Source organism: Zonotrichia leucophrys, chromosome 2 (genome assembly GCF_028769735.1).
Source record: "Zonotrichia leucophrys gambelii isolate GWCS_2022_RI chromosome 2, RI_Zleu_2.0, whole genome shotgun sequence".
In the NCBI taxonomy this organism is placed as follows: domain Eukaryota; kingdom Metazoa; phylum Chordata; class Aves; order Passeriformes; family Passerellidae; genus Zonotrichia; species Zonotrichia leucophrys.
In genome coordinates this window covers 24,770,803-25,050,691 of record NC_088171.1, presented here as the reverse complement: position 1 = coordinate 25,050,691, position 279,889 = coordinate 24,770,803, and the positions used below count along the sequence as shown (strand labels likewise).

The window sequence follows — 279,889 nt, the reverse complement described above, 5'->3', positions numbered from 1 at the left end:
TCTGTGTTTTCTGTCACCTAGATAAGACATCACCAAAAATAAATACCTGAAGGAAAAAAAATGATGGCTCTGCAAAGATTTTTGCGTTTTTCCTCTCTGCAATGATTGCTGTGCTTTTTCTCCCCATGTATGTATATTGTGTTCTTTCCTGAGGGCTGAAAGAAAAGAATAAAAACCACATATTAACTCTCCCTTGAAACAACCTATAAGAAAAATATCTCTTGGCACTCTTAGTCCAAATGCACATAGCCAGTTTTTTAAGATAAAGGTTAAGTTTTGGTTCGAAGATAGGATTTAAAAATCCAGGAATTGTAACATTTATCCTGTATCTTTTGAATAATATTTTCACTGCTTTAGCAATGGTTTTATATTCACTGGGAAAGGTGTTCAGAGAAATCAGACTGCTCTATGTGGAGCTCATTGGTCTGATTTTCTCAGACATCAACTGACTGCAGCCCTCTGAAATCAGAGCTCTGTGACTGAGCCTTTATTTATGTGGGTATCTATGTCTAGATTTTGGAATGCATTTTTAGCAGCCAAATGTTAAAGTTTCAGAAATGTAAAAATTGCTGCTGGCGAGAGTTGGAGATGAAAACATCCAAGTTTAATCGGAGTTACCAGTGAGATGTAATAAAAAGACTGACCTTACCATTTCATGAAAAATCAAACAAAAAGGGACAAGGGACTGCCTAGACCTTGTAGCAATGCAGATAGTGTGACAGAGAAAAGCCCAGCCTGCAGGATAAGGCCAAGGGTCATGGAAATGCAACATTTCTTCTTTGCTGAATTCTCCCTGCCTGTTACCTGTCCGTGAAAGAATATGAAACAGAATTAGAAGCAGGGCAGAACTGGGGTTTTTTTCTCTGTCCTGATTTGTTGTTGTTAATAATGGTGGCCAGTCACTGACCCAAAGCCATGCTTCATCTTTCCTGCGAATTACAGAGCTGCTGCTCTGGATGTGGATATTGGATCAAGCTCCTGCCTAAAAGTCCTTGACTGGAGGCCTGCTGATGGCTCCCCTCATCCCAGTGCCTCAGGGAAGGCCCTATCCCTAACCACAGCCCAAATTCACTCATTATGTTAATTACCTCATAACATCCTCCAGGAAGAGCTGAATGACCCCAGAAGAACTATCATCACTCTACTCCTTTCAGTGACATTGCAGCATCAGTCCTGTTTTGTCAAACCAGCTCCTTCAAGCATTACCACGGGGATTATTACGCTGTGTATGGCTCTGAAAGTGAAGGATACTTGCCTTCCTCAGATAAAGAGCAAAACAAAGCTTGAGACAGGATGTGGCTCCTCCCTGACCATGAAAATTGAATGACATTGCTAGAAAAGAACAAATGAAATAGCAAAAAACTGTCAGTTTAGTATAGAAATTCAAAAGTGGTGTAGATCATGAGACCAGTGAGGTTTTGGAACAGCTGCCTAGAAAAAAAATGAAGCAAAACCTACTTATTTTGAGAGGGATTTTAGCCTTTTTTTTTTTATAAAAGATATTTTAAGATGTGGTTTACTGAGCAGCCAGAGGCTCAGTCACTTCCAGTCGGATGTGCTGTGTTTGGAGATCTCTCTTCCCTCCCAATCTCCACTTTTACATGGCCATTTTCCAGATGAAAGTTTGCCTGGTGGTCCAATAAAGCTTTTGTTCATGTGCACAAATGGCACATTCTCCAGACAGCCAAGGCTGCCATGGGCCTGATTCCTGTATATGTGTCATGCTGCTGCGCTCTTCTTGCACAGCTTTAGCCTCCCTCGGAGGAGCTCAATTAAATATAAATCTGCTGACAAGGCTCAACTGTTATTTTCTGCTTCCATCTCAGGTATCTTTTTTAACTGGGTCAAAGCAAACCCATTACCCTCTATATTTGCTACATGGTAGGAATATTTACCTAGCAGAATTCATAACTCTTTAATGTTTTCTAAAGGATATATTGATTCACCTAACCTTGAGGTCAGTCTTATTTCTGTGTAGATAAACTGTACAACACTTGTACGTTTTGATAGCAGTGTTTCAGGACCAAAAAGGAGATGCTCTGATGTGCAAAAACCACCCTTGAGACTTCCCCTAAGTTCAAGACATGCACAGCAGGGCTATAGAGGTGCCAGGACGTTTCTGATGTGGGACAGGCAGGGGTAATTTCTCTGAGAAGGTTCAGAAGCCCTCGCAGGCTCATCTCTGTCCTGACCATTCCCAAAGGGCGTTGCTCTGTTTGAGTATTGCCAACTGAAATCTAAGTGAGATTCTCTATGAAACATCTATTTCCATTTCAAAGTTAAGCAACCACAGGCAGAGGCAACCCATCAAAGATGGCCTTGCTTGGGCAGTCTGTGGAAACTTGCTCTTACAACAAAGTTCACTGCTGGGAGGTGTGAAAACAAATTTTATGTAGGAAAAGGCAGATGCTTTTCTTCTTCAGGGACTTTGCAACTGCAAATTCTACAAGCTATTTTGCAAATGATACTACCCAAATATCTTTATAATTCTCAAGTTTGTCCTAAAATCTAACACATGTCTACTCTGCTTCTACTTAAACTGAATTTTTGTCTTGCTCTGCCCTGACAGGCTGCCTGGATAATCATCATCTTTTTATATTGTTCAGTAATATCCTAATTTATATCTCTTTTCTATACCAAATTATTATATTTTTATCAATTTTTATGTTTATATTTTCTAAATTTCAAATAATTTCTATGGCTATTGAAATGTAATTTCTTTTAGTCTTTATGGATTCTAAAATTAAGCTGCCTAAGGTATAGTTCTCTGGATCACCATTTCTTCCACTTTTAAAAAAAAGTTATTCTCTTTAGAGTATTTCTGCATCTCAGTGTTCTCTGGGACTTCACTATTTTTAGTAAATGCTTTTTTTTTTGGTTAAAAATCATAATTATTCAAGCACATACAGTTTGGCCAGGTCTGTAAGAAATCAAGGATATGTTCATCTTGTGATTTCAGTCTGAATATATCCCTCTCACCTAAACAGTCTTTAATCTGCTCTTTCCCCTCTCCTGGTGTAGACTTTCTTCCTCAATACCCCCTCAATTATCTAAATAAGAATCACCATTAAAATTTTTGTTAAAGTGACACCTAATAGGTTCCAAGAGTTTCAATTGTCTTCCTGATGATTATTTTCTCTCCCTTTCTCATAAAAGATATATAAATGAGAATGTATCACATTATTTAATTTTTTATGCATTTTTAAGCATGGTTTCACTGGACACCCTTCTGCAACTTTCACTTTGAAATAAACTCATTTATTTATTTGAAATAAACTCATTTATTTTGTGTCCTTGATATTGCTTTGTATAGGAATTAGCATTTCTCCTGAAATATTTTTACCCTTTGGTATTCTTCTCCGTGGGCACCTTGCCTCCTTGTCTGCAGCCTGCTACATTGGCCCTTTTGAAGCTTAGGGCTAATAATAATCATCTGCTCAGATTCTGTCCTTTTTCTTACAATCATGAACTCTATCAGGAAAAGATCATTTTCACTCAGATTGTTTTTTGTGATTAAAAAAAAAATCCTGGTCAAACACAATAAAAACCAAGACACTCAGATAATTAGAACCTCTGAATTCTAGGACGGTGAGTTGTGCCCTAAGGAGGAGGAAATGTGCCAAGAATAACAACAGTTGTTCAATTTGCAGCTGTCAGCATTACAAAGTGAACACAAAGCAAATATGCTGACTATATAGAGGAATAGCTATGTCATGTATTCCACTCTCAGAACAGTAAGAAATGCAGGAGGCTTGTGCTGATGGAGCAAAGGGGTGCCACTGTGGATTCAGCAGCAGCAGCTTTATGGGCAACACCATCTCCCTGGCAGGATTGACTTCCCTGTCCTAGATGAAAGCCCAGCTCCCATGGCATCCTCACAGTAAAGCACTTCTGTCATAAATCTAATCTAAACCTACTCTCAGTTTGAAGCTGTTTTCCCTTGCCCCATAACTACTTACTCTTATATGAGTAGCCTCTCTCCATCTTTCTTGTAGGGTCCTTTAAGGTACTGAAAGGCTGCAATTAAATAATCTTCATCAGATACCTTTTTTTTCCTCTAGTAAGCACTCATCTGTTGCTGCAAGAAATGCCCTTCACTTGAATAAATTGAGTCACCCCCCATCAGCAATTGCAGAGATATAAGGAAAAAACTACACTCAGGAAGTGTTGAAAGCAGCAAATATTTAAATTGGAATAAATGGTAACAATAGTTTTGCATCTTTCTTCTTCCTCAGAAGTCTCCTTTTTAATCTTCTTCTTCCCTCCCCACCCTCATACCTTACTTGTTGCTCATGGAATCATTTCATGGCTGCAGGTAGCAGGGCAGTTCTCTGGTTACACAGCATGAACTCTCTCCCTTTCCAGTTTTTACATAGTTCAGTCCTGTGGTACCTGAGTACAGCCAACAGCACTGAAAAACTATGCTGATGCCCCAGGAATTTCTACAGACATAAAATACAGGAGGTAAAAACCTTTAGATCTTAGACAGGGTTCTTTTTCTGGTTTCATTTATAAATTTAAAATGTTACTTCTCCAGCATTGGCAACAGTACCAGGTACAGATGATCAGAAAAAAGAAAACTGCTGAAAACCTGTGAGCTCCCTCTCTGGTGAGGGCTGGCTGGCAGAGCCATGAGGTCCACAGCACCGAGGCAGACCCTTTCCACCCACCCACAGTCTGAAGGGCCTGAAAGCCTTGCATTTATCTCTATTTTCTTTTACTGGCAACTGATATTGGATAATTTTACATTCTTACTTCAGCTACCAAAGCCTGTAATTTAGCTTTCTTAGATCTTTTCTAGAAAGAAAACAGGTAGATGGAAACCTGCCATACTTTGTGGAGGCAGGGAGGTATCCACACATAACGTCCCAGGTTTTTTAATAGCTATGTAAGATAAGCAGACTGTCCCAATGAAACCTCCATTGCCACAGCGTTTTTCATCATGAATGCAAATCAGGTGTTTTTATTTGGTTGAATAAATAATTTGTATAAGCTTGTATGTGTGTGTGCCTAAGATGTATTTACTGAACTGGTTGCTGCTGCAATTTGCCCAGCTAAATATATTATATATTTTGGTGTAAGAAGTTATTTTATGCACATTACAGTCTCCAGCTTCAAACCTCTTGGAATAAGCAGCCTGACATTTAGAAGAAGAATAAGGATGTCTGTGAATACAATATTGTCATAGACCTTAGGGAAAGTTGAAAATATTTAAAAGGAAAAGGGATAGCTGCTTTAAACTGGAAAGGTGGAAATCAATTCTTTTTCATGTGATTACCTTTAGGCAATAGTTTCTATGTGTCTGCATTGCCTCTGCACTAGACTATAGATCTTAACACTCAGTGTTAGATGCCAACTGAGTCTTGGGCATTGATTACAATTCTGATGAACAGCAAAATTTTCATTCCACAGAGATCTATGTGCATGAAGGAAAGTAACTTTCAACCATGGTAAAGTGAACAATTACCAAAAAAAAAGAAATAAAGAGAAAGTTTTCAAAATGCTCACACGGAATATTTACCTTTAAACAGTAATCACAAAGCACACCCTGACACAGAGCAGAAAGAAACATGCCACTAAAGCAAACTCTTTCCTGGCTATTGTAACTGCATAAACTCTAGTTTTATCCAGATGACAAGTTGAAGGCCTTACTGACTTACAGGAGGATAAAAGCATGACTCAAGAGCAAAAAAAATAATAAACTTTGTCAAGTTTCAAGATCAAAATAGTGAATTTTAAAATGAGATGTCCATCTGCATCTCACTGAACCTTGAAGCTATCTGGGCACCTAAAGGTCATCTTCTCAAGGCTGCCTAGAGCACCTGTCTCTGAAAGGACATTTGTATTGGTGGCATTTTCAGAACAACCTTGTGGGCAGAGTTCAGCCAGCTTGTAGGCCATAATGTGATGGGCAAGCCTGTTCTTTTCCACTGTCTGATATTCCCATCACAAAAACATTGTTATTTCCAGGGTCAATATTTGCAGAGTCTCTTACATTTTACCAAATCCCATGCTTTTTCCCCATCTTCAATGTGTTTCATGTGAATATTTTGGGGTTTTTTTCACATCCTCTTCTGAGTACTTTTGTTCTAGTTTTACAAATGCAAATTTTTGGCAATGATAATTGACACCGGAAATTATATTTTCTTTTGACTGTATAACATCCATTGAACATTGAGGAAAAAGAAGTGAATAATCATGTATTTTTGCTGACTACACCAATCTGTGCAAAGCACAGATAACAAGGTTATTTATATATGTGTTTGGCAGGACAAATAATTGCTATTTTTGAAGCATGAGAGAGATGGGAAAACATGCTACTCCCTTCATTCCATGAACTATGTACCAGTCACCTGTCATCAGCCACTTCCTCCCTACCACTGTGTGGGGGCCTGAATAAATGTATTGTTATGGAGAGAGTCCCTGTTAAGATCTATGTATTGTAAGATCTATGTGTGGGTCCTAGTTACTCCAAACGAGCTACAGCTGCAAAGTCCTTAGCTGGGCAGAAGCTGTAGCTCGTGAAGGTAACTGGAATAAATAGGGGTGGGTTGAGAGCCCAGGAGGAGGTTCTGAGAAGATACATGAAGAACTGTGCTGCAGAGAAGAACAGCTTGGTACAGTATAGGACTTGAGAAATATAGAGTACAACAAGAATACAACACCACTGTGCACAGAGCAAAGAATTGAATTTAGGTCTTTCAAAGTCTAAGATTTGATCCAGGATGCCTCATTCCTGCAGGTTGTGGCTGAGCTTTGGTCCCAGGAGACTGACTCAGTCATGTCAAGGGAGGGAAAAGACAACCCAGAAAGCAACTATTATTACTGTGTGTCAAAATATGAAAAGCCTGATACACTAGTGTATGTAAAGGAGAATGTGAGATGACATACCCTGCCATCAGCACAGGTCCCTCACTCACTCACTCATGTGACAGCCTGTGATAGGATACAGTTGGCATCAGAGATATGAACTCAGCCCACAGAAACAGCAGATTGAGACCATGTGTCAAAAAGTTTCTTTACTTGATAAGCAGCTGAGTATAGACTCCACATTGGTGGTTTATTTTGATCTTCTCATGTCTAGCTGATGATTGCAGTAACTTGCATGCTTCAGCAGTTAAATGAGTCCTGGAAGCTGGTTTGGTTTAAAAGGCATTACTTTAAAAATATATTATTCTTTTTATTGATTCTTCATTTTGTAAACCCCTTTGAGTCTTTTGGGGCTCAGAGGAAGTGCTATTTTTTCCTCTCAACATCACGTACAAAGGAAACGAAATTTTCCTCCTTTTTTAAATAGCAGAATAAACAGAGAAAATCACCCACATAAAGTTTTATAACAAAATTTTCCCCAATTAAATTGCAAGTTTCCCCCAGTCTGCAGAATTCTTAAATATACTCACAGCAAAGTTGAGAAGTTCAACTAGTGACCTATCCAAAAAACTTCACCTTGGCAGAAACAGCTATTGTGGAGTCTTTTTACTTCATGAGGAAGTAGTGCAGGTAGTCACGGTTTACCTGTTTTACAGTGTATTGTTCTGATCAGGATATTGGAGACTCTTCTGGCATTCCCATAGTCCTCTGTGCAACATTTTCAGCTGCTGAAATAGTCCTCAAACCCTTGGGACAGCCCCTTCTCCCTCTCTCCCTCTTGTTTTTTTTTTTGATACCATAGCCTAACCCAACCTCTGTGTTTGCTCAGGGCTTTTAACTACCAGCCTGAGGCTAGCTGAAAGCAGCAGAGGAGGAAGGGAGCAGATCAGGAACTAAGCCAATTTTCCATGAACCAAATGAACAGAGTCCTGTAACTTTTCTTTGAGGTAAAGAAAACTGAGAAATGAAAGTCTCTCATAGCCTTCTGTAGGTCACTCATTAATTCACAGCTTACTGCACCTTCAGACTGTCCAACACTGATTTTTGCTAGCAGGGGTTCATTCAAGCTGTTGATATCTACTGCCCTGTTCCAGTGATATCTCCAGAGACAGGCTTAAGTTTTATAAATTAATTTTCCTATGTAAAGTCAGATGTCAATCTACAGCAGTATTGCTCTAAACAATGTAAAAGTGTTTTTTTTCAGGAAAAGGGAAAAAAAGGAGCATTGTCTTGCTTAAAATAAAATGCATCCATTTCCATTTGGAATTCATGCAGAATTTAAGAGTTGAATTTATTTCATATGCAAATTAACTTTTCCTTAATAAATCATTTTTTTCTGGACTTTAGAGTTGCACTTTTATTTTTTGCAGATTGTAAGAAAATAACAGAACAAAGACATCACTCCTCAAGTTAATTTTTTTCATGTTTGGAGTTTTGCACTTTACAGGTAAAAACCCAAGATTTTAGTGGGGAATTGATGCTGAATGTCAAAATCCAAATAAGATTTATTTTTCAGGATGGACACAAAGGTGCTTTGTGGAACTCTTAGGCAGGTGAAAAGTGGCAGTTCCATTTCAGATAATGTATATATACAAATACATATGAATCATCCCCCTTTCCTAGAAAGATTAAATGACTTAATAAATCCACAATGCTGGATGAAAGGTTAAACTTTTAATTCCCATGCCTCATGTGCAATTATGTACAGACTCATGGACAATCATCATCATTAAAATAATTTTAAGAAAATCAATATAAAATACTGGTTTTCCCTGACAAACAAAACCTATTCTTCCCCAGAAGCTCTGGAACACTTTCTTTGAAAAACAGGTCAGTTTATTCTCTCATCCTAAATAATACTGGCTAAAAACTAATCTGAAATGTCTTTCCTACTGTCTCCTTCATGTCCGAAATATTTAACCGTGGGTCATACATCCTCTAGAGTTTAGCAGTGCATTCATTATAGAAACAACTCCAGGCTCTTGCACTTCTGAGAGCAAAACTGAATTTCTTTCTGTCAATACAGGCACAAATCCCAGATTTGATTCTGTAGTTTTTGCACCTAGTGACAAAGTCAGAAGTTCTTGGCCCTTCTCTACCCTGGGTACTCTCATTTCTTCCCAGGTGCTTTGTTCCCACTGCCACACCACATACTCCCTTCACCTGCACTGCTGCTTCGTGCTGGAAACCAAGTCAGGAATTAGAACTATTTAAAAAAAAAATATTATGAACTTAACCTAGATCAATCCCCAATCTGTTTCCCAGATCATCCCTGGCAAAAAAAAAAAAAAAAAAAAAAAAAAAAAAAAAAAAAAAAAAAAAAAAAAACAAAAAAAAAAAAAAAAACCCCAAACAAAAAAACCCAAAATCCCCCAAACTAGCAGAATGACAAAGGCCATATTCTAGAGCAGAAAGGCAGGAATGAGGTGTTAACATGGATATAAGTCCTGAAAGTCACTGAGAAACCGAATGCCAGTGTTGGGTTGTCCCTGGCAGAAGGTGGAAGGACACATCAGAGAATGAAAGCAAAAGAAAATTATGTTTTTAAAAGTAGGCTCCCAGACTAATGAACTTGATTTGTTGAATGCTATAATTTCTTCATGTTTAGTGAATTCTGGGAACTATTATTGACACCTGACTTGTTAAAAGAAAGTAGTCACTATACAGGAAGGTATACAGGACAAAGTGCAGCATTCTGAAAGTAACAGTATGATGCCATTTGTATTCCAGGGGCTACAAATGGGATAATTTTCATGCTAATCTTTGCAGTCATACTTACTCATGGTGTTAACAAAAGGGAAAATTCTTCCTCCCATCCCTTGGGTACAGGGATGATCATCCACTGTATAACAAGTTTCAGAGTTTCATAATAGTTTCACTATGTAAATTGACTTTACCTGGTCATCTGCTCAGCTGTATATGTTCAGGAAATGTAGTAGGAGATGTCTTGAGTTTGATTCAGGAGGCCTAGCAAAGACTGATGTCTGAACACACTCACTATTGGGAGGTGGAAAAACTTTGTAAGGAGTAAGGGAACTCAGACCTCACATGTATTACAGAAATGCTCAGCATATGCATAAGCAAGAGAAAAACTCCAAGTACAGCCTCGTGTGAGTCATTATGTTTTACCAGGGTGACAGATCAGCATATCCCCAAGGCTTGTCTGTGCCTCTGATTTGTGCTATTTGTGATTAGATACGGCATCACTGCAATGGAGAGTAGCTGGGTTTTCATTCTCTTCCCTCTTACATCAATGCATGCCAGGAGCCAAGGGAGTCAGAGATGTGTGAGGGTATTAGCTCTAATTCCCAGGCTTTCATACCAACAGTCTGCTATTGAACCATTAGAGCAAAATAGATAATTTTCAAGTTTTGTACCCAGGAGATTTTTTCAGCTGCCCTCCTACCTCTCAAAGAAGAAGCAGTACCCAGCATAGATTCAAGCAGGAAAAAGTAGGTTTAAGAAGCCACCTAATACTCTCTCCAGAGATCACTGTCTGGATGGATATAGGAAATCCATTGGTTTTCCTCTAGCTGCAGTCAGTAAGTTTTCACACTGAAGATGAACCACTAGGAGCAACTGATAGGCATAGTAAAACTGGAGATTGTTGGTCTGCTGATGAGCAGGAGCCAAAGGCTAAAATCTTTCTCCATGCTGGGAAGCACTTTGTCTGGCAGGCCTACCTTGAGCTCTGCCTGAATACACTGTTTTCTTTCAAATTCTGTGAGTGCTCCAGTTTCTTCTGTTCCATTTCACATTTCTTGGGTGTCTCAAGTCACACTGAAAAATGTTTGTAAACAACCTCCTCCTGAAGGCTCTGAAAAAACACCCAGGTAACACCCTCATAAAGAGGGAGAGAGTGAGCAAGAGCAAGACCAAGAGCTCTGAAAGAAGAGAGAAAAACTCACCATGATCTGCAATGCAGGGAACAACTGCAGGACACTGAGATGCACAGGAGGATGTGGGTGTCTGGAGCTTAGGCACAGGGGGGCAAAGTTGGAACGTCCATCCCCTTCCAAATGGGCTCTAGGAGTCTGCAAAAGACACCTGGGGAGCCCATGCTCTGCAGGCAAAGGTATCTCACCCCAGGGAGTGCCCACATTGCCGAGAACCCAGCTTCTGGGTGGCATGGTGGGACATCATGGGCAGCAGTTCTGGTGTGACATCCTGCTGTGCCCAAGAGGATGAATGCACCTCTAGAGCATTTGGTTTTCATGGCGAGTGACTCTCAGGGCTCTAGCTGATCTGCTGCTCGCTTGGCTGAGCAAAGCACACCCTTTTGCCAGGGTCACAGCTGGAACCCCTTGTGCAGGAGATGTTGACTGAGCCATGTGAGAGCTTCTTATTAGAGAGGGAACCCACATCCCACCCCTCTTTCTTCCCAAGGGGGACCTAAACTCCACTTTTATTAAGAAATATGAGAAAATGTCTCAAAGTGTAGAAAAGAGTGACATACCAGATTTAACTCTTCTGCTTGATCTTTTTTTCTGGGCAAGTTAAGCTCTCATCCTCAGGAACATCGATCTCATGGACCACCCCAGAGCTCTTTGTGGCACTCTGGGGACTGCTGGACATACATCCCTTCCGTCTCAGCAGCTCTTTTGCTGGTGCCAAAGCAAACAGCAAAACATTCTTCTTTCTCTTAGATTTATTCAACATCTGCACAATACAGAGATCTAGCTCAACTGTTTCAGTTATCCACACAGCTGTAAAGGGAATTAAAAAGTCTTTGATTTTGGCCTAGAATTACTAGGCATGGAAATCGGCCTAGGATTTGGCCTAGGATTACTAGGGTTGATTCATCCATAACTGGAGTATGTCAGAACAAACATTCTTTGAGGAAAGAGAGATATTTGTGACTGATTCAATAGGAATTTTCCATCAGCAGTATTCCCCTTCCATTGTGAGCCCTGAGGACATATTTCAGATGCATTCTTGACAGAGAATATCCTAAAGTTCTGGGGACAGCAGTTTTATCATCAAGGACACAGGGAAATTTCTGAGATGGATTCATTGTTATGCACATGTTATCACAAATACAGGTAGCAGTGCCTTTTTTCTCTCAATTCATGAAATGCAGACACAGATATGTGAAGTACAAGCCCACAAAAAACAGTAACCAGTATTGCTTTGGAATCACAGATCTGATAATTTTTTTTTTTTCCAAAGAAAGCTCCCTGAAGCACAATTTAATCTCAGTTTTAATAACTTAGAAGTATTGTGATATTAGCCTCACTTTCTTACAAAAGCACTGAAACACTAAACAAGACTATAGTAGATTAGAGATTCTTTTTATAAGAAGAATATCTATGCTAATTCTCTGAATAATATCTAGGAAGTTATTTTTTAAATGACCTCGTGGATCTTTCAGCTTTTTTTACATTGTGTTAATGTGAGGAGACTTATTTCTAGAATTCAAAGAGGCAGGAAAAATCCCTCATTTTCTTATAAAAGCAGATATTTTCTCAACCATTGCTAGTAACTAGGTGTTAATAGAAACATGTGAATATATATACACACATGGATAACATATATTTTAAAACAAAACAATTATTTGAAATATACAGCCAAGATTATTGGTACTGTCCACAATAAATAGAAATTTAAAGAGACAATGATGCTGACACTCCTGTATCAGCAGTCTTAGAAAGGGCACAGTGGCATAACATTGTGAAGGAATGTCCTCACATGTGCATGATGCTGAAAGATGCAGAGCACAGAAAGGAAAGAGTTAAATGCATAGTGTCTATGTTTGAATCCTTCTGTTGTAATAATCATGAAAAAACAGAATAATCAGAGAAATATTATGATAAAATCTTTGCTGATGTAAATGACCACATAGTAAAGTATTACTGCAGGACTTACAGAAATCTGCCATATCAAGTGAACAGAGTCCAAAGTTTCCAGCCTTCGCTATAATAAAAAATTCTAAAGTTGATGCTGTGTGCAACCCTCACAATGGGTTAAAAGCCTGGGCCTCTTACATGTTCTATGCCTGAGATCTGTCTAGACAAACCAACCACTTCCTTTTGTCCAGGATGTTCATACCACAACAGGAAAAGCCACAAGGTGTTGCTCATCTCCTCCTATGTAAAATCCTACAGCAGAAGAGGGGCTTGGGTGGGGGAAAGAGTGCCTGAAATTTTCTCTGCCATGAGTTGAATACCAATGCTAGAGTTTGCCTCTGGAAACCCAGATATGGACTCCTACACTGTGCATGGCATCATCCTACACTGGGCCATCCCATCACGACAGCTCTCCATCAGCCACGGTCCTTTCAAGATTCTGTGTCCAAAAAATCCCATGAGCGAACACTAAACATTTTCTATAGCATAGGCTCCAGAGAAATCTCAATAAAGCTGCAGGTTTTGTAATGTTTTCATCCATAAAAGGCAAAAATTAGGTTTATGGCCCCTTCATCTTTCTCACTTTCCAGCTCGTCTTTCCCTTTTATTCAATTTACTATATGTTTCTTTAGGCAAAGAGATGGGACCTCACTGTCTCTTTTTCCACACCCTGTTAAGAAACAGGCTTTTTTTAGTATATGACATAAATATCCATTGTTTGGTGTGCTGCTATTACCCTCTACTACCTATATCACTTTAGTCAATGGGGACCAGTACAGGAGTTGCAGAGGTAGATAAATCATAAAAGGTACCAAGTATATAATGTAGCAAGGGTTGAGTGTGAATAAGCAAGTAGTGTTTAAAAGTGTGAAAAGTGGTGTCATGAAACAGCATTTCTGTTATGTTATAAGGGTAGTTAAGAGTGTTTCTGCACTCATTGACTCTCATAGAAAAATCTTTTTCCTCCCTGAGACACAAGAAAATCCTATTTCACACTCAGCGCCTCTCTAAAGGCTCTCAGCACTGCAGGCATCAAGGTGAAGCCTCTTCATGGCTGCAGCACCTCCTGCAAGGCTGCAGAGCCTGACACTGCTCCAGCTGCTCCTCTGCCTCTCCTCAGCTGTAGCATTCCCCACACTGATAGGAATCACCGATGCAGGAAAGGTGCTGGGGTTTATGCATTAGCTAGAACCTGCTGGGACACACAGAGGTAACTGAGGTTATAATTGAGCTGGGTGATTCCTATTGACTAGGAAACGTGGTGCTAAATGGGAAAAAGACAGAACTTCAAAGCCTCAGGTAACTTTCTAAAATAACCCAAACAGGAAACAAAAGTCGCTGCCTTCATCAACATGGCCCAAACAGGACAGGTCAGCCTCCAGACAGATTTCTATTTAGGCATTCTTCTCTAAGTACATTGAAATGCAGCCTCTGCATATCTCAGGTGTCAGCTCTTGATCTGCTTCGTGCTTCCTCTACACTTTCAGAGCTGGGTGTGCTTCTCTTCCCTTGCTCTGCCAAACTGACAGTTCACTTAACAGTTTAATTTAAAATTAAATCAATAAGGAAAACCAAGGATTAAAATCCATGAATTATCAATTCAGCTTTTGATGCTGCTTTAGGCATATGACACTACAAAATTCTATTATTATTACTTAGCTTAATTGATGAAGAATTTAACATGCCAGTAAAATCACTGGGAAAATACTTCAAAGAAATGGGCTCCCCTGCATGAACAGGTGAGGGGCTGAAGCTATCCAGCTCACCATACAGATGGTTTTGCTGTTCATTCTGACCCACTTCTGTGCCTGTGCCAAGGCTGAATTGCTAATTATGCTGGACACTTCTTTTGTGTTAAAGGCCAAACAGAGTTCAAAGGCAGTCGAGGTGCTTCATGAATAAGTACAACTCTGAGCATGGCATAGACCTCAGGACACCTCTTACAAGTCTCTCCTTCCACAAATTAGCATAATAATTGTTGTATTGGCTTCCACAAATGTAGGTGTGATTGCAAAGCCAACTTTGTGAGCACATCAGGTCCTGCACAGGTCTTTGGAGCTTGTCCCTTCTCTGATCACTGTAATTAATAGACAGTTTTGGGACTGACTGTAGCTTTTGGTATCAGCGAAGAAAGGGACTTCTACCCATTTTTGGACAGCTTCTCCAGGGGCAGTGAGCTGAGTAAATACCAGTCCTTGGTATCTGCCTTGGAGTGACAGATGAGAAGAATGAACACTTGTAGATGAACATGCTTTTTGAATTCACAGGATTGAACAGGTCTGACTTGTTGCTTTTTCTTCTGTAGCTGTTTATAATCAGAACTATGCATGGAGAGAATAAATATTCTGATTATATTTTCTTCTATGAATTAAAAACAGCAGTGTCATCTTAGTTGCAGAGAATAAAAAGTGAATTGTTATTAAAACCAGGACCACTGTTTGTCATGCTAACACATTAATTTGCATTTATTTCCCACCTTCTCCCCAAAGCACTTTGCAGGTTCCTTGTAGACTTCCTCACAATCATTGAGAATTTCACCCTTTAGAGGATTATAACCTCAATGAAAGGCAAAGAAGCAGCAAGAACTGATGAACAGAAAATAGGATGCTTTCATGAAAGAGGTCAGAGAAAAAAAGTAGCTTCCAAGTCAGGAGGTGTTAAGTATTGATATGCCGAGGTTTGCAACTGAGCTCGTGGGTGCTGCCAACTCCATGCTGGATTTACTCTCCATGGGAGAGGACGAGAGATCCCTGAATCCAACGGTGTGTCAGAAGAGGCAGCATGGGCCCACCGTGGGCACCAGGCTGTCACTCTTACCCCATCAGTGCCTCTGGTGACAGTGCACGGCCAGTGTCATTGCTCACTCACCAATGGGCCGGCCAGGCTTCAGGGCAGCCAGAGCCTGGGCTGCACAGACAGAGCCAGAGAGGTCCCAGCACTCAGCACCTCCACGTCTGGCAGTGCCTCAGAGAGGGCAAAAGAAAGGTGGTCTCCTGCCTTACTCAACTTCAGACTGAGGAGTCATATAAACAAGGCAGAATATATAAGATCCACATATATGGAAATGGGTTTAATGCTTTTTTAACCACTAGCACTCTCTGTTGCAAAGTAGTAACAGAGGCAAGAACTAAATACAATTTAAACTGAACTGGAAATTCTGAAAACCATTGGATTTTTGGTTGCATAAAACTTTAAAAATTACAGACATGTGGTAAATATCATGCTGTTTCTCTGAGCAGGTGAAGATAGGAGAGGGTAGAGGAGTTGGCAATAAATATGTGGGTAGGTGATTTGGTAATTATTTACGTGAGTGTTCCTGTACTTCCCCTCAGAAAGTAGCTAGTCCTCACCATAAATGAAGTATGAAATCATGCTGAACAATAAATTGTTCCAGTAGGTCAATTTTCTTGCTCTTAAGAATCCTCCAAAACTGAATCCAGCTACAAATTTTCCCTCAAATCTCCCGTTTTCCACTTTGGTTTTTAGCGCCTAAAACTGCACTGAAAATTAGACTGTAAAAATTGTTTTCTGGTGGCTGTATGACCATGAGTTTTTATTATCAAGACAAAACAGTGTAAAAGCAAAATACTTTCTTCCCTGCTTTATAACCTGTCACTTGTTTTGGGTGGCCTTTCCCCTCCCTCTTTTATAACTGTTTGTTCATTCATTTGTTGCTTTGTCGTTGTTTTTTTAAATTTAAAACCTTCTAGAAATTTATTTTTTGTGCCCCATCCACAGCTATAAAAATCTGTATTGTGAGTTTTGACTTCAGAGGTATTTGTATAAATTCATTGCTCATGTGCAGTTGGACACCTCAAGAGTCTGCTAAGCAGGTTGTCAGAAGCAGTCTAAACTAAATATAAATATAAAACCTCTCCAGTTATCATTGATTTTCACTGACCACTTCTTGCGTGACAGTGAATTAATTTTCCTGTGTGAACATAAAAATTCCATACTCTGATTGAATTTTAATTATATGAACAAGAACATGCATATTATAAAAGCCGAATTCAGCCTGGCTGTCACTATGTGGATGCTATAACCACAGTCAATTTGAGGTATTTAGGTTATTTGCTTCAGAATGACTCATTTGATCAATAGAATAAAACACTAATTGTCATTTGATATAATTTTGAACAATGCGAAAAGGAGGGACCAAATGGCAAGTCCTCAAAGAAGAGTGGGGTCAGAATAAGTATTCTGTGTAGGACAGGAAAGGAAATATTACAAAATGGAAACAAAAAGACAAACACTCTAGAAAGGAGATATGACCAAATGAAATCTAATGGAAAAAAAAAAACAAAAAACCCCAGAAAATCGGGAGACTAAGTGACTACAAGAAAATGCACAGGGACTACATCAGAGGCAATGCAAAGGACCAAAAGAGGCCAAAACTAAGCTCACAGATGTTAAAAAAGCAGGGGAAAAAAAGCAAGGAGGAAGACACAAGTCACAGGGGAAGATATGAGGGACATGGCACGGGTATTTAAAAAAAAAATAAATTAAAAAAAAAATTCTCCAAACTCAAACTCACAGCAAAAAAAATTTCCCATCCAAAGTCACGGTATGTCATCAATGGCAGACACACGCACCGAAGCTTACCAACATTCATGCCTGCTGAAGGCCTAAACTGAAAAGAAGGACTTTCGAACACTCTGCAATACAGATACCATCAAAGGAAATGCAATTCAAGGAGAAAACAAAAAAAATTGGCAAATTTACTGCCTACAAGAAAATGAACAGCAATTACATCAGGTGCAGTGCAAAACGCCAGAACAGGCCAAAACTAACCTCACAGATGTTGCCAAAGCAGGGCAAAAATGCAAGGAGGAAGACACAAGTTGCAGGGGAACATATGAGGGACATGGAATTGATACTTAAAAAAAAAAATTTTGGCCATACTCAAAGACATCAAAAGGCATGCATGCCAGCAACTGCAGGGACACGCACCAAAGCTTGCCAAAATTTATTCCCATTGAAAGCCAAATCAGAAAAGAAGGACTTTTGAACACTCTGCAATGGAAATACCATCAAATGAAATGCAAGTCAAGAAAAAAAGAAAAGAAAATCAGGAAATTTACTGACTGCAAGAAAATGGACCGCAATTACATTGCATGCACCATAAAGGACCACAACAGGCCAAAACTAAGCTCACAGATGTTGCAAAAGCAGGGGAAAAAATCAAGGAGGAAGACACAAATTGGTGGGGAAACTACTAGGGACATGACATGGGTACTTATAAAAAAATAAAATCTTCCCCAATGTCAAAGCCATCAAAAGGCATGGGATGCCATCAAGTGCTGAGACACGGACCAAAGCTTGCCCAATTGATCCCCTTTGAAATTTTGCGATTTCAATGGGGATAATAATATTACTTTAGGACATGTGCTCATGTTGTGATAGATAATCAAAATGCAGCTGTTTTACTGTAGATAACAGTAGCAATAACAGTATCAATTATAGTTTTATTAATATGCAGGTGTATATGCTATTTCCTTCCATGCTTCTGAAAGTTCTTCTAGAAGGACAAGATGAGATGTTCTAACTCCAGGAAATGTTAAAGAGAAGGAAATGCATTACTTGCAACCAAATATCTTCTTTTATCTTCCCAGTTAGCTTTGTACTGTGTCTTTCTCTCACTGTACTTGCCTGTTACTTTTTTTCCCTTGAGTTCGAAAATATGTGCAATATCAAAAGTAAAAAAATTGTTGTAGGGAAGCTAGACAAATTTGCACCTTCATTAATCCCAAGCTGGTCACACTGCTGGTATACGGCATGGGTTGGACACCAGTCCTGCAGTGTGAGAGCCACAGTCAACTGAAAATATGGTATTTCCACCCATCTATTTCTGAGGAGCCACAGACACCAGGCAGTCCTGATACAGATTTAGTATCTGGAAAAATATTTGCAGCAGCATATATTATTACTGGTGTTACAGCAGCACCTAGAGACCCATCCTGGGACTGGAATTCCTTCTTCCTGGCAACAGGCAAAGAGGGGCTGAAGGAGGGACCCTGCAATGAAGAGGTTACAGTCCAAATGGAAAAGACAGACAACAGTTGGAGGGGAAGTAATTGAGGGGTTGAATGAGGGGTTTGCCTCTGCCAGCAGATAGCACGTTTCAATTTGTTTTCACCTTAGCACAAGGTACCCACGACCTCCTGGTGAGCTGGCTGTGTTGACACATAGTGTTCTAGTCTGAGGTTTAATATATAGGGTTATCTTTGGGCTTGACTTACCAGGAAAGACACTGGTAGAAATTGAAAAATATAAATTGTTTAATGTCTATGCACCAAAACAAGAAGTTTCCAGTTCATTGAGGTAATTCTGACATTGAAAGACCAGTGGATAATGCTATATGGAAAATAAATATGAAGATACCAGTGCTTATCCAAATCACTGGCCTTTTGGATTGTTACAGTGAGATGGAAATCAGACATTCAAGACCTTATCCAAGCTGCTTTAAGAATAGCTCACTTTTTCTTCCCATTGCCTGAAATAAACAACTGTTACCATAATACTTATTTTTTTGCCTGATTCAGGAAATGGATAGAAAGCCACAAAAATGCTCTTTTTCTAATACTGTGGTGGTTAAATCAATGATAAAGACCATATTTTGTTTAATGTGTTTCCATTTCAGGATCCCAAAGTGTCAGGTCTGGCAAGCTAAACACAAAACTGGAAGCATAATCAGAGATATCCATGAAAATATTTACCTTACTTCCTTCTGATCTTTCAATACATTCTTAAAAATTGTGCTTTCCACCACTAGAAATAAAGTTTTCTGTGTGTCTATAGAAAAGAGAAAAAGAAGTGTTGGGATAGCATTTATTAATTTTCTTTAGAAAGAGTATTTTCCCAAACATGACTTTATGTAAGTAAGGAACCTAGTAGAACCTAATGCAAAGTGAATATTTCCTGTATCTTGCAGGCGATGCTTTCAGGAATCACCATCTCTAGAGAAAAGTATTTTTAAAATATTTTTTAAAATATTTTCCTCTTTTAATTTTAGTTAAATTGCTGCCTTAAGGACAGTGTTTACCCTTTAAGGCCTGTGTCTGGGTAAGAATGATACACAGCAAAATACAAGCTTTACTAAAAATAAATAAAGCCACGGATGCTTCTGTGTTTATTTTTCTGTGACTTCCTCACAGTAGTGTAAAATCAGCTAATTACGTAGAGCTTTCTCTGATGCTGAGGATTGAAGGATATTCTCTGCTCTGGGAGAGGGGGTCTTCAGCATTCAGCCTCTTTTGCGCAGTCCCTTCAAATAGCTGTATTAGCACAAATTCTCAAAAACTGCTTCCCAGTTTAAGATTATTTCAAAAGGCGAAGAAAAAAAAAAAAGACACTTTTTAATTTTTCATTTCCTAAATACAAAGTTTCCAGTCCTATGCAGGGGGAACCCCTGGGCAGGGACTGTCAGGGTGACCGCCTTCCCGAGAGTGACCCCTCCCAGTCAGAGCGACCAGCTCCCCCAGCCCACTTTACACACAGGCCCGGATGGAATGAATGCACGCTCGACCGGAGAATGAAGGAGGGCTCTTGACTCGAGGAATCCAACTGGGTTTATTACAGAACAGTAGAAGGTCCAGGGAGGGTAGGGTCCAGGTGAGGTGGAGAGTAGGACAGGCTGGAAGGTCCACAAGCACAGCTGAAGGGTCTCAGGGTCAAGGAGCCAGAGAAAGGGTGCTGATCTCCCTCACAGGACCACAAGGCACTGAAAGCACAAAGTAGGGGAAAGGGTGACCTATATAAGCGGGGAAAAGTGGGAGGGGTTGGGACACAAATAAACCAACAGGGTTAGGGGAGAAGGGAGGAGCTGGGATGGGGTGACACAACCACAGCCAATGGGGAGCGGAGAGGGGAGTGGTTCTGAACAGAGGCCAATGGGTGAACAGAAGGAGTCTTCTAGAACAGGGGAGGGAGTACTATTTGAGTGACAAGGCTAGATTTACATAAAGGAATGGAGAAGCTTGGGAAGCTGTTTTAGTTTCTCACCCTCAACTGAAGGAAATTTCCTCCCAGGGCATTCCCTGGCAATTCAATGTCCAACCCGTGGCCACCCACAGTCCTAAAGTTGGAGCATTACCCTGAAAGCACACTAGAAAAAGATAGCTGTAATTTTACCGCACAAAATATTCCGCGATAAAACAGAATTCCCAGGATATTCCATCAGCTATTCTTAATTCTTAAATCCTCGGGAAAAGTCCTCTGCAAAGAAATGGGCTCAATTAGTCCACAAACTGGACGTTAGAGGGTATATCCCTCTTCTAAGCAATCATCCTTCTGAGTAATATGAGCTGGTTCTAGTTAGAAAAAGAAGAAGGACCTTCCAGGGCCAAAGATGGGATGTTTGAAAGTTTTGCAGGGTTTTTTCCCCTGTCCCACTCTTCCTCATGCTGGTCACAAGCTGTGGGCTGGAAGAGCCAGCTTCCCCTCCAGGTGTCAGCACCGAAAGGTGACTCCAAGGGCAATGGGGCCCAGACCCCACCTGGCCCCCCCAGCCACCTCCTCCCAGCCCACCTCAATGTGGTTCCCCTGCTCCCCAGCCAGCTGGAGGCTTGGCTGAAGATGGTTTGGGTATGGCAAAGATCCCGCAGACTGCGGCAACAACTCCCAAAGCTCAGACAGCTTTTGTGGTTTACAGGATTTGGTGTGGAATGCTGTAATGCAAGAGATGATGTGTTTGCTGTCCTCATGCCTTGACATGTGAGTGCCTCGTCCTGTGGAGTTCTTTGGCCAGAACCTGGCTTTTGGTCTGTTTTTTGCTGCATAGATTTCAAGTGTAAGCCTTTGTTTTCTTGGCTGTTAACTGTTGGAAGGGCTGAGGTTGGAAGGGCTTGCTAAGACACAATTCAGCATCTCTTCCCATGGCAACCCTCTGTTAGGACACAAAATGAGGCACTGTGCCTGTGATTCCCTTGCACTAGTGGGAGCTGTGGAGGAATCAGCAGGATCAATCTGCAATGGTCAAACACCACAAGCTCTTAGGTACAGAGATTACTGTCCCCTCTGTGGCACACGGAACTCACCTTCTTTGGGAGGCTTTCTCCAAAGCCCACTGTGTGCAAGTGGGCAGAACATCATGTCTGTATTAAACATATTTTCTAATTAACTCTATATGGAGGCTTCCATTAACTTCAAGATCCATGTTCAGCTTTGTAAGTGGGCACAATTCTTTCAGTCAATGTGATTTAGGCATAGAGTTGCATACTCAGTCTGACTTTAAATAAGGCTCAAAGTGATGCAGTTTAAGTTAAATTTTGTTTACAAAAAATTAATAAATGTGAAGTTATTATTTATTATTTGCTTTAAATTTGCTTGCCCTTCCTCCGTCAGCTGTCTTAGTTGTTTTCCTACTTATATTTTGTTGACTTTTGTATGTTTAGAATTTTAAAACATTAAGTTACAGAGTGAATTAATTCTTCAGTTGGTAAATAGGACAAAGTATTGTGCAAAAGCATGTACTATCCGCTGTTTAAAACAGTCCTTAGACTTTTCTTTACCAGTACCTCTTCCCTATGTTTTGCATTGCCGCAGGTATGCCCAAAGTTATCTAGGTCAGATATACAGAAGAATAATGATTAGCCTAAGGAAATTGTTCGTGCAAATTGGTTGTTGTGCACATTGTTGGTCCATTCACCAGGAAATATAAATGGATTCATATACCTTTTTTGTTTTTTGGGTTTTTTTTGTGCTGAATAATCTGAGCTGTGGAAATAATACAGGAGAATATGAACATCCAGGATTTTGGCTTTACATAAACCAGGAACCTCTTAGTTGTGATTATCTCAGCTGTGAAATAATGAAACCAACCTCTTGAAGCTGGAGTTTGGCACTTTTTGCAATGAAGAGGTACCTGCAGGGAATGAAATGGGACTGGGTGACTGGTGAATGCTCTGCTCTCAGCAGCAACTGGGTTTGCTGTTCTCTCTGCACTCCTGCCTATGGTTTAAGGGGAGGCACAGAAAACCCTTGTGATGAAGCTCAGTGATCATGAAATACAAGATTGGTCCTCTGAAGAGCTAAAGGTAAGTTTATTTAAATTGCTAGTGTTTTCCTGGATGATTGATACCCAAAGAAGGGAAGGAAGATTTGTGGGGTCCAGATGAGAATGTTAAAGACACAGCAGAAAGAGATGGGGAGTTGGCTGCAGGTGAGCACTCTGTACTGCAGGAAAATGATTGCCTCCAACTAAGAGCTGATCAAAATTAAACAAAACATATGACACACAGAAGAAAATACCAACTCTTTGGAGAATACAGAATAAGGAGAGGAATATTGGTCAGAAGTTAAAAGTGTTTGGAATCTTCCAAAAATTTTGGAATGTTTATGAGAAAACTGATACCAGGTGAGACCCTGCTAGGAGATGGCAAAGAAAACATTGGAATACATGGTAGGAACAAATTCAAAAATAATGGAAAAAGTGTGGTTTGATAAAGATTGCAGGAAAATAGCTGAGATTGACATACAGCAATGTTGGAGCCTTCAGAATCAGAATTGAACTCCGGATGAGAAACACTCTAAAGTCAGAAGGAAACTCATGAGGTCAGCAGTGCAAGCAGAAAGGCAATACTTCCATGGCTTGAGGGGAAAAAATGAATTAGATTAGGAAGATTAGTAAAATAAACACATTTTATAAGGGTATCGATGCATGGAAGAGAGGATATTAGCCACATCTATGTCTGATAAAGAACAAATAAGGAATGCTTTTCATTATAAAAAACTCAATTACAGAAGAGCATGGAAAAGTACTTTTAGGTGTCCACTACAGGGAGATAGTAAATAAAAAGATGTCTTCCAGACACATGAGCTATTTGTGGAAGGATTGAATTTTGAAGTGATTCAAGGGGCAATCAGGAGCTCAGGAGCAACAAAACACCAGGTGCAGATAATGTTGCCACCGAATTATCAGACATTGGAAAGAATATGACAATTCTTTTCCATGATTTAGAGGTTTTAAAAAGCATTCCAAGACAATGAAAGCAGGTAATGAGACTGTTGTTGTGAAAGAATAAAAGGAAAAAAAAGGAGAAACAACAACTCCCTCATCTTATTGCTCTTTATGTCTCATAGAAACCTCTTGTTGATATTCTTTTATCATCACATCGCTTTTAGTGAGGCTGTATATAAAATACATTTTGTGGAAAAATTTGTCTTCTACAAATTAGCTGTTTTCAATTTGTCATTACTAGAGACAAAAAATATTAAGATTATTCTAATGCTGTAATTTTTATATATGAGCTAAAATGGAAGTGTGTTGAAAACTTTGTGCATTTATCAGAGAGGTGTAACTGAGTTTGGAGTGCGAAGTAAGAGTAAAAATTGTGGAATTGCATCTGTCCCATTTGGAGACATGGGACAAGATACTAACACTACTGCTGGACAGAGTTGTACAGTTACAGCACAACTCCCAAAACATCCGGTTTTTGCAAACATAGGTGCTGCTTTGGCAATCCTGTGAAGGCAAAGCAAAGACTTGAAGAGCATTAGGAGAAAACTGAGACCAAAGTGCAATGAAGGCATTGCATTTTGCTCAAATAAACAGGACAGGGAGAAATATGCCTTTAAAAGGAAAGAAAGTGCAAAAGTTGTGAGAGATGCGAAGAATCCCTAGTCTTTAATACTATGATTTTATGATAGATTTTTTAAAATTCAAACCATGATATAACTTTAGATCATCACATTCACTAGACAGAATCATAGATCATAAGTATTTGCAAAAAGAAGATTTCTTTTGGTGTGATTTCATTTAACCATATGTGTGGTTTTAAGCTCAGGTGAAAAATGAGCATTCACTCCCTTTCTCCCTCACCCTGGTGAAATGGGGATGAGATTTAAAGTAAAACTTGTATGTTAAGAGCCATATAATAATTAAAAATAAAATAAAATACTGTAATAATAGTGATTGATAATAATAATAATGATAATTATAATGATAATTAAAAAAGAAGTAACAAATTATGCACAATGCAATCTCTCACCACCTGCTAACTGATGCCAGACACCCCTTCCTGAGCCCATATCAGCCACCCTTCCAGGCAACTCCCCCTAGTTTATACACTGGGCATGACTTTCCATGGAATGGAATATCCCTTTGATCAGTTCCAGGTCACCTGTCCCAGCTATGCTTCCTCCCAGTTTCTTTTGCACACACTTCCTCACTGGCAGAGCATGAAACAAAAAACAAAAACCAAAAAAACAAAACAAACTAACAAAAAAGGCAAAACAAAACAAAAAAATAATCCTTGACTCGGAGTAAACACAAGTTAGCAGAAAACTAAAGCATCAGTGTGCCATCAAAACCATTCTCGTTCCAATCCAAAACACAGCCCTGTAACAGCTGCTGAGAAGAAGTTGACTCTATCCCAGCTAAAACCCTGATACCATAATAAAATGCTACAAACCATCTAATTGTATGGAGTGATATACTGTATTTCCAACTATGTGTCATGGCAAGAATAAACCAGAAATGAAGCAGTATTGTTGGGTATTCTTGTATTATTTTTTAAGTCAATGCAGAGTTGTTCTTGTATAATGCTCAAGCAGTATTAGAGAGTGTCAGTTATTTAAAACCAGCCTTATAGCTAACTTTAAGGATTCAAAGTTTCCCACTTCTTTTTGTATTCCTGGTGGTAATCCAAGGTCCAAGAGTACAGGCGCAGCACAAGGTTAGCAGCTCTGATTTAACAGAATAATCAAATCAGTACTATGAGGTGTGCAAATACATTTATTTTTCCAGATTTTAGGACTGATCCCACAAACTGCACTGAAAATTATTATCCCACCTTTTTTTTTAATGTGAATACAGTACACACAGCATAAAATTATTGGCAGACACTGTGTGCTGGTACACTGAGCTTCTGTACCTAAGAAAAGAATGATCATTTGGAGGTATTTATTATCCCCATCTTGGCTGAGAGTTCCGAGCAGCTTTCCATTAGAGGAAAAAGAAGAAGACAACAACAGAGAACATTCTTTGATGGGAAAATGCCTAGAAAAAAACAAGCCCAAAAAGATGGAAAATGTAATGGGTGCCTAAATTTCAAACAAAAAATACAACTCAGTTTCTCAAAAAGGATGTAAAACTGGATGTGATAGGTCTTCTTCCCTCCTGAGGAACCAGTTGCTTTTTTTCCCAATATCCAAATCTGTGGGAGGCAGTTTGATTCCTGACTCCACCCCTATACCTCTGCAGCACTGAGCTCTCCCTGCTGCTGACCTGGCACAGGAGGGACACCCATCCATTGCCTGCAATGCCATCTCCTCCTCTTAGGCCACCTAAAGGCACTGAGGAGATCTCCTAATTTTTATTTTTTTTTCTGCTCTCCCTGGTGCTGGCTGAGGAGAAAATAGAAAAGGGATGGGACAATAACTATGAGTAAACGTTATCCAGCACAGGTTGCAAAGCCAAGTTTCAATTGCTGGAGTGAATTTACAGTACTAACTTACAAAGAAAATATTTCCATAGAGAGACCAGACCAGGATTTATCCGAGGGCTGATGCTAGTGTGAATTGCACTGAAAGGTAAGCCTGGGCAAAGCGCATAATGTGCCCTTCCTGTGCCAGAGAGGGAAATTTAATTTCCAGGATGCCATTTGGTGTTCACACTGGGAAATTCCTACAGGAAATTCCTTTCTTTCCATCCAAAGAGCTGTTTTTCAGAGTATTTCCCTTGTGCCACATTTTTTGTAATTTTTCATTAGTATGCTGGATTTTTGTTTCTTTGCTGTATTAGGCGGTGTGACTGCTGCCTTCATTGTTACATTTCTAATTTCTCAGATGATATAACTGCAAAATATAGAACATAACACATAGCAAAGAGTATCACACTGCTTTGCAACCCCAAAATAGAAAGCCAGAGAAGATTAAGTCTCTTCAGTTAGAAAAGCTTGTTTCTGATGTCTTTTTTTTCCCAGGCCAGTCACAGGTTGAGATGAGAGAAGTGCTGTTTGTAAACCAAGGCTCACAGTACAGGCAGTAGGATTCTAAACTTTTGGGACAGGAAATTGGGGAACACTGAGCTGAGTGTGCTAGAGGGGAATCTTTGGATTGCATTTAAGACTGAATGGATGCATCTAATCTGTTGCTTTCCCTACATGAGGTTTGAACATATGTTTCTAGGAATCTTTCTGGCCTGTTGTGGTTAGATATTATATTTCTGTTAGATTTTCTACATGAAAAAATGGAGCTCTCACTGTATTTTTCCCTTGGCTTTGTAATTTGGGGCTGGCTGCTGCCTGGAGACCTCTGTGATGAGGGAGAGAGAGAAAAGTTTATGGAGGCATTTGTAGGCATGGCTGGAAAAGCAGAGCTATCAAAGAAAGCATCAGAATGGGAAAGTGATGAGGTGGGAGGCAGGAAAAGTTATGAAAAAATGGAGTAAATATGGAAAAAGTGTGAAATATTTCTTCAGTACAGAAATACTTGTAAATTACAGGCTGATCTCTTCATTTTTCTGTTGCTGAAAATCAAAACCGCTGTGGCATGGCCTGAGTGCTCTAAGCCTTGATAACTCACAGCAAGGGCCTGGCCAGCAGCATCTGTGCACCTTGTCCGTGGGAATACACTCCTGCTTTGTGGATAAAGGACTTCAAAACTCCTGGGTCTCCTGACAGTAAAAAAATAAAAAATTTAAAAATAATTTATAGCTAGACAGTGAGAGAAAGCAGAGCAGAATTTGATGGATTTGTTCTCTATATATGGAAACATTTAGAAGAGAAAACTGCAGTCATTCCATCCAGCATCTAAGTAACTCCTGAAAAGTAAAGTCAGAAGGTCATCCAGTTGTCTAAAGGTTAAGAGAAGATGTGAAGTCTATTGCTGAGAAAAGTGATCCAAACCTTTAGAGGTAACAGAGTGGTGGCAATTTCATTGCATTTAACAGGATCTAAGGAAGACTTTTTTCTTGCAGAAGTAATGCCTTATTATTAAGTAATGTAAACTCTGTTTATCCTATTCTGCATTTATTTTATCTATGCTTATAGGTACCTTGAAAATCACACAGATATACTTTTTGTGTTGTAAAATAGAAGATTAGTTGACAGCAGAAAAAAGTTAGACATATTTTTGCAGGGTTTTTTTCCTAGTGGAAAATATATTCTTCAGTTAAAACACCCAGAAAGTAAGATTCTAGGCATATTTTTAGCTACAAAAATGGAAACTTCTAGGTAGTTCTTTCAAGCAATAAAGAAATCAAAGCTGCCTGCAGAACACAGACACTACTTACAAAAATACTGTTTTGCTGAAAACTTAATTTCACGTCAAAATCAGTTTTGAGAGAAAGCTTTTCATCAGTCAAAGAACCTACAAAGAACCTACCGTGGTGTTTAATACCCCAGCCAGTCCTGCAGTGTCCTCTTTGCTGCTCCTGCCATCCTCCTGAAAATCTTGTCTACTTCCCCATGGAGATGTGGATCAATGCCCAAGCTGTGGAGAACTGCTCTGCTTCCAGACCATTTCCTAACAGGGAATGGCATCTGGGGAAGGCTGCTCCCAGAGGTTGTCTTCTAAAGGCAGCTGTGACTCCACAGGATAAATTATTCTCTCAGTCCTCCCCTGCACAAGGATTGCAGCTGGTTGAGCACCTCCCATTTTTCAATAGCTCTTCACCACGTTTTCAGCTGTTTAAGCACCAGCTGAAACTGCTGTGAGTCTCAGCTGTTCAGCACTCCTTCCATCCCTGGTTATGAGGAGGATCCAGTCCTGGAGCTTGTCTTCTCCATCCTTCTGTTGTTTCAATCTATTTTGGTCTTCTAGTGTCTGTATGAAAGAGGTCAATATCATGGTTTAAGAGCTGCATTAAAATGTGTGAAATGATTAACCAAAGTACCTTTGACTAGAAAAGTGATGGAGTTTGGCATGGGGTAGTCATGCTGCATAACCCTAATGCTGGTGGGAAGGTGTGCTGGCAGGTGAGGTGCCTCACACTGCTCTGTGACACATAGAGACAGCAGAGAAGGTAGTTGGGTCTATTTGTCTCTCCATGTCTCACTTAACCTTTATCATCTTGCTGTTGGCACAGAGATATTGCCACAGGATCACCAGCAGGCGTTAATCACCCAACTGTGAGAAAAAATAGAAGAGAAACGAAAAAAACACTAAAAAGTAAAAGTAAAAGGCTAGCTAAATTTTTCCTCTCTGAAAGAATGGATTTCTTGCATTTATTTACAGAACACAAAAAATGCTTCCAAGATTTATATCTGTATATTAGCTGGAAAAATCCTTCAAAGTTCCTGGCAATTTTCAGACATTATCGCTAAATGAGAGCTCTTTTAGCATCCCTCATCACTGATCATCAGGATGTTTAGGGTATTTGAGGAGGCTTGTTTTTTTGAAAGCCACTGCTTTCTTTCCAGTTCTCAGCGTTGGATAGCAATCACTTCTGATTGGTCTTATATCTGAAAGAAAGGATGGCTTTGTCCTGACTTCTGAATAATCAACCACCAAAACAAGGCAGACCACTGCAGTTTGTTCCTCAGACTCACCTCCAGGAATGAGGAAGAGTCCATTTGCTCTTCACAGATGGTCTGTGGTTAGACAAGCGTGTTGCAGAATTGCTTTGCCTGGGAACAGCAGGTGGGTTGCAATGCTAAGGGCGTTGGAAAGGGACATGAACTAGCAGAGCTGCCTTCAGAGGGCTGACACAAGATGCTTGGCCACCCTTATGAACCCATTTGCAGTAATGAAAGAAAAAAGTAGCCCTTAAAATATTTTTTTTTAAAAAAGGATAAAACTGTGGCACACTAAAGGGTTGATTTAATTGCTTGGGTACCTGTTTCTGGATAAGTGCTAAATATAATAGAAATACTCTGGGTTTCATGCCTTTATCCAGACTTGTGAAACTTTCCAGATATTGATCTTTCAGATGTTGTATATAGAAAAAAGTGGACAGTTAGAATTTATAAGGTTTTCTTAAATGAGGAACAAATAAGATACATTACCAGTGATGTGACTGCAATTTTTTAGTCATAAATCTATGTATTCAATTTAAAGCAAGTTTCCATGGCTGGTCTTTAAAACCTTCCCATCATGGGTCTTTAAAATGAATATTTAAGCCAGACTCCAATGCATTGATTACTCTGCCCTGAGAAAAGCCATATTTCAGCCTGGGATGGTTTGGTCATGTCAGGATATGTCTGAGGCTTAACAAACTCAGCTGTACCACTGCAAAAAACACTTAAGAACTCATTCTGTCTTCTGCATTGCTCCCCCACTGCTTTCACTCCCACTTTTTCACAGAAAGCATAACCTGGATCTATTTTCTTGACAAACAGGGAGGATTTTCCTAGTAGGAACCAGGCTGTAATATGACATGCAGGCAGAAGTGCAGTTATTATCATTCTGTATTTGTGCTTTGAGTGCAGTGAGGGACCGCACAGCAATTATCACTGACTTGAAATGGTGCTTTAAGATGTTAGAGGCTCCAAGGGAAGATTGTTTGCCTGTTTCTAAAACAGATGGGAAAAGTTAGAAGGATAGTGTCTGAAAACTCCTCTTTTTGATTGTACTCTGCAAACACACAGCACTGTGAGCTGAGTTAAGGAACAAGGATCACTAGATGTAAGATGTTGTAATGGCATTTTTCAAATAATTTTGTCATTATTTTTGCACAGAATCCATCCACATTTTTAGAGGGGAAGTACAGAGATAGAAGATAAATGCTTCTTAAAGTGCTTGCCAAAAAAATTCAAGTATTTGTTCATTCTGGATGGGTATGTCTTTTATTAAATTCAAGTATATGTTCATTCTGGATGTCCTTTGGCATTTGATGTCATTATTGATCTTCACTGCATGAATATAGCTAAGCAGGAGCCATGGGTTTTATGTGTAACAAACAGAACAGGCAAACATGCATGAAAAAGAACAGGGTTTATGTTTTACAATCAATTTATTAGTAATCTATTTTTGCTGGGGAAGTAGGAGGTGAGATCATATTTAAAAGTACCAAGATGTTGCAATGCTGCTCATTTTAAAAAATCTGGCCTTACTAAAAAATAGCATGTTATACCTAAAAACTCTGGCTGTAAGCTTATTCCTAACTTTGAGTCTCATCCTGTCTGCTGGTACAGCAGTGCTGTGGGCTCATTCACTTATTTCCTGGGCAGGTCAGTAAGGACAAATGAGGAAAACAATGGGATAAACCAGTACTCAGCCTGAATGAGGGTAGTAAATGTGGTCAATAGTCTTTTCCTCATGCTGGTAATTTTTGCTGGAAGATGAAATTAGGTCCCATGACTAAATAAAAATGCTTACAATCGATATAAGAAGTTCATTTTTGGATTTCAAAAATACAAGACCTCAGGAAATCTGCTGCGTGTACCTGAACTGATTAAGCCTGTTGGGCATCTATTTGCACTGTTTTTGCTATGATAGAAGCAATTTTTTTCACAGTAGCTGTTTTGGGGTTGTGTTTTGGATTTCTGCTGAACAAAATACTGGTAATTCAGGGATGCTTTTGTTATTGCTGGCCAGTGCTTAACAGAGTCAAGGCCTTTTCTGTTTCTCACACCAGACAAGAGGCTGGGGGTGCACAAGGAGTTGGGAGGGGACACAATCAGGACAGCTGACCCAAACTGACCACAGGGATGTTCCAGACCATATGGCATCATGATCAGTATATAAAGCTGGGGGAAGGATGTTCAGGAGTTCACTGCTCAGGCACTGGCTGGGCATCCATCAGTTGGTGGTGAGCAATTATTTTAATTTTCATCACTTGCCTTTCTTAAGCTTTATTTATCTCTGCTGTCTTCCTTTTAGTTACTGTTATTGTTGGTTTTGTTTATACATTAATTATTGTTATTTTTATTGTTATTGTTGTTATTGTTATTAACTCCTCTTAATCCAAGAGTTTTCTCCCTTTTCCTCTTCCAAATTTCTTGCCCCCCTACAGCCTGGGGAAGGTTGAACAAGCAGATGTCTGGTGCTTAGTTGCCAGCTGCAGTTTAACCATGACACTCTTTTATGCCAAATACAGTGCTACATAATTTTTACTGCTGTCTGGAGCTGTTTATGAAGCATTTGTGATTCTTGCCAGACTGGTGTCCCTACAGGATGTGCTGGTACTGTGTCTTGCTGCAGCCCTGACAACAATGCTAGGACAGAGGGTGGAGGTACAAACATCGAGCAAGTACTGGTAGTTTTGTTCTCCTCTCAGTACTATGTGCCAAAAATATGTTCCAAGTTAGATTTTGTGGAATCCTTAGGCACATGAGACAGATGGAGATGCAACTGCAGTCTTCTGTATTATCTTGGGTACACTTAAGCCTAATGGACAACTATTGACTTTACTAGCTGGGAACACGTACAGCACATCTTTAAGTTTTTCTGGTTTATATTAATAAATGTTTTTGCAAGTGATTTTTTTTCTAAATAAACTGTCATGTTGCATTTGAAGGAATCCCATCCCTGTGTAGCAGGTATTTGGCAATTTGAAACTCTGCAAGAAGTAATTTGACACAAATCCAGCTCCCTATTCAAAGAGATATTAACCTTCCATAATAAGCTGTAATTCCTGCTGAGAATTCAGTGCATACTTAAAAGGAGTTTCTTGTATAAAACTGTCACGTTAGTTGACCTCATAGATGAAGATCTTTGCGCAGAAGCAGCAGAGGTTATGACTGATCACCAGCTTAAGTACTCGAATTTATTAAAGAACAGTGGAAAAGGTCCAAGAACTGCTCCAGCTGAAGTACCAAATGCCCTTAACAATAGTGTTTCACTAAAAATTGATCTGTTAAAATGCCTTGTCTCTATGAGGCAGAAAAATATGTTGTGGTTTTACCTTCAGGAATCTCAGAAAATATGCAAAAAGGAACTGTGACATGTCCAAGCAGGACACAGAGAACGGTGAGGTGACTTGGACACTCCACCTCCATCCTGAGTAATCACTACTTGGGAGTCATGGAGCATGTGGACATTTTCTTTCCCCTTGAAGTGAATCCCTGGGGGCTGCTGGGGTGAATCCCTTGGTGCTCACACAGATGCAGTGCTGGGACTGTATATCATTGCCATGGCTAGACGGAGAAACACTTGTAAGCATGATCCCTACATCTAAACCTGTCAAGAATTTGTAATTATGGACTAATTTGCAACCTTTATGCATTTCATATTCTCTGGTTTGGAGGTCTGGTGCTCAAGAAATTACAGCTCCAGCAGTATTGTCCAGAGTTAGGGGTGGTGCATCAGAAAAGGCAAGGCTGCTTCCTCGAAAAACAGCATCATATATAAGCTGAGCTGTCTCCACTGGAATCCTTCTTCAGAGAGTCCTGGGAAACTCAGTATATCCTTAATCTGCAAAAGTGGGATAGAGAAATTAGAAGTGCTTGTAGGCTTCCAGGGTGACTGTACATAGCTTTTTTCTGTAGCCTGACTGAACATAATGACCAGGTAGCAGCCTTGAAACCAGGATGCAAATGAAGACAATCAGAAAAATGAAAGCATCAATGCCATTTTACTTTTCTTTTAGTGAAAGTTATGCAGGCAAGAAGAATATCATGATATGCCATTCATTTTCAGACCTAGATCATTGAATCTAGATTTTTCAGAGGAGACAAATGGCTTCATTTGAGGGCAGAAAGTTTGAGACAAGCTGAGAATCCTGCATTTTCTCCACTTATCATCATTCTATATGTCTGAGATAATGAGTGACAAGTTCTGTGCCCAACGACATGGAAAACAAGAAAAATTATAGCATTAATCACAGTGGTGTCAGTTCTCTGGAGAGTTGACACTTAGCTGTGCATTAGATTTTGTAGTTTGCAGTGTTTGAAGTAAGGTCTTGAGCTAAATGTATAAGAGACCCTTATTAGACTGCAATGAGACAAGAAAGAAAAACAGAGGGTAACAATGCATGGTTCATTCTCCCCACCAGAATCCGTAAAGAAAAATTGTGCTAAAGATGTCATGCAAATAAATGATAATTATGGAAACTGTACATAGCATTGGGGGATAAAAAGGTCTAATCTTCTACGCAACTTTTGGTCTCCCCCGTGTAAGTAGCCGGGTTACAACTTTTACAAGTTGTGAGGTTTCTTCTTTTCTCCGCAAAACACTGTGCATTAGATTTTGTAGTTTGCAGTGTAATTAAATTAATTTCTTTAGCTAAATGTTATTAAATTAATCCTTATTAATCTTATATGAAAAGACATTAGAGTGGATCTGAGGGTAACAATAGCATTGTTTCATTTCCACACACAAATAAAGAGATGGTATAAACAGATATCATGACATAAACATAAGGTGGAATAACTCTCATAGCAATATCACACCAAAGGTCATTCTACTCAACTTTTAGGTCTCCACCAGTAAGTAGCAGTAGTACTTTATGGACAATAAGAATATTGTATTCTGGAGGTATGTCCAGCCAGTGGGTTAGGGGTTCCTAAGCTAAAAGTATAATGTGACCTATTGTGCTTACTAAGCATCAAAAGAACCCTTACATTAGTGATTTTGGCCACTGAAATATCCTGCAAAAATAAGTCCTATAATTTAATTATAGCCCAGCAAATAATTGCAAATTTTTAATTCTATCATTTTTGTTTGCAAGCACAGTTTATGAACACTGGCAGGATTGGGAAAGCACTTTTAGCACCTAGACAAGCTTTCCAGGACTGCTTTTCCTTCAGACTTTGAGGAAGTTGGCAGAATTTGTTCACAATCACATTGCTGTAAAGATCATCTCAAACAACATTAGGGATTAGAGACAGAGGCCAAAAAGAAGCCCTGTCCACTCAGTATTCATGTGTCAACTGAGATCAGTTGTTCAATGCTTCCTTATAAACATCAATAGATAATAAATCTGAAAAGTGGTTGCCTGAAACAACAAACTAACCCATCACTAGTGGAAATAGTACTGACAGGACTTTGAAAGGCAATGATGGATGAGAAAGGAAATTGAGAGAAAAAAACCAGAAACTTTGAGATGTTTTACTCAATTTTGTGTGAAGTCTCTCTTGGGAAAGAAGAGGCTTTGGAGATTAGTGGCTGTAGCCCTCTCAAGGAAAGAATCAAAGATAAAAGGTCTTTACAAGGCAGTGAGTTGGCACAGGACATGGGATAATGTTGCTTTGATAGATCTGCAGGGTATCATAGCATTGCTCTCACATTTAGACTATGGATTGGATTAAGAGACAATTAAAGCTTGATTTTCTTTAAAGATGAAATATTCTTTCATGTTTCAAGGAAAAAATATTGCTGACTGTTCTTCAAAGCTTAAATTAATCATAGAATGCTGAATGTATTTTTTTATTCCTAATTGGAATCCTTTATTTTAGAAAGATGTATTTAATTTTCAGTTGAATTGAAAAGTCATTTTAAAGACGAGTATTTTCCTTTTGTGAAAAACTGCCCTTTCTTGTAATTTTTCTTCCTTTTGAAAGTCCCATTCAAATATAAAGGCAAAAATGAAGCTGCAGGCTTTGCTCTTAAAAGTGCCTCTATCACTACTTTTTTGATGCTGAACATGATAAACTCTTTGATGTAGCCTTGAGAAAATCCAAATGTTCTTGGATTCATGCAAACAAAATGGGTATATCTTCAAAGCAGAAAATCTTCCAGCTCTTTTTGTCTATAACAGATAAGCACCCCTTAAAAAGAAAGAAAAATGGCAGAATTTATACTTTAAAAAAAAGGATAGAATTTGAAGATGTATTTCATTCTTTTCCCTAGCTAGTGATGCAGGCTCTACAATTATTTGTTTGTAAGAAATAAAATGCTTTTATTCCAATGGTGTTTATTTGCCAGGATATTTTTGTATGACTCTTACGTACATTTTAAAAATTGATTTTTTTTTTTTACTGGTCCGTAAAAGTCCCCAGCTGGGGAGCACGTGTCTGTCTTTGCAGGAAGAGAGACATCCATCCGTAGGAACATGACAGAGCAACTCAGGATCTGCAGTTATTTCATCTGCTACCAATTTACTCTTGGACTTGGATATTTCGTAAATTATCTCAGTCTCATAAATACAAACACCAAGAAAATGCATGGCTGGACTCTCAACCTTTATTAACACCTAACAATATTATTGGTATCTCCAGACAATGTACAACCTCAGAAAATATGCTCAGACAATATAATTAAAATAGATCACACAAAATGAAGAAGTTGTGATATTTGTTTGTTTCAGCAGCTGGAACACGTCAATCAGCCATGAAGCCATGAAAGACCAAGTATTTTGGAATCACAACTTCTAGAAAAAAAGGAACCAAAAAAGAAGATTCTATTTTACTTCATAAGCTGCTTGAACACGTTCGAAAAAAATTTTTTTAGAAAAATTTATACAAAAAAGAAAAACTGATGAGGATAAAACATTTTGAAATTTTATATTTCAGTCTTTGTTGATCAAAGTATCGTTTAATTTTTCATTGATGCTTTCAATGTCATTTGATCAAAAAGTAGGAGAATCCTGAGTATCTAACACTAATCCATTATAGTTTGGTTCAATCATACTTGGAAACAGCTTAATTCAAAGATAAGATTAATTCAAAATCTCATTTATTCTCCAAGACTTCCTGCTATGGAATAAAGTTTGAAATTAAACAGTTTCCTTTGAAAGAAAGAATATAGAGTTAGACTGAAGTTTCATTAGAAAAAGAGCATTTTTCTAATTGTCCAGCATTGATCAGCTTTTCTGGCAACTGGGAGGGGAAGAAACATCAAGGTATCATTCAGATTGTTGATGTAACACTCACTCACTCTTGAGTGACTCACAGTGAGCTCTGATATTAGGAATCTTCTACCTAGTGCCAAGACATTGTCTTTCAACTTCCATGAAGTACCAGTGCTGGTACCCCTGTCTGCGTGTCAGGCTGGAGGCTCCCAGAGAGAGGGTTCACCTGATTTTGTGCTCCCTAGACATGATGTTCTTCTCTTGTCGTGCTGTGTGGAACACACAGTGCAGGAAAGAAGGAGAAATTGAAACTGTCCTTAGAAAGTCATAATTCTCACAACAAAACAAGTCAATGCAGAGGCACCTGCCAGTGTCCTTCTAAAATTACAACAACTTTGTTGTTTTGTCTGAGTTTTGTAGAGAAGCTCTAATTTGGTTTTGGTTGAAGATATATGGACAGTTGGAGATGATGAAAATTAATGTGGCAAATGACAAATAAGTTTGTACAAGCCACTGGAAAGTGAGTTATGTTGTTTTCTACAACTGTTTCAAGCTGGAGACAAATGGTTGTCTTTCTTAAACACAACAGTAAAACCCAGATGCTGGAAGCTGAATTGCCACAGCTGTGATTCAGAATTTTGGGCTCACTCGCAGAACAGTGTATGATGCCCCAGAGCAGAGTTTTCTGCCTTCCTGTGGATGCTTGTACAGCTACTCTCAGCCTGCAGGTGCTGTGGAGCACAGCTAAGAGCTGTGAAAAGGGGAGAAATGTTTCTATCCTGCAAGAGTAAAGAGGTATCCTAAGTGCAGAAAAGGTACTGATGTGCTACAACCTGGAGAAAAATGGAGCCATTTTCTGTCCTCTTATTTCGATGAGAATGGTTGAGCCTCTCTTAAAAGATGTGTAAAGTTTTTCTGACCTTTCTGGGTTTTTCAGCTGTGTTGGGCAGCTGACATTCTAAGCCTTGCTGGTGAAGTTCCTCTGTTGATCCAGAAATGAAAGCTGCCTGGTTTGAAACAGAGGCAGCTTGTTCTTGCTAATCCAGCCAGAAGTGTCCTTGTACATATCATTAACTATTTTTTATACCTAGCAAGGAAAGCAAGAGGCTGATAAATTATTATTCTCTTACCTGCTCAGGCTACATTTGAATGAACAGGATTGCAAGCAGCTGTTGCAACAGCCTTAACAGAAAGCATTCTTACTCCACACTAAAGACTTTTCCAAAAAGCATAGTAGAAATTTGTCTTTTCACTCAGCATCATACTAGAAAAGTTCCCTGGATCTCACCACCGGTGATGGTACTTTTTGCAGTTTAGTGGAAAGCAGAAACTGGCTGAAGTCTTTTAGCCACATTGGTTTTTGATTTCTACGCCCCTCTTTTTTCAGCATTTTTCTGTGGCTTGCTGGTCTGGGAGCACATGAGTTCAACAATCTGTCGCTGCTGCCCTAGGAAAATGGGGTATTTTAGTACTTCCTGCATGCAGAGCCTTGCCTCCTGGGTTCAACATCTGCAGACAACAGCCAAAGGCTATTAGCATTACTTTCTGTATTGTTACAGTGCCCAGAAATTCCAGACAAGAATCAGGCCTGATTGTGATGGGTGTTGAACAAGCACAGCTGGAAAGTCCTGCTCCGAAGGATTCATGGACCTTTCAGCAGGAGTCCTGATTATAATAATTCACAGACTTACACTAGTAGAACCTAGGGCAATTTAGCCTGTGAAATATCTAAGTATGGTGTGGAGTAACTCATGAAAATGGCACAAAGGCCTATTCACATAAAAAACTTAATCCATGTGCCAAGATTTAGGAGACTAATTTCTTCTATAGCCACTGGATGATGGGGAGGATACAAAAAGCAATTCAGAGCCCTGCCCTGTGTCGCAACCTGGAAAAGCTCTTGCCTCCTGGAAAAAGAGCTGGAAAATATTCCCTGGAAAAAAAGAACACAAAACCACTTCCAAGATGGACACAAATGGTAAGTTTCATGTTTAGGCAGTTTTAAAACCTCCAAACCCAGAGTTTCACAAAAAATTCACCATGATAATAAGTTTGATTTAAAGCATACTAACACTAAATAATTCTGAGAATATGTGCAGTTTTATAAAATTTTAAATGCATTGTACAGTTAAGTTAGTTGAAATGAAAAGTCTTGATTTGGAAGTTTGAATTTCTACAGAGTCATCTTGGTCCATTTCTTCTTACCTTATTACTACATTAAATCTGATTTTAACTTCATACTTGATGTTATGAGCATTTCAATGTCAATCTAGGTAAAATTAATGGAAACTTCTTAAACCTATCAAAAGAAATGCTTCTATGTTCTTACAACAGTTTTAGAAGCTATTATCATTCACCAATATAGATGTTGTTTGCCTATAAAAGATAACCATAGGCCATATATGCAATATATAGACATTTATAGAAACATAAGATTTTTCCATTAAGAGAAAGCCATCATATAATATTTTAGCATATTGGAAGATTTGCAATATCATTGTTTTTCCCCACAATCTAGAATTACTAGGACGATAAGGATGAAAGGCCACAGCAGATGATTCTGAAGGTCTGTACAGACCTTCTGTACAGCTCAATATCCTCTCCCTATCTGGGTCCCTGAGCAAGTGACTGAAGGGGAGCATAGACACAGGAGAGCGCAGGACCACACTGGATGTGCCAGGCACAGCCGTGGGTCTGAGGGCTTGGGAGACCAGAGTGGCTTCTGCGTATCCAGGAGCTCTAAATGAGCTGATTGTCCCAGACTTGTCCAGCCTTCCATGACCCCGTGCAAACTTTTAGCTTCACAACACCCTGCAGCCAGACCATTCACACCCCAGGTTTTTGAATGTGTGTTTTGAATAGGTCTCCTTTTGGTTGCCTTTGATGTCCCCAGTTCTTTTACTGAGAAAGCCAGGAAATCAATAGTGCCTGATTCACTTTCTCCCTGTGTCCTCCATGATTTTATGGAGTTTGAAAATTCTGGAATGCAGGAATTTTATTCTAAAGAAATTTCTGTGCAGCAGACTTATGGTTCTCAAAACTTTAAAGAGAAGATTTTAATTAGCAATGATGTTAGTCCCTTCAATAGATCATTCTCTACTGGCTTTGCATATGAAGCATATGTAGCATATGAAGACATATTCTCTTCTAGATATCAAATATTCAGAATCTGTTTTTGTTAGTGAACTGAAGGAAAGCACAGATACATGCACACATGCAAAACAACAAACCTTTCATTTGCTTTCTGAGATAGGAGACAAAAAAACAGTGTTTGCCACCTTCATATTGAAAAGATAGTTCCTAAATATAATGAAGGACTGTGAAAACTACCATTAGCTGCAGATACAAAACTCTTATATTTGATTTACTTATAAAAACTACATTATACCATGTGAAGCAGATTTGCAACTTTTTTAGGATATTTTGAAGTCCAGACACTTAGTGTTATAAAGGAGCCTGAATACATTAACTCTAGCTCTAGGTCGAGAAAGTGATGCACATTCTAATAGTTCACAGGCCATCTTTCAAAAAAACCCCACCTTTCTGTCATCTCAGATTGTTTGCTGTTATGAATCTCACAAAGTCTGAATATAGTTCTTAAACATTCTCAAGCATTATTTTCCAAATCCCTCAAAATTATGGCAACTCCAAAGGCTTGCTGACATTTTTGAAGCTACTGAGTAGCACTGAGGTATCTATGTAATTCATGTGCAGTGTAAAGCAGGTGAGGCAGCTGAAGACAGAAATACTTGATTTGATTGTTGCTGTTGTTGGATTGTTGTTCCATACAATGTGGAAACTGAAAGCATTATGGACAAGAATAGGGCAGGACAATTGGGGATAATTTTGTAATTTATGATGCATGGTATCCTTATCATACTTGACAGGGATACCATCTGTTATCAACAAGGCTTCAAATAAGTATTGCATCATTATTTGCTGTTATAGCAGTTAGATCTTTCAAGCACCATGATTTTGCATTTTTAAAATTAATTTAGAAATCTGGAATATTATGAATAAGCAGCAAATTTCTGCTGAGGAGTGCTGGAAGATCTTCACCAGATAAAGATGCTCAGATTTTGGATAACCTGTCAGGTGACCTGGATTGCAGCTGTCTGGAGCTGGATACAGAGGGCAGGGGCCAGGCTTGGAGGTGTTTTACAAGAGGAGTTTTTACAAGACATGCTTCTGGCTTTCCTTGGCTCCCAAGGAGCCACATGTGGCTCTGGGACAGCCTCAAGAGAGTGAGGAATTTGTAAAGTTATAGACAGAGAGGCTTTGCCTCATTTTTTCAGAAGTCTGTGGTGTATTATGTTGGTTGCTATTACTATTGCTAGCAATGTGTGTTATATCCAGCATATTTTTTTATGCTTGGCATTAACAACAGATGCTGTAGGATTATAATACTAATGCAAAAGGAAAAATAAAGCAACAAGTTAAACAACTGTGCAATTGTTCATTGTTTCTTCAATACCCCATTAATCACACAGCTCACTGATGGATATTGGCTGCAAACCAATGTGACAGATGGGGAATAAAAATCAATGTCTTTTAAAAACCACCCACAGCAATATATTTCAGTTTTACATTTTGGGCCTGCATCTCTTCTCCTAGCCATGAGCTAATGCAGCCTAAAAACACATCTCTGTGAATAATTGCAAATCATCTTTCAGACAAAATGTAGGGAAATTGCTTAGAAATAAGTGAAATTATTTTGGAAATTGGTTTCCAATGCCTTATGGAATTTATGTTACCTGATAGTACTAATATAAAATGTAATTGATTGTGTATTTAAAAGCCAAATGGAAGTAAGGAATTGTCATTGAGAGACTGATATCCAGGTGATACAAAGGGTCATATTTGAAATTCTTTTATAGATATAGCATAAAGGAAAGCTAATTCTTTTACCCTGTACCCTTCACTACCATACTTGTTCTTCAATCCTTGTGGCTTCTTCTATTGTCAAGACCACAGCTGACATAAAAGTCAACTGGATTAATCTTCTTCTCTTCCATTAATTTTCAAAATTTACTAATTTAGTAGTAGTATAAAGCATTCTATAGTTGAGGTGTGGATATCTTTAGAATTTTCATGTACCTAGGTGCATAGATTCTGTGTTTGTTTTGACAATAATAAAGTTTAAATCATTGATTTATCCTCAACCAAAACTACTTGGGAATCCAAGAAGAATAGCTTTAAATATTTTTTGTATAGAATATAAACACATTTCAAAACTTCAAATGTTTTGTTTACATACTTGAAATAAAAAAGTTCTGATTTCCATTTCTAAGTGAGGTTTTTCAGACTTCTAGACTGCACAAAGATGTTTCCCTATGTCATGTTGTCAGGCATAGGCAGCAAGAAAATACCTATGAAAAAATTCCCTCTCTGATGAAAGTCACCCACTGAGTCACACCTAGTTTGCACCTTTCCATTTTGTTACTTCACTCTGTGACATCTGACACATTTGCTTTCGATTACTGAACTCCTTTAAGCATGTCCCTTATCTAATTTTCAGAGCATCTGTCTCTTTTGAAAGATATACTTACCTAATATTCCACTTATGGTGCTTATTTAGATCAAATCTGAAATGTGAGTGCAGTGATTCGTGTCAGTGCCCTGGTTCCAACCAGGACAGGGTTAAAATTAACCCTGTCCTGGCCAGAACCAGGATACAAATAAAAACCTTTTGCTGGAAAAGTAATGATTTTGAATTCCACCAGGATGAAAAACAATGGATGCAGGATTCCACCACGTCTCTCAGCTTACAACCACCTGGGCAGAAGCCAGATAACCAATGACAGCTCTTCAGACAGCTTACCTGAAATGGATGTGCAGGCTGCAGCAGAAAGGGACGGAAAATGTGGCATTATTACCTGAACAACACAGCAATGGGCTGGGACAAAAGCCAGGAGGAAGAGGCTGGCGCAGCTGGCTGTCCCAGCAGCAGAGCCCCAGCTGCCCTCAGAGGGGCCACAGGCTCGGGGCAGGGCTGCGCTGGTCTCACGCGTGCCACATGTGCTGGTGGATGAGGGACAGCCCAGCTACAGGATAGTGGTGCTGGCCCTGAGCGCTTTTAAAGTGCTGACATCATTTAGGCAGCTATAAAACTCAAAGAAAGACTTTTGGCCTTTTTATTTAGTGGTTAGATATATTAACAAGACAAAATCCTGCAGTCAAGTTTGATTGGCTGAGTACAGTTAAGGGCACAAAACATCGTCTTGCCAATCTAAGTTTTAGATACAGCCTTCTTTGTTGCTTCTGGTACTACTGCAGGTTTGGGGTTTTTATCAGATATTTTACTGCTAATATTTTGTATTTTGTTGTTGCTGTGGTTTTGGGTTTTTTTCCTAGAAAACTTTCTTAGCGGTACTCCTAAAAGAATAAGCCAGTAGCTGTACAGAAGCACTGATGAAACTTCTAGTATTGAAGGCATCCACAATTAAAACTTGTTATTTCAGGTTTTTTTACAAGATAATAAATTTCACAATGTCCTACTAAAAGTTAAGTACCAAAATAGTCATTAAAAAACAATTAAACATCTTTAAATCTTTAACAGCTGTAAGAATTTTATATTGTGACTGAACTGTCAACACTAACTTTTTATTAGCAGCTCTCTGCACAGTAAAACTGCAGGGAGCAGATGCAGTATATCTGAAGCTCATGAAAAAGAATTTCACGAAGTGTAAAATCAGAAAATCTGAATATGTTTTTGTTAAATGCTTTGATGGTCATGAACTGATTGTAAACAGAACATCAAACATTGTCCGGTTATCTCGGCTGTTTGAGGGGCCTGGAAAGGCCCGAGGTGGCCTTGGGGCAGCCCGCGTATCGAAGGACGAGAAGAGGCTTCAGTTCTTCTTTCTGTTTTTATGTTTATTAATTGTTTATCTAAAAGATGTTCTTTCAGCCGAACAGAGATCTGCTCAGCAGCCAGCCATGAGCACACAGTCTGCCCTCCGGGCAGCCACGTATCTTTATACCCATTGTTACGTGTACAATATTTATCATTTTTCCCCAATACCATTTATTCTTATTACTCGGTGCACTCTCAGTAATAACCAATCCAAAAGTGCCACCATCACCAAAGAAGATGGAGGAGAAGAAGAAGAGGAAGGAGGACAGGACACACCCCAATTCCTCCATCTTACTTCTCTAAACCCCCCTGTACATAAATCCTAAACCCTGTGTCTCACCCTCTAATTAACTAATCCCTTCACCATTCACCCCGGTGAAGCCCTCATCCTTGTCGTCTCCTGTGTAGGGTTAAAGTCCAGCTACCAGACACTTCTGGCAACATTCCAGGACTCCCGAGACCTCCAAGGTGGTCTCGGTGGCTCAGCACCTCAGGACTGAGATCTTGAGATCCGACATCTCCCCCTTCTGTTTGCACCAAGAAAACCTCTTTTACAATCCGATTCATGGCACCTGCGACGACAAGGATGAGGATTAGGAGAACTATTAAAACATAAAATCCTACCCTTAAAATTCTTCTCCAAATGGGAGAAATGTCAAAATCCTACCCTTAAAATTCCTCTCCAAATGGGAGAGATGTCAAAGAAATCTACCAGCTGATCAATCCATGATCCTTTGTCAGTTTTCTCTGTAATAGGTAAATTTGCCCCATTGCCTATTGCAATGGATGAAACAATGATGCATATAAGCATTATGAAACTCATGACCTCACTTTTGTGCAAAACCCTTGTTATGTTTTTCATTCAAGACCCCAAAGAGAAAACCCCCCAGAGTCTTTCGTTCCTCTTGTTTCTCTTCTGAGTTGTCCTTTGCAGTCTGAGTCCTGGCTTTTGTCTGAGTATTCGTTTCTTCTTATATCTTGTTGAGGAAAATCGCTGCATAGTTGCAGACTCGTTACGAGATGACACTGTGGCTCTGCCGAACTGATCTGGCCTGTCGTGCACTTCGGTCATTCCCCCATGAGGTGGCGCTGTCACCGGGCTCCGTGGCTGGGAAGACGTCATGAACACAACTGCCTCTGTCGCTGTTTGCAAGCTCACTTGAGACCAGGGTTACCTGGTTTTTGATTCAACTGACAATCAACTGACAATAGGGTTAGAACACACACGCCTCCCCAGGAGGGGAGAGGCTTGGACTCCACGAGGGTTTTTACCAAAGGCACCAAGTCTGGAGAGGGCCCCTCCTCGCCTGAGACGTCACCGGGGGTCTGGCCCGCCCCCGCCCGCGCTCTTTACTCTGCGCATGCGTGCTTTCCGAGCCGCTCCCTGTCTCTCCCGAGGTAATTTCTCCCTCTCCCTTTTTGTTCCGCCTCTGAATTTTCCCCCCTCGGTCTGCCCCTGACTCTGTCTCCTCCTCCTCCGACGCTGTGTGTGTGCCTTCCCTCGTCAGTGTGTGCAGCCCGCCCCCGCCGGCACCCGCGCTCCGCCGCGTTCGGGCCGATCTGCGTCCCGGGTTTTTGCGTCACAACCGTGCGCCTCCTACGTCTCCGCAAGGCAGCTTTCTGGGATTGCGCAATTTCCCCTAATTTCGCTGCATGGGTCAGACGCCCCGGCGTTGGTTTGTGATTCTGCCCCGGGTTCTTGCGAGTTTTGCCCGCCGCGCGCGTTTCTGCTACCTTGCCGGCCCCCGGGGCGGCTGCCCCCCCCGGCCCTGAGCTTAGCAAAGCCGTATCTGAACACGCGTCTCTTGTTTTTTCTTTACCCGCGCTCCCCGCCTGCTCCGCTGCAGCCTGGCTGCGAGAAAGCGCCCCCCCCGGTCCCTTCTCCCCCCCCTGCTCCCCCCCTTCTGTTCCTGAGTCCTCCATGCTCTCTGGGCTTTTGGACGTTTTGGGGGTTTCCCGGGGTTTCTGGGTTTTGGGACCAGGTATTTTAATATTATTTCCTGCCCTCTTTCCTCGAGAGCCCTTCCCCCCGGCTTCTTAAGGCCAGAGCTAATTTTTTTTTTCTGGAGCCTTGCTCCCCCCCTCTTTCAGAGGGTCCCCCCCTCCAGATGTCTGCTGCATCTGGAGGTTTTTTTTTTTTCTTCCTGGCCTTTTAAGGCCAGAGCTAATTTTTTTTTTTTTTGTGTATGTTTGTGTCACACCTTGTAAGGCGGACAAAATTTCTCGTTGTTCCTGGGAGAGTGTGCCCCCCATGTTCTTATTTCTGGGCTTTCTTACCAAATTTTTCATCAGGGCAGTCCGGAGGTCTCGGTCTCTGTCCAGCAGATCACGAGAGGTGGTCCCAGGGCACCTTTCTGGTTCCGGTCCGGGCTGTTCTGCTACGAATTGTCTTCGGCAGAAACTGAGAGATGGATTCCTCAGTGACTGCTGTTTTTTCAGACTCTGTTGGCTTTTTGTTTTCTTCTTCTCTCTGGTCTTCAGGGCTTTGAGGGTGCTGCCCCCCCCGAAAGGTTGTGGTGGGAGTGCCCGCCAGGGAACGCCAAGTGTCCGGATATCTCGGCTGTTTGAGGAGCCTGGAAAGGCCCGAGGTGGCCTTGGGGCAGCCCGCGTATCGAAGGACGAGAAGAGGCTTCAGTTCTTCTTTCTGTTTTTATGTTTATTAATTGTTTATCTAAAAGATGTTCTTTCAGCCGAACAGAGATCTGCTCAGCAGTCAGCCATGAGCACACTGTCTGCCCTCCGGGGCAGCCACGTATCTTTATACCCATTGTTACGTGTACAATATTTATCATTTTTCCCCAATACCATTTATTCTTATTACTCGGTGCACTCTCAGTAATAACCAATCCAAAAGTGCCACCATCACCAAAGAAGATGGAGGAGAAGAAGAAGAGGAAGGAGGACAGGACACACCCCAATTCCTCCATCTTACTTCTCTAAACCCCCCTGTACATAAATCCTAAACCCTGTGTCTCACCCTCTAATTAACTAATCCCTTCACCATTCACCCCGGTGAAGCCCTCATCCTTGTCGTCTCCTGTGTAGGGTTAAAGTCCAGCTACCAGACACTTCTGGCAACATTCCAGGACTCCCGAGACCCCCAAGGTGGTCTCGGTGGCTCAGCACCTCAGGACTGAGATCTTGAGATCCGACAAAACATCAGGATAAAATCTATGGCATATTAAACATCCCAAACACGGTAGCTCCAAGCAGTTCTGTGACACAAGGATCTATATCCAAGTGTTGAAGACAGTACTTCTAAAAAAATTGCAGCATAAAACACATATTTCACTAACAGAAACTACAGGTGGTCCCAGTTCAGAATATGATCCAAGTATGAGATGTGGTCCAAAAGTTAGCATCAAAATTGCTTATTTACAGCATAAGCAAAGGTGAGTGGAATTGCTGCATCTTGGAATGAAAAGGAGAGTTTTCAAATCTGCCATTTCTCTACTCGTATTACCTTTTAAATGTGCCCATATAACTACTTAGACCAAACCTGAGGATGAATGGCTCAATTATTCCTTGGGAAAACAAGTTGCCATTGGAGAATGACCTGCTACAGCCAAAGTCTTCTGCTTCTGTTCACCTGTTTCTATCTTCCACCTGGAAGACACAAGACAGCTGCCCACTCACCCTCACTTCTCCTGCCTCACAGACCTGCAAGTTCTGCAGATCTGCACTTATCTGTACTCAGGTATGGATTCTCACTGCAGCACATGTAATCTGTGGAGGATGTAATCCAGCACTGCTGCCGGAATTCTGTGCAAGAAAGGCCACAGTGAAGTGGAGAGAGCAGGGCACCAGAATCCCACCAGAGGTCTGGAGAATAAGGAGAAGGAAACTGAAATGATACCACCCATATTGGATGCAATGACAAAGCTTTAGTGAGTGCGTTTTTCTGCACTCTGGCCTTTGGCAAAGGAAGCTTTCACTTCATGTCAAAACAGACAGAAAAGGACACAATCATGTCTTTTGTACTTTAAGACTAAAGTACAAAACAAGAGGCATGTGAATATGACACACAAGTACACCTGCATGCCTTTCATTTGCAATCACTTACTAATTGTATCAGAGCATCATGATCCCCTTATCACATATGGCAAACCCAAGGTATGTTTGAACACTTTCTGGATTACACAGTTCAGGTAAAAATAAAACTTGGTTACCAAGTAAATCTGATCTTACAAAATCAACCTTTGTCTGTTACAGAGTCAAGACAAAGATGTTGTCTTCTGGCCAGAAAAAAAATTATACAAGTTTTAATAGCACATCTAAAATTATCTAGATCTGTACCATTTTTATTTGAGTTTTGCAAAAAGCCTTTGCAAAATCTTTAGGGAGATAGATACACCTAATATGCAGAGTCAACCAGCATACTTCAGAGGAAGAAAAGTGTATTTTTTAATATTTCTGATACTGGAGCTTGTAATGAAATAGAGCACATGTTTTTCTCTATTCTGCTGTCAGCTATTTTTTGCTTCTCTTCAGTTGATGCTTGGCAACAACAAAATTTATTTTCTCTGTCTGCGTTGACTGAAGTGATGTGGTCTCTTCCTTCCTTGCTCTCAGCACTACTTGTGAAATACTGTTTATTAGCAGAGGGTAAGACAAGCCTTTAGATATTAACTTTACAGACTGAAATGGTAGCTATTTTGCAAAGTAGAAGTATAGGATGAGAGAAGACAAGTCATATATACCCTGACAGGTGAGTAGTCTAAATCAGAGAAACATCACAACACAAAGAAGGCAGCTTCTGTAAAACTTGAATCCTCTTTACTAGCCTCAGATTTATGAAGAAAAAAGTTGCTCATCACATGGCTCTTGCCTGAACACCTGTTCTGCAAATTAGCCAGTGATTTTCATCTCCAGTGAGGTTGATAAAGTATTTCAAACCCATCTTTACAAAGCATGCTCATTAAACAAAATAGACATGCAACCATTCTCTTCTAAAACATGTAAAGTATTTCTCTAGAGCCTTATTTAGTCCTCTTCTCCACACTGAAAATAATTAGATCCTCAGAGTGAAGTGCCATACAACTTTGGTAAGGACAGCAGAATGACTCGTTTTCTGTTTGTTACATGGTCCTTGCAACAATACACAGGTTCACAGCAGGAGGTGATGGAATAAGACACTACACCAAAGGTTTTCCAGAGGCATCTTAAAAACCCTGAACCATTGCAGCCAGCTTCATTTAGAGACCGTTCACAATCAAGGATTTGATTTAAAGAGTGTATCCAGCAGTAACTCATCAACCCGTGTCACTAAAGAATTAAAAGCCTTAGAAATAAATCCCGTCTCTGAACCCAGGCCAAAGCCTAAATTTGCTCTAATTTCAACAGTCTCGAGCAATCACCCCCAGCACCTGCCAGGACATCCACCCCTACAGCCTGAAGACCTGGACTTTTCCAAATTTCTGTCCTGGTTAACAACTGCCATTTTTTAATACAGGGAGGGCTAGGAACTCCTTTGCATGTAAAACATATGTTTTGCATTTTGCAGGTGTGATTTGAGCCCTGTTCTCACAACAGGATGATTCCTTTCCTTCTGTGTGTGAGCTGGCAGGGAGAACAGGGACAGAAGGTATTATTCCCAATATAAAAGATAGAATTTAGGCACAGAGAAGTAAGGATAAATATTTATTAATTTTAATGTCCTGTTTGAAGAAGTAGAGTCTGAATTTCCAAAGAGCTTTGTGCTATTTAGAAATATGTGTTCAAGATAAGACAAATTGCAGAGACTCCAGCTGTGGTTGCTATTTATGCTTTTATAAACCAGAGCCCCCAGGTCAGACAGCTGGAAAAGGGTAAAAAGAAAACATCCCAAAGACCGCCTGTGAAAACTTTGATTTACCTGATCTGTCCAGGACTACACAAACCCTCAGTGGGTAAATTAGAACTAGGCCCCATTTTCTGTGTTCTCTGCATATGGTGACTCCTTTCCCTTTAGTACCTGCCTGATCCTCAGCTCAGTGTCTGTGTACTAAAACAAACTGAGCTCCTGATTCATTCCCAAACCAGCTCTACACTGGGCAGCACAAAAGAAAGCCCTGAAGTTAAAGACCACAATGACCATGCACAGTGCAATTTCTAAAATGGTAATTTTCTCCACAACTTCTCTATGTTTTGAAAAAAAAATATTTTATTAGAAACAAAAACCCCAGCCAAACAAAACCACAGAAGCTCTTTTGTACAAGGAGTCTCAGATTCTGAAATTTGGGCATGTCATCTTTTGCTTGTTCATTGGAGCAAACTGAACAAAATCCCATAATTTCATCATACTGATGAATATCTTTCCCACCAAAAACATGCTGGCTCACTGTTGCTTGAGCTAATAAACCTTCAGAAATGCATTGTCATCCTCCTTGAGGACCAGTCCTAAGGGAGAAAGAGATGTTCTGAGACCAAGAACTACAAGTCTCCTACCAGAAAGAAATGAACTTTGGAAACTCTATTTCTTTCCCAAGGAAAGGCAAAATATGGACACTATAAAGTCATCCTCAATCCAGCCCTTCCCTCCTCTGGCTCTTCCTCCCTCTTCATTGGGCAGTTCCTCTGTACCAGCTGAGCTTCCATGCTGAGATAGGTAGGTAAATGCATTTTGGGATGCAAATGTAAATTCTGGATCTAAATGAAGTGTACCTGGCTGTGTGCTCCCCCACAGAAAGTCTTGCTTAGCTTTATTATTTATTATACTTTCTGGAAAATATATCTGGCAACCTTTAGCAAATAATTAGTCTGTAAAAAATACATGAGCGGTGATAAGAAAAGGTAAATCCCCATTGTATTCTTTTCCATGTTTCTATTTTTTGCTCTAAAACAAGAAAAAACCCCAAAAAACCTCATACATAAAACAAAAACAACTTTTTTATGTTAGGTAATCAGGACAGTATATTTTACATTGACCTTTATCTTAAAAAATAGGTGAAGTATGTCATCAGAAATTAAATTAAAATATTAAGTCTGTGGTAGATGCTTTAAAAGAGAATTTAATTTCAAATGCTTAAATTCTGGAAAAGTTATATAACTGAAAAAGGATGAGTAGTGAGAAATTTTAGTAGGTTTAAAATAAAGCTGGATCTGGAAGTAAAGATTTTATTTCACTACTTTTTTTCAAAAGCAATGCACATACTCTCTTATGAAAATTATTCAAAATTCATGCTATATTTTGATATTTTGTGAACAAGAAAAATAACTTTACAATGCAATTGAAGTGCATTTCTTAACACTTATTGCAATTTTTTCTTTTACTCTCTTGACGTGACATTTTGGCAAGTGATTTGCCTAAATTTGAAAGTCAAAAAAAAAGGAAGGTAAGAGACTGTCTACTTTTCCATTTAAAGAGTTAAAGTTTAATAGATTTTTTTTTCAGGTCAGATCTTCAGGAATTATTCTTTTGACCAGTTAGCAAATTGGAAAAAAAATCACCCATACACCTCCAAAAAAGTGTCATTCCTTCATTTATCCATTTTAATTTAAAAATCTGGAGGGGAACACATACACTTTGGCCCTGATCCTATCAGAACATAATTATATATGTAATACATACATAATTACATCTTTATTCAAAGTACCTTCATTGCTTTAGCACATGATTAGGTCCTCTTGCAATTTAAATCTTAAAATAGATGAGGAAAAAAGTGCCTCCAGTATATTTTGTAAAAGTGAATGGGATTTAGGATAAAAAACTGAATAGGTTTTAGGGTAACGATGCCTCCCATTTTTTTCCTAAAAGCCAAAATACTTCTTGCAAACAGAAAACAGACACTTAGTAAGAGAATTTCTTTTCAGGAAAGTTGATGAACCTGTGACAATTTAGCATGGCACTGATTTAATTCCTATTAAGCCAAAAGGAAAGAGCTTGAGCTCATGACGTTATTTGGCAGAGGTTTCTGCACTAAAGGAACAGCTGTTCTTGTAAAGGTTTCTATCCCTCTGGAGTCCCACTTAAAAGAGTGACTTCCTGTAGTTTTATTCTATTGAAGAGGGAAAGAGGACTAAAAAAACCAAACAACCCAAACCAAGTCCTTTTATTAATAGGTGAATTTTGTACCTCTGGAAGATCTTTTGTCACAGTATTGAGATCAGCCATTTTATCTGTCCGGGCCCATTTTTAATGGGCTATTAGCCCATTAAGGTAAATGGGAACAAATAATCAAAATGATACCACCAAAACAAATCACATAAAAATCAAATTTTTCATCAAAATGCTGACATATTCATAGGCAAAATACTGGAGTGGATGAGAAGAGAAACATCAGGGGTTAACAATATATAGGGAGGCACCTGTGTCCCTCACAGAGTTTAGGCAGTGTTAGAGCAATGAACAAAATTCCACACCAGCAGAGGCAATTGACCTGCTGTGTCAATGTATTCATTAGACCTGCAGTCCCTGGAAAAGCTTCTTCCCCAAAGCACTGGATTCAGCTGCTGCTTGCTGCTTCAGGGAATTCTAGCTGCCTATTTAATTTTTATCAATCAGCAATTAATTAGCAGTTTCTTACAGAAAACATCTGATAAACAAACATAAAATAAACTCACACCGAACTCCCTGATGATGGCCTCCTCTTCAAAACACACTTGAAAAGAAAAGCTAGTATAAGATCTTAAAAAAAAAAGGAAACCAAAGAAACACTCTTTAGTTCCAAGTGATTTATCCAGAGTGGAAGACAGATGGTCTTTGCATGTTTGCCCGTTGTTGGTTTATTCTTTGCAAATACAAGGACCTGCAAAAAGACAAAGAGAGTGTTAAAACTGACCCTCCTTGCATAGGTTTGTAAAAACCCTTTCAAACCTCAGGGCTAGGAGCAGAGCAGAAAAAAACTGGGTAATTTAAGGGAACACTAAAAGGAACTTTTGTGTGAACTGCTTTAATGGCTACTTGAAAGGTAAATGAAAAATGCTTATTAAGGTTATTTATTAATCGTGTCTCATTCAATTTCACCCCTGGGTCTTGCCAGAGTTTTAGCAGAAATTAAGTTCTTTAAGGTATAAGGAAAGCACTACTGCTGTTTTCTTGTCTCTCCTGTTCTCATACATGACTTGTAGCAGACAAAATGTTCTCGCCTTGCCATAGAACACATCAGTAATAAGAAACATGAAGATTGTATAAGAAAATAGTGAAAAAAAGCTGTAAGTTTTATCCCTTCAAAGCAAAGTAGACTATCCACAACCTCAACTGCACGATCCTTAATTTGTGATGCAGTGATAAAGTTGTAGGATGCCAAATTTGCTGGAAAGTTAAAAAAATAAATGTTGGGATCAAGTGGTATTCTATAATAAAAAAGGGGACCAATAAGGCAAGGTGTAACAACTGTGAGCAGTTCTCATCATCCTATTTTCTGAGCAAACATGGAATTTTGAACAACTCATTCTCCTGCTGAAAACTCCTTTTTCAAGGAGAGAGGGAGGAGGTGATCTAATTCAGTCATGCATTTGTTGTTGTTGCCCAGCTGGAGCGAGAGCTGGGAGACAGCTCCAGCACTGTATTCAGAAGGGGCAGGCTGGACTGCCACACTAGTGGCTTTGAGGTCAGGCTTTTGGAAAGACTTTCAGAGGATGCTTTTTTCCATCCTATATGTGCATCATCCTGCAGGCTTTGTTTGCACAGAGCAGCCATTGCCCTTGTGGATGAAAACAAGTCTCTGTTGACACTAATGTGGGCTCATGGCCTTGTACAGACCCAGCAGTTTCTTGGTGAGGTGAGTTTATTTGTTTCACCAGACACAAGAGACTCTGAGGCTTAGCACATTGGGGAGATTTTCACCACTTTCTCAGTATGTGCTTTTCCCCTCTTTGGCCAGCTGTTTTCCAGTGCCTCTTTCTTCATCTGGACTTAGACAGGAAAGGGACTTCTAGAACATTCCTTTCTAGTGCTATGTGCTTGCTAGAGCTGGCTTTAGCCATCCCCAGGATTTGCTTCTCTATAAACACCAAAGTACAACATCTGCAGGACCCAAGGGTGATGTTTGGGGACAGCCTGGTGTGCTGCAGGTGGGCTCTGGCCCAGCTGGGAGCAAATCCCAGCAGAGAACTGGGCTGCTGCTGGAGGCAGAGAAAGCTCCTGGCAATCACAACCACTATCATTCAAAGTGAGAGGAGAGCAGGATCCTGCCAGCCCTAGAGGAACATGTTATCTCTTATGTACATGTTGATGTAGCTGCAGTGCTCCTTTACTGAAAGCTGGGTGTCCCAGCCTGGCATAGTGCTGGCCCAAAGCTGTAAGACCTGACCAAATTAATAACAAACAGAAATCTCACACAGCCAAGACTCTGAGCTTTATATCATGAATTGTAATTCAGCTGCTGCTTTGAAAAATGGTTTTGGACTGTCATGTATGTCTGTATGTTTTATTGGCTTAGCCCAGTGTTGCTGAATTTGTCATTTCTCCCTTTTGGAAGGAAAGGCTATTGAAAGGCACCCCAGCTGTTAGTGCTCTGGAGGATCTAGCCACGCCAATAGCAAGAGGGGAGTTTCAAAATAGGAGCTTTAAAATCCTCCTGCCACAGCAGAGTGAGGAATGATTTGATTTGCTCTGGTGGATGATCAGGCTGTACATACAAATTCATTATCTGTATTCCAGGTGTCTAGGGAGATTGGTAATTCACTCGAGTGTGTCTCTGGTGGCTGAAGAGTGCATCTGAATTCCTTGCTATGTCTCCCGACTTCACAGTCAGGAATGCAATCAGAAATATTAAGCATAACCTTTCAAATGATAGTGGCAGGAATTTATCAGTCCTGGCTTGCATGATGTGATGTTGAAACCTTAAAACACACAAGTCTTGGGGTTCTATTCCACACCAGTGTCTGGAACAAGGTTGAAGGAGAATTTAGGGCACATGAAAAATAGATGGTCATCCCTGACAGACACCATGCAATTACAAAATTAACTCCTTGTATACCTCCCTGACAGGCTCTCCAGTTTCCTAGACCTACTCTCCAAAATGTCCCCAGTCATACCATCTTGCAGCCTACCCCTAAGCACAGCTAATGCCCCATCCTCTAAGTTTCCTGTGCCATCAAATCTAGATCATATCCAGAAGGTGTTACCAGATTGCCCCTCACATACAGCCATCAGATCAGGCTCCTCTGAATCTCTAGTGACACATTTGTTACAAGATTATGTGGCTGAGTGGCTACATACTATTTATCTTAAGGGGAGTTATGGAGATAATTTCCTTATAACAATTTTTACAAGAACCTGTCTGACATATTTTATTTTTGATGTGGCTCTCGTACTTCACTTCCTAATTTTTAATTTCCAGGATCCAGTCTCCTCTTTCATGTTCTCATGCTGGCCCAGTGCACCTTATATTCTGCACTACTGGTGACCCCAGTGGAAAGGGAAGGACTACTCACAGAGGACAGCCTGCTGACCAATGCACTGCCCTGCAGGGTGAAAAAACTGGGTCTGAACTCTCTCATGATGAAGTAAACTTGAACCTTCACCATCCACAGAGTGGCTGGATATTGTACAGCAGAGGCAGCAGTGGTGTAAGTCTTATAAGGTGCTTAATATTCATGATCATCCCATTCAATGAGGGATGGACATATGCTCTCCTCATATCCTGAGGCATCAGTCTTTTCCTGTGTATTTTGCACAGTGTTTGTTTCCAGGACTCTGTATTTCATCTACATCCTTCATTGAATCTTGCTTCTGTTTTTTTGTGTTTCTCTGCAAAAAACAACTCCAGCCATGAAATGCACGACATGAAAAGGTGATTAAACACCACAATTTGAAAAGGTCACCCTGTTAGTAAAATTGTACTCTATGAACACAAAATGCCTGAACACAAAATGATCTTCACTGACTTTCTAGTAATGAGAAGTACAGGTTACTTGGGGCTTTTGATAGCAGTAGCTCTCAAAACTATATGGCAGCAGTTCTGAGAACAGTGACCTCCTCTATCAACTGGGGATGAACATTTCTCCTCAGAGCTCATACTGATGTCAAAATACATAAATCCTTTCCAGATTCAAGCTTTAATTCTACAACCAATTCAACAGAAAGACAACACAGTCAATAACTACCTCATACAGGAATCCCTGGTGGCAGCTATATTGATAATTTCTCTTGGATTTAGAAAACCTGCTCCATGCAATAAGATGACATGGTAAAGAAATAAAAACAAGCTCACTTACAAGTTTCTCTCACTTGTCCGAGCAAATGCTTCTGGCAAGCCTGGAACCTTCAATTATACTTGGTAATTGTACAAAGTTCTTAAAACATTGGTAGTTGACTGTTCTAATTTGAATTTCAGCTCACCAGTTAAGAAGAAGCTCACCACTTAAGAAGCCCTTGAATTGAGATGCTTTCCTTCCAAGCTTCAGGCTTAGCATCCAAAGCAGTGACCATGCCCCTTTGGTTCACAGTAGAGCACCTGAATCACAGTTCTCTCTCCTCTGGACCCTGCCCTGCTACAAGTTCTGTGTGAACTGATGTTTCAACCTCTACTGAATCTTGATGAAATCATGACAGTGGCTGAGGATGAGAGATGACCAAGCTTCCTCATTTTGATACTTTATTAATATAACTGTTGTTGGATGAATATAAATTAATTTTAATAGCAACAGTGAATATTAACGAATAGGGGAATAATTTTGTTTTTCAACTAGGGCTAATAAAAATTTTCAGACTCTTTTTTTTTAGCAAAAAGGACAAAAAACAATGTATAAGGATGGGTTCTCCACTTCAAAATGTGCCCAAAGGTACATAAAAAGATTAACATTTAAAAGAGTGACTTCCCTTTGTTTTGGTTCCTTTGCAAGCAAACCCTCAAATCCATACTAACAAAATTGTCTGTTTTTAAAAAATCTCTTTGAAAAATAAGATACTGTTCAATAATCTATTCTCTGCAATTGAATATCTGAGTATCTATACACATATAACATGTTTTACTTGTCTTTTCCTAATTTAAATGGAAGCAAACAAAAAACTTCTGAAGGTCCTTAGCTTTACTGTATTTTAGGCCAAACAGTGCCCACTCATTATTAACTTTTTCCCATTTATGTGTGTGTATCTCAGTTACAATTTTATTTCCTTATGGGAAAATCCTTTTCTTTTCCATATTTTTTCTATGACTTTATTGAAATTAGTATTCTTCTTTCCCAGTTCCAATTGTGAAAGTAGCAGAAGAAATACATATTGTGCACTGCTCCCTTGGAAGCCTAGACTTGTCTTTCTTTTTATTGAGGACATATTTTAGACTTCTTATGTTTTTTGAGGAAAGCCAGTACATCATCCTGTTTAATGGGCAGTTTTCATAGAGCTCTTTTTTATTCTCATGTCACGATTTCTGACTGATATGACTGTACACATCTTCTGCTACTCAGACCCCCCGAGAAGCTTTTTGTATTGATGTATTTTATAAGCCTATTATATTATATTAGCCCCAGGCATTTGAAGTAATTAAAGGCAAAGGATGCTGTTGGAGCAGCTCTTTTGGGGTGCAGTGACTGTGAGCAGCTTGGCAAAGACGCTGCTGCACCTTTATCGGGTTTGAAACACTCACAGCCACAGAAATCACACTTCTCCTACTGTGGCAAAGCAAGGGAACATGTAAAGAAAAGCTTATAAAGGGGGTTGGGTAGGTTAAACCAGCAAGAAATGAGTTTATGTTTTCAAAAAGAATAGATCAAGATAAGGATAAAGGGAACTTTGAACATGAAAGTGACCAATGAAACAAACTCCTGCATAAAGAAAAAATAACCACCTAAAGGGACTTATAAGTGAGCACTCTTTCACTCCATACCATGAGATATTTGAGCTCTGACATCCCATAGCCATCTGAAGTCTTTCTTTCTGAAAGATTTCTTGCAGTGAAACCTTGGTCTGGAGGATGCAAAGGTTTTGAAGGTGGATAATGTTAATGAACAACAAAAAACAATTTACAGCAATGTAGAGCAATAACCTATTAACTAGCTTGCTATTTTTTTGTTGTGTGGGTGTTTTTTTTTTTTTTTTTTTTGTTTGGTCTGTAATATTTCCACCCTTACCCCCCTCCCCAAAAAGCTATAGTTTGCCATAAAACATCCTCAAGACACAGATAAATACATTCAAAAACTAGAGCTGGTATGATGTCAAGAAATTTATATATCCCTAAAAGCTCTGACACTTCTTAAATATTTTTTATTAAAACTAGTCACAAGTTAGGCATTTTCTCCCTCAAAATTTTGTGCAAAATGTGAAATTCAGTAATATGGCTTTGACTTCATTAACCCAGCATGAGCTGCTCAGTGATCTCCTCAAATGAACAGAGATCAAGAAGGTCCAAATAGCTGCATGTGATGGAGAATTGTATTTAAAAAGCAGATTAGCCCCTAAAAAGCCTGTTAGTAGCCTGTATCAATAAAATGTGATTAATTTCTTCTGAATTAACTTTGTGTGCTAGTTAATTTTCATTAATGGGTTGTTGCAGAAACAACAGCTTTTTATCTGTAGCATCCATTTTTCACTTGGAGTTCTCTTTATTAAGTGCACAATGCATACCTAGTTTGCACACTGGCCTACCTGTGCGGAATTTGAAATTAATATTTGAAAACTGATCCTGTACCCTGTTCAAGCCAGGAAATGGATTTTTATACATTTATCTATATGCTGCTGAAAAGGCTCTATTTGTTACAGCTAAGGAAAGAACCCTCCTGTCAGTAATGCTGTAAGGGCCAGCTACAATAAATTTCTGCCAGCAGGTTTCAGTGTAAGGCCCAAATTGAGCATCCAATGCTTGTTGTGATTTGGATGAGTTTCTGACATGTAGGATACAATCAATTGACAGGAGTCTTTCAACCACAGTACTTGTCAAAATATTCTGTTTACTTTTCTGCCAGTTTTACACCTAACAACCCATTAAATTATCTGACTTAAAAAAAAAAAAAAGGGAAAATAAAAGCCATTAATTTTCTTTGCATGCATTTAAATGGAGCAGGGACTTTTCTTGCTTTGGTCCATGACTTTCTGTGTGGAGGAAGAGTTGTCATACTTTTGCATTTTCCCAGTAATTTCCTAGAACCTGATTATCATTTGGTGGGCATAGATTCTTATCACTTATATCAGTATCATTAGGAGATGGTTGTCAGCTTCTTTGATAAATGGCAGCAATTTTTATGGTAAATCTGTAAACTGCCTTTGGTTGCCAAATCTAATAAAAGCTGAAAAGGAAAAATTTTTTCTTCTAGCTGCAGGCAGCCAGCCATAAACATGTAGGATGAAGAAGAAACAAAAATGTTTTATTCTTTTGCAGTGAGCTCAATCTCAACTTCATCCTTGATAAACAAATCTTGACTTAGAAATATAACCTCTTGCCTTGGAAGTGAATAGAACAGAAGGTCAGACAATTACTGAGTTTCACTTCTTAGTTTAAAGTCATAGAACATATAAGTATTTTTTTCTGATTCATCTTCCATATTATCAATCAAATTCTATACACTGGATATGAAGGTCATAACTGAAATAAGGCAAACGATCTGTAAGTAATATGATCAATAAAAATTCAGTGTTTGAAGTTCAAGGATCTTGAAAAGACAATGGAACTAATATTAGGTAAATTCTCCTAATAAAAATATGTAGTGAGTTGTTAAATAATTTGGAATGGAAATACATGCTCCTGAATGTTTAATGATCCCTATGTTTATTACATAACCCATAGATATGGTTATATCGTATCATGTGTCAAAATACATGGATGGGGAATCCCAAACTGATCTCCCTCACAACAGATGCTACAGTGACAAGAACGAGTGACACTTGGAAAGGAGCTTTCAGCTCAGAAGAAGACATGCAGACTTTGAGATGCTGAAGCTGGCACCAGAAGTCTTAAGAGTTTGTCCTTGCTGGTAACCTTGTGCAAAGATGATGAACTTGCTCGGGATCTTCTTTAATTCAGATAGATATGAAATAGATTACAATGCAGATGATGGGATCAGGGAAACTGCTAATGCTGAATTAAGCCCTTGCAATAAAGTTTTCTACAGTATCTCTGGAAATATGTCACAGTTTAAGCCTAGCTGAAAATTAAGCACCACACAGCAGCTCACTCAACCCTCCTCTCCCCAACCAACCTGATGGAACTGGGGGGAGAATCAAAATAAAATATGTAGGTTGAGATAAAAACAGTTTAATAGGGAAAGGAAAAGCCACACACACAAGCAAAGAGAAACAAGGAATTAATTCAGTTCTTCCCATGGCAGACAGGTGTTGTCATGCCCAGGAGAGCAGGGCCCCATCATGTGTAATGGTGATTTGTGATGACAAACACCATCACTCTAAAAGTCCCCCAAGTTCTTCCTTCTTCCCTCCACACTGCACACTGAGCATGATGTCCCATGGTCTGGAATATCCCTTTGCTCAGCTGGAGTCACCTGTCCTGCCTCCTCCCAACCTCCCATTCACCCCAGTGCCTTTGTCAGCATGGCAGAACAAACAGCAGGAAAGGCCTTAGCCCTGTGTAAACTCTGCTCAGCAAGAACAAAATCATCTCTGTTTTATCATCATGGGTCCAGCACAAACCCACGACACAGCCCCATGCCAGCCACCATGAAGAAAGTAACTATACCCCAGCCAAACCCAGCATAAAATGTAAGTAGATGTTTGAGGTCTTGTCAAAATGGAACAATTCTCTCTCTCCATTTGGGGAGTGAGATTCATCCTACAAAAAATATTATCTGAACCGATTAACTGTAAGAAAAGCATCTGACTCACTAGATGAAATCAGTCTCTGATCAGCTATTTACAGCTTGCAAGCAGGAGCTGGCAGACATGCTTATCTGTAATTGCTTTTTTATTGAATTTCCATATTGACTGTAATCCATATATACATCCCCATAACTCATTGAAATGAAGGCTTAGACTTCATTACTTACTTTAGCAACAGCGTAATCAGGAAGTGACAGAGAGGAAAACACAAGAGCACAACAAACTAGAACAAAACAAAAAAAAAAAAAAGACAATGAACATTCAAATACTTCTTCGCACAAGCAAAATTATATAGGATTGCCCTATGGACTAACTGTAACTCACAGACACACTTCAATCACAATGGGAACCCTGAGTTAACTTGCATTTTTTCCCTCTGCCACAGAAGTATGAGACTGGAACACCTGCTGAGCTATCAAAACCATTACCATGACATACTCTCTTATTATACAAAAGAGGAATGCTATTTGAAAGCTCCTTCCAGCCCAGTCTATCACTAAGCACTCAAACCAGAACCAAGGCTCCATCATGCTAAAATAAAACTACAGCACAGAAAACCAATATAAATCACAGCATCCTATTCTGCATTGCACAAACATCCTCTTTGATTCAAAGGCATATAAGCAAGTATTCCTGCCTCTCTTAATTAGCATAAAGACTTATTGCAGAATAGAAACTTGAGATAGGAAGGGAAATAGGCAGAAAATAAAAAGACCATTCAGAAATATACAGTTCAGTAGTTTACAGAATGTATTAGTATTTTCATTACTTTCCTGCTCCAATCCTCCACAAATCTCTCGATTATTTCTTTCAACAAAGATGGCTATAAAAAATTCAGCCAGCATGGTAAAGCATAACCTTTACTCCCTGTTTTTCCTCTTGTTTTCCATGGTTTCCCTTGACACTTAGGGAAAAAACACTGGAATACTGTTGAGGTAGCTGTGGGTATAAAATGTACAGTCTTGCTTTAAAAATAAGAAGTTCAGGCCTCCCACATTTTAGCAGCTTATTTCCCTCTGCCAATTTGAATTAGCTTGTTGTGTCATGGGTCAGAACTAGAGGCTACGTTTCTGCCATGCCCATTTCCTCCTACAGGAGTTCTTCACAAGATCTTGTTGCCAAGGGAGGCACTTGTGAGGCTGACAGCACCATTCCATTGCAGTTTGGAGGGGCAACTGCAACATGCCTTACCCTAATAATTTCAGTGACCTTACATTTGTTTTTCATGTCACTCATTTTTTTTTAACTTTGCAAATTATAGTAGTGATTACACCCAGGTACTCTGTGATCAACATTTTTTAAATTGATATTTTTTAAAAGTTATGGTTTTTCTGTGGAAGATGCCAGATGTGCGAGAATAAAGGGGGGAATAATGTAGCAGTAAATGCTATATCTTTTAATACAGCCTGCACTTACAGGATATATATGCGCATAATAAATTTACAAATATATATAATTGCACATGTGCAACTGTGTGCCTGCTCCTTTTAAAACTTGTCTGTAGTTTGAGAACTAAGTGCTCAAGAAGTGAATTATGTGGGTACTTTGTCCTTTGCTGTGGAATTCAGGATTTAAAAGGGTTTTAAAAGTCCAGGGGAAATGTGAACAAAATCCATCCTAACCTGACCTCTGAGTAAAAAACTTCTGTTACAGATAGTAAAAAATCCAGAGTCAAAGAATCTAATCTAATGCTGAATCTAATTCAACATAGAAAATCTTTGTTGTGGTGTCTTGCTATACCTAATTTTTGTTGCTCTATTTCCTAAATGGTAACAATCTCTTTTAAAAATTACAGGAGCAGGATGGAGCAGCATGGAGCCGCTGCTGTGTGATATCAGACCCTGTTTTGGAGCATTTTTAACAGCTCATATAATGTTTCTCACAGAAATTGCCACTGCTGCTCTAAGATCTACTTGATGCTTCACAGAATATCTTGATTATACAAGTATAGTCTAAGCACACTTATATTTGTGGGTCTGATCTCCATGTGTCTAATCACAGTCTATACTCCTTGCATTCTTGATTGGCAATCAACTTCGTTAAAGCAAAATTTGAGAAATTACAGGAAGTCTAGTTGTTGGATCAAGGAGAAGAGATACAAACCCACTGTGAATACCTGATGAATGGAAGAGCCTGTGGGACAAGACAGATGTGAATAAATAATTCACCCTCCACAGGGAGTAATGAAGAGGAAAGTAATTCTGAAGCCCAAAACAAGATCAAGAAACAAAAAGGAGAATATTTTTGAAGACATCAGTGTGGAAGTTAAGATATCCATGCTTCATTATATTTGGAGCATAATGTTCTTTGAAAGGTAGAACAAAATCTTTGGTTAAAATGTCTAATTACTGCAGAATATTTGAAGTCAGAAGCCTTACATTAGTCTGTAGCAGACAGCCCTTAACACAGCTCATCTCATGTCTGAGCAGCAATAATCCTGGTAGATAATAATACCAACAATGCTGTACATAATAGCAATCTAAGGGCAAGTAATGCTGCACTGAAGAGTGGCTAAGAGCCAATGAATATCTCTTTTTGAAGAGTGCAAACACTCTGGCAAATAAAATGTCAACGTTTTATTAGGAGCAACATGCTCCTATTAGGATCAAGATAAGCTGTGATGAAAAATACCAGTTTTGAAAGGATCCCACAGCCCTGCCATAAAATATGCATTTCATTTTAACAACTGGAGGAAAAGAAAATTGAATTACTTGTCACCCCACTGAAAGACAGGCAGCAAATCAGCAAATTCATCCATATTAAAACCACCCCAAGTATGTCTGTGACTTTTAAAACGAGCACACACTTCTCCAAAAGCACTGTAGGTGGATTGACGATGCAGGCAGACAACACCAATGCACCCTGCAGCCCCCCAGGTCCAACTTCCCCTCAGCAGCAGGACAGAAACCTGCCAGAGGAAATCCTGATCTTCCAGAGCACAGAGAGGCTTTCAGCTCTTGGATATCAGTGTCAGCTTGCGGAAGATGACTTCCATAGAAATGTGATCTAAAGCTGGAAAAGAGACACTGTGGCATCCTGCTCTGGCTGGTTTGCATGGAATTTCCCTGTAACAATGTCAATGGTCACCATGGATTTTGGATCTGTTGGGGGAGCAAATCTGAACCAAACCATACAGAATCTTTACTTAGTTGTTTTTAAAAAATGCATTTCAAAGTGCCATTTTTCTGTGTATATCAGCCAGTGAGTCACAGCCTTTATTTTCATCTCATTTTATTGATTTTTCCAAAGATAGACCAGAGAAAATTGATATAATGTGAAAATTGCTCCACTGTATCTTTTATATTAAAACAAAGCAAATACCTCTGAGATACAAAATCCATTGAAAATAAATAAACCAACAAGTAAGGAACAAACTGGTAATAAAATATTTTTTCTTAGTTAATGCATACATAAACTTGTGAATCAACAAAATAAAATAACAAAGTCCACTGACCCTTGAAATAAAATACTTTCTCCTCTGCAATAAATGTTCAGGTATTTGCACATCATTCAATGAGTAGCTTAGAAAACTGCAAAAAGAACAGGCAGGAAGAAAAATGCAGTCCAGATACAACTGTACCTCAGCAGCAGCATATCACACAGTCCACTTTCAGAAAAAAACTGCATAATATTCTATTTTAGATAACATATCAGAGAATCATAGAATTGTAGAATGTTTTGGGTTTAAAGGGACTTAAAGATCATCTAGTTCTAACCCCCCTGACATAAGTATGGACACCTACAACTGCACCAAGTTCCTCAAAGCCCCATCCAACCTGGACTTGAACATTTCTAGTGATGGGCCATGCAACTTTTCTGGGCAACCTCTTCCAGTGCCTCACCACAGTAAGGAATATCCAACACAGTAATCGTTATCTGAAGACGTGGCAGCAAAAAAAGCTGCTAAGTAAAAAGAATCAAATCCCTGCTTGAACCAGTTTACTGTTCATAATCTTTTTAATTTCTCTATTTTGAGATGTTTTTCCTTTATGATCAATGTCACTGTTTGCATTAGGGAGCAAGATGTGTTTCTTCATTGACAAAAGTTTGTCAAGGGAATAAGCAGAGGACAGTAGCCCTGAAAAATTGTGTTCTTTGTAATTTAAACTGAAGCTTGAGAAATCAATTTTTTTTTCCATTGTATTTGATGAGACTGTTCAGATTTACAGCTTTTTGATGATCTGACCCTCAAAGCCAAAAATAAATAGTTGAATACTGAATAATGGAAGAATGCAAGTAAATATTGTGGTGCCTTGCAACACAGTCTCATCCTTTTCAATGATAAAATCTATTGATAAATTGTGACCAGATCTACAGAAACAGAACTTGCACATGGTCCTTAGATCAGTGCCATCAAACCTGCACGCAGTTAGTAGGGTCAGCTGGCAGCAGGATGCTTGCACAAGAAAGAAAGGAGAGAATTGGCACACCATGACAGCCTGTTACAAATGGAAGCTGAAAATGTTTATTTAAAATTAATGTAACATAAGGAAAAAGGAATTTCAAGGTAAAAGGAAAAGGACATTTCAAATACATGCCTTTTTGTTGGCTCACCTGCTTTTTCCTTCATCAAACTGATCACACAATAACATGAGCAGTGTGATGCCATCACAGCATTGAATTTCCTAACAAAATTAAATGAACAGAAGATAAATTGGACATAAACATAAATATTTTGGTGGTTTCTTTCTAAATAAAGTGAGAAACCCTTTATTTGAGGAGTGGCATCTGTATTTAACTAGAATTTTAATGAGATTTTAAAACTGCCAAGGTAATATTGTCAGACAAGTCAAAGTTAATTGAAAGCAAATACCCTACAAAGTTGTTCTAAAGGCAAAAAGTCATTATTCCAGTGTTCCTTCTAAAAGTGGTGAGCTGCTTCCTGGCCTGTGCTGTGAGTGGAAATCCATACTAGAAGCTGCAGATTAGTTTGCTTACTTGGAAAACCACATTTGAATTAGTACATTGGATAAGTGGCAACATGTGTGGATTGATGTGCATAATAAGGCAGATTCTCAGTGTTTATGATTAGAGATACAAGTGGGCATAAGGCAGCCTTTGTAAACTGTATTTTATATTAGACTAAATAATATTGTTGGAAAAAGGAGAATGTTTTTCCATGTTTAAAGAAAATCACATATGATAGAAGAAACACTTTTTGAGCAAAGCACAAATTAATCTGAGTTGAAGGGATGATGTTAATCAAATTAAGGCAGCTTGAGAGAGAAGGATTCCTAGCATTTGGGGACATGGAGTAGATATGGTTTGCATCTCATGAAAAAGGCCCTTATGCATAATTCTATTATGATACTTTTCATTAAAGTACATCATAACAATACTTACTATATCCCAAGAGAATAAACCCATTGAATAAGAGTAGATGATCTCACTCACCTGAAATCCGTGAAGCCAGCTTTAGTCCAACGTATAAATAAAGTGAGATTCCCATCCTCATCCAACATTTTAATTTTGGGGCAAAATGCACAAACTAGTGGTATAAATGTAATTTGAGGGTAGAGTTTCATTGAGTTGTATGAAAGCAGAACTCTCAACTACTAAGAGTGTTACTTCCTTTACTTCCTCTTCTTTTTTTTTTTTAACTTTAATGAATTCTGAAAACAATTACAAAATGGGATGCATGTATCATTTCTGCCGCAGGAAAGTGAGAGTTATATAACTTTTGACAGATTAGATAAACCTATATTGCAAAAGCTGTTCTGCAAGTTATCAAATCCCTTTCCCATCTGCTCTGCGTATTTAATAAATTTGGCTGGACAGGAAGACTTTCCAATCCTTTTAAAGTGTATCCTACTCCATACATTTCCAACTGCCCAGAGGAGAACCCCTTGTGATATGTTTATCACAGACTTTGAATACCTAATATCCTAAACACATACAGACTTGCTTAACTCATCTAGCTGAATAGTATGTGATTCTACATTAAGATTCAGAAAAGCAGAATTCAGTACCACTAACTGATTGACTCTCAGATGTCATTCTCAAAGGTATTTGTGTCAAAGGTATTAGAAAAACTACAGATAAGGATGCTTGCAGAAATCCCAGTAAAAACAGTAGTAACAACAATAAAATTTAAGGCAATATTATGCTTACTGTATTTCTCCTTTAAAGGATTCCTCCTTCAAAGCATTTCTTCTTCAGTGTTCCAGGGTTGAAATATCAAAATATACCACCCGTTGTCAACAGGCAGTGGTAGCAACAGATCCCAGCTCCTACTGATTCCATGTCCTGCACCTCCTGTGCCTCTCCACCCACACACAACATCACTGAAGCTTTTCTGTGTCCTGCCTCACAGGGTGCATCAAATGCTCCACACCTACTGGGATGAGTAAGTGGCAACACAGTTAGGACTAGTTCAAAGCAGAGCTACTAAATGGTCTGTTGCTCCTCTTAAGGATTTGTATTTGGCAGAACTAAATCATTTTCTTTAGTGGTATGGTGCATTTGGATCTTGCCTGTCTATCCAGTCACTGGTCCTCATAATGGGTTTTAGAGTTGAACATTTTGGAAAATCCTATCCACTGTCAACTTTGGCTGAAATTAACTAATTTAAATACTACAAAAGGTGGAGAAATGGGCTAATGAATTTAGAAATAGAATCTTCTCTTAGGGAACTAAGCAGAGAAATTATACAGAATATGCTTGGGCATCTTCACGCTTTCCTGTTACAATTCACTTTCTCTGACTGTAACTGCAGCTCACCATCATCAGCACAGAAAACACTGAAATTCTGGAAGCATCCTTTGCTGTACTCCTGCTGGCTCAGGCATCAGCAGTTTTCACATCTTCATCCCTTATAAAATACTTACCTTACAAAGTAATTTTTGATTGCTAGGCCAAGGACAAAGGCTGAGGGCCAGAGAGCATTAGTTGTTGTTTATACATTGCTGATCTTGCAAAGCACTTAAATACTGACCAAATATCTAAGACACTATAAATCCCAAAGTTGACTGGGAGCCAAACACTTTCCAAGCTCAAGGTTCAGATATACAAGGTGTCATACTGGCACAGCAAAGATAGGCCCTGGCCTCTCTGAGTACCCCGTAATGGAGATAATGAAGACAGAACATCAGCTGGAGTTAAAATTTCTGAAGAAGAAAATATGGTGACATCTAGAGATTTGTATAGAGGATGTTTTTCTTAGTATTCTCTTGATTATGCTATTTTTTCTATTTACTTGAGATAGTAGCATGTCCTGAACATTAAAAAAAAAAAAAGTGATAAAAGGGGTTTGATGACAGTATTTTGAAGGACAGAATGGAAACTAATGGCAGAGGGCTCATTAGAGAACAGTAGCATGGAGAAAGGCTCAGAAGTACTTGAGGGAAAAGGAAAGGGTGACATGTGAAAGGAAATTATGATAAATAAACTGAAGGTGGCTGAAAGTACCTAGAAAGGGCTAAGGCCATGAAAAGATCTCTGATCACAAAGGTATGTGCTCTGAATATCTCCTTTAGTATCACAAGCACAAGACTGTGTGCCTTGTGCTACTGGTGACAATAGCACATCACCACTAGATAAGTATTTAGCTGCTTAACATCAGGTACAAATTCCTATAATGCACTAAAGAGTATTCTTTTTGATTGGAGAAGGGGACATTTGCAGCCAGAGCAGTTACATCTCTATAGACAGACCTAAGCGTTTTAGTGAGAGGCCAGTGTCTGTAAAAGTGTGACTCTGGGCCATGTTGTTCAATTCTTCAGCTGCCTTCAGCATATTGCTACACCTCAAGCACTTCTTCTTCCGTATGGAATTACCACAAAGCTGAAATAAAAATCTTTTAGTTAAGCCTTTCGGTCTGCTGTTCAAGCTGAAGGTTTTAAGAGGTGAATCAGTGTACAAAACTGAGAAGAGAGAGAATGTATGCATCAAAGTTAGAAACAGCTCAAGATCTTAAATCAGCTCAGAAAAAAAGAAAATAAACCTAAATGAGCCTGTAGTGAAAGGGGTTCCACACACCAGCAAACCCTGTGCAAAGAATGCTGGCTACATACACCCCACTCAATCAGAAGGAGCCCTGTTTAACATCAACCAAGAGCTTGTCAGGAGGCTCTTGTGAGCAACTTATTCATTGGAAATTAAGTCTGCAATAGGTTAGGCCATAGCTTCAATGTTTATAAATGTATAGTGAAGAAGAAGAAGAAGGAAGGGGAGGAAGTACTCTGGGCACCAGGGCAGAGATTCTCCTGCAGTCAGTGGTGAAGACCATGGTGAAGCAGTGTTCCCCCCCAAGCCCAGCCCATGGAGGCCCATGGTGGAGCAGAAATCCACCTGCAGCCAGAGGAGGACCCCACCGTGGAGCAAGGGAATGCCCAAAGGAGGTTGTGATCCCCTGGGAAGCCCATGCTGGGCTTCTGAAGCCCCTGGCTGGACCTCTGAAGCTGTGGAGACAGGACTCCATGCTGGAGGAGATGTGTTGGAAGGACTTGTGGCCCTGTGGAAGGGACTGGAGTCTGTTTCTGAAGAACTGGAGCCCCTGGGAAGGACCCATGTTGAGCAGGAGAACATTGAGCGGAGGATGCAGCATCAAAAACAATGTTCTGGATTGACTCCAGCTTCCATTTCTCATCCCCCTGCACTGCTGAGAGGAGGAGGTAGAGAATCAGGATTAAAGTAAAGCCTGGGGAGAGGAGAGGGGTGTGGAAAGGCATTTTTAATTTTTGGTTTTGCTTCTTACTAAACAACTGTGATTTGATTGGTAATAAATTAAATTTATTTCCCCAAGTCAAATCTGTTTTGCCTGTGACCTTGACTGCTGGGTGATCTCTCCCTGCCCTTATCTCAGCCCATGAGCCTTTTGCTGTATTGCCTCTCCTCTGTCCAGATGAAGAGGGGAGTGAAAGAGCAGCTTTGGTGTGCAGCTGGTGTCCACACAGGGGCAACCCACCACATTCCTTTCACAAGCTGTAAGAGAACACTAATCTTCTAGGATGCTTGTTAGAAACAAGCACTTAAAATCCCATGAAGAAATGTCCAATCTGTGATACTTTGACTTGGACAATCACTGTCAAATCAATTTTTTTGAAAAATGCCTTATATACTTAGATGTATAGACCTGAGATCTGACTCAAGCAATTCTTAAGAGAAATGAGATCCATGTTGAATTAACTTTAGTAACACACAAAACAGTCAGTGTAATTCCCAGTTTTATCCTCAGCTTGGTTGTGTTGAGGACTGAAATATAAAACCTGCAGAAACATTACTTTCACAGCTCTCCTGCATACTGTTCTCTGCCTCTCCATGCAAATGCACACATTTCTTACAGCTTTTTGGCACCATTCTGCCACAAAGGGAGATCAGCCCTCAGCAAAGCTAGATATGAGCCTCTGCAGCCCTTGCAGACTCACACCCATAGAAATACCCTGAGGAGAATTTAGGAGACATGAGGGAAGACATGTACCACAGTCATGTTCTCATTAAACACCTTATCTACCTTTTGTGGTACATAATAAGTTACAATCCAGTGGCCAGAAAGTCTCTGAGGTGAACACAGACTAGTTTTCCTGTCACACCATGTCCTGGGTATAAACTAAGAGGAGAGGATTTAATTTAAGAGGAGCTGTCTATAAACCAAAACTAATTTTTTAGTTTTTCCGCTAAAGTATAGAAATGCTACCCTGGGAAGGGAATTTTTCACTGTTTGTAGAATACATCTGCTTTGTTGCCACTTCAAGGACTGTAATATTAATTTGCATTTGGTCTTTATACATTTTTTAAAGTTACATTGTTCTTTCTCATGAAAAAAAAATCCCAGAAACGTAAAATCTGGATATGTAGCAGGCTTAGAAAAAATATTTTAGCAACAGGTAAAAGTAAAATTCAGTTTTAGAGGTATCAATTCCTCATCTTGTTAGTGCTGCGCTAGCACTTCATGAGTACCCTGTATGAAGAGAGAACCTGTGAAGGGTAAGCTTAACCTCAAATTCTTGCATGGCACGGAGTATACTTGAGTGGATCAAGAACTAGACTAGGAAAATACTCTAAATCCTGGGAGTGCCAGAGATGGATTTATTAGGAAAAAAAACCCCATCAGCTATCTGATTTCTGTTGGGAACTGCAACTTGATTCTGCCATTCTTAATATAAGTATTTTATCTGGTAGAAAAATACTACTGAATTTAAGTTGTTAACTGGAGAACTTGAAAAGATGAGTCTTGATCCTCTGTAAAAACAATGTCCTTTCAGTGACTACAGACAAAAATCTTTCAGCCACAGTCACTAACAGTAGAAATGAAGTGAGTCTTGGAAATATAAAGAGATGACATACACACATCTGATGAACATATACTTTAGTGTTTGCTGAAGACACACACTTCATATACTCACTTTTTGTATAGCACTGTTTTCTGTTCAACAACATTTCTGTTTTGTTTAGAAAGGCACTACAATTTACATGCTGAATATGAGACTCTGGAGACCACTGAGCTGATTGTATGTGCCTGTTACTGAGGGCAAAAGAACAAACTACATGTTCCAAATATAATTATATAAATAAAAGTAATTCTTATACAGACAAAGGTTGATCTGCATTACTTTAAAACAAACATGAAAATTAAGTGAGCAAGAGGATGGACAATGCGGTCAAAATTAGCTGGAAGTTTATGAAAAGATTTGTTAGTACTCCTGTGAGAACAACAAAATTTAGGTGCTAGGATACCATCTAATGCAGTGAAAAATCAGAAAAAAAAAAAAAAAGAAGAAAAAACCTATAGTTCTTAAGATTAAGATTCTACAGCTCTTTTTTTCAGAAACTTGTGCTTTTGGGGTTCATCCTAAATGTCCAGATATAACAATCTTGGGGCAATACAATGGATTTTTGGCAATTAACTTCCTAGAATATCATAAACCGGGAATAATGTATTTCAAGTATAATTTTACCTGTCTTATGCAAATAGAAAAGGAGAACTACTTGAAGGAATGAAATAATTTCATATGTTCTCCAGCCATATCTATTTTAATCATTAATTTTTTAAAGCTTTAACACTGGGACTGACAAAGGGTTTGAAATGCATATCCTGTTTCTAGCAAGGAATAGGCTGCTAACTCCTGCTTTAGATAATGTAATTCCATTATTTAAATGCCTAACTATTTCCATTTCCTTCAAGTCAGCTAGAAGAAATACAGTGTATTCAGTTTCACCCTCTGGCTGATAGGCATTGTCACAGCACTGCAATTTAAAGTTTGCAAATATTTCAAGAAGCTGATTTAGTGCACTCACAATGTACAGTTGCTTTGAGTATTTTTTTTCACTCCTGTAGGAAGCACTGCCATAGATTTTCTGGGCAGATAGTAGATTCACCATAATAAGAAAACTTCAAAAACAGACCAGATGAATACAACAGAATCATAGAATTGTTCACAGAAGTGTAATTTCCACTTTAAATCAGTTTTAGCAGGATCCTGACTAACAAATATGCCAATTGGAGGAAAGCCAAGTTTCATCTTCTCTGTAATACACTTTTAGGCAGTTGGAGAAAAATATCAGGTCCCTCTGTAGTCTTCTCTTCTCCAGGCTGAGCAAAACCAGCTCCCTCAGAGCTCCATCTCCAGTCCACTGTAAAGTTTTTCTGCTGGAGTCTCAAAATTGTCATTCCTTCTCTGATAAGTCCCACCTTGCAAGAGACAGAGCTGGACACAGCATTCCCAGTGTGGCCTTGGAAGTGCCTTCCAGGAATGTGCCTATTCCTTGAGCTGCTGGTTATGTTCCTTGTTTGCAAGGACTCACTGCTGACTGGTATTCAACTCGCTGTCCACCAAGGCACCCAGGCCTGGTCCCCACCTGCCCAGACTGCACCAGCTGCATTATTCTGTCTAGGATGGAATTATTCACATACACTCATTTATTAAATATATTCAGTATGGAATATTCTTTATATAATGTTTATATTTAGATATATGTGCATGAGCTGATTTGGAACAAATGTTTTTTTTTCTGGAGCCTTTTTATGACTTTAATCTCTTAACATTCTTGCTTTACTCTTTGGTCTAATACTGATCACAAAAGCAGATAAACTCTCCTGCTTTGTATACAGAAGTAGGTGAACCTTTATAGCCTTAACTGAAGAAAATATTTTCACCTGGTTTTACCCTGAACTTGAATGCTGTTTTGCTTTACAGTAGAATAAGAAAAAATATGGGCCATTTATTATATCCATGGACCTGAGCACCTTTAATTATATTTTAAATTTCATCAACCAGTCCTTGAAAATCACTTTTTCTGTTAATGGATACACAGTTTAACATGAACAGTTCCTAACAGTTCACAGACCTTTCGAAGATCTCAGAGGGGCTTAAATGCAGTAATCAACAGTAAGTAGCAAAATGACCTGCTCTTACGCAAAGCAAAGCTGAGTCATAGCAAGTTTTTATCAGTGGCAGCTTTGTGTTGAAAGTCTTTAAAGTCATCAGCTTTTCTAAATTGTGCTGGCAGATGATTTTTTTTCTTCTGTCTAACATGCAATGCGTAATACTCAGAGCTCTTTTTAAAAGGATAGCTGGGAAATGAGAATATTATTCTGAGTGTTTCTTCAGTGCCTTATTTTTTACCTATGGCATGGTTATGGAAAAGTGTCCAAGAGCAGATACTCACACCAGCTCTGAAGATAGAATTTTACAGCTTTGGCACATATTTTTCAATTTAGAAGAATTGAAAATTCAATTTACAAGAATTTGCCGTTTGGAGTCAACTGCTGAAGTATGGAGGACAATGAAGGAGAAGCCCTTAGAGACATTTCCAAGGGCACTAGGGGACTCATGACATTGCTGAAGTATCCAAATACTTCATATATTCATCCCTCTAGAGCTGGTGGGCAGGCACAGGTTTATCAAGGGAAAGAAAGGGAGTAAGAGAAAAAGGGTTTAGCAGCTCAAGGCGTATTTTCCCATTTCTTTTGGAACTGTCAAAATGAATTAATTTCTCACTCAAGAGACAAAGTTTTAACAGGAGAATCTGAAATGCTGTTTTATTAAGTGTCTCCTTACTCAGGCAAGCACTTGAGAAAGTTTGCAGTGTTACTTTCTTTCTGTCCCTATCACATCATCCCCAGGGCTGTGAAGGCTTCACAAAATATTTGGCATTCTGGACTGGTTGGTCAGAATGATCCCTGTGCTACCAAGTGTCTGATTCTACAAATACCTTTTCAGCTCCACACAGCTGTATTATGGGGTACCAATATTGTGCTAGGATGTGTTTTGCACTCTTCTTCTGTATGAAGCAGCATAATGAAGATCAACCAGTTTGGCTGCCAGTTCAAGCTTGTCTCTGATTCTTTTCTGCAGCAGATCGCCAAAAAAAAAGGACTGAAAAGAATCTGTAGAGCAGCCAAACAGTTTATCTCTCTACCTTATCCATGATGGCTCGTGGCAAATAGCTGAAGTCTCTGATGGAAGTTCTCCACTGCACCCTTCCATATCAGCTGAACCTGGGATCTGCTGCAAGAAATTTTTATTTCTAGGGTTTGTGGCCTACACCTTGTTTTACTGTGCCGGGAAAACAGGGTAGGGAATGGGAAGGATATGATTAAGAATGGGAAGGAGGTGGTTATTTGGTCTGAGATGACCGGGGCACAGCAAGGACTTACCCAGTCATAGGATACCAGACTACACAAACTATTTTGGACTCCATGGGGTCCTCTTCAGACCTTCCAGTGAAAAAGATATGACACCTTACAGATAATCTACTCCTCTCCTTCATCCTCCTTACCTTCCTGACATGAATCCCTAAATCTTGGTTACTCATAGTTAATACCTTGTTAATACTCATAGTAATACCATGATATCTGACTTCTTGCAAGCAGCAAATAAGTGATCAGCATCTGATTTCCTTTTTAATGATCCCTTGGATCTTCTGTTCAGTTTTTCAGACTGAACAGATTATCTTAAATCTTCTTAGACCACACTTGTTTGGCAGCTGATCACTCTCACAGCTTATTGTTGGTCTCTTTTTTATCCAGCTGCTGCTTGATGGTTGAATACAGTTCTTCAGAAAGAAACATCTTACTTAAAGCCAGAGCCACAGTCCTCATTGCTCCTCTTCTGGGTCTGAAATCTGCAAGCTAAATGAACATGGAAAACTGAGAATTCCTTACTTCAGTAACCTTATAGTTATATTTACTTGGCAGCCTCTTTTCATTGTTGCAGAAAGGTTTAAATCCACTCCTTTCTTAATGAAATTTTCCTAAGTTAAAACAAGTATTTTAAATGTTAGGGGTCATTCAAAAGTTAAAAGTGCCCACCCATACCTATTCACCAAGCAAATCTCCACTTTAAAACATGGTTAACTAACATCCAAAATTTGAAACCAGGAAATCTTTTGATTTATTTGTACTAGACCAAAAATGACCATGGCCACTTACTATTTTAGTAAGATGCCATGCCTCTTACTATTTTAATGGAAAATTTTCCAAATTTAGGAAATCCCTAGCCACAAAATTAGTTCTGAAACAAATTTAAAATGTTATTCTTTCAAATATCCAATATATATATTTAAAAATATTATATTATTTTAAAGATTTATCATATGAATTATGCAGATTTTCTAGTGATTTGGGAATGAATTTTCTTCATAGCATGTTGTACCCTATGAAAAACCCTAATATCCCCATACTTCTGATAATTTTCTACTGAATCAGGACAGATATTTATAAATAGCATTTTCCCACTCCCAGTGGGAGTTAACCAAATCTGTCTCAAGCCCAGGGCTCTAGATATGAGACATCAGTTGGGGTACAACAGTGCAACAGCATTACTGACTATGTGTTTGAGATACTGCATGTTGCTTGCTCTTGTTTTCCTCCAATTTTTTACAAAAACCTGTGAAGGTTGCTCCTCTAGCTGACTGCCCTTTAAATTTATTCACCTTTTTTTTTTTGTTTGTTTTGATTGCCTAGGTGCCTCAGAGCCTCCTTTGTTTAAATTAGGCTGGCCATTCTAATCTTTTACATTTGGTGTTTAAAATGTGAAAGTGAGCAGAAAGCCTTCATTCCCAGGGGGGACAAGGGGCATGAGAGATATTTGCTGCTGCCAGGCTGCTGGCTGTGAGCCAGCACCCACCTCCTTTTCTCAGGACAGGACCAAAAGCATCCTGCTGGCGTGAGAGGAAGCAATCCAAAGCAAGCAGCTCCACAGCACCTGCAGGAAGCACCTGATTGCCTCTATCTTGTGCCTGAGAGCAGCAGCTCCTGCTGAGCTCCTGCTGGCATTCTGAATGCAGCCCTGCTCTTCTCCCACAGAGGGTGAAGATAGGTCTAAATTCACATTGAAATGGGTGGTATGATATGCCACCCTGTTCTGCTTCAGTCTGCTCCTGGGTCATGCTAACAGGAAACTGTTAAACTGAACTGATTCAGGGAGAGATTCTGTCTCCTCACTGATGCAAATTAGGTAAAAACACTTGGGAGTCACACCTAAGTGAAACAGCAATATGAAGCAGGATGAGTTACCCCTATCAAATAACTTCTGAATGCCATTTGCAAAAGCTGGGACAGTCAGCCAGCCATCAGCCCAAAGAAGCATGGCAGAGATGCTTTTTCAGCTGACATTCTGAGATGATACAAGCAGTGGAGAAAGAGCATTATCAAATTTTTGTGGGGATCCCATTTTTTGCTGACAAGTACCACAAAGACATTTTAATGCCACTCAGTTTTGCACACACTTTGCTTGGAAATGTTTTCATGGAGTACACCAATTAAATGCTCATTTAAAGTCACCAGATTTTATTATGACACAAACTGTCTGCATTACCCAGTATTTTTCCTCAAAATAGCAACAAATCTTTCTGCTTGAGCTGTACTGTAGTCAGGTGACGGGGTACAGCAATGCTAAGTAATAACAAGAAAGAATTGCATTGTGAACCACAAAGCACAAATATTACACAGCTAATTTTGAGGGCCAGGGCATGATGGGATGGCCAGAAAGAGAGAGACCACACGCTGAAGGCAGCTGACAGCGGTGTCCAATGCATTCCTTTGGGCTTTCAAAAGTAAGAAGTGTTGGGAGACCTCTAGAGGCAAATACAGGCTCTGGCTGAAACATTTCCTGGGCTCTCCTTGATTTGGCTATGCTCTCCCTACTGGTTTCCATACTAACTGCCCATAGCAGCACACTGAGTAGTTGTGGGTCAGGAATCACAAATCATCTTCATGTAGGGAAAAAAATACTTAAGCTGTGAAACAAATAATCTTCTCTTACTTAAGAGAGTTAATTCTAAGTTAATTCTTAACTTTCCCAAGAGCTCCTCTTGCTCATTGCTAGCACGCTGTTTCTATCTGTCTCAAATAGCTCCAAAGGAGAGTAGGGGAGAAAAAAGTGCATGAGGACAATTAAATAAAAAATTATTTTAATACAATGACAAAGAGATTCTAGAGACATATTTGGGGAAAAGAAAAAAAAAAAAAGAAAGGCGATGGGTTTTCAATCTATGAGTGCCAAATTGGAAGAAAAGTAACTCTTGTTTTAAAAGCACAACGAAATCTACCACAGAAATACTAGAAGTAGAATCAGAAATGGGCTTTTAGAGTTCTGGAGCAGGACTTATGTAAGTTCCCTTCTATCATGTCCAGTATTAGGACATCAAAGCAGATGAGAAGATAAAGAGGGAGTCATCATATTCACTCTACTCAGTGTGAGAAAGCCATAACTATCTTTCAGGAAAATACATATGTCTGGGACAATTTCTAAATCTTTTTGCCAGATAGCTTACTTTGCTTTTGTAATGGAGAGAATTGTCTTGCCTTTTGCATGGTTTAAATGTGTCTTGAGAAAATCAGTGTACCTAAGCCCGGAAGTGAGTATTTAGCATAACAGGTACATCAGAGGAACTTTCTTGCATGATGGGGCCAAGGCAGCATCCCAGATCATCCAGTTTCCTAGAAATTACTAGAAAAGGTGTTTTGGTTTCATCTCAAAGTTATGAAGCAAAAAAATGGTGACAAGTAGGAGGAGACTTCCCTCCTCCCCAGTCTTCCTTCTCAAAGTAATATTTTGTCTGGCTCCCCATCAAGTACTCATATTCCTCACAAATTATGAAATTAGAAAAATCAAGATAATTTTTTGTTGCAGCTATTCTTTCAGTTCCTAGATAACTAGATAGTACAGCATGTGTGCAGTTAGAACACTCAGAGACAAGTTGGTAAGATATATTGAGTCTCAAAAAAAAAAATCCAACCAATTTTGTCATTGGTTTCCTAGAAACAGAATAATATACACAAAAGCATAGTAGAACTCTGCTCCGCACTTCTGCTTGCCTGTCTTCACTCTTCTCTACAGATATAAAAGAGCAACAGGAGCTGAGTTCTTGAGCAAATATTCAGTGGGGTACTCAGTCCCAGTTTTAGGCAACCAAGTAAGTGCCACGTGCTTTCAGAGGTTATCTAGCAGTGATGCCAATGAAAGCATGACTGTCAACTTTCACTGAGCTATTCCAGTTAGATATTTTTCATTTTGCCTCATGAGGCTGATGCTTTATATCCTTCTTATAATCGCTGCTGAAACAAAAGATAGTCTCCCAACCTGAATGTTGTGAACTCAGAGGAAAGAGTCCTTTCCAACAGACTGCAGACATGGTTCCACTAAACAAACCTTCACTATTTGGAACACTTTATTTTCTGAACTAAATACATTCTACAGTAAGAAAATTCATCTTCATCAGAAGGAGATGAGGCTTTCTGTTCCTGAGTAGATGCAGATTGTTATTGGGATTAGGCTGATTAGGACAGAGGTTTTGACTGTGTTTGTGATTGTTTCGGGAGTGTTTTTAAGGTTGTTGGATAGGAGGGGGAATAGGATGGGGGTGAGGAGGGTTGCTAAGGTGAGGAGTATGAATGTGTTTAGGACTAGTGAGAGGTCCATTACTTTCACTTGGATTTGCACCAAGATGAGTGGCTCCTAAGACCATTGGATTACTGTTATCCTTTGAAAGTAAGGGGACTGAGGTTTTATACTCAGATACAAGAGTTAGCAGTTCTCGTTGGTTTTACCTCCCCTCGGCAGGTAAGAAGAGTTGAACTTCTATTTTTAGAGTCATGGTCTAATGTTTTGGCTTAAACTATAATGGCTTTTCTCTGGGCTCAAAGATCTCTAGCAGCTTAATAATAGCTGCAAAAAAGAAACAGAAAAATAAATAAAATCTGTAGCTCCATCTTTCAAATATTTTTGCATTCTCAACCAAATCCTGAAAAAAGCAATCAAAACATATAGCAAGAAACCATCAATGAAAACACATAGCAAAAAGAGCAGATACCTTCATCTTACAGGAAAAGAGTTTATTAAATCTTGAACAGCTGAAAGAATATCTCAAACATTTTATACTGGAAAGTAAAATGAACTTGCAGAAACAAGTTCAGCCCACTGGACATTATGTCCCTGTTGTTATTAAATTATATATAGGACGTTGTGATGTGTGACTGAAGTTACTCTGGCAAGAAGGGAATTATATCTTGTCTGACTTTTCTTGGAAGGGGTTGGAAACACCTTTAAATGTCCTAGATCTTTAACAAGAATTGTGTCATCCACAACTCATACCATGCACCATCTCATGCACTTGCAGTAAATAGAATCAATGTTAGAAAGAATGAAACCCACAAAGTTGTGATTATGGTTTAATAAATATGGAAATAATATTAGTGTTAAGCACTTTATTTATGTTTTTAAAGTTACTGAGCCTCAGTTTCCAACTCATCTTCATAGACATGAGAGCCATGCTCGTAGACACATGTGAGCCAGGTTGCACATCCCAACAAAATTCATCAATCACTAGGAAAACTCACCTTGCAAACTGAGTTCAGTGACATTACATTGAGAAAAATGATGCCAGCCTCACAAAAGATCAGGATTTGCATAAGATTAACCTGCAAACTGGTTCCACCACACCTCTAATAACATCCTTAGAATTGCAATGAGGTTGCATTCTCAACCTCATCCTAAAAAAATCTAAACATATAGCAAGAAACCATCAATGAAAACACATAGCAAAAAGAGCAGATTCCTTCATCTTACAGGAAAAGGGTTTATTAAATCTTGAACAGCTGAAAGAATATCTCTTTTCACCTCATTATAAAGAGTGTATGGAAATTTTAATTATTGAATTCACACCACGTGCTCAAACAGGGACCAGAAATTTTAAGCACATCTCTCTCAAATTTTTTTCTGTGATTTGCAGCCTTCTTTGAGTATCCAGCTAACATTTAACTTGTGCTTAGAGTTCAGGGGGGAACATTGCACTGGACAACAAATGGATCAATACTACTAAAGAATAAAGATGCAATTGTGTACATGTGTATGCCTGAGTAGTGTGGAGAGAGGTGACAGTAGTAAAACTGTAAGTGACAAAAATCAGGCTATGAAGAATTTGAAATAGGAAGAATCTTGTTAAGCCCCTGTGAAATGAAGTACAACTCAGAACATAATAGTATGGAAATATGGCATATCTGCCATATGTTTATTTTTAGGACCTGGCAGCAAAAGGTAGCAGTTTGAGAAAGGTATTAGCATAAAAAAATGCTAAAACCACATCATACAGAAAGTTACAAAATTACAATTTATTGTCTGAGACATTTGTTATTTATGTGCAAATTTCAGGTTTTTCACTGTCATCTGAAAGAAACTTCTAAATCTTTTTCCAAATCTGTTCAAAGACAAGGTCCAAAACACAAACAGAAAAGATGTTGGCCAAGACTGAAACACATTGACAGTCTTCTGACTTAAAACTTCTAAATTCTTGCTTTTTGATATTCAGCAATAACTAAAATTACTTGTTTGGACTTATGAAGGTGACAACTACTGCATCTCCTCTCTTCCTGGGATTTATTTTTGTCTTTGAAATAGCAGAGTGTTTAAAAACAAAACACAGAGGAGTATTTTAGACATGACTGCCTTCAAAGGCTTCACGATGATAAAGAAGAGCTAAGGTGAGGGTTGTACCACAAAGTCATAAAATATATCAAGAATAGAAATAGAGAAAAAAAAGTAGAAGACAAAATAAGCTTCCCCTGGGAGACCTTGTTACATTTAAATGTCTGGACCATCTAGAGCCAGACACCTCTCATCCCTGTCCCTGTAACTGTTTCAATTGACTGAAGAAGCACCAGTCAAACAGTGCTCTTTCAGAAATACAGAACAGGTCTAGGAGCTCTTCATGTGATTTCACTTCTGTGTCAGGGGGAAAGGAGGTGAGCTAAGGGAGACCTCAGATGCACGGCCATCTGTGCCTCTGCTGTGCAAAGTGAATCATTAGGTTCAGACAAAGGTAAGCAACATTTTTACGCTCAGACATTTCCCTCAAGACTTGTGTTCTGTGATTTGCAGCTCTCTCTGAGCATCTCATCCTCAATAACTACATTTAGTTTCTATTAGAAGTTTGGCTGGTGAGATTTAAATGGGCAGCTGTTACACGGAAAACAGCTTCAAAGTTATTCAATTACTAACCATTCTGGAATAAATATGTCAGTTGTGTGCATGTGTGAAGGAAAGTGAGAGGAGAATAACACTGGAAGTGAAAAGGTGAATTTGTTTTGTGAATCAACATGATAAGCATAAATTTTGTCTCTGCAGTGTTTCCCTGCTAGCTCCCTATTCCAGGTTAGTGTTTGGCCCCAACTGCACACAATCACTTACTTGTTTTGTCATCAGAGCCTAAATTTAAGTCCTTAGAGATGCAACATTCTCATCCTACTTTCTTTAATACGTGTTGTATATTTAGAAATCTTTTTATAATTATGCTCCCCATTCCTTACAGTAAGCTTAACTATAGAAGAGGTAGCTGATGTTCTCATGCTAATCAAACCCTCTAGACTCACATGGGTTATAATTATAATGCTGGATGAAATGCTGAAAATAAATCCCTACTCTGCAGATCCTTTACAGGCTGCAGAGTAAAGAAGAAAAGACTATGGGGGAAATCAGATGTATCTTGACAAAACTATCTGAAGTTTTGCCTCTTCAGCTGCTCTGTCTCTAAATATCGCACAATGGTGGTTACAAATTTCAAATGAATTCTGCCAATTTCATCTTTACTTAAAAAGCTGAGAAAAATCGATTAGATTTCTTCTCTAATGTATCTTTGTGATACTGCTAACCAGCCATAAAGGCAGTTGAAACATTTCCCAGCTTCTCTGTGCTACATGCCATTATGGCCAAGCGTGTGTAAGGCCCCTCACTGCTCAAGCACATGCATGGATCTGTGATCCCAAGGCTCTGGCAGGTATTCTGTTGGTGGGAGCCAGCAGTGTCTCCCTCTAAAGACTGCAGTTACCTCCTCCACCCTGCACACATCTCTGCACTCAAGGAACTCTCTGTCAGTCACTTGTCGTGGTGCTGTGGGAGAACTTTCACACCCAGTCCATGGAAATTTCTACACACCAACTTGTTTGGAGGGCCAAAACCTAATTTTACACATGTCAAACTGAGTGACAAACAAATGATGATAATGAGAATGGTTAAGCCTACATTTACTGTCAAGAGCTGGGGTTTAATCAGTTATGTGTCTATTACAGTTACATTTTTCAGGCAAAAGGAGTTTTTAATACACCATGTTAATCAGAAGTATGAATTTCTGTCTAGCAGAGTCAACATTTGAAACAAAATTCACCTTTTTTCACAAAACCAGTATTACCTTTTAGCACTGCTTTAGTTTCATTTAAAATATATACTGAGGGGGTAAGCAAAGCCTTAATGATACATAGACCCCAGGCCACTCTTGCAAAGATAGAAAATTTAATCTGTATGAAAATACATAGCTGAGTCTTGAGTTTTAATAGATTCTTACAATACCTGTCACTTCAAATAACATGAAATTTCTTGTTTTAAACTATGTTTTTGAATTAAGGTAAAACTTACATTGATGGGACTTCATAAGTATGTATGATTTATTAAATATGCCTATTGGTGGTTTTTAGATATCTCATAAGGCTCTTGAAATAGTTTCCAGGGAAATTTTGTGTAATCTAGACTATTTTATTATTTATGTACTGTACAAGCATCAGAGAGGACATTTCTTGTAGCTGCCAGTGTATTTAATTCTCCTGAAGAGCTTTTCTTTTTGATGCTTGGCTGAGGTTCTCTCTAGAATCATGTACAGCTTCACACTGGCTTAATGAAGCCTGGGGTGTTGGATTCCAAGTGAAGATGGAAAATACTTGCTCATTCTGAAGGAATCAGATGCCCACTCTTTGGAAACATTCCCCAGATTTTCATTATCTTGTTTGCTTTCATTTTCCCTCCTCTACACAGTGCAAGCAAAGCCCACTGTGTTTCTGCTACCAATATGGATAATTACTGAGTGCTGCACTAATGAAAACATGTATTGCTAAATTAAAATAGCCTCTTCTAGAGAAAATTGAACGTGGCATAAATACTAACAACTGGAATGTCTCTATTCATTGTTGTTTATTCTTTGAAAGCTTGGATACAAGTAATTTTTTGTATTTTTCATTTTCTATTTATTTGCTTTTTGTGTCTCTGAATTACTGACTGGATGTACTGTTCTTTAAAAAAAATCAAAAAAACCCACTAAAACCCAACAATTTATTTTTCAGAGATATATGTCGGGAGTTTTTCTTCACTTCAAAATATTTTGGAGATCCTCTTAGAATGTCCTGGAATGTGAACTAAAGAATCAATACTTGGGGAGATTAAATAACATAACATAAATTAAAAATAGAAATTCAAGCAAAGAGAAAAATGTAAGTACCCATGCCTTTTTTGTATGTTAAGAAAGTTACTGAGATTATTGTGCATTAAGCAACTGATTTAAATAAATCTATTGTGACATTAAAACAATTTGTACATCATTCTAATGAGATACCTGATGTTGGATAAACATACAAGTCCTGATTTTTCAGGTTTCTACAAAACAAGGCTAACAAAAAGTTAAATGCAATCATTAATTTTGGAAAGAGCTGTCTTAAAAAGACAGTTCTTGAATGATTTGATAGCTTCTGGGATTAGAAATAAAACACTTTTCTATTCCTTTTATAATCCTAGTCTAAACTGTTTATGTGTATTCCGGCCACTTGAGCATTTCTGTACTTCTCTTGATGTTGCCTTTCATGTTTGGAATGGACTTCTGCAACTGGCAGTAGCTTCTTAAATATGTTTATCTGTCACTCTGCAAACCCCTAATTCTGGAGTGATCTCTTTTTCTGAAAATTAGAAGAAAAATTATCTCATTAGGGATGCTTGGTCTGAACAGCAGCTATAGTCACTCCATGAATTTCCCCCTCACAGAGCTGATGTGTTTTCCAGCAGGCAGGCTTTGGAAGCCTGCATTGCTGCTGAGAGTGCTGATAATGTTCTCAGAGTTTGCAGTCAGGTCTCTTCCAGGAGTGAAGATTACCAAATTGTATGTAAATAATTAAATATTCCTATGGAAGACTTATAGGGACTGATGTAACTTATGCTAAAGCTAATGGTGAATTCCCATTCTCTTGACACTGAACAGGATTAGGGTCAATGTATTATCCTTTTTGTTTAAATACTATGTTTTACAAATTCCAGTATTTTATCCAAGCTGTGAATATAGCCCTCACTCAAATGCATTATTTGCAATCCTTTTATCAAAAGATACAGCATGCCTCCACAGTCTTCTGTAGAAAGCTCAATGCTTACACTTCCCATGCTTCAAACAAACCAAATCTAAATAATCTCTTTTTTGACAATACTGTGCTCTAGGTAATTCCTGTGAGGTACACCATGCCAAGCAAAAAAGATATATAAATTATGACAGGAAATAGCTTGGCTCCAGAACAGTTTGCAATGCAGACATCTGCAAAAGATTTTGGAAATATCTCTCCACAGTTCACAGGTCCAGCTGGGAATTTTTCTTTCAAATTCTTCACCTGACCAAGAAAATTAGAGCACTGCCTTTCACAAGTGGCATCCTTATTCTAGTACCATTAGGGACAAACAAAATATATTTACAGAATAAAAGATGGTGAAAATGAGACAAACAATGCAACAGCAAAACTTCACATACTGTGTGGAAAAATGTTTTCCCTCATAACAGAATAAAATCACTGAAATTTTGAAAGGTTTGGACTTCCTTCACTTTTCACTCTACAAAACACTCTACAAAACAGAACTATAACATCACAACATAAAACATAAGCTCAGCCTTTTCTCTGCAGAATTCAGTGTTGTAATGACTCCTGAGCACAAGCGGAAATAAAACCATTGAGGTACAGTTAATAATTTCCAGGAGTTATTTATGGGTCGGATCAGTATTTCACACACATTCTAAGAAGTAAGGACTTATGCTTGCAGTCCCATGGGGCACAGGGCAATTGCTCATAGCAGAACAAATGAGAAAGTGCTGTTTCTGTGTCAAGGTAATGGTTAACAAAATGCGAGTTTATAAAAAAATACACCCAAACCTTAGAAAAGCTACTACCAGATTATGGAATGACAGATTTATACTTAAGCAGATGAATACTATTCACTAAGAAAACAGAGCAACATGCAATCCATTTTGAAATAAATATAAAACCCATCAGTGAAAAAGTGATGTGTTCCAATCATAGAATGAACAATATTAGCTGGATAACATACAAAAAATCCAAAATAGGTGGACCTTGGGACAAACTAGCTCTCTCTTTTACCTCTTTCAATTTACTGCTGCAGTGTCAGGAAGGGGAGCCCCCCGCTTTCCCTAGGCTTCAGCATAAGGTTTTGCTCCTCAGCAGTTCCCCTTCCACAAACATGTGAAGCATTTAGAACTGTGACTCACCCAAGCCCACCTCGGGGCAGCTGTGGCGTGAGAGGGACAGCGAGTCCACGGAGGTGCTGCTCCGTGGTGCCAGAGCTGGTGCAGCTCATGAGAACCTCCCCTGATGCCACTGCTCCTACCAGAGAATGCTGTGAAAAGTGAAGAAATTGTGGCACTATGAGAGCTCATAAAAGCAGCTTCCACTGTTTCTCTTTGCTGTCTCCACAAGAGTAAAGGATAAAACCAACAGTGAAAATTTAAATACTAAAGGGATAACAACTTACATCAGTATTCTTTGAGTGTCTCAACTCTTATTATGGTTGCACCCCCCCAATATCAAGGAGGACAAATTTTCTTCGATGGTATTGTCTGGAGGAATTTTTTTATCAACTGCTGGGAAAAGTGGCAAAAAGTTCCTTTTTCTTGGACTTTGGTGCATGCTAAGCCCAGCACCTCCTTCTGACTTCTGAGCACTAAGCTCCTATTTCCCTGTCCCTCACACCCTTCTCAGAATGGCTTGAGCTGCAAAAAGGCAGCCAGCTGCTTTTGCATGCAGATTTCTGTAAGAAAGGCAAGCTCAAAAAAAATTTTGGCTGTAATCTGTTAGAGAAAGTGGCAGGTTGAAGAAAAACACCTGAGAACCGCTTCAGTAGGAGATAACTTTCCATTCAGAAGTAAGCCAAGCAACTTAAAACCCACAGTTCACTTTATTTGATGGCAGCAACATCCTTCACACAGAAAAACGAAAGAAAAAAGCTGTCCTCAGCCGGGTGGTGGTACCTCCTGAGCAAGTTTGTTTGCCTCCTGACTCCACCTGCTGGGAAGACACCCCACTACTACCTGCTATCGGCGCTGACACGTTGTCAGGAGAGCTGAGGTGAATCACCGTGCGCTCGCTCCGGCTCCCCCCTCACTGTGGCTCTCTGGATATTTAAATATTGGGCAGCTTGCAACAGGCATAGCAGGAGAGTCCTCCCCTGCGCTACTTCGTGCACCGCCACTCGACGCTCTTCCGCGAGGTGCGGGACGTTGGCTCGATTGCCCCTGGATGCTCGTGTAGCTGGGGTCTGCTTTTCTGAGGGGACCAGAGGTGCCCAGAGGTGCTTAGAAACAGGTCTTTCTCGGCCTCTTCTTAGAGTTAGTTACTTTAAAACGTTTACACGACTTCTGGAGCAGAAACGGCAATTTAGATGATTCTGCCGTCGGATGAATGCTGCGGCCACCTCTAGTTCATCCTCCCCAGCTTGGTGGACGGTAGGTAGATGGTTCATGCAAGCTGGAAGAGCATCAGAGGAGACGGGGCAGACGGGAGGATGCGGGACAGCCTCCCAGGGCGGCCAAGGGTCCCAGCAACTCTCGATCCGCTGCGGGCGCAGCGCCCCACCCGCCCAGGTGCCGGATCGCAGGGGTCCCACGCTCCACGCCCCACATTCCCACGCTTTCCTTTCCAAAAGATGCCCGCGATTGAAGCTCAACGCTGGCTCGGATCCTCCAAGAGGAGGAGGAGGAGGCGAGGTCGCCGGCCGGGCCTCTGACATCTCAGGCTCCGAGCTCCGGCGGGGCGGCGCACACTCGCTGCGGACAGAGCCCGGCCCCGCACGGAAGGGACGGGCGGTACCCAGAGCAGCCGGCCGGGCCGGCGCCCCCGCCTCCCCTGCGGGACGAGGGGCCTGGGGGACGCGTCCCTGCCCCGGGAGGGCTCAGAGGGACCCCCCGTTCCTCAGGCGCTGTGCCGAGAGCGCCGCCCGGCCCCGCTCCCGCCGCCCCCGCAGCGCCGGCTCCGGCACGGCCGCCCCGCCGGCAGCGGCAGCGCCGGGAGCCGCGGGAGGGAGGCGGGGGCGGGGGAGGCGCTGCCGCCGCCGCCGGGCGGGCTCCGGCCGCCCCGCACCGACGTCGGCGCGAAGCCCCGCCGCGCCCGGGGTGGAGCGGGGAGCGGGCGCGGCGCGGGAGGCAGGAGGCAGATGCTTCCCGAGGCGCAGCCCCGCCGGAGGGGCTCGACCCTGCCTAGTGCCTGTCCGCCCCCTCCGGGACGCGGGGACCCACCGGGCGGGCGTCGGGGAGCGGGCAGCGCCATGCGCCCCTCCGAGGAGTGAAGGGGCGGCCGGGCTGCTCCGGTGCGGGCGCGGAGCCGCCGCCGAGGTGGCCCGAGGTGACGGGAGGCCGGGAGAGGCGCCGCGCCAGCGTCCGTAGCGCTGCCACCGTAAGTCCCGGCAACTTCGCCGCCTGCCCTTCAGCACCCGCTGCCCCCGGGAGAGCGGCGCGGGGCAGGCGGGGCGGGAGAGGCGCCGGGGTCCCGCGAACCCGCGGGGCAGGCGGGCAGCGGGGGGAGCGCAGCCTCCGGCTGGCAGTGCACCCAGAGATAGAAGGGGAAGAGGGAGAGGGCTGTAGGAGCTCCGAGCCCTGCCGCGGAGTGTGCGGTGCGCGCCGTGGGAAGGGGCGAGGGAAGGGCTGGAGATCGGGGCGCAGCGCGGGGATGGGGCACGGCGGATCCCGGAGTTCCCGCTGCGGCTCCTGCCCTGGCGAGCGGGTCACTGCCGGTACCGTACCGGGTATAGAGCAGCCGCTCTCCGTGCTGGGAGTACAGCGCGTTTAAATGACACCTGAGTCACTAGTTCGTGCTTCTCAGGCACGTCAGATATTATCTCCGTGTCATTTTTCATCAGCTGGACCGATATCTGTACTTACTTTGGCGTTTCACACCGCAAATGTAATAAACAACGTTAGTTGGTTTCAGAATATTGCCATTGATGACGGTAGATTGATGTATGAGGCTATTTACTGAATGTGTCCAAGTACAATATAATGCCTGCCAATTTTGTCTTTAAATTGCTATATTGATTTCATTCTTGTAGGTTTTTTTGACAAGGTTAATGTAGTTGACAATTTGCAAAGGAAAGAAAAACTTCTTTCCTGAAGGTTTATTTTAGTTACAGAATGGCAGTTGTAGCTGAAATGATGAATGAAAAAAATCATTCATAAAAAGAGTAAATAGAAAGATGTGTATCCTAAGACCTCTTGAAGTCAATATTGTCGATATCTAACAGATGTCTTCCTGCCAATCTTTTACATGCGCTGGCAACCCTTGAACTTCTTAAGGGTAATACAGCGTGTGATATTCTTCTCAGGAAGAACTAAGCACTTCAGAGTTAAGTAGTCTGATTAGAGGGAGTTTAGGATGAATTAAGCAAGACATCACAATATAATGCCTTTGCTTTTTTATAGGCACTAAATTAAGGTCTTGCTTCTGGTCCTTTTCCCCTTCAGTGAGTGAAGGGTGATATTGTGGGGGGAACCCTTGTGTTTGGTCAGTGAAAGGGTCCCTGTGTTGCTCTAGGGCTGAGTGTATCAGGGCTGACCAGGATGACATTTCTTTGCTGCCAACAGCTCAAACTGCAGGTGGTGTTGAGCTGAAGAGGAAATTTAATACACCTCTCAGAATCCTAGGCATAATTGTCAAGTAGGAAAATTAAATACAGGAGAGCTAATACTTCATTGTAATTCCTTCAGACATATGATAACCTTTGCTGGTAGGCAACTTTTGCTAAGCTACCACTCTGATGCTTACTATAGTTGTCATATGCTAGCTGACATGAAGTAGTTCTGAATGAACTAAAATACTGTCTTTCTGTATCTACTGGCATGTATTAGAGTATGCAAATTTCATAAATCTTGGGTAGATGTTGGTCCTGTTAAGATAAATGGCAAAATCCCAATTAACCCCTCCAAAGGGTGGGTTTCACCATAGGTCTTCATTATCATTTATAGTGAGTGCCAGCCAAATTTACTTAGAAATTCAAGTGGCAATGTTTAAATCTGGCTGGTGATGGCACTTCAAACAACTCTACATAGTACTGCTTTAGAATCATGCAGAAGAGCCACACAGGTGTTAATAGTTGTTTAAAACAGCTATATAGAATAAACTGCATTGTGCTTTCAAGAGGAGTAGGCAGTTCAGATTTGTCTTACACTCCAGTTTTCATGTTTCATTAGACTCAATCACTTTTTCATAAAAAAGTCGGATTGCAGTTTGCATGTGCACCTTATTTTAACCAAGGTATTCAAGCAACACAGGGGGGACTATTTTCTGATGATTTTGTTTGTGGCAAAGAAGTTTAGAAGTAAACTGCTAAATATTTGAACTATTATAAAAATGTCAGCAAGCAACTGAGCCATGTTACTGTTTAGTTCTCTGCACTTCATAAGCTTTGTTGAGAGATGAACTGGAGCATCTTTTCTAAAAATCTTACTGTAATAGTAATGAATAATATGTTTACAAGGATACCTTCATAAACTGACAGAATATAGTTTGGCAAACTTTTTCTTTGCATGTCTACAGCTGAGTGATTTTGAAAAGCATCTGAAAAAGTTGAGAATTTCCATTAATGATTAAAACAATGTTCTACAGAGGGTTTGATTTTTTTTTTTTTTCCAATTCTAGCTGTCTTCTGCATCAAGATAAAATGGGAGAGTGTGTAAAACCCAGCCGGTTAATTTTAAGTCTGTATCTGTAGACCTATATGAAGCTACATGTTATATGAAGACCTGTTACATAATAATAGTGGTGTGACCAACATAGCTGTCAGTAAATCCTACTAGTTTTTTATAAGTGAAAATGGAGGAAGAGAGAGCATATCATGATTCAAAGTTCCTGAAAAATCATTAGATAGGAAAAAAGACTTTTCTATGCTTATTTTTTTTTTCCAATGCATGCAAATAGAACTTTTGGGAAAATAAGCAACTAAATAATTGAGCTATAGTTGACTGAAAGTTATGCTAGCAAATACAATGAAATTCAGTTTTGAAAGTGATAGTTGGTTCATGTATTAGTAAGTTGGTAAACTTGGTTTTGTTTTATTTCTGGTAATAAATGTTTGGTTCCTAACTGTTTTCATTTGTCAGTATTGAAACTCATATTAATGTGGGCACAGATCTCACCTGGGCCTTTCAGGAGCAATCCTGTTATGTGCTGAGCACTTCCAGCCACTGTTTGTGTTAGGGTGGCATCCAGTCAGCTCCCTTCCTACACACACAGAGTTAAATTCACTCTCTTGAAAAGTTTGCAGTGTAAATAGTCAAGAGGGTCTAAGACATCTTGCCAAAGGCCAGATGATGATCTGGGTCCCAAACATGAATAGTCTGTACGTAACAATGGGAGATTGTGCACCTTTTAAGAAGATTAAATGTTAATTGATTCTTTGATAAAGGTACCCAGAAATGAATGACCAATACCTTAAGGCTGTATGTTATTTCCCACTGATCTTATTTTCTTCAGTATTAATCTGTATATTTAGTAACATTGGCCTTCAATAGAACAGCATATAATTATTGTTTTATATTGGTTTTTGTTCTTATACCCACTTTCCATTTGACATTGCTTTTAGCCACTTCAATGGAGTGAATTTTGAAGTAGTTTAAATGAAGAGACACACTGAATTGCTCGCGTGAAGAACTACCTAATATAAGATAACAATAGCAGAGGGACTTGTCCATGTCTCAGTTAAGAATGAGCACTGCTAACAATGTTGCCTTCACCTGGAAGTTCCAACTGGAAAATCCAAGTTTCCTGCTAAGTGTAGTTACAGCCATTTCAGATGGACACCTTTTTAATCAAGGTGGTATCCACAGATACTGCAGGAATCTTTCTTCAGGGCATCTTCTGAAACCGAGGATGTGGTATTGCCTTGCCAGAGAGCCTGTGAGCTGTTCATTTGGCACCATGATTTTGAGGTGGCTCTCAGTTAAGGAGTATGGGAAGGACCTGGGGGTGATTATTGCCCCCTGGTAGTGAGCTCCTTTTGACTCTTTGTGCTGCTTTGTATGGGTGTATGCAAAGATTTACCACTTAACCAAGGAAGTACAAGAAATTTAGGTGTTCAGCCATAAGAAGAAAGTGTAGTCACTGGTCATAGTTGATTAGGGGATAACACTGGGAGCAAGAGTTCATATCAAGCACATCAGAGGTATGCTGCAGTATATTTTTCCATGGTTCCCAAAGTGCCTTTGGAATTAGGATCATGTGGTAGACAGGAGAACTGAAACCAGTTTTAGCAATTTACATGCTGAAGTGTAGTCCTGAAAGGTGACTTTCTACAAGGATCAGATTAACCTGTGTACCAGAGACTGAGGAAACGTGAGGAGGAAGACTCCAGGGTCCAGGGGATGGACGGATGGCGCAGTACTCATTTTCTTACCTGTCAATATTGTACACAAAACCAACTGAAACATGAAGTCCATGTAAGTGCACCTGATCTACTGCACCTCAACATGATGGCCATACTCCTTTTCCCAAAGTTATCATGTGGGGTTCAGGAAAGGGGACATGATGTGGCACCTGGACCCTGGCTTTTTTATTATTTGTAATATAGAAGACCTGACACTGATTTGGCAGAATGACTGTTCTCACCACACTCTTAGGAGTGTTTTTGGAAATAGGCATCCATTTCAGTTTAATATGTTGCATTTCAATGCTGCAGTTTCATGTGACATTGTTTAGTAAATAATTTCTTGCTTGGTCATATCCAGCAGTGTATATAAGAACCAAATCACTTTGCCTGTGGTTTTTGATGAATAACATTAACTATTACCAAGAGTTAGATGAATAAGACATTCTATGAATTTGAATAAATAAGCAGAGTTGTCTTCTCAGAGTTAAGCTGACAATTAAAAATACCTCTTTTTAATATATTACATGCCTCTGATAACACAGTATTGCCATTACAAATATGTCACAGCTTCATGATTAAGACTGTGCTGAGATATACTTGTAAAAGAAAAGCTAACTAAACTTCTATTTTACCTTTTTATTAGTGACTGAAATGAGATTCCACATTTGGCAGTGTCCTTTCAAAGGTCAACGACATTTTCTGCTTGTGGTTTTTAATAATGAAATATTTACTTGCTTTTCAGTGCTCACATAACAAAAACCACTGTAATTCATGGCACTGTTTAGAGCTTGATGGAAGACAGAGAAAGGTAACCACAGACTGAATAATTTCATAGAATGAATTAGCCACTTCTGTTTCTCTCAGGCAGCACTGAGGCATTAACTCAGAAAGCTCAAGTGACTGACTGTAGCATCTAAGCTATGATGTATGCAGATGGATGACTCTTTTTTTAGTCTTGATTTCCCTCCAGCTGATATCAGCAATGCGTGTTAACTACTTAGAAAAATCACAGGTAGCTCTTTAGTTGTATTTTATTTGTATCTTGATGTTCCCTACAAGTTTTGTGTGCCAGAGCAGTTATCTGCAGCAAATCTAGCTATCATGATTTAAGTGAATCATAGAATACCAGGTTGGAGAGAAGCTCAACACGAGCTGGCCATGTTCTGGTGCAGCCCAGAAAGTCAGATGTGTCCTGGGCTGCACAGAAATCAGCGTGAGGTCACAGGAGATGAACCTCCCACTCTGTTCTGCCCTTGTGAGACTCTACCTGCAGGGCTGCATCCAGCTCTGGGACCACCAACATAAGAAGGATATGAACCTCTTGGAGCAGCTCTGGAGGAGGAATGTGAAGTTGATCAGAGGGCTGGAACAGCTCTGCTGTGAGGACAGACTGAGAGTTGGGGCTGTTCAGCCTGGAGAAGAGAAAGCTCCAGGGAGACCTTATAGCAGCCCTCCAGTACTTAAAATGGGTCGACAGGAGGGCTGGAGAGTGATATTCTACAAGGGCATGTAGTGATAGGACACAGGGGAATGGCTTTAAACTAGAAGAGGGCAGATTTAGATTGTATCACAGGAAAAAACTTTAGATAAGAGTGGTGAGACACTACTCTTGCCCAGAGAAGTTGCGGATGCTGCATACTTGGAAGTGTTCAAGGCCAAGCTGGATGTGGCTTGTGATCTGTGAAGAAGCAACATGAGTCCTCAAAATGATTTTTCTGTTTAAATTTACCCCCGCTATGGTTCAGTGCCAAACTGGTGATGTTTTACTCTGCCTTCAGTACAAAATCTCTTTACGTCTCACTTTTGCACAAGCTGTGTTCTTTTGAGCAGACCTATCACCATGTGACTTTTTTCCAACTTTATTTGATATATGTCTCTGTTCACATAACCTTAGTGACCTGCAGCCTTAGTCTGTAGCTTGTGATCTGTAGTCTTAGTTACCTGTACTCTGCAGGTGCTTCATCACTAGTCCCCTCTCTTGCTTTTCACTTCCTTTTCATGGTTGAAACATGGTGGTGTAATTTGCCATATGCCAGCTAAAAAGCAGATGGTAAGCATCTCTTAATGGATAAGTGTGATTCCTCATGGAAGGGGTATGAATGCTGTCCCTCAAAGTTACAATTCTTTTTATGTTACGGGCTAGCACTATCCATTGTAGCAAAATGAACACAGAAGATATTAGATGACCTTTACATTGCCATGTATAGACTATATACTCATATTAGCTATACTAGCTCACTAAACAGGGTGAGCATTTTATACTCCTAAATATGCTGTGTGCAATCTCATCCAGCCTTAAATATTGAAAGACAGGAGAGAGAGGATGCTCACAATTCCATTACTTGGACTGTTTGGAGAAACTTTCTAAAATTTTTTGGATTTGGTAAAAAAATGGTGTCTAGGAATGATAAGTGTCCTCATGTGGCTAGAAGTTGGATCCTTCTGGATAAGAACTCCTTTTGTTCTCACCAGCCAATCCAGCTCTTGGATCTTCATTTTCTTCATTTTCTTTTGTCTTCAAAACAATACAGAAAGGGAAGGTAGGTTTACTGCTTTTATCTTCAGTTGTGCTGTTGCTGCAGAGGGAGAAACACTGGATTGAAGGATATGGGACGTAGAAATAGCATCAAATAGCACAAAATTTAAAGAGTGAAATGTTTTGGAGGAAAGGGAAAACTCAGAAGAAAGTTTTGAATGCTATAGGCACCTGAGCATTTGGTGGTAGAGATGAACTGGGAAGTTATGCTACAAAATGCCTGATTAACTAATAGATAGCAGTGTCTTCCATTTACCTATATTGTAGCAGGGGAAATTCCATTTACATTTCAAAGGGCAGTTGAGTCAAACTAGCTTAGAGAATCACTGGCAAATCTTTGGCTTTGCTTCAGGGTGTTTAAGAACATTGAGAAACTGAAAGAGTAAGCCATAGACAGTTGATCACAGGCCCCTTACTGTGCAGAGTTGTACTGCTTGGAATTTAGCAAGTCCTCTAAGCTCTGGTCCTGATTAAAACTCGGTGATAGGGAACAAATGGTGTGAGTGGAGATTTCCTTAAATGTTCTCGAGGCCATTTCCACAACTACATACTGCTGAAGGGTCTGACTATAAGCCTTTGAGCTATTTTGTGTTAGAATACAATGTTTTCTTCTGTGTTCAAATGTTGCCAAGTACGTTTTGGGTTGAAGCAGGATCATGTAATAAATAATAATCATTGTTACCATATGTTCTCACAGATAAAGCAGATCCAGTATATTCTTGTCAGATGTTTTTTCTTGCATTTTTTGGTTTTATTGTCTCAGGGTATTTGATAGTGTGTACTTCCTAAAGACTGGAGTAATTTCAGCACTGAAAAGAAAACAAGCATGTGTGGATTTATGTGTTTAAATGCCTGCTGACTTTATTGGCAATCAGACCTGAAATGTTTTGGAAGAAAAGTGTTTATCCCTTGAAATGCCTGATGTAATCAGAGGTCATCACTGGAGAAATCAGTAGGTAGCCACCAATAAATTTATCACTTCTTTTTCATCTGCTGTTCAGATGTACATGCAGAATAATAAGCCAAGCCCACTCCAGCACTTTGTCATTGTTGTAGCTATTTGAGTTGTCTGCACAGTGACAGAAATTACACAAATCTTTGCATTTAAACTAGCAGCCCCCCCTTTAATAAGAGAAAAAGAAGAGGGGCTTAAATGGCCTATAGTGCATAAGAAATGAGTGTGATTAAGCCAGAAGGAGTGTTGTATGCACTGTATGCAGAAAGGGTCCTGAGGAACCTCAAATATTAACTGAAAGTATCTCCATCTCCTTGCAAAATATTGGGACACTTTGTTGCCTTGATGCTTTATTAGCATCAAAGCCTATAATTTATCTACTTATTTACATAACTTGCAACACATGGTCAGTATATTACTTGCTGTAATGTGAATCATCAAATGCTCCAGACATATCACATACCACATCAAAGAACATGTTTGATGGGAGGTTTCTTGAAGTGATGACTTGTATTTTTTTTCAACTGATATGTAATTTCACATGGAGAAATCACACAGGTTTAATATTAGAAGAAATTTAGTTATGCCAATTACTTCAGTGTAGAATTTAAGAAATTTCAGAACTAATTTTACTGTTGAAAACTTTCTTTTTTTTCAGAAGTGAAAACTAAACATATGAATTAATTACAGGATTTTAAAAATAAAATCTTGGGTTTAATATCATTATAAAGTACTTTGCAAGTGAACAAAATTTCAGTTATGTATAAAAATTTTTATATTAAAACACTCTTTTAATTTTTTAAATATCACTGTAATATGATAAGTGTCTTGAACTCTACAGCAGACATGGTTTGAATGGATAAGGGTGCAACAGACTGGAGGAGATATTGGGAGAGAAAACAACCTTATTCAGAGTGTATACTTATTATAAAAAAAAAAAAAAAAAAAAAACAAAACAAAAAACTATCTTCAGTCTGTTGGATTTATTTGGGAAGTTTTAGCCAGATAATTTTCACAATCTCTGAAGATCTGAATATCTCCTCTGGTGCATGATATATTCCTTTGCTTACATTCACAAGTTCTGGTCGCCCTTTTTGCCTGAGAAGTTCTTGTGCTACCATGTACTGGAAAATGGACTTGGCAGTAGATGGCTTCTGAGTCAAGACTGAACCTTCACATTTGTGTAAGAACACACCCACACATGTTCAGCCCAGATCTTCTAGAGCTTCCCTCTGCAGTCACGGTTTTGAGGTAGTATAAGCCAGTTTGTGCCGCCTAAGAGAGAGCTGAGAGAAAATGCCTAAAGTACAAAAAAAAGAAAAGCAGGAAGAAGTATAAACAGTATGGAAAATGGAAACGGTTTCACACGTGGAAGAAGGATACCAGAATTAGGAGTTAGTACTGAGGACCAGTAGAGTGTGGAGTTGGGGCAGGAGTCATTTAAGAAGGACAAGCTTGTGCAACGTATTAGATGCTGAGGGATAAATTGACATTTGCAGAAACAGGCATTTAGACACTAGTTGGGAATAGGAACTTGCAGGACATCAGAACATTAGGAGGAAGATGCATTGGAAAAGACAGAATTACCTCCCCTCTTCCCCACTAAATATATTGGAGTCATGAAGCTGGGAAAGTGAGTGTTAAGAAGGGGAGAAAGTGAATGCCCGGGAAAGAAATTCAAACTGCAGTGGTAGAAACCGTGGAAGGAACTAGGTCTGACTAGGAATTGTAAATGGTACTGAAAGGATGGAGAGTGGAAAGAGGTGAGAAGAAACAGCTAATGTCTGTGAGGAGACATGAGTACAACAGAAAAAAGTTCATGATGGAGAAGCTCAGAGTAGAAAGAGGCACCATCCTTGACAATGCACCAGTGATACATGACCTACCAGAGTCTCACCCATATTCTGTTGTCAGCACACATCTGTGAAGAATTTTGGTGAAGAACTTCTGCAGCAGAGTTTAAAGGCTCTAGTCTCTCACAGGAGCCATTTTCACCATGTGTAGTTAAAACATTTGTGTAATGGGTTTATTGTGTCAGGCTTCAGTGGGTATGGTACAGAAGCTGTCTGGGAAGCTAATTAATTTTAGCAACTCTTTTAGTTCAGCACATTCAGTGTGTGAGCAGGACTTGCAGACTGTAAGCTATGTACCGGTCTTTATGATAGTAATTTAAACCAAGCTGACACACAGAAACTGGAGAAAATTTTATGTTACTCACACAGAAAAAGGGTTCTTGGAAGAAGAAAGCTTCATTTAATGCACAGGTTTGGTTGATGGAATCTTATTTTTTGCTGGACTTCAGGCAAAGAATGAGGAAGATCCTGCTTCTCATACGATTTTGTACAGAGATGAGAAGTTTTGTAGACATCTCTAAGGCAAAAGTTTTGAAGCAGACAGAGGAAATGTGGGTAGACAGTTGGAGCAATTTGAAGTGTATGGTTTCAGAGAGAGAAATTCTCTGTTGAGTAAAGAAATCTTAGGAAAGCTGAAGACCTACTGAGTCCTTTGGTGTGAGTGAATCAACCAGCTGAAATTGATTAAAAATAGACTCTTCTTGCTGAGGGGAGATAAAAATGAAATAAAAGTATGAATGTTAGTGGAGGAGACTTGAACATCCTAGAATACCACTAAAATAGCTAGAAAATAGAAGATACAGATGAGGGGACATTTGGTGATGACATGTAGATGATAAAATGTGGGTCAGCTGTCATTTGTGTGCACAGTCCCACAGAGAAGCACCAACCAAAGTTCACATTAGAAGCATGGTCCAGAGCCACAAACCCAGCAAGATGCCAGTGAGCATGGGAGTATCATAAAATGAAAAATGAAAAGCAGGTGTTTAAGAATATGTATGTTAAATACTACAAAGCAAACTGAGGAGATCAAAGGTGAAAAATATGCAGCTGAAGAATGTTGCTGGGGAAAGCAGCCAGGAGAAATGTTGATGTTAAAAAAAGGAAATTTATAGTGGTGAGATATACATCTTTTCAAATAAATTTAGAAAAAGTAAAGCCATAAAAATGAGCATCAGTACTGGGGACAAGTTTTGGGACTAACTTTAGGAAAAATTGAATCTGTGGCATACAACACAGCTAGTAATATACAAAAACATTTATCCTATGCAGATAAAAGTCCAAAGATACAAGTAAACATCCAGATATCTCTATAGTAGACACCCCTGCAGAAATAATTTTGCATCGAAAGGTTAGCTATGCATTAAATTTGATAAATTCATTACAAGCAGTAAAATCTGGAAAAAAATATTTGGCCTGGCAGGCCTGTGTAATGGTTTATGAGTGTGTTTGAAAACAGAGGATGTTAACTGCTTGCTGCAGAATCTACCTAGAAGGCAGTACCAGAAGTGCACTGCTCTGTGATAGCTATTTCTACTGTGAGCCCCTTGGCAATAAAGATGTTAATTAGAAAAGTGAAGAAGCCATGGGAAAGGGTGCACTTGATGATGGCAGTAGAGAAGAAAAATGATAGGGTATTCCGCATATGCATAGATATTAAAGATCTTTAAGGCAATGAATCAAGAACAAATCAACTCAAGAACAATCATGCAATCATGCAGGAACAAAACAACCCACTCATGCTAAATGTCATCACTTCCAGGCCCTCTATAACAACCAAATTCATTATGTTAGATGCACAGTTTGATACTGGTAAGTCTGATAGGACAAGGAGAGCAGCTAATTAGTGCTTTCCGACACTTCATCCAGAAGGCAATGTTTCAGAAAATCTGCTGGTAAATTGTTTGCACATGATATATCAAAGAAGAAAGGTCTTGGAATAGCAGAATGTCTCACACTCTTACCAGAGTGAAGGCCACTAAAATCTGGTAGCGTTAATCACATGATACTGGGGACATTTAGAAATCACAGTCAGATCCAAATCATTAGTGAGCAGATGACTGGTAACAGTAGAGAGTGCTCTGCTGGAATGGATTGTCCAGAGAAGCTGTGGAATTCCCCTCCTTGTGGAGGTTCAAACTAGCCTGGATATGACTCTGAATAAGCAGGTCAAGCTTTGAAGTTAGCCCTGCTTTGAGCAGGGGGCTTAGATTATCGCCAGAGGTCCTTTACAGCCAATTTCATTCTATGACTCAGGGAATTACTGTGGTCTGGAAAGGAGGCATCCAGGCATCTCCAAAAATGGAAAAAAGGAAAAGAACTGTAAGCACTGATCTCTCCAAAGAAAATTAAACTCAGAGTACGGTAAGCAACTCACCTGCTAAAGAGCAGAAATTATGTCATCTCTGTAAGAACTTGAAGGAGGAACAGGCTTTTATGTGCAATTAAAAAATGGACTAGGAAATTTAGAAAATAGACACAGTTTACCTTGAAATAAAAGGCAACATTCCATGGGAAAATACCTCTACAGGATGTGCTGCATGAGCTGTGGACATTGCAATAGTCATGTATATTTATGCAACATTACAAAAGCCCAATTCACTGTCAGCTGTCTTTTAAATGCTTTTCCTTCCATGTATTAGATATTGCTCCCTCATCCTCCATGTCTATGATATGCTGAGCTACTGAAAGCAGGTGGTAAGTTTAAGAGGTCTTTGATTAAGGAAAAAAAGGCCAACTCATCAATGCAACATTATGTCATAGTAATGTTATCTCTCACCAAACAGCAGTAGTTTGGAGGTTAATTATTTGTCAGTGAAGCATTTATACTGCAGAAATGAGCAGCAAGGAAAAAGCCATGAAGACAAATTCATAAATCTGTTTACCATGAAAGGTTTTATGTATGTACAATAAATGAGATCCACTGATTATCAGTGATAAAGTATTGAATCACTTTTCTTTAAGTGGGCACTGTTCATCCTTAAAAACCCAGGGAACAAGGATTCCAAGAGCAAAAGAAGTGTGAGAACCAGCATTTAAAACTGTAGTAACTATTACCAAAAAAAGCTAAATAAGGGTTATGCAAGTAGTTTCTAACTTTGGAGTTACCTTTATAATCTGGAGAAGCTTTAATTATGACTTTATTCCATGAATTTGGAGACTTAAAAAAACCCCAGAAAGCTAAATAGAATACTCTTGAGAGCTAATGTTAAAGCGATCTTAATGCTGCTGAATAAAGCTCATCAATTTTCAATAAGGTGGAGTCTGACAGCAAGTCTGTTAGTGTTCAGGTTTGATGCTAGTGCATGAAGAGCTTGCATTTTCTCTGTGGGTCATTACCATTAGCCTGATAAAAGAAGTACATCTCTGTTCTTCATACTTTGATTCCTTTTAAGGTATTTTTTTCAGAGCAGATTTCACACACTGCAAGAGAAATGAAGGGGTGCTAGGGCATGAGGCAGCTCCCACAGCTGGAAGAACTGCCATCCTGTCAGAGACTGAAATGTGTCAGGGGCAGGTTTTTCTGTGACAGGACTAACACAAGATGTGATCTGGTATTCAAAGCAGTTAAAATAGGGGATCCTGTAAAGTATCTTAAGATACATTTTTACTTTTAAGACAACTCTAGAATTTTTATAGGCTTTCATACCTGTGTCAATGTCTGTTTATAAAGAGAGGAATATCATACTGGTGAAATCCTCTGGTACACTGACTTCCTCAAAATCTGCTGAATCCCAAAACAATAGCATTATGTATGAAGAACTCCTAGTTTAAAGTAAAAAAAGAGAGAGAGATTTTCGGACACCCCTTTGGATATCCAGATATTCAGATATCAATTTGAGAGAGAGATCTGGTCAAAAACTGCCTTTCCTCTTTCTCCATTTGGCTTAATTTCTACATGATTATTCCTGAGCAGTTTTCTCCTTCTTAATTGTCTTTGATATTTCAGGATAATCCTTGGGTATGGAAAAAGTATGAGGGTGGAAAATTTGAGAAGTTATATGTGGTGTCCTTAAAACTCAGTAATTTAGATATATTTTTTTCTTATAATTTTATTAAAGCAGCATTTCACAAACTATTTTCCACAGCATCCTCATTCTAAGTGAAATTTTAGGGCAAAAAGAGCAATTAAGAAGCATTGCCAAACAGGACAAACAAAGAACTTCTTGAGTATACAGGCTTACTTGCGTGATGTGACTTTTTCCAAGAGGTGAAAAAGGGAAATCTATCTACATTGTCTATTTAGGTAGAACTAGGGGTTTCTGTGGCCAGGAGATACAATCTTAAAGTATGCTCTATATGCTGTGCTATGACAAAGGAATGAAATAGCAAAAAATCATAGAGCTGCCCAGGAGTGTGAGGTTAGAACACGGTAAGTAGGCACATCCTGGTTTGGGTGAGAAGAAGGAACTGTGTGTTGGTGGATAAAAGCACATCTTTACTGTTACCACATCAGTTACTGCACCAAATGCTTCTTCCAATTACAAAAAGAAGGATGCTCTTAGAAGACATATTGATGCTTCTTTTAAAACTAAGTAAGCCAACTCTGTGACCCCTTGTATTTCACACTTGTTATATCAAAGCCTTAACTCCTCCTTGAAAAGAGTTGATTCATATGAAGTCCTCTTTGTACTGCCAGTGTAGCAAACAGTGAAAATGAGAATAGGATCTAACACAAAGACTTAAAATCTACTTATATAATTCGTATTTATTTGCATTAACCTGTTAGTGGAAAGAAGTCTGGAGAAGGTAGGTATAGATGTAATCCATGATTGTTTCAAAGTCTTTTAACTCTGCTAGAATAGAATAAATTGATCTGGGTGGTGAATGAGAATGTGTCCCTCTGTTTTTTAGCACTCTTTAACAAGATATGGGCAACAGCTACACACTTTTCTGAAGGTTTATGTTTAATAATGGAGACTATAAACTCATTCCAGTTCTTAGGATTTTTCTGGTATCTTGCACTCCACAATTGGAAGGGCTGTAAGACATAAGTATACTTGGCAGTTTCGTACTAGAAAACAATGTTTTAAATAACAAGAAAACTCAGTAGTTGGGGAAGAATGTAGTGGCTGAATAATTAAACAACAGGGCTGAAATAATCTCACAAACCCAAGAAATACAAACTCAAAGCTGAAACTTTTCTTTTTTGACTTTTCTTTTTGACCACACCTAAAGCAAAGCCTTATTTTCCTCTAAAACATGATATTAATTCCATCATGTTTGCTTGTGTGCAGCTCTGCATGTGTGTGCATATATTGCATTTTTTAATTGTTTAATTGTTCCATTTTCAGTGGAAAGCCTGGACAGTACCTGTTAGCCTAATGGAGGAGAATAGAAAGAATGATAAACAGATTTTAAGATGCAGCCTTCTCATCAGGAATAGAAGCACCAGGGGGAAACAGTTAATAGGAAAATAAAATAATAAATGCTCATGAAATATGGCTACTGCTGCTGCTCCTACTACAAGAGAAAAAAAGAGGCACAAAACCCCAAGCTTAAGGAGCACTGAGAGGTTTTAATTTTAAATTTTCTTAGTCCAGTTTTAGGGAGCTACCCTAAAAAGCATTCTTTTTCAGTTTTGTCAGATCTACTTCATCTACCTCTCCAATCACTTGCTGGAGGTTGATGAGGTGCCCGGTAGGTGGCATCCTTTTAACACAGTGCTGGCATCAGTTGGTGTGGGTTGAGGTTGTTTGGGGTTTTTTTAGTTAAATGCAGTTTTTTTAGTTTTTTTAGTTTTCTGCAGAATTTGAATGGATTATCACAGAATTGGCACATGCAGAAGTTATGTTGTTGTGAGGCCTTTTATTCAAGGCTCTCAAATTTGGCATTTCCAAGTTTAAAAAAATCTCTATTTAGAAATCTAAATGGAAGAAAGAGAGGGAGAAAGTGTTTTCCCTCATTGGTTCAGAGCAAGTTTCTGAGGGAGTTTACAATGAGCTACATGTTCACAGCACCTCCTGAAATCACTCTGTGTTTTCTGACTTGAGGGCTCTGGTTTAAATTAAAGACTTGTTTCCAGAACGTGATATCTAGATTAGGATATCATATCATCATTTGAGCAATTGATGCCTGAAATTGTGACATCTTACCATCTGCATTTAATTTACCTCTATTACACTTTGTTCATTTTTGAGAAGTATTCTTTTTTTTCTTCCTAAGAAACAATGCTCATGATAGCTGGGGAAGTCTGTGTGGTCACAAACCCCTCAGTGTTTGCACACAGTTCTACATGAGAATGATGTTATCAGAGGTAGTTTGAACAAGGACATGCTCTGGGCTGTTAGTGTTTGGCACAGGGCATCAGTGTCTGGTGCCAGCTATCCATTCAGTTAAAGCAGCGCCCCCTCTGAAAGTGCACAGAGAATTCACAGGCTGATTGCAGGTGGAAAGAAAATCTCCTTAACTTGTTCAGAAACATGTAGTGGATGAGGATGTTGAGTAGCCAGGGATATCTGGGGATGTCTTGAGAAAGTGTTTGCAAAGAGCTGTTCTTCAACTTGAGCTTCACCTCCTGGTCTGCTTGAAGGTTCACCTTGCTTGGAGGAGAAAAGCAGCAGAAGTTCATTGTGGCTGGAAAGAAGACCAACAAAAAAAGTTCTCAGATACTGTCTAGTAATACAGGATCTGAAATAAATGCACTTGGTAGCTGAACAAGTCTCATCAGTTCCAAAGCCGTCTTTGCACAGAATAGGATTGACAGATCTGTATCAAATTGAGCATTGGGGGGGGTTTTAAACACTTTCCTGCAATTTACTACTCTGATGTTTGTGGATTGACATGGGGATAAAGATGCCATAGTGTTCTCTGCCAATCTAAACTGGTCCAGTTGTATCTACAAGTCCTGGTACTGTAATAAATCAATTATATTGTCAATTTGCATCAGATTGAGAGGTCACTGAGAAGTGAAGTTTAAAAAAGTAAGTTTAAGATACTGGCCATTACATTTCTTCTGTTATTTGTTCTGAATACATATATATTATCCAAAATTGTGTTGAAGATGTCATATTAAGGGGAATACAGCTGTTTTTATATTCTCTATACATGTGCACTCAGTGTTGTGCTTTTCACATACACACCAATCAAAGAGTCCACCTCTATAACTTCTTCCATCCCTGACTACTTTGCCTGGGACAACCTATCCCAGGGAAAACTCCCCAAAAGACAAAAGCAAAAAAAGGATGTGGATTTTTTTTCTTCCTAAGAAACAATGCTCATGATAAATATTTATTTGTATATTTATTATAAATATTTGTTTAGAAATATTTATTTGTAAATATTTAAGTCAATATTTGTTTATATATTTACTCTGGTAAATATATAAATAAAAACAATATTTCCAGAGCTAGAAAATTCCATTTAAAAATAAAGTATGGGAAAACTTTTTAGTGCAATTGTCAAAAAGTAGTACCACGTTAAATGAATATGTCTGAGGACTACAAAGGTAATTTTCTAACCAAATGTGAAGTGCAAAGTCATATTCCTGAGTCTGTAGACAGACAATCTCTGTTTATGTGCTGCCAACCATAACTTTCCCAGGTTGTACCAGGCTGAAATTCATAGGATAGGATCATACCCTCTCTTCAGAGCGTGAGTGGCAGTGTATGAATCAAGCCAATTTATAAATCTGCTGCTGCTGTCTGGAAAAAGCTCAGAGGAGCTGAATTAGTAGCATCAGGGGAAGGACCCCAGTAAGTAATGTTTCAGGCCTGGATGGACTGATAGTCTTCTGAAATAAGCAGGCTGCTGGAGGAGAGTGAATGGGCAAAATTCCTTCTTCCTTTGAACTTAGAGGGGGAATGGAGTTCCAATATTTGAGACAGACATGGGGGAGAGAGATAATAAAACAGAGATAATAAAACACTACCTGGGGCAGTGCTCTCTTGGATGTCACAGCATAGACCATTGCAGCAGACAGAGATATTTGTCTCAGCCCTTGCTCAATGATGCTCCCAAGCTGCTTTAGTGACTCATCTTCATTGCTGATGTTGAAGCTGTAGGTGTCTGGTAGCAAGGACTGTCTGTAATCATAACTCGAGCTCTGTGGCAATTGCTTAACAAATCAGCAGCCTGTTCAGTGCATCTGTCACAGCTTACTGTGCAGGCATGGAGAGTTGTGCTCACACAGCCCCCAGGGATGTTTCACATCCTCAAATGTTGTAACTTGGTGCTAGATCTGGCTGAGGGGTGCAGAGCCCAGCATTGCTGAGCAGGTACCTGAGGAGGGTCATGTAGGGAAGTTTCTTTTCTTTCCAATAAAGGTAATCTTTATTGCTTGCTAATAAGTGGTCTGTAGGACAGACTCCCACCATATTTAAGCAAACTGAGGTCCAGTTTGAAGAAAGAAAGAATTATTGAATGCCTCAATGCAGAATTATAATTATGTCAGATTCTACAGGAACATTTATCCCTATGAATTATTAAAGTTTTTTTAAACTATCTTCTGTCTCCGAGTAGTTGAAACCTACTCTCCAGGGCTCTTCAAATACCAAATCAAAACACTGTTCCCATCCCAGAAGACTTACCAGCTAAGCCAAGAGACAGATGTACTCCATGTGGATAGAAACGGAGATAGTTTTATGAGAGACTGTAGTTAATAGCAACGTATTCAGTAATGCTACAAGTTTATTTGTAGCACTTCTTTTGTGGCAGATGTTTCAGAAAATGCAGAAAAGTTTAATTATACAGTCAGTTAATTAAGAAATTATAGCAGGCACTGAATGAAATTAGGGGCTATAATAAGGAAGTGTAAGTTTTTTATAGATCAACTTTAAAAACAGTGTGAGTAAAGCTGAGAGACTGAGAGGGCAGGAAAAGAGACAATAGGATGAGTCAAGTAGGCTTTTGACACAGCGTTGTTCAGTATGAATAAAGAAGTTATGGCAGATTTATAGTTATTAGATAGTATAAGAAAACATGGATTCAAAAGAAAACCTGATATTAAAAGAGAAAGTATGGAAGAGATTAGAAGATGGACTGGAGCAAGTACGTGGAGAGTTTGAAATTCATTTTAAAATGAATTTTTAAAAAATGATACATTGATAAAGTTAAAAGAGAATGTATAAATAGGTACAGGTCTTCAAGTTGGCAAAAGTCTTTCTAGACATCTCAGTCCTGGAACTTGAGTCTTGTAATGGGTCACAATAAATAGCTGCACTGGATAAGCTGACCAAAAAAAACAACTGTGAAGGCCCTTTTATGGCCTTTTCTCTTATACTATTTGTTTGAAGGTAATATTTCTTTAGATTACATCTGTATTTGGTGATACCTCAGGTAGATTTGTGGCTGGATTGCTGTATTGGTGTTTGCCTATCCAGTAGATTACTGGGGTTTTTCTATTTTGTTTGTTTGTAAATGCCCCCCAAATTTGTGTCCTACTTTATGTCCTTTAAAATATAAAACTTGTAAAGAGAAAGCAACTTCACATGTGTAGCAGCTTCTGCTTTATAATTAATATTTGATCCTGGCTTAGCTTTTGAACCTACTAACTTGAAGTTACTTTCAGTTGCTTTGTCTTTTTACTGGAAATGATGTGGTCTGGACTCAGGGAAGAGAGTTATTGAAGGTGAAGTTGCAAAGCAATGTGTGGTTTGAAGACGTGAATATTTGCTTGAGCAAATGCATTTTTTTTTCATGTTGTGACATGGTCTGAGTGTTTAATAATTATTGCTTACTATACCAACCTTGGTATGTCATGCTCCTTTTTAAGGCATGATTTATGTGATTTCTGCTCACATATCTGACTTGATATTTGGACAAGCCCTCAGGATCTAATTGTGTTTCAACTGAAATCACCACTAAAACCGACATAGTTCAGAAAAGTTCTTAATAATCCTGTGAAATACCCAGAGTGGGCAATTCTGAGAAAAAATTATTGATGTTATTCTTGATTTATTGATCGAGATTTAGACAAGGGATAAGTTAACAATATAACTGAGCAGTTCAGAGCGCAACTGTTTTGTGTCCATACTTGGTTTCAAGTTTATCCATTAATTACATTTCCTGCAACTATCTCTGCCTACCAGATTGGCAACACATACGCAAAACACATTTAAAACTATTTTGCGACAAACAGACAGAGGTAATGAGCTCATTTCTATGGAAATAATTCAATACTGTCATTGTTGCCTGCCTACCAACTGATCTGTAAAAATGTCCAAATTTAATAGCTTCTCATTTATTGAGAAATGCAGAAAAATAAGAGCATAAAACACACATAGGAGGTAATTGATTCATAAATAAGCTTGGCTTTCTGTTAGATAATTAATCTGGCCTTAATTCAGAAGAAAAAAATTAGTAAATCAATGCTAGCAGGTAGCACTTGTAAGGGTGAGAAGTATCAACTGTGAGACTAATAATTACATGTCTTGTGTATTGCAATATTTCATCAATGCAAATCCACTAATCCTTCTGAAGGTGATCCTGCTCACATTTGCAAATATAATTCAAAAACCTTTGCCTCTGCCTGGAAAAAAAAAAAAAAACAAGTAAACCAACTCTAAATCTATTCCTATTTGATGTTTTCATGAGCTTTCATAATTTCTGAGGGCAACAAAGAAATGCGTCAGAAAACTTTTTTGGGAAATTAGAGTGGAAATCAAGATTTAGATTCTCAGAAGAACTGGTTTCAAACACACAAATTAAGGGATTTATCCAAGTGCATTAAACAATGGGTACACTCAGGTTTCCTTTGGGCATTTTAGTGTTCCATTTTTCTTCAGCCCTTTTCAGCAGGATTGCCTCTGCCATTAATGAAAATTTGTCAAGAAAGGTCAAGCCCCAGAAGGTAAAGGACTGACCTGATTTGACATCTGATGTATCAGATGGTGATTTCATCAGATTTCAAGATTTATAAGCTTCAAAATTGTTGAAATCATGCTGGAAAGTCAGCAAGGAATACAAGAGTGTAATGGGTGCTTTCTTAGATGATAGTCTTTGTCCAGAATCAAAACTGAACTGATACTGCCGGTGTGTTTGACGACTAAACACAGAGAACAGTCAAAACCAAGATTCTTCTCATCAGTTAATGGTAACTAAGGACATTACTTAGTGTTTCTGTCTGTTTATTTCTTTGTGAGATTATTTAGACAGATAACTATGCTGTATGAAAAAATTTCCAGCACCACAACAAAACAGACAACAAAAACATAGAAAACACTTCATTCCTCCCCTGGCTTCCTCTGTTCCAGTCAATAGAAGGAGGGAAGTTTTTGAGATTTCCTCAGGAAAGATTTTCTGAAAAATTATCAAATCCAGATATTTCAATTCTATTGCACGTCTATATAGTCTTTCTCCATGCAGCATCAATACAACTGGAATGGCAGTCTTTCCCTGCTGAGCAAGATCCTGTCAGCAGATCCCAGACCCATTTAGTGCACAAAAAGTATTTACTTGTCCTTAAATTATGATATGGTACTGCTGTGAAGTGTTGGAAGACTACCCTGGTGTATCTCAGAAACAAAAATTAGGATTATTTGGTGTTTAAAGATCTAATTTGTAAACTACCTTCTAGCCCTTTCAAATTAAAAGTGCAATAAAGGCTGCTGTTTTATCTCATACAAACAACTGAAGAAAAAAATGTCCTTAAGTAGCTGCCATAGTACTTGCTATATTTTGTCATGTGTGTTCATAATACAGTGCTAGTTTCAATACAACAGAATTAGAATATCAATTGCCTGTTTTTATTAGAGCACATTAAACTGTTTAACCAAAGTGAAATTGATTGCATTGAATTGCAAATTTGAACTGAGGAAAAGCAGTTGAAAATGAAATTAGGCTCACTAGAGGGAAGTTAATATGCTTTTTAGCTCTCCTGTACAATAATACAAGCTTGAAATATGACTGCATATTCTGCTGAAATTGTGATATACTTTCAGCTTTGTGTACTAGGCTTTACATCCCCTTTAGGTGGTTTGCTGAAGCTTCTCTGTGTCTTAATGTCACCAGAATTAACCCATGCATGGCTACCAGGCAGGTATGGCACAATGCTGATCTTTCCATTATCTCTGGTTTTACTTTGGTTGCATGGGAGCTAAATCACTCAAAGCGAAGTGAAGGTGAACTCACCAACGAACTTAACTATATTTCTAGTATAAAAATAAACAAGCATAAGGGGCAGAGCATTTTGTTTTAATCTGATGTACTGCTCAGAGGTCTGCTCAGCGCAGCACTCCCTGCCCCTGTGAGTCAGTGGTGCAGCTGAGCTGTACAGAGTGATTTGCATTCCCACGGTGCTGCAGGTACCCCAGCTAATGAGGAAACAGACTCTGCTTATGTGATGGATAGACAAATCCCACTGAAGTTACTGCTGGGTTTGATGGATGCTTTTCTCCCTGGTGTGAAAAGGGGAGTGTTCGCTAGCACTGACCTGTATTAGGAGGAAAATGGATAATTTAAAACAGTAATCAACCAAAACGACTTTTCTGTTTTGCTCATTTCTAGCACCTGGCAAGTAGCTTTAAACTTACACTAGTGAATTTACTGAATGTCAGAAAAATGGGGATCGTCAATGTCAACATTTTTAGGGTGTGGAACTGAAAAATCTTACCCCTTTCAGACTATGCCTAATGTGAGAAATTTTCCAAATCATAGAAATGAAAAAACCCAATAGAAACATCAAAGAAACAGAAAAGATCCTTCTTACCTGATTGTTTTATTATGCTTTAGCTTTTTGTACTTCTCACCTTGGCATCAGGAGTCATCTGCAGAGGCCTCACTTCAATGGCATAGATAGTTTTTTAGTAGTTCACATGTTGTATATTGCTATGGGACATTGCAAAACTTATTTTGTAGGCTTTGTGTTTGTTAAGTTAATTGACGCCTATGGCTTGCAGTTCCTCAAACTCTTAAAAAAACACTTAACCCTATACCAGAGTCTCACACATGTAGAAGAAACCAACTGGGAAAAACGTGTGAACATGCAAATTTCCAGCTGTTTATTGCAGGAGGAGAAGGAGTATCACAATGATCTACAGGTATTTTTCCAAAGGATAAAGTTGTACTTTATGTAGCATAGGTTAAGAATTGCTGCTATAAACTCCACAACACCATTTCTTGGAAAAGTGAAAAGGGAAAAGGATCTCACAGTCTGGAGACTTAAAGTTATGGAATCAGAGAATCACAGAAAGATTTGGGTTGGGAGGGACCTTAAAGGTTGTCTAGTTCCAAACCTCCTGCCATGGACAGGGGCACCTTCCACTAAACCAGGTTGCTCAGAGCTCCATCCAACCTGGCCTTGAACACTTCCAGGGATGGCACATCCACAACTTCTCTGGAAAACTTGCTCTAGTTCCTCGCTCCCTTATAATTAATACAACTGCACAATGAAAATATTATATGTATTTTTGGTTATGAACAATTGTAAACAGATTATTTTTATTCCCTTTAGAAAAAGATAATTTTCTTGTTTTCTGCATCTCCTTGCATCACTACAGTGGAGAGCCTGCAGAACTTCCCACTGTTTCTGCTGGCTGGGGTGGTCTCCCCCTTTTGATGTGGGAGTTTTTCTTGCTGACAACTCTGTTCTGAGTGTGAGGGAGTTGTTACAATCAAAATTACATGGCATGTGAAGGCCAGCTGGAGCTCTGAATGTGGCAAAGGTTCCTGGAAAACATGTCTAGCTGGACAAGGTTATTTAAAGTTCTACCAATACTTTCCAAACTAGTGCCCATGGAGTACTGTGTGGCATTCTCATGGAACAAGTTGTCCTTGTTTCCAGCTGCTAAGTCACATTAAAGTCAGCTAAAAATATATCCGTTTCCTGGTATTAGTCCTTTTCATGTAGGCAACTGATGTGGGGTAAAATGGGATTCTGAGGAGGAACAGAACTGGGTTTTGATATTGAAAATAGAGGTTCAATGTAGATCTCAGATCTCAGAAATGAAGGAAAATGAGTTCTGTGAAGTCCTGCAGGGGAAGATAGTTTTTATTTCAGATCACACAGGGAAAGGGAAGATGTGTGCAGATTCTCTTTTAGTTAAAATTTCTTCAAGGAAAGGGATATAATTATTGTGGCATAAAAGCCCGAAATCAAAAGTGCTTCTTTAATTTGTGTGTAGAAGGAAGGTCTTGTTCAACATACAAGCAGTAGCTGTTGAGGCTGCACTGGGGCAAGTAAGTTCTTCCCCTGCTCTGCTTCAGTTTTGAGTTGCATCGAGAGACCTGCTTGTATGCCACCATATTAATGCATGCAGTTCTTGATGAATCAGTCACTGCAGCAATAAAAGTCAGACTGACTCCTGATCAGAAGGGAAGTTCTGCTGTATTTCTGGCATCTGTTTTGGGTGTTGGGTTGTAATTGAGTCTTAATTATTAACAAGCTGTTCACATCAAAATCTCCATTAGAAACAACCTGGGCATTACTGCATCACTTTGCAGTAGTGTTCAAATGATACACAGCAGTACAAAAAGTACTCCTTTCATAAAACTTGTAGAAATTATAACTATCCTCTTGAAGTCAGCCTTTCTGAAAATTTCTAAGCTTGTCAGTTTCTAAGTGTGAAAGTTCCTGCTTATGTAAAAGGGACTAAATTTTCTTATCTGTACAAGGAAAACGCTCTGTGTCTTGTCATAAAGGTGTTTCTCAATCGACCAGTGACTCTTGAACCCCAGTGCTCCTTTGCTGACCAAGAGTGCAAACCAGTCCAGGTCTTGCACCAGATCATCCCAACTAGAGACTGGTGCAACTCAAACACAACTGGCTTTCTTTCCATTTCGAAAAGTCAGTGTTATTCAGACATGAAGGGATGTATGTAAACAGGTTGCCTTCCATATGACCATTTGGTCCCTAATTTGAGGGTCAGTCGGTGCAACATACTTCCCTTTCTAGCCTGTCATGCCTGCCTATATGTTATATTCATGCAGATACCTACATGAATAGTTCCTCTTCATGCTGTGGACTCCTAATCTCCATGCGTAGCATTTATTTTACGGACTCCAGTCTCTTACTTCTAGTCTGATTTTCTTCTATTCTTTCACTTATTAGCTCCATTGTAAAGCATCGTATTGCATCTATACTGAACTCTGTTCTTGTGATATAAGGCATTACAACTCCACAATATTTGTTGGTCACTACAGTCTAATTACAGATTGAATTGACATTAACTTCTTAGGACAAATTATAATAAAATAACAAAAATATGTTTAGAATGTTTCACTGGTGCTTTTTTGTAAGCTGTGCCCTCACACTTACAAGGGCATGACTGATTTTTACCAAAAAATACAAACCAAAACAACAAACCTGGAGGACCCTTTTGTTGTGATGACCATTTTCACACATGGATTTTTGAGTGTATTCTTTTCTAAAATGTTACTGCAGAAGAATATTTCTGCACTACTTACACAGGACATCCTCAGCCTTGAAAAATAGGATACTGCTATTAATGCAAGGTGGAGAGTGGGAGTCTGACTATATCCTAGTTTATAATCACTACAATTAGAATAAAAACATTTCATATTACCCAAAACTTCCTTTTGATGGTGCATGAAAACTTAGTCTTAAATACAATTTATTGACAATTTATTGACAACATATTGAATTAATATTATGCAGTAAAATACTCAGGGGATAAGTAGCTCAGATTTTCAAATCCAGACTATGTAAACATGTTTAATCTTGAGATATAATGTTGTTGTTAATGTAACGGCTACATAGAAAAAATTTCAAAGTTCACAATTTTTTCTCAATATTTATGACACAAAAGAGCAATGGTGCAGTTTAAGCAGTTCTGTGTACAACTATCTGAAGAAGTAATCATCACATTTAGGATTATATCTATACTTCCTGCTAGCTTGACAGAATTCTTCATTTTCACTTTGATAATAAGAATAAATATTTCCTCAGCAAATTCTGCTGCTTAAATTTATTGTGACTGTGATAGAGACTTCTCAGTAGAAGCATTTGCACTCAGGTTTGACTGAGTGTTTGATTGCAAACTAATTTTCTGAAATGGCATTAATACAATGTGGGAATAATTTCCTAAAATCCCATTATAGGATGAAAGGGAACTGTATAAGGAAAATATAATACACAGGAAGGCAAAATTAATAAATTCAGAATATCTAATGCAGCCTGACTTTAAGAAGATTCTCTAGGGAATAGGTAGCAAAATGTTTGACATTTTGTACTGCATGTAGTATTATTGGTATATCAAGAGGCCCTATAGCTTGTATTCCTCTAATGACAACTACTACTCGTGTAAAGCTTGTGTCCCTTATAATTATCCTGGTGTTTATTATGTAAGTATATACGTTGCTCTGGCAAGAATACTAAAATTCTGCAGGCATTGTGAAAGATTTGCATTGGGCACAATGGTGTCAATGAAATGAACATGCCTTCATAATAAAGAGCAAACATGTTAAATGTACCACCCTGAAAGATTTTTCATTCCTTTTTTTTTTTAAATGTATGAGTTGTGGGCAGCACAGACAAAAAGGCTTCTGTACAAGTTTTTGCTCATGTCATTTTGAAACTACAGAGCAAAAAAGTTACTTTGATGAATGCCATGTGTCAGAATCCAATAAAATTTTTCATTAATGAGTAGCTAAATGAGTGCAGTTGTCTGTCTTCCTTATGAACTTTATGTGCTTACATAGACAATGCATATACTGGATGCAAGCGTATCTGATTGGGATTTAGAGTGACATGATTTAGATTTGACTTCCTTTATCACTTTACACAAATAATTTCATTACCTCAAGCCTGTCAGTTTTTCCAAGCGGTGAAAGAAGGCTTCTGACCATGTACTTAATAGACTGTTGGAAGTTCTGTGAGTAAAAATTTTATCACCTGTGTCAATTCTGATGTCTTCTGGTCTGTCCTCCAAATGATATGTACATCTTTATGTGGGTAGATTTTGCAGTACTATTTCTGCACTAGCTAAAAATTTAGTGTTGGTGTTATTATTATTCAAAGAGAAAAATCATTTGGGCTGAAAATATGAACTTTATTTGACTTTTCTGAACAGTCATAGGTATAATAGCAATAATAATTTTAAACAATGTATAGTGTCACAATAGAATCAATAATTTTGAGGTGTGTTAATTTCTATTTTTTGTTTAATCTGAGGAGCAAGAAAAATAGGCTTATAAAGATGTTCAGCAATCAATTCCTGTAGTGAAAAATTTTGTTAATTTAGAATATAACCAGAAGTTTATAGGGAATAAAAAGTTCAAAAGTATCGCAAATAAGAAATGTTAGGCAGATACAAGACATTTTTATTTGAACCTATATTATTTTTTAATCATTTATTGAATGATATTAATTAGCTGATAGACAAAAATGTGAATGGGGGGATTGCAGACTCAGTTCACATGAGACTGTATAGCAGCTCAGGCGCCTACAGAAAATTGTTTGAGGAATTAGACTAAAGTATGTCATCTCAGTATAGCAGCAGAAATAGCATGATAATTCTTTTCCCCCATGTGTTGCCACAAAAAAAAAATCCTATTGGAATCCTGACGCTTTCCAATGGAAAACCAAAACACTTCGGGGAAATAATTCTTTTCCTTTGGCCAAAAATCTGAATACAGATTAAAGACTTGTCATTCTAGCATACATCTTGTCTTTTTGTGGGCAACTGCCTTTACATGGCAGAAAAATCCTGAAAAATTGGAATTAAGGCTCCTAGTCAACATGCTGTACTTAAACAAGCCTCTCATTTGGCTTTACCCTCATTAGTGACTGGCCCAGATTATACATACCACACTCCGGTGGCTCTCTGACACCATAAAAATGGCATACTTGAGTGGTATTTATGCAGTTCTCTCCAACAAGTAACTCAGAGTTTTAAGGTTTCATGAGTGTGTGTGTATTTCAGGCTACATTCCCAATCACAGCAATACCACCATACTTCAAAACTGTTGGAGAAGCCTCTGGCACACTCCTCTCCTCAGCTGATTTAGAGCTCTCCCAAGAGTTGCTGGATGAAGTTTGGGAGCTGGCATGGGCCTGGGATGTGCACAATAGTCAGCTGGGATGTGACAGATACTCTGTTTTCAAAGAGAAGAAGTTGAATAGTATATGTGGGGGTTATTGCATGCCTTAGTGCAAGGGAACTGTTTTGGGCATGTTTGGATCAGTAGTATAAATGTAATCTCAGTGTCTTTCTTGAATGTGCTATATTTTGTATTGTGCTCATTCCAAAGTTTCATTAACAATTTTCTATTTCTATAAGCTGTACTTTACAAAAGAACAACTGTAGTATTGTTTTACATGTATGTGTAAATTCATCATTTTAAATGCATTTTGCTAATATTAATCTGAAGTCAGTCTAAGAATATCATGAAATACAGCAGTTTATGATTCTAAATCAAGGACTACACTGATAGTATCTTTCTCATAAGCTTAGGAAAGGCAGATTTTTCCGTGCTGGAATAATTCATACTCTGGAATCTTACAAAAAACATTGCCTTTAATGGGAGTCTGTTTCACTCAGAGGCAACAATAATGAGGTTCTATTTCTCTTCTCTGTTTCCATATAGATACCTGCCTTCAGGGAAAATAAGGGCATTGGGAGACAGAGAGGTCGGTCTGCCACTTATGGTTTCTCATGTTTTGTTTTCTAAAGAGGAATGACTTGTGCATACCAGAGACCTGGGAACTAATAATTAATTTTTCTCTAAATCAAAATTGGTTTTTGCAAATATTTATGTTAAATAAACAATCAGTCGGATGTACTGGTGGCCCAGGGTGGGCCAGCACTCCCAATAGCCAAGGCCCTAAGAAACCCACATGCTCCAGGGCTTCCCAACTCTCTGCTGTAGAGCTGAGAGTCTTGGCAGGTTCTGTCTCCATAGGCAGGAGCTGAAAGCTGTGGAAATGAGGGATTTGTGGCCAGTTGTGGGGGAATGGCTGGGTGTAGCTCAGGGCTGTGAGCGGGGCTGGGGCGCCCTGGCAGCTGCTGGGAAAGCAAGGTGGGTGATTAGCAAGCGTGACAGTAGCAGGAATGCTGATTTCACTGACCAGCTGCTGCATGCACTGAGGTTATTTCCTGGAGGAAGTTTCATGTGCTGGGATTGTCAGAATGAAATATTCTCTTGGTTTCCAGTGCGTGGGAAATTAAAAAAGGGATTTGTTGTTGGTTTCGGAGTAAACCAAATAACCCTCTCTGCTTCCCACCAAAACTTTTTCACAAATCAGAAATGCTACTCCTCAGCCAGCTTCACTCAACAAACAGGCCACTGGGAGAATGTGCTTTATTTATGCTTTTACTGAGATCTGATTTTGCAGACCAATGCTAGACTGAAAAAGTAAATTTGTTCATAGATAACTTACCTGTTGTAATACTAACCTTCTAAATCAGCAGTTTCTGCATTTGATCAGTTCTTTTATCTTTACATATGGTTATAAAACTCAGCTCTGAAGCTAATCCAGAAGTACTTATCAGAATTCATTCCAATGCTTTTCAGAAAGCCAAATTAACATTTGGATTAGAGAACCCATACTTTTCCTTGAATATTTGGAATATTAAAACACAACTCAAGCTGTAGATTTGAAATGTCAGTACTCAGAATAATATCTAAATCACACGAAACTCAAGCAAAGGAGACACCTAGATAATGGAGGCTTGCTTTCAACTTGTGACAGAAAGCATAATAATGGTTTTTTTAGGGAGAAACTGTAGGTGTGGAACAAGCTTCCTCAATCTATATAGCATGTAAGTAGGATCCTCTTCAGAGATCCTGAAATGCTTTTTGACAAAAATGTTTTCAGAGCTCACCCTGTGCTAGGTATTAATTTGTACAGTTTTCCACTCAGAAATAATTTTTAAACTTGTGTTCATTTTCTTGGCCTTCAGCATCCCAAGGTCCAAAGCTTGATGTGTTGGCCAGGAAAACAGCCATTCCCAGTAGTGGGGACTTATTTGGCATTTATCAGTTTGCCATAGATACCTGGGACAAGGGGTTTTTTAAATGGGAAGGTGTGTCACCATCTACCGAATTTGTGGTCTGGTTTACAGAGAGTATGAGCCATTATAGTCCCTTGTAGGGGATTTTTCATTGGCTTCCTGAGGTCCTGTGTCATGGCTAGGACAGCCCTGTTACTGTTGCAGGACAAACAGCTCTTGGCAAGAGGCATTCACTTGTTACAGAGGACTGCACAACTGCACATTGGTGTGGAGAACTCAGCCATCATAGCTCTGTCTCTGTCAGAAACTGGATGGTAAATAAAGCTCACCTGAGTGAATCTGCAGCTGCAGTGAGATGGGTTGTTCATCAGCAGATGAATAATTTAATTTCTTCTGAATAAGTGTTGGGAGATCCCAGCCCACTTAGGAAAGGCAAATTCTTAGTGCTGCAGTTCACTCTGCCTGTGCTCCCTGGGGCTGTGGCTGCAGGCAGGGCAGCTCTGGTTGGTGTTGGGACCCCTTAGAGAACTTAGTTGAGGTTTTCCTAGATCCCAGAGAACTTACTGAGCAGTGCAAGTCTCTTTGTGCAAGTGCCACTGGTTTCAGACAGAATATGGTGCTACTAATTAAACAGGGCAAACTGGTGAAATCTGGCTTGAAGTGGTTGCTGTAGCCAGCCTTTGATCCTTTGTCTGTTCTACTGGGGCATAGTCTCTGGTCTGTTAGGGAAAAGAGCACAAAACTTAATCCCTTTCTTCCACAAGTAAAGAGACAGAAGATTTTTCTATGTGTGCATCACTTTGTAGTAGGAGGTAGTCAATCAGCACCATCCAGAGGGATAAAATAAAGGATTCTTACACGTCTTCAGAGAGCTATGCCTCCAAAAATGACAGTGACAACACAAAACTGAGATATTTGTGGACTCATCTTTGCAGTTTCCTGGTATATTTCAGAAGATTTTCTGGATTATATTTTTGGTGTGATGTAAGATTGTTTTTATCAGAGAACATAAGAATGTATCTTGAAATATACTACTGGGTTTGAGACTGTAGCATTGTCTCAGAAAATTTCTTATTGTCATAGAAAATTTCTACCTTAGCAGTGCTTGCACAGTTATCTACTACTATGTGACACATGAGTGTTTCTATAGAAATGAACTACAAGAACTGTTTTTCTGAAAACAATTAAAAGTACCAGGTTACATAATGAACAACAGGAAAAATTCTAAATAGAAGCTTCTAGAAGATTCATATTTTACACCAAATATTGACTCTGACAGCTCAGAAGATTATTCTCTTCCAGTTTCAAGTACTTTCCTCATTCATTCCCTCTCAATAGAGAGACAGCTCTCTTTCCTATTTTGGTTTTCAAGGTCACTATTGAAATAGTTGTTTTTTGCAGGAAACTAGTAGATAATATTCCACCATTTCTTAAAACTCCTAGACATACCTTTAAGAAACATTAGTGAAAACCCTGTCTGTCTCCTGGCAAATCCTATAAAAGCTGAAATCTCTTAAGGCTTTGAAACTCAAATTGAAGTTGTGTCCAGAACTGAGGGGTCATTCTCAGTCTATTGAACCTCAGGCCTGACAGGACAGAGGCTTCATGGCAGATTCAGCTCTCACTGATGCCAGCAGAGAAAAGTCCATTCAAATTTGAACATAGCAACTTCATGACATCAGGAGATGACAGGTGCTGTAACTCATGTGCAGATTTAATACAACAGCTGCTTCAAAAATTAACATGTACTAATAGCTAATAAATTGCCTTTTAAAATTGTTCTTGAGTTGTAATGTTAGAAGTGCAGGCACTTTTGTTTAGGAGTTTTTTCATAAAAAATATTTGCCAAATTGCTTTAAAAGCAATGTGGAATTATCTCAGCAAAATGGTTCTAAAATGTGTTCATTTTTGAGAGACTTGCTTCTTGACACAAGTCTGTAAAGAAGATAATCTTGATTTTAAAAAAATAGACAAAAGGAAAAACACAAAATATTTCATTGCAACATGAAACAGAAACTTTTTAAAAATTATTTGTTAGGAAAAATAGCATTTGTGCATTTGGTCTAGAAAAAACAAATAGTTTTATTCAATAATGGGAAGTATCCATTAAGAAAATACCGAAACACCACATTTGTGTGACTTTTAATCCCTTCCTAGACCTCCAAATACAGTCAGCTTCTTTGTTTTGTTTGTGAGAGCTCACTGAGAAATTACAAGAAAAAGATAAAGCAGAATTGTTATTGTGGAAAAAAATGAATTGCATCTGCATAGTGCACCCAGAGTTGTTTTGCTGGAGAACACTTCAGGAGTATACTGCCCAAGTATTTCCAACTCAGGTTTCTGTGTTTACTATGCTAGCAAAGCACTGTAGTCATGGAAAGACAAAAACCCCTTGGGATAAGTCCATGTACACATTACTGAGAAATTCTGGTGTAATTCTTAGCAAAATTTGTTTTGGGGATTATGGCTCTGGAGTGTTTGTAATTGCAGCCCTAAGAGTGTGTCATGGTTTGAGCCTGGCACAGAGCCAGTGCCCCCATGAAAATGCCCTCACCCTGGTGTCTGCTGTGAGATGTGACCAGGAATAAGCAAAACAGGCTCCCGCTTAAACATAAAGAACACTTTATTACCTAAACTACAGGAAAATAGGGAAAAACTATAAGGCAAAGGAAAAAAAAAAAATTGAAAACCTTACAAAAAACCACTTTCCTCCTCCCCACTACCTGAATTTCCCAATCCGATACATTCTCCCAAATCACCAACTGCCCAGCCTGGCACCACACTTTAGTATACTCAAACTTCAGTTCATGAAGAGGAGAGGAGTCCTTCTTGTTCCATAGGCTTCCGCCCGGAAAAGTCCTTTTGCCGCTTGTGACATCTTCCTTCCATGCCCAGTGCTCTCACCACCGTGCATGGACCAGAGCTGCTTTTAGGGTTGTCTTTTAAGGATGCCTTGTCTCACTCCAAAAAGGCACAGTCTCTGCTTTGGGACATCTGTCCCCCCCATATTTTTTCCAACCCCCTGGGGCCGAGGGGTCCTCACGATGAACCCTCCTGGTTCTGAGCCACTGCTTCCCCCCAAGTGCAGTCTCTGTGTCACAGGAACAAACTGAGTCCATGGCCACAAGAAAAGTCCAGCCAAAAGGCCACTCCAAATCATCTCTCCCCATTCAATCATCTCCACGTTCTTCGGGCCAGGTCCTTGTCTCATCTCATCTCCTATCTCCCTTCTTATTCAGCTTTGAGGAGGATTAGCATTTTTGCAAGGCCCCAATCATGAAAGAAAGGGGTTAAAACTTTCAGTCTCTGTCTGTCCCGGAGCTGCGGCACTCCCACACACGCTGCCGCACCGGCCGGGCACTCTTCCCCCCCCTTCCCCTTCTCCTCCTGGGCCGGCTGCTATCACATTCGGTGTCGCCGGCTCTCCTCTCTCCCTCCTGGGGGGGAGGATGGCTGCCCGAGGGCTGACTCCCTGGGCTCTTCCACCCTTCCATCCTCGAGGGCCTTCTCACCCCCCATCTCTGTCCAGGCCCCAGGCCTACCGCATGGCAGCCCCTCCCCCGCCCAGCAGCAGCGGCTGGACAGGGGAGGGTGATCTGACCTCTTCGCCTCGACGTCCCAAGAGAACCTCCCAGGGCCAGAGCTCTGCTTTTTAACCCCTGTGTATTCTCGGAGGTGTGTCCAAACCCCACTGGCTACACCAGGTGCCAGTATCAAACTCAGAGCATCCATTGGTTTGACCACAGCATCCCAGAATTCCCACTTCTTCCTGGTCAAACCACCACAGAGTGGCTCAAAAGCTAGAGCTAGTTATAACTTCTACATCTTAAGGGCGGATCCTTCAATGCTTATTGAGGAAAATTGCTCATTGGTTTCAATGGGAATTTAGCCTCATCAATAAGCACTACAAAGTCAGGCCCTAGAGAGTCCCACTTCATAAATCAATTATAGTTCATTCATCAAAAAAAAGCTAATTCTGATTCAGTTTAGAATGCCCAATCTCATTTCAAATCATTAGTTACCTAATCATGAAGGAAATTAAAATATTGTTAGAATTAATCAAGTATGACTCAGCAGTCCAAAAGACCTTCAGCTAACAGATTGAGTTAAAAACTTTCCACAGATGCAATATGCTAAACAAATATAACTGGGGATTTTGTTAGATCAGAGCATTGTTTGTGCATAAGCTGTTGTGAGGTAAGTCTAGTGTAGGATTACTGATAATGCATGATGAAGGGAAAGCATTTCTGAGGAAAGCAAATGCAACTTGAGGTGAAAATCCTACTTTTCCACTCAGAAGCTGTATTGACAGCAGAAGTAATGACAGCAGTATCTGTCATACCATTGTCATTATAAAAGTGATGGAGTGCCTTTGCTTTGTGAATGAACTTCTTTTTTTTTTTTTTTTTTTTATTTTATTTTATTAGATGGTGTCTAACAGGAGCTTTATTAATTTCAGAGGGTGAACCAGTCTTACTGCTTTGGGACTGGCCATAGTACTTTGGGACTTTAAAGCAGTGGTTGGTGCAGCTGTGCTCAGATAGGAACCTGTTGGGCTGCTTGTCCTTAAATAGCTTTGGCTCCTTTCCAGAAAAAACAGACAGAAGCACTATTTTGTGGTCCTATCTGTAAACATGGCAAGAAGTCAAACACGTGGGAGCTTGTGTCAGCTTTTCTTTTTTTCCTTTGCAATAATTCTCCGTGAGCTTTCAGAAGTCATGATCAACATGTTTACAAAACACATCACAGCTGTGTAAATAAAATACCTTCCTCTGGCAATTATATAGGCATCAGGACATAATGCAGTGCTGCTGAATTCCAGTTATACTACTTCTGAAATCTCTGATTGCAGTATAACTGTAAACAAGAAAATAAAATACCTAATGGGCAAAGGGGATGAAGAAGGTTTGAAATAGTTCTTTTTGCTTATCCTGTCTATTCTTGTTTGAAGTATGCAGCCATTCCAATGCACTGGAAATGAATCTTGTGTGTAATCTATTGCATTCCTTTAGAATAAATTCAGGAGGTAATGCTTTAATTGTATTTTGATGTTCATATCTCACTAAAGAGGGTAGTATTTGTTCTTCTTTTTGTACTGATGCTGAATTGGATAGTTCTCTGTAAAAGAGAAGCAAGACTGTGACATCATGCCTAAACTCCAAATTTACTGCACAGTAGTTTGGATATTCAAACATAATGAGAAAGAAATGTGCTTCAAATTTGCAATTACAAAAACTGCTGCACTCATGGGTTGCTCTGTTTTCTTTTGCTGCTCATGACAGCACTATGGTTACAGTTCTATTGATTAAAAATAATTAATTTTCTAGGACAAATAAGATAATAAAGCCTTCCTGTGAGTGTATGCCTTCTTAATTAAGTTGATTTGACTAGTTGGCTTTAGTTTCTTTGATATCGGTAAAAACCAGAAACCTCAAAAAGTGCCCAGGCAATAAATGTTCTGTGCATTTCTGTATGTCCATTATTAAATAGGTTTTGTGGGAAATATCAGAAGCCTCTGATATTTTTCTTTTCCCACACCTGGGAAATACCAGTCATCTGAAGTCTCTTTCTGACAGCTTTGGTAGCTTTCTTAGCATAATTTGATCTCAGTCCAGAACTATGATCTTCATCCTTCAGCTGGTGAGGTCTCATTGCTTTTTGGGATTGAATGATCCCATTATTCCTGCAGAATTACTGGCTGTAATCTGAAAGTCACAGAAAAGGTTCCTGCTGACATCAGTAGACTTTGAATTAGGTTTGAGCACTTCCAGCACCAAGCCAAATAACAACTTTCATATATGTTTAAAAATTGCTTACAAAGCATAAAAACTCATTTGACAATCATTAAAACATCCGTGTTTTTGGTGAATTTTTGTTACTCTTGACTTCAGATTGCAAGCTAACTGATTAGTTTAAAAAGACACTGGAGATTTTCCTGAATTAATTTCAGGCTCTTGAAGTTGCTGAAACAAGTAATTTGTCCATGATTACTTTAATGCAAAGTAGTGATTTTACCCACAAAAACTGTTCTTGGGGAAAAAAAAAAAAAAGATTGATTCTCTGCCACAACTTGTTTTTAGAAAGATTTATCATGAAACTTGAATTCCTCTGATAAGTTGTGTTACACTCCAGTGAATGCTGTGGGCCACCTTGTGTGAGAGCAAATATTATTTTCTGTGAGTAACGGCTGCAAAGACCAAGCCATCTGTCAACAACTGACTTCTTTATACTTCTTACTGCTTCAGTTGCCTTACTCTGGTAGCTAAATGAGATGTTATAATTAGGAACCCACCAACACTGTATTCATTTTAGAGGTCAAGTTCTGAACACACTTTTATGACAAACCTCCCAGTACTGTCTGTGGGAATGTTATTTGTGTCAGGATTAAGTTCCTTATTTGACTGTTAATTTCATGGCTGGGCTGCACAGTTTGATAATAGGGAAGCTCATAAAATAAAGATGTCCTAGTTCTGTGACTAAACTCTGTAATGCATGTGAAAATTGTTTTTATCTTTTTATAATTACAGCTGGTATTTCAGCATTCATTGCCAGCTCCCACTTTCCTCCATCCACACCCCCTTTATTTCTTCTTGATACTGGCACAAACATTAATTTGATCACTTTCCAACATATTTGCAGAAAAGTTCTCTATAATTTATAGCTGACCCTGACAGGATTGCTGAAAATAGACAACTGATGGATATCTATATAGCTGTGTTGACATTCATTCTGGTTTATGTTTGCAGAGGATACAGGTGTAGATCTGTGTTTTCTTTCTGTCTAAACAAACAGATAAGTAAAGTATTTTTTAAATACCTTAAGAAGAATAGCAATTACAGCTGGTTTTCATCCAGTTATGTTTTGCAGCTATAGGAATTATTAACTTTTCTAAAAAGCCCCAATTTTTTATCTCTGCTCCTGACACACAACACACCTATACTTCATTTCCTGCATCCACCGCAGCAACAGACCTGTCAGTTATTGTGCTGCTATCTGTGTCTATCTTAGTACATAATTTGGTACAACAGGAGCAAAGCAGAAGATCAAAGCAGCTGGTGCTTATGTTTGGTCACTATGCACATGTGCATATTTTACTCCAGCCTAAGGTTACTCTGGTTCCTTGACCTAAAGTGATGCCCCTGTTCCTGTGCATGATCACCAAGGCTGGTGGCAGCCAGAGAACAGCAAGGTGGTATTAAGCAGTGAGACTGGGAGGAGAAGGCTCCTAGAGGGAAATTGCTCTCTCATGTTGATTTTTTGCTTGGCTTTTTTTTTTTTTGGTTGATCGGTTGGTTGGTTGGTTGGGGTTTTTTTGTTGTTGGGGGTGGGGAGGGGGATGTTTGTTGGTTTGGTTTGATTTGGTTTGGTTTTGTTAAGGTTTTTTTGTTTTGGGTTTTTTTTCCCTCCACTGAATGGAGAGCGGACCAGAACTTCCTGCTGTTTCAAAAGTACCTGTGGTAGCAGATGAGGCCTGAGCACAGTAGAAATGTCCCAACAGGTGTTTTCTGTGACTCCACTCCTATCCCTGACTGCCTGTCCACACTGAGGAGCAACAGAGGTCATGTTCAATAGAGACTCTGCATCAGCCTGGGCAGGCTCTCCCTGGCTCCCAGGCAATCAGATATCTGTTATTCCTCCCAGTGCACAAGATTTCCCCCATTCCCATACCTCTGGGTGATCAATGGCACAAGTCTCTGTCTGGGACTCAAGCAGAGCTGTGCTATGGCAGGCTGCACGCAGAGCTGGACATCACTGGCACACAGCTCGACACTTGTACAGGCTGGGGCTAGGAGGGGAGCTTCCGATGTAGTCAGCTGTCACATCGAGGAGTTCACCCACAACTCATAACCCCAGACATCTATTAAAGTACAACAGGCTTTGTAACATACATCATCTCCTCTCAGTCATGATCCAAGTGTCAGAAACTTCATGTTATTCCCATTCCACTATAATGATCTGCACAGGAACAGTATACTGGTCTATACTGGACTCTGGAACACTGACACAGATTTGCTTTGCAAAAGCACTAGAAGCAAGCCAGAGAGTCACTGATGTTTCTGCTTTTGGAGTGTTCTTCAAAACACTTGTGGGATGCAGGGACAGGATCCCAAAGCGGCTGAAGAGTGTGCTTGGAGTGTGTTGTCCTGTGTCCCAGAGCAAGACAGCCAAATGGGCAACATAATCAGTGATAGCTCTCACCAGGAGACCAATTCTCCAGAACATGGATATCCTGCTGTGCTGCCCCCAAAGGGTGGTTGTTGCCCTTGCTCATCAGGAATGATTTTCATCCTTTCAAATTTAAGATTTTTTGGCTCATCAGTCCTCTTCACTCATCAGTTACAAAGCAGCCCTCTGAGACTGCCAGTGCTAGGCTGCTCCTGAGGAGACCTTCAGCCCTTTCATGGCACAGAATAATTTGCACCTCACCATTGCAAAAGAGATAAAAGTCAATAGTAAAAGGTCAGAAAGGGTGGATGGACAACAGTTAACACAGGGGAGTTAAGTAAGGGTTCCAAGCTTGGATAAAGAAGATGAAGGGGGAAGGAGTGCTAGAGATTCAAAGAGTAAAAGGCTGACTGTTGATGATAAGTATTGCAGCAGATGCACACCATTTGGTTCATTTTATAGGTCCCAAAAGACTTCAGATTGTGACAGAAACACTTCGGGGTTTAAGAACTTTTAGATATTCATGCATATGGGGTAGAACTTTGTGACAATATAGACCACTTTGGACTGGCCCTTTAGTTCTTCTTCAGGGCAAGCATGCTTTCCATTTACACTGAACAGAACACCTTCTGAAATAGTTTTCTCCCAAAGATGGAAGCTAAGCAACTCCACCAATAAAACTGACATGCACTAAGTAGAAACATTGAAGTAATCTGTTTCAGAACTCCTTTGGTCCAAACCAAAATGCTTATACAGATAGTGCCAGTGAGTCCCTTTGAGAATTGTCTTTTCATGCTGCTATGGTGGATTTCTGTTCTTTTTTCATTTTTTTAATATTGTTTCAATTCTCCTGCAGAGTCTTCAATGTATGATCCTATTCCCATATATTTTTCTAGTCTCTCAGTATCCCCATCTGCTCTTCCTGACACACTAGCTCTCCCTCTCCTTATCCCTTCTGTTTTTTCTTCGCATCTTTGTCTTCTGGAGCAACAAGCTCATTCTGAAGTGTTTATTATTTTTCATTCCTTCCTCCACGACTGTCTCTTCTTCCTCGTGATGATGTTCAGCCATTCTCATCAGGTATTCTTTGCTGAACCTTCTTCTTCCCTTCATCCATCCTGTCCTCGGGTGTCGCCTGAATTCCATCCTGATTTCCAGCTGCATCTCTAGTGCTCTGGCTCCTTTTTCCCTGTGGGCCCTCTCATGCAACCCTTGATTCATAAATAGCTTCTAACAAGTACCTACTTGATAGTAAAGTACATCCTGCAGCTTCTGTATTCAACCATTTGCCATTATTTGGTCTCATCTGCTGTTACCATAGCTGACATTATCTTTTCTTCCCTGTGCCTCTCTTTGAAAGAAAAGAACGTAAGTCAGAGACGGGTCCTTACTGCCTTCTGTTTTAGGGGTTCCTATGTTCAATATCTGCTTGTTGTTATAAAAAATTAGTGTAGAATAGCCTGGCTCCCTCATTGAGACCCATTAATTAACTGCTGGCTTGCTGTGTTCAGACAGAGCAATGTTTTTATCTTTTTTTCTTAATATTTTACCTTTAAGGTCTTGTTTGTGCTTGCAACACACAACTCACAGAGTGCTCTGCAAACTGGATCCACAGCATGTACCCTGCAATCTGCAGCTGAACAAGCCATGAGGACAGTTCTTTCACCACAGACAAGTCCACTGCAGACTCTCCTGATGACACTGTTGTATGTGACATCTTCATTTGATTCTTGTGTGATTTGTAATACTGGTTGAATGAGCTGTCTAGTGCAAAATTGTGGAGAAGCTATCTTGCAGTGGTGGTCTTCTTTTCTCATAGATAAATTGTAGAAGTAACATCACACTAAAGAAAGTAACAATCTTGCACACAATTCTGTTTATGTGGTCAACAGTGGGTGTTTTCCTTTTGAATTCAGTAACCAAAAATTGAAAATTACGTTTATTTCCTAGATGTCATATCTGTCAGATCTGCATTGAGAAAAGCCTTGGTTTTTCTTTTTCCCATATACTGATTGTTAGGTGACACAAATATTATACATAAATACATGTGATAATATTAGCAGGTTTTGTTACTTTAAAAAATATTACAGAATTACTAAGAAAACACTCTTCAGTCTTTCAAACCACCCTTGACGTATTTAAGTTTGGTAAATTGTGTGAGTGGTTTCAAATTCATGTTTTGTGGTATGGGAATACAACTAATTTTCTTCAGGAAAATGAGAAAATTAAGTCTTCTCTTCTGAGACTTCCTTAGTTATAACATGGGTGTTATGATATTCACCCTTTAATAATGCATATAATTTATTTCAGCATAACTGTGGTGGCTGAGATATCCAAACTGACAATTCACCACTCATCAACTTAATTAGCACTTCTAGTCATCTTTGTGACAATGAATAGTTCAGATGAGTCTGGGAACAATAAGGTAATTCTAATTCAAAGTGCATGACCCAAAAGAAACCAGAAGAATGCTGATTTTTTTTTCAGTAAAACTCAAAAAATTATGTTGTAAAACTTTAGCTTTAAAGGAACCACAAGTCACAGAACCACAGAATCACAGCTGAGTGGAGGCTGGAGACGTGAGAAGGTCTCCAGTCCAACATAAATAAACTTGAAGTCATATCAGCTAGTAGATCAAGGTCTCTTGTGGGTTTCTTCAGCTGAGTCTTGAAAATTGGCAAGGATGGAGACAGTAAGACCTCACTAGAAAACCTGCTCAAATGACTGACTGTCCTTAGAGTGAAAATGTTTCTTCTGACATCCTATCAGAAATTTTTTGTTTCAATTTATGTTCATTGTCTCTTGTCCTCCTACAGTCTTGGTGGCTTTCTGCTGAACTACTTCATTTTATTAACACTGCATTTTTTTCTGGAGAACCTGAAACTGTATACAATGTTCCAAATGTGATCTAACAAGTACCAAGTAGAGAGTGATAATCAAATCCCTGAATCATCTGTCTGTGCTTAGTATAGCCCAGGATACTGTTGTCCATCTTGGCTTCCAGAGCACGCTGCTGGCTCATGCTGGCTCATCTTGCTGCCTGTCAAGACTCCCAGGTACAGAACTTTGCACAGATTGCCATAAAATTTCATAATGTTCCTGTGTCAGCCTGTTCCTCCAGCCTGTCTGTGTCCCTCTGCATGACAGACCTGCCCTCAAGGCTGTTCTTCCCAATTTGGTGTCATCTGCAAGTTTGACAGAACATTACTGAATCACCTCCTCCATGTCACTGGCAAGGTGCTGGACAGGACAGGTCCTGGAACAGAGCCATGCACCAGTGCACTTGTTGCATTCTTCTAGTAGTGTGACTGCCAGGCTCAAACCCTGACTGCCCAAGCAGGCTTCTGCCCTTCCAACTGTCCTCTCACCCAGGCTATAAAGTTCCTGTTTGTTTACTAGAGACAGCGTGGAAAGGATTGATTATGAGGTGTTGCACTTAAAAAGAATGTTGTAGGATGAGCAGTCAGCCTTCTTAGGGCTAGATTCAGTCAGCACACTGAATGTGAGAATGCAGGCAGGAATTGCTCCCCAGTGGGCATGTAGAGTTGGGATGCATTCTTTGGATATAGATTCCAACTCACTCTTTTTTTTCTCCTGACATTCAAGAATTGATCGTGGCTAATGCCCTTTAAAATGTTAGAATTCCTCAAAATTTCTGTATCATTACTTCATTGCAAAGGGCCTAGGCTTTTTGCTGTCCTCTCCTTGTAAAGATTTGTGGCTGTGGTATTGCAATTCATGTGCCATATCACCCATATGGGGTTGGTGGTAACAGTAAAGGTGCACTCCAGGTCTGATGCTGAGGCTGGATTCCCATACAGAGAAGAACACAGGAATCAAAGGTGAACCTCCATGCCTACAACCTGAAAGAAAAACAAGTCATAGTTTTTAGTCTGTGCATGTTTTCTGTTTTACTCTTTTGGGCAGTCCATATAAATTAAGATTGATAGAAGGCAGAAATGTAGAAACAACACAGATTCTAGAATAGCCAAGTAGGTGACCTCACTATTAAGCACTGCACACAGTGGCATATTCCTGTAGGAAGAACACTAAGTATGCCAGTCCAAAACAGTCTACAGGCTAAGAAAATAGGTGATCATATTTCCCTATGAAAAGGGGGGGATGGAATGGTTTTTTTCCTGTTTCTCTTTGCCATAGAACTACATGTTTATTCCTGCACTGCCTACTGAAAATTGCTTTGGGCCTGAACTGCAATGTCATCTGCAGCAAAACAGTCTCAAAGACAGCATTAGTTGATGTGGGTCGAAATCATGCCAGAACACATTCAAACAGAAAAGAGGAAGGATGATTGCAAACTTGTTGCTTGTACCATACCCTGATATTATTTTAATTGAAAGTATAAATATAGTTACAGTGGATTCTGACAGAGGAATGGAAAATTTTTGAGGCTTAGCCCTGAGATAGATTTAGGTATGTGGGAACTTGTAAAGCACATATAAATATGTAGTTCAGGTACTTCTTGGAAAGGCACTTTTTTATGTGCCCCCGCCCCCCCTAAAAAGTATTTAAATTCCAACTGGATCCTTATTTGGTTATCTAAATCCTTTTCTGATATTTACCTTATTGTCTAGCTCTTTTTCCCCACTATGAGTAGCAGTACGGACAAGGAAAGGGTGCTTGTTTACAAAACCAGATTTAAAATCAGAGGAAGTTTTCCAGCTCACCTGAATTAGATTTTGATAAGGACCTTGCTCATAGCTTATTTTTCCCACTGCTTCAGTCTTTTGTGGTAGTGGATCTTTATGAACCTGAGCATGGAAAAGCATTTACAGGTCTCAGCAAATAACAGATATATTTCTAAACTGCCATTTTTACTGATGAAACAGAAGAAGACAAGACTTTTTATACAACAACCCTTACTGGGTAAAGGAAAATTAGTTTAAGAAAACATTTAATATCAACTGCCACAGAATAAAAGCCTCAGCCAAATAGGACCATTGAAACCACAAAATCTGATAACTGTTCACTTACTAAGCACTGGATTAGGCTGCCCAGAGTGGAATCTCTATCCCAGGAAGTGTTCATTTGTCATGGGGATGTGACACTTTGTGATATAGTTTAATAGTGAACACAGCAGTGGTGGGTTAATGCTTGGACTTAGTCTTCTTAGATGTCTTTTCCAGCCTTCATGATTCCATTTTTCTTTGTAAATATATTGTGTTTGTTTATTATATGGGGATTTTTTTACAAGTATGCGTCTTTACATCAGACTATTGGTTGAAGATGCACATATCTCAAAAAATGTGCATAGTGGCAAAAATGCAATTATGTGAAGATTGATGAAAGATGGGAAGTGCTAAATCATAGATGAAACAAAAATTGGTTTGTGTTTTCTGTGCTTCCAAAGCCAAACATTTCATCATTACAAAATTCCATAAAACATTGTCAGTACAAATAATGCTCATGGAAGATTAGGACAGCAGTACAACAGATTGTCTCTCTGTATTTCATCCTTCCTAAATTTTGTTGGATTAAATAATTGCTAATAATATTAGTTAATTAAATAGTTGCTAATAATTACAGCTTAATAATGTTACAGCTTATTTTTGTGGACACAACTGGTAATTTAATATTTCTGAAATTACTTATTTTTAAGAGTTTTAATACTGTTCAAAATGTTTAAGCTACTGTGCAGAATCATTTCGCTTCTTTCCACCTGCCTGCCTCTCAGCTTTTTAAGAAATGACAATTCAGTACATTATGCCTAGAAGCACAATATTTTTCTTTATTTTAAAAGAGTCTTTAATTGACGCTTCCTATAATCTTTTTGTGCTAGACATTCTTTAATGCCTGATCACTGAGAATTTTTTAACATTGAGAAAAATCTCCCTGTATAAGCTAGCCAGTGGCAAACATTATATTATTCACCTGGTTTATTCTAGCTTAGACATTGTGCATAACCTCTGGGCTTCTAAAACATCTACAATCTACACAACTGAAGAACTGGGTGTCTGCCATCTCTGGACACAGAAATTTATTTCCTGTTTATTTTAGAATTGTGTAAGGCATGCTTTAATCCTCATCAGTCCATGTCAATCCTTTCCTTGATCACTCACCTTCACGGTTGTAGGTATTTCACCATGAGAACAGGATTCAAATGCTTTCAACCCTTAGGAACTGGCACAAAATCATTGAATATCATGCCATACTTGTGTCATTGGCAATTTTTTAAAAATGCAGATACTTTCAAAAAGGAGACCTGTAGATTAGGAGTAAAATTGTCATGTGTCTATGTACTAGTTTATCCTAAGTATAACAGAGTTAATCATTCTGCTTAGTGACTTTGAGAGGTAGAAACTTGATATTCTGGTAGACATAATGTTGTTTATAAGCTGCTACTGCTGCTAAGGGAAACTCTCACAATCTGTTGTATTTATCCATCATTTATCAAAGGACAACAAAGATAAGCAAGAGATGATGTCATCACTATGCATTCAGCCACCACGAAGATGCTCTGCTACATTTGTCATCACAATAGGGAACAGAAAGAATGTATACAACACCACTGGTAGTGCAACTGCCTGCTTCTGAAAGTCTTGCACAACAGTGCCATCTCCTCCTTCCAACAGGTGAGATGGAGCTGATTGTGATGTCAATCAGGAAAACCAGAACCCTGTCAGCTCAGTTGTCTGAGCTCCCTCTCCCAATAGACCCATGCTTTTTTTGGGACCCTCCATAACCATAGTGATACATCCACTTCCTTTTACTATTTACTTTTCTCTTAGAAGACTTTTAGAAATGATACTTTAAACTTCTAGTTTTGTTTCTCCATAGAGTTGTCAACATTATCCCAATACCTTATTGTAACATATCTCCTGTCACTGTCAGACTCTTTGTATAATGGAGTGAATACTTCAGTAATTTTGTAAGATATTTTCTAATTAATTTGCTTGTTATTCTAGTGCTTTTAGCTCATATCAGTTTTGGGATTTGCTTTTCATTAAGCACAAAGTCTCCTAAATTTTAAGATAAGTGGCATCTCATCCCCTTGTGTACTGAGAATTCACCACGTAAAGGCACCTTTCATGTAATGTCTGAAGTGCTTACCAAAGAACTGAAATTATGCAGTGTAGAAAGCTGAATGTAAAACTACAATGAAAATGAAAGTTACAAACAGAACCACATTAAATGTCCAAGGAATGCAGGAAAAGAGTTAGCCATTTCCTTGTCTGAGTCAGAAATTTTGATGGGGGAGGGCAGTTGTGGAGCCCATCAGCTTCACTCCCATTGGCCAGGTGTAATTCTGTATCTGGTTATAATACTGCAGTGGCCTCTGCTACCATGTCTTAGTGAAGAGACACAAATGGCCATTTGCTCTTTAGGAAGATGGCTCAATTCGTATTGCAAACAAAAGCAAATTACTTTCAGTTGTCAGCCACAAAGGTGAGCATTGAAATGGATTACATGAGATGTTCCTCTAACATGCAGCTACAAGGCAAGAACAGGGTAAATAGATGACAGATTAAAAGAACAGCATTTTTAAAATAAAACCAGTAGATATTAGACAAGTCAGCAGATAGATTTGCATTCACTGGTGCTATAAGTGGAGCTGTGGCACCATTTTTTCTTGTCAGGTTTTGCTTGAATTGTAAAATGACTTGGTAAATGTGGAACCTGAAAGGGTGAGATGTGCTCCCTTCCTGCCTATCATTAAGAACCATTACCCCACAAGTTAGTGTAAGACTTAAATGGCTGAAGTAGCCACCTTTTGTGAAGAAGTGGAAGTGGTAACTAGTCTGCAGTTTGGAGAGGAGAAAGCCATAGGGATGTGCTCCAGGGTTACAAAATCATGAAGGTGGTTAATGAGATAAATGCATGCAAAAGTCTTATTCACAAGTCCCACAAGACTGAAAATAGGGAGCTGTAGTTTAAAACAGATAAAAGCAACTGGTGAACCAGTGGAAGTTCACTGTTGCGACAGGAGTCTGTGAAAAGCAGAGCATTGGCAGGTTTTCCAAAAGGGATTGGGCAAATTAACAGACAGGGAACTGATAGACACTGTTGGGAATTAGACAGGGATGAGGAGATCTGTTTGAAGCTGCCTTACTCCAGTAACTATGGGCTTACTTCTCAGGTGCTGTCATCATCTCTTCTGTCATGAGCAAATACCTCTCTCTTCCTATTGCTGCAGAATAATAAAAGATTTTCTATAAAGACACCAGGGTACCTATCTGAGTGCTTTCTAAATGTGCAGGGGGGCTGCTTTTTCTGATGTGAACCAGATCTTCCCTCTGGAATGCTATGCACATTGTCTCTTCTCCTGTCATTCATGGACAACAGAAATTTAATCTCTTTCCCATATTTCAAAATGCTGCTGAATTGTTCCTATATTTAGACATCTTTTCCCACATCTCTTGAAGCAGTTTTCTCACACAGATTTTATGTTACTCTCCTCTGGACATCAATTTGTCCCCAACTTTATTAAAAAGCTGATTTCAAAAGTGTTTAAAAAGGGACATTATACTCCATAGACAACCTCACATATGGGTGAGGAGAAAGTTTGGATTTTTAAACTCAGATAATATCAGGCTCGAAGAGAGCCCCACAACATTGATATGCCTCATTTTGCTGACAGGAAATATTTTTTACCAAGTCCTTAAATCTTATTTTTCAACTGGGTCTGCATCCATCTTATAGTGCTGCCATCTAGACAATGTTTCCCACCTTTTTTTTTGTGTGAAATTTTTGGGGACTGTGTTAGAAAAATCATGTTCAAGTCACACCAACAGCAGTCTCTACAGTTAGATAACCTGGCATGAAATTAGTCTGGCTCAATACAATTTCTTCTTGACATACTCACAAAGATTGTTTCTTATCAGTGTATTATTTACTAGGTAGTCATAAATTGTTTGTCTTCTATCACAGTTCAGTATCATTTTGTATATTGAAGTTAGGCTGAGTTGTTTAATGTCTCCAATATAATTTCATTTCCCTTTTTTATGACTGGGTCATCCATCATCTTCAGGGGCATCAGCCATGCCCCTGCATCCCTCTGGAATCTCAGCCTCCTTAGTCTCTTTCCCTTCACTCATGGGGCTCTTCTAGCCTGCACTGTGCTAAGAGTGACTTGACAGTCACATATCTCAGGCATTATCAGTTTGTCAGCCTCTCTTTATACTTCTAAATAACACTGGTGTAGCTCACTAATGCACCAATCATTTGTTCTTACAGAAAACCCTTAATTCTCTTTCCTGGACCACCTCACATCATTGGGAATAGCCGCTGATGAATAACCACTTCCCTGTTTCCCTAAAAACCCTCTTGTTCTATGATTCTTGCTGACCTCAGTAGTGGTCAGTCTGTTGAGGCAGCTGGTTGGAGATCTTCCTTTTACTCCATTCTCCCTCTGTATTGACCCGTTTCTCTTGTCATATAGCTACGTTTCCTTCCATGGATATATTTTACTTTGCATGTTTTCCTACTTTGCTGAACACAAAAGGGGTTACTGATCTGTGACAAGGTCTCCTGAATATTGCCATAGTGCACATAATGGTTAATGAAAGAGTAGGATTTAACGAGTCAATCTACAAGGTAAAAACAAAATATGGTTGTGGTAGCTTTCTTAATATTTTATTTTTCATAGTAAAAGAAAAAACAAAATACCAATAAAATGCAAATCCAAAACAGAGGTATTGATTAATTGCTTCAGTGTGTGTTAAAAATACACTGCTAACGATTATACATCTCTCTTTCATGAAAAAAAAAATTTTGAATTCTTTCAGAATTCTTCTAGATTCCCATACCCATTTGCTCTGAATAAAGCAGACTATCCTCCTAACGTATGACTTTAGGTCTATAAATCAGCTAAATGAGCTATGACATGACATTTCAAAGCTTTTATATCATTTAAGAAAATCAACTCCTATCAGTACTAAAATATCTCATTGAAATACACAAATTTAGTAATATTCCTCAGAAGAAAAATGTCTGTCCTTCTTATGGCATTTATGTTTATTCTTGTTTCCTGTCTATGCTTTTGCTTCCAAGAATTATTGTGACAGTCCTAAAGTAAACATTCTTTTTAAAATCTATCAATCACCATTGCCATTTTTTTCTGTTTTATGGTACTTTGCAGTTCTAGAAACACAATCTTTCCATCCTTTGCTAAATGTCAAAGATGGCACAAAATTCTATGTTTCACTGTTCTAAGTAAAATAGGTTTTTTACTTTTTTAAAAAGCGCAAAAATTTATCTCGCTGAAAGAGAGAAAATAAGTGATGGTTCTGTATCTTTTCAAGTGTTGCAAAAATCAGAATACAGTATTGGTAAGGCTTGTTTCCAACACAGCTGTATCTCCTCTAACAGTCATTTAGACATTGAATGATTTTCGAATTATTTACTATTGCGGGCTGTTCTGAATTCATTTATTTTGAGTTAAAAGTGCAGAAAACAGAACTGAAACAATGATGGTAGCTTGAACAATTTATTTTCCACAATGGAACTATGTTTTCATTCTTCAGTATCCCTTCTCTGCTTTTCAGTGCTAATGTTAAAATGTAAAACTGCTCATTTATTCCTCAAGATTTTTTTATTCCTTAAAATGTTCTTATAAAATTTTTGAAACCTATAGTAACACTGTTCTGCTTTGGTTTAAAAAATGTTGTTATTCATGTGATCTAAGAAACATTTGGATGAAATGTCTTTGCAGGCATGTCTTAAAAATTTTTCATGAAGTCGTTATTAAGTCATTTTTCATTTCCCCTGTTAAGAAAATTTTACATCATTGGAATTAAAATATTAATGGAAATGTATTCCCTTGATAGACTTGAGAGGTTTCAAGGATGTCCAAGGTCTCAGTCACTCTCATTTTTAAATTTGTGGATGTGTGTGGACAATGGCAGGTTTGGATTGGCCAATCCAAATTTCTTGATTATCCCTTGTGAAAAATGACCTCTCTTTCTGGAAATTGAGAAGAACATTATTGGTGTATAATTAAAAAAAAATACTGAGCTGGAAAGATCCTTGAACACTTGAATTTATTACCCATCTCAGAGACTTGCATTTCAAAAGTAAATATATTCCAAAAGTTTTTACTTTGTTTATTTTGGTTGTATCTGAGAAACACATTCCTTTTTCCCTGGTAATAGAGAAATATATTCCTTTTTTCCTGGTAATAGTGTTCAAAATCCTATGTACTGAGCAATTGCAAACAACATGCAAATTTGCTACAGAATAAAAGTGGCATTGTTGACAAATTATTTTAATGCACTGTCATGGCAGTACTAAGAAGGCTTCTTTTAGTCTCCACAACAAATTAATGAAGAAAAATGTGGAGTGCCTCTGACTCAGTAATATGGGGAATTTTTCAAAATTAGTTAAGGCAGTTCCTTGCTGGTTTTAGGACAGTGCTTTAGTCAGGATTTCCATTTTCAATCAGATATGTGTTTCTGAGTTCTACATACATGACTGATGTTAGTCAGCTGCCTATGCTTTTAGTCCAAAGACTGAATCATTATAAATAAATAAACCCCGATCTAAATTTTAATTCTTGCATGGAAAGACTCCGGGATTCTCACTTCTGCTTCCCTGGGGGTGCCTGCCAAAAGACAGCAGTTCTCATTCCCAGTCAATGCTCCGTAGAAGGCATCAGGAATGGCTGCAGTGGGTCATTCACCAGTGTCCCTAACAGGAGCAGCAGTGAAAATGAACAGTGCAGGTTAGGCCTGTGCTCCTGCTGTGCCATAGCCAGTGTTTTAGCTCCCCTGCCTGACTGCAGGTGAAATGCTAGTCTAGTCTGATTCTTCATTTATGTTGTCTTCCCAGCAAAGGTGTTGAAACACAGGATTTCAGAACAATGCATAGCCTGTGCTGAAACAGCAGCCACATTTCTGAAGGATGGGGCTTTTAGTAAAAGTAGAGACTGGAAATGTAAAACGAATTGCTGCTGCTGCAAGCCAGGCAGAGGTAATGTAAACTGATTTGTGCCTGTGTCTCCTTGATGAACCATTCTTTTCAATCTTTCTTCTGAGGCAGACTATCAGCAGTGATGGAACTGCTAGGAATTGACAGCTACATCCCCAGGCCAGCTGAAAAGGGCACCAGACACAAGATTCAAAAGTGGATCTTCCAGGCTCTTTGTAGTTCCTGTTCCAGAGGAGTTATACCTGTTATATCTGGGGTCCTGTCTGCAGAACATTTCAGCTAGGCAGTGATAGCTAGTATCTTTCCCACATCCCCTGAAATACAGGCCAATCATTTTAAAATTCTTTCCTTTTGTCACTGTACTAAAATCTGCACTACCTGAAGACATGTGTGATTTTATCCTAAATGCTGTCACACAAAAAAATCAGGGTATGTAAGTCACAGCCCTTAGAAAATAAAACTTAAAAAATGTTTGAAGTTTACCTGAGAATAAAAAAAGGAACATGAACAGAGCTAACCCATTGTAGTGGAATGATCGAAACCTCTTTTCCTGGGTTTTGTGGGTTTTTTGGAGGGACAGTGGCTTATAATCATCATCTCTAAGCAAATGGTGGAGAAAAAACATGATTTTTTTTTAAAAAAGAACAAAATCTCACATTTCCCATTTTTTCAGCCTAAACTAAATAACCGTTTTGCAAGAAGTTTCAGAGAACCAAAACTCATATTTCTGGTGAATTTTTGATTTGTTATTGATGTTGTGCAATTTTAGCAAATTTATTTTCAGCTAAAATTCACTTTCTATTCTCCACCCAAATCCTTTGGTCATGAACTCTGTGTTCATCCCAAGAGAAGTAAATTACAGTGCTTTCCACTCACAATAAATAATAATTCTAAATCAGTGTTCTATTTCAGAAAGGAAAGGATTAATAATATTTTGTTTTAGCAATGCCTTTGACCAGTCCACTCAGCAGCATTCCTCTCTTTTCCTAAATCTCATGCTGTTGAATGCTGCATTCTGGTCTCAGTTTCCCATGCTAAACTAAGTTTAAAATTCTCTTTAATTTTTCCCATTTCTTTCTACTGGAAACAGGAAACCTGTTTTACGTTGCCTGGGGAGCAGTGTCAAGGACTTAGTGCAATCTGTCAATTTCAACATGGTCATTTTCATCCTGAGAAGCAGGAAGATTGACAAGAACTGCAAAATTTCTATAGGAAATGAAATAAATACCTAAAATATGAAAATTAGTAACTAAATATAAAATTAAAAAGGAAATATACTGAAGAACTAAATATCCTGAATAACTAAAGAGCAAATGTATGGGGCAGGTTTGTTGTTCTCCTTGGCTGTGTGAGCAATGGCGCACTCCCCGCTGCCAGAGAGAGGATGGGTGCCGCAGCCGAGCCCTTCCCTTGTGGGCACTCCTCCCTTCCCACCTGCACTCCAGGACAACTGGGACCTGTGGAAGTGCAAGTCTTGAAAGTATAGCATGTCAATGAAGAGGGGAGGAGGATGCCATTTGGCTAAAAAGAGCTAGTTGAGGTCTCTTCTCAGAATCTCTGCTGGTCAGTGTGACTCTGAGATACATTCAAGCCTCTTTTCCCAGTCAAAGAAGGAGTTAGAATTCTTCTGTTCTCATTCTCAAGGTTGTTTATTATTTCTTACATATAAGATTCTTTCTCTGACCCACCGAGGTCTGTCTGGCAGGTTGGGTTGAGGCACACTGACCACCTTGAGGCTGTGTTGTCTTTTTATGCAAAAAACTACATGTACATTATTTACAATAACTTCCCAATACCTATCACCTATGTTAGACAGTGAGTTTCTACCTTAAACCAATCCAAATGTGCCAGCATCAGCCAGAACATGGAAGCTAGGAAGAAGAAGAAAGACAAGGAAAGCCCAAATTCCTCCCTCTTGGGACCTTGAGCCCCCATTCTAAAAACCCCAAAAAGTCTATTTTTCACCCCGTTACAAACTAACTATTATTCTACTTAAACTCTCTTGACTTGTAATTCTTCATATAAATGTGCTAATTTGCTCCATTGGTCAAAATCAAAATCACAGGTGTCTTGGGCTCTGTGCCAAGGTCTCTGAGCCCCCTGGCAGGATGGCTGGAGTCCTCCAGGGCAGTCAGAGAAACTTCCTGGGTTCCGACACTCTCTAGTGGGGTAATCAATTGTGCTCCTCCTAGTTCTCCATGTGATAGAAATTACAGTTTTTTTCCTTGAGAATCACTCTTGTGATTTGCAAGTAGAAGATACGAAATCCATTTCTTTTGCCTTTGTCCTCTCTTCCATGTGTTGTCTCACTAATGTCATTTAGTATCAACATTTGCTTCAGTTTAAGTAAGTTTGCAGTTTTAATGGACTTCATGGCTCTCCTTTCTCTTTAAGTGCTCTCACATCAACACTGAATCATGCAAATCTGTGCAAGTACTTTGTCAACAACCATTCAGCCTCCTGAAGTGTGCTAGCCATTTCTAAATTTACATTTATTACAGTTCTATGGGCACTAAGGATATCAAACTAGTAATGAAATTGGTGTGAGGAATCTAGTTAAAAGGAACCTTTCTTCTTCAGTTAGAACAAAAAAGGAAATACTTCTTTATAGGCATATCCCAGCTAAAGCAACCTGAAATCTGCCAATTTCCTTTCTGATACATATTTCTCTGCATATAAACATGTAATTGTAATTACAATTCCCTCAGTCAGGCCTCTGTGCACAATTTTACCATTTGTAGTAGAAATAAAAAGAAAGCAGTATCAAAACAGAAATAAAAAATATAGCATGTAGCATACACTGAACACTGTTCTTAATTCATTGTCTCAGTAATCAGCTCACCATCAAATCCTGAGGAAATATCTAAGGTGAAGTAGTGTATAGAAGTCTACTGGCTTCAGTAGTTTGACAAAAAAGATATTCTTGAAAATGGGTGGGTTATTCTCTTAGTAGGAGAAGGACTAGATGTTACTGTATAATCACATTGCAAACTGGAACCCAGGTCTTATCTCTCCTTAATAAGAGGATATGAAAAACCTGAATTAAGATTTGTACTTAAATGCTGGGCATAGAGCTTTTTCTGTTTTGTTTTGTTTCATTGCATTTTGAAAATGCAAATATTTAGTTTGAGACTTTTAATGTGGAAGATGAAGGTCAAATGCTCATCTAAAGCCATGGTTCATATTTGAAAGCAAATTAGAGATTAAGTGACTTGGTTATAACTTCAGCAGAAACTGAAGTTATATAATTTGATGCTACACTTTGAGCATCAAAATCTAACCTTTTATTAATGCTTCTATAATAATTTTTGAAAAGAATTTATTTTATCTGGCATCATTTGGCTATTGTCCACAAATATGATATTTTAAACTGTTGATAAGGACTAAAGAGGCATTTTGAGAAGAATTATTCTCTGCCTGTGCACACCTGCACTCCAGAGCTGCAGCTGGCCTCTCCACAGGCTCATCATTGCTTTGTGCACTGTGTGCTTCTATCTAGCAAATACAGGTTTGTGGTGACATGAAACTGTGAAAGCAAAATGTTTGCCAATATTCTTCTGAGAAAGTGATAAAGGATCTGAGAGAGCAATTAAGGATCAATGTGAAAGTATTCTCTTGAAGCTGCACTTGTTGCCATTTTTAATACTAGCTAGTACTACTACTGTCAGGTGACTGAGTTACTACCAAACACAACTAACACAGAGAAATTCTGCCTTCAATTTCAAAGCTCTGACAGGAATCTAGGGGTCTATGACAGGTAGTGCAGGAACCCTGAGTTGCCACTAGTTTAAAAGCTGGCTTAGGTTCAGTTAATATCAAGAATGTGCATGTCTGCTAAGTTTAGCAGGTATATGTAACTGTAATACTTAAGATGTGTGCAGAGAGGAGTGATGAGGAGTGACAGCTGAGCAGAATGCTGCTTTATGTGGATGTTAAATATTTCTTATTTCTAAATTAAGCCATTTTTTATCTTCTCTATTACTATCTATTAATTGGTGCTTAAAAGTCCTCATGTTGCATGTGCAAGGAAAGATATGTAGAGTAAATGTGGTAAGAATCTAAAGTGCACAGCAGATAATGAAGAGTTCCAAAATATGCAATAATTCCCCAATTCATGGCAAATGGTCCCATTAAAATTTGTCTCCCATTGATTTCAATTTAGGAAAACATGAAAATGCAGACCTAAATCTGACTCCCTTAAATCATTTTTGGTTTTGCTGATTGTGATGAGACTTCATTGCACACTCACATTTACATATGTATTTATATCTTCTTCTGAATAAAATTTTCCTGAAAAGGACTCAGTCACAGCATGTAGAAACTGGCTTTGTGAACACAGAATCTATAATTCTGATCAATCTTTTCCTATAAATTATGCCAATTCATAAAAGACAATCTTGGAATGAGCAATGTTTGCATATGGATTTCTTTGTAGCCAGTAGCTGATGAATTAACAAGGTAAGAAGAAAACTTGAGCTCACTTTTTGACTGCAAAAGTGGTTTGGCAGTTAGAATATGAAAATGGCTTTATATATCTGCTTTTAAATTAATCAGTATTCAGTCACCAAGGGGTTCTATCTGTATTCATGGCTGTTGTCACACTGTGAAGAGGTTCACTTCCCCCAACTGCATTTCAATCTGTGGTATAACTGCTTTTAATCAGTTACACAGGGATGGACGTTGGCCTCAGAATGAGTGAGCATGAAACCTGGGGCCTATTACAATTTGCAGGCCTATACTTACTTCATAGGATATAGGAAAATGACCATAGTGCAAAAAAGCCAAGGTTTAGCACTTCAGGACACTGTCTTTTCACAGCCTTCATATGTGATATCTGACAGATAAAGGGAGAAAGTTTCATTCTTGAAGATGAAACACTGCACTGTACTTTTGGGCTGAAATAACAGATGTGCCAGCTATGGAGAGTTTGCAGATGCCTTTGCCAGGGAGCACAGCACAAAGGGCTGGTGACATGACACAGCACAGTTATACTGCACACCCTATCTTGCCACATGAACATCCAGAGAAACAAGCAGTTTCAGAGGGTTTCTTTGTTTCAGAGTGCTGAGCACACAGAGTGGCACAAACAGCACTCTGTTGGAAAGTGCCAGGGTTGCCTGTCTTTGGCCTGTGGCTGAATGGGGGCAGAAATGTTGCAGTCTTGTTCCAGAGGCTTCCTCACCTATTCCCATAATCCCAGTCATCTTGCTTGGTAAGGAATAGTCATGACAGTGGAGCTGGGATTTCATGGCAGATCACTTATCTTCGTTCTGCAGAGCAGGGGATGAAGACAAACTGTTGTCTGGGTTGGTGTACCTGCCAAACTGTGGGCCATCCCAATGTTGTGCAGAGCCTGTGTAGCTCAGGAATTCAGGTTTTGCTCAGTTTGGACAGGCAGCCAAGGGTGAGAGCACTGTCATGGAACCTACAGGGACATGTCTGTTGTGCTCAGGCCTCATAGCTGCCCCAGGGCTCTTGGAGCAGCAGGCAGCTCTGGCCTACTCTCCATTCAGTGCACACAAAAATACAACATGAAGGAGCAATTCCCTTCTATGAGCCTGCTCCTTCCACTCTCACTGCTGAGAGTGTATTTCACACATGAAATTTTTACCCTGCTGTTTTTCCCCACTCCAATGCCTGAGGCTGCTCATTCTTTCCCAGCTGCCACAGAGGACAGCAGCTCACAGGATACAGAGTCCCTGGGGCATGGCAGGCTGCTGGTAGCTGCTCATTGCCCACTCCTGCTGTGGGGGATGTGGGGAAGAAAGTTTCCCTTTTGAAACCCAGCTCCTTCTGCCCTTTCCCTGCTGGCTCTGGAAAGAGCAATGGGCCCCACCCTACCTGAACTGAGTCCTGGAAAACCTGGGGTCTGCTCAGCAATGGCTGCAAGCAACCAGTGGAGAAATGCTGTGCAGTTCATCAGACACTCAACGATGCACCGGCTTCCTTCTCTCTCTCTCTGATGGACAGCTGGGTCAAAGGAGCTGCACTTCCTCTTTTCCTTGCTCCAGCATGCTGTCTCTGTACTGCTGCCGGTATTTAGAAGGGTATGGACCAGGACACCATGCTGGAGCCTCACAGCAGAGGACGTGCTACAGAGCGAAGAGAAGAAGGAGAAAGAACATGGAAGTTGTTGCAAGGCACCCAAACACAGCTGGAAGCAGCCCTCAGTCTGCCTTGATCCTTCAGAGACCTTCAGAGGTGGTGGAAATGACAACTTTCTGAGAATGCCCTTTGGCCCTGGTGTCGGGACTGTAGTAAGTGGTTTCCAGGAGACAGAAACTTGACAGGGCGCCAAGGGGAGCTGTAGTGAGCCTTGGTGGTGGCTCTGGGCCCACACCTAGCTGTTGTTCATCCTCACTGGTCAGTGTGGGAGGTCAACAGAGGACAGGCAGTGGCTTTGAGTCCTCCAGGTGCTGTGACTTCTTCAGTTAGCCCATGGTGATCAGGTTGTTTTGATGTCAGCCTTTAATATGTCCTGTTTTTACTGTTTGGCTACACTACTTCATACAATTCTTACACTTGGATTTCTTCCCTAATTCTCTTCCTCCTATGATTTTAATATCTCTAACACTCACCTCTTCCAGTTCATAAGTTACAGGCATGTTCCTTTCATCTTCCATCCAACTTCTCTTCTTTAATAAAGTTTTCCCATTTACTTCAATAGTTTTGCAATAAACATCTGCATTTGGAGAGGGAGCATCCTTGCTTTCAGTAGTCACAGATTTTTATCTCCAGTTGTGCTGGAAGATCCCATTCTTGGTCTCTGGCCATACCTTTTCCTGTGCATTGTGGTTCCTGTAGAGCCTATCAATCTCTGGTGTGAACTCACTGGTGCCACATATTCTGCTCACCTGCCTCAGCAGGGCTTGAACTTTCTACCACTGAAGCCATTTCTCCAGTCTCAAGCTCAGGGACCCTGGGCTTTCTGTGTACATGGAGAAGTAGATGCTTCTGCTTTAAGGAATTGAATTATAGGACTCCAACCTGACAGAAGTGTCCCTTCTGCTGCTTGCCACTCTGCAGATGGTACACACTCCGTAGCTTCTGATTATACTGTCAGTATTATATGCATAACTGATAGAAAAATGGATTCTGGAGGATGGTAGGTCTTATTATTCTTTGGATTTGTTTATAGTAAATACCTCTCTCATTCCTAGAATTATTGCTGTCGTATTTAGTACTAAAATTACAGACTAAGTGGTGCAGCAAAATGTTTCTATGACATTCAAAAATAACAGACTCAAAAGACATCAGTCTAAATATACTGAGCTGCAATATGTTCCAGCAATTCAGTCCTTTAAATGTGCCTGTTGAAGCAGAACTGAATTGGGCTGTGATGGGAGTAGGAAAAGGATGAGAGTTTTATCAATGTATGGTGAAAGATAGTCTTGTAGCAGAGGGGTTGTTTGGACCTGTGAAGGCAAAGACCTATTTCCCTGCTCTGCTACTGACTTCAAGGGCAAACTCAGACAAAGAAATGTAGAATACCATTGACTTCAGTGGCCTAAGTTAGAAGGGCTAGCTCTGGAAAAAGGATGAAGCATTTTAAGCATGAACAGACACATGCATTGCTTCTATTTCACCTAGTTGTACCTATTCCAAGGGCTCTCATTCTCCCCTTTTCCCTTGAAACCTCATCTTAACCTGCTGCTGAGACACTTCTCTTCCTCTTTCAGGGGTGTTTAAGTGCTGGGAAAGAGGTCTTAAGAGGCAGGATGTTTTCAAAATACAGGCCTTAGTGCTGAACTTGAAGGCACAGATCAATAGCTGTTGAAAACTCAGCTTGCTGTTATATTTTGCAGCTATTATCCCTCTCCAGAGGCCCACTAAGTCCCCAAGAGTGTCAAAAGAAGGATAATGTACTAAGCAAATCTGATTTTAGTTCTTTTACATCATTCCCCTATCTGCTCCAATTCTCTTCTAGGGAGTAGGCTAAGTCATATTAACCTGGACTTTTTTGGAAACAACCTCAAAGAAAATGTTTGCAGGTCTGGCACAGGGAAATGTTTGTAATGCTGTAAGCGATTACTTTTTATGAGATTATTCTCTGAAATAGGTGACTCAGACCTTGTGCTGGCTGTAGGTTTGAGACAAGACATGAATTCTAATTTCTTATGAGTTAGCCTGAATTCATGAATGGAAGAAAACTCTTGTCTGGCAGAGTCTCACACACACACACACACGCACACACACGCACACACACAGCTCTCAGGAGCTGGTCTTCCAGAGGTCAAAAAGTACCTTTAATTTTGCTCACAGGCATTTCCAGGGAGGGCTCTCTCTCTGTAAACCATTCTGTCTTTCTCTGAGGGTTTGGAGGGAGGTATTGTTTCTGTCAAATATATGTCAACTAACTAAATTTATTCTGATACTGGTATGAAATCCTCTGTAAAGGCTATGATTTCTTTTTCAAAATGAGATCTGCCACGTTTCCATTTTCTGTATATCTTTTGATTACAAATTAAAGGAAGTTCAGGAAAATAACCTAAATAATTTGTCAGTTTTGTAGCTTGAAAGAGTTCTATGCACACCCAGACAGATAAAAGTTGTAACTAAACATTTAATTTCATTCCATCTAGTCTCTTCATCCTTCAAGACTCCCAAGGCAGCAGAGTAAATACAAAGGCAGTATAGATAACACTGTTCCAAGAAGCTGTGAAATGAGTCCTCTGTGTATAGTACTAAACAACTCAAATGACCAGAACTGAATATTCCCGTTAAGTTTTGTTGCAAGCATCTGGTGGGCTGTGAGCTGTGGTTGTCTTATCATGCTCTTTTCTTCCTTCATTTTTTTTCCACTTGTGTAACCTGAGTCCTGTGCATGCCTTGGCATCTTGAACAAGGCGCTGGCTGTGCCAGTTTGCATGCAGTTATCATGGTGAGGCTGTGACCCTAATTTTGAGACCCCATGCCACTAAAGTAGCAAAGATTAATAAGCCTGTCCTGCTCCTGTTTCTTTCCTTCCTGAAGCAAAAGCAGTCATGAGCTAAATGTCTTTATCATTCAGGCAGATAACAAATTGAAAATTTAATATAATGATAAGCTATTTCCAGAAGTAAAGCAATTTACTTATGTTCATTGATTATTTTTCTGTTCTGTGGGTATATTGGGCTGGTAGAATCAGAAAAGTGGGGTCATTCTTTGAGGATAAGGCAGGTTCTGTTTCATCTTGCTTTTTTTTCAAATATTTCAAGGTTCTCAAGGGATTACTAGTTCACATTCTTATTGGACATCTTTCTGAGGGTACAATAAAAGGATTGGGGAAACAACGTGAGCTTTAGAGGCAGCTAAAAATTTGAACACCTCTTTCCCTTTGCTGATTACCTTACCTTGATGGGCAAGTCCAGCTATCCAGGTCTCTGCTTGGGAGGAACAGTCCATAGACCCAGGAAAAGCCTAGGGTCAAGGATGAGTGAAGGAGACAGTCCTGGTCATAGGCTAGGGTAAAAAAGAGTGAAGAAAAGAGCTGTTTGACTGAAGAGGAGTTACAGTAAAATGACCTTCCCACATAATAGGATTCAAATATTTCACTGGCTGCTTTTATGCCTCTGAGCTGTACTTCTAGGAATTAAACAATTCCTCCATTTTGCAAAGATGGCTGTGCAGGTGGACACATCAGGCACAAGTCCAGTATTTCCCTGATTAGATGATTAGTAGCCAAGACTGCATGAAATTGGCGGCTGTGTGATCATGCAGTTTATGTACAAAAATATACCATCAGTTTTTCTGCAAATGCTTAGGCATTTTTAGTTTTTAGGTTTTTTTAACATTTCATGGGATTGTTAGTAGTCATCCACCTCATGTGATTAGTCAAACAATAGGCTAATTATTGTTGGACTAATCAAAACAACACAAAAATACTACATTGACATTCTTAGGAGCACTCTGGATATCCATGTGCAAAATCTTGTACTTCTTTGGGCCCTCTTATTTCTCATGCTTTCCTTTTTTAGATTTTGCTTATGGATATAATTATTAAAATTGGCTTTCAAAAACTAGCAGGAGATTAGCTGCATATTTGAATGGTTTGATTCAATGAAGATCAATTTACTAATTTTTAAATTAATTTTCTTTAGTGCTTCCAACCATTTGGAGAGGATCCATTATTATAAATTATTTAATCAAAGTTCTGTATTATGAATACCATATTTAATTAGCAAAGATATCAGGTAAACTGTTACAGTTTTTCATTATAATTATAAATCTACATATAGTTATATTAAAACTAGGAAGTCAGTAATCAGTACAACGCTGCAGCAATCTGCGATGTGTATCTGTTCTTATAAAGGATGTAATTTGAATTAATTTATGGTTTCAAGTTATCAGATGACATAGATTAAGGATGAACTGCGGGAGTTTGCACCAACAAAAATTTTGGCTGATGATATGTAAAGGATTAAAACATAAGGAAAAACAGAAATGAAAGCATGGTTCTTTCAAATTAAATTTAAATTTAATTTAATTAAGTTCACCAATAGTAATTAATAATGACCATATCATGGTGACAAAGATTTAAACTAAGAAGTAGTACTAACCACAGGTCAGAAACAGTTGATACTTTGAAAAAGGTGAAACCCACAACTAAAAAAAACCACTCCAACTAACTTTTGCAATCTCCACAACTGTTCACATTCATAATATTAAGTAGATAGAAAAGTGCTTTCTGATTTGAGGCCTAAAAATGCTCTTGCCTAAATTCTATTCAGGCTTTACAGATTTTGTGGAACTACTGTTGGTTGCCACTGCATTAAGTAAACATTGGACCTTGTCACATAGCCTTCTTCATCCAAGTATAAAGTGACATTATGAACAACTACTTGCAAATAATCAGAATGCAAAAGCCAGACTAGGAATTCAACATAGAATTTGTTCTGTTGAAAGAAGCAGCCCAATGTATTCCTGAAGAATTTACATGACTGGAGGTTTCACCTTCCAGGCTCCCAGCTGGGGCACAGGTTAGTCTATGATTTCAAGAACTCAGAAATAGAGATGGTGTTGCACACCACAGCTCAGTCCCATGTGCAAATGCATGAGTACAAGAGTTTTTTGTTAGTCTGTTCAGCTGGGAAGGGCTGCTGCTCAGTAGTGTAACATATGTTCTCTTGTTTACATCAAAACAAATGTACCCAAGGCTAGACTGAGCCAGGGACTCCTAGGAGAGTACTTGACTGAATCTTGGAATGTAGTAACTGGTTCCAGAATGGATATTTCTGTTCTCTGGAGTACAGCTGTCAGGTAGCTGTGTTTGCCTTTCACTCTTTGTAACTTCTTGACATAAATTAAATTTCTGAAAGGCAGAGATTGGACTTTAGGAGAAAACTAAAGACTAAGAAAGATGAAAGAAGGTGAGAATTGACTTACTGGTACTACTGATATGGTAGTTCAGCTTTACACCCTTATTAGCAACCAAGGAACGAATTTATGTGTCTCTTACTGGGTTTCTGTAATTCTCCTGAGACAGGGCCAGTTACAAATGAAAATATATTGATGAGTTTATGTGTTAGAGAATTTTAGTCTAGTGTTTCACCTAATTAAATCCTAACAGGATAAAAGAAAATCACTGCTCCCTAGAGATGCATGTGGGGGCATACTGCTAATATCTATGTATACTACACACCACTGACTGCAAGACAAGGCTCAAAGTAACTGGGTAGAAGTTCTGGTACAGCTGTTTTCTCTCTGGATATTTGAGAAGACTTAAATTTATCTATGATCAAATGATTGTCTCACATTTCTTGTCATGACCTCCACCATCCCAAACCCAGTGAAGAAGGACTGAGTAAAGGAATTAGATAATTCTTTGAAATTAAGTCAATAACCTATGTAGGTGTCGCACAAATACTCTCAGATGACAACAATTCAAATGAGCAATAAAGACATTTATTGTAGGCCTGCTTTTGGGTATTCCTTCTCAAGAAGTATGTTGAGAGATTTACACCTGAACCCCTGTAGGACATCATATTGTCCTGTGTCGTGCATGGCTCCCCATGCATCTATGGGGAAAACTGGGAATGCAGAACCAGATTCCACTGAAGAATACTAAGGTGATTTAAGTGTCTTGAGGGCAAACACCAAGTATTGGAGCCTGAGTTTGTAGTGAGAGAGGAACTAACATCGCTGATGGCTCGAGTCACAGTCTTGTCTGCTCCCTGCTAGCAGGGCCTCACACCAAGTCTGTCTTTCAAAATCTTGCTCTTTGAAGCCTTGCACATTCATCCACCGGTTTCTCCAGATAATAGGCAAGTCTTCCACTTGGATTATGAGTAATACCTGCTTAAAAATGGCATCCTTGCCACTGTAATGAAGTTAGAGCAATGCACACCTCTGCTCATACTCAATTGGCATTGAGGGCAAGCATCAGTTATAAACACATAAACCCAGAATATGAGGTTTGCCATGCATTTCATGGTAGCTTGTAACACACTGCTTATCTGTTTATCATAATGTGGGAAATGGATTTGTAGAGAGTTCTTAAGATATGATAGAAGGTTTACATAGTATGTATTTGTACGTAAACTTTGAGATAAGAAATGTTGATTTAGAAATGTTATGGAATAGGACAGATATTGTTGAGAGAGAAACGGAGCTAGAAACAGGTTTTAAAAGATGACTTTGTAAATAAGATTAGATACTCTGGAGAAATAGAACTATGAAAGATGTATTATAGTAGGACTTTCATAGGGCAGTTTTAGATGATTTGTTTTAAGGTATTTATAGTATGATGTGGTAAAAATTTGATAGGTTAGAAAACATTTATAGTGTATTGTAATTAGGAAATAGTTGTTTTTTTATTCTAATGGATTGAATTATAGCATTTGTATTGTTTCACCCTTTTCATGAGTTTGAAAATGGAATAGAAGTTTGTATACATTGATTTTTGTTGTAACAATGTCAGTGATAGTGCCTTGTGTACTTCACTGTGAACAGCAAATGATGAACAAGTCCATCAAAGAAGTTTTTTTCTGTCCAAGAGAGGGGGGGGAAATGTGGGAAATGGATTTGTAGAGAGTTCTCAAGGTATGACAGAAGGCTCACACAGTATGCATCCGTATGCAAACTTTGAGATAAGATATGCTGAATTAGAAATGGAATAGGATAGATATTGTTGAGAGAGAAATGGATCTACAAAAAAGTTTCAAAGGATGGCCTTGTAAATAAGATGAGGTACTTTGGAGAAATAGAATTATGAAAGATGTATTGTAATAGGACCCACGAGAGGTGGTTTTAGATGTTTGGCTTTAAAGCATTTACAGCATGGTGTGGCAAAAAGCTGATAGGCCAAGAAACACTTATAGTATTGTAATTAGGAAATAGGTGGCTTCTGATTGTGATGGTGTGAATTATAACATCTGTATTGTCTCACCCTTTCTCATGAGACTGAAAATGGAATACGAGTTTTTAAAAATGCCTCTCAGTTGCCCCCCTCAGTTTCTGACATCTCTGGGTCAGAAAAGGGCATTGTCTGACTTCATAGAATCCTATCTGTGACTCAGATTTTAGTGGTATTTAATTATAGGGATGAGCAGCATGCTACAAATCAATTCAGATACATGTGAAGCAGTATATAGATTTTACCATATAGTACATAGATTTTTACCACAGGTTAGCATCACAGTCTTTACTTCTGCTCTTGATCTGATCTGACAGAGTGAAAAGAGCTGTTCACAAACCATTCACATATTCACAGATATATCTCACAAGTGTACTTGAAAGAATGTGCTACAATCAATGCCATGCACTTGCACCTGTCAACCAAGAGACGAAAGTAAATCTGAATGCTGTCAATATCTTCATGTACAAGAACTATTTGCCCAGACACCATGACATATTGTTCTGCTGTCTTATATCCTCTTCAACTGCAACAAAGAGAGCTAGAAAACACTAGTTTCATAAAAATAGAGCATTCAGAAAAGGCTGCCTACACATGCAGGCTGACTAAAGCATGAGTTCTTCAGTCACAGTTTATTGTGAAACACAGAGAGGGGCCACTTGAGTCTCAAGTAAAAATAGCAGTATTAAAAGGCAATTAATGTCTTAGATTTTTTTTCTTTAGTGTTTTGCTTTGCAAATTTCATGAAATACAGTCAGAAATAGCTTGCTTACTTTTTTATTGTAGATCAAGAGCAATCTCCATTGACTGACAGAGATGGAGTTGGCAATCAACAGAAGGCAATGCTAATTTATTTTTTCAGGTGTTTTCAGCATCTGTTGAAGTTCAGCATTATTGTTATGCTTTTCAAAGCTTCCATTCTTACAAGGCAGTTCAAGAAGGGAACAACAGCAACAAAGGTTCATAAGAAAGGATGATTTTTTTAATACATATTTTTAAATAGTCTGTCAACCTTTGTTTTTCATTCCTTGAAAATCCAGCCAGCATCTTTCTAGCTTTCAAGAGCCATTCTAGAAACTGAATCATATCCAAAGCCCATGCTTCTATAGTCGAGCTTACTCCTGCAATTTGTATCACTAGTGATATCAGACCAATTCTAAGAAGGGCTTTTATTGAAGGGATTGTGCTTATTCTAATGTCTGATTAGTCTGAATTTCTGAAGCACCAGAAGAAAAGAAATGCTGCCTAGATGCCACTTGTGTTCATGCTGAGCTGACCTTCATCTCTTAAATGGTGGCAATGAAGTCAAAGTGTCTTCTTGGCAAGTAAAAGCCTCTTTAATATGAGTCACAGTGTCACAATTCAGACTGAGGGTCAGATTTATTATGTTGATTAATCATCTTCATTAACAATAAGGTTGCACCTGCACATTTATTTCTGGGCAAGAACAACATCAGTTGTCTCATAGAGGGATGCACTAGTGAGTCAGACTAACCATACGTACCAGTCTAATTTGCTTGCTCTTGAGAAGGAATTTTTTGCAACCCTGCACATGAGTGGGTTTTTTTCCTTCATCTTGGACAGGACGTTGCTGCTGGTCCACTGAAATGCTCTAGCTGAGTCTCCAAGTTGCACACTCAATTATTTTAAGAAGAAAAGGTTTGAATATCTCTTTTCTTCCTGTGTTTGAGCAATGTACCAGCAGCACCAGCATGACAAAAGGTAGAGCTCTAGGTTTTCAGAGGTGGCATTAAAAATGAAAGCAAATGAAAAAGCATTTAAAAGAGCAAGGGATGTAAAAATCTTAGTCATATTAGACCCTCATACCTCGGCCAAAATCAAGTGTTGCCACATAGGTTTTCCTGCCATTGAGATAATGGAGCCTGTTGCGAGAGCCAACTTTTGACACTAATTTGCATTGCATTGCTATTACAAATTTCTAGGCTATTCCTTTCGCCAAGGTTTTGCTTGCTATGAAACCAGTGCACTGACCTCCTGTCAGGAATTCCAGCACCAATTATATCCCTGTCTCCTGTGCAATACAGCAATAAGGGATGGGTAAAATAAAATTACCATTATTTTAGGAGTAGGTGAATTCTTGGGCATTTGAAATGAAAATTATTTGGGATAGAATGCATACTATAGCTATGATACAGGAACCAAGATGTTGAACTAGCATGGTTGACATTTTTATTTTGAAAAAATTTGATTTAGCCATTTCCCTTTTTGGCTAGGAAAATCCTCCGGTGTATAATGAATGGGTTACAACATGCTTATAATTTCCAGGGGAATGCAGAAACTGATTTGGGAAACAGCAGCCTCCATGTACAGTTTAGTTTCAGAGTTTGTATTTAAACCCCAAGGCAGATTTTTGATGACTGCTCATAATACTTTCATTAATCATAAAGTTGTAGAATGGCTTTTGTTTGGAAGGGACCTTAAAGATCACACAGTTCCACCCCCTCTTTAGTCAGGGACACCGACTAAACCAGGTTGCTCAGAGCCCCATCTAACCAGCCTTGGACGCTTCCAGGGATGGGTCAACATGAATATGCATATTCTTAGTGAAATAAAGGTTTAATTAAGAGACCAGGCACTCTATGGGTTGTGTACCTTAGCCTGGCTGTTTTTCTCTAGAGTTTAAAAGGCAGATGTCTGCAGGGATAGTGCTGCCATGTATTGGAGTAACTCCCACTTACTTATAGTAAAGGATGAGGATCTGTCCTGTTGTATTTTGAATTGTTCATGTTCTGTGTCTTCAAGGCAAGGATTCCATGTGGAAATCAAGGACTGGCTCTTTGTTAAAGGTTGCAGCATTGATTTGTTTAAAAAGGCTTTGACATTGAACTGTGGAGCTTCTGAAGAGTACAATTTGGCTGGACAGATGTACTGACACGAAAATGAATAAAGTACATTAGTGTATTTCATAAAGCCACTGAAGCAAAATTTCTATGATGGTGATTCACTTCAGCCTGGACAAAGAGAGAATACAGTTATTTGATTGATAACTGCATAACTACATTTAGAAACAAATTGATCTTGAGGCTCTGACGGATGAATTAGAAAAAAATGTTAGTGAGAAATAGTCTAATAAAAAATAAATGTTTTTACTAACTCTGTTCACCTCTCTCTGATCTGCTGCCAGAAGGAAGTCCTCTGTCTTTGTCTGAGTACCCTGTGTGTGAGAGGCTTCCCACCCCAGATGCAGTGGTAGCAATCTACATGGTGATCATGCCAGTGTGGCCTCACTGTTTGTATTCACTTCCATGGCATGGGCAGCCCACTTTTACTCTGCTTATAGAGCTCTTTTCTGGCACTCCTTGTAATGAGAAGAAGCACTGATAAGCTGCTTCCATAGAGGGGTGAATTTATACCACACACAGATCCTCAGCCCTAGTGCTTGCTCCCGACTTCTCCATCCCATGATGCAGGAAGAAACCAGATCAGGAGGCAAATTTTCTAGATGAGAAAAAGGAGAAGGTAATTGATTGGTCCCCAAAAGTACTAGATTTTCCTCTTGTCTTTGAGGCCCCTTATGGTGTGTATCCTGTTTTCCTCCATGTATAAAATTATGTAGATGATACGGGCCATTATTTCTCTTGCCGGCAGTAGGAAGGATTGCACACTCAAAATTAAGTCAGTCTCATATAGTCCACACAAATGAGACAAAAATATTTGTATCAGGATTAGTAATTCATACTTTACTGCGTTAGCTCAGATCTGTTTCCACTTCTCTGGTGGCTAGTCTGCATCTTTTACCAGCAGCACTTGTTTCAGGGGAAGAAATGGTTACTATCCTCCAGGAAAACAGTTTAATGGACCAGAGGCATACAGAAAGACATGCTGATTTTCTTCATATTGTGTCCAAAAGGGCAAGAGGCTTGCTGATGCCTGTCTTGCTCTGCAACTTGTACCAGAACCTCTGTATGCACATTGTAAACTGGATCCTTTCCTCTAGCATTATCCCCAAATCTCTTTTCTCAGTCATTTCCTGTGCCTTTCCCAGTCTTATCAAACAAAAATTAGGTTTTGTATAGTGTGAGACTGTTAAATCAAAGACCAGAATATTCACTACTTCTGAAGAGTATGCTGGAATACTTTTTCAAGGAGGGATAGAAAACAGATTTTGCAATTCCTTACATTGCATAAAATACAGAAATGCTATTTGTAACAGCTGTCTAGTTAATGAAAAGACTATTATTTAATAATAATAATTTTAATATTCTCTGGTCTTTGCTTTAGGTTTCTCAACAAAATTTATGACTATTTGTACCCTGTCCCTTATTTTTGAACAAATGTCCTTGTAAATATACAAAAATTACCACCAATCCCAACATTATTCCTTCCTCAGTCAATACCTGTAGCTAGCACTGTGCCCCAAAATCCTGTCCTGAAGTAGCCTATTGCTTTTCTTCTGTAGAGAGAATTGTGAAAACTGTAAGGCTTTTGCATTATGAAGGCTACAGATGGTTTGCATGCTCCATCCCAAGACTGAAAATTCCTTTAATTCTTCATTGTGACTCAGATAAGGAAGGAGATACTGTTCTTGTTTTTATATGAAAAACCTATTAACACTTCTCCACAGAGTTAAGAAAGCTGCAGCTCTTAGGCTGACAAATATTTCCTTGCTTCTGTTCTGTGCACACTTACAGAAGGGGAAGGTTTGTCTTGACAATAATTTCTAAGTCTGTAGATACCAAAGACACTGGAGACCTTCACTGTTTCTCCTCATTGTGACAAAATTAATGGGAATTAAATGTTTGAGTGGTAATTTGCAGCCGTGCTAGTCAAGGACATTTGCTGTGCTTGAGAAAGTATGAAGTTCCCCACACAGCTCTTTCCAGAATTCAGAAAGTTTTACATGTAGGGTCTAGTCCCCTCTTCTACCTTTTGTTCTCTAACTGTATCAAGGATGGTAGGAAACACAGATCTTACATTACACATACAGACAGAAAGGTGAGAAAACACTGTAGAAAGCATGAATTGCCAAGGAAAATTGCAGATACCACTATAACTTTTGTTTTAAAGTTTACTCTCCTTGGGTGTAGCTGTTTGTGATACCATTATGGCACACTGTTGGAGTAGCCTATTTTTAGCATTTGTAAAAAAAAAATATGCATGACTTGATCTGTGGGGAAAGAGAGAATAGCCTGTCTTTTGGTGTAAAATATCTGTCACCACAGTGGAGGAGACATTCTCCTGTCAGCATTCATAACTTCAAAGAACTGTTTGTCTACTTGAATCCTGTGTATTGTCTACAAGAGTGCAAATTTTGTAATTGCACAAGACCTGCTTGATGTATTTTTATGCATCACAAAGCAAATTTTTATCTCTGGAAGTTCCTAAATAGTGTTACAATGATGAAAATTTCAGTGATTTAATTTCTCAAATGTGCTTAGTGACCAGAATCTGTAGGCAGATTGCTGTACATAACCAAGATGTACATCTCTGTCTGACTGTCTTTGCCAGACTGTTTTTTGAAACTGTAGTTGCTCTTAGGTTTACTTCAAGTATGAAAATAATCCCTTGCTCCTATTTTCAATGGAATATAAAAATTTTGCATATTTTCAAGAAAAAATAAGCCTGAAGGCAGAAATTATAGTCCATACATTTGAATTTAGAAAGCTCAGGTGAAATTGCTTTAACTTCCAGTTCCAATAGAGTGTGTTTGATACTATTATCTGATGAAAGTTTAGCAGTAGAAAAATGCATGAATTTTTGCGCTACCTCATTCCCATTTTGGTATTTTTTTTCGATCTTAAAGCTGGTTAGGGAAGTTTTTCCATTATATTTTTCTAACTTAACTTCAAGCAAGGAGCAATGTCCTCTTCAAGTCATAGATAGTAAAGTGAGAAAAAGTACTTTGTATCCATAAAAACAAAAAGAAGCAGCTTATCTTCTGTGCTGGCATCAGAAATCATGGCTGTTCTTTTTGGTACTACAGTGTCACAAGCCACAGGCTTTTTCATTCTGTCTCTTCAGAACAAAAATTTATTTGTGTGTCTGACAACTAACTTTGGTGAACTGCCAATACAGGAGCTTGGCTTCTGAAACAAAATTTCAAGAAATAGCCCGATATTCATGTACACTCAGAACCTGCAACCCTGGAGACAGCTTTGCCCCATTATTTTAGCAAATTGTGGAATTTAAAATCTCTTTTGGCATTAGAACATGTGTTTGGCTTTGTTGGATCTTCAGACTGAGCAGCCTATGGAAGAAGATTGGGGCAGGAAAGCACACTTATGTCAGAGTGTGCTAGTAACAAGTCTGTGTGGAGGTTTTGTTGAATTTTACAAGACTTGTAATTAAGCAGGGCAGTGAACTTACTCCTAAGCCCTCATAATTAAATTTGTTTCAAGCAAGGCATGGCTGTTTGTGTGGACAGTGCTGTGTACCGCAGCTCAGAACTGCAATTACCAGGGAGGATGTTTGAGCTAGAAATCCAAGATGAGTAAAGAGATTTGTATTTTGTAAGCTTTGCTCTCTGTGGGAGACTGCCCTTCTCTTTGCAGCAGCCTTCTTTTCCTCTGTCTGCTTCAAACTTCTTTTCATTGAAATCAATATCAAATTTTGACTTTGTTGGAATGGTACTATGGGCACAAAGTAAGGCCAAAGTTAAATCAGAAAAAATATTGCTTGCAGCTTCAAAATTAATAGTAATTTAACAGTTCCTGCATGTAATTTACAGTTATTTATTCCTGTTTAATCAGCAGTATATAATATTATATATTATGTATATTATATATTATATATAATTGTATATATAATATTATTAATGACTTCATTTTGGAATTAAGCCTTGAAACCACACTCAAAACTTAAGCTACTTAAAAATACTTTTATTTAAAAATCAGTTTAATTGAGTTCATTGATTCACTTGAAAATAAATAAAAAACCAATTTCTCCAAGAAAATTTTGCCTATTTCAGATATTTTAGGTCTCACAGTCTGTATTTCACTGTCTCATATAGTCACTTGTTATAAATCCTACAATCCAATGCATAAATTCCCTCACTGAAGAACATGACATCAAAAATGAAGTTACCAAGCAATCTTTTCCAAAACTGTCACTTCTAGAATTAAAATCTCATATGAAGTTACCAAAGAATCTTTCCAAAAATTCTCACTTCTAGAATTAAAATCTCATATGAGATATTTATTTAGCTATAGACATCTGCTTGAACCACCATTCTATTCTAGCGCAAGAATTCCCAGCGAGACGCTGTTGTACCCAGGGCTGACAGTATCAATTTTTTTTACAATGGTTAAGTCCTGTGCAAACAGAAAGATACAGACTTACTGCCTGAAAATTCACAGTCATGGTCTTCCAAAAAATTGAAAACTACAGAAAAAAGCAAGGAACAATTGCTTACAAATAAGCAATTTTTTTCCAAGGAATTGTCACTGCAACTGTTGGAAAAGCAACATGTTAAATAAAGATGAAGCACTGGTGAGTTTTGCTAAGAAGGATCTACACATTGCTGAGTATCCAGCACCCAGACCAGCTCCAAAACAATATTGTTACTTCATTGTCTTTCCTTTGAAAATAAAAGCTGAAATGCAAATGCACTGTAATGGGAGTTAAATTTACAGCACTAAAGATAAGTCATTGATTTTCAACACATCCAAACAGAAGATTTATAAAATAATTCCAAGGTCCCTTAATCAGCAAAGGGGGGTTTAGATTCTTTTGTATATCTGCTGGTAACTCCTTAACTAACTCACCGGAGCAGAGCAATTTCATAGTTTTCCAACAAAGAGTTATTGAGAGAAATTAAAATAAGGTGCACCTGGTAGAAGCAAGAAACAGACCCTTTAGATAACTTTAAACCATTCATTTTAATGAAAAGACTGTTGCTGCTTTATTCAAGAAGAGATGAAAAAAGGCCTCCATGTAGAATCTTTATTTTCATCTAAACTTTGCTTCATGTTTTAATCAGCAGCATTTGGTCACATAGAAACAAATATTTCCTGATCTTTCAGGTGGGAGACATTAGTCAAGATTTGCTTGATATATGTGGCACTTTTAGCTTAAATGAGAACCTAAATTATAAAAAATGGAAAATGCAATATAAAATCAGTTACTTTTATGAACACAAGAAGCCAATTTTGTTATGGTACATGACTAATACTTTCCTTGCAAGTGAGGGACTGAAATATGAAATATTGCCTAGGGTCAGAGTTTAGAGTTTGGCACTGCCCTAATGTACTTTGGTCTTTCCCCAGGAGCTCTTTTGTACAGGTGGAACCCCTGATTGCAGCACCTTTACATACCAAGACAAAGCAACAGAGGATTTATTTCATGTGCATATTTCAGTGTCTTTTAGTTAAATGTCCTGCAAAATAGTATTGAAGTTCTTCCACCCTGGTACACAGACAGCTGACCACTGTCAGGCCACTGTTGATCCCTTTGTGGGTAAAGAATTTAAGGGAAGTGTCCCATCCAGTAATAGGAGAGAGCAGCCCACAACACACACATCCATTGACAGCAGGTAAGAGACGCCAGATGTCACCAGAAGCCACAGAAACCTTCTGCCACACTGTTCAGGGTGTAGATGGCCTTCTGCTGCTGATCTGCTGCTTTGCCTCCAGGTCTGTGGATGCACAGATCAAAAGGGACAGCACTCATAATGTGGACTAGGGGTCACTTTCCAAAGCTTACATAGGATACAGCATCCCTGTGTGCTATGCCTGCATCTCTGGAAATATGAAAATTAATTGTAATAATAAACCAGGTAAATGCTGTGTATCCCTCTTGAACACAGGAATACTGGCAGTGCCAGGATCCAAGTCTGTGCTACATCCTTCTGGCTGAATCATCAGATTGAGGAGCTGGTTCAGTGTCTGTCACAGACTGAGGAGTGGGTTCAGTATCTGTTAGCAGAAGTCCTAGGTAGTAGCTGGGACCTAGTTTCAAGAGCTCCAAGCATCTGTCTTCCTCTCATCATCTTGTATGACTTATGCCTCTGAATTTCCCTGTGGAAGTCAGGGTGTTGGCTTTAGCCCTATCCTTTCTGATTAAGTAAAAACAGCTCCTGGCAAGGATTCTAATTTATGTTTGCAGTCCTCTTCTGACTTCTGCAGTTTGTTGGCCAGAATGGAATAAGTGTTTTGTCTTTTATGCTGCCTTTCATGTCAAAGGTAATGTTCATAGTTCAGTTCATGCACAGATTATTTTTTCCACATATGTTCTACTTTTCCTGGCAGAATTCATGAAAGTAAAGCCAGGTTTGTGCTGCTAATGATCAAAGACCAAGTTAATGATCTAGTTATGGATATCAAAACCTTTGAGTCAAAATCTGGACTCCACTGAGAAAAGTGATACCAAGAACAGGATTCAAGATCTGCCCATTAGCTTAAGTGCCATTGATGCATTGTACCAAAATCTGGTTTTACTGGACATAGATCAGACCACACAAGCAAGAAATGGCATAAAACCCTATCATGCAAGTCAGGAAATTAGTTCATTATTTGATTTTGTCCCATTATTCTAATTTGAATATCAAGTAAGCAAGCCAATCTAGTAGAATTATTCAATAGAGATGAATGGCTGGGCAAGAGTTGATGTAGAAATTCAAGGACCAACTGTGGTTGCATCATAGGAGCAGTATGATTTTTCACATCCTCTACCATTACTATTAGTATGATTACAGGAGATCAATGAAGGTTGTCATGATCAAAACACTTCAAACCAGCAAAATCAATACATTTGTTTATTGTCATTGACCACTCACCATATTTTGATGACACTGGAGTAAAAGTGGAGTTTCTTGCATTTGATACTCCCCGGGAGCCACAAAAAGTGAAAGTTTGCTATTTTATACCAGTTGCAGTAAATTAAAAGATGTAACATAAAGGTATCCAGCAGCATGTACCTACTCCCTGTCCAGCAGCTCCCCTGTCTGTGTGGCAATGTGTAATTGCATGTTGGTGATGGGATGTAGTGGGTGCCCAGATGTCGCTTGCTGGAAGGAGCATTTCTGAAGCTGTGCCTAAGCAAGACTGACCCAGTTGGATGCACAGGCTGAGACAATCTCTGATTAGCAGCTGTTTGAACTGTACCATGTGAATGCATTTAATCCTTCTTACAGCGGTTCTTCCAGAACTCACTTCCCAAAGTAGCTTTTGTGGAGTTGTTAATTTGCTTGTTCATTTTAGAGTTGTTTGTTTGTTTTGGTTTTGGGATTTTTGTTTGCTTGCTTTTTTTTTTGCTATTTGTATTTTTGCTGTTTCTTTTGAAGTCTTTTCAAAGGTATTGTGGGATTCATGATTTGAACCTGGATTATCAACTCTTTTCATTAAGAGGGAAGTTAAAGTAGAATGAGTTTGTCATGGTGTGATCCCAGGAGCAGAAATATATAACCAGAACTCCAGAAGCCTATCCTAATTCTATAACAAAGGACTGGGGATTTTGAGACATAATACAGCCAGCTAGACAGGATGTAAAGCTTCAAGATAAATTCCATATGAGTGTTTTATTGAAACAGCTTGGGAAGCAGTTAGCACAATATTCACTGAGAGTAAACCAAATTTATATAGCACCAGATTTTCCATTCTATGCTGTGGAACTCTGTGCTATCATTATAGCATTATGACTATATTCAAAGAACATGGAAATAGTATCTTCTGGAAAAAAATGCAAGGGTAAAATGAAGTAAAGGAGAGTAGGAAAATGCTAAATGTAGGGAAGGGAACTATGAGTATAAAGTCTGGAAGAAGTTATAGGACATAAAGGCACAGTATCATTGAATGAGGCTACAAAAGTGGTATTTTCTTGCACATACTAATAAAAAATTAATTAATAAGAACCCCCAATACTTAAAATATTAAGGATATTTTTATCTTAATAAAGAAAGTCCACAAATAAAATGCATGGGTTTTGCACTGCATTTTTGCTTGTGTATGTGTTTGTGTATGTCTGAGGTATGTGGTATGTATGACTAGATTTTGCTCTAAGAAACCAGAGCTGGGCCTCTCACTTCCTTGGTGAAGCACTAAGTACAGTGCAGAAGATCCAAAATGCAGACATAATTTTAAATATTTTGATTGTTAAAGAAAAAAATATTCTTTAGGTGCTTTTTAAATTGGTGGTGTCTGAAAAACATACTTCATAGAAAGGTCAAGTGCTTTATCAGGATGAATACTTGGCAAGCTTTAGGCAAAGGCTCCAAGTTACCAACAAGCAAATAAAAGCCTGAGATATTTCCATCACCAGAAGGCCAAATAAACACTAGAGCAGCAAAAGGCCTCAAGACATGATTTCTACAGGTGTCATAATAGCTGGGCTGTGTTAAATTCCCTACATCTCAAGATGTAGGGAATTTATACCTCTCTGCAGAAGCTTGCACACATACCCATAGACACACATACATTTGGATTTAATGCGACAGTCAGGATGAGAGGCAAAATCAGCTGTAGCTGCTGTTGAAATGACTGTTCTGACTTCTTTCCAGAAATCTTTTCTGAATCTTAGTAGTCATCCAAATATGCTTTCCTTTTGTCCTCTATCTGCTATATGAAGTACTTTCCATATGAATGCACTTGTCTGACAATGTAATTTATGGAAGAGACTTTCTATTATTTTTCCACATGAAGCTTTAGATCATGGATGGATATTTGAAGTTTTTAACATCACAGAGAATCTAAAGTTTCAGGTCTTTTAATTTATTGCCAGTGAAATAAATACTAAAGTTGGCAACCTATGGTGTAACAAGAAAAATCTTGCTGAGAATTACAGACTGCTTCCAGGGGTTTATTTTGAAAAGTCTTGCAAATAGGCTGCTACATTGGAGGCAACTGGATTTGGTAGGGAGATTTGGGGAAACCCTAAGTCTAGCTGTTACATAAGCATCCAAGTTCCAGCTCTAAGAACAACTAAGAACAGTCCCCTGGCACCTGCATGGGTCTGGAATGTGCTCAGAAAGGAAAATTGACTCTGTTTTCAGCTGACTCAAAACTTGGAGACTTGTCCTTAGTGACTTCAGATGTCATTCTGTGTTGGTTCTGAATCCTTTGGGTACTGGAGCCAGAAATTAATTTCATCTGCCCCAGCAAAATAAAGCCCTGTTAAAGACATTCTTCAGCCAGTGTATATCAAGACTTTACCAAAAGCAAACCTTGGCATCAGGAAGCATTTGGAGTTAGTTTTGGCATCCTTAAGAAATACGTTATAAATTATTGTAATTGGACTTTGACTGACTTGCTTGAGAATTGCAGTGGCTCCAGAGGCTTCCAGTGCTAACAATGGAGCAGGTGGGAGCCAGACCACACGATGCTTTACCCCAGCCTGATTCACTGGGCCTGGCTAGCAAGATGCTTTTGAGAGGCCCTGCTCCCCACTGGTGCCCACAAAATTAGGCTACACATTATTTGTTGGACTAGAATGTCATATAGAAAATAACACATGAAAAGACAACAAAATCAAATGAATGAACTTTAAAATAGTAACAGTAATATCAAATGAGAAAGTGACATTGCCAAGAGGTCAATTAAAAAAAAAATCAATATGCCATTTAATGGGCTCTGAGGAGCCAACATAAGTGACAAGAAATCATTCCTATGTTAGAACATTTTATTTTTCAAGGTGAGTAGGTTTCCTTCCCAGTGCTGCTCAAAGCCCCACTCAACACGTGTAATGGAAGAAGAAAAAGCCAGGGCTCGTGGAAAGGCAGCTCTGCTGAAGGCAGTGAGAACCTTGAGACTTTGAGGATCTGGCTCTGATCTTACTCCCCAAACAATGGACAGCAAAAGCAAAATGAGAGCCTGAAATCTGCGAGAGTCAGCCTAAACTCTCATGTTGTCCTCAGAATGCAGGGTAGGAAGGGATCTTCTATAAATGCAGATTAATACACTTGGCTTAATTCACTAACTTCTCAAGAGCATATTCATGATAGCTCATCTTGGCAGGCAGATGCAGACTTACAGATCCAAAACCTCTGCTCTGCTCTTCCTGGCTGGGAAGGTTGTGGTGAAAGACATTGTTTCTCCTTTGTGCTGCCTTTCTCATGCTTCACCATTTTTCTTGGTTTTTTGGTTTGGTTTGGTTTGGTTTGGTTTGGTTTGGTTTGGTTTGGTTTGGTTTAAATATTGTGTCCACTACTGATCTGCCAGAAAATTAAGCTTTTCTCCATGGACCTGATTACTTGGGTTCCAGTGAAACCTCTGTGACACATGGTTGGTCATTCTTAACCACGTGTATTTAGGATCTGTGAAAGGTATTGCTGAGATTCTGAACCCCACAAATGGTTAGGACAATTCTTCTGCTTATTAATATTTATAAGCAGAGGAAGAGGTCACCAGAGCTTCTGTTTGCATGGCTGGCAGCTGGTGTCCCAGAAAGGTCATCATTAATATTAGTAGTGAGTAATGACTGGCCTTTCAGCTCTCAAGGTGCATACACACATTTTAGCCACCATCTATTTTAGCCATCTCCTGGTCTTGTTTTCCTGCCAACAATGTCTCATCTGGATTCAGCTGCTCCTCTGGGACATTTGGACAAACCCTGGACTCCAGACTGCAAGCCCAGAGCAATGTTTAGGACAAAGAACCAAAGGCTTTTTATAAAATTTTCTTGGGGCGTACGAGTGAGTTGCACCATTAATGACTTGTCTCACTGTTCAGGTGATTCACATTCCCTCATCTGTACTCCTTGCTAGTCTGCTCTAATTTACAGATAAAAAGAGGAACCACAAAGCAAACAGTAACCTGCTCTCTGCAGGTCATGGCAAAGACCCATTTTACCCTTTATTTGAACCTAAGCACAGTGAACTTCACCTGCCTAGTTATCATTGAAAGTGCATCTCTTCATGCACGTTATTAGCCTGGAAGCCTTCCACTGAATTTTTAGTTGCTAAAAACTACCTCTTGGGAAAATGTCAGTTCACAGTACTTTACTGTGTGTAAATTGCCCTGTTGAACTTCTGAAATGAAGGTATAATGCCTTAGGGAGAAATGTGTAGATTTTGCCCTAATTGAAACTGGAAATTTAGATGTTTATATTCAATTTAACCTTTTATAGTAATGGTGTCATAATTCCTGACAGGTACAACAAAATATCCTAGCACTATAGCCGTGATATTCAAATAATCTGTAATAACTATAACTGATGCATATAATCTTATTTTTACTGATTTACCAATTATTTCTTATGTCCCCATCAATCACTACATGATTATGTCCTTATTTATCTTTAGATTAGATGTAAAAATAGCTTAAAATGCAGTGACAGCTTTGGGTCACTTTTCTACTCACTATAGGGTAGGTGTAATACAGAAGTATCAGTGTTGCAGTAGATATAATAATTTAAGAGCATAGGTAAAGCAAGATGTATCAGCAGAGGTAAAAATTTTATTAGTTAAACCAACTGTGGTATCTTTAAAAGTTAATTCACGCAAAGCCTTTTCCAGAGAATGTCACAAGAGGGTTTGAATGTCCCAAAACTTGTCTCCTTCTATTACAGAATTTAAAATCCCCTCATAACGCCTTACAACCTTAGAGATCAATAATCATACACCCTGACCTCAAATCAAAATCAAGATTTTTATTCATTATTAGCAAAACTGCTATAAAATCAGAACCAGACTCAAGAAAAATGCATTATTTCCACACAAGCTCATATTTTTTGAGGTAGAATTAAAACCTACATCCAACTGTAGCATGGGCTATTCTGCCAAGTAAGAACAAAATGCTTTAAATGTATGTCATGTGTATTTGATTTAAAACAATCTATTCACAGTACTTTTCACACTTTATATGACTTATATAAAAACATTGATATAATAAGAAGTTATAATATTTTTCTTGATTTTTTGCCCATCCCATAAAATATTCACTTGCTTCTAATAATTTATAGGAATGTATGCTTAGGATTAAAAAAAAAAGACCAGTGGGAGTTTGCCTGGGGAAGAATTGAATGGAAAACTGAGAGGGAACTGCCTGAAAAAAAATATTAGATAATTATTTTTCTTTGCAGTATATGCTGCAACAAAAAGAAATTTTTTTAACAAAAATTTAACTTGTCAAATCAGGAAAATATTGACCAAAACAAGTATTGATCCAAGAGGGAAGAATGTAATGTATGAGGTTACATTTATCCAATTATTTGAAGATTCTTCCAGGGTGATACAGAAAGAATTTGGTAATTGGAAAAATTACCTTACATTCACCTCTTACCCTGCAGTTTTTCTTACTTCTCCCTACTGTTTATGTGTGCTTCCAAAGTCCATCCCAGTCCGCCTTGTCATTGTATTCTTACTCTACTGAACTCAAGTATTTGTTAGAGTAGTGTTAAATACATTGACAGGCATGTTTGGTATGTAAGGTCTAGGCTGTAGGTACAGTAATGTTGGGATGGTGATCCAGCTAAAGTTATAATGAAACCATGCATATGGCCTTTTTCTTAACTCAAAAATTTTTACTGAAACTGTGTAGCATGTTTTAGTTTCTTTAGCAATGTATATTTAGCTGTACCTGTACAATTCTCTTTCTAAATTATACTAATATTATCTTACCCACAAAGGTGGTAAGGACTGTGAAAACTGTATTCCCTGTTAAAATATTATATATAGAGAGAATAATTCTAAATTTATGCTTTAATTTTGCAGGCTGTGTTAAAGATTTCAGTCTGACATAAATGTATGCAATTCTTTTGAAATCTTTATTTTACAGCAGGGTAGTATTCATCCCAAGCTTTTGGCTGTGTCCAAGCTGCACTGCCTTTAAGAGTAGATAATTGCATATTTTCTTATTGTACAAGCACTGCTGCAAAGTCCTCCAGGAATTGCAAGCACTTTTCAAAAGACATTTCACAGCTGGGCCTAAAAGGCTAAAATTATACTGTGCTACTGTGTGACATGCTAAGCCAGAGATTCATAATGATGCAGCAAAATGGCAAGGAACTGTTCTGCTTTGAGGAGTATTCAGTGATGAACCAGGCATTCCTGCAGCGTGCTTGCTTTCATCTGTAATGTGGACCAGCGGCCAAAGCTGCTTCATTCGGTCCCACTCTTCCAGCACTCCAAATAGCAGGAATGCTCTGCTATAGATTTTATTCCTCTGCTTTGTTACACAGATTTCCTTTTTTTTTTTTTCTCCTTCTTTGTTCCACAGATTGGAAATATTTGACTTTAACAGGGTAACATTTCCCAGCACTTAGCAAGATTTTTAAATATTGCTGCTTTTATCCAGTTATCCATCACTGAAATCAGAGCTAGTAAAATCCTGAGTGTTGCTTCAGAATTGTAAGGTTTGCATTTAACTTCAGTATTTCAAATTTGATTGTAAGAACTAAAACAAATTAAAGCCTTCATCATCAGGCATGGACATTGTGACATGACAGTTGCATCCTGGACTGTGTCCAAAGCAGCATGGTGATCAAGGGAGGGGATTCTGCTCCTCTGCTTGCTCTGATGAGACTCCACCTGGAGTGCTGCACCCAGCTCTGGTGGCCTCAGCATAAGAAGAATGTAGATCTGTTGGAATGAGTCCAGAGCAGGCTATGAAGATGATCAGAGAGCTGGAGCTGTTTCCTGTGAAAAAAAAAAAACCTGAAAGACCTGGAGGTCTTGAGCCTGGAGGAGAGAAGGCTCTAGGGAGACCTTGTTGCAGCCTTTCAGTTGCTAACAGGGTCTTAGAAGAAAGATAGGGAAAAGTTTTCACCAGGGTCTGCAGTCACAGGAAAAGATCAATAGTTTTAAACTGAAAGAAGGCGGATTTTGACTGTATATTAGGAAGAATTTTTACTGTGAGGGAGATGAAACCCTGGAACAAGTTGTCCAGAAATTTTGGATGCCCCATCCCCCAAAGTGTTCAAGACCAGGCTGGATGGGGCCCTGAGCAACTTGGACTAGTGGACGGTGTCCCTGCCCACGGCAGAAGGGATGTGACCTAGATGATATTTAAAGGTCCCTTCCAGCCCAAACCACTCTATGATACTTTGATGGGCGCTGAGAGCCTGACGTAATTCTTATGTGAGCAATCATTGTTTTGTAAAAGTGAGTTTATTTCAAGAGTGTGTCCTCTGAATAGTGATAGAAGGCAATGAACTCATTTTCCAGAGTCACTGTGGTGTGATCCACTCTGTCTTCCATTATGTCAGAAGCAAAAGCACAATTGCTTGCGTTGTTTCCTCTTTCACTGCAAAAGCATAAAAGTCATTTTTCTTTTAATTTCAATTCCACAAAAGCTTAAATTGACCTATGCAGGAGCAGATGTGCTGCTACTATTCACCATTCCCTCCATCTCTAAGCCTCTTCTTTAACCACTGTTTGTATGACCAGAGCCTGTGGTGCAAAGGCATAAACCTTGTCTCTCAGGCACTATTTCTGGGTAAAACAGTATGATGCTGCCAAATTCAGATAAATGCATCAAGGTGCAGAGGGTCCTGTAGATGCCAAACTCCATAATTGCTTGGTATGCAACTCTTCACGTAATGCTGTTAACATTTTGGACTAAAACACTTCACAGAAGACATTTGCAAAAGACTAAAACTAAGTTTTTCGAAACTAATTACACAGTCTGGTTTGTGTAAGTATTCCAAGCTTTTTCTGCCAACAAATCTGCTGATATACTTTACTAGTCTGTTCCTGAAATTTTCTTTGCTTTTACTTGCAACCTCATAAAACCCCTTGTCCAACAGCCAAGGGGGTCATTAGCAATGGCTTCCTGAGCTCTGAAGAAGTAGGGGGTTTTGGCCACTGGGTTTTGGCTACTAACAAGCAGTAGGCCTCACCCTCAATTTACAGTCATGAGAGGATGCAGAAGCACTACACCCACCCATACCTACATGTAATACAAATGGGGTTTGTATCAGTGCTCAGCCAGATACCTCAACACTCCCCTCCTAAGTTATGCCCTGGCAGGTGGAAGGAATCAGCTCCTCTAACTCCTTTGATGCTTTGCTATCTTTTGTTTCATAGAATGTTTAGCCTTTCCTGAAAGTCTCCTGGATAATTTGGCTCATATGTTTTTAAAGTCCTAGATAAATAATTCTTATTCAAAGTGTATTTATTGGCTTTTTTTGGTTGTTGTTTTTTTGTCAAAGTATATTTGTCTGTGTTGTATTACCCAGTCTAAGAATTTCTTAGACTGGGAATTACAACAATACAACAAACTTCTTCTTTTCCATCTTCAGTATCCTCACTGGTGTGTATGATCACATTGGCTGCTCAGATACATAATGTGGGGGCTTAGAAATCTTTGTGATTACCTTAAAAACAGACACAGACAATTCTGTAGCTAGTTTCTTCCTATTTTCATCTGGTTAATGGAAAGGATTTGGTTAGAGGGAAACCTATGGTAAAATAACCCCTTTTTGTTGAATGCTTTTAAATAGAAAAATGAAGTACCAAGCGTTGCAGCTCCCAGGTAATCCAAATGAATCAATAAAACAGAATTATTTGGTCATTTCCTCTGTGTAAACCTGAAATTGCCTATTTGCCATGGCTGATAGTTTCAGTTTGTTAACATAGCACACACTTGAGATGCAGTTCACAATCTCCACCAGGCACACTAATGGAAACTGTGATCTGCTACAACAACAACTGAGTAGTCATCACACAAGTTAGCATTTGGGTCTCAGAGACTCCCAAAATGAATGAGATAAGCTGCAAGTGTCTTAGATACCGACAGCTTTAATGTTGCAATGTCTTTATGTGCCTGACACCAGAAACGGAGAATGTGGAATTTTTATTTCTCATGGGATTCCTGTATGAAAAAGGAAGGTTAAACAAAACATTGAGGTACTGTACAAAGATAAGCCACAGGGAGTGCAGGAGTAGAAGACAGTAGATACATCTCCTGCCTTACCTCATCTCCCTGGACACCTGACTAGAGGCTGCAAGGAGACCCATCTCTCTGCCTGGGACTGATGGTCACCAGTTTTTGGCATATGAGAAATAACTGAGCAACAATCACCATTTCCATTTGAAGCACCAAGACATCCTGGTACCACTTAAGCCATTTCAAGACTGTTGCAGGCTAATGGCTAAAGAATGTTCTGGAGAAAGAGGAGGGACTGGCTCTACTCCCATCTCATGCATGGGGATTAAACTCCTGGCATTTCCTCTCCTGATAGGGTTATAACTACAATTCTGGTCTGCACAAGACCTGGGAATGTAGAAGGGTGATGTAGGGCTCACTCCTGGCCCAAAGCAGTAGCTAAATTAGGAACCCAGGGGTAAAATGTCCCACTGAGAGTGAGGGGATAATTTTAATACTTTCCTCAAAACCATCTGCATGTTTGGCTACACAAACCAACCTGCAACCTCCTCTCTGGATCCAAAATCCTTAAACACAGCAGCAGGATCTGCTGGCTTGCCTGTGCCTTGCTCAGTGGTGTCTGCCCAGTGCTTCCCAGTCCAGTGTTAATGCAGGCAGGGCAGGTTGGTGCCTTCTGTGCTGAGTGGCAAGGCACTCCCCAGGAGGGTCTGCGAGCCTTATTTAAATAAGAAAACATAGAGACCTTGTGGTTTGAGGTGTGTACCCAGCTACTCACTCAGAGAAAGCTGCATGGGGTGGAAAAGAAGCTCCCAAAGAAACTTGCAGCCTGGTAGGGACATTGCAAGTGACATTTCAAAAATTCTGAGTATAATGAACACACTGAGAAGGAGATTTTTGCATTACACTTCTGTACTTAGCCACAACTCCTCAAATTCCTATTTTGAAAGCCATTTTAAAAACCACTTCTTTATCTAAAGGTATGTCATCAGTATTGTGAAAGATGGCACTGCAGATTCATCAAAGCAAAATAATTAAAGTTTTTTGTAGTCTCCTTCCTTCCTTCCTTCCTTCCTTCCTTCCTTCCTTCCTTCCTTCCTTCCTTCCTTCCTTCCTTCCTTCCTTCCTTCCTTTTCTTCAGAACATGGCACAGAATTGTTGCTCTACTGCCTTCTTTTAAATCTTCCCCTTACACCCTTCTTTCTGACTAAATCTGACATCCCTTGTGGGCCTTGTGCAAATGGCTGTGCAGGGAGAGTTGTTCCATTTTCTGGATAACCCAATGGTAATTGTAATTGAAGACCTGTTCAGCACAGTATTATACCTGTAGACATCTGGACAGAGACAAAAGAGATGTTATCACTGAGTAGGATGCTGTGTTCATCCTCAGATAAGTTTCAGCTGTAATCTCAAGGTGTCTGTGTTATTACTATTACAGCTGAAGCAGGAGGAATACCTTAGCACACAATGAGCTAAATAAATGCTACTTTTGCAAAGAAAGAAAGAATAATATTCTAGTTTCAATAACAGTCAGGAATGTCATATGGAATTATTGTCAGCAACAGGGGCTGAAGAATTAATACAATCATAGAAAAATACTGGGCTTTAGCAGTGTGCTTATGATTAATCCCTGGATATGGATATTCTAAAATTTAAATGCATGCAGCATGTTCTACTAACATAACACTGAGTATGTACATTGTTGGACTTAGCGAAAAAGGTTAAATATTATAGGAACAGGAATTAGCATAGCACATAAAACCTGCTTGGGAACTTCAGCAAGGGAAGCAAATTTTGGTGTAATTTTATACTGTATTACATTGCCATAATAAATAAGCTCTGGTGATCCCAGGAAATATCAGTTCATTATTTATAATTTCTGTTTATGGTAATAAGCATCATCTCAGGAAAAACTCATGCATACCTTAAAACATCTGAAACACCTGTTCTTAAAACAGCTTGAAATATTGTTTCTCCATCTGTAATTGTAAAAAAGAAAATAAATTTAAAACCTCATTTAAATAGATTTTAAAATTGTGCAGCTGAAAACTAATTTCCTGACCTCTTCATAGCGTGGCCCTGTAGTGTGGCTGTGGAGTTAGTACAAGTCAGGTGGTCCTGAGCAGCCAGGAGAAGGCATGGGGAGCCTCCTGTGGGTACTGCCATGGAAATCCATGCGTGCTTGAGTTGGTGTGAGCACACACTGGGGAGCAGACTCATTTCTGGTTCCACCCTCTGTTCCTGACAGCACAGCTCCAGAGCTGTCCAGCCCTCCTCCAGCTGCAAGCGCACTGCCCATGGGCTGCAATGTCCATGTGAAAAGGTGATCCCTCTAACACAAAAGACCAAAACCAGCAGGCACTTGAGCATGCTGCTTTGCACATCCCAGCTTGTCTCACCTGAACCTGGGTCACTGGAGATGGGGTCAGAGCCATGGAGGTCTTGGCTTGTTCCTCTGTCTGGAGGCTGACAGAGTCCGTCTCCTGGGGTTCCTCTTGTGAATCTTTCTGCCTCCCTGGTGTTTCTGCCCTGCCCATTGACCAGCACTTTGTATTTGCATGTATCTTTTCATTTCAATGAGATCATCATCCTTGATACAGTGCTGATGCCAGCCTGTGTGCTGTAGTGTTATGGGCCAGTCTTAAAGTAGAAAAAAATGGTTTTTTGTCAGGACCTTTATAGTTTTTATAGTTAAAATATTGTTGTTCAACTATTCTTGAAATTTTTGCCAGATGAAAAGATTTCTGTGAAAAAGACAAAAAAAGGTGCTGGACTTTATCTGGTATGTCAGCCATTCCTGTGGTTACAGCTGGCTAAAATAAAAATGACTGGAAATAAATAGACTAGCTGAGATTCAGTATGAGAAATAGTTCTTACTCATTTACTCATATGTAATATCATATAGTGCAGTCATTTTAATTAACTCAAGGGAAAAGATTTACCTGCATCTACAGCTGTAACCCAGCCTGGTGCTGCAGGCACTCTAGGCACAAAGTACAGGAAAAGCAGACATATAGCAGTTAAATTCAGCCAATTTTGATCTTGTGCTTGCTAGGTCACAGTATTATGTTAATCTCTGTGGCATTGGTAGGAACTGTTGTGCATTTCAAAGCTGTTGACAGTTTTTAAGACAAAGTGCTCCCTTTTGATACAAAATCCCTACAGATGCAGCAGAAGTGATGATGCTGACAAGAACAGAGGCATCCACTAGACGGGCTTTACACCGTGTTGCAGAACACTTTGCAGTACAGTGTGTAATTGGATGAACACCACACTCGTGCTCGTACTCACTGCACAGCTGTCCAAGGGCCATTGTTTATATGTTCTTCATTAATCTTTATTGTCAGTTTGAACCAATACAGAATGCAGGGAAGAGCCTGGAAAATATGCAGACAATTCCAGGCATTTTTCTCTGATCTAGATGTCCAGGTTTTGCTTCAATTGAGTTGTCTACCATGAATAATCAAATGCAAGTTTGTGGCCCACAGGGTAACTGCATATTATTTCTGGATCATTTGCATCTTGCATTACTCCTGACTCAGCAGAATAGTTCTGGGAAGATTCAGACAGTAATAAGACTACTTCCTATTAGAGAGAAACCCTCTGAGCCATCTTTGCCATCACTTTATGTTTTATGTAATCTCAGTGATACATGACTGCAACGTGTGCTGCATATGACTGGATCACATGTGCTGCATTGAAGTGGAAGTGCCACACCTTTATTACATTTTGACCTTACATATTTCTGCTTTAGATGAGGACAATGTTTCATTTCCTCTCTGAAAATGGGTGCCCTTCCAGACCATTTAAAGATGAGAAAAGCTCTTACAATGCTGTTGCTGAGACAAATGTTACACTAGTCATTGTATTATTCACTGCATGTCAACTAGACTAAGCATCCCAGTCCCTGTGTCTTTTTCTCATTAAATTCGTGGGTTTCAAATGTGTAGGGTGCTCACAGGATTGTTTGTCCAGGTAGAAAATACCTAACTCCTAGTTTTAAAGCTCTCTGAAAAATGAAGGTGTGTGAGTGCTCACAGTGTTACTGTGACAGAAGGTGACCACAGCCACATGTCCTATGCTGCTCAGCACACACACCACGAGTGGTCTGTGACACATCAGAAGGCACAATGTGCTTTGACAAAGGCTGCATTTCTCATTTAATACAGAACTTAGATTTTTGTAAAACTTAAAATGATGTGTTAATGCAGAGAGCTTTGCTTGCTTGAACTCCCACAACTGTGAAGCAATAAGATTATACCTGGTGGCCCCTGGATACTTTTTCCAGATAGGCCGGAGAAGTGTTGATGTAGGAAAAACCCAGAAAACCAAAAAGCTGCTGATGCAGTTCCCTTCAGACCTGTGGAGCCGTGTCCATGCTGTGCCTCCCCAGTACTCCTGCCTGGTGGCCTGAGGCTGACACTGCTGTGTGTCTGTCACAGCCCAGACACCCAGATGAATTATGGAGCGCGCAATCCCACCCTGCTGCTCCCAGGTTCTCTTTTCCTGCCCGCGCCTTGTTCACCTGGCTAGACATTACTCAAACTCTGGCTTTCCCTAGCCCCACAAACATGGATTCTGAGCTGCTGTTACACTTATTTGCAAACTGGATCTTTCTGGGTTTTGCAAGTCAGGTTTAAAATATCCAGATTGTTCATTGGTCTGCAGCTCTATATTAGGTTAGAAGCAGCTGAAAAAGGACAACCAAGGTAGCCTCACCTGGAAAAGAATTTAACCTGGATCTGCTACAGGTCACCCAGTAACATGAAGATGTACCCCACACCATCTGTACTCACCACCAGAGATCCACAAAGGAGACTAAATTTAAAGTGAACCAACATTCAATTAGACGAAACTTGAGCACATGTAAGGCTGGGGGTGCTCCGAAAACCACACACACAGAGTCTAGATTAATTCTAAAAATGTGCTCATACACAAAGACAAGGAATTTATCGGAAAAGTCCAATAATGCTTTTATTTTTGTTGTTTCATTCCCAGAAGGGTCATCTACAAGGTGTCTCTCCAAGAAGACTCCACAATGAAAAAAACAACCCAGTGTTGCTTCTTACTCATCATCCTTCTAACTGTAAGTACAAGAAAAGTGAACTCCTCTTGACAGCTGCTGTATTTAAACTTGTGGTGATGTTGACAAAAATTAGTACCAAGTTATACTTGTTATACTCCACAGGTGAAGGAAGAGTTTCCTTACTAATAAATTTCAAAAGAAGATTATAAGATTATCTAATAAAAGTTTGAACTTGCAAACATTGTTTCTTGGTGAGACAGAATTGCAAGTCTGAAGAGGGTTATGCATATGACTTTTCATTTGTGTTTTACAGGCTACAACATATCATGGGAATATGTGTGTTTGAAAACTGCCCTTAATGTTGTTCTATGAGACAAACTGACTTAAGCAGCAATTCATTTTCACTGTTTGTAGCTGATCTGATGTTAGGAAGGCAGCCAAAATGAAAATAATCTTATAAATCTGTTTATCAGTTCAAATGCTGTTTTCAACTGTTTTGAATCAGCATTACATTTATTTTGATGTATGCAACATTGTTGAGTAATTGTGGTTCTAAAAATATAGTGCCTAACTAAACACTTCTCACATAAATTGAATCCTTTTGCTGAACTCTACTTGTGAAACCTCAAATTACTATTGATCATCAGAAAATCATAGATATTACAGGCAGTCAGAATTAAGAATATTGCCCAGAGCCTAAGTTACAGAATGATCAGCTGATCAGCATATGTCTGAATGCTATTACTGGGAACAAGCGCCTCACTACCCTGATATGGTACGAGTAATTTGCATGATGCCTGCCACCTTAGTCCCCAACTTACTCTAGATCTGCGTTCCCAAAGAAGACCTTCTTCTTCTTCTTCTTCTTCTTCTTCTTCTTCTTCTTCTTCTTCTTCTTCCACTTCCTCTCCCTCTTCTTCTTACTCTTCCTCTTCTTCTTCTGTTTTCTTGGTTAGCTCCTCCTGCCTCTCTGCTTCTCATTTTCTTCATTAACATCTGAATGTGAAATATCTCTGTGCAACTCCTCATCAAATCCTGTGTTGTAGAAACAAAGGAAACTCATATGCTGTAGAAAATATGTCAGAGAGCATAAGCAACTGCCCTACCTGGTTCTCTTATTGGGCTGTACCTCTCCTCCCAGCCTAGCAGAGCTTGTCCACAATGCTGTTTGCCACTTAAATTTATACAGATAAAAAGGGAAAGGAAAGTAGAGAACAGTAAAAGAATGATGGATAGAAGGAGGTTAAAAGAAAGCAATTAAATGAGATCATGGAGAATCCAGGAGAACAGCAAAGAACACATTACTTCAGTAAAATACTGAATTCATGGTTCAAGATTAGGATGCTCCATCAAAGAAGAGCTGAAGAGATGGAGAAATAATTGAAGAGAGTTAATACTTTTTTGCTAACTTGGTCCCAAAAGAATTTGTCCATAATTAGTTAATTATTTAAGGAATCATCTCCATGTGTGAGAGCAGTCTTCTACTCTGAGGTACACTAGAGTATTCTGGCATTTGTGACCATTTGGGTTGGCAGTTCTACCTGTCCTACAAGGGTGCATGTGACAATGCACTGGCTATGAAATCACCCATGGTCAGAAATGTCTGTAACAAAGCTCCTGAGAGAGACCAGCTTTCTTCTGGTTTGAATCCCATCTGATCTGCATAGCTTGATAGGGGTCTTGACAAACAATTCTTCCGATAAAACGCGACTGCCAAATGAAGAAATAGATCCAGCTTATTTTGCTCCCAGTCAAGTGACAGGACTGTAAATATTCTGATAATTAAAATTGTCAACAACACTTTTGAGCACTTGAGGTGCTTTGACCTACAGCATGGGTTTGTCGGTCAGCCCTGGAGGACTGATTCTTGCCGTGTTGTCCCCAGATCTTTTAAATCTCTCACCCATGAGAGCATGTGTGCAATGTTAGGTCTATGCTCATTCCTGCAGCATTCCAGGGGGAGGAATTCTTTTAAAATCTCTTCAGTGAGATCTGCATCTACATTCCTTTTAAATATCTTTGCACCAAAGAGCACTTCATATTCTGACCTCAATGGATAACTTAACTTACATTTTCAAGCTTCCAATCTCTGTGTGCCTCCCTTCCCACTGTGCTCTACTTTGACATCTCTTAGGTTAATTTCCCTTTTGGTAGGGAAGAAGCCACAGTCACAGAAGTAGACCATGAACAAGCTTTTCTTTCCATCATGAAACTTATCCAGAAACTGCTGTGAGATCAAATATGAAAAATATTTTGCCTCATTCATTTTTCTGAAAACTTCCCCATCTGCAGATGGTAGAAGCAGTTCATTTTTGCATTTTATTTATGGTTTGTAATGAATAAAGGGTGTCTCTCTTTCAAAAAGGCTCTGTTGGTTCCCAATCTGTTGGTTCTTCAAATCATTCCTTTGTTCCAAAAACATGTCAGCCACTATCTGTAATTAATAATACAGTAAATACAGTAATTAAGATGATTTGTGACATAGACAGGAGTGATCTCCCATCCTCAGCTCTACCCACCCCACAAGACACCCTCTAGCTCTCCTTTCTTTGATGACTTTCATGGTTTTCTGTTATCCTATCATTTGTGACCTGAACTCCCAGTTGATCACGGTGAGCTGTTGCAAAGCAGCACAACATTTTGAGATCCTTATTTTCTCCTCTGTGCTGTTTGCCCCACTGTAGGTGCTGGTGTTTCCCCTGTGGAGGTCCCCCCTATTGAGTAGGGGAGACTTCTACCTGAAATCTCTTTTCTTAGTGTAACTGTGATTCCCTAACACAATCTCAGAGCTGGAGCACACCCTGCCCTCTATACAGTTAGTGCTTTGCAGAAGACTCCCCAGATTCTTCTCATATCTCTCCTTCAATATTTTGTCAGAGACAAAAAATTACTTACTTGGTTTCACAGACACTTCCTTTCCATCACCTCCTTTAGACTTGTCACTTAGGGCTTTTGGTACCATCGGATAGAACCATCTCTTTTATGCATGGAATTTTTTGCACAGAATTGATAGCAATTCCATGTACAGCAGATCCATAATAACCCATCTTTGCCAAAAAACCTGAAGCGTGAATTGTTCCAAAACCTAATTTAGAAGTACAAGCAATTCCTTATTGTCTTCCTCTTTGATGGATTCACTTGCTTTTGGATGCCGGATAATGCATCACTGTATGGTCTTCTACTATAAAAATGAGAAAATTTAGTTGTTCATTATGTCATAGTTCACTTTAGACTGATGCTTTCTAGTTTTTTGCAATTATTAAGAGCCAAAGAATGTGACTGAGATTTGTTTCTTCAAGTACGGAAGCCCTGGAATTCTGGAGCAATTAGTTCATGTCCTCAGTGCACGTTTCTCTTCACAAGAAAAATGGAGAATCAGCACAGTGTGCCCAGCAGCATCAAACTTCCGAGAATGAGGAAGAAGAAGAAGGTTTGGGTCTCTTCCCTGTGTGACCAATCAATTTTTCAGGACATTGATGGAAGAGAGTTCTATTTTCTGCTTTATTTTCTCAAGTAAGAACTGTGCTACAAATGGCCCTGGAAATGAGGATTGATGAAGTAGTTTTTCCCACATACTCCAATTTTGTGTCCTGAGCCAACCACAACATGCAGAGTAAGGACTAAATGGATGCTGCAGCTGAAGGCCACACTATTTTCAATTAGGCCCACTAGACCTAATTGAAAATATTCTATTCTACACGAAATTCATTTTGAGCAAAAAACAAATTGTGCACTTTCACTGAGTCCAAATCTGTTAAATTGTTACCAAGTCTCAGTCACAAAGGTATGCAGAGTCTGATACTTCTTTCCGACACCTGAAAGACTCGTGAATAATTCCTGTCCACAAAACATTGAAAATTAATTATATGAAAACCTAAATGTAATTTTTGGTAACTGCATAAACTGGTGTATTTTGGAATTCAGTGGTGGGGTATGTTCAAGTCTCCAGAACCATTAGTCAAGCACTTGCCACCATGATGGGGGAGCTGCCCATGGTGCCTCTGCTTGATCCTCACAGCTGGGAGTGCAACACGCACTGGTGGAGCCCACAAACTCCACTGGGCTCCTGCTCCTGCTCAGCTCAGTGGCTCTCAGTGTGCATCTCTGAAGCCCACGTCTGAGCAGGTACTGTGAGAACAATCCTTTTCCTGCTTAGACAGCATCTCTTCCAGCATCTGGTCCAGAGCAGATCTCCTGTGGGCTGGAAGAGCTGCTGAAGATGTCACAGCCTCCTTTGTCTCCCTTCTTCTGAGCCCTCCTCTCTGGCAGCCCAGAGCCTTCCCCAGCCTTGGATGGTGAGATCCCCCTGGGTCTCATCACCTTAGACCATGCCTTTGGAAGCTGCTGTTCGGCATGCACACCTCTCTGTGTAAATATTTATGGGTTGCTTCATGCTGTAAGTATGTGCACTCAGAAGTTCAGAACCTGTTCTCACACAAGGGAAGCTCTGGAAAGCAAACTGCTGATATATTAAAGTGGTAAGAATTAGTGTGAGAATTTGGGAGTCAAGCTGCTCATATTTTCCCAAGAAATAGGAATGCTGCATTCTGTTCTATTCACCCAGTTTCAGGGATGATCAGGACATTTTGACTATCTTTTCTTTTTTTAAAACAAGGCTGTTGCTATGCAGCTGATTGCAGTAAAGAGGCCTCTCACAAGAGGATAATCAAGGCTGCAAGAAGATATCCATGAAGTATTCTGGATTAGCCCACAGTTTTTATCAGGCTAAAATGAAAGTAAAGCTTCTTCTGTAAACAAATCTTGTAGAAATGGAAAAGAACTATAAGATCTGTGACTTGCTTTTCAGTACAACAGCCTTGTCTTCATCTACAGCACCTGATAATCTCATGCTTGTTTAAACAGCTGCCAAATTCTGCCACATTAGTCATATGGGATCTCACTGAGATAATTATCATCCTGCTCCAACAGCAATAGAGTATGGGAAAATTCTAACATTCAGTGATTAAGTAAAACGTGTCATGTAGTAGTGTTTCCCCAAAGAAATTGCCTGCTGCTTCCTAGCACATTTCTGATGGATAGAAATGATTATGTTTACTGAATATCATATGCTAATGACCTTCCTAAGGTATCAAGTTGTTTTCTTATCTGTCCCAAGGCTAGCAGTTGTGAAAAGTAGTTCAAACATAATCAAAATATGAGAGCGGCTCTGCAACTCATCTAAATCATGCTGAGCTCCTCCTCTAAAATGTGATATATTGAAGAACAGGAGTTTAGTGATCCACAAAGAGATGACTGCACACAGCAGTTTTAAAAGAATTATACCAAATGAATGATTGAGCTGTTGAAATCAATAAAAAACAGTTAGAGCATCCAGAATTTCTACTAGCCTGAGCCCACCAATAATTCTTGCTAAATTACTATATTTAGTGGAAGAGGGGGGAAAAAAAGACAGCTACAAATGCCTTCTTTTCCTGATAGTCATATACAGTTATTGTTAGTGTCCTGCAAGCTCCTTGATGGCAGAAGAAAAATATTTGGGGATGCTTGTTCATCGTGTCCAATATTTTATGGGGAAGAAAAAGTGAAATACTTTTATGCTTACTTTATCTGGATTCTCCCTTGCAGAAACAGGCACAGCCTGGCACAGGTTCACAGCAGTTACTCTTACAGAAACCAGGGCATCGTTTGTTCATTCCTGTGTAGTTTAATAATGAAGCCAAATTGCTTTATGGGAATCTTTTATTCATTCCAGGTATAAAGTGAACTTCAGCATTCCCAGCAGCCTGTTATTTCTCTTTGTAATGATAATTCACTCTCTTATGTCAGTCATTTGTCACGTGGTGGCTTGGTGGTCGTATGTATGACGTCATTTACTTGGACTTTTAGGAGTGACATCATATGTACGGCTGCTAAACTGCTGCATGGGACATCACTTAAACTGTTTTCTTCTGAAGAATTCAGTGCATTTTTAAGCAATGATCACATTGATTATTGTGAATTATTTATTTCTCCTTAATAAAGAATGTTTATAAATGAATGAGGCATTCCTTTATTGTATTAACATAATCTATATTTCCATCTGAAGTATCTGATGAATGGATGGGAAGGCTTTTTAATGTGCATTAATGAACTATGAACACTTAAAATTTGTTCCATATTTTATAGGTTCAATATTTGTAGGTAGTGGCCAGGCAAAGATTAATTGACCTTGGTTTTTTGTCTACAAATGTGTCTTTTAAGACTTCATTTCTAAAATACATTGACATCACAATGAAAACATAGTAGAAGAGGTGAGTCAAAATAGTGAATTCCATGAGAGCTGATACACACTGATACACAGATATTCATGGGACATTCTCACCTCTCCCATTAACACAATGCAGACTAAATTTTCTCCCTCAGGTAATCATAGCCAAGCTCCTGCTATTTCTGAAAAGAGAATAATGACTCAGAGATGTCTTCCTGCCCCATTTGCCTCTTTCTGACTACTACAGTAAGGAGTGAGGGAGACTAAAACAAGTAATAACATCTGGCATCACAAACTGCATCAAAATTCTTGTCTGACTGCAAGTATATATAAAGGCTGGATCATCAGCCCACTGGACTGACTTTGGGAGGTCAGGGTGGTGGACATGGGATTAAATTCTGAGTGGTGGACATGGGATTCTCTTTTGAATGGTAAAAACCCCTGTATTTGAAACAGGGATATGACTTCTCCACCTCCAGCAAGCCATAAAATTTATATTTAATTAATCTGCTGAAGAGGTAATCTGATTTATATGGAGAAGAAAATTGTGTTCAAGCTTCCAAGGCCAGCTTTTCAGATCTAGGCAAACAAAAATGAGGAATAGAAATCAAAGGAAAGAGTAGATTTAAAGGGCATATCACAGATGACATACCTATGTATAACCCCTTAATTTGATTTCCCACACAAACTATTCAATTACATAAAAAGTGCCCAGAAAGATTTTTGGGTAATTACCTTTGAAGATCTGAGTCATTGTGTTTGGTAGAAAGAAAAAAAAAAAAAGGAGAAAAAAAAGAGAATAAATTAATTTTAGAGACTGTCCTCGTTTAGGGCAAATTTGGGAGAAAACCTCCAAAGGGGACTCCTCCAGAGAGCAAAACCACATAGCCCTTCCCCTCAACCAGTTCAGGAAGGATTCCTCAGAGGGAAGTGGAAAGAACCTGTTTATTTAAGGGGCAAAGCACCCCCCAGCACACAAAATGAATACCAGATGACAAAACTCATTCACTGCTCTGAAGAGATGACAAATTCAGAAAGTCTCCCTGGTGGGTGGTCGCTCTGTTATCAATCCTTCCAGCACTGGGAAAGGCTGCAGAGTGGGCCCCAGCACACTGCAAAGTGTTCTCGGTGTTTCCCTGGGTCCCGGTCTGGAGCTGGTTCAAATGGTTCCAAGAAAAGGGAAAGAAAAACGGTCCAGGGAAAGCTCAGACTGCCTCAGCCAGCTAAACCAACTAACTAACTAAAAAGCAAAAGCAGCATGGTGTTTTGCCCCATCCATGCCCAGACAACACAGTCCAGCCGAAAGCGGAGGAGTGAGTGAGGCTGATAACAGAAACTGTTTCTTCTCCCCACCTTTGCTGTCAGACCCAGTCTTGAAGGCACAGAATATAATATCCAGCATAAACTGAGCAGACAATTGGGGATACAAGCATCATAAAGTAACCCTAGGACAGAGACCATAATAAATCTAGTGTTATTATTCCAACTTTTATCCAAACTTGCTTTCATTTTACTGGAGGTCATTAAGTGATTTCCACTGATGAGTTTTAGTGACACAACTCATCTATATTTTTATCTGTCTGAGTGAATTGCTGGCCTAAATGTGGGCAGTAGAAATTTCACTGGCAACTTCAGCTGCTCCACGATTGTCTTATGCAGGGGCAGTAGAATGGGCCTCCTGGTAACATGGCTGAACACTCCTATATAATTTTGTACACAATGCAAGGCATGTAATCTATCCACCATCACAGGTGCTCTCTACCTCCAAGGATCAGAATATTGTCATTTAACTGTACCCAACTGTGCCAACTTCTTCAGGAATTACACACTGCAAGTAACAAAACTATAAAAGTACTGTGACTTTAGTGTCCAAATTGTGTTTCACCCCTCAAAACCATCATCCCACACATGGATGTGCTCCCAAACTGGCCCAGAATTGCAGATAAATTATCAAGAAGAAAGGTATTGCCACAGAAGTCCTCCTAGCATCCTGTGATGAAAGTGTTATTTCTGTCTTGAGTACAAACAGTTTGGAACTGAGGTATTATTCAAAATAAGAATGGAAAAAATTAATATGCAGTATCTACTTATCACTTCAGAGAAGCACCAGAGCCTGTGTCATGGACATGGACATGAAGGGCTAAGACAAAGCTGAGGTTGTCTGAAGAACCTCATCTGCACTTTCCTGTGCTGGATTTAGGATTTTGCTTGGCTGGTTTTTAAATTATTCTTGAGGACTCCAGATGCTCCCCTTAGTCCTTTTAAAGCTAAGGAATCTTTTGTTATGTTTGGCTTTGCTTCTGTATTTCCTGTTCTGACTTTCTAGATACTTAATTTTTCATTCGGATGGCCAGATGAAATGTTCCAAATGGCTCATTGTTCAAATATATCTTGGGGGGAGAGGAAGAGGGTGATGTATTCATACATCTAAAATTTATGTAAAATTATCTCTGCCAGAAAATATTTTCATTCTTATTCCTCCTACTTTATTTCAAGCACCTAATTAAGTACAACAAGATTGACTGCCTCCATGTTCTCCAGCTAGCAGGTGTATACAGTTGAAAACGTCTGTGTCAAAAGAGATGAGATGAGATGAGATGAGATGAGATGAGATGAGATGACATGAGATGAGATTATAAAAACATAATTGATTTGATATAAAAGTATAAAAAGATTAAACTTACAGGGTCTGGTACAGAAGTATCAGGATAAAAGTAATGGCTTTTTTCAGTGAAGTCAAACACACTGATTTTGCCATGTCTTTACAAAGGTGATTTAGCATGCAAATGGGGAGGAAAAGTATTGTATTGATGGAATACAATTGCCTGTGATGGGCATAAAAAAGGGGCAGCAAAATGTAAGAAGTAAGCAGATATTTGAACTTTCAAACCTGTCACGTTTTAAGTTCAAACAACTACAAATGCGTGCCTAAAGATCTCTGTATTAGCATTTGCTGCTAAAAAAGGTCAAGTTTGTGTGTTTATGAGAGTCCTAGATTTTGAAGCAGCCTGCAAATGAATCTGAGTGTGATGGCTTTAATACCATTTAGTAAAAGGAAAACAGAGGGTCATGCTAGGAAAGTGCTACAGCAATGCTGCTTTTGAGTGGGGAAGCAGAGGAACTCATTTTTTACTATCACCTTCAAGCAAAGAAGAGTCACAATACAGGATTGAGGCAGAACAGAACAAACTAAAGCACCACACTTTCATTTCTGCTCACAGACCTCGGCTGTACAAGGAGGGAGGGAAGGAGGGGTGGAGTGATTGAGGGCAGGATGGTTGGATGGATGGGATGGATGGATGGATGGATGGATGGATGGATGGATGGATGGGTGGATGGGATGGATGGGTGGATGGGATGGATGGATGGATCCACAAGAGGATTGAGGCAGAACAGAACAAACTAAAGCTCCACACTTTCATTTCTGCTCACAGACCTTGGCTGTACAAGGAGGGGAGGGAAGGAGGGGTGGAGTGTTTGAGGGCAGGATGGATGGATGGATGGGATGGGATGGGATGGGATGGGATGGGACGGACGGACGGACGGACAGACGGATGGATGGATGGATGGATGGATGGATGGATGGATGGATGGAAGGTAAAAGGGCAAAAGAGCATAACTGACCTCTCTACTTGAGATCTTTGCCTTCCAAAGGCAGTGATCCTTTCCTTTAACAGGCAGGCAGTTCAGAATGGGATAATTCAGAAGATGCCACTATATCAAAGAGGACCTTGCTATTTAGACTATCAAATATAGGGGGTCTGCTTAGATACTTAACTAAGAGCTAAAGTCAAGTATTGATATTTAAACTCTGCCTTCTTTGGCCTTAACTGTAGCAGAAGCTCAAAGCAAAGGTTGTGGCCCTGAGGTATTTTGTCTGCACTGTCTAGAGTTAAATCAGCACAAGTGAAGAGAAATACATGGGTTTAACAGAAAATTCTCTTGCAGACACTAAATTAAATGAAAATATTTTGATGACTTTATCAAGTACATAATGACCGTCTCTTCACCAAGAAAAATGGCTTGGTTAAAATATTATGTTTTCATGAGGTAAACTAATAAAATTCAACATTTACTTTGTAAGTAGTACAAGGCCCATCATAATGATAAACATATGTGCAAATAAAAGGCCTTTCAAGAATGAGTAATAGAAATTTCTGGTCCTCACTTTTTGTAAATTTAATCCTCTTTGTTTATCCAGTTGTACTAACAGCTTTTCCTTTCCATACAGAGAATTGTTCCAAGTCTTTCTTCTGCTGTAAATTATACTGATCCTACATTAGAGCCTGTAGTAACTGAAAATTCAGTCATACGGCAGAAGATAATAGATTCGCAGTTCAAATGTTATGAGAGGATGAACAGAGCTCCTCCATACAAGAAAAAAGGTAAAAAGGGTTTTTTAAGATTTTGTATTTTGCTGTGTGTGGTTATATAACTATGAAGAAATATTTTCATCTCTATACTAACCCATGGTCTTCCTCAAGGTGCGGTTTCCTTTCCACAAGCAGTAATCAAACTCACACTTACTTAGCATCCTCCTAAGGGCAAAGAAAGGAAAAAGGCTGGAAGGAGCCCAGGGAATTAACAGCTCTTCCTTCCTCTGTCACCTACATTTCTGGCTCAGTGCTTTGCTGCTTGTTTCTCTCTTGTTCTTGCTTGGGGAATAACATTTTCCTGAACCTCTCAGCAAAGCCATAACTGATTGTGAATTCTAAATATAAATGTTGTTCTATCTGCTCCACTCAGTGTTTCAATTTTTTTGCCATTTCTGTATTGACTGCTGGGTGTTGTGCTCTGTACCAGCAAAAGTTCAACATATTTTATATTCAGCAGCAACAATAGGAAAAAGAGGTTTATAAAACACTGAGACTTATAAAAGAGGTTTGTAAAACATCTTTATTGAATAGAAGCCATACACGAAGATGAATAAAAAGGGAAATGACAAATAATAGTGGTGCTGCAATTGTACTTAAAACAGCATTTCTGTTTGGGACTAAAAGTTCTGGTCACTTTTTTTCACAGTAGATATGAATGAAGATATGAGGAGCTAGAGAAAAATATATCACAGGAAGTGTGAGATTTCTGCAAGCAAACAACAGATACTGAGGACATAGTTTAAAGGGAAAATATACTTTAAACAATTTAAAAAAACAGATAATGGGGGATTTTTTGTAATACAAGAATAAATATATTTCTCCAGCTCTTATCTTAAAATTTTACTGGGATATGTAAGACTCCAAAAGGAGTTAGATTTTAAGACAGATAATCAGGTCTTGATGCAGAACTATTTAGGAATGAATATAGAGATTTCCACTGCTTAACATAGGTTTTAATTCAGGCAAATAATACCCACAAGCAGTTAAACAGGATTATTGGATAGAGGGAATGATATTTCAGTTAAAAATAAGCCTTTTAGTTGCTGGACTTGCAGGAGAAGTAACTTACTGTTTCTTGTTAGATTACTCTTTTAGTCTCCACCTCTATAAATGCCTGATTTTTGCATCCATTGACAGTAACCACCGGATTCACCTTTCTTTTACACTTTCCTTGTGTGATAAGTTGCAAAGGGTTGATTTTCCAGCATGAGCTGGGAATTCATATGTATCAAGACATGAATTCCAAGCAGTGCTCTCAAGGGCAGTGCTGTTGCAGGAAGACAGCCTGCATTCCTTCAGCTGGCAGCTAAATTTAAGTGATGCCATTGAGAGCTGCTGGTTCATGGCAGCATGCACTCAATTAATTTTTAATTTAGAATGAGGGTAATGGGTGACTACAGAATGGTGCCAGCACCACTGAAGTTGTGCTCTGAATTGAAGACATAGCAAAATGAGGGACTCAGGCACATGGAAAGACATGATCACCCCTTCAGAACAGCAGCGTGTCCATATATATATATGTGAGTGTATATGTATGCATACATAGATAGGCAGAGATAAATGTGAGCATGTATATATATATATATCCTGATAATTACCTTGGAAGACAAGTCCATTATGTATAGGTTGATCTATGTGACTATTTTTCTTTATCAGGCCAGGCGAAGGAGTTAAAGTTTTAAAACTAGGTATTCCCTCCAACTCCATTTGGCACTACTTTTCGAAAACAAGCTCAAATTGCAATAACTTTCTACTCTTCTTCTTCTTCTTCTTTGGTGTTACAAAAGTGTTCCTAAAAGTTTTTCAGATGCATTTCAAAGATCTAGAAGAATATGACAATGCCTGAAGGAAAGATAACAAGCTGCTGATATGGTGATTTGACAATTAAGTGAACAAGTAACACTCGCACATTTAACTTGATAACTGAAAAATATATGTGCATAAAATCTTAGCTAATGAAGAAAAAGTGTGCATAAAAATTTCTTTTCTGAACAAGATCTAATCTGGAAAAAATTCAGTTTTAAATTTTATGCTTTTTATTTTTAATCAACAACTACTTGACTTACAAACAGTTATGGGTGCAAGTTGGAACAATTCACATATCTTTTTACAGCTTTCTTGCTTCAGTTAGAAAGTTTATCTGTGGATAGTTTCAAAACCTCTAGAAGGAGCTAACTGTTATATGTTAATAACTTGCAGTGATTTCAGGTGCTTTCTATTACAATTCTTTCAAAAACAGCCATCATTTTAATGCTTTCTCAGGCCCAGAGTGAAAAAAAAAAGCTAAAATGTATCTTCTCATTCTATTTCACTTTAACCTGATGATCTTGGTGACAAATACTTTTTCCCCAACACAAACTGGTTTTGAATGGAAAATGACCAGGAAGTTTAGGGAGGGTTTAATGTGTTTCTTGTATAAATCCACAATGAGTCATGTTACACGTTACAGCAAGCAGCCTTGGAGCACAATTTCTGAGGACCATGGCATGCGCAATCTCTGTAACAGGGATCAGCAATGAGCTGTGTTCTGCTGTTTTGGGGCTTGGAACATCCCACAGCCTCAATAGCATCACCTTCCCAGAAGGGCATGATGAGGACAGGATCCCAGCATGCCTACCCAGACAACACCAGCAGGCAGAATCCGCCTGCTACAGATCCGTCTTGCACCTGCTTCTCTGCGTTTGTAGTGACATCACCAACCTCTAGTGCTGAACCAGGCAACAGCCTGGCAGGGACCTGTCTCTGCTAATGCTGCTTTTTGCTGGCATGTCCCCACAAACGCTTCCTATCTTTGCATTTCAAACGCCTGATTGTCAGACATACTGAGCAGCAAAAGGTGAAATGAAAAGTGGAAGTCTCACAGGTCCTTGGGCACCACTAGTGTACATGCTTAAAGCTGACAGAAAGAGATTCAAGAAGATAAATTTGTAGGATGGGACGCTACACTCAAAGTTCAGCTCAACATGCTTTAAAATGTAACTTTCTTGTAAAATGAACACCACTAACATCAGGTCAGTAAAAACAAATACCTTCTAGTACCTGAATGCCACTCTGAGTGTTACAATAATAATTTGATATATTACAAAAAGAAAGTTTTCTTGTCTGTAGGCAACAATAATCCTTGAGAGGCTAAAACAGAGTGGTTCAGGAAGGAATTAACTCATTTTGTGGAATTAACTCTTGCAATCTTCTTAAATGTCCAGGTCTGTTCTGCAACCGAACATGGGATGGCTGGTTGTGCTGGGATGACACACCTGCTGGAAGGCTCACTGCTCAGAATTGTCCAGATTATTTTCCAGACTTCGATCCAACTGGTACAGTATTAATTTTTATAATTTTTCCTGCCAAAGGATGTCTTCAGAACATTTGGGCCATTGAGTGGATGTGCTCAATCCAGTGGCATTTCTGTAGCTCTGTAAAATCTCAGAAAGTTTGGCTGAAATTAAAACACATCAAGCTTTTTGGTTCCATAATTAACATATTTTTATTTTAGAAATAATTTATATGCATTTATATTTATGTAAATATAATCCATGGACTTATGGAACATAGATTATGAAAATGTCAGCTTCTGAATTACAATATCCAGATATTCTTAGCACCTCATTCTAAGTTTTTTATAATGAAGAGAAGATGCTTATGTGCTTGAAATATGTACCAGTATGTTCTTTGTTCAGTTTTTATTGGAAAATATAATTTTCTGAAAGAAGATGAGCAGAAATAATGTTCTTTCAGTCTCTGAGTTTCAGTTCTTAGCTGAATTATTCATACAAATGCTAGAAGTACACTGAGAGAAGTAATTGAAGAATATTTGAAAGGAAAATAAAAAATCAATGCAAGTATTTCTAAATAGATATGAGGAAATATTAGACACATGTTTAACTCTGCGAAGAGTACTGTTTGAAGAGAGACACAATTAGGTGTTCCTTGCTCAAGACACGTTGCTTCTAGATGGTGCTTGATGGCACACTGTGCTAAATTTGACATTGCCACAGTGCACAAATTGCAGTTAAAATCTATGAAATTAAACATTTGGGAGGGACGGTGCGCAAATCTGAAAATTTTCAACCAGCTTAACCCAAAATGCATGTGCGCAACTGGAAATGAAGGAAACAAACTATAGCTGTGAGTTAATTATCCAGCACCATTAGCTAAAATTGATTTTCTTGAGGTTATTGCTTATTTAGAAGCTGAGGAGTTTCCAGGCTGAATCAAACCCATACACATTTTGCTGAATCCCATTTACAACAGCAGCCAGATTGATTGTTATTTCTGTTCTTCATAAATCAAGCTGTCCATAATTACAGAATTCACACAGCAAGTAGCAAATTTCCAACTTCAGACCCAGTCTGACCTCCATTCAATCTTGAGTGAAGGAATGTTCCCCTTTCTAGTGGAAGTAGGCATTGGACAGGATGGATTGAAGGAAATCTGTTTGCTCAGGAGTCCTGTGCTAGGAAAGTGAGCTTGTGTGGCAAGGACTATATCCACTTCCTGTGGAAACATCCTGAGACCAACCCAACACATCTTTACAGCAAGTTACACCCCTGAGGCAGACAATGGGCACCAAATCACAAGGTCTTGTCTTTTGTGCCCTTTCTTCACAAGACTTGATCTCTTTTCTGTAGAGTGTCATGGTTTTCAAGAAGGAGTCTTGGAGCAAGGTCATGCTCATGGCTCTTCATTGGAGCACCTGGGGACAACAGACTGAGAAGCTGAGACCCTCAACTGCAGGACTGCCTTTCATTCCGGTCTCCCTCTCTGTGGACCAGTACTCCAACCATTAGACTATTTGCACAAAAGATTCCAAAAGAACATTTGAGAAGAATTGGCTAAACTTAGTTCAGTTCCCACACAGAAGTGCCCACATTCAGGAGAGAGCCTGAGAGTCTGCATCCTGAGGTTGCACAAGATCCTTCCTGCATGCGTATTAGAAGTGCCTCTAAAATGTGGTCTGTACCTTCTGTTTCAGACTCCATTTTACTCATAATATCTTCCCCATGCAGCAACAGCCCTCTTTATGACTAGGAAGATTTACTACAGGTCTTTTCCTTTCCCCACTCCCATGGTTTTCAAGGAAGAAAAAAGTATGTGCCATTAACAGTCTTAGTTTATGTATACTCCATGCAATGCTCAGCTTGTACCTGCAAAGGTGGGTGCTGGGCAGCCTTGTGATCACAGAAATGACTAAAGGTTCTCATCCTTCATAGATGGAAATTATTTCAGAGCCACTCTCCTACTTGCTCATCAACCAACTATTCTCAGCTTTTCCTCTTATTGGTCTCCAGTGACTTGTTCTGAACTAATTGCTCTGCTACAACAGCACTTTTCAAAGAAACACTTGAAGCCATCCATGGAAAAGCATCTCACTCCACTTACTAATGCTCATTAACACCAAGGCCTGTGGCTTGTACACTGATTGCAAATCACTCCTTAAGGTACAAAGGCTTGTCATGAAGTCTGGCCCACAGTATGTCCATACTGCAGTTACTCTTTCTGGCAAGATTTAAAAGTTGAAATTTAGGAATTTTTTTAGTATTCCTGTTCTGTGCACAGTGCCATAGTAAGAAAAGCCTCCTCCAGTAATTAATTTTCTACTGTTCTCTCTGCAGTCCTCTTTAGGAACAATACCTGTGGTCTTCTGGACCCAGTACTTTCCTCTGGCACATTTCTCTTCTCCTCGCAGCCTCTTTGCATGCATCCTGGTCAGTGAACCCTGTTTCCCAGTTCTGGCAGCAGCTCAGCATCTCCTGGTTGAGCCAGAGCTGCCTTCCCAGAATAGCTGTTGAGTAACCCAGCATGTGTTACAGATGTGGCATCAAACCAGTGGGTAGTCAGCCTTGCTTTACAGGTGGTTGGTTGTCACACAGAGACTTAATAGAGTAGGAGGGAGACAAGAAATAAGAGGGGGTGTCTACAAGTCTGTCAGCTGCTAATGAAAGTGGCTGCCACTAACAGGTGGCCAAAAGCACAGACTCAATGTCCTGAGAAGTCTATCAGGTTTTGTATCACAAGTCATTATTTCCTTTGGTACCTTACTCATGTAAAACAAAATACAGCCAGCTTTTTTGCTGAGAAACAGAAACTTCATCCTAAAAAATAGCAATTTTCCATGATGTAGTGGCTGTCAGATTTCCTCCCCATGGAGTCTCTGACATCCAAATACCTCAGTATATATTTTAGGAATGCAAGTAACCCCATGGATTTCTGAAACAAGTATTTCATGCTGTGTTGTTTAGGGCTGCACCATGATCTGCAAAACCACTGTGTATCAGCCAATTGATGGCTATGTCACTTCACTAAGAGGCCATGTATAGCTTTGAGACCTGAAATAAAATAATGTCTTTCCTCTGTAATTTTTTGCTTTGATACTTACATCATTCATAACTAGTAAAGTGAAACATTATTTTCAGCATGGTATTGAATCCTCCTCCCATCCATATCTGTGGGTGCCAAATACCAGCCCTCTGTATCTGATCCCCAACAACATTCAGCGCTGATGCCAAAAAGAAATTGATGGAATATATTAGAATGTAAAAAATGTGAAATTGTATTCTGAAGAAAACACAGAAACAAAGTAAAGGAGAACATAGCCAGTGCTCTGTTCATTTTCTGTCTGACAACTTCACAGTTAGCTACCAAGTGTAGTCCCACCTATTTCACTGAACTTGGATCAGTTCTTACTAGACAGGAATATGTTCTGAAAAAAGCAATCTCTTTCTTGCAGTGCACATCATGCACAATGTGATAGTGCATAAAAACAAATCAATTTGTCTGGAAAACCTAACAAGACCTACTGCTTTAATGCCAGTGACAGCAGGAAATTCATTGTCTCATCCACTTCTGGCTGTGAAACTCTGAGCAGGGCTATTTTATATGCTCCTATTCAGGTAACATGAAATTCTCTCATTTTGTATTTTGTATTCATATTTTAGACAGGTTAATCTTTAGTATAATCCCTCTGAAATGATTCCTGGTCACACTGAAATTGGTAGGAGTTTAGTTTTTGAGGAATGCAGTATGTAATTCATGCTGGTAATATTCTTACTAATGGAAGAAAAGAAACTGCACTGTGAATATGATAACCTTCTAGCAAGGCAGGTTTTCTGGGGGCAGCAGGAGGAGCTGAGCCTTGCCCTGTGCCACCTGTGGGGTGATGGGTTTGTGGCAGGGAGCCTTACATTGCCCACCTCACTGTCCCTGTACACTGCATTTAGTCAGGATTATTTTGGTGCAATCATATCGCAAGGCAGCCAAATGGGGAAGTTTTTTTGTGGCTGACACCCCTTTTCATGTCAGCTTCACTCTCTTTACATTTTGGCAGAAAGCAGTGTTTAAGAGCAGTATCCATCCCACTTTGTGAACTAAAGGTGCATTTAGCAAAACTCCCCTCAGTTCTCTGCTTTGTTGGGTTTCTGTCCTTAGCTCCCTTTTGAAAGCAATTACTCATAACTCTTCATGCAGCTTCAGGAGAAGAGTTTCTAAAAGTGCAATTTGGAAGCAAATCTATATGCATCCATAAGCAATTAGATTATTATTAATCAGATGATGATTAATGTGTTGTTGCCTCTTACAATTAAAGAACATGCCTTGCCTTCCTGCTGTGATGCTGGGAGATGACTTCTGCCACAAAATCTAAATTTTGGCTGCATTTAACTAAAATAGATAGTTCTGGATTTCTGCTGGTCCTATTTTCTTGCCTTGAAGGATATAATTTAGACAATCATAAAAAAGACAAACCTGAGCTCTTTGTCCAGCTGCTTCTTTTTTTCTTACCCTGCTGTGTATTTATGTCCTGCTCCTAAGCAAGTTTGACAGCTGCGTGTTAAAAATCAATTCCTATCCTCATACTGCCCAATACCACTCTTATAGAGATTCTAGTTCTGCTGACTAAGACATTCTGAAGACAGTAATAATCCTTCATTTACTAGGACACTGGAATTGAAGTTTTCTAGGGTCTCCATTGAATTATATGAGATTTTTTTTTTTCATTTTTGAAAAAGTTTCTTCCAGAATATTTAAGTGAATATGTGAGTAAATCAGATATGAAACATCAACTATTTCTTCATCTGCAAAACGAAGCACTGCACAGGTCTATCCAAACAATGGCAAAGAATTCAGTGTCTGGTATGTGCTGACCATGACTGCAACAGGGGAGAACTTCTTTCTTCTTCCATCTTATAACTCACCAATAAACAATAAACTGATGTTAGTTCCTTTAATATGTGCTAGCTATAGCTCTGGTCTAATTGCAAAAAGCCTGATTGATAGAGCTATCATGTTGTTCCAAAGATATTAAGATATTTGTTATATGTAGATGACTGAGGGTTTTTTAATGAGCATATGATTCAGAAAAACACTATTAGTGGCACAAACAATACCCATGGAAATAATTGCTACTGGTTTATCTTTCAAGACACTTCACTGCTCCCACAAAACTTCCTTTGTAGATGAGATTGCTCACATCCATTTTGCCCAGACAGCTCTTGAAGTGTCTATCTCTCTCAGTCAACAGCAAAGATTCTGCACAGCTGCCAATGAATTATGTAGCTTTAAGGTTCTACAATCAGGTGAGATCAGTACAATGTGATGTCACTGTCCTTCCACTTTGAATAATGCAATGCCCATGTGGTGTCCCATCCAAGCTGATAGGGTACAGAAAGAGCCTAAAAAAATAGTGTTTACACAGTATTCTAATAATGTCAAAGCCCAAACCTCCATTTTGCCTTGCTAGTGTTGTCTTGCCCATCCTTGCCGGAGTGTATTTTTTCCGACTTTACCATATCTTCTGGTCAGCACAAAGAACCAACGCATGCCCAGGTTCATCCCCCACCTGCTACTAGGTCACTCTAGAAAAACTTGCAGTAGAACAGAGGTTGGATTGCAGCCCTGTTTCTGTAAAAAATAATAGATTTAGAAGAGATGTTTGACCTATGTGAGTCACTAGGATGGACAGAAAAAAGCCCTTATTCCCCAGTTGCGTATTCCCACATCACAGCAAGAAATCCATGGGATACCATCTCTTTCAGAGGAGGATCAGTTTTTAGTAGGATCAGTGTTTGTCTGGCTTTAAGTAAAAGTATGAGGTGAAAGTTTGTCTCTAACTTACAGAGGCCACATTATACTCTGGCAGAGTGCCTGCCCAGGCACTGAAGTACAGAGATGATGGATGACATTGCCATACATTCCCTGTAACAGATTCACAAAAGCCGTGCACTTTGCAGGGATAATCAGTGCAACGCTTGCACACTGTGTACCGTGGTAGCGTAACCATTAATCTTTCATCTGTGACTGAAAGCTTTTTCCAGCTTTTGATAGCATCTGGCAATGAGTAAAAGGAACGTTGCTACATGGGCAGTCTGAAATTATCTCCAAGCTTCATGTAAAATAACATGTACTGCTCCTCTTGGTATTGTTGATGCATATATTGATATTTAACAAGTCCCCCAAAACACAATTATTTGAAATCCACAATAATATTTGAAATATCCTGTGTTCTGAAGGATTTTAAATTTTTTTTTCTGCAAGAGCACTATATAAAGTGTATTTGTAGTTAGAGTAAAATAACTCAGTCTATACTATCTTTACCTTACCCATATGATCAGTTCCTTTCTTTAGGCTTTAGGAGTATGAATCTTACAAATTAATAGAACCATTAATCATTAGACAAAGAAAAGTAAGTGGGAACAATATTGACAGAAAATGAAAATGTGTATGTTCAAATGCCTATGGGCTCTGTAAAAGTGTATTGACTGGAAATGTTGATAATCTAATTATAAAGTAAATCAAATTATACAGCTAGAAAAGGCAAAGCAAATTCAAGATAGACTTTTCAGACTATTTTAAAGGTCAGAATTAAAAAATATGTTTTTTGTAAGTCTCTGTGTCACTATCTAAGAAAACATCTAATAATTGTTTATTATTTTATAAGTTTATGATCTTGCCCTGTCTTCATTACTTGGGCAAACATTCCAGTGACTCCCATGTGGCTAATGCTTGAGGAAAGGCCAAAGGAACTGGCCCAAATCTTGACAGGAGATTAGGAGTGACCATCCACACCCCAGCACCCAGGATGTCGCAGCAGGAGTGTGAGCCTGACGGGGGGACACAGACCCAGCACACGCCTGCAGCTCCAGGCACTCCACAGAGCTGTGCCCTGCTAGGCCCCGCTGTCCCCAGCACAGCAGAAGGACGTGCAGGGGAGCACGGGCCTGGAGCGCCATCCATATGGCCGGGCTGCCAGCAAGGACGCCAGAGCCGCCTGTGGCGAGGGAGCAGCACCAGAGACACCTGTGTAGAGGCCAAAGACACGTCAGATTATTGAAACAGAGAGCTCTGCAGCCATCTTAAATTAAACCGGACATGTGGGATCAGTGCCGAAACGTTTGTGAGGCTGCTTGAATCTGTGCCTGCATGCTGTGCAGGCCCTGAGGAGAGCAAGCAATGCTCCTGCTCTGCATGTCAGAATTCCACCAGTGGGGAGGCTGGGAGAGACTTTCCCACTCCTCTGCACAGAGAGAGCCCTTGCCTGGGCTGTTGGCATCTCCAGCACCTAGGTTCTGGTTTACACGTTACTGACTGCTCTTTATCTTTGCAATATTTTTTACTCATTTAACCCTGATACTTGGAACCCTGTGCACTTCCTTCAGGCATCAGCACCTGTAGTTATTTTCTCTTCCATAAACTGCTGTCAACAGCCTCTTTAAATGGATTATTATCAGCTAAATATTGTGTCTGAATGAAGGCTGACATATATACCCTAGTGGGTGCAGTCAAAAATGAGACAGCTAAACAAATTTACCACCAGCTGAGTCTCAAAAAAAACCCTCAACAAAACAGCAAGATGTATTAATAATATTAATGATATGTATTAATGATATTAATTACACAAGTTGAAAATAATTTGGATTTTATTATGCAGACATTTTATTCCCAGACAAAGAAATCATTTTAGATGCGCTTTTTAATTCATAATATGCATATATTAAAATAACTGTTATTGCAATTTATCATCAGAGAGGGCCTCAAAATACTGTGATGAAACTGGAAATTGGTTTCGCCATCCTGAGAGCAACCGAACTTGGTCCAACTACACCCTGTGCAACTCTTTCACCTCTGAAAAATTGAAGGTATGCTGAACTTAAAGAGGTTCAGGCATAGGTTGTTTGGCAATATTTTGGGCTGGGCTAGCAATAATACATGTGAGAGAGACCAGAATAGCCCTATCGTAGCTTTATTTGTTGCATGACTTAAATAACATTGCTGTTGTGACTTCAGCTTATCCAAATTCTTTAATGAGTGCTCCAACATCAATATTGGTTCACTATGGAGTGGATAACTCATATGACAAGTTCTGCAGTATTTTTTCAGACACATTTGTAATTCCGGTGATTTTGCTTGACTGACCAACAGTTATCAAATAATCTTTTAGAGTCTCAGTTTTGCTTTCTGTTATTATTGTTATAATATTCCAAGACGTTGATGTCTTCTATGCAGGGCTAGTAATATTAATGTAAGTCAAAATTATTTTTCTGAAGCAAAGGGTATTACCCTGTACTCACTCTCTTTGAAAAAAATATTTATGAAGGTACCATTAATCCAGAAAATCTTACAAGAAGAACACATTTAACTTTGGCTTTTACTGAAGTAATTTAGAGTATTTACAATAATGAATTAAGTGTTTAAGTATTAATGAACCAATATTTCCAAAATCAAGGTGCTAAACTGAAAGAGAAGAACTAAATATAAAAGCACCAAATGAAATAAGGAAAGAGAAATCTGAGAAAAACTTTAAAAAAATTAAGTTAGGGAAGCTCATAAAAATAAATGTATTTCTCAAATTCAAGTGGAGGTCCAGGAAAATCTGATTACAGATTTGTGACAGAATAATTTGTGACTATTTGGAACAGTGGAAGGAAAAGATTCAAGAAGTGATTTGATTTGGGGTTTGTCTTGGAGGACCTCTTCTTATACAGCCAAAAAGCTGTATGCAGGTAACTCAGCCCAAAGGGCCTTGGAAATGTCTGTTGGACTAGGCAGGAGGTGAATTCCAAGAGTTTTTGCAGCATGACAAACCGACATGGTAAAATGAGGCTCATCTATGTGACAAGGCAAGAATAATAGAAACAATATGAGCTTACAGAGGCATTATGTGGAAGCACCATAAATATATAATTTTTCCAGATGTTGGCACATGTAAGGAGGCAAAAAATGTGATTCTGTTACCTATTATCCATGCCTTCCAGAAGAAGAATTTTGAACATCATTCATGCAGAGAACAGATAGAATAGAAAGGAAAATTTTATGCACATCATGATTTTTCTGAAATGAAAAGTTGTGGAAAATGAAGAAAGAATCTATTCTTACAGAAATACCAAGTTAGATTATGACCTTTAAACCAAGTCTTCAGTAAACAGAAATGTGCTTCATTTGTAGACTATTTCCACTTACCTACACATAATATACTCACTTTACAGGGTCAAAGGTATTACTCTTAGAGAATTCTCTTCCCCCAAGTGAAGAAATCTAGAGGAACAAGGAAAAACATTTAGGTTTTCTAAATCCAGGTTAAAAAATCTGAACAAACAAAAATTGTAATGAGTCAGGATGTTATATAAGTCTTATCTGTCAAGGAATGCAAAAATTAGTAAAAGCTCTCATTATTTGTTTGAAGTTAACTGAAAATATCAACATGCTATACTTTTGAGACAGATCATTGGAAAAAAATTATAGCCAGCTCTTAAAAATGTAATGATATATGTATGCTTTGTTAGCTGACATCTCAGTCCATTTTGATCTGCCATCATGTCTATATTTTAAGGCTTTTTTAAGCATAGTAAATTTGCAGGATGCCATAAAGAAGCAGTTGCTGAGTCCCAGATATACAGTTATTTTAGCACCTGAGAACAGAAATTTCAATGGATTGAATAACCAAGAATCCTCCAGGATGTACATAAACTTGCATGTAACTATCTGGAGATCTTTCCTACTTCTAGATATTTCAGGCTATAGGTTGTATTAAAGATAGGTAGAAAAAAATATTTTTGAACAGGTCACCTGTAAATTAAGTTCAGGTTTTAAGAATATATCCATTTAATGTCATTAAAAAACACAGCAATCGTGTAATATGAAGAAGAATAAATGTCACATGTATGCAGGTAAACCTCCCCCACTACTCTGCATTGGAGAAAGTTGTCTCGTCTTGTCCATGCTCACGCCTGTCCTCTCTGGGATTGCTGGTGCTCTCAGAAGAGGTTATCAAGCACAATGGAGTGGTTAGTCTTTGTGAAGGAGATACTAGGAGACCTAGGTATTTTCAGTAAATATGAACAGTTTTCCACAACTTGGTGAATTGTGTTTACACTCAGATCATGTCTCTTCTGTGTGGTCAAATCAGTGTAAATGTGACTCTGGTTTAAATCTGAATCAGGCCACCACCACCTAGATAAATGAATGCAGAAACCTATTTGAAAGTTGTAAAATGTCTCGAGACCAAATTGCATACATTTTTACTAAGAGGAATGGCTTTGCTTTCTAAATTGTTTTCATATTTGTTCTCAAGGGAAAGTTGAAAATTACTTGGAAACACCAAAAAGACGTGAGTGTCAAAACTTCAGGCTACAAAAAGCAATTCATCTAATCACTGCAAAGAGGAAAATTGCACACGCATAGCAAAAGAAAAATTATTAAATAAAGCTGAAAAGAGAATAAACCCAGCAGAGGAACTAAGACTTCCAGGCTTTTTTCCCGGATGGGCTGCTGCCATGTCCTTGCTTTCAGATAGGAGGCAGTGGTGAAGCCTGGCATGGCATTTTGCCTTCTTCACTCACTCCTCTGACAGATGGCTGATGCTTAAGTGCTTGGCTAAGACCAAAGTGTGACATTTAAATACCTCAACATTCGGATGCCCAGGTGCTGTCCTGCAACTTTATTTTACAACTGGCATAAAAAATATGGATCAGCCTCTCTTAGAAGTCCCTTAGTGAAAGCCCAGTTATCTGTCCATGGGTACTGGAGTCACAGCACTGTCTGAGCACTGAGTTGCCCAGCACCAAGGTTTCACACTAATGTGAACCAGAATTTGTCTCAGAATGTGCTGTTGCTGTGTGGTGTGCATTGAGGATAATGGTCACCTCAGCTGCTGCTTTCATGACTCTGAAGGCCTTGGTCATGAGGCCCCTCTGACGTCTCCTCTCCAAAAAGGAGAATCCCAGCCTTTGTACCCACGGAAACTCAACCCCAGATATTTTAGTTACCTTTTTTCACCTTTCCTTGCTCTTCTATGTTCGTGGGGTATGGAGACTAGAATCACACACCAATTTAAGTTTAGTGTTGTAAATTTCAAACATATATTGTTGTTCTACCCTCAGTGTGTTTTTGTCATAATCATTACTTAGCTGGCTTTTTGGCTATCATTACAGAGTAAGCCAATGATTCAGAGAATTGGCCTGGATGACTCCAAGATCTCCTTTCTGAGTTTGGTTTCCAGTCCTAAGTTAAGCATTGTGTAGACAGAATTTAGACCACTTTTCCTGGGTCAATCAGCTGTATTAAAGCTGTATTGAAGCTCATATGACATCTTCTTGTCCCCTCAGTTAAATGAGGCCCTTTGTGAGTGCCTCACTATTATCTGGAAGTATCACCTGGAAATTTAGAAGTTTTTTTGAATCAGCTCATTGACAAATACATTAAACAAAAACTCAGCCCTAATACAAGTCCTGAGGGTTGTTAAATACTGACTCATCTCCTAAAGTGACCATTAAGGTTTTGATTGCTGTTGTTTAAGCTGTTTTGACACCATTAAAGTTTTCTACCAATCCAGCAGCAATGTCTTTTATTGAATTTTTTTTTTTTGTATATGTGTGAAAACTTGTCATGGACACATTAAAATATAAATGTATTACATCTGCTGCACTATCCTAGAGATTGGGAAAGTTATTGACACTGTGAGAAGGGATCTCACCAGTTACTTCAATATATCAGGAATAGATCTGCATATGTAAGAAACATTTATCTTTAGATCACGAGCCATGCTATTTAATAGATTGCTGATATTAAATTTATATAGAAAAAGAATGTTTGAGAGAAAAAAAATACAAAATGGGAGCTTAATTTTGTAGATTCTTCCTTAATGAGAAAACAAATGAAGTGCCTGCAATTTGTTCATGTTTGTCTTTTCTTTTTGTTAAATTGCAGATGGCGTTCATACTTTATTATATGGCGATCGTTGGCCACGCTTTGTCTATAACATCCCTGTTGATTTCCTTGGCAATTTTCTTCTATTTCAAGTAAGTGCTTCTTACAGACACTCTCTCTTCTTTCCCTGAGGCATCTCAACCAAAGGAAATCTTGGAAGTTGTCATGGCAGTGAGAAGCAGCTTTTCTGAGTGTCTTTTTATACAATCCTGATAAAGAAGTCTGAGCACAGGCTCCTCTCACCAATGGGACTCTCCCAGTGGAGTGTAGCCAAGACCATGTTGTTGTGTTTGTCAGGACTGGTGTGAAAAGTGCGGCCCATGGGGAAATGGTGCAACTGGGGATGCAGTAAGGCCTCTCATTTACCTATTGCATTATGCTGCTCAGGAACATGTCCAGAGCTTGCAAAGTACTGTGACTTGGGCAGGGGGCAGTGAGTGGGAGCTCCAAGCTCCTGAAGAACAGGACTGTCTGCATCTGAGGCTGAAGGACTGAGCTATTGAGCTGAGTAGGTTCTTATAGGACTCAACTCTAAGAGTGAATCTGGCACAAGTGTGCAGACTTTTATCCTCATTAAAAGAAAAACAGAATGCTGCTGTATCAGAATTTTAAAGGAGACTGATATTCACCTAAAGCACTACAGCTACTGTATGGCAGTTTAACTAGAGCATGTCAGTCTTGTTCTTTTGTTAACCTGTCTACTGTCAATTAGATGCCTCTGCCTCAACCACCAAACAGGAAGAGTAGTAAAAGATCAAGTCCACAACATCACCACCACCAAGAATGAGACTAGGAAACACAGGAAAATTAAATTATTTGACTTCATAGATTATAAGATTCTGTAAGATTACAAACACCAAATAGGTGGATCCAAATACAGGCTGTGAATTCTGGTTATTTCCAAATCCAAAGAGGCAATTTGATGAGTGTCTATGAGAAAGCATCTTAATCAGCTACAGAGATAGCTAGAAACTCTGCTAAATGAACTGATGAATTCCTCTCCCATTGAAGCTGATGAATAGCACAAAACCATAGCCACAGTAATGCTTTGAGAAAACTGGAAAGAGCACAGTTTTATCTGATTTGGAATCCTGGTTTGAGTTCTTTGGGACAGTAAAGACAGGATCTGGTCGAATTAGGTATGCTAAATGGACCAGCAAGGTGACTCCTTGCAGCAAGCAAGGCAGGGTCAGCCTGTCTGACTCACTCTGAGCTCTGAGTCATGAGCAATGCATAATCTTGACGGGTCCCAGGCTGCACTGAAAGACTGGTCTTTGCAGCAGCCTTCCAGACAGTAAAACACCTCCTCCTCTCTTCCCTCCTCCGCTTCTCTTCCCCTGCCATGACTAAGCCATGACACAAAGGTTACGGGGAAAAGAGAGAAAGGAATTAAACTGAAGTGCTTCGTAATGGGAAGTCAAAGAGAAAACCAAACTACAGCCATAGGAAAGTGAGAATGAAGGTATGTGGGAGCAGAGCTCATGTAACCTTCAGCTGTTTTCTATCATCTGGCTATGACAGCAATAGATTATTTGACCTTCAGCTGAAGGGAAGCTGTCAATCAGACAGTCCATCAGATAGCAAGTGATGATTTCAGGACTGCATAATAGCCTTTGACTTTAGAGGCAGTTTGCAGGGATTGCAGTTTCCCACATACAAGTTTTCGCTGGCAGAGATTTATTTTCAGTTCACTTTTGGGTATCAAGATTCATAATGATCTGGCATCACAGATGTTGAAGTACTTTCAGGAGGGAATAATTGATCAGCAGTGATGAGCATCACTAAGCAATGCCAACTCATAACAGGAGAAAGTATAAATAGAGTGTCTAACAGCTTCACGTATTGTCACCTTATTGTAAGATTGCTATAACTGCAGATTGACACCCCAGTATCTTATTTAATAAAACACAAAATAAAAACATACTCCTACCTCCAAATCACTTCCAATTGAATTTTTAAAACAAAGACATTTGTATAAAGACAGATGGGGAGTAAAACAAATCTATATTTGCCAGAATAATAGGTGATGTGTTATGAATGCACCTGCAGTCCAATTGCTGCCAAGGCTTTCAAAAGGAGTTGAAGGGTAATGGATGGAAGAACATTTTGCCCCAGTTTTCCTCAGGGGCAAGGAAGGACATGGTACAAATAATTTGGTACAAATGGTACAAATGGTACATGGTCCAAATGAAAATCATTTGATACCTAAACCTTTGGGGAGGAGAGGAAAATAAGTGTCTAGGCATGAAAATCAATATTCTCAGTATTTATACATGAGAAAAATGACAGATTCACAGAGCAGTTCTGTGAGTAAAACATTCTAATTTTAATAGGGAGGTAGAGATAGCAAGAGTAAAGTAAGCGTGACTGTGAGTAGGTAAGAGAATCTGTCTGAAAAAGGAAATGTAGGAGACAGAATCAATATGAAACACAGGGGAGACAAGAAAACATAGGAGAATGACACTCTAAAGGGACAATGGATAGAGTCTGGGAGACACAAAAAGCTCACAAGTTTTAGACACAGATAACTGGCTTAGTTATGCCTTCTTGCATACTGATTTATCAGAGCCACACAGAATCACAGAATAAGTTGGGTTGGAAAGGACCCTAAAGGATCATCAATTCTAATTCCTGGCCCTGCATAGCACCATCCCCAAGAGTCACACCACGTGCCCAAGAGTGAAGCACAGTAGGGAGAATACAGAAAGATGGTGGGGACAATGCCAAGGAGCCTCCAAAAACATCACAAAGGAATGATTAATAACACAAAAAGGGCCAGGAAGAGAGCTAAAACAGGTCAGAGAAGGAGAAGATTGCAAAGAATTACCAAAACCAGCAGAAAGGATGAATCAAGGGTTTGGTTCCACTTTCTCCTCTTGGTGTGGACCAAGTCAGGCAGGTGTTGATGCCATTGTGATGGCAAATACTGAAGGTCAAATTAGAAAGTGAGGGTATGGAAATAAACACTAATGCTGCAGGTGGATCTTTAACATGAGAGCTGTAATCAAAGAAAAAGGGGAATACTGAGGAAAAAGGAGGAGAAAGTAAAACTAAGAGAGGAAGGCAGGCAGGGAAAGAAGGCTGGGCAGTGATCAAAGGCAACAAGTACTGAAGGACAGTCCAATTGAATAGATGAATAAAACTTCCAAAAGTCAAGTAGAGCCGTGAGGAAGGACAGGAATGGGAGTTAAGACACACCTACCTGGCTGAAATTATCACAAAAGACTCCCTGTATCAGAAACTACACAGAAAGTCACCTCGAGAGACAAGGGTCTGCATGTCTGTGGCCAGGAGCTGAAGAGATGGTTCCCAGTAATAAGAAAATTTTTTATTTCTTGGGAACAGAACTGATGTCACACCATTCCTGTTCCCAGGGCTGCCAAAGAAAGTGATAAGCACGTCATAGTGTCCCCAAAAAAGTGGGGTTGAGTGGCATAGTCAAAGTATTGTGATGGAGTAGGGGGAGAAAGGAAGACTCAGGACTGAATAAATATCACCACAGCTTAGAAACAGAAAAAGAATATCAAGACCAGATTTGTGAGATTTGTGATGGGGACAGATACAGGTGGAGTAAGGACAAGAACATAGTGTTGCAAACTTAGCTCCAAAGAAGGGTCTGTTTTTTCCAATATCATGTCCTACAGTGAATCAAACTGAAAGTTCATGAACCCAGCCCTGTATCTGGTGCTCAGTGTTTGCCAATAGCTGATGCTAAAGGAGGGCTATAAAATCAGGGCCAAGGGTACAGAGATACTCCACTTCTTAGCCACCAGGATCTGCATCTTATAGACATCCTGAACCAACAATGGTGACTTGATAAATAAAGAAGTCTAAAGAAATTATAAGCATTGCTGGATGCTGATAACCATAACCAGAAAGATAAGCTCAAGCTAAAGGTAGAACTCCATGCAATGACTTGGAAAGTAGGTGTAAAGAAAACAAAGAATAAATGGCACGTGACCAAGGGGCTAAAGAAGGGAAAAAAAGCAAGCAAGCAAGCAAGAAAAATAAGTAGAAAATAGTTCAACTGGCTAGATTAGCTGTCTCTTCAAAAAGAGAGCCCAATCTGCATTGGCCTCCACATGCAGAGGAAAAGAAAGCCACAGCCTGTGCTCCATTCCAGACTGCAAAAGACTCCTAGTCCTGAGCCTACCCCAGCAAGACAAAAATAGTTCTTAGCTGTTCTTTACCAGCAGTTTTGCCTCCTTGCTCTCAGTGATCACTGGACAGCACAGCATTATCTAACAGCTCCATGACTGCCTTTCTGCCATCACCCTCTGTCAGCCTGGCACTATGCTCTGGGGCAAGGAGAGCTGCAGGGACCTTTTCCTCTGCCTCAGGGATGGAGGTGGAGGTGACATGAGGATTTGGGTATGAATTAGAATTGGGAGATTGTTCAGGTCTGAACCTGCAGTCATGATTTGGTTTCATGAGAATTCTGAAGACTTCTCTTGTGAGACTGTGCTACCTACAATAGCATCAATCCTACCTCCCCCAAAACCAGTGATTTAAAGAGATTTCTTCTCCTTCTGAGCAGGAAAACAACCTCCTCTGGTTTGGGATCTCAGCTGGAGTTAGAAATATGCAGGATACCAATCCAAATCCCCCTGTAATTTAAGGAGATTCCTGCCCAAATTCCCATCCTGTCTCACTACTAATTCCAGAAGTAGAGAATAATTTTCATCTGAGTATTTGAGAAATTGAGTCTCCAGGGAACAGTTCCTTATAAAGCAGTATTCCTGATATTCATTCCTTGCATCATGCGCATCCGAAAATTCTCAGGGTTCTGCTTTACCACTTAATATCTCAATTACCATGAATTAAAGAAAGGCACCAAGAGCTAAGAATGTAGCTGGATAGGTCTTTAGAACACAGTCTAAAAAGCATGTGGTGCTAAACAGGTGTAAAAACAAACCCAAAAGTTTTTCAGAGGTTATGGCCGCAATGCAAGGCATGTATTTTCCAATTATGCCTTGCCAAAAGACATTCTTGAGAGACTGTTGCCAGAAAGAGCTTGTTAAAGTGACATCAGAGGAAAAATACTAATTTACGACATGTGTTACATATTTTTCAGGAGCCTCAGCTGTCAAAGGATAACACTGCATAAGAATTTGTTCTTTTCCTATGTGCTGAACTCCATGTTTACAATTGCCCACCTCATTGCTGTCGTCCCTAACCCAGGCCTTGTAAAAAGGGACCCTGTAAGTACTGCATGACTCCTCTCCATCCTAACACCAACTAAAATCACTACGGCCCTGCCAAAACCTAGAATTCCCATTTCTTCAGCTAATGATAGCCATCTGGGAAAACACACACAGAGGGTGCAGATTCTGAGAATTTCACTCAAAATTGCTCAGATCCTTCACCAAGCAATAAAAATATTTGAATCTTGTACAAGTCCCAGACTTGCTCCAGCCAGCCCATCCATACAAGTATGTGCCAGACCTCCACTGCTCCCAGCAATAACTACCTGATGATTCCCAGCAAAGCCCTGAGGTGATAGATGCCTTTGGTGACTGCTTGTCCTTCTTCACAAGCCACACACTAGGGAAGGACAGGATGGAAAGAGAGATGGCTTATTCCTACACAACACACAAAAAAGTTCTATTTGTTGCATTTTTTAACTTGGGAGGCAGTAAATCAAAGCATTATTTACCTTCACTGCTCTTAGGTAGTGATACAAATCATGCCAGTCCCTCAGCTGATAAATATATATGGTAGATCTCAGTCATCCAGCTCTGACCTTGCTCCCTAACCCAGCCATTACATTGTGCTCAGTCCTTGCAGCAGCCCCAGCCAATGTGAAATTAATGAAAATGTGGTAAGTTTCGTTTTAACACTAATCAGCTTGTAGTCTAATAAGATCACTCAATTATAATTCAACCATTTATCTGCTCTAATTTCATGAAAGGAATTAAATATTAGCACCTGATATTGTCTGATCACATGTGTGTCTCTCAAATGTGTGCTGATTAAGTAAGTTAATTAAAGCAGAAAATATATAGCCTAAAGAAAACATCACCAGTCTCAGAAACCATCTGGAGATTAAAAAATAGAAGAGCAGAAGAATAATTTAAAAATCACACATTTTGTTTCTCCTCATTGCATAGCATAATGCGTAGATAGCCTGTGCAAGAGGTGCAATGAAAATACACTTGATATTTGAAGACAAAAAGCTGGCAGATGATATCAGGCACCTAAATTGAAGTAAAATTAGTTACCTCAGGGTTAAGAATGATACTTTCTGACAGCACAAATAAATGATCTGAAACTGTTTAAGCTGTTGAGGGCATGGGAAGGAGTCTTGTGTTTTAAGATTTCATTAAAAAACAATTGTTTAACAAAACTATTTGTCTAACAAAAGACACTATCTAGTGTCTTTTGGTTTGATCTTTACTGGAAGTGAAATCTCAACACCAGTGAAGTCAATGAAAAAGCTCTCAGAGGCTCCCATAGAGCCACATAGCCACAGAACAGGCTCCAGCCCACTGAGCATCCCATGATGATGTCCCCAGCCTCCATCACTATGCCACAAACAGCATAAAAGTGACACCAGTGGTTGTCTCTGGAGGCCACGGAGCCCCAAAGCAGTGCAGAGGTTCATGTACCACACTCAGCTCTCAGGTCCCTGCTCAGAATATGAAGAGGAGCTTAAATGCTAAATGTAGTAATGGAAATGACCCAAGCAGTGTCCTGTTAACAAAACTGGCTGCAGTTATTGGCTGAGTAGATGTTTTGATGAGCAAAGCCATTGCTTTGCAATTTCTTCTTCCAAACCAAATTTGCAAGTCTTTGACCCAGGAGTGAAAGGCTGTCTACAGACAGGGTACAAAACTTGGGGCCAGAAGATCTGGGGTCTCTCATTTTTGTCCCACCATCAAGTACAGATGAGGGTACAGTCACTGCTTGATCTTGTCTCAAATTCTAGATTTTCCTCCCAAAAACCAAAAAAAAGAATAAAAAGGAGGTGAGGTGACCTGCTAATACGTTCAAAGTCTCCCAGCCTTACTAGGAAATGTATTCTGTTACCTTAGTAACATAATAAAATTTTAGGTTTGTGATTGGGAAAAGAAAACTGACAGGAGCACATTTTTAATATATGATAAAATTACAGAAAATCTCTGTACAGAGTATATGAAGACTTAGAGGATTTATGTTTAAAATGCCAAAAAATTTACAAAAAATTCCATAATATTTTTATGCTGATGCCTATTATCAGAGCAAATGAAAGCTCTAGAGCTTGAGTTTTTCTACTTCAACTGCACCCTCTGCATTAATAAGACCATTTGAAGATTACTGCTTCTGACTTCCTCTAGTTTGCTGCACTTATCCATTTTCTACATGCACCTCTTTGGAGCTTCACAGGTTCATGAATGTATGGCTCTCACCCTTTGTGTATACAGCAATACTGAAATGTGTAGATTGAATTTCAAGCAATCATGGGCATCACTCAGATAACAGCTAAATACTGAGATGAAGTTGCTGGTATTTATTCTACAAAATAATAAATGTGTTTCCACCCCAATAGTTCCTGGGTTTTTTTCCTGCCTAAAGTTTCACAATAGTTTTCAAATCTGAAATGCCATGGGAACATACTTGCAGTGATTCATAATTTATGAGGATCTCAACAAATCCATATAACTTTGAAAGAAGAAAGGACAATCTCTGAAATAACAAGGAGAAAAGTCAGGAGGAGCAAGAGAGGAAATTCTTTCCTAGCTCCAAGACAGCCCCATTCTCCCTGTGACCCAGGGAGAAATGACATGAGACAATCCAAAGCATCATTTACTTGAGGACAGTCTGTACCACATCCTCCTCACATTGTTGCTAAGAGTTAAATCCTTTGATGATCATTCTGCTCATGCAAAATGGTAAGTCAAACCACTTTTATAATAATCTTAACTGCTTATTTACTTCATGTTTTCTAGTTATACAATTTTATCTCTCTCTGTTTCTCTTTCTGTTGGATTAATCTGGATCTGAAACCATGGAAAAAAAGGATCTGAGTCCAGGTGGCCATGAAAGAAATGAAGAAGCAATGGACAAGGTTCAAAGACATTTAAACAAAAATAAACAGGACACATGTGTGAACACTTATTTACATATACTGAAAAATTTGACTGTTTTATCTGAACTAGGAACTGCATTAATTGTTCTATTACTGGAACTGCAATCATAGGAAGAGATATCATCTATCACCTTCCTAAATGAGACTGACCCACAGCAGAAGGGTGATCTGTGGACAGCACATTATGTTCTCCAATAAAACCTCTTAAATAGAAATAAAACTCTTGCGGCCAAATCTCTCAATACAGTCTTACACATTAGATCTGTTATTTTCATTTTCTGTATTCCACAAGAGTAGTCATTTTAATACTCATACTGATGGGAGTAAAAGGAATCAACACTTAATGCCTGAAGGGACAGATCTGCCAATGAGAAACAGCAATTCATCAGCTCCATGGGCATCATATAAATATGCTTTTAGGTGGGGCTAAGTTTGGCCACAAATTAGTAATTTGTCTCAGTAATTAGAACCTCTTCCACAAAGGCTTTCAGAGATCTTACTGTAATTTTTTTTCTCTTTCTCGTTCTAGTAGAATTATCTGTTCTTTCTGCAGGTACTTCTGTAGCCTCTTCACCTTTTATGTGGTAGTTTCACGCTTGCTTCTGCCATTGTATGGTGGGAAAGTTGTATTTCCATTGCAGTTTTATAGAGGCCATGGCAAGGGCCAGTGCTCCACTAGTAGTTCCTAGGAGCCCTGTGTGGGGTCTCATGCTATTGCAGAGAGTAAGGAGACAGCATCCATTCAGGCACACTCCCACTTCCAGGTCCCATCTCGTTGCCACACAGCTTCTTTAGGCCTTAAAGTATAAACCATCTGTACACCCTCTTACACGGGTTCAGCAACAGACCTGGTATGCAAGAACCCAAAGCATTAAATTCTGTTTAACTATACACAACATGATTTCATTTCCTCCTGCAGCATCTGTAACTACCTCAGCCCTTGAACATGAGGGGTGAGAGGGTGGAGGCTGTTTTTCCCTCCATGTGTAGATGTAGACACCTATTAAAGGTCTTGAGCTAGTTTACCACCCCAGCTGATGGTGTAGCACGCACTCAGAGTCTCTGCAAGGAGCACATGGTCCCTTTCCCTTTGCAAGCATTTCACTAAGCTTGCTAACACTGTGGGCATGAGGTGGGATGACAAGGGGCACTTGGTTATCTGTACTGCCCAAAATCCATCTCCTGGAAAAAGCAAGCCTTCTAAGCACTAAGATCTTCTAAGCATCTTACTGCTTTCAGCATTGTTAGTTAAAACAAGAGAGCACAAAGGCTGGTGCCCACTAACATTAAAATTTTAAAGCAAGGCCATACTAGTAAAAATACTGACATTTCTAGCTTTCTTGTGGACACAAGAACACTATAAATAATCTCTCCATTAACAAATTAAAATGAAAACCACAACTTCCCAATTGTGCTAGGTTTTCCTTCCTACCACAATTACAGCAAAACTGTAGAAATAAAATACTGAGCTGTGTGGACAGATGACAAGTATAAAAGAATAGTTACTGTGATTTATAGGGTTCCAAAATTGGTATTCACCTGTTCCCAAAAGAATGGAGAGGCAATGTAAGATAAGAAAGCAAAGAAGATTTGCTGCATTTTGGGGAAAATGTCAATTTGGGTATTTTTTACCATACAAATGTTATCTTCTCACCTCTTCTTGCTTTCATTTCCTGCTGATCTAGACTGGCAGAGAATGGGGGATTTAAAACATTATTTTATCAAATTGATGTTCATAAATTATACCAGTGAGGACAAATGGTAAAACTGCTGCTCCATGTGACTTATTTTCCTTAGTTGTTCCAGCAGTTCCCCTCATGGAGCAGACCTCCCTGGCAACAGCAAAGGTGGAGATCCACAAGGGAGAGGGGCACTTCAATCTTCTGAGTTGTTTTCATGTATTGTATTTGGGGTAGGGCTTCAGGAGGTGCTATTCTTGTTAAATAATTTGATTCTTTTTTCATGTGACTATTTCCACAGCTTTTCTGTCACTGTCAAAGCCTCTCTAAAGTCTTTTATCTTAGAACATCTATTCCTCCATCCTGCTGCCATTAGATTACTTATCCTCAGCATCCATTTTAGCCACCAAGGGGTGACACAGAGCCTGGACATTTGTGAAATCAATAGAATGAGAGTAAGAACAGGAAGATTTGGCACTAATGTTGCAAGTTAGAGAGAAGTTATCCCCACTAAGAAGAATTTCTGTATTGAACAAAGCACCAAATCACATTGCTGAGGTTCACAGATGTGGTGGCTGAGTCCCGAGATGCAAGCAAGCACAGTTCCAATGTTCATGTGTCTGCAGAGGGGTGAGGAAATTCCTACTCTATCTATCTGTGCCCTCATCCACAAAGAAAGGGAGACATGATAGCTTTAATGTAGCCCAATCCAAAGATTTTCATGTCAAAATAACTCAGACTCTATCAGATCCTGTGTACGGCCTCTTATTTAGGGACCTGAGTATCATTTCTTTCAGAAATGTGTTTCCAGAAAGAACCTTGTAATGCAAAATGCATTGTTGCCCAGAAACTGAAGGCATCAAATCCCAGAGCTCATTCCCAGGTTTTCTGTCTACATCTTTTCTGCTCAGGTGAGATAGACCTGCACTCAAATACCCAGAACAAGCCCAAACTTCAGATGCAAATATCTGTGAAAAGTCAGATTTAACCTGTTGTTCTGCCTGGTCGTTACACATCTGCAACCTCTCTGGACCCAGAAGCTCTGCCGTTGTGGCAGTGATAAGTGAGCACTCCCAGCATAGTTGTTCCCAAAATCAGCAGAATCTCAGCATCCCAGCTCTTGCTGTCATTTTTTTGTTTAGCCACAGTGGAAAGCACACACTTTTGCTTTATGCAAAACAAGTGAATCCATTCCAGATTTGCTGGAATTCATGACGTGTCTCCAGTACTGCTGCTCAAGAAAGGTGTGCTTACTTTACCCTCAGATTTGAGCCTAGCAGTCTCCAAAAGGAGACATCTTCCACAGTATGGAATTGTGTTTGACTTAGATGCCTTTTTGAGGCTTTTTTCATTTTTCCTTTTGGTCTTCCTAAGAGATAGGAGAGATGACAAAGTGAAGATGACGTAAAAATTTGGGATAGTACCTGGGCAACCATAGGTTTCTGTCAATTGCGCTGTCTCCAATGCGTCTGAGAGACTGAAGTTAAATAGATAATAATGTGCCATTAGTCCCTAGACATAGAAAATGTCAAGTAGCCACTCCTTAAATGTCAGATCAACAAGTGCAAATGCTAATAGTTGCCTTTTGATGGATTCTGTGTACACTGTGTGGACAAGGCATACCCTAATGAACCTCTGTTTTACACAAGGCCTTCCACATTCATAGAACATTTAAGCAGCTCAGGTGTTGATATTTCTCTGTGAATATAAAGCAATTATATCTAGAAACATTCAAGGTGTCTCTCCAAGTTTTCCTTGCAGTATGCCTTTAAAAGGGTCTAACTGAAATGTGAGAAATTTGAGTATGAATTGCCCAAAAATATTTTTCAAAATCCCTCAAAACATTGGATTCTTAAGAAAAGAATTCCCCTCAGAAGAACAGTACCATAATGTTTCCAAAACACAATACTGTCCCTGATACCATGCTGCCACAGTTATTTTCCTCACTGGGATTTGTCTGATGAAATGGCAGGGCTTCCTCTAGAGGCAGCTGTGTCTCAATCTGAGACAATTTACCTCACTCTAAAGCGGGTGGCTAAAACAGGTCAAGTGAATTAAATGCACACTGCTCCTTCCTCTCCAGGGACTACATCATCCTGCACATATATACCATGCAGTCACATGATGCCCTTCAATGTGCAGACCAGCAGTATTGCCCATTTTCAGCCATGCCTCTGCTACCCTGTGTTTCTTGAAGGTATCTAAGACCAAACAGAAGGAGCCTGAATCAGAAGAGAAAAAAACAAATGAAAGAACATCAAAGTGCCTTTTCAGATGACAGCCAAACATGTGGAATAAGGGTATGGAAGAAGAAACAGTAATGACTTTCAGTCATGACAGTAATGACTTTCAGTAGGAGTTAAACATCAAGAGGCTTGGGTTAGTCATGCACATGACCTTTAAATTAAGTTGGCAGAATGAGCTATTGGCCAATAATAGGTCAGTTGTTTGGATAACTGAACTCCTTTGCTCACCATCTCACCTCTGAGTGGCTTATGCTTTCATACACCCTATTGACTGGCTTTGCAATTTTCTGGCATCACCTTGGCCCAACATCCTTTGAAGGATTGGCAGCTCTACCAAGCAGTAGATCACCCCAGGAAAGACACTGGAGCAGCATCTGAGTACATCTAGAGAATTAAAATACTCATAAACATTTAGGGTCGGACACGTCTTACATTTGGACACCTGCTTTGCAGACACATACAGCTGACCTAGTCACCCCAAGCTAAAGACAGACAAAGTTACATTCAGGGTACTATCCATCTGGCTTATTTTAGATATATCCTTTAGAATGAGGTAATTTTTACTATGATCTCCATCATCTCTATCATTATCTTTTGATTACAGGAGAGACAAATTGGGTGTCTATATTTGGTATCACAAATCCCAGTTGTATCATTAGAAAACTCCTGGAGCATTTAACTGAATCGTGAGTGGATATATCCATGTCATCAAAGTGTACCTAGTCCCCAGGAAATGCTTTTGTAGGTCTGCACTTGACTGTTAGATATACTCCATGCAAACTTAAACTACCCTGGCTCAGGGCTCAATGCCCAGAGCTCAGCCATGCCTGGATGCAGATTTGAGTAACCTCTGCCTTGTCCTGTCCTCCTGTGCCTGGTGGCTCTTGCTCAGGTGTCATGGTAGAGGACAGGTGCTTGGAATAGCAGGATCTCTTAATCCTTTTTGGCAGGGATTGCCTCTCTCCACTGGGAGAAGGTGGCAGCAGATCCTGTCCAAATGAACAGCAGCTTGCACTGCCTTGTGCTATTTTTTTTACGCAGCCGTGCCCTTGTTTTCTCTCCCTCTTTACTGGCCTATCTGGTCTCCTCCATCAGCCAGGCTCATATCTACAATGGCTCCCTGAAAAACTGACTCTCTCTGGCAACATTGCTCAGAAACCAAGCTGATAAAACCCCCTGGGAATGGTGAGGCTGTTTTTGTTTGCCTCACACCCTGTGTCACACTTGCCATCCTGCAGGTGAGGAGCCAGTGGCCACTGCACACTGAGACAGGGCCAGATGTGCTCTGAGAACCCCTCTGGCCCTGCAGAGCTCAGAGCTGCAGTCCAGGGACAACTATTGCTTCAGCAGCCAGGACTCAGGTATGTGCAGATGTAGCCTTATTATTCCTGTCCAGAATGTGTAAATCTGGGCTGGCTGCCTTGCTGTAGCATAGGCATGGACACACATGCTGTAAAGAATATCCCCTGGTGTTTAATTTCATATTTTGCTGTCTTGTAACACAAAACCTGGGAGCTCTCAGAGAACTGTGTACATTTCATTCTGTAAATTGTTAAAAAGTATATTAAAACGTTAATCTTCTTCCAAAGCCCAGTACGCCAGGTTTCTGACTGGAACAGAGTTTAATGGATGACTCATTGCAGATACATTGTATAATGGTATGATATTCTGATAGCCAGAGATTTACAGCTACAATACTTAGCACGGTCTTGCTTTGGAAAAAACTTTTATTGCTTATTTGTGTAACATATGGATACTTGGAATTTAAGAATATTTTCACAGAATAGTGTTCTATTAGTCAGAAAAAAACCACCATTTTTTAAGGCAGAGCAGTAATCAAACTTGAAGCTACTCCATTAAAATGCTAAGTTTAGAATGTTTGAGAATATAACGTATTGCCTTCAAACTGTATTTCAATAAATCATATCTGGCCTCCATGGCAAGCTGTAATCTCTTCGAGGAGGGTCCTTTGCTCTGCCATGCACTGGGGAGGTTTCCCAGAGGTGAAGAGGAATGAGGATAGTAAGGTCAAATATTATTTCCCTTTAAAGAAAGTGTACAGCTGTAGTGATGGCTCATATAGCTGGCTTGGACTAAAATTGATAACCTCAGCTGGTCTGTTCTCAGCAATTTATTTGAAATGTCAGTGGGACTCATTTCAATGGATAGTGAGCCTTGGAGAAGAAACATTTAATTATGCATGCTGAGGGGCTTTCCCGTACTTGCTTTCCATAGGGCAGGCTCTCTGGAGTTGATAAGGACTGATGTAAAACAAAGACCTCCCAGCCTGCCACCCTGAACTCCTTTACCCAGGAAAGCACTGCAGGAATGGGCACACATGGGAATCTGTGTGACTTTACAGTGCCAAAACAGAGTCAAGCCTTTTGCTCTGACTGAATTACTAGGACAACCTCCCTCAAACAATTAGCAGGTTTATTTCATATTAAATTTTGTTATTATCCATGAAAGTGTAGTTTTGGGGTTCATGCAGTTCAAGAGTTTTTACCAGACTCGCCCCAATGAGGGTAAGTGGTGCAGTCAATGGTGCAGTTTTCTGTCCATAAGCGATTAACCAACAACCAAGGAGAACCTTAACAGAGAAATGACAAGCACATGTGATGAGAGGCTGCTGGATTAGCTGAGGAGAGCACTGTGCCAATTACATTATTGGGCAATTGCAGGGTCCTTCATAGAGAGATGGACCTTTGGGACTCCTTTGGCAGGACTGGAACATTAAAAGTGTTTATAACATGCCAGTATGCCCTGCAAAATATCATAGACACTGTTTCTATCTCTTTCTTGTAAAAGGAGAGTAAATTGTTTTATTTCTCCTCTGGGAAATATTCCAGAATCCTTTTGAAGTGCTTTTGTTGCATACTGCAGCTGTGGTGTTTACAAGATTTCCATAACTCTCTGCAAGATTTGGAAGTAAGAGAAATAGGACTGTACAGAGGAATACTGACTGTATTCCTATTGACCCCTTTTGCCCCTGAGTAATTAGGCCACAATCACTGCAGTCATTGGAGGTTGCTTTTATGAGGAAGGAAAATCAGCAGTAATGGACTCTTTTTTTTCCTGGATGCTGTCCTGCAAATCTGTAGAGAACTTTTCTCAGCTTCTGTGCCCATCAATGCAGTGCAAACACGTGGCCAGAGGCAGCCTCCTTGCTCGCAGACTGAGTTTCTTTCCACACTGCATTCTGCCAAAAGATGTTCATTCTTGGCCATCCTTCCAGAAGCACAAAAGGAGCTGCATTTTTAAGGCTGACTTTGAGGGCTGGTAATTTTTTCCTGATAATTTTTCCACACTTACCCTTGCTATAGCCATCAACAGGTCAGTGCAGGACAGTGCTGTCTGTTTCCAGGCTGTCAAAAAGTGGAGTATTTGTTATTCCTTTGTTCAGGAGACCAACCTGAGCAACAGCTATGGGGCTGCACTAGATAGGACCTCTATTTCCTCTCAGCCTGTGCCACTCATGAGTTAAAACTCACTAGCTTCAGTCACCTGCACACCGGGTTGCAGACTGAAAAGCTTTTAACTCCCATGGAGAGTATGAAGGTGCTGAAATAATCCTTTCCTGGATTTCACTCTGCTGCATATTGTACAAGACCTAACAAGGACAGAACCTCTGTCTCAAAGAACTTACAACATAACTTTTGAATTCAGCAGAAAATAAACTTCCTGCACATGTTTTTTATCTCAAAGTTAACAGTCATAAAATCCTAGATCTTGGAATGGTTTGGCTGGAAGGGACCTTAAAGATCATCCAATTCCAACAGCCCTGTCGCGGGCAGAGACACCTTCCCTTAGACCAGGTTCCTTAGAGCCCCACTCAGCATGGTATTGAACACTTGCACAAACAGAGTCTATAACCTCTCTGGGCACCCTATATATTATAGATATCAGTCTTTATAGATTATAGTAAAGGTTTATAAATTATCATAAAGAAAACAATCAGTTACAGAAGCAAATCTTCCACCTGTGCAATGCTAGGTATCATCTTGCAGTTTTATTTTACTTGTTTCTGTAAAAATAAACACTATATAAAACTTACTATTTTTGCTATTTTCTGAATTAAGATTAATGTACTCCAAGGTGTTGGTTGCATTTGTCTTGTTTTATTTTTACCAATCCAATTCTTATCAGTAAAATGTTCTCTTTTACTGAAAATTCTCTTTTACTTGCTCTGACCAAAGAAAAACAGGTTTTTTTTATTGTAGGAGAATATTTCCATTGCATCACTTAGCCATAGCTAAAACACGCTGCCTTTGCTACCTCATCCAAAGCAGACTGATTTTTGTTTCCCTTTGAATAATATGAATATAACATCTTATCTCAATGCACTGTTGTGTTTAAACTCCTTATAATAACTTTTTCACATAAATTCTCAAATTAATGTGATGTGTGTGAAAGTATTAGTCATAATAATCCTTTATTCTTTGCCAAGGGTTTTCTTACTTCTCTAACTTGTTACATCAGAAGTTATTAAGTTCCTCAAGAGTCATTTGTTGTCTGCATGTCCATTGCTCTAAAGGCTGAGTAAAATATTTCATTTTTGAAGCCACAAGTCATAGTTCAGGTGGAGGGTGCACAAAAGAAAGAAATGTTGGGAAATGAAGCAAATGGAGCTTAGTTCTACAGCTGTAAGGGAATGTTTTTACTATGTTTGAGCTACAGTTATAAGCTCCAGCAAAGACTGGCTTGGTTCTAGTGGAAGGTGTGTTCCGTCAGTCTCTGCTCAGAGGGCTGGTGGGCAGTGCACACAGAGAAGGGGCAAAGAGGAGCAAGGATGTTCCATAGCCACCTTCCTTTCAGTTGGACAGTATGAAACAGGGAAAGAATTAAGTCAAAATTACACACTTGAGAAGTACCATGGATTTTATTGCAGAACTCACCATCTGTGCTCATCTCCTCCTCTAGTTGTTCCTAGAGCCCAGGTGTCTGGATGGAATGATGGGATAATTTGGCCCTGGGAAGAGCAGGACCAGCCCATGTGCATCATGCAGGCACCCTGAGTCATTCCCACTGGAGCCATGAGGAAAACAATGCCTTGAGCTCTCAGGTGGCCCCTCTGACCTGCAGCTCCTCCTTGGAGACCTCCACAAGGGGACGCAGTGCTGGCCCAGCGCAAACCTCAGACACAGAAAACTGCTCTGATGGCTCAGGAAGTTTGCTTACATTTTAGAGGCCAGGGTGTCTGGCTGATGCCAGGGAGGGCACCTGAATCCGTGTGCAGACTGAGGGAAGTGCCTGCAAGGCAAGGCAGCCCTTCTAGGGATGGGATGGGTAATAAGGGGAGAAGGGAAAAAGGAAAGCTGCCAGCTAGGAGGCTGCATTGAGTGTGGGCTGGGAAACGAGGCAAAAAACGTATTGACCCAGATCTCTGAAAAACAATCCAGGAATCATATAAGACCCTTAATGAACACTTTTGCTCACAGAAAAAAGGAGAAAATACATCCTTACTAATCATTTGTTTTGGTGGTGGTGGTAGTGGTGGCTGACTCCATTAGGTTGAGCCCAGTATACAACCCTTTTTGGACACACTTTTAAGAACTGTTCAGCCACAGTGCAGAATAAAGATGTAACAGTCTGTTCTGTCCTGCATGGTAAGAATACATGAATTGCTAGGAAATAAAAAAACAATTCTTTACACTAATGTTGTCAGAACCCTATATCCTAACCTATCAATAAACCTATATTTTCATGAACACCAAGCTGCGCTGCAAATATTGAGACAGAATGAAATACACATGTTTGGACAATTGGGAATTGGGAACAGAAGGTGGTGGACAGGAGACTGAGAAGATTTTCTGATCCAGAGGGGCAGTCCAGACAAATGGAAAACATGCAGTCCCCTCTCTGCTGAACTGCAAAAGTGACTCTTGAAAGAGACAAGTGAATCCTAATGACATCTTGTGCTGCACAGGTAGTCAGCTTGGAGAACATCTGCAGAAGTTAAGGGAAATAGTTATTTTCCTGTGGCCACAGATGGTGGCTGTTACTTTGCTATCACTGCTGTGACCTCAGATTTCCTGGCAGCATGTGGTGCTCCCCAGAAGCAGTGGGTCTCCGCCAGCACAGCAATGCCTGCCACTCCTCCTGGCCCTCCTGGGTTGTGGTGACCGGAAAGTCCAGGTGGAGGGCCTCACTGCCATCCCTAGAAAAACAATGGAATTGAGACCCATTCAGAAGAGGAGCAGCATTGTCCCCACCAGCTGGCACTCCAGTAGTGGACACAACATGGTTCCCTCCATCATCTGCCCACTGATTCCCAGAAATGTGCAGCCACAATCCCTTGTCAAGGTCTCTGTTTGCAGCCTCGTCTGAACAATGCATGGGAACCACTTCACCAGCTCCATTTAGTCAATTTGTTATTTCATCAAAAGAGAGAAAAGCTGTGGCCTCACAAAGTGGCAATGACAGTATCCCTGGTACCCTACAAAGAGAATCTCTGCTGCCACAAAAGCTTGCACTTTCCAAAACAATTTGTTCAGAGCTGGGGACTGTTTAAAGCGTAAATGACTTTGGCTTAGAAGAAAGCCATGAAAAAACTTAGAAAAGCCTGATCAAAAGCAAGTCATCGAAATTGGAGCTCAATGTTAGTCTTTTTCGCAGCCCTCCTTTGACCTGTAGAACAAGTAGCTTGTTTCAATTCTAAATGATCCCCACCAGATAACTGAGTTTTTAAGGAAACATTTTAAATTTTGGTATTTTTGGAGTGCTGTTATCATAATTCTCTTCTGCTTTGTGAGGACTTTAATTTATTTTGATTTACAGAATTACAGAATCACAGAATCACTAGGTTGGAAGATCATCGAGTCCAACCCATGCCCTAACACCTCAACTGAACTATGGCACTGAGTGACACATCCAGTCTTCTTTTAAACACATCCAGAGATGGTGACTCCAGCACCTCTCTGAGCAGACAATTCCAGTACTTTATCACTCTTTCTCTAAAAAAATTTTTTTCCTAATATCCAACCTATATTTCCCTTGACACAGCTTTAGACTGTGTCTTCTCATTCTGTCAGTTGCTGCCTGGAGAAAGAGGCCAACCCCACCTGACCCCAACCACCTTCCAGGGAGTTGTATGGAGTTATAAGGTCACCCCAAGCCTCCTTTTCTCCAGGCTAATTTATTTTAATTTAATTCATTTAATTTAATTTAATTCCTTTAGTTCATCTCATTCATTAAAGTTTGACATCCTTCTCACTGATAGGTGCTGAAAAAAACCCCAAAACCAGAAAGAGCTGGGAATTTTTGTTACCCTTTGCTTTCTTATAGCCTAGTAGTAACATTTGTCTTCATCTACTTAAATGCAAAATGCTGGTCAAGTGTGTGACTTTCTCTCATTTATCTAACAGGTGAGCTGCAAAGTGCTGCAATTCTTTCATCAGTACATGCTGGGCTGCAACTACTTCTGGATGCTGTGTGAAGGCATTTATCTCCACACGCTGATCGTGGTGGCAGTGTTTGCTGAAGAACAGCGTTTGCACTGGTATTACCTCTTGGGCTGGGGTATGTATGCTACCATCTGTAGCAGGATGGTCAGTACACTCAGATTTTTGAATTCTTCTAGCACTTATGTATCACTTATGATCCAGTTAATATCATTAGATCATGGCTTAAGACTGAGTTCTTGGACTCTTAATTTGAGAATATAGTTACATGGGCTTAGAAACTTAAAAAAAACTGCACAAAAAAGTATTTTTTATTTGCTGCATGTTGGGATTTGCAGAAAGAAGTGCTTCTGCTCTGTTAACGAAAGCTATTGGAAAAATATATTTCTATTCAAGAATTTATCTTTTCTGAAAAAAATAGATGTTTATTTTTGTCACATATATACAAAAACATGAATGTGTGACAGTACCTATAAAGTATAATTTTCCTGGAATCAAGAGGAAAGATCGGTGTTTGTGTCTCACAAAATGAAGAAAATACAGCCTACAAAGAGGAAGCAGAATTTCTCAGGAAATGAATCCAGTATCATATACATTTTGGCATATGTTGTTTTAAACGAAAAAATTTTATTTTACCTACTGAGAAGGGAATGGCTTTGCTGTCAGGACTGGTTTTGTCCAGCAGCATGTGGTCATATGCATCCTGCTCAAGGAGCCATGACTAGGTCTCGTTCTTCATCTCCAAATATGCATTCTCTTCTGTTTTCTATTTTCCTAAGGGACCCCTTGCCTTTTTAGTGGGTAGCAGCAGATATTTTCCCTTTGGACTATCTGGTCCAATAAAAGACCATATAAATGTAATCAGTATATTACAATGAATCTTTTACATTTGAATCACTATTTTAAATCTATTCTGCATAAATGTTGACAGAAAATCAATATCAAGAGCTTTCTTCCAATTTGGCAACCATGAATCTCTGGCCTCATTCCAATTTCTGGTAAGGCAGCTCCCCTATCTTGAAACCACTGGTGCAGCAAAGCAGCAAATAATGGACCTTTACCATTGTCCCACTGCACAGACACTGCACTGGCTTAAGCAGACACAATTTATTCTATATTTGCCATCCTCTTTGGTGAAGTTGTACTTTTTCAAGATTATTTCATTTACAGCAGGAAAATAGAAAAATAGCCCTATTGCTTAAACCAATAAAAATGAGAAATTTTTAGATTAGATAAGTGGATAATTAGATAACTAGGTAAATAGATCAGAGGAAAATTACCCAGTTCTATATGTTCTGAAGAAATTTAAAACACTACCTTCAGACACAGGTTAGGTATCCAATATTTGATCCTAAATGGGCAGTAACAGCAAAGTTATCCCCTGTCTGGATTTTCATTTTATGATCATTTACTGTCCCCTTTCGATACAAGGCTTAGTGCTCGCTGGATACCTACATTAGATAACAAGAAAATTAACATGATTTTCTAGTACATATACTTTGTAGTGTCAGATAGCAGATTCCAGGCAAATAATAATTTGTCTTTGATGGTTTTTGTTTGTTTGTTCGGTTTTCCTTAATGAGAACACCAGCATGCACTCTTTTTTCTTAAAAGAATGGCATCTTTTCTAAGAGAGGCACTTGTAATGCTTTTGGAATTGTAAGTATGTGAAACATTATCATCTCCTAAATGAAGACAACCTTCCTGAGGAGCCCTAAATCAACTTAGAGCTTCTGAACCATGCCAATCCAAATAGCTGAGTCCTCTTGGAGCAAGAAGCTGTGCTATCACAAAAATCTCATAGCTCAGAATATTTCAATATAAAAAGTCTCATAGGGATGTGAAACAGCAAACCAATGTGACGAGTCATTTTAAACATTTGCTTCCAGACAAAGCTTTTTCATATCTCACAGAACAAGGCTTCCCAAAATAGTGTCACTCCCTATCCAATTGTGGAAGAGCAATACGGTCATGGACATAATATTTTTCTGGTGCCATTCAATTTAGGCAGTGCAATTTAATGCACCTGTGACATCCAGCCTGCAATGAAAGTTAATGAGCCTGCTGTAGTAGTGCTGAGAATGGCACCAGCAGCACAGTGGGGAATTCAGTGGAGCTACCTGATAAGACACAAATCAGTGTCTGCAGATCTGCCCCAAAAATAAAGAGGGTAGTGGCAGTGGCAATAAGGTGCTGATATCTTGAGAAGGAAACAGTTATAAATAATGGACATAACTCTTGACAATGGTGTCTGCAGCCATTTTTATGAAACTAGATTAATACTTCCAAAAAAAAAAAAAAGAAAAGAAAAAATAAGTAATGATTAGCACCTCCTAACTTAAATAGAAATATTATTAATAGCAAAATGGTCTGATTATAACAATCTGGTTATCCCTTAAGTTTGCATGAATCATTGTAATTCCACTGATTCCAGAAGGAGTAGTAACACTGTTTAACTTTAAACATCCATCTATTTTAATCAATGGATAGAGACACGTTTCTCCAAAGGGCAATGCAGAGGAACCAGAGGAGGCTGTGCTCTGAATTACAATTCAAGAGATCAAGGCAAATGTCCAAAACAAAGTTACTCATTATTCATTGCTCTTGCTAATCTCTATGCAAGAAGATCTGGCCTACTTCATTTGGAAAACCACTAATGACATTTTAAAAATAGCTTTGTAAGAAAAATAAAAAATCTGAGCAAATATAAGAAACATCTACAAAAGGTTTGAGGTGACTGAATGGAATCTGGCATGGGCAGATGTATTTCAAGGCTGATGCCATCACCTGACCCCTTCTCTGGGAATCATTGCTGAGGATGTCATTTCTCATTCGTTATTGTTTCACTGGGTCAGGAAATCACCATTAGGCAGGACAGTGAAATAGTATCAACTGTGGGCAACAGTACAGCTCACTCTGGCCGCTTCAGGCAGCTTCACCCACATCAAAGTGGAAAGGGAATCATTTATTTGGACAGTGCTGAAACTGCAGTGCCTTCCAAATGGTGCTGGGAATAGTGACCTTATTGCCAGTTTGTGCTGTAAAGGACCTGGCATGACCTAAAGGGATGTGTCCTACCTGTCCCTGGGATGGCTGGGGACCTTCTCTGCATTATTCACTGCTCACCGTGTACAGGTAGGACTCACATGTAATCACGACCCCACAGTCTTTGATGCTCCACTTCTCTGCTTCTCTCTGCTTTTTGGCCCTTTACAAGAGCAGCTCTTAGCCCTAGAATAGCCCATCCAGCCTGCAGCTGGAAATCTGAGCTTCAGAGGGTCATGGGCTTCTTAGCCTGTAACTGGCTAACGAAGGCTTTCCACAGCATTCTTGAGATTTGCTTTGGAGTTTGTTGAGCCAAATATCCCAGGCTAATGCATTTAGCCAAGGAAAAAAGCTCTTTTGACATCATGAAGCATGTTTTACTTGCAATACTCCAGGCCACTGTTTTCAGCTGAAGAAGTTTTGCTATTAGAAAGGCCCCTTAAAAATTGCATTTCAATCTTCTAACAAAACTGGCCCAGACTTGCTCCATTTCCCAATCAAAATGATTTTCTCAAGCTGTCAATCTCATCAGCTCACCCTGAGGTCATAAGCTCCTTTCTTTTTATTCTGAGCTTTTTGTTGTTTTGCTGTGCATCATCACCCAAAAAGGTAATTCTACAGCCAGAGGCCTGGGAATCACTTTCTAAAAACATACAAAAGAGAAAACAATCCAGTTTGTTCTCCCACAGCTGCATTGTCCTCCCAAGGTAAATTGCAATGAGAACTCTTTTTGTTGGCAATAGAGTAAATAGCTAGTGCTTAAAAACATCTGAAAACATAAGAGTGTCTTATTTATGTATCTTTGGACCTTGTTTTCACTCCCCACAATATGGTTAAGGATCCTCCATCTCTTCTAAATATTTTTATGAAACCACTAACATGTGAACAAAACAGGAGCAGTGTTTTTTTAATCCCTCCATGATTAATCATGGTATCAATAGGATATTTTCACACATTTTAATTTGTAATTGTAGAATATCCAAAGCTCAGTAGAAAGGTCAGTGGTTCATAGAGAACAGGCAGCAGTAGCAGCAAAGGTGTGTGCCCAGCTCTCTGCACAGGACAGACAAGGCAGCAGATCATGTCCAGCTCCCCTGTTCCAGGCTTCTAGCCTATTGGAAAGGGATATGACATTTAAGCAAGCTGAAGGGAAATGAAAAGGAGTGGACCAGACTGTCACTCTCAGTGTCAGGCTGGAAATAAGAACCTGAGCTTTCTATTTTGTTAAGCATGGCATGTTGCCTAGCCCAGTGCAAATTTGCTCCCATCAGCTCCCTGCCAAAGCCTCCTCTGAGGTATCACGGATAAGTCAGGATATGTGGATTTATGGTAGTCACAGCTCTTCTCCCTGTTGAGATAAAGCTGCAAGGAGTGGGCTTGGCTGCACAGATGCTGAGAACCTACAGAGGATATCACAAATTCCCATCCCCCAAAAACCTCCTGGCTCCAAACGCTTTCTCATGCCATTGGCTCCAAAAGAGAAACTCTTCACTCTGTTCCTTATTGCTCCATAATCTGGCATGCAAGTCAATGTGCCTCTCTCTTGCTCAACAGTTATTTACATGGCTTTAACAAGTGTCCCTGGTTTCCTGAGAGAAGACTCCTCTGAGAACAGAATGATCCCTACATCCTTCCCACACTCCCTGCTCACACCCTTCCCTGCAAAAGCCACAGCAGTGCAGGGGAGCCGGGCAGCAGCTTTGAGACACCCCAGGAGAGCATGGTCTGTGGGTTTTGCTTCTCCTTTTTGGCCTGCCTTGAATGTTAATCCCTTTTGTATCTCATCATTGAGGTGTTGACAGGATCTGGGTGTGATGGACTAAGTTCTTTTCTGAAGGATGTAATTTCACATCCATATGTTTTGTGAAAAACAGACTTGTTAGTGTGTAACACAAATGAAATTCAAGCTAAACAAATACCAAAACTGATCTATAACTTTAATCATTTCAGGGTTCCCTTTAGTGCCAGCATCCATTCATGCAGTTGCAAGAGCCAGATACTTCAATGACAAGTGAGTAGCACATCTGTTTTTGAAGGAATTTAAGCATTTTTTAACTATGCAACAAATTTTATTCAAGTTAATAATGAATGTTAATGCTGTATTTCCCCTCCAGCTGCTGGATGAGCGTTGACACACACTTGCTTTATATTGTTCATGGACCTGTAATGGCAGCTTTATTGGTAAGAGTATTGTTTGCTATCAACAGTATAATAAGTATTTTAGAAATGCTGCTAAACCCAAACAAAATAGAAGCTTCTGTACTATAAGTATTTTGGTCAAAACCCAGAACTAACTAGAGGTTTTCTCTACTCAGTGTTACAAAGGACAGGCTCACAACCCTTTTTTCCTGTGGGACTTGGGAGGAATACACTGCATTTATGAGACATCAGTCATTTAACTGTGCCTTAGCTGGGGTGAGCTGGTTGCTCAGCATGGGTTCTTCTGGTCACTGAGCTGGTATGTTCCAAAGGTAGGGAGCTAAAAGAATCCAGGGAAGGAACTCAAACTGTGTTGTTTGAGTAGGAGGACCAGATTCCTAGTGCAGCTTGGCAATGTGCACACATACAGCATCTGGTGTGCCAGCTGGGCATGGTAACCCTGACCTTCCTGACAGGTGCAGAACAGGTTTTGCCCAACCCAGCCCCAAGCTCATGTGATTGTGTCACCCAGGAAGCACTTTCATCTTTTTATCTGCTCTTACCTGCAAACACCTGCACGGATGTACCTGCAATAATTGCCTCAGAGATCAAACAATAGCGCAGCGAGTACTTGGAAAACTTTGAATAAACAACTTTCCATATAATAGCTGAATAAACAAAAAGTCTTTCTACCCTTTCTGGAGAAGCAGTCTTTAACATCAGCTATATGAAATAGCCCATCCCTCCCTGCCTTATAGGCAGTCTGTTGGTCCCATAGAATCACATTTATTGTGGGTTTATTGGTTCAATCTTGACTGTATCTCCTATTGTAATGTCAATTACCATCTGAGATAATCCATTTAACCTTTATTTTTTGTCACTGTGATCCCAGTCTTTATATCTTGCCACAAAGAAAATATAAGCAACCATTATGGAAAAATAGCAATCTTTAGCTATTTTCAAAATAAGATATTATTATTTCTATATTGTGCTTATGCCATTTCCAATCTTATTTTTCTTATGAAGATGTCAATGTCTACAGTATATCCTGCATGATTTGCTACCAAAAATCCCATTGCAGCAGACTGATTCAGAAGAGCTGAGGGTTTTTAACTTTGTAAAGTCTTTCTTTGACTTTTTACAGTTACTTTCAGAAAATCTAAAAGTGAAGGTTAAGCAGAATGAGTGAAGTCAGAATAGGATGGAGAATAAGGTTTAGATTTAATGTTGACTGGGAGCTCAGAAGTAATTTATTATTCCTCTTTTCCAGTAGAGCACAAATGTAAAACAGTTGAAAGGTCTCCCAGTGTAGTTTAGAAGTGATGAAATGTTTTACCAGATCTTGCTGATTCACTGTTCTGAAAAAATTCAACTGAAATTTCTGGTATATATATATATATATATGTGATTTGAAGTCTTGAAATATCTATGGAAGTTATACACTTACATACTTATTTTAAAAAATTAGCAGGAAAAAGAAAGTCTATTAAAGTTCCAAAGAGTCAGTGCCCGATTTTACAGTAGCAGAGTGGAAAAGAGTGATGTGGGTACCGTGGAGGCCAAGGGTCTGTGATCCAGGGATGTCCACAGGGTAATCACTGAACTCATCACCAGCCTGGCTCTGTCCTCCCTCTTCCTGCAGGCTCTCAGCACATCCCACAAGGAGCTCTCTGTGAAGCCAGGGTCAAGGGCAGGTTGCTCTATGCTGAAATCAGATTTCCATAAATAACTGAGGAGAGGAGGTGCTGAACCACTTGGTATCACTGATCATGAGGATCAGGGACAAAATTTTCTGCCCTGAGACAGCAACAGTTACCTGTTCCCTGTGAGTAGAGTACCACAGAGCCCCTGCAGTCTGGTGGAGGCAAGAGATGTCCAAGGTTTTCCTCAAAAACAGCCTTACACCTCTGCTCACAGACAACCCTGAAGCATTAGTCCATGGAGCAAATTCCTTAGGGAAATTCTGTGCTCCCATAGGTCCCATGTGTCCAGGGACATGCTGGAGTTTATCCCAACTGGCAAAATAGCTTGGCAACTGTCAGACTCAGGACAGAGATGTGGTTATTTCTAGGGGACAATTGGTCCACCCCATTTAAACTTCCAATATAAAAATAATATTTAGTGTTCCCTGGAAACCCTGAATTTGCCCACATCAGTGTCAAAACATCCAGTGCATCCTAGAACCGACCCCTGCCTGCCTGAAGCATCCATGCAGGCTCCAAACCATGTAGAGCTGCTTAATAGATCTTTTCTGAAAATATTCAAGATATTTTCCAAGACCTGACTGCCAGGGAACTGCCCATTATAAGATACAGTAAAGCTAGAAAGCTGCAGTTTATTGCCATTTATGTGCTTGGTGTTTTTATTTTGAATGTCTGTTTAATTTGAAAACTTTCACCTACAATAGCTTTGTTTTTGCAGGTCAATTTCTTCTTTTTGCTGAACATTGTCCGAGTTTTGGTGACAAAGCTGAGAGATACCCACCGTGCTGAGTCCAACATGTATATGAAAGCTGTCAGAGCTACTTTAATCCTGGTGCCCTTGCTGGGAATTCAGTTTGTTATTATTCCCTGGAGACCAGAAAACCGACTTGCTGGAGAAATATATGATTACATCATGCACATACTAATGCATTACCAGGTATGTAGCAGCTTCAGTGTAGCTGAATTGTTTGATGTTAAAATAATTTACTCGAAGATAGTGTTGCCAGTACCTTCGAGTTTTACTCTGAAGCTGAAATAACTGGGTTTTCAGTCCTTTTCCAGCCATTTCACAGTATTGGATTATCTGCATTTACACAAGCAGCGCCACTGTGTAAACAGAGACAAGATAGAGGAAACAATGTAATAAGTAAAAATTATCAGTTCACACTATTTCCAAACTACGGAGAGAAAATGAGTTCACAGACTGCTTTTATGTGCCAGCATAACTTCTGTTGAACTGCTCAAATTGACTAAAACTAGTGCTGTGACCTTAATATTAAAATAAGCAGTCTTAGCAAACTGTTGCTCAGAGGGAATGCCAACACACAAAAGAAATACCAGAGATAACTAAGCTTCATTTAGGAGTTATAATTCCATTATTAGGCAGTTTAAATTATCAGACTGACATTTTGATTTCAAAAATGCTCTAAAAATACATCATTCAGTAAGTCTAGTTTTGGTTGGGTTTTTTTTTAACAAAACAAGCCAAACCTAAATGCATTTAAATGCTGGGTTATCTGGTTGACTGACTGGAATATATCCAGACCTATACTGGCTAGGAAAGGCAGTTTTTCAACGCATTTGAGAGTAGTGGTCAACATGAGTGAATATGGTGACTAACTTCTTGCTTTCATTCATATGGAACAAGTAAGTGGAGAGATTATTTTAATGCTTTAATAAGAAAACAGCTTAAAAATAATAGTGTTTTTCCTTAAATGAAATTATAAATAAGGCAACCAAAATCTATGAACCCTGTCAGATTATATACCCTGCTTATCATCCTTATCCCTTCAAAACTGTGGGTGCTCCTGCTGCTGCATGGGTAGAATAACTGAAGTTATAGGTCTACTTTTGAAGTGTATGACATCTTATATTACAGTTCTGCTTAAAAGGAATGACAGCTTTGTTACTTCTATTGTTGCCTGTACTGTTACTTTTTCACTTACAAGAGCTATAAATGAATATCTCCAAATTAGTTTTTTGGTGACAAGTTATTTGATTGCAGTTCTAACAAGTTAGGATAAGACAGAGTGTTACAATAATCACTTTACTCTTAAAATATCTTTTAAATTCCATGCAGTTGTTGGAGAATCGCAAGACCGATTGTAATTGTCTTAATTAAAAATTCTAATTGTGATCATTATGCAACAGAAAATCACCAAACTGAGGTTAAAATGGAAGCTGCATTGATGAAGAGGGTTGGGTGAGGGAGGGATCCAAGGCAGGAAAGTTTCATCCCTAGTGGGCTCCTTCTGCTCACACAGAAGAACCCCTGACACCTCTGCAGTGTAATCTTCCTGCAAGAATTTGGCATTTTGGAAGGGCTGTACAGTTGTCCTGCTGGCTGCAGCCAATTGCAATCCTCCCTTTTCCACTTAGACTGGATTTTTAACCAGCAACCTAAAATAAACATTCTTAATCCTTTCCCTAGCGTTTCTTGTATGCATATTTAAGATGGATCCCCAGCTGTATAATCACTCCTCTGGCGCTCATTTTCTTCTAGGGCTGGTTCTGTAATTAGCAGATTCTGTGTGAGTTTGTGGAATGGCTGTGTCTCCCCTCTAGCTGCTGTGCTCCCTGACCCACAGTGCAACCAGCCCGTGCAGACACCAGCAAGAGTCTGTGGAGTTTTGCAGCTCACGGCATGTCAGTCATCCTGGGAAAAATTACCCATCTTTGTTGGTGCAAAATGTTATACATTCTTCATTTCTGCACTGCTTAAATGAGAAAATTTTATGCCTTTTCTAGAACAGAAAGAGAGGCAAGTTTTCACAGTACATGACTTCTTTAAGTGAACATGAAGGATTGATGTGTTAGTTATATAATTCATGTACACAGAAATGGTGCAAACAAGAACTGCAGTCTATTGTAAAACTCAGAGGATTGAAGAAAAGAAAGAACTTTTCACAAAAAACACATGTAATGTTACTTTTTTCAATGAATGGTTTTCCCAGCTGAAAAACAACACACCAGTATTTTATTTTTTATTTTATTTTATTTTTCTATTTTATTTTATTTGTCAATGGGCTAGGTTTCCTCTGCTGAACTCACTCTCACCTCTGCTGGTGCTGGGGCTGTAGCTGATGCTTTCTTCACCCTTGGAACCACTGGCAACCTTTTGAGAGGGCCCAGGCTGTAAAGAGATTGGGGTGATGTGCTTCCATCAGAGATTCTGCTACCAAGGGCCATTACCCCAGCTTCTGACTTCTGACACTGGCCCACAGCAAAGGCCTCACAACAAAAAAAAAGAGTAGAAAATTAACTGCATGATGCATAAGTTAGTCCCACATATAGACACAGTCCCCCCACAGCTCTCAAACCAGCCCAGGGATGAATAAGCCTCAGCTTTCAAGCTCCCTACACCAGCTGTCCCATTCTATCTCCAGCACCTGCAAGCCAGGTTTTTGGAGGCTGTCAGGTGCCATAAAATGGCACTGTCACTGCGGAGGTCTGTGAGGGAGGGGTGGAGGAACAGCCCCGGAATCAACAGCAGTTCACAAGCAGCTAAAGCTGTTCTTCTCAATTCCTTGGTGACTGAGGCTCTAAAAGTGTAATTCTACCTCTAATGAGAAATTAAAATGCTATTCAGCATAAGAGCCTTGGTTTTTATTGGCAAATGAGAAGAGGTTTTTTTCTGATGAACAGAAAATAATCACTGTCTTTTTCTCCACAAGTGAGATCCTTTGTGTGCCACTCAGCAGCTCCCAAGCAGCCCCCTCCTGGCTGCAGCACCCACCCTGTCAGGCAGGAGGATGCTGCTCAGAGGTGCCTGGTTTAGTACAAGGGTATTTTGAATCTTTAAGGCCTGGGTTTGTACTGCATATATATCCACTGCCTCCAAGCTTTAAATTCAGCTCTCTGTGCAACCTTATACAGAATAAAATTAACCCATTTAAAAGTAGCCTGTTAAAAATAGTGAGAAATTTCAATGTATTTTAGAAGGTATTCATTCCATCTGTTTCTCAGTTTAAAAGGAAATAAATATCCTCTATAATGCCAAACCAGGCAGAAATATTTTCTCCTTCTGTTCAAACTTAAAGTTATAGGACTGCTTTTGACAACATAAGCATTTTTTCTTTATCTTCTGTTCTTTTTTTTCTCTTTGAATTATTAGTAGTTCAAAAGCTTTTCAATATTTTAGGCCAATTAAGGTTAGGGAAAATATATTTTGTAAGCTGAATACAATGAAGTGCCAATTTTATATGAAACTTTCACGCAAAAAATGACAGTAATGAAATCTCCATAGGGAGCAGGAGAAGCAAAGCATGAGCTTTGGTTGATGGGATATCGCTATCATTTTCCTGCTATCTTCAGCTCTCTCATGACAATCTCCCCACCTCAGTGGCATCAGAAACTGCACAGACACGTTCTTTGCTTTGCTTATTTTTTTTCATGTAACATAAATTAACAATTCATAACGCAGTCATTTACCTCAGAGATGCTGTATGGGTGTGCTGTGAATGAAGGTGGTGAGAAAAGCAGTGCTTTTTCTGTTTTTCTCAAAGCTTTTTATCTCTGCCAAAATGAGAGAGGTGGGAATGGGATGCACTTCTGTGAACAACTTCAGCCATGCTTTTCTTCTTTTTCTTTTGTTTTTTTCTTTTTGCTGTCCATTCACTCCAGAAGTGAGAAGTGAATGAACATGGAGCAAAGTCCACACAGATAATCAAAACCTGATTTTTATACTATGACCACCTGTACATTATCTTCTAATATCAGCAATGAATATATGACCCCACTAAAATCTTATCAGCCACACAGTGTATGGTTGATTAGGTTAGGGCCCTGGACATGGTCAGGAACAGCAGGAATAAGTGCACCTATATATGCTTTCTTGGTTTAATGGAGACATAAGCTCAAATAAAAAAGTAAAAAGAAGTATGAGAAACCTATGTAAATTTGTAGTATCTGCAATGGTATTTTTTTATTTGTTCATTTCTAACCTGAGTAAATTACTCAAACTTCTTTTCAAGACACTCATGTCTTCTAGGAGAATGAGATACAAATTAAATACTTGTCAAGCAAAGAATTCACTTAGATGAGTATAGTCAAACACTGGAAAAAACTCAATACAGTGTTAATAAAGTAAGGCAGTGAAAGTCTGAGAGCTGCCATCTCTGGACAATCCCCTATGGCATGATTCAGCTGAAAGACGCATTCATTTGTTCTTCACGTAGTTTCAGAAATAAAGAATTTCAGAAGAAGTCATTAAAGGCCTTTATCCTAAAATAAATATATTCTTCATTTCCACTTTCAAGACCACAGCCAACATTATCTAGCTGGGAGCAGACAATGTATCACAGGTTAGTTTAACAACTCCACACAGTGGCAGAGAGCTATAATTGACTTACACATTTCATCCTCAGCAAGAGTTGTATCCTGAGCAAAAACCAGTAGCAGTTAGAGTTTGGAAGATATGTGTCAAAGGGATATGAGAAATAACCCATGGGCTTTAAATTAAATAATTAAACCACATGCAGTCTGTCACATGTTTTAATAGATCCACTCTAGAATCATGGTCATCCCAAACCCTCCTGGCCCCAGACAGACAAAGCTGGTGTCTGCTACTGATATCTCTGCAGCTTTACAGCTGAACATAAAAATAGCCCTCTGAACTATGGGCAAAACTTCATGGATAAAAAGAAGAACTAGGACTAGAAATATAGAACTAGAACTAGAACTAGAACTAGAACTAGAACTAGAAGAAACAGAAAGAGAAATAGAAATAATGGAAAGATAGATGGCAGAGTCCAGAGGGCCATGGCAGGTGGAAGAAGAGCAATGGGATATACATGGAACAGAGTACAGAAAATAATTTCTTCAGCCAGAAAATGTACAACATGCATGGTCTCAAAATAACAAGCCAGGTGTGCTTTCAGCTAACTCAAAACTAGAAGAGAAACTGAAAGGGATGTGAGGCATCACTCCACTTTCCTCTTTAGCTTTTCTGTCTGAAGTTGACTAGAGAAAGCATTAGTTAAGGGAACTACACTCTTGAATAGCAGAAAAGTGGAGCAATTGCAGGATGTAACAGAAGATTTCCAATTCCACGCAGGAATTGAAATGGAAAATGGCTTTACTTCAATAGTTCAGGTTCAATTTCTGTCTTTAGGTGAACTAAGGTTTCCACATTCCCCCTAAACACTCTCACTGAAGAGCAAACTTGGAAAAAAATTCTCAGCCTCTTTCTCTCTCCCTGCTTCTTTCTCTCCCCATGCTGTCTTCTGATTTCCCACACCTCATGTAGACCATCCCTGGGCGTCCCTGCTCCCAGAGGAGATCCAGATCCATCTGGTTTGCCATTGTGGCTGACTGCTGCTGGTGAAACCACGTTTAGCAGAGCTCTGCTGCAAGGGTGCCCAGTGCAGCCCAAGAGCAGAGGCTGTGCCCAGCTGTGCGCAGCTCAAACAGCATCAGTACAGGCTCCAAGGAACCGGCCCATTTCCTACCCTTGCAAAAATTTGGATTTAGGAGTGTCTGGTCTGGCAAAGTCCTGCTTTAGAACTGTAAGGTTTTGTTTGAATTTTGTGGAGCTTCTCAGCCCAAAACTTGTGGACAAGCTCATGTGTATTTCTTACTGCATGGTGGGATTTGAGTTTTTTGAAAATACTCACTGCTTTGCCAAAATATTAAAAGAAACTTTTATTTCTCGCTATGCCTACCCTTCATCCTCATCCAAAGTGCTGTTTCATGTTGATATTTGAATTTATGTAAAATTAAAAATCCTGCATCAGAGAAAATCTATTCAAGAAAAATAATTGTCAGTATTGAAGTGGTCAGCACTTGTCCAAACCAGCCTGTGTATCTCTATACAAGCATTTTGTTAAAAACTGATTCCTTACTCTGTATGTGTTGCAAAATATGCATCTGAGAGTCCAAGGCATTTTGCAAAGCATTATCTACAATTCAACTGGTAATCATTTAAATGAAGGTTTTATAGAAAAGATACAGCTGTAAAGCTCTTCAAAGCAGCCCTTGGGAACATAAGCTGCATTGCAGTTTTCCCCTCAATTTCACAAACTGCCATACATTTAGTTTATAATAACTGCTTTAAGTAATTTAAAATTAAAGCATTTGGCTCCCAGTGATGCTATGTAATGCTATTTTAATAAGAGTGAGTGCAGCTACAACATGGACTAGTGTAACTACATAATCCTGAATGGCAGGCTCTCTGTGCAGGAATTTTCTCATTAATTTCACACTTTGCCGTCTCATATTCCTACCTTGGCCCTGTTTAATCTTATGGCAGGAGTGAAATTCTATTTGAACAACTCTGGTGATGATGAAATTAACTTAAAGCCATTTACAACCAAGCTATGATGTGCACTATTTTCTGCCTCCCTACCCTATAACTCATGTGCTGTGGTAGGTTTTTTCCTTTTTCTGGCCACTTAGACCTCTTCTCATATCCTCTCCATCCATACAAACATACCAGTTCACTTATCCTGACATACAGTTCAATTTAAACCTTCCTGGGACAGCTGGATTCTCTGTGTCTGGCACTTTTGACTGGAGAGCTACACTCTGATGAGTGAGTGGCAACACATAGGACAAAATTCCTCTACCATCTCTTCAGCAAAATCAGTGGCAGTGTGGTTCTCCTCTGTAAGCAAAACACATATCTACCTTTTATTTTCCTTCTCTATATCTCTTATATATCAATAACTTCATAGCCATAACAGATAATCTATAAAATATAATAATGCTGGACTGGGAGTGGGGGGGCACAGTAAAACATTATGAAAAGACAACAAATCCATTTAATAGCACACCTGTGAAAGATGGGGAATGTCTGTGGTCTATGACGCAGAGGAAGTGGACTAATGTTTTATCTTGTATCCATCAAGGCCAAATTTCCAAAACATGATGAAGTCTATGTATTCTGATCCCTAAACTCTTTTCTTTTCCTTCTCTTAGGGCTTACTTGTGGCTACCATATTCTGCTTCTTCAATGGTGAGGTAAGTACATGAAATGCAGAAAATGAGCAGAACTTGTAAAATAGTCATCCTGCTGTTCATTAATGCAGATGAGAAGCATGTCACACTGCAAACTTTGGAACCACACCAAGTTGCTTTTACTCTCTACACACAAGCAGTGGTGTGCATTTCTGACAGCTCTGTGCAGAGTGTGACTGGAATATCCCTGAGCAGATCAATCAGCTCTGTTACCATTACAAAGCAGATGGCACCTAGTGAGGTACAGACATGACACTCTGATCCTACTATCTGCAGGTTTGAGATGGAGGTCTAAGTAAAGGTGAAAAATGCTTTACACCCCTTCCTGCCCCAGAACAGCAGGAAGGACCACAACACTCAATAAGAAGCACAGAAGGCATTCAGAGATCTGTCTGAGGAATGCAGTGGGGAGCTCAGATCCGTCCCTGGCAGCACTGTCAGAGGTGGAGGAGTGCAATTGCTTGAGCTCCTTTGAGGGTTAGCACTGGCCTTTTTACAGTCAATGTTTCTTGTGTAGCAATTGAGAAATAAAAATCCTTAAGGCAAAGATCTCTCCCAATCTCTTACAGCTGGATCATGTATATGAATATACACCTACAGTGGGTTTTAGATCCACTTTACTACTTCTTTTTTTTTTTTTTACAAGAAAATAGCATGTTAAAATATGTCAAGAACTATTTAAGTTTCTGCAGTAAGAATTTTTCCAAAGACGGTTGGCAGAAAAAAGCTGTTTCAACACATCAAGAGCCTTCAACTGTAGCAAAATAAAATACCATATATCTTAGCAAAGCTAGGAAGTCCATTAAAAAGTTCACTTTCAATCCAGAGCAGATGAATTAGATACAGAACAAAGTTTGTGATGCTAGCACTCGTAAATAAAGAGAGACATTTGCGCTCCTGTTTATCCCTGTATATTATTAGAAACCAGCAAATTTCAAGTAATGACGTGACCACGCTGATGTTTTGATAGAGACTGGAAACAGGCTATCTTATTGATAAGGTGTTACTGGCTGATTTGATAACATTCAGGATAGCAGAGAGTATTAAATTCTGCCACCATTTGTCAACATCTCTGTACATTTGCCTCTGGTTGGCTTCCTGTGTAAATGTACAGAGAAACTAAAGAATAAAAAAGACAAGAGGCCTCAGCTGCCGTTCTGTAGCATGGCTCCTCAGAAGGCACGACAGAGAATGGCAAAATGTGAGCAGCTAAGCACAGCAGAACCTCACACAAAGTGAGAGCTGTAAGATCACACTACAGAGGTTCACAGTTTCATGCATCCAACTAAACAAAGTTAAGACATGCACAACTCTTTTCCTAACACATTTCTGTCCCCAGTATCTGCAGGCTACTATCACCTTTCTCTCTCTGCTTTACTGTCATCACTCTGACACAGTTGAATATCCATGCCCTGGAAACAAAGACAAACTTCTGATACTCCCTAGTATGTAGGACCAAGAAGAAAGTAGAGGCCAGTCAGGCAGCTTTTGAAGCATCCTCTGCCTATAAGAGTGACTGCATCACTGTGTACAACCAGTACTCCAGTGTCTCCTCCAAACAATGTGTTACCCCAAAATCCCGATCCTGAACATTGCCTTCTTCACTCCTCCCAGTGTCCCCTGCATTTTTTCAGATTAGATTTTGCAAAACAAATTCCCTTTATGCTTTATAGCTTTACTGCAAGAGGTTGTTTCTCCATTTCTAATGAGAACATCCAGACTTGTCCAGATTAAAGGTTGCAGCAATGTTAAAAATGAGGAAAGGTCACAACAAAATGCACTGAAAACATAAAGTATCCTAAAATATATTTGTTTCTTAGTTTCATCAACTAGCTCTAATTGCAAAGTACTTTTGGCAAAGCTACAAAGTCAGAAGAGCATGCCCACTTTTACAATCCCAGGGATACAATTCTCAAAGTATGCACTAAGGAATACCTCTGAAGCATCTGCTTGCCAATATGCATGATTGATCCTTGGTGGAGCAGCTGATCAGAAACATGGATCAAAGTCAGGCAGTAAAAACAAATGACTGTGAGGACACAGGTTTCTCAGACTTGCTGAGAGTGGTTTTATTGGTGCTTGGGTACTTTTCACCATTACAGCCATTTTCAAAATCGTTGCATCTGCTTCAGATTTGCAGATTGTCAATGGCAGGAGTGCTGGAAAACCCTCTCATTATTTTCTTCTAGAAAAATTTTATTTAGGGAAGTTTTTTTTAGAATTTCTCATTAAGATGAGCAGTGTGAAAGATGACACCTCTCCAATATGGACTCAAGACAGTTTGGTGCTACTTGCAGCAGCACATAACCCATGAACACCCAGCAAAGTTCATGCACTAGACTATCTGGGCAGGGATGGGCTGGGCCAGGAGAGGATGAAAGGTTTGTGATCCTTTCTTCCCACTTATTTCTGCAGTTACACAATCTATAGATATATAAGGCACAAAACCTATAGAAAAACAGCAACAGACTAATGCCAAGCTGCTTTTAGAGCCCTCTAAAGGGAGCATTGAGTTTGACCAAGAAAACTGAGCTAATCTCCCTCAGTCCTGGTGTATGCAGAAGTACACAGACCAAAGACACAGTCTGTTCCTCAGCCATGATATAAGATTGTTTCCAAGCTGCTGCATACATCTGCTGCCATAGAGGCTAAAATTATTTCTCATGAGAAAATTTAGTGTGGGGCAAGGAGATTAATTTTAGTGCTGCAGAAGCTTGGCTAATCTGGGATTTACTTTTTTCCTACTGGAACATTTAACTTCAAGACTGAAACACATGAAGCTTAGCCAGGACAAACAGTGCTAAACTCCGAACCACTTTAGTGTGTTTTATAGTGCATTCATCACTACTGCCTCACTAACCTCACTTTAGTACCATGAGTTCATCTATAGAAAGAAATCTAAAAATAATAATAAAAAAAAGCTGTACTAATGTCTGCATTCATCTGGAAGAACACATAAACAATGTTTGGTTTTTTACTTTTGAAATTTAAAATCTTCTTGTACATTTTCATATAAAATCTTGGTGTCCCATAGAACTGCAGTTCCTCTGTCCAACAGCAACAGTTTTGTACAGATAATACAAGGTCTCTGCTCACCAGACCACATTTCCAAGCCTGGGATTGCTTCTAGACTGCAAGGCTGGACAACAGAATGGAAAGTCTATTTGGGGAAAAAACAGCCATGTCTCTTCTGTGCCAATGAGGTGTGAATGGCTAATAGAGAACAGAAAAACCTTTAAAGTCTTGAAGACCAGAGTAAATAAACTAGGGCTCTTCACTGCTTCAGTGGTTGCTTTCTTTTATCTGCCATCACAGTGGAAAGCACAGCAGGCATCACCGTGTGCCTCGTGGTCCCCAGGTGCCTCCTCAGTCATTAATACATTGTGGCTGTGCATGTGATTTTCAGTAATGCTGCTTACATATTTAAAATCCATGCCTGAATGGTTTTAGTTGGCACTGAGTTATGATCATCTGAGATTCTTGGAATCGTGGCAGAAAATTAGATTAGCAAGTTCTACTCAAATGCAGCAACTTGTACAATCCATTATCCATTTGTGGACAGATCCTTTTGTACAAACAAGCAGTTCAGCAGAGAACAAAAAAAAAAGATGCTTTAACCTTGTGCTCTCTCTGCTCTGTGGAGCCTTTTAGACCTTTATAATGGCACTTCTGATCATGGGCTGAACTGGAAGGGATGTGGCTGTTGTCTGCCCATCACACATACAGTGTAAGCATCATTCCCTCTGAAGAAGAAAATTATAAACTCCTCATGACAGGCCCTGTAAGACTCAGGGACATTGTTCTTCCCTCTCCAGCTAACCACACTATCTCCAGACCCATGGCAGACTCCAGTTCAGCTGAGAGCATCTGGGGAGCTTATCAGGAGCTTCTCACCTGCATAGCAGCTCCTCTCCCCATGCAAGAGTGATCAAAGCCTTGGGGTCTGTGCAGGGGGCAGGGGAAGGAGAGGGCTAGAAAGGAACAGAAAGTTTGCAAGAGCAGGCTCTTGCTGCCTTCACTGGAGATGCTGACATGAATCTGAACGGATGAAGTGCTGTGAAATGCAAACATGGCCAGCCTGGGGCAGAGGTGAAGGCCAGAAGGGCACAGTGGCTGGTGACTGTGGTTCAGGGGGGAGAGGTGGCTGTGGGCAGGCAGAGCCACTGTGCACACACAAGGTTTTGGCATTATCCTCCTTGTGTTTGCCCTAGATGCCCCAGTGAGACATGGGGAAAGTCACTGTCCTGGTACTTCTGAAGATTTCTTCTTCCAGTCCCTCCCCATAGCTTTTGAGGTAAAGCTAAAATATTCATACTGTAACATCAGAAGGCAATTTTAAAGTGACTAAAATCTTTACAAAGTTTAACTCATGCAATATTTCTGTATCAAGTGCTGCCGCTGCATTACTCTTTGACCCAGTAATTCTTTCTCACTAGTAAACTTGGGTGATTGTGTGATAAAACATCGTTACATGCAGCTAATTTCATTTTAATTGTCAACATTGGCATGGTAAACCCTGCTCAGAGCCCAAGTAATTAAAGTTCCATTGTGACCATATCTCTTTCCTGAACTCAATATTTAATTAACCCCCACAGAGCTATTTCCTTTAAGTGTTAGGAGATGGTGAATAGCAATACACTCTCCAAATGACAAGCAATGCCCACCTCAGCAGGACCACAGAAACTTTTAGACTCCTGTCATCACAGTGCCTTACTTGCACCTACCTTCCTCTGGAGGAGAGGGTCACTTACATCAGATTATTGCGCCAAATTGCTGCTATTCTCACTTTGTGTTGTTCAGAATCACTGATCTAAACAAAAAGAGCCAGGATTTGCCCACTTTCTGCTCATGTCACAAAATTATCAAGAACTGCCATGCATGGGCATGCAGCTGGAGAAGTCCTTCTTATTCCCTGGCAAGACTCAATAGTTTAAATCATTTCCTAATACCATGTATAACACCACTCCTAATGTAAATGTTGAATAAAATATCCTGTTCTTAGCAGATGACTGTTCAATGGTTGAAATCCTCTATGCTATGCAGAGGGCTATGACCATTCTATAATTTGTGAGCACAAAACCGGTTCTTAAATTACCAGAATAAAATCTCTGTTTAGCTGTCCAGATCCTCTAACTCTTTCTACAAAATTATTCCTGGCAAGCTCATGAAGTGTACTTACACTTTGCCATTCATGGCAATTCTCATTACTCAAGGCTGAGCTTCTTCAGGTATCAAAACGCATTAGTCTTTTCAGGAGCAATAATCCACCTGCAGCATCAACCTTTCCTTCCCTTTTCCTTCCCTCTTTCCTTCCCTCTTTCCTTTCCTCTTTTCTTTCCCCTTGCCTTGCCTTGCCTTGCCTTGCCTTGCCTTCCCTTCCCTTCTCTTTTCCCTTTCCCTTTCCCTTTCCCTTTCCCTTTCCCTTTCCCTTTCCCTTTTCCTTCCTGTCACAGGTGTTTGTATTACAACAATATTATATTATTGTACAATATTATATACCATTGTGTAATATTGCATATAAATATCTATTGTATATATTGTATATACATATTATACATGTATACATTGTGTATATATATAATTATTATTTATATGTATTTATACTATATTTTTTATATTTATTATATATTATATTATATTTATATTATATATTATGTATTTTTATATATTATATTTATTTATATATATTTATATTTTTTATTATTATTTTTATATACATATATATTATGTTATTGTAGAATACAATGTTATTGTGTTAGTTGCCTCGCTGTAACAGAGTGTTTCCCTGGCAGGTGCAAGGAGCTCTGAAGAGGCAGTGGGCGCAGTACAAGACGCAGTGGGGCCAGCGGCGCCGGGAGCACTGCTCCACGCGATCTACCTCCTACACGGCCACGTCCATCACTGAGGTCCCTGTGTACCTGTACCACCACGATGCCAACAATGAACACTTAAATGGCAGATACGCAGAGGACTCTGAACTCGTTGCATTAAAATCTGGAGACACGTCTGCCTAGCTCAGCACCAGCCGCTGCAAACACATTGTTTCATGTTCTGCTTGTGAGAAAACTGGGGAGAAGGGTGGGAGTGTGGAAATCCAAGATGCTGTATCAGAGTGCAGGCCCAGGCAGAAGGACACATCCTATCCAAACCACATCAACCTCTGACAGCAATGATGTAGAGGGAGTGTGATGCAGACCTGGCATAGCATTTCTTCCTGCGCACTGCAGAAGGGAGTGAACATGGACCTGCCCACCAGGCTCTGTAATCTCCACATCTCCTGATACCTGTATGAAGTGACCATCTGACATTTGTAACAGCCCCAGGCAGCCAATAGCAAATAGGAAAGAAAGAAACCAGTATGTGGCAACTGGAAACTTTCAGCAGTTTTTGCTTTTGGTACTTTTCATTAACACTAGATTTTAAACCATCAACTTTCACAAAGTGTAGCTGACTTGGAGTCATTCATTTTTCCTTTTAAATGAGCTTGATAGCTGCTTAAAAGATTTTACACATTGCAAGAAAAATCAACCATGAACAACAGAAGGACATTCCAAAGTATTGAAATCTTGGTGCTTTCCAAAGAATGCCACAAAATAATACCACCCCCAAAGGATACCCCAAAATATTACCATCCCTTTAGCAGGGGCATAAAGCAAATTAGATGAAATAGTCATTGCATACCAAGATCTCGAACACCCTCAGAGATACAAATCAATTCTTCAGGCTTAATGACACAAGTCCTGAAGGCATCTCAGAATAGATTTCATTTAACAATACTGGTAGTTCAAGAATGTGTATTTATAGGAAAAATTGTCACCCTATTACTCTACCCAGAAACTCTTCATTAAGACTCAATTCTCTCACTCTGAATAAACTTTGAAATCAGTTTGGGAACTATGTTTTATTTAATAGGCATTTTGAGTTGAGTGCTAGATGAATGCTTGTCTCTGTTACAAATTTGTTATCATGGCAGAAAATGTTCCCATGAAAGAAATCAGGAATCAATACCATGGCCCAGAATACGGTTGCTCTGCTTTTAGAATATGGTTGCTCTCCTGAGTTCCTAATCATTACATAGTCTTGCCAAAACCTTTATAATCTATTTCTGCTTCTATTGAAATTAGCACGCAAATCCCTGTTAACTTGGATGAGCAACGAACAACTCTCTTCAGTGTTCAGGAATGAGTTACGCAATAGAGTTCAGTGGAGACTTCAAAAACATGAGGCCATTTCCTCCACAGTGATTTGAAACCATTTTTAAATGTTGTATCCAGCCAGGCTGAATTTTCTTCCCTGACACAACCAGACTCTAAGCTTTACCCTCAATTTGTAGATTTTAAATGGAGAAAAAATGTACGTATCTAGTTACATGAGTCACCACCTCCCTGGAAAAGTCCCCTCCAGGAGTGAGTTCATGAGGCAGAGCTGTAAAGCCAGCACTGTGAAGAGGGAATGAGGCAATGCCTTGCAGGGAGGGAAGCTGCTCTGTTTTCACCACCAGCACACCCACCAGCTGTGCACCACGGCACGTTGTCCCCAGAATGAGGAGGAAGCTGCCAGCTCTGCCACTGTAGAACCAAGGAGGAGCTGGGGAACAAAAAGGAGCTGTCTCCTGGCGGTGCAGATCACCACACGCTCAATCCAGCAGAACACTCACAAGGAAATACCATCGTGTGTGTTTGTTCAAGCCACATACCTACTTTTCAGACTTCAAGGAATACAAAGACAGTTATTTTTTCAAACAGTATTTCTCATATTGCTATTTCTACTTTCGCCAGTGAACAATACGAAATGGAGGAGCCAGTTGTTAAAGACAATAAAGTGGCTCTGCTAGGAATCTGTATCATTCTGAATAGCTTTGGGGCACACTGCACTTCCCAGGAGGGCTGCAAGAAGGCATTCCTGCTTTCTAAAGACACAAATGAGCTGATTGTAAAAGAAATGTGAATAATATAGAGAGTTTAATAATGAACATGTCAGTTTTAATAATGTAAAGTTTACAACATGTAAGTGCAAGTTGTTCCACAGTCAGCTACGTTCATGTGGATGTACGAAATGGAAATGCTTTACCATTATACTGATTGTTTTCTTTCTTCTATAGTGATATTTTCTTGCTCTGTTTAGTAGAGTGCTCTGAAAAGTCACATTCAGAATCTGAGGTTTAGGATATTGTTTGCAGCTTTGGTGTTCTTGTGTCAGTCTTTATGGAAGTTTTGGTTTCAGTCAAGGGATGATGATTTCACAAAAAAATTGGTAAAACATACACACTGACTTTAGGGCTGTCATCACACTTGGGTTTTGTAGGAAAGGCTGAGTTTTAAAGGTACTTACTGAGTAATTTCTAATCAAAATATTTTCCAATGGGAAATGCTATTTTTCTTCATCTCAACATGGTTTGAAATGCCATAATTGCACACATAAAGTACATTTTATTCTCTGCTTTATAAATAGCACCATACACTAGTGACAGTAATATTGAGAATGCTGATACAACCTCAATAATTCCAATTATGACAGTAGGCTGATTTGACTCAAATAGATTTCACAAGAACAGCAGAAACATATAATTAATATATCAGTGTATCAAAAAGTACGGAAGGAGCTGACACTTGAATCAGCAGATTTTAAGAGGAAAACAACCTCACATTTATCACCTCTGCAGTATCTGCTTCCTCTCAAACACCACACCCAACACATGAAAACCCAGTTTAGTGAGCATTTGCTCTTGCAGAAGGTTTTGTGTGGTTGCTCTGAGCAACCAAATCTATCAGGGAGATAGATTTAGATGGATGCTGGTTGTTATGCTTTATGAGATACAGAAACACAGCACAAATTAAAATATTTGTTGTGGCATGGGATGTTGAAAGTAAGACTTGATTTTTATTTTATTTACTTAATAAATATATTTTATCTGAAATAAAACAGCAACAAAAGTACAACAGGCAATTTTCTGTGTATTAAAATTGTTAGCAATAATGCCACCTCAATTAAAACACTACAGAGTGCTCACATAGCAAAATAAGTCTGCTTTAGGATAAGAATAATCCCACAAAAGTGGTGAATTTCTGTTCTCTTCTCCCATTCTTTGCCAGCCTCAATAAACAAAATATGAGGAGACTTACAAAGATGGATATCTGAAACACTGAAAATGTGAAGGTGACTACATTTCCACTGCTACAAATTTTCAAAATTCGGTGTGTCATTGTGAAGCTAAATACTGCTCAAAAATTTGAGGATTTGTAACCTAAAGTCAATTGCATTGAAACAGTAATTGATCCCAAGCAAATGAGAATCTGCAACATGAACATGCCCTCTCTGCTCTCTACACAACTTTTTATGCATTTCCAGATGGATCCCAAATCTGTATTTAGGAACCCCTTTACTGAGAATTCAGAGCATAACTGAGAAAATAAAGTAATTCTCAGCATCACAAATACAGATCAGCATGTTGTCCTCATCCTAATAAAGAAGGGCTGTTTTTACCTGTGAAATCAAGTGCTGAGAAGACTCCCATTGCTGAGCAAGTCCTGCTGCTGCAGGAAAAGGGAGAACTGGGGTAAAAATACTAACCAGGTTGTGGTACTGTAAGTCACTAGACACAAATCAGCACAGTCAGCACTGGGGATGATTTAGGCCCAGCTCACCTGCCTTGGCAAAGAAACCATTTCAGTGACCTGAATTCCTGTCAAAACTTATTCTCCATTATTTCATAGCAGCAAAGATGGGCACTGTGCTCTGTTGGAACAGGAAGGTATTTAACTCTCCCTATACACCATTTAAGATTTTCCTCATAATCCAATTTTGGGACCTCACAAGCCTCACTTTAAAAGCAACAATTATCTTCAGCCAATTTTTAAAGAACATCAGCATTGATTTTGATGCTCTGGTCCTTTTTGTCTCACTGCAAGCAAAAGCAGCTTTGAGAAGGGGCCACAAATGTTACTTTGTGTAATGCACAAAGTGTGCCCATGTGTGACTACATGCAACACTCCCACACCCAAGTGCTGGAGATGTTGGTTTGCGTAATATGGTCAAAGAGATACAGCTCCTTCCCTCATGTGCTTTGCATTTCTCTCCCCCTCAGTATCACTATCATAACATGTGTTTATTTCCCAATCTGTGCTTTCTACATATTTTTCAGGAGAAACCCTTTTCTTTTACAATTTGCAACTTATGCTGGCTTGCCAAGATGTAATCACCAAAATCAGACTGGAAAATATATATTTTGATCCAAACCAGGTTATAGAATTCAGGTGATTGACCCACACTCTTTTTTAAAAACTACCCACTGAAATTATGGAAATGGTAGGTGCAGATTTAAAACTAAGTTAAGGTAAAAGTCTGAGCACACAAACCAAGTATCTTCAGAAGCTGAGTAACATCTTTTTTACTTTTGACAGAATACAATCCTGTTATTTAAACGCTTTAAAAAAAATAGAAAAAATCTAAACAGATCTTGTGAAGTTGAAAGTTATACAAAAGGCACCAAAAAAACCACAACCATCTGGAAAGCCTAGATAGCATGCATACATATGAATATATGTACAGTAAATTATTATAAAATATGTGTTCAGGTAGAAAGTGACCCATCATCCCAAAATGAACAAAATCTAAGTCATGAGTGGGAGAGGCTGCAGGTCAGAGAAGACTTGTAGCCTCCAGTAATTGCCTTTATGCTTTCTGGGGACTCCATATGGAACACAGACAACCAGGGTCATCCATCATCCCCCTCCCATCCCAGATGTGCTCATGATGGGAACGACCAGGACCAGAGACACTGGCTGCACTGCATTTCTCAGCTCCATAAACCAGCACTGAGCTGATGAAAGGAGCTGACTGGGAGATGAGCAGGAGCAATCTCTTTTCCAGCTGCATGGTAATGCTGGGTTATCTCCTTAGCATAAGATCCACTGTTGTGGAGAGGATTGATCTTTGACGAGGCAGCTCCTTGGTATGGAAAACATTTTAATTTCACTTTACTCTCGGTAACACAGCAGTAATTCTCACTGTTTTCAGCAGTGTGGCTAAAGGCAGGACTTCTCCCTCTCTGATTTTAGAGGTTATCTAAATATCTAGCTAAGACTGAAAATGCTTGGTGTAATACAGTATCACCAGCATATTTGATCAAAAATCCTGGTTCATCTGTATTATGCTACATATAGGCTCCTTAAGCTTGCAAGATACTATTTTTATATTTGCCTTGGTTTTTCTAGAAAAATATTTGTTCTCTATTAGCACCATGTTTATACATGTTAAATGTATTTGAAAAACTTCACTGGTTACTTGGCCACTAACATATCTTTCACTTGTTACATTTATAGGTATAGTTGCTTATATGAAAGGCTGGGCATGTAGCAACTTCCAGAAAATCAAAATAAAAAGAATGCAAAAAGCCCTCCCAGTGCATGCTGACCACATAGAAAACCCTGAGAGGTGGAAACCCCTTGTATCCTATTCTCCTCTCTTATTTCCTAGTTATTTCTTTAGTTTTGAGCAAAGAGGACAAATGTCTTAGGTCCCTTAATTGCAGAGACAGCATTGCCAGTATAGGCTTCCACATGGAAGGAATTTACATAAAACAGCTGCCTTTAATGAGTGCCACTCTACAAATGGTCAGAGTCCATATTCTGCCTGCTGCAGATTGTGCAGACAAGTTTAACAAGTTCAGGCCCATGACACATGAAGAGGAGATAGCTTAAGAAAAGTGTTGTCTTATTATATTATCTTACAGCCTTTTTTCTTCTATTACGTTTTGGCATTTAGCAAATATTTAACTGCCAAGGGCCCAGCCACCGTGCTCATGATTGCCTCTCCAGCAGCAGAACGGAGCTGTCCCTCTGGGGAGGCTGCAGCTTTGAACTGGCAGCACTGCAGAGTCTTCATAAGAATTATGGTGAGAGCATATCCCACACAACTTAGCCTTCAATTTTGAAAAAAAAGAGACTTCGGAGATTTTTCCTTTTAATCCTCTGTTGTAAAATCTCTTCCCTATGGGAGATTCCTTGGGAAGCCAGAATTAGAAAGGATGTAGAAGGACAAGAGGTTGCTCCAGATCCTACATCAGATGTGCTATCACCTACACAGGTACTGCCACATACATGATTAATAGTTTGTCACAACTTGTCATGTTTTGATAAATGCAAAAAAAAACCCAAAAAATAGATCATGTTTCTCATTTCCAGCTATAGCCCACATAGAAGTAACTTGGTATCAACTTTTTTTATACATCAGGATGCCATCAGCAAAGAGCTCTGTTTTTCAGATATTTGTTTTACATTACACAAGTACTAAAACTCTTCAGTGCAGAATGATGTGTCAGTTACCAACAATGCATTTTGACAAAAGCAGTGAATGCAATCAGGACAAAGAAATAAAATAAATATATTTGTTGCTCAGCATATACAGTCATCACAAATTAGCAATATTCCTTCAGTTATCAAAACACATACAATAACATCTGGATAGAATCTAAATGATCCCATGGGCACATGTTTCCCCCCCCTTTTTTTTTTTAGTGATCCGTGTCTACATAGAATATCACTGTATGTTCATGGTAGGAAAGTTTTATGCAATTAATTCTTATTGGGTGATGCTTGAAATATATGGTTCACAAAATTGAAAATGTTTGAAAATGCAGCAAGACTTCCCATGTTGACAAATCTGAGGCACATTCATAAGTCAGAAATTCATTGTTCATGATTGATATTAATGAAAAGACAATTATAATTGTATATTTTTTAAATATCCTTCTTAAAAGCCAAGACATTCACTATCAGCTTTAGTATTTGCTACATAATGTACAGCCTTGTGTGCTGTTCCTAAGCTGCACTTTGGTCAGAATCTCTTTTCAAGGTTTTCTACACGTGGTGAATTACAGCAAAAACATGAATGAAATCTCAGCCTTACTGAAATCAAAAGCATCAGCTGATTGACTTCTCCCATAACAAGGATTTCATCCCTCACAGATCCTGTTTTCCCAGTATCAAAGGCTATTGATGGTTCAGGGGAAGGGGTGCTTGTAACATCTGTAACAGCTGTGTCACCCACAGGGGCTGCAGATATGTGGGGCTGAAAATATGTGGGGCTGCTCTCATCTTTTCAGGCCATTCCTCCAAAGAGCTGTGGAGGCTGATCAGAGAGCAAGGCTGGAGGGAACAGTGCTGAAGTTAAGCCTTGCTCTAACATTCTCTTTCACAGTAAGTACAGGAAGATTTATCTCTGGAAAGGGTTTTCAGAGACTCTGGAAATCTTGGTCTGCTCTAGCCCTTGGGTAAGGCAGTGCCTGGTGGGATCCATGTCAAGCTGAGTGCCAGTCAATCACCCTTTATTTCACATGTTGCACAGAAGTGGTTTAGATGCAATTTCTTTGGTGTAGAACTGAACCTCTGGGAAATTTTGGCTTTATGAGAGGCTTCTTTTTGCAATTAAAGTCAGACTCATGTCAAAATTCTTGGAATGTCTTCTTCTCTTTAGATACTGTGATACAAAAGAACACCAAACTGCTAGTTCTTAAACAGTTTGATAACCCTCACTCCCTCAAAGGCTTTCTGAAAATCTCTGACAGGTCTGAGCTAGCAGAATAACAGCATTAAAGAAATACCTACTAAAATCAATCAAAAACCTGTGGTTAAGGCACTGGACTGCATGGACTCAGCAGACTTATGTTTGGGTCATGTCCCTGCCACAGACTTGCTGTGTGGTCCTAAGGAAAAGGATTGCAAACCAGGTGCCAGACTCACTGAACCCACTGAAACTTCCACTGACAGATTTAGGGGCCTATACTCAAAACTGAGACTTTTCCTCCAAGCATGTTTTCATTGGTGAAAATTCCCAACCTGTCAGACTATTCTGTTATAGATGCATCTAAACTGTCTCTAAGCCCTAACCAATGTTCCTATAAAGGTCCGTGGGGAAAAGCTGTCCCTTCATCTCTGCAAACAGCATATTCCTGACTGACCTGGCTTTCTGTTTTCTGACAGGAAATTTGTACCAAAATCTCCTCCTTTGCAATAGTGCTCAGTCATGAGCACTAATTTCTACTTTCTTCCCTCTGGTTAGTGAATTTTTTGAAATATTTAAAACATTTTAAAGAGTTACAAGGAAATATGTTCAACAATATTTTCTGAAAGAGGCCAGACTTAAGAGATCCCTCTAGCATGTCCTGATGTAGAGACCACACACCATACATATATTTATATATTCACATATAATGCAGAATACCTGCATAGGCTCTATACCTGTACTTCCAGTGATCTGACTGGGGTTTAAGTGATGCAATTTCAGCTGTTGCTGGGCAGGGAGGTGATTCAGCTCCTATACCTGATGCAGTGCTCCAGCAACTCATTTGCTGAAAGGTGGCTACTAGGCTGAGGCATAGCTGGCATGTTGTGCATGTTATGTAGCCTGGATATATTGCACATAATTTTTAAATGTCCATGTAGTTGAGAGAGCTGAACCCTCCTCCATGAATAAGGTCAATATCCATATAAAAGTTTAAAAAGGAAAAGTTAAAAGAATGTAGCAATTGCATGTAACACAGTTTTGTACAGTATGTAACAGTACTATCTGCAAGCTTTGCTATCAACCTTTTGATGTTCATTTTCTCCATTTCTACTGTAAAATTGCCTCTTTGTCTTTAATAAGGCACTTTCTCCTGTGCCTACCACCAGTGACAAATCTAATGAGAATTTTAAATTTTAAAATCTCCTTTGTGTCCCAATGACCTGATGAACCCACCTTTGTTTTTACAAGGGCAAAATGGACATAGGCAAGGCCTTCCTGACCTGTGTGTGAATGCCAGCAGCCCTCAGAAAGACAAAACCTGGACTGGTTCACTAATACCAGGAATATCAGCTCTTCAGCAGAATTTAATTATCCTGAGGTTTTTGTCAATCTTCCAGGAGAGAGCTCCTTCCGAAGCAATGTTTCACTTTGGAGGAAGCATCATCAATTAGCAGTAGAGCCAAATAACATTAGGCAATTTTACCTGCATGGGACACTGTGGTGCTCAAATGTGTCCTAAGAATATTTTCATTCAGCCAAGGCACAAAACCTTTCAGTGGCACTTCCCAAATATAGTTTCATTTGTTATTTTGCTCAGTGCATTAAAAAGCTGCTCAGGAGAGTCTAGACCATTTTTATCCATCAGATTCATTGGGCTGGCAAATGTATTTTATAGATAGATGCTTTCTTGGAATCAATTAAGTATCTGTTTAATGGAACCTTCTGTACCTAAACAACATCTGCAAGGAAATAGGAGGAAACCTTTTTATTTTCATATTCCCTGGACAAATTGTAAGATTAAAGGACTTTCATTAGCAGTTATGCATTATCTCCCTTAGAAATAGAAAGTCTTCCTCATCTAGGGGACAATGGCCCAAGGGAGACCAGTGTGTCTATCTCGGGAGGTGTTTTAATGACATTAGACAAAAGTGTCAGATCTGATAGACAAGTACCAAACTGTTGTCTTTGATAATATCATGATAAAAAGTAATTGCTTGTTAAAAATATTCCATTTTCAGTGTGGGAACTCTCCTCCAAACCTTCAGACATTTACTTTACTTCTGGAGGGGTGCTTCCTTCACCTGGTACCAAAGCACTCATTGCCCACCAAAACAGATTTCATCTCCCCACAGGTACTTTCCCATAATGTTGCTTGCAGTTCTGAGCTGAAATGCAGAATAATGGTGTGTGTCAATGCAATTTAAAAGCAACAGCCAAAAATGATTTTTCCATTTACAAATCGAAAACCACTCTGCTTCACACAGAACTTTGTACATTTCTCTGCTGTTTTCAGATATTGCTCTGAGATTCTTCTCTGCGTGGCTCTTGAGTGTGAATGGATTTTGTAATGACAAAAAAATCTCTAACAAACTTTTTTGTTCATATGAATTTCAAGGACAGAGGTAAGGAATGGTTTGTATTCAGACTGTATGACACTGACATTTAGAATGGACATGAAGTCTAACATGTTTCAGCAACGGGGGAAGCCTAGCTATTCAAAGGTGTTTTAGTACCATGGATTTCTAAAATTCATTTAAGGATGATCTCAGTCCTAGAAAATCTTCCCTCTGCCTCTGGTAGGTCAAATGTCTGGACTCTTGGTTGTTCTGCGAAGCATCACACAGTTTCACAATGTCACGTGGCACAGCTTGAAAAGGTTATCAATGTTCTGTCAGAGTAATAATCTCCAAACCAAGACTCTGACCCTAATGATGTGAGAATAAGGCAGTGAATACTTCAGCAAGTCTAAATTTAAGCCCCCAATTAATTAATCTGCCATAGCAAGATGCATTTATAATAGGTCCATACCTCAATTGTGATTGCAGCTATTGCCCACTGCCCCCAAACAGCCACCTTATTTCCCCTAAAAGCCTAAACTATTCCTTTTCATTAAAGCCTTGAAAAACTTCCACTATTTCATACTGGAAAGCCTCTACCCTTTTGCCATTCTCCAGCTAATTTAGCATGAAATGAATGGGACATTCTACCTCTGATGGAAAGTGTGGTTTTGTCCTTCACTGGCAAGAACTACAGCAGTAAAAGTTTTGGTTAATATCCATCAGCCATCTTTAGGTTTGGAGTCCATCTCCACCATTTTTGTGTTGTGAGAGATCCAGAATAGACATGGACTAAGAGCAATTTTCCTGCAGTTTTCTATTTTCTCAAAACCAAGTTTTGCTGGATGTAGCACCTTGGAAAATACATCTGAAATCAACAGTTTTGCTATTTTTGTTACACTTCAAAAAACATAGCTCATCCGATTCCTCAGGAAACATACCTGATTAAAGCCAAGTTTTGGTGTAGTCAAATTAGAAGCAGCTGAAATATTAAACCTACATTTCCAAGATGGAAACTACAATAAGCAAAATATAATGCTGCAGTTGATAGTAAGAAAAACTGGGATTAAAGCGAGATTTGATGGACTATGGTGGTAGAATATACATATTCTAGTTGCATTTTTGCACAGAATTCAAAATGCAAAATTCATACCTGAATCACACTTTGGACATTTTCCTTACAGAAGAACTTTTCATTTCTTCATCTGTATATTTCAGAAAACTTTCATTCTTGTTCTAATTCTCTGCTACAACTGTCTCTGTCAAAATGTGGCTTGAAAGTGCCAGGATTTCTGGAGGCCTTGTGCATGGGTAGGGGGTCACCTCACTCCTCAGATTTCTTGCTGAGACCATGCTCTATTAGATTCATTTTTCTTCATGGAAAGAAGGTGTTGGATATGGAGAAATGTGTCCTCCTGTTGGCTTGGTTCTGGGTTCAGGTTCTCACTGCCCTGAGGGAAGGATTGCGTTTGGATTGTTGTTATTGTTTTGCTGGTGATAGTTCTGGTCTTACACAGCTGTAGGGCAAAATGTGAAAGGCAAAAAGTTTCACTCCAAGCCCCAAACAACAAAGATTAGAGTGACCAGGCCAAAAAAAAAAAAAAAAAGGAAAGAAAGGGAAAAAAAAGCTGGGGATATATATTAAACCCCTGCAAGCTACAAGTTTCTCTAGAGATGGTATTTTCCCCTTTAATTACAGCACCACAAAACAAGAAGGAAACTCTATTGCAAACAACTTTTCTAGCTTTTCTTGCTCTAAAATGTGTGCTGTGGGGCAGCATGCTCTGTGTTATGAAGTTACTTCCTTTCTTAGGAAGGGTTTCATAAAAAGAGCATCAAATCCAAAGCAGAAGTCATAAGCAACCTCCCTAAAGCTGAGAAAACCCCACTGAGCCATATACAGAGGGATTTGGAAGGTTATAATTTTTCTGACAATCCAACTGTAACTGAACTGTAGGAGTTAACATGTTTGAATTCATCTACCTATGAGAACACATGGGCTCCAAATGGAGCTTGTTTCCTATAAAAAAAAGCCAGGCCAGAAATCTTTCAAATCCCACTAGCATTATTGCTGTTTAGAGAAAATTTGGCTGCATGAAAACAATGTTGACAAAGCTTGTGTTGTTCTGTTTTCCTTTGGCTTGAGTTAGAAATGTCTCTAAAGAATTCAGAAAACACTTCTGTGCATCCAAAGTTTTTAGCAGTTATTTGGGTTTACTCTCAACTTAACTGCCTTGGTTTTGGTCTTTCTACTGTGGCCAGTAGGAGCAGAAATCTATGAAATTTTTTGTACTGCTCCCAAACACGAAGCTCACAGAGCCCTTCACTGCTCATAGCCATCTTTCAGGTTCTGTCTAAGCTGTGACTGAGACAATCATAATCTTTATTAAGATTATTACTTATTTAAGGGTTTTCATTGTGTGGTGGTTTGACCAGGAAGGAGTGGGAATTCTGGGATGCTGTGGTCAAACCAATGAATGTTCTGAGTTTGATACTGACACCTGGTGTAGCCAGTGGGGTTTGGACACACCTCCGAGAATACACAGGGGTTAAAAAGCAGGGCTCTGCCCCTGGCAGGCTCTCTTGGGATGTCGTGGAGAAGAAGTCGCATCTCCCTCCCCTGTCCAGCCGCTGTTGCTGGGCGGGGGAGGGGCAGCCACGTGGTAGGCCCTGGGCCTGGACAGAGATGGGAGGTGAGGAGGCCTTCGAGGATGGAAGGGTGGAAGATCCCAGGGAGTCAGCCCTCGGGCAGCCATTCGCCCCCCCGCCCAGGAGAGAGAGAGAGAGCCGGCGACACCGAATGTGATAGCAGCCGGCCCAGGAGGAGAAGGGGGGGAAAGAGTGCCCGGCCGGAGCGGCAGCGTGTGTGGGAGTGCCGCAGCTCCGGGACAGAGACTGAAAGTTTTAACCCCTTTCTTTCATGATTGGGGCCTTGCAAAAATGCTAATCCTCCTAGAAGCTGAATAAGAAGGGAGATAAGAGATGAGATGAGACAAGGACCTGGCCCGAAGAACGTGGAGATGATTGAATGGGGAGAGATGATTTGGAGTGGCCTTTTGGCTGGACTTTTCTTGTGGCCATGGACTCAGTTGTTCCTGTGACACAGAGACTGCACTTAGGGGGAAGCAGTGGCTCAGAACCAGAAGGGTTCATCGTGAGGACCCCCCGGCCCCAGGGGGTTGGAAAAATATGGGGGGGACAGATGTCCCAAAGCAGAGACTGTGCCTTTTTGGAGTGAGACAAGGCAGAGACTGTGCCTTTTTGGAGTGAGACAAGGCATCCTTGAAAGACAACCCTAAAAGCAGCTCTGGTCCATGCGCAGTGGTGAGAGCACTGGGCATGGAAGGAAGATGTCACGAGCGGCAAAAGGACTTTTTTCCGGGCGGTGCCGAAGTGACAGGGAAGCACACGAGGTTTCAGTGTGTTTCCAGGGGAAGCTATGGAACAAGAAGGACTCCTTTCCTCTTCATGAACTGAAGTTTGAGTATACTAAAGTGTGGTGCCAGGCTGGGTAGTTAGTGATTTGGGAGAATGTATCGGATTGGGAAAGTCAGGTAGTGGGGAGGAGGAAAGTGGTTTTTGTAAGGTTTTCAATTTTTTTTTCTTTTCCTTATAGTTTTTCCCTATTTCCCTGTAGTTTAGGTAATAAAGTGTTCTTTATGTTTAAGCTAAAGCCTGTTTTGCTTATTCCTGGTCACATCTCACAGCAGACACCAGGGTGAGAGCATTTTCATGGGGGGCACTGGCTCTGTGCCAGGCTCAAACCATGACACATTGCCAAGAGATCCTAGGCAATGGCTAGAAGTGACATTATCTGGGTACAGCAAGGCAAAGCAAGGAGGAGAGTCTGTTCTATGAAGAGCTCAGGAGCCTGTCCACAGACACTGCTTTCACAGCACGTGCTGAAATTACACAGGGCAGGTGAGAAAAGGGCTGATGCTCTGGCTTAGGGTACTTCCTACTTGGAGGAATTCAGCTTGCAAAGCACAGGAGTAATGCAAGGCCAAAAAAAATATGTGTTTTGTTACAAATACATGTATATTTACTGTTAAATGTGTGCACCTCTCACCCCACTGATAATGGATGGCAGGAACCTGCTGTGTTTGGAGCAGGCAAAGAAACCAGGAGGGAATTAGACTGCTATGCAGCCAACTATCCTCAGAATGAACAAAGGGGTTTGTGTTGACTAAAATGGTATTTCAATGTAATGAAGCTTTTTTTGACAATAACTATTTTATGAGAAGTGTGGTTGGTTGGTTGGTTGATTGGTTGGTTTGTTTGTTTGTTGTTTTTTGTTGGTTTTTTGGGGGGCTGTTCTTACTTGTTCTGCACACTGGGATCAAGGAGCTCATAGCCCTGCAGTGGAAGGAGGAGAGCCTTACTGGCAGAGTCCCACCCAGCATGCAGCTTGGTGTTTTTCCATCTGACATGATTTGTCTTACTAAAGTGCCAGCAGAGGTTAACACTTCATTAACATATTCCACATCTTCTTTAAGAAGCATTTTTGTTATTTTCTAAGATCTCTCACTTCCTAATTAATTTCTCTGTCATCTTTTTTTTTCACTGTGCCTCAGCCAGGGGAGTATACTCTTTAATGAATTAAACAACATTTTATTTTTGTCTTAGAGCTCTGAGTATATTGGATATTTAATTCAGGTTTGTGCTAAACTAGTCCACCCTCCTCTTAGGCAAGATTTCTTATGCAGAAGTAACATGATTTGTTAATACACAGTTTAAAGGCACAGTTTAAAGGCACAGTTTAAAATACACAATTATAAAAGCACCTGATGTGCTTCCTCTCCTCTCTCTACATGTTGGATAGCCATTTCTACACACCCAGTTTGAATCACAGAAATTTTACTATTTTCTCTAACTATAAATAAATAAATAGATACATTTCACACACCAATTTTTTTTCCTTTATCTGTCTCAGCCATTTGATAGATGTGGTAGAGGACAGTGCAGTAGGGAGAGGGCAAAATGCAATGTGGGGAAGGAGAGGGAAAAGGAAGACCCTGGCATTGGCTTTGCTTCCAGGGAAAATGCAAAATACTTCCTGTGTTTAATTCCCTCTGTACTGAACAATGAACTGATGAGCATCTCTCCTCAGTTTTGGTCAGGAAGAGGAAAGCACACTTCACACCCACAGATGCAGGGGAATGGCAGCAAGAGAAGAGCTGATTCCACCTGTGAAAGAAGGAGAGGCCACAAATTATGACCATAGAGAAAAAATTCACAGTAGATTGAAGCCTCTGCTTCTGTTAAAGCATTTTGTTTGGTGTTTAATACTCAAACCCTCAAGCTCAGCTTTTGAAGATATTTCATACCCTAACCATGCAGGCTACAAAGAGAAAGGTAGTTTCACAGGCTCTCAGCACTGAAAACCCATGTAGCAAAGAGAAGCACCTGTTACATGGTCATCTGGAAAACAGGATTATAAATTTTAGCACTAAGGACTTGGAAAAAAGTTTTTCTCCCTGAAAATAAAATGTGGTGCTTTTTTTAAGCTTCTCTTTTAATTTCTTGTCCAATTGAAAACCCCAGCAAGCCACTCATTCTCTATTTCCACTAGCATGAAATCTAGATGCTGTCTAGGTTGATTTCTAACATAAGTGTTCTACACTTTATGGCAAAAGGCCTTACTCTCCAGAATTTCACTGACATGAAAACTTCAGCAATTGTTCCAATTATAAATCTCTTAGTTATACCTTCAAATCTATGGTGCCAGACAATTACAGCTGCCAATCTTAGCAAAACAAGCCTCAGAGATAAAAAATATTGGATTCTATAACAGTGACCCACAGGAATTTTACATCTCTGCAACTGATAACTGAAACAGTGAGAATCTACCAGGACTGAAAGGCTGAGTCTCAGTCTGAATGACCCTCTCAATTATCCAATTGATTAACTGGCTGTCTGCAGTTTGCTGCTGTCTCCATTTTCAGGAGTCTGAGTTAACTGAAACATTTCTCCCTGTAACTGCCATGTTATAAATTCCCTGAAGATTCAGAACACACTGAATAGGACCAAAATTAGTTCAGCTTCCAAGCACAGAAACCAAGGAGATTGTTGGAAGAGCTCTAGAAATCATTATTCCCATGTTGCCTACCCATCCTTCTGCCAGATGTGGCCGCCCCCAAGCTGATACATCAATACATCCTTCGCCAGGTCACCATTAAATCAAACTACCATCAGTTTCAGGGCTCAGGCTAAGTGGCAAGAACTGTCTCTGATTTAGGGACTGCACTCTTTAGGCCTGAAAATTACTGTCAACTCTAAGTGACACATGGGATAAAAGCATATTCTATGAGTTTTCTGTCAAATGAGGCTCGAGAAAACTGAAGGTATGTATAGCTATGTTTTTCTTTTAGTCATTTTGCTGCAGATACAAATAACATAAACAGAATATGTAACTTTAGAAATAAAACTATATGTCATTTAGTATATGCTATAAAAGAATCATATTCTGTGAACGTATTTTTAATCATTCAGCCAAACTGGAAAACTCTTAATTCTACTTCAGAAGTCTAATACAATAATTATTTTGGTTATATGCTCCAAATCTCTACAATTTGGAAAATAAATAGTGGCAACTGCTTTTATTCAGAAATCTTTCTAAGGAAACCAATAAACAGTATTTCATCCCTGGTAACAAAGCGCACAGTATTCACCACAAAAATGTGCTTACCGTGAAACTAAACAACAAATGAAAATTCTTGTTTGATTGCCTTGTGTAAGGAAAAATATTTGTGCAGGTCATAGAAAGGAAGGAACAGGAAGGGTTTTTTCCAGAAGTTTATAGTGACTTTGGATTCCTGCAGTTAGAATTCCCAGACTTGGATATTACTTTATAGAGACACAGTTTTCATAGGTCAAATTCTCAACAGAGTCTGGGTTGGGTACAACTGCTTTAAAGGGTGTCACAAAGAAGACTAAATATAAATATAACTAGAAATAGAAATATAGAAATATAGATGAAAATATAAAAAGATAAACATAAATATATAAGTATAAATAACACTATTAATTGTCAATATACTATATATGAATATAGCATTATTATGTATTATAATAAGATCATTTGCAATACAGTGCAATATGCTATACATTGGAACAAACATTTGCAAATCCAGTGGGGAAAAAGCCCTCATCGAATTCCAGCAAGAATTTCACTCTGGAGAAGGATGCTTAGAGAGAGAGTTAGGGTAAGGTAAAGAAGAGAACTGTAGAGTAATTCACCAGTCATGCTGCCAAGGGAAAGGAACAGCAGCTGCAATTAAAGTGAGAATCAGAATTTCCTCCAGAGTCACAGAATCACAGAATAGTTGGGGTGGGAAGGGACTTCAAAGATGATCCAGTTCCCATTTCCCTCTCACTAGACCAGGTTGCTCAGTGCCCCATCCAGCCTTGCCACAATCCCCCAAGCCTCACTGCCCCAGCAGCTCTCTCAACAAGCTGGCAGCACTCTCAGCAGCTCCCTGCTCAAATCCTGCATGTGGGACAAGTGTATCCATGAGCAATTTCTGTGCTGTTCCTGAGCAGGTGGCAATAAGCATCAGCACTTGGTTGCTGAAGCCAGGGGGGTATTACTGCCTTATGTAAGGCTTCTGGCTACCATCAGGGAAAAGTATCACAAATGAGATTGGGAAGGAAAAAGACTGTAAATCTGTATTGCAGTTTTTATGGGGAAATGAAAACACACATAAAAATTAGAGTATTTTATTTCACGGGCATGGCCTCAAAGTGTCGAGTCACAAGAACAGGAAGCAGAAGTGTTGTAAAATAATCTGGGAAAAATTGCTCATAGGAAAGAAATCCACTTCAAACACATGAAAAGGAGTGTTTTGTCCAAGCCACTTTCCCTTTGCCTGTACCCACCTAGGCCTTTGAAGATGAACTTCCTCGCCTGGACTCCTGTTTTCCAACAGCCTGAGAAAGGATAGAGTGTGAATATTCCACATGCTTGAGAGGAGATTCTTAGATTAGGATCCAATATCTACAGCTGCACTGCAATGCCTGGACTTCAGTAAGAGAGGAAAAAAAGAGACTTGGATAGCAGTACTGCACCTGAGATGAAAGTCACAGCTCACAGGAACTCAAAGCTTCATTGCAACAAAGCAGAGCAAGCAGATCCCTGACTCATTCCAATGTATATAAGACTAGGGAGCACAGCTAGCTGGAGGGTGACTGGACTGACTCCAGGCTAGGTATGGAGCTGGAAACACATCCCATCAGGGGACAAGGCAGAGCAGCTTGCCTGCAATGCTGCACAACCCTCCAAAACTGTTTGATGGTCACAGGGCACTCCGGCCAGCTCGCGTGATTTATGAACAAGTCAGTTCATCTTTTACTGACAGCACTTGCTCCCATCCCTGCTGATCCACACACATTGTGCCAGCTAGTCCATGGCAAAAGTAAGGGCCTCTAAAAGCTGGTGGGAAAGAGAGGAAGGGGCAGGAAAAAGACAGAAAGTTCTCTTTGCTGAGAGTCAGAGGCCTTACTCCTGCAGGAGAGACACACAGTGTCACACGGGCACACAGGAGCCATGGTGGGGGCACATAGGAGCCGTGGTGGTATCTCCTGCTTTGGAAATGGGGCTCACAGAAGAGGAAGAAAACATGTGATCTTTTTCCCAGTGGGCTGCAAATCTGTCCAGAACAAGGAGATCCCTGCCTGGGAGTTAGTGAAGTCCAGGAGCCCATTGTGCCACCTCAGCAAAGATTATTTCATCTCTAAGGTTTCCAGGTGAAAGTAATAAAAGTGATGGGCTCTCTGGATTCCCAGTTCTTACTGTTCAAAATCTCACCCTGCTGTTTCAGGTCTTTGCAGCTTTATTTAAGTTGAAAAACAGGTAAGAGATCCTTTCAGCATACTGTCCCCACAGGATCCCAGTGGCTTTTCTCAGAATCTCCAGAAAGCTCTTGGATGCACCTTGAGCAAATATCTCCTCATAAACCTGACAAGGTCTCAGGAGCCAGAGACAAGAGGGAATTTGGTGCAGCAGTGTGAGCAGAAAACCAGATAGATGAGATGATCAGACTGCCAGCACAGGTTTCTGTTGCAGACATGGCAAGAACACCTACACTACACTTATTTTCAGCAGAACAGATTTAAATCTGCTCTTACAGTTGTCTGATTTTCTTTTTATCAAAGAGAAGCAGAACATTTATATCTGCAAAAAAAAAAAATCAGAGGCCATTTAACATTACTTCAAGAGCTCAATTATTCTTAAGAAAATCTTACAGTCTTTCCCCATCTTTAAGAGGAAAAAACATGTTATCCCTCAAGAAAGACAGAAAGAAAGCAGATATCTAGGCAGAGAGAAACATACACTTTGGAGGTTTTATTTGGCCAAACACTAGGGGGGCTGAAGAGTGATGCAAACACAGGAGTCTTAGCACTCAGAATTAGCTCTGCTCCTTGCAACACACTTGTCTTCAAAAATCCACCAGATTCAGCAGCAAATATCAGTGCTCATTAGTGTTAGGGAAAAAGCAACGATAATGAGAGTTGTCTAAATAGTTCAGAGAAGCTCTTGCTGTGCCAATTCATTCCCAAAACAGTGACTGTAACTAAAACACCAGACACATGAGCAGTCCCTGCTACCACTGCTTCTGTGGTAACATTCCCTGTGGTTTCCTTCTGACCAGATGTCCATGCTCACTCTCACCTGTAGTCAGGAGCACAGGTTTCCCCAAAGCAAAGGGGTGCAGGAACACAGGCACCAAAGTGGAGTGGAATAAAGCAGCAAGTGGGAATGATACCAGTGAAAAAGTGAAAAAATTCCTATTTTACATCAGCTTTATATCCAATTGCTTATTTTATTGCTTTTATTTTATTGCCTGCATGAGGAGATAATATATCTTCTGGTGCCTATGTAAAAAGCACATCACACCAGGACAAACAGCCTTAATAACTATTCCATAACCAGCAGGATAAATGAAAACAGAAGGGCATTTTAAGGACAAGTTATGACTTTCCCTGAAACTTTGCAAATTTGATATGCTTCCCAAAAGTTACCAGCAATAGGGGAAGTTTACTCTCTTTGGATCATTTATAGGTAAACTCAGTGACAAGGTGTAGGAAAAATATTTCCATTTCCTGACTCTATAATCAGCCAAATGGACAGACCCTTAGGACTGAAACACTCTGCAAGGGCAGAAATACATTTCTTTTGGATCTAATACATCCTTAGGCAAAAATCAGCTTTCCATTTGTCCATTGCCTTCAAAGAACATCTTAACAGGCAGAATGTAACAATATTAATTAATGGGGTGAAGAGACAAAGCTGTTGATTTTGTCCCCAAGAAATTTTCCCTAATGACTCTGTTACTGAATCAGTTCAGAATATTATTTCAGGCAGTGGCACAAAGGCCTGGTATGTTTGCCAGCTCTGAAAAAGATTGATGGCTCTAGCAACAAACAGCACAAGGGGACAGATTCCAGCTTCCAGTGCTGTTAAACCCTAGCAAGGCTGTTCCTTGGTGCAGCAAGGCTGTAAGGAAAAATTATAGAACTGCAATCCTTAAGCTAAATAACACTTATTTACCTAAAAAAAAAATAGGTAGTCTCTGAAAAAGTCTTCAATAATCTGAATTGTTCCTTTGAACACCCACCCTGTTTGGTTCTTCATTCAATATATCTGAAGCCACAGGTTTGAAAATTCACCCTGCCACTCAAAGAAGGTGCTAATATAAGAGTTTGGTTCAGATTTAAAATGTAGTGGACTTTAAACACTTTTTTTCTGTTTAAAACTTAGCTAAGCATTTTTCTAAGTGCTTCAATGAAGTGAGGCCATAATTATTATATTTCAAAATATGGTCATGTTCTGTAAAATGTGTTAACTTTTCCTACCTAGAGGAAAGCGAAAGAAATTGCTGTTACTCATGTCCTAAAATCTTTACCTAGTTCCAAGAGGGAGTAAATCCTCCTTGACATCACCAGTGGCCTTTTGTGGCCTTTGGGTGTGGGGTACAGCCCATGTGGCTCACAAAAAATGTCACCAAAATTAACAAACAAAAAAAAAAAGATTTAATGAACAGGCAGAGTCAACACCTCAGAAATTATCCAAAGACTCATCCAGGAAATCTACAGGCACTCCACTAAAACTATGGAGCTTCTTGCAGTGATATTACTCCTGTGGGTTTTTTTCTTCATCATCCTCTTGTCACAAGATATTTGCTGAAATGAGAAAAAAATTCAATTCATCTATCAGATATCTGCAGAAGAGAAATGCTAGATAAAAAAAAGGAAATATAAATCATGCACCTGTCTTCCAGAACTGCTTACTCTAGCAAATATTTTTCCTATAAAAGTAGATTGAAAGGAAGAAATTTGATGTGAAAAGCAATATTTACTAATTTCATTCTTTCATCATATGTTGAAAGGCTTGGAAAGAATAATTACTTTTATATGTGGGGGAAAAGAAGTCTCAGGTGCCTCTAGCTTGTTAAGAGAAATCTTTCACCATTGCTTCTGTCTCAGAGACAAATTATGCATTTTCTAATTTTCCATTGAATCTGCCTTCCTCTCATTGGTCCCATCACTTAAACTAGGAATATCCTAAAATTTATAATTATTTGCTTATAACTCCTTCCTCCAGAGGGCTGCCATTCAACAGGAGAGCCACTCTAGTTGGGATTTATCTAATGCAGGGAGTCCATTTCTGTGCACAAGTGCCCAGAAGAAAGTCCCTGCCTCTCAGAGGATAGGCTGATAGAAGACACCATTACTACATCACTGCCTCAAAGATGAAATTAATTTTTTTCCCTTGTTGACAGTAGCCATGCCTGACCCTTTAGAAAGGCAGAACAGTTTGGGACCAAGGTCTGACTCCACCTGGTCATGCAGGTGCTGCATCCTCCTTGCCAACAGGTCTGACATTATTGGGTCACCTTCCTCTGTTCAATAAGCAGCACATCACAGGGCACAGGCTGCTGAGCATGTACCTGTAAAACCTGGGAAAGCAATGTACTTTCCTCTCAGAAACAAATTGCACCATTTGTGAGTGACTCCTGTGCACAAAAATGGTTGTTAGAGTCACACAGAATTATGGCTTGCACACATGACTGGACATTTATCAGTGTTTGAATGCATATCCAAAGAAAAATGTTCACTTGAAAATTCCCCAGAGCCAAACCCAGCTTTCACCAATATCCAACCCAGGGATGTCTTTCATGGCAGAAAAAGTGGCAGCCAGGGAATGTCTCTGGTCCACCTTGGTCAGTCACCGATTGCTCCTAGCGAGCACATCCTCCCTTTTCTGCAGATGAATTTACCCCTGCTGCCAGAGCACCACACACAGCATACAGACAGTGGCAAGTTCTTGCCTGACTTTGTCATGTTGCAGTGTATGCAGTCTGATGGCCACCAGCTCTTTAAAATTCATTTTTGTGAGCGCATTTTCACAAATGTTGAGAACAGCCTTAGGATGTACCGTCATGGCTCAGTTTTTCCTCCCCTCAGGAACAAACTAAGTGTGGCAATGCAGAGCAAACACTGCCTAATCTGATAGACTTCATCATATATATTTTTACCTTGCAAACACAACAGTGACACTTGAAAAGAAAAAAAAATATTCCAAGTGATGTTTCTTTACACGGAAAAATAACCCATCAGTCCTCATGGGAACTCCTCCACTCAGAGGATCTTACTGGTTTACATCATCCTTTCAGACATGCAAGAGGCATATGTGAGATCTATCTTCACCTCACATCAGCTCCCTGTTCACTCTGTTTTGTACCTAATCTAAATTACCCACCTAGCTTTCATCCACAGTGAGTGAAGAGAGATTTCTGGAGGTTACTCACAGCCCCTAACTTCACATGGCTCAAGTTAGAGGACATTGATTTTGCTCTTTTTTTTCTTTTTTTTCCTATATTACCAGGGGATCAGAACTCATTCCCTCACTCCCTTTAGAAAGGATCAACCTCAGCTTATGTGGTTTAGGAAGAATTTCTATTCATTATCATAAAGAAAGTTGATTAATATGCACCCACTCATTTTTTATGGACCTGGCAAAGTAGATCCTTTCTGCTTAATTCTGTGCCTTTTTCAGCAACATCTTATCACAAAAATTTAGTCACTTACTCTTTCTGAGTCTGTTGGCTGCTACCAGGTTGCCATCAATGCCTCTGCTCTGTATATCTTCTTGTCCTTTCTCTGCTTCTTCTGCCTCTTCTGTTCACACTGATACACACAGAGTAAAAAAAAAAAAAAAAAAAAAAAAGTAAATTGCCTTAATATTCTGTGTCAGGGTCCTAGAGGAATCTATTCAATCAGTTGCCTAAGCCCTGGCTAAACCTGCATGAAACTCAGCTTCCCATTATTACAGTTATTGCTTAACCAGGCATTTAATAGTACTATGATTTGTCCTGGAAGTCATTTATCACATTCAGCAGCTTCAGTGAAGTGGTTTAAATAATTATACAATATTAAAAAAAATAAATTTTAAAAAACCCTAGGACAATATAGAAGGATTCAAAAAGTGACAGAAAGCATTTTTAACTGGGCATAGGAAGCTGTGTTCAGTATCATACATATTTCGTTCAGCAAAAAATCCTTAGACTGCCTTTTAATGATTAGCACATGAGAACAGCATTCATCAAAGATGACAATACCATACAGATATTGGTGGATTGAAAACCTTACTACTAAGGCAAATTGAGTTTTTTCTCTAAAACTTCTTGTTTGCTTAAAACCCAAAGCTGAGGTCTAGCAAAAGGAAAGCAAGTGTATTGCACATTGCACAAGTCCTAGATATTTAGATACTAAGCTGGTATGCTGGGGTCAGGGGCTGCCCCTCCAGAAGGGCATGGATTTTCTGTAGATTCCCTGTTGCCCCTGCCACACCCTGTCACATGTCCAAGTTTTGCAGGAGTACCACAAATCTCTCTGATGATGCATTTCATTCATGTCTTTTCAGCCATAGGGGTTTCTTTCTTTTCTATCTGCAATTTCCTTTTTACAGATTGAGCTCAGCCTTCAACTGCATTGCTTGACATGCAGCCCCTCCATTTTATCTCTACACCCTGTCCCCACGGTGAAGGGACCAGGGCACAATTACACCCCTGGCACACAGGTGGGCTCAGAGCAGTGTCTGCTGAAAATGGTTTCCACAGGGTGCTCAAGTGTGACATTTACAGTCAGAAATGGAGGCTAAGCTGTAGCAAAAGGATGGTATACAAAGAAGGAACTTACTCAAAGAGACTCCCAACATTCTTAAGAACCTGCCTTCCTCCAGAAGAATCTGGGTGGTAACAATTTTCCCAGCAAAGTACAGACCTTAATCTGCATCACACAGTCATCCTTTCATAAATATTTCCAGGTTATGTTTGTCCTCTGCTCAAGTGTACTATCCACTTGCTATTTAATCAAGCCAAACAGCTCAGCTCTTCCCTTTTTTTCCCTTAACTACCTAAATAAATGTTTTTACCTTAACTGTTCTTCATTATTTTATAATGTTGTTGTGAATTACAACTAGATTTTACAATTGCTATTGTTTCTGTGCTGTTGTGTTTTGTAGGTGTCACAAGAATTCACTCTCCTCAACACTACAGAAAGGCAAGTACAGACAGACAGGGGTTCAGAAAACCAGAGAGGCAGTGCTGGACACCATGACAGGCACTATTCCCAGCATATAAAGAACTTTGTCAGTTTTCTTATGTTTTGAAAATGTCAAAGAAAAGGAAAGAATTTTAAGGAACAGTTTGCAGAAGAGCAGCATGGTCAGCAGGAGGGTATTATTGGTAAGTCATTTTCCCCAGACGTGAGGCACAGAGCAGGAGAATGCACAACTACTGTCATTTGAAATTCTGTCAATATGAGTAGGAAAGCTGGCACTGTGGTGAGGGTGAGCTCCTTGGCCTCAAAGTAAGAACAGACAATTCAGATTTGATGTTTTAGAGTACTGGAGGATGGCAAAGGATGGAGAGAGAAGGAGGGTCACTGCAGACCCTCCTTGCAGACCTTTGCATACATAAATGCAAAATGACCAGAGGCAAGATCTAGGACAGAGCTGTGGGGGTCTCATTTTGCACATACTTGTCCTGAGCCACACAGCTACCCTGACTGAACTCCGAAAGGAGGATACTGCTGACAAGGTAAAGGGATTTCATTTTTAAAAAGCCACTGCTGATGCGTTTTTATACAGGTTAGCATGGCAACAAACTGCATTGGCAGGGCAGTGGTGGGCTGCATGTAGTGATAAGTACTCTCTTGGACATTTCTGCATGCACCAGCTCTCACATGAGGCTGGTGCTCACTGTTGAGATGTTTTACTGCCAGAGAAAGAGAGCAATGACCTATGGAAAGACCGTGTGAAACCAGGGTGAGCTCAGCACCGTGGTGGGTAAGCTGGAGAGCCATGAAATAACCCAGTGCCAGAGCCAGCAGTCCTTGCCAGATCTCATATCACAGTGATTTATGGAGAAGTTCTCTAAAAGTATTTTTCCCCAATATTTAATCATAAAGTAGCCTGGAGGTTTCAAAAGCATTCAAAACTCCTGGAAACAGCACTTACAGTAGCTAAATACTTACCTATCAGACTTTCAAATCTAGTACCTCAAGGGCAGTTTCATAGAGTAGTGGGTAATTGGTAGTTCTTAAGGCGTTAATAGGCTTAATATGCAAGAGGCAAGATATGCTTTAGCTCTTGAAACAACAGCTTATGTAACTTTGTTAACTTAATATCTAGTCACTTCTGTTCTCACCAGTTTATAACAATAAAACATACAAATGTATTTGAACTAGAAAATACTCCATTTTTGAGCTGGGAGAGACTTGCTTTCAACCCAGACTGTCCCTTACCACCTTACTTTTCAGCACACAGTCCTGTAAATAGAGAGCACATAATAAAATATCAAAATCACAAATATTAGACCTTCCACTGAAGCTACAAATCTGGCATGAAATTTTCATTTGACTGGCAATGTAGCAAAGAGAAGTTCTCCATGCCTTCTTTGAGCTGGTGTTTCTAATCCATCAGTGGACTCCCTCTGCACTCCCAAAATGATAGTCATTGTAAAATATCAGAGATTTGGTAGTTAGTGCTAAGTCCTTTCAAATTAAAAATAAATCTGTGAATGTTACTTCACATTTACATAGGGAAACTTCTCTTCCTCCATGAGAGGATGTGGCACTCACACCTCTCAGAAACAGGGTATGCGTGAATTTTACTGTATGAGTCTAGATGAATACCTTTTATTTTACATCGCAAAAACATTGCCTATATTTCCATTTCACTTCACACACTGTGACATTTTTTCTTGATTTGGAGATGTTTTTCCTTCTAAAACTTCTGAACATGTAAAGCAACTCTGAAGTTTCCCTGGAAGTGCTCCAGAAAACAGCAGACACACCTTTGGCAGGTTCACCCAGAAGCATCCTTAGCTGTCTCCTTCATTCTCAACTCCATGACAAGAAAAATCTGACCCTGGTGGTCTCAAAGAGTTTTTACCAGTCATTTGATCAAAATTTGGCTAAATTTTCAAGATGTTTCTTCCAGCTTTCACTAGTTCATGTTTCAGAGTCATAGCACGAGACAGTCTTCAAAAACACACAAATCTCTGGGCAGCTTTTATCCCCAGGGAATTCTCAGTTCCAATAGCATAAGCCCTTTGATTTCTGATTTTGTTAATCAGTTGCTAACAGCTTCAGGTCTAAGCCAAACTAATTTATGCCCACAGAGAATGGCCCCACAATGGCAGCAGCAGTGTTTGGATCAGCAGCACTGCAATACTGCCAGCATTGGAAAAAGTTTTTCAGAACTGAGCAGACAGAACTGGTGGATCTATAAAAGGATGAGTTTATAGTCAATGCAGGAATTAAATCCATTAAAAGTTATGAATTTTATCACTCATGCAGTTTCTTCATTCCATTTTTTCATTAACATTTGTAACAACTATGAATGTTATGACTCATAAAAATTGTTGATTATATTTACTGCAGTAGGTTTAAAATTTAATGGGTTTGATACAATGACAAAAGCATTTATATTTACAATATGAATCTCAGGATGTGCAAAACTATGCAGCTTAGTGTTCTACATAAACATATCCTGTAATTCTTTGAATGACAATACATTAGCATTTCTTCAGGCATAATAAAATATGAAATAACGAAGGAATATATTATTATCACTGTCAGTAAGAAAGGAAAACATCAATTATAAAACTTGCTACAGTTCTTCAAGCTCCACTTTAAGCACCCAAGTTCAAAGTGCAGAACCTGAAAACCCATCTGCTCCTGCAGATTTGTCATGACTACACACTGAATTGTTGGCAGTGAATGACTTTAAAAGCTTACATTTCTTCAAGTATTTATGTGCACAGTAACCCAGGAGTCAGAACAGCAAACCTTTCCAACACTTCAGGGCTGTGAATTAAACAGAGCAGAAGAACTGCTAAAAGCTAAAGGCTATGGTCATGATCTTACCTCCTCATTGTCCATCTACATCTGGATATCTTATTCCAAATTAAATGGCAAAAGTTTGTGTTTAATTTTTGAACAGGACCTCTGCCACCAGTTTCTGAGTCACTGACTAAGAAGGATATCTGGTGCAGATTTTAGGAGGGCCAAGAGAAAATCAACAATCTTTAACAGCTGCTACTGAGCAAAATGAAATGAATGAAAAATGCTCAACTTGGTCTTAGAGACACCAACAAACCATCATTTTAAAATCTTGAAAATAAAGAGATGAAATGCACCATGCAGCAAACCAAACTCTGGTTAGATGACAAGAGGTTCATTTTTGCAATTATGATCCAAGTTGCCACAGAAAAGCAGTGCCTGTTTAAAGAAGGCATGTGCAGGTTTTTCGTTTGCTGGGCTAATCTCACCCATAATTAAACTTCAAGACCCCAGGGCCTCATTTCTCCTGTTGACTGATAAAACAGATAAGGACAGTTTTAAGACACCCACAACTTCCAGACAGGAAATGAAAACACTTAAATGGCATCTGTGAATGACAACAAACAACATTAGGGGAAGGATGCACTGGATGTGCGGGATGAGGTGAAAAAATGGCCATGTTTTGCAGAAATTATCTCTCTGACTCCTGGCAAAATTGAAGTGTCACATTTCTATATCTGAGAAATTACCTTAGAAAATTGTTATCAAAATGCAGCATGTAAGTCCATCCCCCATGGTAAACATTCCAATAGGAGCACTATTGGAGGACTCTTGTGCTACTTCATGGTGCTGTCACTATGTTTCACAGGATCTATCTACACCCAATTTTTGCCCACAATTACTTCAGCCAGGCCTTTCCCTTACATTACCTGCTACAACTGCATCTGAAATCTTGCTTGACAGCAGAGGCTGGCGGCAGCACCTCTAAGTCCTTGGGTTGAAGCAGGTTGAAGGCACCTGCTCCCACCTGAACAAGGAGCTGCTCTCTGTTCTGCAGGGTCTTCTCTGATAAATCACTGTAGGCTTTTGTATACAATGCATGTTGATATTTGAGTCCTTTCATGCAGTACACTCTGCTTTTGTCTTTCATAAATGGAAAAATTTGGATTGGGTACATAACAACCAGGAGAGGAGCACAGCAATAAGAAAAAGGACAGCAAAGACTGGCCCTAGAACTTACCATCTAAGGCCAGCTCTCTTCCAGGACGTGTTACTCCTGCCTGGCTTAGCCCTATGGGGCTCTAAGGCTCATCCTGTATGCATTATACAGATAAAACTCATGGTAGAGGACTAGGGAAGCTGCTCTGCCCAGCAGTGCCTAAGACCTGGGCTGCTGCCATTGCCCTCCCTCAGTTTTGCCTCCTGATTCAGTCCTGGTCCCTGGTTACCTGTGTTTGATAGAGCAGTGGTTTATATTGCCTGCGTGTTTTGCAACAAAGTGTTCTGAAGCTCAACCATTATATAACATTTCCTCATTCAAACCATACTCTGATTCAGCAAAGCATCTAAAGAAACATTCACTTGCTTGAATGATCCCATCTCTTTCAGCACAAAGTCAGATTTGGAAATACACACTGCAGAACTTCATGGCTAAGTGCAAATGAATAGCAAAAGCCGCTTTTCTGCCAGTGGCCATCAGAGCTACTCCTTCTTTACATAAATTGGAAACAGAGACAGAATATACTCCTATAATGAGGAAAATAGTATGATATGAAACATTTGAATTTTATACAAATGCATGTACTTGAACCATTTGTGCACAAAGCATCAAAAGGCAATTTGGAGCTAATTTATACTTCTGAATTTTTGTCTTAAAAGGAACTATTTTTCTATTTGAGAAATAAGCAATATGTTGACTTTTACATAAGGAAGGTCTCTGGGAAGGCTTTTTCCCACAAATCTGCTGCTTTGTGGTTTGGTTGTTTTGCTTGATGCCTTTGCCATGCCTGAGCTCCCAGGGTTAATTTCTCTCTCTGGGGCTCCACAAGAGGTTCCAGTTTGAAACCCAACAAGGGTTCTAGCAGAAACATGAAACATCTTTTGGTCTGTCTGCTCCCAACTTGCTTACTCTCAGTAAACACACGAAACACCCAAACAACTTGCCAGGGAAATGGACCCAGAAGAGTAAGCATCCCTGTACTGAAGGAAATGAATCAATCTAAGTGCTTCACCAGCAGCAACTGGGATTGCAGAGAGGAAAACAGGAGTCAGCTGTAGACAGTAGCAGTGCTCACAAGAGCTTGTTCTGGGTGCATTGCTCTTCCTTCATATGAACTCTCTGTTTTAGAGCACAGAACCTGACTGCCACAGGCAAAGGCAAAGACTTTGAGGAGTCAAGATTTGATGTCCATTGACTCCATTTTGGATTAACCCCAGCAGTGATTATCTAAAATGCAGAATTAATGGTATTATGTGCTCAAGGGACTGGGCCTGTTTCAATAGCTACTGTTCAGCTTGCACACATAAATAACCACCTTTGGAGTAGATGCAACAGTAGCCCACAGAACGATGCAATCCATTAGGCACATACAAATTTACCCTCAAATTTCATTTCCTATTAAAACTTGCTGTTGTTATGAGAAGAAGGGCCAAAGTATAAAAAGCTAATTGTTTTTCTCTGGTAAAAGAGAATGCTTGCTGTGTCTGTTTTGCGAGTATGAGGATGTTGCACAAGATTCCAGAGCATTCCATTCTTATCCATCTGACAACTAATTGTGCTGCACAATATATCATGCACAATTAAAAAGCCCCTCAAACGTCATTAAAAACTAGTCAGCCTATTTATTATGGCCTGCCTGAAAGCCACAGTTGGCTCTGTCTAAGCCTTCCAACGTTGATTCTAACAAAGTCAAGGTATTGTGCTAAGACTAAACAAGAATCCAAATAATGCAGGGCAGTAAATGAGACTTTTGCCATTATGACTTACAGGCTCTATATTAGCCTAAAATTGCATAACCTGATGCCCTGACTTGGACAGGCCTGAATTTAGCTGTTTAACTATGACACTAGTCCAATGCCTGGTACTTGTTGCCTAAGCTTATTTTGGTTGACTTACAGTTTATAATTTAATAAATACCTATATCGTGTGGACCAAAGTGTCTCTGAACTGCCTTGAATGGAACTGGTGTGGAGGATGGTAGGTTCAGGATCATACTGGAGGTCACAGATTATAAAACAAATCATGCTGATAAAGTCAGCAGTCCCTACAGGAGTGCAATTTGCATTGCTCTGGAAAAAGAGTTCTAGCAGTAAGAAAAACAATAGAAAAAACTAAGTAAATGGAAAGCAGTGAATAGCATTGAAACAAATTGCTACAAAAAGCAAACAAAATAAACCCAAGTGGAACATAAGAGAAAGGTGTATGAAAAATTACCACTGTGTTTGTCCTGGCAAAGAGGAGGGACACAGGACACCTTTCTCTTCCCTGGTGAATGCTGCAGGGTTACTGACAGCTCTTCATAACCCACCCACAGGTACACACACAGAAACTCACAGCCTGGAGGAGCAACTGGAGGAGCATTGTAAGGGTGGACATAAGAGATATACTAAGAAGGAAATTTCATTTTATCACATTTCAACTTTATTATCAAGGATCTCCAGTATTGATTTGAATTAGGTATATAGAATACAAATATTATAATATTGCAACTAGACTAATCATGTTATTATGGTTAGACTCTAAAAATTTTTCATTTATTTTTTCGTATACATTTGTTCTCCTTTTTACTTATAAAAGGAATTTGAGTATAAGAGTAAAATTATCCTAAATATTTCCATCCTGGCCACTGAGTTGCTTCCCCAGCTGATCTCCCAAACAGACAAATTATACAGCATGTCTTATGAATAGTAATCTGTTATTAGATTGTTATTGGATCTGTTTTGTGTTGTCTCAAACTCTCAAACGCCACAATGTTGCAGAGAATGACTCATTTGTACTGCATAGCAAACGTGTCTGAAAAAGCCAAAGGTGCTTGTTGGCAGCCACTGGGCAAGTGAACTTTTGTCACACTGCAATCAAAGTCAGAGCTGAGTTACTCACACCCCACACAGAACCTGAGTGCCATCGGCCTTTCTTAAAGTAAAACTTTAACCAGTTTTACTCCTGGTTAACAAAGTGGAGAGAAAAGGAGAAAGATAAGAGGAGCAGGAGCATGCAAGTAGAATGCAGAAAAGGGAATAGGATCAAGACAACAGAGAAATAATCTTTTGAGCAGTTTGAAGAATTGCCCTGGATAGCACATTTTAAGTAGATGGCAGTCCAATTGACTCATGCTTTATTATATATTCTCCTACATCCTTCATGAATATGACAAGCATAAGCCTGTCACCAGTTACCAAGCAACTGGGAACTGTAATAAGAATTAATATTAATAAAAATGCAAAAATTCTAACACAAAACTTCAGGGTTTAAACTGTAAACAGGAAGCAAAGAATATGCATAAATGAAGTGATTTGGGATTTTTTTAAGCACTGCTTATTTCTAAGTATTGATGGACTAGTTTTATTCAGAACAGTTTCAACAATTTTTGACTGAGACAACATGCTTCAGCTCCTAATGTAAGTCTGGAATTAAACAAGCTGTAATTCAATATTGCAAGTAGAACCCCTTCCTATGCCACGTAAAAAGACCCTAGCAGTCCTAAGATACATTTCTGAGAAACAACCTTGCAAGTTCCTAAATCAAATAGCAGATCCATTTCATATGTTGTTTCTGCTAACATAAATTCACTTAGAAACAACAACACATTCTTGATCACCCAGCAGTTTTGCTGATAGTTTCAGGAAATGTGTGTGCAAGGTCAGAGCCAGCTCTCTTTCACCGTGGAAGAGTCAGTGAAGGTTAACATGTAGTTTATGTAACAGGGAGTAATTTTGATTTGTTTGGTAACAGGGTTACCAAAGCCCCCATTCACACATGTATATATTAGAAATCTTGTGCATTCTAAGTCCAGCACCTTCCAGAAGCTTGGGACCCCCAACTCCGCTTGGTATAGTCAATTTAATCATTTTAGCCCCACCTTTCTAGACATAATATGTTTTAATTCCTATTGTATTGTTCCATGAATGAGATTTGTTTTACTAAATTGAATGCAGGTAAAATTTCAGAATTAATGTATGGATTTTATCTATTTTGGAAGAGTCTTGGGGTTGTAGTATTTTTCCAGATTTTGGTGTTGTCAATTTTTAAGATCAAACACCTGGGCTTTTAAAATAGCTGATAAGAAAATGAGTAAAATGAGGTGAGCATCATTCTTCTTTCACAAGCAGAAGGATCCATTCCAGGGCAGCCCTTTGGTCAGAGAGTGTGTGCTTGGCTGTGCTCAGGACCTGCACAGAGAAGCTCCTTGTGGTGTTGGACATGCACACAACTGAGTTGAGTGGTTAGAAACCCAGTGGATGGGTCTCCTAAAGGTGATAAATAGAGCTCCTGCCTAATCAAAGGATTGTGTAATTTCCCACAATACTCAGCAATTCCTCTATCAGCACTACTGAAAGCACTGCTAAAGCAGAGCTTAACAAAGGCAGAACAGTTAGGTCAACCTCACTAAGCCCCTCCCAGGGCAAACTTGGCCATGGCCAAATCTTCCAAATCTGCTTAAGAACCTCACAGCAGAGGCTCTCTTGGCAAATTATAAAAGACAACACATTCTATTCTTCTGAGCCATCAATTAAAATTTTTAAAAATCTGAAAGTAAAAGTGAAATATAAAACCTAAAATATGGAAGTGACTTTAACATGATAAAATAAATAGTAAAACTAAAGAAGCAAAACCAGGAATTTGTTTTTATAGATGCTGAACTCTTGCTCCTTCTGTGTCACCCAAAAAACCCAAAATTGACTCACATTCTTAACCAAGAAAAGGGCTGGAACTAATTCCTGCCCTTCACACAACACCCTACCCAGGGAAGTAGAGGATGAAGACCAACACTAAAGGTATAGAAATGTCTTCAACAGCTCTAGCACCAAGGATAATGGTAATCTGAGCCCTGATATTGGTGCATTAAAAAAAAGATACTTTTATAGGCTAAGGACCCAACAATCCCCACAGATCTTTACATAAGACTAAAAAAGAAAAAGCAAGGAAAAAAAGAAAGAAATCTGATAGTGTATTTAAAATTATTGACCTAAGGGTAATTGGTACTTCACTGACTCAATTTGCAAATGGAGAAAAATGTATTTCTGACAAAGTTCACATAGAGCAATGCCCTGAGTACATACATGTCTCTCTGGAATAAAAAGTACATTTGACTTTCTATGGAAGAAACAATTTCCTTCTCACTTTACTGGTGGATTTCATCTCAAAAGCCTATTTCAGAGCTTTTTTGTATCTAATTGGAATTCAGTGTTTGATTTACTATTTCAAAGCATATTTTTACAGAAGGCTGTATTTCAACATTTTGTTTCAGGATGTTTCTTGCCAATCCTTCCTTGCAATGACAGTTTTTTCCTCACTGCCTTTTTGGTGACTGAAGCCAGGCTCTGCCACCTTCCTGTTCCTTCTATGACCCACTGGTATTATGGAGAAACAATTCTGGGCTTCCATTGTTTCAGCCCTCTTCCCTTTATCTCGGTCATGACAGCATCCTCCGTATTTTGCAATTTATTCCTTCCTACCTTTGAGAAACTGTGAAAGCTTCAGTCATTCCTTTCTAGCCTAAAACAGCTCAGTGACACTGAGGCTGTATGGTAGCACAGCAGATGGTTAACTTCACAGGAAAGCTGTGAGAAGAAAACCCAATGACCTTGTTTGCAAGATTGCAGGAAACAGGAACCCTCGCCATTTCCTCTGGTCCCCTCCTCATTTGTGGGTCACCCTATCCCTTAGGAATGGGAAATGATCTTCCAAGCTGGCTGACAGAATTATGCAGCTTCTAGCTGACATTGTGCATTTCTGTATTGGACTAAATATCCCAATGTTCTAAAAACATCCAATTTTCAAACACATTATTCCTTGCTCAGGGTTCTTCCTCAGCTTTTCCAGGTGAGTGCACATGATTGAACCACGAGGGGACACTGGCAGTGATGGCTGCTGGCTACAAGGGCAACACCAGGGACTTGATCCCACCTCTCCTCCTGTGCACATGGAGCTGTTTGGGACCTTTAAATTTCTCAGGGAAAATACAGGCCACGGTGCTTCAGGTAAACCTCGAGGCCACCTTTAGGAAGATGGTGGGATGCATACATGTACAACCAAATTGACATTTGTGTAAAATGAAAGTTGGGGGAGGATGGCTGAGTCAGAAAAGAGAATGATCTGACACAATGCATCAAAAAACTGGTCTGTCTTTTGTCTGCGAGCTATTGTGAGAAGCAAAAATAAAAGCAGTGTATCAGAGTAGTCCCTTTCCTTATCAGATTATCTTACTCTTAGAGACTGCAATGGGAGAAAGAAATTCTAACTCTTCTTCCAAAGTGCATTCAGCCTTTTCATAGCACAAATATTGTGCTCACAAATATTCCTCTTCATTACACCCAATTATTTTGACCGGCTTAATTTTCACAAAATAGCTATTCTAAATAGATAATACACGTGCACCAAGTCTGCAAATGACTTTTCACTGATACCCAGGCAGGTATTTAATGCACAATGAAGAATGGCTGCTTACATAAGCACAATGTTTTCTGTACCTTCTAGAACAAACTATTCAACATATCCTTCATTTTCATTCAATCAGTTTGAATACAAAATAATGATTAGAGATGAACATGAAAAACTAGATCCTAGGCTGACTTAACAGACCAGAGGGGAGGAAATAGAAGGGTTATTGTTCCCTCTCCATGGCAGGTGACAGAGAAGCCACTTTGATCAGTTGTCCTCCCATTCCTCTCCATATATTGGGGTAGATAATAGGAGATTCTGTCAAACGAGTAGAGCATTTTGCATTTCTCTGGTCCCTCATTGCTTTAGTCCTGAATCTGATCACCACAAAACCTATATAAAAAGTCATCCATTTTGTTGTGGGATTTTTACCATTTGTTCCTCTCTTCAACCCAGGAACATATAGGAAATATGGTCTCTGCAAGGTGTTGACTCTGTTCAGCCTGCAGCCTGGCTACTCTTCTCACTCTACATCCTAGACCCTCCTAGAACCTTCCATCAGCCTTGCTCCAGGGCTGGCATGGAAAAGCTTCTGTAGCCTGAACCCATGATCCAGCACATGCTGAAAGGCAAGTCCCTATTTCCTCCTTGGAGCATTCCATTAAAGCCAATATCAGATTTGATTAATTTCCTCCTGTGATTGTACTTGCATCTCCTCATTTGTCCCTACCAAACAAAGGCCGGTGTTTCAGAGTGATGCTCTAATTCAAACTCCACTAACACAAAGGGCAGGGAGCAGAGACTGGCTGGTGGTTTCCTTAGGAAGAATGTCCTCCCTGTGCACTGTGACAGAGAGCTTGTGACCCCATGAGAGAGAGGCAGCCCTCTGTGTGGTGCCCCAGGCTGCTCCCCTGCTTCGACAGCATGTGGAAGGCAGTACAGCCAACCAGATTATCTTCTCTTGGCTGTCAGGTGTCCTCTGGTCACCAGCCCCTGGATCCTTGTCATCCAGCTCGGGTTTTTGCCCAGTTTCTCACAACCTTTCTTTAGCTGGCTGCCCTGCCACTTCCAGCCCTCTTCTTGGAGGATCCACACAGCCAGGATGGGCACAATGCAGGTCACAGGCGTCCCATGAAGGCGTGGCTCAACACCTCAGCAATTTCAGGGCTGGATTCTGCTTTCCACTCCAAGGGCTGCTGTCTCCAGCCTCGCTGGCACCAGTGCTAATCAGGCTATCACAAAGGAAAGTGCTCTAGGGGTTAATCCCTGGGGAGAGGAGAGGGAGGCATCTCCGCTGGGTGACAAGGGGTGGCAGCCCTTTGGGAGGAGGGATGAGGGGCATTCTGTGCTGTGGGCATCCACAAGCCAACAGAGATAGTCAGACTTGGCTGAAACCTATGTCATTCTTAGATTCCAGCCCCCCTGAGGCAACAGAAATCATTAATTCCATGTTTTAACTGAAACCCCAGCAGAGTGATGATGGTGTTCATGACTGGAGCTCCTGAGTGCTGTTGGCAAGACTCATGTAAGCTGGAAGTGATGCCCATGGAAAGAGCCCCCCCAGATTGCCACTGACCTTTACTGTGCTCTTTTTTGGTCTTGCAGTGCACGGTAGAATGCAAAAGAAAAAAAAAGCCATAAATTAACCTGTCAATTATGTGCAAAAAGAAGCTAATGTTTTAATCTCTATTCAACTCCACACTGTATAAGTAAAGCAAGGTAAACATATTAATAAAACATTTAAAGAAGTCCAGTGTTCTGCATTTTTTGTAATTTTCTTTTCCTAAGAAATCAATGTTTATAAAACAGCAAATATGAACACTATCCCATTTTCAGGAAAACAGTTGAGAGTACAGAGTAGAAGAGCCCAGTCTGAAAATCCTTCACTGACCTCATGAAAGAGTGAGAGCAGAAAGGTTCATCACGAAGTACCAGATAACCCCCGAGAATATTATACTTCTATTTTCTAGGTTGTGATACAGGCACATACTGATCCCCAGAAAAATTTTTATCTATTTCAAGATTTTTTCTTCTCATTCAAAGAGCACAGTTCAAAACATCCCACATGCATGTCACTCATTCCAATTTCCAGCTTCACTGACCATTCATTAGAGGTTAATGAATGAATGTGTTTTAATTATTCATACAATTCCCTTCTTTCAAGTGCAGAAAACTGAAATTTAATACAGAAATGACTGTCAACCTAAAGACATGAGATAAGAGCACCCAAGTTCATGGGAACTAATAATACAGAATCTTCAACAGAGCCTACCAGCTTAGAGTCTGCACACTCACCCAGGCAACTAAAGCTAATCAATTTACTACCTCAAAAAAAGTCTCCAGAGATATTATCCCATCATTTCCCATTATTGAAGACATATATCTTAAAAAGCATGGATAGGCATAGAAAAAAATTTCCCCAATCTCTTTACCTGATTAATTCATTTGCAAGGGTTTCAGATATAAGCTTTATCAAAAAATTATTTGTAAAAAAAAAAAATAAATGGCCAAGAATTTTATGTCCTAATTTTCTTGTGAGCTAGCAAGATTTTAAATCTCATCTACACTCTCCCTGAACCTCCTGGTCTAGCTTTTTTCCACATTAATTCTGGTATTTAGGTCTTAACTCAGTACCTTAAGAAATATAACTTGAGCTTCAAGGAAAATAAAAATGTGATCCACATTGGCTGTTTGCCTGTTGTTACCCTGTGAAAAGAAACAGTTCATGTTTCAGCTTCCCCAGGGCTAAGTCACCAAAGCTGGCTGAAAGTACAGCTTGTGCCTATGGCCTAACAGCACCTCACATGTTATAGATAATGCCATTTGTTTTATACCTAGGGGAGTTAAGAACAGGAAAATATAACAAACTTTTCAACACCAGGCACTGAGACAGAGCAGAACCCAAATCAAAGCTCAGGATGACTCTGTGACCTGGCTGCTGTGGTATGCAGTAGTTCCAAGGTGTTCCCACTGGGGCAGCCTTTCTCCCAGCCAGGGGAGCCACAAACGCCAAGAGCTCTCCTGGCACACAAGGCAAAAGAACTCATGCATCACCCAGAGCCCTGCATCTCACTGCAGACATTTTGATCAATTGAAGGCAGGAATAAACACCTCACTAAAAATAAACAGAACTCAGCATAAAGGTCTGAGAAGGAAAGGCATTTTTGAACATCAGAGACACCAGCACAGCACTGGGATGCATCTGCAAGGGGGGAAGGAAGGGCTAATGGCATTACAGCCATGACACACCATTACTATTCATGGCAAATATTTTCTGTAGTGAAATGTAGCACATTATAAACCACCCATGACCACTCAGCCTGTTGGAACATTTGGCTGCTTAAATATTCTAACTGTGCTGGAGGAGACAGCTGAACTAGCAGCTCAGGGCCAGGAATTACCCCCAGGTCAAACTCATTTACATAAATGACATTTTCCTCCACTTCTGGAAATAAATGGTCCTGAAAACTCACAGATGCTTAGTACTGTGCCAAAAACTGCATCAGGCATTTGAATTCCTGCATTTCTTGAGGTCCAAGGTCTGAAGAAGACAGCAAGCTCTCCCAGAGCAAGCTACATTTTCACCAGGGTGCCCTTCCCTGCATTTCAGCTTGATCCACCCATGCCCTGACCCAGGAGTGCTGTACATCCAAAACAGGGATGCTCCCCAGCAGCTAGGACAGCAAGCTTGACTATCCATGAGCATTCCCTTAAGGGCAAGAGCAACATGCTCCACCAAGTGTCCATCCACCCTGCAGCTTTCAATGTTCTGGGCTGTGCTGGAGCTCCTCTCCAGCAGGCTCAGGTGTGGTGCTCCTGCAGACCACACATGAGCAGCACACACAGGCAGTGGCAGAGGGAGCAGAGCAGTAACTCGGGTGTGCCCCGAGCTCAGAATGTGACCTTGTCCTCAATGGACACTCGTTACTCCCACGAGCAAACACCTCCACACTACTTACCCAGGCTGCGGTGCCAGTGACAAGGATAGCAGAGAAACCAGGGGAATGTGGCTTTTTGTTCAATTTTACCATTCTTCTCTTGTAGTCCCTTACATTGCACACAAAGCTCTGTGTGTGTATGTATTTCCATAGTAATATAACGATGAATTTCAAGGAACACATATTCGTGGTGCATATTCCAAATGCCATCCCTGCAGCTCTCAGATAGCAGCCCCAGGATAATTTTCCTATACAAGAATCCTTTTTATTTTAAGGCTGAAGTGACATTTCTTTTTTATTGTTTATTGAAATACAATGAATGGGATGACTTTCTATGTATGAATAAAATTACTAGTGATATAGGGCAGGAAATATATACAGGTACAAACTCTGGATTTATTTGTAAGAAAGATCTTCAGAAAAACCTGCAGTCGTTTTGCACATCTGATCATTCATTTTGTTCTTAGCGACAAGAGGTACCTCCCTGTATCTCTTCCCCTAGATCCTCAGCTCGCTTGGATATTTTGTTTTTCAAAGATCAACACATTTAGACAGATACTTGACAACTTTAAATCTGACAATATTGAAATCTGTGCAAGATAATCCACAGATCTGTACATCTCTGCTATGAAAGTAGATTTTCTTTTCACACGTGTATCCAGAGCTCCAGACCAAGCCAGCACAGCTGAGGTATACTGTAGAGAAGAAGAGCCAAGCAGACTCAAGTTTAGTTCACATACAACCATTTTTAATTTAGCTTATACATACAAAGTCTCTGGGACTGGACAGAATACTCCACAAAATTAAGCACTGGATCCACAACACAAAACCTAAGGTTACTAATGTCATCATTTTTTTCTCAGACGTGTTTTATCATATGGCCTGCTATTGATTTATGCCTATTTAAAAAAAAAAAAAAACAAAGCACGTGCTTGTGAAGCCCTGAGTATTAGCTAAAGATGCTGTTCCACATAACACTTCATGATCTCATGGATGAACAGGAGATCCTTAAAAACCAACTCTCTGCTGTGATGAAAACCAGCTCTGGCAGTGCAAAAACAACACTCACAAATATCCTTAAATAGCCATCAAGCACAGAAACCTTGCTGCTTGTGAATTGCATTATTTCCATATGTGCACCATAATCCCACTGTCAGTGCAATGTTTAGCCTTTATGCTATGCTGTTTCAAACAGTGGTTAAAAATAAGAAAGATACCATCAAAAATACAATAAATCAGCATTTTTTGGACTATCTCCATTTGTGTAATTTACAATATAGCAGGTCTTAAACAGGAAAAGACCCCAAATAGATCACTTTCACAGCAAGAAGAGGGGATCCTTATAGTTTTGTGCATTCAGTGACACAATAGCAAGCACAACTCATGTCCACAGCTTTGCATTTAGTATCTATCACAAAACATACATTTATCATTCACATCTGAAAAAAATTCAGAGGGAGTGCAAAACTTTCACAGAAGCTTTGAGGCAGCCATTGATCACTCATTGTCCGGTTTATCTCGGCTGTTTGAGGGGCCTGGAGAGGCCCGTGGTGGCCTTGGGGCAGCCCGCGTATCGAAGGACGAGAAGAGGCTTCAGTTCTTCTTTCGGTTTTTATGTGGCGCTGTCACCGGCCTCCGTGGCTGGGAGCCATGAACACAGCTGCCTCTCATTCGGCCGATTGTCGCTGTTTGCAAGCTTACTTGAGACCGGGGTTACCTGGTTTTTGATTCAACTGACAATAGGGTTAGAACACACAAGCCTCCCCAGGAGAGACTGGAGGCTTGGACTCCGAGGGTTTTTACCAAAGGCACTAAGTCTGGAGAGGGCCCCTCCTCGCCCAAGACGTTACCGGGGGTCTGGCCCGCCCCCGCCCGCGCTCTGCGCATGCGTGCTTTCCGAGCCGCTCCCTGTCTCTCCCGAGGTAATTTCTCCCTCTCCCTTTTTGTTCCGCCTCTGAATTTTCCCCCTCGGTCTGCCCCTGACTCTGTCTCCTCCTCCTCCGACGCTGTGTGTGTGTGGCCCTTCGTCGGTGTGTGTGGCCCGCCCCCGCCGGCACCCGCGTCCGCCGCGTTCGCACCGGG

General features: G+C 39.6%; 1 protein-coding gene and 1 long non-coding RNA gene across 4 annotated transcripts; one reads left to right on the top strand and one right to left on the bottom strand.

Moving 5' to 3' along the window:
* Positions 1-60,057: 60,057 nt before the first annotated feature.
* On the bottom strand, positions 60,058-85,510 carry LOC135443737 (uncharacterized). Its single transcript, XR_010439099.1, has 3 exons — positions 84,872-85,510; positions 84,609-84,736; positions 60,058-60,096 (listed from the first exon to the last, which is right to left on the bottom strand). It is a non-coding gene; the product is annotated as an uncharacterized LOC135443737 (long non-coding RNA).
* Positions 85,511-85,718: 208 nt separating this feature from the next.
* On the top strand, positions 85,719-239,966 carry CALCR (calcitonin receptor). 3 transcript variants are annotated; one of them, XM_064704308.1, is made up of 13 exons: positions 85,719-85,841; positions 173,039-173,126; positions 183,506-183,659; positions 186,854-186,964; positions 194,667-194,779; positions 198,846-198,937; positions 203,920-204,046; positions 218,203-218,356; positions 223,234-223,294; positions 223,398-223,464; positions 225,844-226,062; positions 233,043-233,084; positions 238,874-239,966. In XM_064704308.1, exons 1-13 carry the CDS (start codon positions 85,798-85,800, stop codon positions 239,093-239,095), a joined length of 1,494 nt encoding a protein of 497 aa, XP_064560378.1. In that variant the 5' UTR covers positions 85,719-85,797; the 3' UTR covers positions 239,096-239,966. The 3 variants fall into 3 exon arrangements, with proteins under 3 accessions (XP_064560378.1, XP_064560380.1, XP_064560379.1); XM_064704310.1 differs by lacking the exon at positions 85,719-85,841 and adding an exon at positions 86,483-86,787 and having other exon boundaries at positions 173,042-173,126; XM_064704309.1 differs by lacking the exon at positions 85,719-85,841 and adding an exon at positions 86,483-86,787.
* Positions 239,967-279,889: the final 39,923 nt, after the last annotated feature.

Bases quoted from the DNA above. Each gene is read 5' to 3' on its own strand.
- CALCR (XM_064704308.1), top strand. From the start codon at position 85,798: ATGCTGCGGCCACCTCTAGTTCATCCTCCCCAGCTTGGTGGACG. The intron at 198,938-203,919 runs GTAAGTGCTTCT...CATATTTTTCAG, and splicing joins GCAATTTTCTTCTATTTCAA to GAGCCTCAGCTGTCAAAGGA. The intron at 223,465-225,843 runs GTAAGAGTATTG...TTGTTTTTGCAG, and splicing joins CTGTAATGGCAGCTTTATTG to GTCAATTTCTTCTTTTTGCT.